This window comes from Pongo pygmaeus, chromosome 10 (assembly GCF_028885625.2).
Source record: "Pongo pygmaeus isolate AG05252 chromosome 10, NHGRI_mPonPyg2-v2.0_pri, whole genome shotgun sequence".
NCBI lineage: Eukaryota > Metazoa > Chordata > Mammalia > Primates > Hominidae > Pongo > Pongo pygmaeus.
Window position 1 is genome coordinate 91,707,790 of NC_072383.2, and position 288,358 is coordinate 91,996,147.

At 41.6% G+C, this 288,358-nt stretch overlaps 3 protein-coding genes, 1 long non-coding RNA gene, 1 other non-coding gene and 1 pseudogene across 11 annotated transcripts; 4 read left to right on the plus strand and 2 right to left on the minus strand.

Annotated features, from left to right (window-relative positions):
- Positions 1–61,574: 61,574 nt before the first annotated feature.
- Positions 61,575–61,675, plus strand: LOC129011101 (small nucleolar RNA U13). The gene has a single exon (XR_008493225.1). It is a non-coding gene; the product is annotated as a small nucleolar RNA U13 (small nucleolar RNA).
- Positions 61,676–99,688: 38,013 nt separating this feature from the next.
- NUDT4 (nudix hydrolase 4) lies at positions 99,689–123,356 on the plus strand. 2 transcript variants are annotated; one of them, XM_054445239.2, is made up of 5 exons: positions 99,689–100,258; positions 115,934–116,044; positions 116,800–116,844; positions 120,111–120,195; positions 120,523–123,356. In XM_054445239.2, the coding sequence occupies exons 1-5, from the start codon at positions 100,160–100,162 to the stop codon at positions 120,723–120,725; spliced, it is 543 nt and encodes a 180-aa protein (XP_054301214.1). In that variant the 5' UTR covers positions 99,689–100,159; the 3' UTR covers positions 120,726–123,356. The 2 variants fall into 2 exon arrangements, with proteins under 2 accessions (XP_054301214.1, XP_054301213.1); XM_054445238.2 differs by having other exon boundaries at positions 99,694–100,258; positions 120,108–120,195.
- Positions 123,357–129,702: 6,346 nt separating this feature from the next.
- Positions 129,703–163,776, minus strand: UBE2N (ubiquitin conjugating enzyme E2 N). Its single transcript, XM_054445240.2, has 4 exons — positions 163,277–163,776; positions 132,396–132,642; positions 132,077–132,217; positions 129,703–131,417 (listed from the first exon to the last, which is right to left on the minus strand). The coding sequence occupies exons 1-4, from the start codon at positions 163,304–163,306 to the stop codon at positions 131,377–131,379; spliced, it is 459 nt and encodes a 152-aa protein (XP_054301215.1). The 5' UTR covers positions 163,307–163,776; the 3' UTR covers positions 129,703–131,376.
- A 24,791-nt stretch (positions 163,777–188,567) lies between these two features.
- Positions 188,568–223,995, plus strand: MRPL42 (mitochondrial ribosomal protein L42). Of its 6 annotated transcripts, none has more exons than XM_054445231.2 (6): positions 188,568–188,674; positions 190,311–190,474; positions 198,281–198,344; positions 200,706–200,790; positions 208,798–208,961; positions 211,353–219,115. In XM_054445231.2, the coding sequence occupies exons 2-6, from the start codon at positions 190,405–190,407 to the stop codon at positions 211,558–211,560; spliced, it is 591 nt and encodes a 196-aa protein (XP_054301206.1). In that variant the 5' UTR covers positions 188,568–188,674; positions 190,311–190,404; the 3' UTR covers positions 211,561–219,115. The 6 variants fall into 6 exon arrangements, with proteins under 6 accessions (XP_054301206.1, XP_054301209.1, XP_054301212.1 ...); XM_054445234.2 differs by lacking the exon at positions 211,353–219,115 and adding an exon at positions 222,511–223,995 and having other exon boundaries at positions 188,592–188,674; positions 190,308–190,474; XM_054445237.2 differs by lacking the exon at positions 211,353–219,115 and adding an exon at positions 222,511–223,995 and having other exon boundaries at positions 188,592–188,674; positions 190,308–190,474; positions 200,709–200,790.
- Positions 223,996–282,947: 58,952 nt separating this feature from the next.
- LOC134737610 (uncharacterized) lies at positions 282,948–286,716 on the minus strand. The gene is made up of 3 exons (XR_010122662.1): positions 286,617–286,716; positions 286,297–286,523; positions 282,948–283,053 (listed from the first exon to the last, which is right to left on the minus strand). It is a non-coding gene; the product is annotated as an uncharacterized LOC134737610 (long non-coding RNA).
- Positions 283,642–283,740, plus strand: LOC129011123 (small nucleolar RNA U3; annotated as a pseudogene).
- Positions 286,717–288,358: the final 1,642 nt, after the last annotated feature.

A 288,358-nucleotide genomic window follows, 5' to 3' on the forward strand; every position in this document is an offset into this window, starting at 1 on the left:
TTACAGGCGTGCACCAACAAGCCCAGTTAATTTTTGTATTTTTACTAGAGACTGGGTTTCACCATGTTGGCCAGGCTATTCTCAAAATCCTGACCTCAAGTGATCTGCCTGCCTCAGCCTCCCAAAGTACTGGGATTACAGGCTTGAGCCACTGTGCCCAGCCTTGTCCTAAGTGTTTTATGTACATTAACTCATTTAATTCTATGAGGTAGTGAAGTGTTAGGAGGATAAGTTCTGGAGCTACACTGTTTGAGTTCAAAAACTTTCCATTTGCTAACTATATCATCCTGGGCAAATTCCTCTTCTGTATAATGATCCTTCAATGGTATCTACCTCCTAGGTTACTTATAAGAATTAATGAGCTAATACTAACCATAAGCACTTAGAATACTGTTTGGCACAATGTAGGTGCTTAATTGTTTGCCATTCTTATTTTCATTTTACATTAGGAAACTGAAGCATAGAAAGTCTGTTTACTAGAGATGCAGTAATTAATATCTAATGAACCTGTAATATCTGGTACTTTGTAAATATTTTACACGTGATAGTTATTTTTTATTCTATAATAAACAAAGAGGTTGAAAGGTTCTTGTATTGGTTCAAACCCCAAGAGCACGCCAACAGATCACACGAGGCGGTGTGGAGCAACATGCTCTTTTAATGAGCGCCTGGGTGCAGGCAGGCTGAGGCCTAAAATGGCATCAGCACCAAGTGAGGATGGGGCAGGGGCTTTATAGTCCTCTGTAAACAGGAAGTGTCCCAGTCTGACATGGCTGCTACATAGTACCCAGACGGCCTCTTTCTCAATCTTCAGGGGTATGTGTCTTCCTGCCAGAGTAGGTGTCTTCTGGCCAGGGTAGGTGTCTTCCAGGCAGCTCTCTTCCTGCTTCTGCTATCTTGCTGATGCACGCTGCTGATGCAAGTGGCCTGGAGCCTTGGGACTGGGCCTGAGAAGGAAGGAGTTATCCCTTCAAGCTTTCAGACCCTGGGAGAATCTTCCAGAGGTCACTGTGAAAACAACTCTCCCTTTGTAATTCAAAATTGCGCTTTGCCTATGTAAACCAAAAATAAAATTATAAGCCTCCCAACTGACTGAATGGATCCCTCCTCTTGGCCAAGGGGATTCCAAAATAAGCCTGAAAAACTACTTCAGGCCATGATGGGAAGGAGGGGTTGAATTTGCCTCATTATACTCTCCTCCCTTTGGAATTCAGGTACAACTGACCAACAATAGCATTAAAATAGAGATTCCAAGACTGACAAAACAGATTCTTTGTAGCAATAAGATACCAAATTCCAACCCGACTCTAGTATAACATCACATGACAGATAGCAGGCCCTGAAACAAATTGAGGCATTTTACCCCAAAATATATTTCTTTGACATATTTTGAAATGGCCTTGCAAAGCTATCTCCTGTGGGGAAAAAATCTACATTCTGTAGAGAATCCTCTTCCCTTTTCAGGTCTTTTCCTGATCTGGGAGAAATTAAAAATCCAGCACCTAAAAAATATATTAAAAATGATTTAAAAAAATAAATTAAAAATAATTTTTAAAAAATAGTCTGACACCTTTTAGGGTCTGATAAGAGATATTTACTATCTATCCTCTCTGAAGCCTGCTACCTGGAGACTTCATCTACATAATAAGAACAACTTTGGTCTCCACAATCCCTTATCTTAACCCAGACATTCCTTTGGATTGATTCCAGCTCTTTAGATAATAACTTAATTCTTTTTTTTTTTTTTTTTTTGAGACAAAGTCTCACTCTGTCACCCAGGCTGTAGTGCAGTGGTGCGATCTCGGCTCACTGCAAGCTCTGCTTCCCGGGTTCATGCCATTCTCCTGCCTCAGCCTCCCGAGTAGCTGGGACTACAGGCACCTGCCACCACGCCTGGCTAATTTTTTGTATTTTTAGTAGAGACGGGGTTTCACTGTGTTAGCCAGGATGGTCTCAATCTCCTGACCTTGTGATCTGCCTGCCTCGGCCTCCCAAAGTGCTGGGATTACAGGTGTGAGCCACCACGCCCGGCAATGACTTAATTCTTTCAACCAATTGCCAGTCAGAAAATCTTTGAATCCACCTATGACCTAGAACCACCCCACTCTGTTTCAAGTTGTCCCACCTTTCTGTACACTTTACATGTATTGATTGATGTCTGCCTGTAATTCCTGTTCCCCTAAAGTGTATAAAATCAAGCTGTAACCCAACCACCATGAGCACATGTTCTCGGGATCTCTTGAGACTGTGTCTCCAGCCTTGGTCATTTATATTTGACTCAGAATAAAACAAAACCTCTTTACATATTTTACAGAGTTTGACACTTTTTGTCAATACCTAAACTGATCATAAAGAGTTCCAACTGTAGATTTCTAATACAAAACTTTTTTTCTTTTTTTCTTTCTGAGATAGAGTTTTGCTCTTATTGCCCAGGCTGGAGTGCAATGGTGTGATCTCAGCTCACTGCAACCTCCGCCTCCCAGGTTCAAGCGATTCTCCTGCCTCAGCCTCCTGAGTAGCTGGGATTACAGGCTTGCACCACCAAGCCCAGCTAATTTTTGTATTTTTAGTAGAGATGGGGTTTCACCATGTTGGCCAGGCTGGTCTTGAGGCCAGGCTGGTCTTGAAATCCTTACTTCATGAGGAGCGCCTCTGCCCGGCCGCCCCGTCTGGGATGTGTACCCAACAGCTCCGAAGAGACAGCGACCATCGAGAACGGGCCATGATGATGATGGCGGTTTTGTCGAAAAGAAAAAGGGGAAATGTGGGGAAAAGAAAGAGAGATCAGATTGTTACTGTGTCTGTGTAGAAAGAAGTAGACATAGGAGACTCCATTTTGTTCTGTACTATGGAAAAATTCTTCTGCCTTGGGACGATGTTAATCTATAACATTACCCTCAATCCCGTGCTCTCTGAAACATGTGCTGTGTCAACTCAGGGTTAAATGGATTAAGGGCGGTGCAAGATGTGCTTTGTTAAACAGATGCTTGAAGGCAGCATGCTCTTTAAGAGTCATCACCACTCCCTAATCTCAAGTACCCAGGGACACAAACACTGTGGAAGGCCGCAGGGTCCTCTGCCTAGGAAAACCAGAGACCTTTGTTCACGTATTTATCTGCTGACCTTCTCTCCACTATTATCCTATGACCCTGCCACATCCCCCTCTCCGAGAAACACCCAAGAATGATCAATAAATACTTAAAAAAAAAAAAAAGAAATCCTTACTTCAGGTGATCCGCCCGCCTTGGCCTCCCAAAGTGCTGGGGTTACAGGCATGAGCCACCGCGTCCAGCCATACAAAACATTTAAATAGCTGTCCATTACTATCATGCCCTTCTTGCATTCCTGGTAATAAATCCAGAGCACATTAAAATTCTACAGACTGAATGGAGACATTCTGCAATAACTCTTACATTAAATCATCTTTCCAATAGCAGTCAGTTTACTGATCTGTAAAATGGGAAAGCAACACTAGTCCCCACAGCAGGGCACTTTAGGGTGAATTCTCTGGTGTCTACATTGTGGCCCACACACTGGACAGCCTTGGAAGCTTGAGTAGAGAACACAGCCATCTCTCAGGGACAAACTCCCCTTAACCAGGCTCATCATCAAGGCCCATGTATAAAACTAAAATGTCAAATTCTTTTTCTTTTTATTTTTTATAGAAATGGGATCTCACTTTGTTGCCCTAGCTGATCTCAAACTCCTGGCTTCAAGCAATTCTCCTGCTTTGGCCTCCTAAACAGAATGTTGAATTATTAATTTATAAGGAGATATAGCCCGCCAAGCAGGCCTGAGAATAGATTAGTTGATGGCTATATTTGCTCCCTGGAGGCCAGAGTATAATTAGGTTGCTTGATGAATGCAGAACCAGAAAGCAGGCAGAGTCAGCCACCTCCAGAGGACCTGGAATTGAAGAGTTTGTACTGGGGCCTGATGAGGCGGGGCCTTTGCTCTGTAGCCAACCCCCCTTAGGCACAGTTTAGTTTGCCCTCCTCTCGGGTGAATTAATTTCCTTTCTGAAGGGCACATTCTTTCTTTGTCTCTGTGAATAACTTCAAGCCTATTAGTCAAGTCTTGGGACCTAGAAGCCATTCCATCCTTTAAGGTAATTTGCCTATATAATCTGATTCCTTTTATGTTTGTTTTGCAATTTAGCTCTCTCTGAAGGCAATCTCATTTCTGAAGTTCAAAGCCCATAGGGAAGTACATCCCTGTTTTTTCCATACACCAACAGTAAGATAATTACCTAGTCTAGCACAAAACAAATGCTCCAGAAATGTAATCTCCTTTCGTAACGCCCTTCTTCCAAAAGGTCAACAACAGTTTTACCTACCGGTGGAACTTTGGAAGTGCTCATGGGGGGACACTGGCAGATCTAAGGATGAGTTCATTCATTCATTCATTCATCTTCTACTTTCTGGCTATTATGTGCTGTGAGTCAACAGGATGTGAAAAAGACATGGACCATGCCAGCCTGAATCTCTAAGGTCTTTGAAACAAATATTAACAAATTAAGCTACATTGTAATCTTACCAGAGAAGGCAAAATTATAACCTGAGAAAAGTACTCTGAAGAAGAAAAGAAATACAATTCTTTTAGAAAACAAATGATCAGGCCAGGCACAGTGGTTCACACCTGCAATCCCAGCACTTTGGGAGGCCGAGGCTGGTAGATCACGAGGTTAGGAGTTCGACACCAGCCTGGCCAACATGGTGAAACCCCGTCTTTACTAAAAATATAAAAATTAGCCAGGTGTGGTGGTGCACGCCTGTAATCCCAGCTACTCGGTAGGCTGAGGCAGGAGAATCACTTGAACCCGGGAGGTGGAGGTTGCAGTGAGCCGAGATCACACCAGTGCACTCCAGCCTGGGTGATAGAGCAAGACTCTGTCTCGGGGAAAAAAAGAAAACAAACGATCAGACCCAACTCAGGGGTTGAAAAGGCTTTCCTGAAGAAATGAGATGTTTGTTGAGGTTAAGAGGAGAGAAGTAGATGTTAGCTCGTGGGGGCAGAGAGTGGGTGAGCGGGCTTAGGAAGTGGAGAGCCTTTCATCTGAAGGAAACTGCACTTGCAAAAATCTTAAGGCTTGCAACAGTGAGCAGCAAATGCATAAGAAGAACCTAAGAGAGGCCAGCCAAGCAGGAGAGCAAAGAACTATTGAGCAAAGCAGTGATAATACAGGTGGCATAGGCCAGGCATGGTGGCTCATGCCTGTAATCCCAGCCCTTTGGGAGGCCGAGGCAGGCAGAACACTTGAGGTCAGGAGTTAAAAGACCAGCCTGGCCAATATGGTGAAACCTCATCTCTACTAAAACCACAAAAATTAGCCAGGTGTGGTGGTGGAGTGTGCCTATAATCCCAGCTACTAGGGAGGCTGAGGCAGGAGAATTGCTTGAAGCTGGGAGGCGGAGGTTGCGGTGAGCCAAGATCGTGCCACTGCACTCCAGCCTGGGCAACAGAGTAAAAAAAAAAAAAAAAAAAGACAGGTGCCATAGGTAGGAAGGGGCTGACCCATGCAGGGTCTGGCTGGCCAAAACATAGATTTTGATCTTTATACCAGGAAGAAGAGTTTTAGGGCAAGTTGAAGATCCTTGAGCAGATGTGTACTTCTAAAGATCACTCTTCCTGCATAGTGGAGAATAAGTTGAAAGGGGCTAAAGAGGAGGCTTGGAGACCAACTTAAGAGGATCTGCGGTTGTCCAGGTAGGGGATGCTGGTTCCCTTAGTGGAGATGAGGAGAAATGGACAGGGCTGAGGTACTGAGAAAATAAATGCCTATTAATAAGCAAAGGTTAAGAAAACTTGTCCATATCATGGTGTCAACCTAAAGGAAAAAACTGAGGCAAAATTTGTATAAGTATAGAGTTTATTTGGGCCAGATTTGAGGACTGCAACCCAGAAGCATAGATTCAAGTTGCCCCAAATGTACACTCCAAATAGACTCAATGCAATAATGGGACAGAAATTTAGGGGAATGGCCAATGAGAATGGCCAGGAAAGAGCACTAAGGAAACTTGAGAGGTGAAATCTTGTGTTGGTGGTTACATGAATACAAATTTTTTTTTTTTTTTTTGAGATGGAGTCTTGCTCTGTCACCCAGGCTGGAGTGCAGTGGTGCAATCTACAACCTCTGCCTCCTGGGTTCAAGCAATTCTCTCGCCTCAGCCTCCCAAGTAGCTGGGATTACAGGCACCTGCCATCATGCCTGGCTAATTTTTGTATTTTTGTAGAGATGGGGTTTCATCATGTTGGCCAGGCTGGTCTCGAACTCCCGACCTCAGATGATCTGCCCACCTCAGCCTCCCAAAGGGCTGGGATTACAGGCATGAGCCACCACACCAGGCCATAAACATTTTTTTAATTCATCCAAATATATGTTTCAATGACTAAGTTTCATTGTATGTAAAGTACACCTCAATAAGGTTAATATTTTAAAAAATCAGTTTAGCTTAATTATTAAGAGCAAGGACATGGATTTTGGAAGTATACAGATATGGCTTTGAATCCTAGCTTTACCATTAGTAATTGTGCACTCTAAGAAAGTCAATTAGCCAATGTAAGCTTTAAGTCTTATCACTGGTAAAATGGGGAGGGAGGATGGCTGTTTTGAAGACCAAATCGCCTAGCTTAGCAGATTGCCAAATACAAAGGCAAGAGGGCTTTTCATTCAGATTTTATTCCTTGCCACAGTGGAAGCATTAGGTGAAAAATTTATGTTTCTTGAGTGCTTCCTTGTTTTCTTTTTTTTTTTTTTTTGAGACAGGGTCTCATTCTGTCACCCAGGCTGGAGTGCAGGGGCATGATCACAGCTCACAGCAGCCTGAACCTCCTGAGCTCAAGCAATCTTCCCACCTCAGCCTCCCAAGTAGCTAGGACTACAGGTGCATACTCCCACATCTGGCTAATTTTTTAAAGTTTTTTTATTAAAAATAACTATGTTGCCCAGGCTGGTCTCAAACTCCTGGGCTCAAGTGATCCTCCCAAAGTTCTGGGAGAACAGGCATGAGCCAGCAGACCCGGCCCACTTCTTGAGGGCTTCCTATTATTAGGCCTATGGTAGGCCCTTTACAGATGTTGTCTCATTTGATCCTAATGGAAACTCTAAGAGATGGTCATTGTTCCTATAGCTTAGAAACTTCCCAGGAACCAGTAAGTTGGTCAAGGTCATTCACAGACAGAACATGGAGCCAAAGGTCCTTGCCACAGTGAGAGAATGCTGCCTTCGCCCTACCCTCAGTGACTGGGGAGGAAACATGAGGGTCCTCACAGGGGATTTTCCAAAAGAGAGTTTAACCCCAAGTGGTCTGAAAGATGATTCTAAATGGCACACCGTTGGTCATTTATTATTTTGCTTTTATTGTATTCAGTTAACTTCTGTTTCATAGTAGTCTTCCATTTATGATAATTAATTTAGTCTCCTTTTAAAATAAGCTTAAGTTTTTAAAGTGAGTCAAATTAAAGAAAATTATGAAAGAAATGATGGTATGCGCATTACTTGTATATTTTTCAAAGTTGTGAAGAGGATTTGGAAATGACTGAAGCTTGAGAAAGGATGGGCCAGCCCAAGCAGAGATGTGTTAAGGCCCTGAGATGCCAGAAAGATGGTCCAAGGAGCAGGGGAGGATTCTGGCTGGCTTATGACCCTACAACACCTGAGAAGAGGGTAGAGGGTCAGAAAGGGGGTGATCCCTTTCCTCACCATCATAGGGGTTACAGCTGACACCGATAACAAAAGGCAGGTCAACAAGAGAAAAGCCTAACACATTTATTTGATCACAGCTTTATGTGACACAAGAGCCTTCAGAATAAAGACCCAGAGATACAAGGAAAACTGTCCATTTTTATGGATTAGGTTCAATGAAGAATGGAGAGCCACGTAGAACTGGCTGGACAGAAAAGGAATAATCTAAAGGAAATAGACTGAGTGGGGAAACCTATTAAGCCCTGTGGACTCAAATTCTTCTTGGCCTCTCTGCAGCATTTCTTTCTTCCCGGTATGGGGTTAGACCCTTTCTGCAATGGGAGTCTTATGACCTATTACCAAACAAGGTAGGTTGGAGAATTTCTTTATGGCCCCTCTTATACAGAAAAGCCTGGGAAGGTTAGAGTAATATTTTTAGCTTTTCTGGCTGGCTTTGGGGAAGAGCAGTTCTGGTTTCTATGACCCCCCTTGCAGAAGGATTCTAGTTTCTACAGCTAGCCTCAAGGGAGAATAAAGGGTGAGAGACAGGAAGGCAGCGGAAAGTCAGAGAGAAACTTTGCTTCTGTGGCTGCTTCTGATACCTTCACTTTGGGGTATTGTTTTCAGAGCCCCACTGAGGGCTTATGCTCACATTACTATTGCCTCCTATTTGAGTAGCTTCAAGACATCTAGGGACAATACCTGAACCCCAGAGAAGGAATAAAGATGGGGAAGGAAGACATGGGAGGAGGAGAGTAGGAGGAAGATGGAAGGAAGCTGGAGCAAATGATCCAGATAGAGTAGCTGTCAGCTCCAGACTGGGATTCCAGTACCATCATCTGTCCACCCCAGCTAGGGCAGCTGTCTGGGGAAAGCCAAAACAGTGCAAAGCTTTCAAGAGTCCTATTTTCCCCTATGAACTAGGGAGAACCTGGCTGTAAAAGTGATCATTTTCAAAAACAAAGAATTGAAATAATGAATCCTCTTGCAGTTTCAGCTTTGCCCAGTCACTGTCACAGGTGGCCTTTGAAGATGAGGCAAGAGATAATAGGGTAATTATTCCTAGAAAAAGACAGTGATGGTCTGCAAATTTAAATCCAGAGCTTCTTACACCAGGTGTTGTGTTTCCCAAGCAAGAGCTTTGCAGAGCAGCTGAATGGCACACAAGATACATTCTTCTCAGAAGCCACAACTGCTTGGGTTTTTCCTAATCTTTAGGGGATTTTTTTAAATGCTTATAGAATTTATTCTATGCCTTGTTTCCACTCCTGTTTTTCTGATACCAGTAGGGTGTACCATTGGATTTGGTCAAATTAACTTTTAAATAAAGCCCCTAAATTCTACTCCTGATACCCTTACCAGGATCATCCCCCAAAACACACACTGTCTATGCCCAGGCTCTCAAGAGAGATGTTCTGGAAGCTTATTCATCTACAAAGGGAGCAAGAGCAAGAGAAATTAAGAAGCTTCTTTAAAACTGCAAATCAGTTTGCACAAAGAAAGAGCAGGAAAATAAGAATGGGTGGCCAGGCTTCAGTGTTAGACGAAGTCTAGACCCAGGAGAAAGAACATCAAACCTACACACTATGGGTGGAACTCTGTGGGGGTTGAAGAAAAGGATTATAAGCCAGGGGCTGGCTAATGCAGGAGGATCACTTGAGCGCAAGCATTCAAAACCAGCCTGGTCAACACAGTGAGACCTGTCTTGAAATAAACAAACAGCCAGCACAGAAAGACAAACTTCACATGTTCTCACTTATTGGTGGGAGCTGAAAATTAAAATAATTGAACTTGTGGAGACAGAGAGTAGAATGATGGTTACCAGAGGCTGGGAAGGGTAGGTGGGGGTAAGGCGGTAGCAAGGATGGTTACAAAAAAATACAAAGAATGAAAAAGATCTAGCATTTGCTAGCACAACAGGAGGACTATAGTCAAATATAATTTAATTGTACATTTTTAAATAACTAAAAGAGCATAATTGGATTGTTTGTAACACAAAGGATAAATACTTGAGGTGACAGATACCCCTGATGTGATTATTACACATTGCACACTTGTATCAAAATATTTCATGTAACCCGTAAGTATATATACCTACTATGTACCCACAAAAATTAAAAATTAAAAAAATTAATAAAAAGAAACAAAAAAAGGGGTGGGGCTTGTGGGTTCACAAGAGTTTATTTGGGAGAAGGCCTGGTTCAGAATGAACACTGAATGTTTGCAGATTGACTCAATAAATGCATGAGTGGCTGGCTAAGCTAGTGGGCCCATGGCAAGCCCAGGAGACAGAAGACAGGGAGCGGACCACCAGAAGCTTATTCTTATGCTTCTCTAGTCTCAGTCAAATTTGGGTCAAAAAAATAGAGGACACATCTAGGCACCTTAGGGCCCCTTTGTCCAGACCTGTGCATTGGAACAATATGAGAATCAGCACCTCCCCACCTACATTTCATAATAAAGATCGCAGGAGTTTTCTCAATTAATTGTTCACAGTCAGTTACAGTTGGAACTGCTTGTTCTCCTCTTTCTCCCCTTCTTACAACTGCACTTGACTAGTCTGATTTATTTTTTTTTCTTTAAAAAGATCATATAAGCTCCTAGGCCTTTCTAAGCTTAAAAAAGCTGAAACTCACTAAGGGGAAGAGAACTGTGAACATGCTGCATGATAACTTCCATATGAACTAGTAAAACTTCCCTAAACGAGTGGTTGTTATCATAGATAGCATCATTGTTTCAGGGAGCATTTACTGAAAGGCTACTACATACCTACAGACCTCATGTCGATGCAGGACAGGTGCTTGATCCTAAACGGTGGTGACAGTTCACATAGACGGAGAGCACTGGGTGAAGAGTCAGGAAATATGAATTCCAGTCCTGGCTCAGACACTAAGTGGCTTTAGGAAAAAGGCATTCCAAGCAGAGAATAACTTGTGAGCCATCATAGACTGACAAGAAAAAGCGTGTGAGATCAAGAAACTATAAGTAGCATGGTGTTCAGTAGAATCGCTGGGCAGGAGTGGCTAATACTTATTGAGGGCTCAGTAAATAGTTGTTGAATGAACAAATGAGGGGGAGGAAGACACAGATCACAGAGGATCTTATATTCATTCTATGCTAAGAAACATGAATGTCTCGGCCAGGCGTGGTGGTTCATACCTGTAATCCCAGCACTTTGGGAGGCCAAGGCAGGTGGATCACCTGAGGTCAGGAGTTTGAGAGCAGCCTGGACAGCATGGTGAAACCCATCTCTACTAAAAATACAAAAATTAGCCGGGCGTGGTGGCGGGTACCTGTAATCCCAGCTACTCAGGAGGCTGAGGCTAAAGAGTCACTTGAACCCGGGAGGCAGAGGTTGTAGTGAGCGGAAATCGCACCATTGCACTCCAGCCTGGGCAACAAGAGCGGAACTCTGTCTCAAAAAAAAAAAAAAAAAAGAAAAGAAAAGAAAAGAAACATGAATGTCACCTAGAGGCAATGGAGAACCACTGAGGACAGAGGACTTTATTCAGACTTAGGTTGTAGCTAGGGGCTATGCTACATAAGGAGTTAATTTAGGAGAACAAGGAATTACACAGAAAGAGCCATTAAGGCCGGTCGTGGTGGCTCAAGCCTGTAATCCTAGCACTTTGGGAGGTGGAGGCAGGAGGATCACTTGAGGCCAGGAGTTCCAGACCAGCTTGGCCAACATAGCGAAATCCCGTCTCTACTAAAAATACAACAAAAAATTAGCCGGGCGTGGTGGCACACGCCTGTAGTCCCAGCTATTTGGGAGGCTGAGGCAGGAGGATCGCTTGAACCCAGGAAGCGGAGGTTGCAGTGAGCTGAGATAGTGCCACTGCACTCCAGCCTGAGCGACAGAGTGAGACTCCATCTCAAAAAAAAAAAAAAAAAGAAAAGAAAAGAAAAGAAAGAAAGACCGATGAAGAAGCAATGATCAAAGAGAGGGAGAAGAACAAATGGCTTGGAGAAACCAGACCTGAAAGAGACAGCTCTTGCTGGGTGATTAGATGAGGGAGGTAAGTGGAAGAAAAACTGAATCATGGGCTTTCAGGGTAATAAAGTTCTTGATAGTAACACTAGTTTATATAGAAAGTGCATAAAGTGCAAGTAACTGATAACTTCAGTTTGGAATGTTAAGTGGAATATCCATGTGGAAATAAACCACAGCTAACATTTACTGAGCCTTTCCTGTACGCCAAAAGCTGTTTTAAGTCCCCTACAGATGTGAACTTGTGTAATCCTGCGACAGCCCCATGAGATAGGTACTATTATTAGAGTCCCTTTTTTAGACAAGGAAAACAAGGTACAGAGAGTTTAAGTAACTTCTCAAGGTCACACAGCTGGCAAGTGGCAGAGTCAGATTCAAACTCGGACAATCGACTCCAAATACCACTTTCTTAACCTCTATGTAAATGGGTATTTGCCATATAGTGAGGGCACAAAGCCATCACTTTACCTCTTCTTGGAGAAGTAAAAAACAAAAAATAATCAAATCAAAATGATGATTTACATTTTTTAAGCACACGAAATGCAAGAATTCCAACCATCAGATTGTGAATGCCATTATTTTTGGTGCTATAAAACATATGAATAGTTAAATCTAAATCTACATTTTAATATACATCTAGTCTCCAAAGCAAACAAGATGTAATGTGATTTTTAATATGCACTTGTCAAGTCCTGCTTTATTCATTTATTTATTTATTGAGATAGAGTCTTGCTCTGTCACCCAGGCTGGAGTGCAGTGGCAGAATCTTGGCTCACTGCAACCTCTGCCTCCTGGGCTCAAACAATCCTCCCACCTCAGCCTCCCATATAGCTGGGACCACAGATGCATGCCACCACATCAACTATTTTTTTGTATTTTTAGTAGAGACGGGGTCTCACCATGTTGCCCAGGCTGAACTCAAACTCCTGAGCTCAAGTAATCCGCCAGCCTTGGCCTCCCAAAGTGCTGGGATTACAGGCATGAGCCACTGCGCCCGGCCCTAAATCATGCTTTTTTATATAATCTATTTAGAGTAAATTAAGTAGCATATGTCATTCGTTTAAGGAAAAGTTAAAGCTGGTATTTATATGCATTATAAGTATTATTACAGAACATATTAAGACATACTTCAATATAATCTTTAAAAACAATTCTCGTAAGTTGATTTTTTTTTTTTTTGAGACAAAGTTTCACTCTGTCACCCAGTGAAGCGGCATGATCATAGCTCACTATAGCCTCAACCTCCTGGGCTTAAGCAATCCTCCTGCCTCAGGCACCTGAGTAGCTGGGACTATAGGTGCGCATCATCATGTCAGGCTAATTTTTTAAAATTTTTTTTTTTTTGAGATGGAGTCTTGCTCTGTTGCCCCAGGCTGGAGTACAGTGGCAAGATCTCAGCTCACTGCAACCTCTGCCTCCCAGGTTCAAGTGATTCTCCTGCCTCAGCCTCTTGAGTAGCTTTGACTACAGGCTCCCAACACCATACTTGGCTAATTTTTTTGTATTTTTAGTAGAGATGGGGTTTCACTATGTTGGCCAGGCTAGTCTCAAACTCCTGACCTCAGTTGATCTGCCCACCTCAGCCTCCCAAAGTGTTGGGATTACAGGTGTGAGCCACTGCGCCAGGCCCTAATTTTTTTTTTTTTTTTTTTTTTTTCCTGTAGAGATGAGGTCTCGCTATGTTGCCCAGGCTGGTCTTGAACTCCTGACCTCAAGCAATCTCCCACCTCGGCCTCCCAAAGTGCTAGGGTTATAGGCATGAGCCACTGCACCTGGTGTAAGTTGATTTTTTAAAACCTAAAATAACTTCTTTATTTTCTAACTACTTTGCAGAAATAACATAATGACTTTAGTTTCTTAGAGGGAGTTATAACATTATTTATTACCGTAAAATAGATTTGAATTTTAAAAGATCAGGAACTACTGCTTGGCACTGAGGTATAATTTCTGCCATTTTGAGACATATTCCATAACCCAGTGATCCCCATGAACAACTACGACAAGAATAAATATGAGGTCCTTTCCATTCCAGGGTTTGTGGTAGAGGGTTTAGCTTTGACTTGGACCCCTTACTGAGTGACTAACCATTACACAGACAGAGCTTGTGACCTCATGGACATGCTCAGCTGGTGAGCTGTTCTGCCAGGAGCTCAGTGCTATTTTCATTTGGCTTTAATCTTTCCTAGATCAAGACATAGCCTTCTTTGAAAAGCCAGATTTAGTAAGATATACACATGAGGTATTCTCAGAAATGAAAGAAAACACTTTTAGCTTCCTTCCCTGGTTACTAAAACTCTAGAACTTACTGTAACCTTAATAGCAGCCAAAAAGAAGGTCTTTTCTCTTGACCCTTGGCTGACCCTTCTTCCCCTTCCACGAATTTTCTCCCTCTTTCTGGCTATGGCATAAGTTTTGTTCCCCTTGAGATTCAGCCCTTAACAGAAATAATTCAGGCAGGGTAACAGAATGTTCTAGAGCACTCAGCCATGACTACTGAGCACTCAAAATATAGCTACAGTGACAGAGAAAGGAGATTGTAATTAATTTAAACTTTAATTTGAAAACGTAGACCAGATTTAGTTATTGAAGAACTTCTACATAATTTAGTTATTGGAGAACTTCTGCATATGTTTGGAATAACTTTGATATGTAAATCTACTTTTTCAACTGTAAATTTTGTGAAATCTAAATTTTATAAAATCTATTTTATGAAATTTTATGAAATCTAAATGAGTATTTCCAATGAAAATTTAGTCTGCAAACTGAGATGTGCTATGTGTTACATCCACACCAGATTTCAAAGACTTAGCACAAAAAAAGTAACTGTCTCATTAATAATTTTTATATTGATTACATGTTGAAATGATAATATTTTGGCTATATTGGGTTAAAGGAAATATATTATTAAAATTAATCTGACATGGTTCTTTTTACTTTTTAATGTGGCTATTAGAACATTTTTAAAAATATATGCGGCTCACATTATTTCTATCAGATGGTGATGGTCTGCAGCATGGGTGATAGTGTCACAGAGACTAAGCTCCCCCGACTTGCTGGCTGTGTGACTTTAAGCCATCTTCTTAACCTTATTTTATTTTATTTTATTTTTTTATTTTATTTTATTTTATTTTATTTATTTTATTTTATTTTATTTTATTTTTGAGACAGACTCTCACTCTGTCGCCCTGGCTAGAGTGCAGTGGCACAATCTTGGCTCACTGCAACCTCTGCCTCCCGGGTTCAAGCGATTCTCGTGCCTCAGCCACCTGAATATTTGGGATTACAAGCATCTGCCACCACGCCTGGCTAATTTTTGTATTTTTAATAGAGACAGGGTTTCACCATGTTGCCCAGGCTGGTCTCGAACTCCTGGCCTCAGGTGATCCACCCACCGAGGCCTCCCAAAGTGCTGGAATTACAGGTGTCAGCCACCGTGCCTGGTCTACTTACCCTCTTTAAACTTCTGTTTACTCATCTGTAAACTGAAGAAAATACTGGCCGGGCGCAGTGGCTCACGCCTGTAATCCCAACACTTTGGGAGACCAAGACAGGCGGATCGCCTGAGGTTGGGAGTTCGAGACCAGCCTGACCAACATGGAGAAACCCCGTCTCTATTAAAAATACAAAATTAGCTGGTCCAGGTGGCATATGCCTGTAATCCTAGCTACTCGGGAGGCTGAGGCAGGAGAATTGCTTGAACCTGGGAGGTGGAGGTTGTGGTGAGCCAAGATCACACCATTGCACTCCAGCCTTGGTAACAAGAGCGAGACTCCATCTCAAAAAAAAAAAAGAAAGAAAAGAAAATATTACAATCTTCTGAATAGGCATACAGTGAATTTTACATGAGACAGTGAGCATAAACTCACCACTGTGCCTGACTTACAGTAAAATATTCTGCAAATATTCACTTTTATTATCATTGTTATTATTCTCTAGCAATCACCCAGATGTTTAGCAAAAGAATGCCTCAAAATAAATATTAGTTCCCTATGGGTTGCCTCTTGTATCTCATGACTAGATAAATTGTAACCTCATTTTCCAAAATGAAAAAAAGGGACTTGAGGTCAGATACAGGTTTTTCTCATATTTGTCAGTTTTTTAATATTTAAAAGATCACTTTTTTTAGTTGATGAAATGCTTTTGGGGGGGTTAAAATAATGAAATTACTTAAAACCCAGACTTCCCTGAAAAATCTAGGGCATGAGGTTTACTCCTAAGAAACAGTGATTCTCAATATCTCAAATAATCCAAACTCAGCAATCCTTCATTTAGATTCAATTTTGGCCAGGTGTGGAGGCTCATGCCTGTGATTCCAGCATTTGGGGAGGCTGAGACAGAAGGATTGTTTGAACCCAGGAGTTCGAGACCAGCCTGGGCAACATAGTAAGACCCCATCTCTACTAAAAATAAAACATTAGCTGGGCGTGGTGATGTATGCCTGTGGTCCCAGCTATTCAGGGGGCTGAGGTGGGAAAATAGCTTCAGCCTGGGGGTCATGCCACTGCACTCAAGCCTGAGTGACAGAGAGAGACCCTGTCTCAATAATAATAATTAGATTCAATTTTGAAGACTAAAGTTTCATTAATGTCCACACTTTTTGCAGCGGAGGGGCAGAATTAGAGAGACTTCTAAATAAATGGGCTGAATATACATTAGGGACATCTGCTTTGAGAAAAATGGAGAAGTACATTTCCCTATTCCTTCTGCAAAGTACAACTAAAAATCATGGACCTTATATATAAAGGTGGAAAGAAGAATGCAGACTACTAGGAATCTCAGGACCCAAAGAATGACATAGCAGTGAATTCCCTGGGTTTCTTTATTGCCTCCTATATCCCAAACTGTGCTGGAGCTGGAGAAGGTGGATGCACAGAATGCCAATGGATACAGACAAAGAAAGTCCAAAACAAGTCTGATGTCTCTAGCCAAAGGACCAGGAAAAGAGAAGTTTAGCCAAACAGCAAGATAGAAAACTTTTCGATAATAACCACTCTACTCCAGCTAAACATCATAGAAAAAACTTTGACTCCACCTCTACCCATGCCAGCAAAGGTAAAGGAGGGAGTCTGGACTTCCACTTCTGTTAATGGGGCACCCTTCCCCTTCTCCACTGGGATGGTGTCAGAGTAGCTCTAGTGGAGATAATAAGACTTTTTCCAGTGCTCAAAAGTAACAAGGCCACTCCAATGCTTGTGGTATCAGTGGAGGCAACATGGGGAGCCAGAATTCCCACCTACACCTGGCACTAATGAGGAGCCCTTTCTGTCCTGAGGATGTTAATGGATGCTGAGTGGGGTACCTGTATTTCTACCACACCTGGCATTAATAAAGAGGTGGTTCACTCACCCCCAGCCAGAGTGGTATTAGAAGAAGCCAGCTAAAACAGAAGGCTTAAATAAGATCCAGAGTCCCATAACACAATACCCAAATGTCCAGGTTTTGATTAAAAAAATCATTCATCATAGTAAGAACAAGAAAAATCTTAACTTATTTAAAAATATAACCAATAGGTGCCAACAGTGACATGACAGAGATACTAGAATTATCTAACAAATATTTGTAAACAGCTATTATAAATATGCTTCAATTAGCCATAATAAACATATTTAAACAAATGAAAAAAATAGAAAGTCTCAGCAAAGAAATAGAAGATTTAAAGAAGCACCAAATGGAAATTTGGAACTGAAAACTACAATGATAGAAATTAAAAACTCAGTGGATGAGCTCAACAGCAGAATGGAGGAGACAATAGAAATAAACAGTGAACTTGAAGATAGATAACTAGAAATTACCCAGTCTGAACAACAGAAAGAAAATAGATACCCCACCCCCCAAAAAATTAACAGAGCAATAGGGATCTATAGATTATTTTAAACAGTCTAACATTAATATCACTGGAGTCCCAGAAGAAAAGAAGAAAGAAGATGGAGCTGAAAAAGTATTTGAAGAAATAATGGCTAAATATCTCAAGTTTGGCAAAAGATGTAAACCTAGAGATTTAAGAAGCTCAATGTACCTCAACAAGAAAAACCAAATGAAATCCATGCCAAGACACATCATAGTCAAACTTGGGAAAACTAAAGACAAAGAAAAAATTATTAAATTAAGTCTCATCCATGGTTCATGACCGAAAAGAAAAAAAAAGTATTGAAAGCAGTGAAAGAGAAATAACACCTTACTCATAGGAGAAAACAATTCTAATGACGACAGATTTCTCATCAGAAATCATGGAAGCCAGAAGGAAGTGGCACAGTGTTTTTCAAGTGCTGGTAGGAAAGAACTATCAATCCAGAATTCTATATCCAGAGAAAATATCTTCAGGAATGAAGGGAAAACTTAGACATTCTCACATGTAAGAAAACTAAGAGAATTTGTCACCATCAGACATAAGCTAAAAGATAAGCTAGGCCAGGCGCAGTGGCTCATGCTTTTAATCCCAGTACTTTGGGAGGCCAAGGCGGGCGGATCATGAGGTCAGGAGTTCGAGACCAGCCTGGCCAACATAGTGAAACCCCATTTCTACTAAAAATACAAAAAAATTAGCCAGGTGTGGTGGCACACGCCTGTAGTCCCAGCTACTCGGGAGGCTGAGATGGGAGAACTGCTTGAACCTGGGAGGCAGAGGTTGCAGTGAGCTGAGACCATGCCATTGCACTCCAGCCTGGGTGACAGAGTGAGACTCCGTCACAAAAAAAAGAAAGGGAAAAAAAAAGGCGCTAAAGGAAGTTTCCTAAATAGAAAAACAACAACAAAAAAAAAATGATAAAAGCAGTAATCTTGGAACATCAGGAAGAAACAGTAAAATTATGAGTAAATATAATGTATTTTTCTTCTCCACTTAAGTTTTCCAGATTTTTTTAAATAGCTAAAGCAAACATAACAGTGATGTGGTTCTAAATGCATATAGATGGGATATTTAAGATTTATGGACTGGGCATGCTGTAATACCAGCACTTTGGGATACCGGGGGGGTGGATGGATCGCTTGAGCCCGGGAATTCAAGACCAGCCTGGGCAACATGGCAAAACCCCATCTTTACTAAAAATACAAAAATTAGCCAGGCACCATGAGTCATGCCTGTAATCCCAGCTACTCAGGGGCTGAGGCAGGAGGATCACCTGAGCCTTGGGAGGTCGAGGCTGCAGTAAGCCATGATTGCACCACTGCACTCCAGCCTGGGTGACAGAGTGAGACCCTGTCTCAAAAAAAAAAAAAGAATTATAAATATGGAGAGTAAAAAGACATAAAGAGAAGTAAGGTTTCTATGCTTCACTTAAACTGCTGAAATGTCAATTCCAGTAGACGGTGATAAGTTATGTATATATAACCACTAAAAATACTATGCAAAGATACACTTAAACGCATGAAGTTGTTTTTGTTTTTTGTTTTTGTTTTTTCTGAGACAGAGTCACACTGTGGCCCAGGCTGGAGTGCAGTGGCGCGATCTCGGCTCACTACAAGCTCCGCCTCCCTGGTTCACACCATTCTCCTGCCTCAGCCTCCGGAGTAGCTGGGACTACAGGCACCTGCCGCCACGCCCGGCTAATTTTTTTTTTTTGTATTTTTAGTAGAGACAGGGTTTTACCGTGTTAGCCAGGATGGTCTCGATCTCCTGACCTCGTGATCCGCCGGCCTTGGCCTCCCAAAGTGCTGGGTTTACAGGCGTGAGCCACCGCGCCCGGCCTAAATGCACTAAGTTTTAATAACCCATAGGAAGCTAGAAAAAAACAGAAACATAAAACCGAGAGAAAACAAAAGATACAAAATACAAAAAATAAAATGTCAGGCACAAGTCCTATCACATCAATAATTATATCCAATGTAAACGACCTAACACACCAATGAAAAGACAGAGATTTGCAGAGTAGATGAAAAAACATGACCCAACTATACATGTGTCTACAAGAAATTCCAATTATAATTAGATAGGTAGATTCAAAGTAAACAAGTAGAGAAAATATATCTCATCTAAACATTAATCAAAAGAAAGCAGGAGTTGCTCTATTAATATCAAATAAAGTAGACTACTAAGTAAAGAAAGTTACCAGAGATGGGGCAAAACATTCCATAATGATAAAAGGGTTAGTCCATCCAGAAGACATAGCTTCCTAAATGTGTGTGCAACAAACAACAGAGCTGCAAAATGTGAAACACAAACTGATAGAACTGAAAGAATAAATAGACAAATCCACACTAATAGTCATAAACTTCAACGCCTTCTCTCAACAATTGATAGAACAAGCAGACAGAAAATTGGCAGGGATGTAGAAGAACTCAGGAATACTTTTTTTGTTTTTTTCCTTGAGACAGGGTCTCGCTCTGTCACCCAGGCTGGAGTGCAGTGGCATGATCACAGCTCTCTGCAGCCTCAACCTCTCAGGTTCAAGTGCTCCTCCCACCACAACCTCCCTTGTAGCTGGAACTACAGGCACCTGCCACCACACCTGGCTAATTTATGTTATCTTATTTTTTATAGAGATAGGGGCCTCACTATGTTGTCCAGGCTGGTCTCAAACTGCTGGGCTCAAGAGATCCTCCTGCCTTGGCTTCCCCCAGTGCTGGGATTAAAGGTGTGAGCCACCACTCCCAGCCTAGTAATACTATGAACTAATAGGACCTAATCTACATTTATAGACTATTCCACCCAACAATAGCAGAAAACACATTATTTTCAAGCGCCCATGAAACACATCCCAAAATAGACTATATCTTGGGCCATAAAACCAACATCAACAAATTTAGAAGACTAAAGGCTGGGCGCAGTTGCTCATGCCTGTAATCCCAGCACTTTGGGAGGCCAAGGGGAGTGCAGATCACTTGAGCTCAGGAGTTCAAGACCAGCCTGGCCAACATGGTGAAACCCTGTCTTCACTAAATATTAAAAATTAACCAGGCGTGGTGGCAGGTCCCTGTAATCCCAGCTACTCAGGAGGCTGAGACAGAAGAATCACTTGAACCCGGGAGGCAGAGGTTGCAGTGAACCGAGATCGAGCCACTGCACTCCAGCCTGGGTGACAAAGAGAGACTCTGTCTCAAAAAAAAAAAAAAAGAAGTATAAATAAAACAGCCATATTTAAGAAAAATATTGTTGTAGGTTGGGTTTCCTGGGAAACAGACTCAGAGATGGAGGCTTACACACAGGAGGTTTATTGCGAAGTGATCTTGGGATTAACACCTGTGGAGATACCAAAGCTGCTGATTCAGGAAGAGGGGGATGTTGGGCTGCAACGCAGTCACAGCACGGGCTTCTGCCCATCTCCTGGGGACCCCTCGAGCTAGGATGGCCTTACAGAAATATCCCAAAATAAAGCAAGGGGGCTGGACATTTAGACCTCACGTCATGATGTGAAGGGAAATGACCTTGGACAGCAGGCTTTTCATCACTAGGGTTGTCGGGGAGCGCAGGTGGAGACAGGTGTGAGCTGTCAGCCAATCAGACTGCCAGTTTCAGTCATGAAGTGGGAGATCTGGGCAGCACACCCAGTGCTTATTCTAAGTTTGAATCACCTACTCATTCACTCTCACCAGGGAAACCTTTATGTAGACACAATAGACAGTAAAGGCTACCTCCTGAAGAAAAAGCAGGCTGTTAGAAAAAAATAATCATAGCTACAGAACTTTTCTTACCAGAGGTAAGATGACTTGTCACCACCAAGGTAAGGCAGCATCTTATGCTCAGCACAAGACTGATCCCAGCTTCCCCGTCCCACGTAAAGGCAGCCCAGCAGTGAACCTCATGCCAGTGACCCACTCTTCTCTCTGCCCCTTGCCAGCACTGACGATATCTTACCAAACGCCAGTGACTGACACATGAAATGCACTCCATCCCAGAGAGCCTCCTACATGTTAATTTTTTCATGAATGAACAGGGAGAAAACTTTTATGTGGAAATCGTTATGACAGAAAAATGGTCTATGGCTGGGTGTATACATTCAGCAGAGCTCAAAGGTCAAACCTTCAGTCTGATCATACAGTTTTCATGCTTTCTGCCTGCTGGAGATTTTCCCAGAAGAATTTTCCAATAGAAGAAAGAAAGAAAAAAAAATCATTAGAACCAGAAAGAACATCCACCTGTCATACTCAATGGTAAAAAACCATGTGACTCTGCCAGGCATGGTGGCTCATGCCTGTAATCCCAGCACTTTGGGAGGCCGAGGTGGGTGGATCGCCTGAGGTCAGGAGTTCAAGACCAGCCTGGCCAACGTAGTAAAACCCTGCCTCTACTAAAAATGCAAAAATTGGCCGGATATGGAGGCGGGTGTCTGTAATCCCAGCTACTCAGGAGGCTGAGGCAGGAGAATTGCTTGAACCTGGGAGACGGAGGTTTCAGTGAGTCGAGATCGTGCCATTGCACTCACTCCAGCCTGGGTGACAAGACCGAAACTCAATCTCAAAAAAAAAAAAAAAGTGACTATTTAAAACAAGGAAACTCATTCTTTTGCCCACTTATGGTATGATCATTTAAAATAACATTTTTAAAAACGTATAGTATAAACTTGGGGGAGGGTGTGGGGAGAAAGAAGGAAGGCTTTCTTCTCAGCACTTTCCGAAAGCAGACAGATGAAATATAGACCTAGCACTAGAATAATGACTTCGGATGAAGTCCTGTGAAAGCAAGTTCTGTCTGACTGTCTCTCTGTCTGTCCGATGTGACATCAGTGGTCAAACCCTGGAAATGATGGCTAGAGGGCAAAATCTATTTTAGGTGTTCTCTCAATCCCCTTCGCCTCACCAACCCACTTGTCCCAGGTTTATCAAATCCATGCTAGAACCTGGCCATACTGCTAAGTCTAAATCTCCAGGAAAAATAACATTTAAAAAAGAAAAGACTGGGCCAGGCCCGGTGGCTCACGCCTGTAATCCCAACACTCTGGGAGGCCAAGGCAGACAGATCACCTAAGGTCAGGAGTTTGAGACCAGCCTGGCCAACATGGTGAAACCCTGTCTCTACTAAAAATACGAAATTAGCCAGGCGTGGTGGCGGGCACCTATAATCCCAGCTACTCAGGAGGCTGAAGCAGGAGAATCACTTGAACTCAGGAGACGGAGGTTGCAGTGAGCTGAGATCGCACCTTTGCACTCTAGCCTGGGCAAAAATAGTGAAACTCCGTCTCAAAGGTAAATAAAAGACTTAAATACAGATGAAACTCAAAGGTAGGGGCAGTAAACCTACTTAGCGAATAATCAGCGTTCTGCATTTCCTTTTCCCTTTGGTATGAGTGCAATAATCTTGTCCCCAGTCTATGGGCTCTTCTGGTACTTCCAATCAATTCCTTCCAGGGACCCCACCTAATCCCTTGTACATGGTCCCAGTTGTCTGCCTTCCTGAGGTAAACACATTCCTAAAACATTCTGTGTGAAGGAGACGTTCATAGTACAAATAATACTTTTCCACTGACTTTAATTCTGATTCCCTAGTATTTTTATCATGGCTTCTAATCTATCTTTTGGCTACAAGAAATGAGTCATTTGTAAAGTGAAGAATTTATTTTAAAGTGAGCAATCATACCACCCATTTTCTGTTTTCATCCAGAGAGGCATCTAAAAATGACTTTCCCTTTGTTGTCCCAAAGTTCTCAAACCTACACTCACCTCTTTGCCCGAAACTTCCAGTCTCAACTATGTTAAGGTCTCTCTCTGCCTTGCTTAGAGCCCCACCGTCGCTGTGATAGTTTTCTAGAGATGCCCAATGAAGTATTGCAGAGTTGTTAAAGAACAGGAATTTATTTTTCCACAGGTCTGGAAGCTAGAAGTCCCAGATCAAGGTGTCAGCAGGGTTGGTGTCTTCTAGGGCCTCTCTCCTCAGCTTGTAGATGGTTTTCTCTCTGTACCTGTCTATATCCACATTTCTTCTTGTAAGGTCACTGGTCATATTGGATTAGGGCCTACCCATAATTTTATTTTAACCACTTCTTTAAAGACCCTATTTCTAAATACAGTCACATTCTGGGGCCCCCTGCCTTAAGGGACAACATCCATCACATTGACCGGTATGCTAAAAGGAAGCATTACATTTCTTTGTGCCAATTGCCATAAGAAGCAAGGCTGAAAGCAAGAGAAGCATGTCTTCATTTTCTCAACTCACTACTCCACCGTCTAGGTCCTTGATTTAAATGATTTCACGACACAAGTAGGAACAGACCCTTTGGGCAACTCAGCAGCTAAGCCAACATCACCTTAAGCAAAATGTTAGACATGAAAACGTCACATTACATGGAAAACAGGGTTAAGGGACCACAGCTACAATAAGGAGAAGACTGTGGTTTTTTTTCTGTCTTATATTGTTTGTGTAACTAGGAGGATTCCTGTACATAATTTATTTGTATGCATATGTATCCATATATTATATATAACATTTATTGAGATCCAGCCATGTGCCAGGCACTGCTCTAAAAGCATTATGTGTACTAGCTCTCTTAATCTACATGATAGCTCCATGCAGTAGACACTTTTATGATCCCCAAATTATGAACAAGGTGCTGCAGCACAGAAGTTAAGCCGCTGCCCAAGGACGCACAGCTGGTAAGTGTTGCAGGTGGGATTTGACCCTGGAAGTCTGGCTTTGGTATCTTATGCATCACAGTTAGCAGCCTATTGCTTATTTTGATCAAGTCTTTTCTATTTCTAATATGCAATTAACATATAAACACTGTTAGTTCCATTGAAAAACCTACTGCAGAGATTTTAGAAGGGGCTGCAAACCCCTTTGAGCAGGCTCCCATCAGGCTACCTTTTCTGGGTGGTCAGCAGCTGCTTTGCTCCTCTGTGAACTTTTTCCTTAATAGCAAAGTGGCCTCAAGAAGACCTCTGGCCTCAAGAAGCTCCCCACTCTTGTACTGGCAATTGGCAATACGGTGTACAAATGTACACTGCTTCAACTGGTCCTAGACAACCTGGGAACAGATGCATCCTCACAAGGAAATATTAGAGTTGGGGACCAGGTGAAATCATAGTCATACCTTCAGGAACTTCCATATATACTTGCTTTATTCAGCACATACTCAGTACTAAGAACTTAAGTTATTTACACATATTAGCTCACTTTAGCCTAGAAGAAGCCTACAAGAAGATATTAATGTTCATCATTAAGAACAATGTATACAAAAATGTAAACTGCAAAATGTGTTAAAAATCTTAAGCTTTAATAAGCTGGAGTTAAAAGAGAAATTGAATTCAACCACACTATCCTTACTCAAGTTCAAAACCATATATATTTTCAAAAATTATTTTGTGTAGAGATGTGGCCTCACTATGTTGTCCAGGCTAGTTTGGAACTCCTGGGCTCAAGCAATTTTCCCATCCCAGCCTCCCAAAGTGCTGGGATTACAGGCACAAGCCACCTTAGCCAGTCCAAAAATATTTTTCTTAAATCATACTCTCACAAAAATGTTTTGTCTCACTCCACTTCCAAAGTGACTCATGGAAGCCATGAAAACCAGAACCAATAATAGTAATGGGATTAAAAATAAATAGAATTTATTAAATATCTACTGTGTCCCAAAGTAGCATGTGTTTCTTTTCTTCTTCTTCTTCTTTTTTTTTTTTTTTTTTGTAGAAATGGAGTCTCACTATCTTTGCCCAGGCTCGTCTGGAACTCTTAGTCTCAAGCAAGCCTCCCGCCTCAGCCTCCCAGTGCACTGGGATTACAGGCATGTGCCGCCCAACGGTGTTTCCTGGACTCAAACTGCTTTGATGTCTCAGGTCTGCATCTACAAACTACTGGATGTTGAGAAAGTCCTGTAACTTTCCCATGCCTCAGTTTCCTCATCTGTAAGTGGGATGACAAAGATACCTATCTTGTAGGGTTGTTGTGAGGATGAACTGAGTTAGCATATGTAAAACGCTCAGAAAAACACCTAGCATGTTGTAAGAAGACAGAAGTACCTGCGGCTATCATCAAAATCTCACAACCTTGGTAATACACATTTTTACATCTGAGGAAAATATCTGAGGCTTAGAACTAAACTTGCCCCAGGTAAGTCATTAGAATGTGGCTGGGGCGGGGGACAGTGGTGAAGGTTCCAACCCAGGTGTGGCAGATTCCAGAGCCTGCGGTCTGAACCAGCCCCTGGTGACCTTTACCCCGAGAGCAGAAGAAAGGCAAACAGGCGGAAGCCCACAGCCGAGGCCATCGCGCTGCGCATGATCCGTGGCAACCGTCCTTCCCTGACCTTTGCCCACTGGAAAAGCCAATCCCAAGGCAGCCTGAGGTAAAGGGGCGGGGCCTTGTGGTTCGCATAGCAACAGACATGGGTCAAACTCACCTGGGGGTTAGGGCGGGGTTGTTTGTCACTAAGGAATCACTGCTGAATGACACTACAGTGGAGAACCAGAGCCCCGGGCTTTACTAAACAAACAGCCCTGGTCACTGCTGGATTCAAAGTGTACCGCCGGGGCCGGGCGCGGTGGCTCACGCCTGTAATCCCAGCACTTTGGGAGGTTGAGGCAGGCGGATCACAAGGTCAGGAGATAGAGACCATCCTGGCCAACATGGTGAAACCGAAACCCCGGCTCTACTAAAAATACAAATATTAGCTGGGCGTGATGGCGGGCGCCTGTAATTCCAGCTACTCAGGAGGCTGAGGCAGGAGAATCACTTGAACCCTGGAAGCGGAGGTTACAGTGAGCCGGCGACAGAGCAAGACTCTGTCTAAAAAAATAAAAAATAAATGCGCACCGCCGGGCCCGCCTGCCTCAGCACGCAATGCTGGTCGGAGCCCTCAGGCAAACAAACTACCTCCGGCGTCCGGGAACTTACCCTCCAGGCAGAAGGAAAGAATGCGGGGACAGAGACCTGTCCTGGGAGAAGCTCCTTAGGAGATGAAGGAGCACCGAAAGATGCCTGACGTTTTTACGACTCCTCTTTGACGTTTGTGTCCCATCTCTTCTCAGAAGAATTAGCCATGTTTTGTGAATTCCAGGTGCCATCTTCAAAAATACCCTTGGATTCTAGCCAGTCACCAAAATGGCAGAGACAGCCACCTGAGACCAATTAGAATATCCACACCAGTGGAAGAGAGCTCCAGTGGTAAATTTCCTAGATGTACAACTATTGATTTCATGATGTGTTGTTCCATAAGGTGACTTTAAAACAGGACAAAAGTCATGATTCGTATCTTTGTTTCATCTTGTCGTTAATATTATATCTGGTAATTTTCTTGAAAACATAAGCACTTATTTACAAATTTGTATGCTTTCATAAGTACTTCATTGTAACTTTAATAGTAAATAAACTTTGGGTTTATTAGGGTGTAGGAGAGAAAACCCTACAAACAGAAATAAAACAATTGTGATGAATCATTCATTAATCCCTGGGAGAAGCAGAGTGGGCATACTGTGGGCTTAGGCCCACTAAGAAGGACCTGGATTCACATCCTAACTTTGTCCATTGTATGTGGCCTTGGGCAGGTCTCATAAGCCATACTCCTTTGCAAAATGAAGATAACAATATCTACTTCTGAGAGCTGTTTTCAGAGGATGAAAGTGCATGACAAGTGCCTTATCTTACACATGGCCCAGTCTTGGCTCAAAAATGTTACTTTTCTTTCTTGAATATCCCCACTTCCTCTTGAACAGCCTCCCCCAAGGCAGTTAGTTGCTCGTCTTTCTCCCTAATCCCCAGATAATTTGTTCTGAGCAGAACAATTTTTATCCCGGTAGCTTAGAACAGTGGCCAGCCCACAACAAGTACTTGGTAAGTGTCTGTTTATCTGGACTTGGTTGTGCTGTAATTTATGTGCTGACTGAGAGCTCCCAGGGATAGGAACCACGTCAGCTAGCATCTAGCATAGTACCTAGTACATAGTGCCTACTACATAGGCTACGCTCAGTAACATAGTTGTGTTACTACGCATTGCACTTCTCATTTTTGCAAGGTACACAAACATATCTGTCTTCAGCAGCCAGGCAGGTGAATTAAGATAAGAGCGATAAAGTCTGTGACAAACTGGAGGCATTCCCATTCAACTAAACAAAAAACACTTTTCTGGCCAAACACAACAGTCTGTCCACAGGATTTACCCCTCTACCATAAAACTGCCACCATAAACAAAGCTTTGTAATTAACAAGTTCTTTTTTTTTTTAATTTTTTTTTTTTTTGGCAGGGTGTCAATCTGTCTCCCAGGCTGGAAGGCAGGAGTGAAGTGGTATGTGGTTCACAGTAGCTTCAACCTCCTGGGCTCAAGTGATACTCTCATCTCAGCCTCCCAAGTAGCTGGGACCACAATCACATGCCACCATGCTGGGCTAGGTTTTTTATTTTTTGTAGAGATGAGGTATTGCCATGTTACCCAGGCTGGTCTTGAACTCCTGGCCTCAAGCGATCCTCCCACTCCAGCCTCCCAAAGTATTGGAATTATAGGTGTGAGCCACCATGCCCAGCCCACAATTACTTTCTTATATGTTATCTCATTTGATACTTGAGCAATTTTCTGAAGAAAGCATTTTTGAGTTCATTTTACAGGCATCTGATAGAGAAACTGAGGCTCAAATACAGAGATTTGTCCAAATCAAACTAAGTTAATAGCCAGCCAGGGATTTGCATTCATGTCTTCTAACATTGACCCAGGACTCCCGCTTCTCTTTACACCATATACTGTTCTTTATGTGCCGCTGTTTTTCTCTTTATAGTTTTTCTAGGACAAAAACCAAGCTCCATGAGAAGGTTAAACCTGTGTCAGGTTTACAGTCGAATGACCGCCATGGGTCATAATCCATCTAGAGCTCTGAGACAGGTGCCTTTAGAAACAATGCCTTCTTTGCAACCAGAGGAGCGTGTTTTCCTCGAGTCATCAGCATAGAGAGTCTTGGCAGCAAGGTATGATGAGCATGATGAGTGGGCTGATAGGAAGAACTCTGCACCCAAATGGCAATGAGGAAGCAGGCTCCTTATATCAACGTGAAGAATCTTTAAAGGAACTTGAGTTTGTAAAGAGAGCAAGAAAAACAAGATAGAGTCTTAGCAACTAGAGGAAACAAGCATCTCATTTCTGTAGGCCAGTGTTGTCCAACAGAAACAAAATGTGAGCTACATATAACTTTAAATTTTCTAAATAGTAATATTAAAAAAGTAAAAAGAAACAAAATAAATTAATTTGAATAATACATTATATTAATCTAATATATAATATATTTTTTAACACGTGACCAATATAAAAATTATTAATGAGCTATTTTATTTATTTATTTATTTTCTGAGACAGAGTCTCACTGTGTCGCCCAGGCTGTAGTACAGTGGCTCGATCTCAGCTCACTGCAACCTTGCCTCCTGGGTTCAAGTGATTCTCCTGCCTCAGCCACCTGAGTAGCTGGGATTAATTAGCATGTGCCACCATGTCCAGCTAATTTTTGTATGTTTAGTAGAGACAGGGTTTCACCATGTTGGCCAGGCTGGTTTTGAACTCCTGACCTCAAATGATCTGCCTTCCTCGGCCTACCAAAGTGTTGGGATTACAGGCGTGAGCCACTGCGCCTGTAATTCTTTTTTTAATTTATATTTCTTTTTTTTTTTTTTTGGACAAAGTCTTTGACATCCAGTGTGCATTTTACATTTACACTCAGTGGCACTGGCCATATTTCAAGTATTCAGTAGCAGCTGGGCACAGTGGCTCACACCTATAATCCCAGCACTTTGGGAGACTGAGGTGGGCGGATCACCTGAGGTCAGGAGTTCAAGAGCAGCCTGGCCAACATGGTGAAACCCTGTCTCTACTATTTAAAAAAAAAAAAAAAAATTAGCCTGCCATGGTGGCGGGCACCTGTAATCCCAGCTACTCGGGAGGCTGAGGCAGGAGAATCGCTTGTACCCGGGGCAGAGATTGCATTGGGCCAAGACCGCACCACTGCACTCCAGCCTGGGCGACAGAGCGAGCCTCTGTCAAAAAAAAAAAAAAGGAAGTACTCAGTAGCCACATGTGGCTAGTGGCTGCCATCTTGGACAGCACAGATCTAGGCCAAAGAAATTCCTAAAAGTCTATATTTCTGGCATAGTAAAAATGAGTGACATGGCTGTCTTCAAGGCCACTGAGAGGTCTCATTTTCAATCCTGCTAGTCCAGTTTGAAGACTGATCTTTTAGGGTCAACTTCAAACTTTGCTGCCATTTAGAGGGCAGCCGTGTCAATTTCCAGCCAGTTGCTCTGCAAAGCCAATCAGAGCCCATTATGTTTGGCTCCCTGTTTTTGCCTTGCAAGAGTGCAGTCCTCAGCATGTCCCCTTTCAAATACCTATTATTCTGGTGCTGTCTTTAGTAGTGCCATGACTGGCAGTGATTAGGGTGATATTTTTTATGTGCCTGAGTTCACAGAGCAAATTACATAGCATGAGTGGCATGGTGATTAACTGGCTGTGTGTAAAGACTAGAATCACTACATTTGCATGTCTCTGAATAATGGGATTCTTATCTCCATTATGTGGCAATGAGGTCGAAATTGATAGCACTATTAACTGTTTACACAGTAAGCACAATTTTCTATTCTCTCTCTCTCTCACTGGTTTCAAAGCAGCCAAAAGCTTTGAGCCCCCTAGCAACCCTCCCAAATAAGTTTTCCATGGTAAGAGATTTCCACAACCCCCTCAATAAATTTTCTGGCTGCCTTCCAGAGCCCACAGATAATCCAATCCACCCTCTTGGTTTCACGGGGAAGAAGCTGCGGTGTAGAGAGGTGAGATTTGTCCAAGGTCACACAGAAAGAAAGAGGGCTGCAAAACAGAGGACTCCAACAATACCCATTCCTTCTCTGATTTGTGTCCTCTGGCGCCTGGCTGCAGCTTTGGAATAATGAAGTCCCACCTTCCAGCCTACATACATATTGTGCATTCTGGTCACACACCCATTTTGCTGCTGAAGAGATGATGAAACTGGCTGAAATTATAATTTGATTCTCCAAACACAAAGACCTTTTCAGTTGACCCTAGAGATGAGCCCTAACTATACTTTGAATCAACAAACATCAATTTTCGCAGCAATGAAATAAATATATGGAGAGATAGTTATAGTTACAGTGGGTTATAAAACAGGGCAAGGGAAAGCTGTGACTATTTATTTGGCTCTGCTCCTAGCAATGAAGTAGTTATCCATCAGCCATGTGGCAGTGACATTTTTGATATGAAGTGCAAGTTTGAATTAATAACTAAAGAGACCGTTTTTAAAAATAGATCATCAGTGTAGCAACCCAAAAATGTATCCGATAAAGTGCTTCACTAGCAATATTGCAAAACATGAGGAGGAAAAAAACTCTCTCCAATTAAATTCTAACTCACCAGTGCTTTAGTGATGGAACAACCACAACAGCATGAAGGTTAACTGCCTTGGCATAAAAGAGGAGACGGAGTAACAGGATTTGTCAATTAGATCGTGGCATCAGCTTAACATTTGTGGGAGTTAAATGTATGCATGAACAGTTGTAATGCTGAGTTCCATTAAAAAATATGATGGTGAAATGGCCTGGAGTGAAGCACTATTATTTATTATGAACTAAAACGGACTATTTGTTTGTGATATATCTTAAAAGTACTGAGTGCCTTGAAATCACTAGAAGGGTTCATTACCTCTGTATCCCATCAATAACCAAAGATCTTGTCCTAGGAGTCAAAACTGAAGGAGATTCCAGGTAGCATAAAGCACAAGAAAACTGGTTCCTATTTAGCAGTGGGTAAAGAAGTTGTGAAATCCTTCAGGACTCCACTTAAACTTTGCTGGGTTGAAAGAGGCCCTCCCTGGAACCCATAGTCTAAATTATACTTCTTTGGTATAAGTCACCAAATTTCTTTTTTTTTTGAGATGGTGTTTCACTCTTGTTGCCCAGGCTGGAGTGCAATGGTGCAATCTTGGAAGGCTCACTGCAACCTCTGCCTCCCGGGTTCAAGTGATTCTCCTGCCCCAGCCTCCCAAGTAGATGAGATTACAGGGAAGTGCCACCATGCCTGGCTAATTTTGTATTTTTAGTAGAGACAGAGTTTCGCCATGTTGGCCAGGCTGGTCTCCAACTCCAGACCTCAAGTGATCTGCCTGCCTCGGCCTCCCAAAGGGCTGGGATTACAGGTCTGAGCCACCATGCCCAGCTAAGTCACAATATTTCCACATGCACTGTTTCATTTATTATATTTGTTACACGAAGGTACTTACTACCCGTCTTCTCCACAAAGTCTGTGAACTCTAGCAAGGCAGGTGCTTGTGCACCTAACAGCATATTCATCCATTCAAAATGTACCTACAGAGCACCTACTAAGAGTTAGGCAACACAATTCTGCCCTCATATAGTTCACATCCAGATAGGGACATAGACCATAAACAATTAAACAAGCGAGTTGATTTGCTTTTTTTTTTTTTTTAGGCAATGTCTCACTCTATTGGCCAGGCTGAAGTACAGTGGCATGAACATAGTTCAGTGCAACCTCAAATGCCTGGGCCCAAGCGATTCTGCTGCCTCAGCTTTGCAAATACTTGAGACTACAGACTCACCATCACACCCAGCTAATTCTTTTTTTTTTTTTTTAGATGGAGTCTCACTCTGTCACCAGGCTGGAGTTCAATGGCACGATCTTGGCTCACTGCAACCTCCACCTCCCGGGTCAAGCGATTCTCCTGCCTCAGCCTCCCGAGTAGCTGGGACTACAGGCACGCACCACCACACCCAGCTAATTTTTGTATTTTTAGCAGAGACGGGGTTTCACCATGTTGGCCAGGATAGTCTTGATCTATTGACCTGGTGATCTGCCCGCTTCGGCCTCCCAAAGTACTGGAATTACAGGTGTGAGCCACCGTGCCCAGCCACACCCAGCTAATTTTTATATTTTTTTTGTAGAGACAGGGTCTCACTATGTTGCCCAGGCTGGTCTCAAACTTCTGGCTTCAAACAATCTTCCTGCCTTGGCCCCCCAAAGTATTAGATTACATTTGTGGGCCACCACACCTGGCTTGATTTTAGATAATAATACGGGAGACTGATCAGAGAAGGTTTCCCTGAAGAAATGAGATTAAAGAAAACTGATATTGAAAGTTCTGGGCTGGACATAGCGGCTCACGCCTGTAAGCCCAGCATTTTGGGAGACCGAGGTGAGCAGATCGCTTGAGCTCAGGAGTTCAAGACCAGCCCAGGCAATATGGCGAAACCCTGTCTCTACTAAAAATACAAAAATTAGCCAGGCATGGTGTTGCATGTCTGTAGTCCCAGCTACTTGGGAGGCTGAGGTGAGAGGATGGCTTGAGCCTGGTAGGCGGAGGTTGCATTGAGCTGAGATCACACCACTGCACTCCAGCCTTGACAACAGAACGAGACCCCGTCTCAAAAAATAAAAATAAAAATAAAAAGTTCTGGATAGATATGAGCTGAGAGGAGTGAAAAATAAAAATAAAAGAAAAACAATTTTTTAAAAAGAAGAAAGTTCTGGGTAAGGGGCATTCCAGGCAACCAGAAGAGCAGGCAGAAGGACCCCAAGTTGGAAACAAGTGGCTATGGCTGGAACCTAGTGGGTGAGGAGAAGATGAAGTCAAGGAGGCAGACTGGGGCTGGATTATGTGCTTGGCACAGAGTAAACACTCAGTAAACATACGTTTCATGAACAAGTGGGCACATATCAGCTATAATTGCAGGCGGAATGTAATTCTTGCTACCCTGGGGAAGACTGCAGGTGACCAAAATACGAAAGTAAAGCGTAGATGTTGAGTGTTGTCTCCACAAAAATAACTACACGATGTATATTGCATTTGTTAATTAGCTAGATTTAACCATTCCATAGTGTATATACACTTCAAAACATCATGCTGTACACAAAAAATACTTACAATTTTATCTGTCAATTTAAAGAAATAGTGGTTGTTCTAGGGTTTACAATGTTCATATTTTATTTATCATAGTCTCCCTTCAAAGAATATTACACTTCTCCACATATAGTTTAAGAACCTTATGATAGTATAGTTACAATTCCCCCACCCTTTGGTCTTTTAACCCTCACAATACACTTATTGTATATTTGTTTACACTGTTAAATATCATTGATTGGTTTTTTAAAAATCGTCTGTTAAAAAAAAGAAAAAAATAGGCTGCGAACAGTGTTTCTCATGTCTGTAATCCCTGTAATCCCAGAGTTTTGAGAGGCTGGGGCAAAAGGATCACTTGAGCCCAGGAGTTCAAGGCTGCAGTGAGCTATGATCACGCCGTTGCACTCCAGCCTGGGCAACAGAGCTAGGCCCTGTCTCTAAAAAAAAAAAAAAAAAAAAAAAAGAGAGAGAGAGAGACAGAGAGAGAAAGGTAGAGGCTAGAAACTTGAAATTTCAAGAGAACCACAACAGGTAAATAAGATAAGTCCTGGGGACTCAGAGAAAATGAAAATCAGATATTTGAGGCAGCCTATAATAAACCCCAAATTGCTGCAGAGGAAGTCAGGGCAAGGGAGCTAAATGCAGGCTAACATCATATGGGCAGGTTCTTGAAGGCAGGATATGAACTGGGCCTTGAATCATACACAGGAATTTATTGGGCAGAACAAATAAGGAAGGTAGGGCACTCCAGGAAAATCGGTCTTATCACATTATCCCAATGGAACTACCACATTTATTTCTAGGATGTTATGTAAATCCATACTATGCTCGTTACACAGAGGGACAATTGATTATATGCATGGAGTATAGAAGTTGGATCAAATTTATTGGCTGGGCACGGTGGCTCATGCCTGTAAGCTCAGCACTTTGGGAGACTGAGGCAGGTGGATTACCAGGTCAGGAGATCGAGACCATCCTGGCCAACATGGTGAAACCCCATCTCTACTGAAAATACAAAAATTAGCTGGGCATGGTGGTGGGTGCCTGTAGTCCCAGCTACTCAGGAGGCTGAGGCAGGAGAATCGCTTGACCCTGTAGGCAGAGGTTGCAGTGAGCCGAGATCATGCCACTGCTCTCCAGCCTGGTGACAGAGCAAGACTGGGTCAAAAAAAAAAAAAGAAGTTGGATCAAATTTGTTTTAAGTTTTAGGCTTAAATTGTCTCCCTTGAAATTCATAGACTCCTCATCTAGTGGAGAATTGCCTATCTTCAGCTCATGCATAGTGAAATTGATGAGTTATGAATCTATAAGGGATGTTCTAATTCTCTCATTTGCTGGAAACTCACTAGCCTGCTATTCTTGTTGTAATGGTTTAGTTCTTTTTAGCACTTTGTTAATCAAACTGTGTTGGAGATTGTGCCAGGGTGATCCAACCTCCTATTATAAGGTCTCTGAGACATGAGTCACAGCACCACCACCCAACCAAGAGGCCTCACCAGAAACTAGAGTGGCATCCTTGACACCACCCTTTGTCTCATGACCCCCAGTCAATCTAACCAGTGAAGTGCTATCAATTCTACCTCTCAAGTAACTCTCAAATCTGTCGTTTTTGCTCCTTGCTTACCACACTGCCTTATTCAGCCCCTTAACATTTCTTACTAAATCCCACCCTTTAATTTCCACCTCACCTCCAGCTATTTTTAAACATTCCTTTCCAATCCCCATAACCTCCCTGTGACTGCTTGAACACTCACCATAATATACATACACACCCTTCACGATTTGCCTACTTTTTCATCCTTGTCTTACTCCATGCCTCCCAAACAGCCTGAGTTCAAGAAAACTGAGCCATTTATGGTACCCCCAAAGCCACATGCTGCTGGTAGTCTCCACTCCTTTGTGCTTGCAATTTCCTCTGCCTAGAATTTCTTTGCCCAGCCCTGTGTGGTCTCTTGTTATTCGTCCTTTAAGACTCAGCTTGGGCCAGACATGGTGGCTCACGCCTGTAATCCCAGCATTTTGGGAGGCCAAGGCAGTTGGATCACCTGAGGTCGGGAGTTTGAGACCAGCCTGGCCAATATTGTGAAACCTCAACTCTACTAAAAATACAAAATTAGCCAGGCGTGGTGGTGCATGCCTGCAGTCACAGCTACCCTAGAGGCTGATGCAGGAGAATCACTTGAACCTGAGAGGTGGAGGTTGCATTGAGCCAAGATCATGCCACTGCTCTCCAGCCTGGACAACAGAGCAAGATTCCATCTGATTTCTATGAGCAAGATTAGGGGTTTTTCTTAATTTTTTTTTTTTTTTAATTTTCCGAGACAGTCTTGCTCTACTGCCCAGGCTGGAGTGCAGTGGCATGATCTTAGCTCACTGCAACCTCCGCCTCCTGGGTTCATGCTGTTCTCCTGCCTCAGCCTCCTGAGTAGCTGGGATTACAGGTGCCCGCCACCACGCCCGGCTAATTTTTGTATTTTTAGTAAAGACGGGGTTTCACCCTGTTGGCCAAGCTGGTCTCAAACTCCTGACCTCGTGATCCACCCACCTCAGCCTCCCAAAGTGCTGGGATTACAGGCGTGAGCCACTGTGCCTGGCCAAGATTAGGGGTTTTTCTTCTGTAGGTTCTGCAGCATCCTATTTTAGCATTCCTACATTGCTGTAATTAATACTAGGCATATCCGTCCCACCTGACATGGGTAGGAACTATGTACCAGCCATATTTTTATCCCTTTTTTTTCCTCTCTCTCTTTTTTAAGAGGCAAGACCACGCTCTGTCACCCAGGCTGGAGTACAGTGGCATAATCATAACTCACTGCAGCCTTGAACTCCCATGCTCAAGGGATCTTCCTGCCTTAGCCATCTAAGTAGCTAGAACTACAGGTGCGTACCACTACACTTGGCTAATTTTTTAATTTTTGTGTAGAGACAAAGTCTCACTATGTTCCTCAGACTGGTCTCAAACTCCTGGTCTCAAGCAGTCCTCCTGCCTTGGCCTCAAAGAACTCTGGGATTACAGGTGTGGGTCACCCTGCCCAGCCTATTCCAGTTCATAGTACACCATCAGTAAATACTTGTCAAAGTAATGACCAAGTAAATGCATTTTTATATTTTTAGGACACTATTATACATGCCTAGTCCTTACCACCACTACTAGACCAGGGAATTATTGTTAGCATCCGAGGAAAGAAATAAAGTTAGAGTACAGGCTGGGTGCAGTGACCCACACCTGTAATTCCAGCAATTTGGGAAGCTGAGGCAGGAGGATCACTTGAGGCTAGGAATTCGAGACCAGCCTGGGCAACATAGGGAGACCCCTCTCTACAAAAAAATTTAAAAATTAGCTGGATGTCATGGCGTGTGCCTCTGGTCCCAGCTATTCGGAAAGCTGAGGTAGGAGGATCACTTGATGCTGGGGGTTTGAGGCTGCAGTGAGCCCTGATCATGCCACTACACTACAGTCTGGATGACAGAGCAAGACTCCATCTCAAAAAAAAAAAAAAAAATTAGAGTACAAAGAAGCCATCAACCCCACTTCCCGCTAAGAGACTACAAACGCCGAGGTTCATTTGGAACATTTGCCCCTTGGTTTATGGGGCACAAAAGATGGCCTGGCTCCCTTAAGCCTTCTTTGGCAGTGAATGAATGGTCCTGCTCATGACTATCCCAGCTCCTACAGCCACTGACCAAGAGGCAGTTCCTGACAGCCATCTGGACTTACACATCACTCCGTGACTCACCTATTCATAAGTATCTCGGGAACTTTCCTCCAAGTGTGTGTGGTATAGTAACACTCAAGAGAACATAATTCCAAGCATGTGTCATAAACTAATTAGAACAAATTCCTCCCTTTAATTAATTACTTTATTTATTTATTTATTTATTTATTTTTGAGACAGAGTCTCACTCTGTCACCCAGGCTGGAGTGCAGTGGCACAATCTCGGCTCACTGCAACCTCCGACTCCCAGGTTCAAGTGATTCTCCTGCCTCAGCCTCCCGAGTAGTTGGGATTACAGGGGCCCACCACCACACCTGGCTAATTTTTGTATTTTTAGTAGAGATGGGATTTTACCATGTTTGTCAGGCTGGCTGACTTCGTGATCCACCTGCCTCAGCCTCCCAAAGTGCTGGGATTACAGGCATGAGCCACCGCACCCGGACAATGGGACACTTTTTTTTTTTTTTTTTTTTTGAGACGGAGTTTCGCTCTCGTTGCCCAGGCTAGAGTACAATGGCACGATCTCGGCTCACTGCAACCTCTACCTCCCAGGTTCAAGCCATTCTCCTACCTCAGCCTCCCTAGTAGTAGCTGGGATTACAGGCATGTGCCACCATGCCCAGCTAATTTTGTATTTTTAGTAGAGGCGGGGTTTCTCCATGTTGGTCAGGCTGGTCTCAAACTCCTGACCTCAGGTGATCTGCCTGCCTTGGCCACCCAAAGTGCTGAGATTACAGGCATGAGCCACCACGCCTGGCCAATGGGACACTTTTAAGAGAGTCTCAAAAGAATCTCTAAGATTTTGGCCAGACTCAGTGGCTCACACCTGTAATCCCTGCACTTTGGAAGGCCAAGGCGGGTGGATGACCTGAGGTCAGGAGTTCAAGACTAGCCTAGCCTACATGATGAAACCCTGTCTCTACTAAAAATACAAAAAATTAACTGGGCACGGTGGCATACACCTGTAATCCCAGCTACTTGGGAGGCTGAGGCAGGAGAATCGCCTCAACTCGGGAGGCGGAGGTTGCAGTGAGCCGAGATCGTGCCACTGCACTCCAACCTGGGCAACAAGAGCAAAACTCCATCTCAAAAAAAAAAAAAAAAAGGAATCTATAGGATTTCATCAAAAATTGATGTCCCTGTGACATCTTCTCTCCCAACAAACTAAGGAGGCCCCTAGACTTCTCCAGCTAAACTAAGAGGCTCTAAGGACCAAGCATGAATGACCTCTGAAGTTTTCCTTTCTCACTTTCCTAGCTCTCAGCCCAAATACTAGTTATCAAATGATACCTGGGTAACTTTCGGAGATATTGTTTGTTTGTTTGTTTGTTTGTTTGTTTTTGAGATGGAGTCTCGCTCTGTCGCCCAGGCTGGAGTGCAGTGGCGCGATCTCGGCTCACTGCCAGCTCCGCCTCCCGGGTTCACGCCATTCTCCTGCCTCAGCCTCCGGAGTAGCTGGGACTACAGTTGCCTGCCACCACACCCAGCTAATTTTTTGTATTTTAGTAGAGACGGGGTTTCACTGTGTTAGCCAGGATGGTCTCAATCTCCTGACCTTGTGATCCACCTGCCTCTGCCTCCCAAAGTGCTGGGATTACAGGCCTGAGCCACCGCCCCCGGCATTTTTTTTTTTTTTTTTTTTTTTTTTTTACTTTCAGAGATATTTAAAGCTTCTAAAGCAAGACTCTTGACACTGCTCTAAGATGAACTTAATCATGATGCACTATTAAAAACAATGTCTGGGTGTGGTCCAGCTTTGGGTTTATAAACATGCTATCTATTTTTCTTCATATTTTTATAAGTCATTCTGCATCATTGCTAAACCATGCAAACAAGCTTTTCATGATTCCTAATGAGCAGCCTCTTAATCACAGCACAAGACATCCTTCATGATAACAAATATGGAAGGAACTTGTTTCCATCTTGAATACAGACCTTTCTTCTGTCCTAGGGATAGAAAGTGGAAAATCAGAGAAACACGCCTTGTGTAATGTCCCATTTATTCTTCTTTCTGAAAGAGAGAAGGTAGGAACTACATTAGATGCATTCTGAGGTTTCCAATTCGGCAATACCAAACAAATGTTACAGGCTAAATTCTGTCACCCAAAATCCATATGTTGAAGTCCTAACCCCCCAGTACTTCATTTAGAGTGTGACATTATTTGGAGATACAGCCTTTAAACAGTTAATCAAGTTAAAATGACATCCTTCAGGGTGGGTCATAATCCAACCTTACTGCTGTCCTTATAAGAAGAGATCAGGACCCAGACTGGACACAAAGGGAAGACCATGTGAGGACACAGCGAGATGGTGGCAAGCCAAGGAGAGGGGCCTCAGCGGAAACCAGGCCTACAGACAGCTTGACCTTCCATTCCAGCCTCCACAACCATCAGAAAATAAATTTCTGTTGTTCAAGCTGACGAGCCTCTGGTATATTGTTATAGCAGCCTGTGGTATATTGTTATGGCAGCCTGGCAAACTAATACAACAAATGATTTTTAAATGTTAGAGCAATTTTACAATCCTAGTGCATGATGCATTTTGTTTGTTTGGGTTTTTGTTTTTTGTTTTTTGTTGAAATAGGGTCTCGTTCTGTTGCCCAGGCTGGAGTGCAGTGGCATGATTTCAGCTCACTGCAACCTCTGCCTCCCCAGCTCAGGCGATCCTCTTGCCTCAAGCCTCTTGAGTAGCTGGGACTACAGATGTGTGCCACCATGCTCAGCTACTTTTTAAATTTTTTGTAGCGATGAGGTCTCACTATATTGCCCAGGCCAATCTCAAACTCCTAAACTCAAGCGATTCTCCTGCCTCTGCCTCCCAAAGTGCTGGGATTACAGAAGTGAGCCCAGCCGTGATGTGTTTTATCTGCCATTTTCGCTAACAATGAAAATGGCAGATATTTGACTCAATATCTATAATACAAATATTTTAAGTAAAATAACACCATTACTAATTAATTTGGGTTAAGAAATAATTTTTGGTGTGAATGCCATTAAGCCAATTTAAATTTTTAGTCCATTTTCTATGGAGAACAATGAAATCATTTTCAGCTTTTTCCATTTTAGGTTTTATTCAGCCACAGTAACTGTCACTGAATCAATTTTTATGAACATACATTTCATGACAAAGATATGATTCATCAATGAATGTTTTGCCCAACTATAATTTGATCAATTGTGGCCTTTTATAATCTTTCTGCTGCAGTTAGTATTTATATTATATGGAAAAATTTATCAAATTTTTCAGGTCAAACTTTACAGGCAAAATTTTATTCTTTGGTCATTTTTTAAAAATAATAGTTGTATTGAGACTTGATTCCCTAACCATAAAGTTTATCCTTTTAAAGTGTACAGCTAACTGGTTTTAAGTATATACAAAGGTTTATGCACCCATCACCACTATCAAATTCCAGAATATTTTCTTTTTTCTTTTCTTTTTTTTTTTTTTTTGAGACAGAGTCTCGCTCTGTTGCCCAGGTTGGAATGCAATGGTGTGATCTCGGCTCACTGCAACCTTCACCTGCTGGGTTCAAGCAATCCTTCTGCCTCAGCCTCCAGAGTAGCTGGGATTACAGGCACACATCAGCACTCCTGGCTAATTGTTGTATTTTTAGTAGGGATGGGGTTTCACCATATTCGCCAGGCTGGTCTTGAACTCCTGATCTCAAGTGATCCACCCGCCTTGGACTCCCAAAGTGAGCCACCGCACCTGGCCAAATTCCAGAACATTTTCATCATTCTTAAAACATATTTCCCATTTCTCCTTCCACATCTCCCAGCCTCTGGCAACTGCCAATCGACTCTCTATGGACTCACCTATTCTGGGCATTGCACATTCAGTCATGTGTTACTTAACAACAGGGATACCTTCAGAGAAATATGTCACTGGGTGGTTTTTGTTGTTGTGTGAACCTCATAGGTGCATTTATACAAACCTAGAAGGAATAGTCTACTGCATACCTAGGCTATTGTAACACAATGGTAAGTATTTGTGTATCTAAACATATCTAAACATAGAAAAAATATAGTGAAAATGGCTGGACATGGTGGCTCACGCCTGTAATCCCAGCACCTTGGGAGGCCAAGGCAGGTGGATCACTTGAGGCCAGGAGTTCAAGACCAGCCTGGCCAACATGGCGAAACCCCGTCTCTACTAAAAATACAAAAATTAGCTGGGCGTGGTGGCACACACCTGTAATCCCAGCTACTCGGGGGGCTGAGGCAGGAAAATTGCTTGAACCTGGGGGTCGGAGGTTGCAGTGAGCCGAGATTGCATCACTGCACTCCAGCCTCGGTGACAGAGCAAGATTCTGTCACAAAAAAAAAAAAAAAAAAAAAAAGAATTTTTTAAATATTTATAGATGGTTGAAAAACTCAAAAGAGGCATAATATTTTTGTAATTCATGAAAATTATGTAAAATTCAAATTCACTAACTATAAATAAGGTTATATTGGAACATCACCACACTCAGCCACACCTACTCATCTAGGTACCATCTATTACTGCTTTCTCACTGCAATGACAGAGTTAAGTAGTTGTGACAGAAATCATTTGAGCCACAGAGCCTAAAATATTTACTAGCTGGTTCTTTACAGAAAAAGGTCTCTCATACGGCTGAACCAATTCATCTTTATCTTTCAGTTCATATGGTATGATGGGCACTAACTGTCCAAATAGTTGGCAGAAAGAGCAAATGGCAGCTACCCAAAGTGTGGGTCTCAGGCTGTTGCCAGTTAAACTGTTAGGATCATAATGAGATAAATACAAAAATTGAGAGTAAGCCTGAGAAAGTTATAGAAAATCGACAAAGTAATTTTATGTCTATTTGAACATAATACTTGAAACATGAGGTTTAGGCCAGGCATGGTGGCTCACGCTTGTAATCCCAGCATTTTGGGAGGCTGAAATGGGAGGATCTCTTGAGCTCAGGATTTCGAGACCAGCCTGGATAACATAGTCTCTACCAAAAATACAAAAAATGAATGAGGTATGATGGCATGTACCTGTAGTTCCAGCTACTCAGGAGGCTGAAGTGAGAGAATGGCTTGAGCCTGGGAGGCAGAGGTTGCAATGAGCTGAGATCACGCCATTGCACTCCAGCCTGGGTGACAGAGCAATACCCGGTAGAAAAAGAAAGACAGACAGAAAGAAAGAAAAAAGAAAGGAAGGAAGGGAGGGAGGGAGGGAGAGAGAGAGAGAGAGAGAAAGAGAAAGAAAGAAAGAAAGAAGGAAGGAAGGAAGGAAAGAAAGAAAGAAAAAGAAAGAAAGAAAAGAAAGAAAGAGAAAAAGAAAGAAAGGGAAAAGTGAAGTTTCTATTTTGTATGTCTTTGGGATTTTTTAAATTTCATCTTTCTAGCCATTGACTTTTAGACTAATTGAATTTTTAAGACTGACCCTTTAATACAGTTTGAGACACACTGAAATAGAAGATCAGTATCTTTAGAATCAAAGCAGTGGATCTACTGGGACATGAGCATCCTGAGGGCAGGTGCTTCATCTGCCTTGTGCACCTGTTTCCCCAGCACCTACGACAGTGCCTGGTACACTATAATAGGTGCTCAATAAACACTGAATGAATGTACAGATCCAAAACAACTCACTTCTTAACTCTAGTATCATTGTCAAGGATTACCATTTTCTAGGTTTGTTTTGGTATCTAATTTATTTTCAGATGCAATAGATAGCATAGAAGCTAGCAGCAGGCCTGTGTTCATATCCCAGCTTATTTAATTTATTTATTTATTTATTTTCAAGACGGAGTTTCGCTCTTGCTGCCCAGGCTGGAGTGCAAGGGCGCAGTCTCGGCTCACTGCAACCTCTGCCTCCCAGGTTCAAGCAATTCTCCTTCCTCAGCTTCCCAAGTAGCTGGGATTACAGGCCCCTGCCACCACACCTGGCTAATTTTTGTATTTTTAGTAGAGACAGGGTTTTACCATGTTGGCCAAGCTCATCTCGAACTCCTGACCTCAGGTGAGCCGCCTGCCTGGGCCTCCCAAAGTGCTGGGATTACAGGCATGAACCACCGTGCCCGGCCTGAGTCCTAGCCTTTTAAAACAGTCCCTCCAGGTTAAGATCACCAGATATTTTGGCAAATTGTAAGATATCTATTTGTATGTGATTTTTCTTGAATTCATAAAGTAGTTCTCATATTTTTTTTTTTTTTTTTAAACAGAGCCTAGCACTGTTGCCCAGGCTGGAGTACAGTGGTGCCATCACAGCTCACTGCAACCTCGACCTCCTATGCTCAAGTGATTCTACCACCTCAGCCTCCCAAGTAGCTGGGACTACAGTGTGAGCCACCACACCTGACTAACTTTTGTATTTTTTGTAGAGATGGGGTTTCACCTTGTTGCCCAGACTGGTCTTCAACTATTGGGCTCAAGAGATCCACCTGCCTTGGCCTCCCAAATTGCTGGGATTATAGGCATCAGCCACCATACTCAGCCCATAAATTTGATCAATACAGTCCAAAGACCCAACTTCAGGTATATAAAGTACAGCTCATGAGTTGATGCAAGTAAAGTGCAGAAGTTTCCATTCTGACATCCTGCACACAATCCCACCCCAATCCCAAACAACCTTTACAAAAAACAAAATTTTTTCAGAGTGAATCTCCCTAAGTCTGTGGTAGCCCTTTCTTAGGAAGGTCCCCAGGCATTGTGAGGGTGGCAGAAATATGGAGTGGCTGTCCGAGGAATGACCCTCTTTATTTTTACATACTAGCACAATATTCAGGGCTACTGGAAGACATAGCTGAACCAGAAAATGTCTGTGTCTCCACGAACCTTGCTGCCTTGTTGCCTGGCTGTGTTCTTCCTTGAGCCTGGAATAAATCTTTTTTTTTTTTTTTGAGATGGGAGTCTCGCTCTGTCGCCCAGGCTGGAGTGCAATGGCACAATTTTGGCTCACTGCAACCTCCGCCTCCCAGGTTCAAGCAATTCTCCTGCCTCAGCCTCCCAGATAGCTGGGACCACAGGTGCACACCACCATGTCTGGCTAATTTTTGTATTTTTAGTAGAGATGGGGTTTCGCCATGTTGGCCAGGCTAGTCTCCAACTCCTGGCCTCAAGGGATCCGCCCACCTCAGCCTCCCAAAGTGCTGGGATTACTGGCTTGAGCCACTGCAAGCCTGGAATAAACCTTCCCCCAGTCTCTGTCTACTGAGAACTAGACATCCTTCAAGAACATCTATGTCTTCACTTCACTTATTTATTTATAGTGTCACAGTCATTAAAGTTCCAGGAAGTCACAGAATCATAGCTATGAATGCTAGAAGGAACCATAGAGAGTCGAATCCAGGAGTTGCAAACTCAAAGGCCTATAGTAGCTGTACAGGTTATTTGATAGAAAGAAGACTGGCAGGTGGAGGCTAGGGAGAAGAGCAAAGAATAGAGCCATTTAGAGAGGGCAGATACTCAGCTCAAGTGGGCTGTTGCCAACTGGTACATGTGGCCCAATATGCCAGATTTGTTTTAATATATTTTTTAAGTCGACTATTCAGGTTTTCATGAGTTACCACTCTTTATTTTAATTGTGGTAAAATATACATATTTTAATTGTGGTAAAACATACATAACATAAAAACTTACAATCTAACGATTTTTATGTGTCCAGCTGAGAAGTGTTAAATACAATCACATTGCCATGCAACAATAATTCCCCCTCTTCCCCCCCATCCCTGGCATCCACCATTCCATTTTCTGTTTCTGATTTTAACTGATTTAAAAAGAAATCAGGTCAGGCACAGTGGCTCATGCCTGTAATCCTAGCACTTTGGGAGGCCGAGGTGGGAGGACCACTTGAGCCAAGGGGTTTGAGACCAGCTTGGGCAACACAGCAGACCCCATCTCTACAAAAAAAAATTAATAATAAATTAAAATTGGGTGTAGTGTCATGTGCCTATAGTCCTAACTGCTTTGGAAGCTAAGGCAGGAGGATGACTTGAGGCCAGGATATCAAAGCTGCTGCAGTGAGCCATAATCTTATCACAGCACTCCAGAAGAAAGAAAGTGGAATCATACAGAATGTGTCTTTTTATGACTGGCTTATTTCACTCTGTGTAATGTCCTCAAGACTCATTCATGTTGTAGCATGTGTCTGAATTTCCTTTTTTTTTTTTGAGACAGGGTCTCTCACTCTGTCACCCAGGCTGGAGTGCACTAGCACAATCTCAACTCACTGCAGCCTCGACTTCCGGGATTTTGACAATCCTCCCACCTCAGCCTCCCAAGTAGCTGGGACCGTAGGTATGCTCCATCACTCCTGGCTAATTTTCACATTTTTGGTAGAGACGGTGTTTTACCATGTTGCCTAGGTTGGTCTCCAACTCCTGACTTCAAGTGATCCACCTGCCTCAGCCTCCCAAAGTGCTGAAGTTACAGGCATGAGCCACCATGCCCAGCCTCCATCTTTTTAAGGCTGAATAATATTTTATTGTATATATAGTCCACACTTTTTTCCATTCATCCATCAATAGACACTTGGTTGCTTCTACCTTTGGCTGTGTGAATGATGCTGCTACCAGTATGAGTATACAAATAATGTATCTTTTTTTTTATTTTGAGACAGAGTTTCACTCTTGTTACCCAGGATGGAGTGCAATGGAACGATCTCAGCTCACAGCAACTTCCGCCTCCCGGGTTCAAGCGATTCTCCTGCCTCAGTCTCCCAAGTAGCTGGGATTATAGGCATGTGCCACCACGCCCAGCTAATTTTGTATTTTTAGTAGAGATGGGGTTTCTCCATGTTGGTCAGGCTGGTCTCGATCTCCCAACCTCAGGTGATCCACCCACCTCGGCCTCCCAAAGTGCTGGGATTGCAGAAGTGAGCCACCGTGCCTGGTGAAGTATACAAATAATATATCTTTTGAGTTCCTGCTTTCAATTCTTTTGGGCGTATATCCAGAAGTGGAATTGTTGGATCCTGTGGTGATTCTATTTTTACTTTTTTTTTTTAGGAACCACCATACTGTTTTCCATAGCAGCTGCACCATTTCACATTAATACTAACAGTACACAGCATTCCAATTTTTCCACATCCTCACCAGCATTTGTTGTTTTTTGTTCTTTTGATAATACCCATCCTAGTGGGTATGAGGCAGTAGTATCTCATTGTGGTTTTGATTTGTATTTCTCTAATGATTAGTGATGTCAAGCATATTTTGATGTGCTTGTTGGCCATTTTTAAAATTAGATTGTTTTACTATTGTTGAGTCCATTTTTAAATGATGAACACTAGTTTAAATTTTATAAAAACCAAAACAAACAAACAAAAAATGGCCAGGTGCAGTGGCTCACATCTGTAATCCTAGCACTTCAGGAGGCTGAAGTGGGCAGATCGTTTGAGTTCAGGAGTTTGAGACCAGCCTGAGCGACATGGGAAAACCTCATCTCTACAAAAAAATACAAAAATTAGGCAATTTAGTGGCACGCGCCTGTAGTCCCAGCTACTCAGCAGGCTGAGGTGGGAGAATCACTTGAGCCCAGGAGGCAGAGGTTGCAGTGAGCAGAGATCATGCCACTGCACTCCAGCCTGGGTTACAGAGCAAGACCCTGTCTCAAACAACAACAAAAAACAAACAAAAAAACCACCGTAACACTATATGGATAAAATACATGCTTTCGGGCAGTATATGGCCCGGAGACCTCCATTTGGTGACCTCATCTAGGCCCAACAAACTCATCTTCCAAACAAGGAAACCAAAGCCTAGATCATAAAGCCAACGGTTGCACATGGCTATCTGATATCTGAGCCAGCATTAGATCTGAGGTCCTCTAGTGCACAAGGCATTGAGACATTTCTTAGAACACTCACCAGAGCCAAAGTGTCTGATTTGTAAGGAGTTGCAATTTGCTAAAAATTCATAACTGGGCTTAATGACTTGTGGGTGAAAGTGCAAAAGTCAGGCAAGGCGCAGTGGCTTGTGCCTATAGTCCCAGCACTTTGGGAAGTTGAGTGGGTGGATCACTTGAGCTCAGGAGTTTGAGACCAGCCTAGGCAACATGATGAAACCCCATCTCTACCAAAAATACAAAAAATTAGCTGGACATGATGGCACGTGTCACAGCTACTCAGGATACTGAGGCAAGAGGATCGCTTGAGCCCAGGAGGTCGAGCCTTCAGTGAGCCATGCTGGCGCCACTGCCCTCCAGCCTGGGCGACAGAGACCCTGTCTCAAGAAAAAAAAAAGAAAGAAAGAAAGAAGGAAAGAAAATGCAAAATGCAGCAGCACAAGAGAGAGTCAGGAACTTTCTGAAAGGAACTCTCTCTGGCAGCTGCTTCAATCTTCTTTCTCTAGAGGTAGTAAGAGGGGGCTGGAGATCTATTCATTATCTTTTAACAATGGACAAAGAGAAGCCTGTCTGCTGCATTAGTCATTGCTTGGAGGTCCCCGACTTCTGCTTCCACTACTGCTCTCTACCCCCAAAGTGACTTCTCTTTGATGCTATTTATAAAATGGAATGTGACTCTCCAGCTAAGCAGGGCCGGGGGCTTGGGGCGGGGGGGACATGAGTGGGATATTAAAGCCGTATTTCTGCTTGGGTCTGGTATGTGGCTTCTCAAGAGTACATGTGGCAATGAGAAACTGGAATGATTGTTATTTGGGGTATAGCTCTCTCGGGAGGAAAACTGAGCAACTTTCTTGAGAAGGAATAGTGAACATGTGAAGGTGTCCAATTTAGAAAAGGGGATGGGTTTCCTCTTTCTGGGAAAGACTCACCCCTGACTTGTGGATTACTAAGGAATGGAGTATTTCTGCCTCTAACTTGCTGTGCATCCTAAAGTGAGTTCCTGTACTTCCTTCTACCTCAATTTCTCTCTTCATAATATTGAGGAAAAGTTACATAAATGCAGGGTTTCCTGCCTTGCTGACTGTGGCACTTAATCACACTAAATAGACATAAGTCGCATATCCATGCCATCCTGCCTTGACTGGTGTCTTCTGCTCAACTGGCCCCTTGACCAACTTCAGCTGCCTTTGGTAGTTCAAGAATTGAGAGTTTGAGGAGACTTAAGAGCAACTGTAATAAACTGAGGGACCTCATTCAAACTCGTTTGTTGCTAAAGACCGTCTTAAAATTTCTGTTCACCTGGAGCAAACCATCAGCCAGCAACTCCCAAATCTGATCATATTTGATGTCGCTGTGAGAAGTGCCACTCCCCACTTCCATCATGACTGGAGGCTAGGAATGTGCAGGGGAATGTCTAAAGGGGTAGTTGATATTTGAAAATGCATTTGGGGGATCTGGGCCGGGTGCGGTAGCTCACGCCTGTAATCCCAGCACTTTGGGAGGCCGAGGTGGGTGGATCACGAGGTCAGGAGTTCGAGACCAGCCTGGCCAACATGGTGAAACCCCATCTCTACTAAAAATACAAAAATTAGCTGGGCGTAGAGGCACGCGCCTGTAATCCCAGATACTTGGGAGGCTGAGGCAGGAGAATCGCTTGAACCCAGGAGGCGGAGGTTGCAGTGAGCCGAGATTGCGCCATTGCACTCCAGCCTGGTGATGGGGCGAGACTGTATCTCAAAAAAGAAAATGCATTTGGGGGATCCTCAGAAAAAGCTACTAATTACACCGAATGGCTGGCAACCAGCTGTGTTATCCACATTCTAGGGTTGAGTATCATGACACAACCATAGTTTAAGACCATCTGGGCTGGGTACAGTGCCTCACGCCTGTTCTCCCAGCACTTTGGGAGGCCAAGGCAGAAGGATCACTTGAGTCTAGGAGTTGGAGACCAGCCTGGGCAATGTAGGGAGATTCCAGCTCTACAAAAAATAAAAACAAATTAGCTGGGCATAGTGGCGTACGCCTGTAGTCGAGAGGCCGAGATGAGTTTGAAGACCAGCCTGGGCAATATAGTGAGATCAAGATGGGATCATAGGCTGTACCTGTCATCGCACCACAGCACTCCAGCCTGGGCAACAGAGCAAGACCCTGTTTCAAGAAAAAAACAAGACCATTTGAGTGATGCCTTTTATACCAGGGCTGGAACTTGTGATGCTCAGTTGTCTACTTCTTTAACCTCCAAATTCCATAGTATAAACTCAGGAGAGTAGGTTTAACAAATGTTTGACATAGGTAGTAAATGGCCCAGTGTGGAGCACCACTTATTGAAGAAGTGTGCCCAGGTTTGTGAGTGCATTAATATACATTGCCTGATAACATTATATGCTATCTGGATTTAGCCAGAAATGAGGCGTTATTATAATCTCCTATAATCCCCTTTTCAGGGCAAAGGCCATGTCTTACTCATTTTTGTATTCCCAGCACATATAATAGTACAAGGCCTGGCCCAGAGTAGAGCCTCTCAACCCCTGATTAACTCCTAATCATCCTGCAGTTCATTCACTCAAGTTTGAATGCTGATTGAGTACACATGTGCGCAAGGCAGTGTCCTGGGAACTGGGGGACAGCAGCACAGGACAGCGAGGTCCCTCCCTCAGGGCACTTGCAGCCTAGAGGAGCTTCACCTCCTGCAGGAAGCTTCCCTTTCCCCCCATCCCTCCTGGATGCTCCCCGAAGACCCTGCACCTATCCCAAAACCACACTTACTATACGGCACTATAATTACCTGTATGGATTTCATTAGTACAGGGCTGTGAATTATTAATCCTTGGAACCTCAGAGTCTAGAACGAAGCACAATTCTCTGTAGATGCTACTCAAATGCTCATTAATCACTGAATCCACACTTCCCTTCTGGCTTCCAAGACAGGAAAAGGAGGCTCAGAGCGGAATATGCAATGCTGCTCTCTTGGCTTATTCCTCATGCTAACCAGCTGCTTCGTAACTGCCCGCTTACTAACCTGGTTGCCCCACTAGAGTGTAAGTTCCCCAAGACCGAGGGCCATACCTTATTTACTGTTGTATCCCAACATGCAGCACAAGCAGGTGCTCCATAAATGTTTGTTACATCATTGAATAAACAAGGGAATTATGAATAAAATGAAAGAGGCTTAGATATAAAAACGATGCCCAGTCATACTTATAATGATAGAGCCCTAAAGAGTAAAATAAGACTATTCTGTTTTTGTTTTTGTTTTTGTTTTTGAGACAGGGTCTTGCTCTGCAGCCAGGCTGGAGTGCAGTGGTACAATCATGGCTCATTTTAGCCTCGATCTCCTGGGCTCAGGTGATCCTCTCACCTCAGCCTCCTGAGTAGCTGGGACTACAGACGTGCACTACCACGCCCAGCAAATTAATTTTTCTGGTAGAGACGGGATCTCACTGTGTAGCCCAGGCTGGTCTTGAACTGCTGGGCTTAATCCTCCTGCCTCTGACTCCCCAAATGCTGGGATTACAGACATGAGCCACCAAACCCAGTCTATTCTGATATTTCTAACCTGTTATTGGAGACCCATTAGGTTTGCTCCTTACTTAGAACAAAACCTAATCACCCAGGCACGGTGGCTCACACCTGTAATCCCAGCACTTTGGGAGGCCGAGGCGGGCAGATCACCTGAGGTCGGGAGTTCGAGACCAGCCTGACCAACATGGAGAAACCCCATCTCTACTAAAAATGCAAAATTAGCCTGGCATGGTGGTGCATACCTGTAATCCCACCTACTCCGGAGGCTGAGGCAGGAGAATCGCTTGAACCCGGGAGGCAGAAGTTGCAGTGAGCTGAGATGGTGCCATTGCACGCCAGCCTGGGCAACAGGAGCAAAACTCCATCTCAGAACAAACAGACACACAAAACAGCCTAACCCAAGATAGATAGAAATCTGTCAACAGTTGAACTATTATGGTTTCTATTATCGGATCATGCAATGAAAACACTTTAACCCTTCTTCACTTAACCAACTCACTCAATTAATATAGGTCTCTGTTTCCTCTCTAAAACACACTGACCTGTCACCAGACACCCACTGAAGGGATGCAGCGGGAAGGGTCTTGATTTGCATGTCTGAGTGCTTCTGTTCCTATCTGCTGAACTGTATGCTTTCCAGTTCCAGTGGAGATTGTGCCCACTCCCATTGATGTCCATTGTTATTATCATTTTATAATTTAATTAAATATTACATAAGTGATGAAATAGGAATGCAAAACAAGAGTTGTTATTTTTGTAAAAATTAAGTTGAATGTTTTGGGGAAAGTTGATAGAATAAATCATTAAAAATATTGTCATACAGGTGCAAGCTAATCAACTCTAAAAGTTTAGGCCAGAAAAGCCTGCTAAGATTCTGCCCTCAAAACCAGAAAATGTAAGTCGGGCACGGTGGCTCACACCTGTAATCTCAGCACTTTGGGAGGTCAAGGTGGGCAGATCACTTGGGGTCAGGAATTCAAGACCGGCCTGGCCAACATGGCAAAACCCCGTCTCTACTAAAAATACAAAAATTAGCTGGGCGTGGTGGTGGACACCTTTAATCCTAGCTACTCGGGAGGCTGAAGTGGGAGAGTCACATGAACCTGAGAGGCAGAAGTTGCAGTGAGCTCCAGCCTAGGTGATAAAGCGAGACTCAGTCTCAAAAAAAAATAAACAAATAAAATAAATTTTAAAAAATTGAGAAATGTGGATAATATTTTATGAAAATAGTTTGTGCAAAAAAAGACAGAGTCGAACCTGAATCAGCAGCTCCATCTTGAAAGGCAAAGCCTTGAGGCCTAAACCAAAAATAGACAAATGAATCTATAGTATATGCTGCTGTGAACTGTATAAAAATATTTAAGGCTTATAGGTATCATATCATATCTTTTTTTTTTTTTTTTTTGTCTCACTCTGTCACCCAGGCTGGAGTGCAGTGGCACAATATCAGCTCTCTGCAACCTCCACATCCTGGGCCCAAGTGATCCTCCCACCACAGCCTCCCCTGTAGCTGGGACTACAGGCATGCGCCACCATGCCCAGCTAATTGTGTGTGTGTGTGTGTGTGTGTGTGTGTGTGTGTGTGTGTGTGTGTGTGTGTGTAGACATGGGGGTTTCACCATGTTGTCCAGGCTGGTCTCAAACTTCTGGACTGAAGCAGTCCTCCAGCCTGGCCTCCCAAAGTGCTGGAATTACAGGCATGAGCCACTGTGCCCAGCCTGTCATATCATTCTTTATGATTATAAACATGTCCAGAGTTTTTTTCAGTTTACTAATTCACTGGTTCCTGGTCTATGGATCTGGCAGATTTTCTGCTGTACATTGGATTATTCAGAGGCTCCATCTGAAAATGGTATCTCTCCAGGAAGGTCCCTGTAATTCCATCCTCCTGGCCCCCTACTAATTAGAGTGATATAGGATGGCCATAGCTACATTTCCATCTTGCCATTTTCTCTAATGTCACGTCCTGAATAAAGTAGGAGAGTCTAACCAACTGTAAGCCATTTAGATATCCATCATCATATCTTCCTAAAAGGAAATTTTACTTTAAAATTATAGTAAAAACAAGAAACTCTTTTCTGAAACAGAAGCCCTCTCTGGAGAGCTTATTTTCAGAATGGTAAAATGGGGAACTAACTTAAGTATCTTCTGAGAGCAGATGCTTTCATATCTAATTTTCTGTAATCTTTGCAAACATTCTGTGAGTTCAAAATCACTGGCCCCATTTTATAGATGAGGAAACTGAGCCCCAGAGAGGTTAAGCAAGGTCACACAGCCAGTACCAGAGAGGTGGCATGTGACTTATTGGTGAGCCAATATACTTCCCAAGTCACCCAATTACATCTGATGATTTGCCCCAAATGTGATATCCCAGTGTTTTTCAGAAGTAAAGTAGTATGGTGGCTATGTATTATGTTTCTAAAGTTCCAGCTACTTCAAAGGGATTGCCCTTATTTCATTATTGGCATGTGTCCAAACTGAGCAGCTCCCCTGCCCTCCTTCGACACTGGCTGAGGATGGATGCAGAGGCCCTATAGAAAGCCCTTGTGCTATGCTATGCTATGCTATGCTATGCTATGCTCCAGTTATTCTAGAAATTCTCCAGGCTATCCCCCACCCCTCTACTTTCAACTCTCTCTCTGTCTCTGTATCTGTCTCTGTCCCTCTTTGTCCTTTCTCTCTCTGTTATGGGTTAGTTTCTCCCCAAAAGATATTGAAATTCTGTGACTATGACCTTATTTGGAAATAAGTCCTTGCAAGTGATCATGTTAAAATGTTAAAATGGGTCCTGGCCAGGTGTGGTGGCTCACGCCTATAATCCCAGCACTTTGGGAGGTCGAGGTTGACGGATCACTTGAAGTCAGGAGTTTGAGACCAGCCTGGCCAACATGATGAAACAACATCTCTACTAAAAATACAAAAATTAGCCAGGCGCAGTGGCACATGCCTGTAATCCTAGCTACTTGGGAGGCTGAGGTAAGAGGACAGCTTGAGCCTGGGAAGCAGAGGTTGCAGTGAGCCAAGATTGCGCCATTTGCACTCCTGGGTTACAGAGTGAGACCCTGTCTCAAAGAGATAGACAAGAGGGAAGATGATGTTAGGACACAGGGAGGGAGGATGCCACCTACAAGCCAAAGATACCAGAAGCCAGGATGGAAGCAGGGAAGAGATTCTCCCTCACAGCCCTTAGAAGGAACCAACCTCTGCAGACACCTCAATTTTGTATTCTTTTTTTTTTTGAGATGGGGTCTCGCTCTATCACCCAGGCAGAAGTGCACTGGTGCGATCTTGGCTCACTGCAACCTCCACCTCCTGGGTTCAAGCGATTCTCCTACCTCGGCCTCCCGAGTAGCTGGGATTACAGGCATGCACCACCAAGCCCTGCTAATTTTTTGTATTTTTAATAGAGACGGAGTTTCACCGTGTTGGCCAGGCTAGTTTTGAACTCCTGAACTCAAGTGATCCGCCCGCCTCGGCATCCCAAAGTGTTAGGATTACAGGCGTGAGCCACCGCACCCAGCCAGGGAAGAGCACTTTAATGAATCTAACTTCCTTGGGAATCCCCAAATTTAATTGTGCCCTTATCAGCGATGTTCATTTTGTTAATGTAAAAGAAATATATACACCCTGCAGAAAATATAGAAATTAGAGGAACTATAAAGAGTAAAAGGCCGGGTGAGGTGGCTCACACCTGTAATCCCAGCAATTTGGGAGGCGAAGGCAGGCAGATCATCTAAGGTCAGGAGTTCAAGACCAGCCTGGTCAACATGGCAAAACCCTGTCTCCACTAAAAATACAAAAATTAGCTAGGTGTGGTGGCACACGCCTATAAGCGCAGTTACTCGGAAAGCCGAAGTAGGAGAACCGCTTGAACCCAGGGGTCGTAGGTTGTAGTGAGCTGGGATCACACCACTGCACTCCAGCCTGGGCTACAGAGTGAGACTTCATCTCAAAAAGAAATAAAATAAAATAAAATGAGAGTAAAATTTAATAACAGTAAATCAATCATGTAGCGAGAACTATTGTGAATATTCTGGAGTATTTCCTTCTTGTCTTTTTTTGTATGAGCACACACACACACACACACATACACACACATAAATTCATATACTCAGCAACCTCTGCAGTGTCTGAAACATCTGTGTGCTCAATAAAGTTCAAAGAATAAATGAATGAAGAAAATTTTATTTTTACACATAGTCAAACTTACGTACAGTAGGATATTCATTTTTTAAAATCTTACTCAACACATTATGTGTATTTTTCTATGTGTTATATAGATTTTTAAAGCATTTTTTATGAAAGCATAAGTGCTATAGAATAATGCTGACCTAAACGAACATCCAGTACATAACCCTACATTTGTATCTCTGAAGATTCCCTTAGGCTAAATTCTTTTTTTTTTTTTTTTTTGGCGAAATGGAGATTTACTCTTGTTGCCCAGGCTGGAGTGCAATGGCACGATCTTGGCTCACAGCAACCTCCGCCTCCCAGGTTCAAGTGATTCTCCTGTCTCAGCCTCCTGAGTAGCTGGAATTACAGGCATATGCTACCATGCCCGGCTAATTTTGTATTTTTAGTAGAGATGGGATTTCACCATGTTACCCAGGCTGATCTCGAACTCCTGACCTCAGGTGATCCGCCCGCCTCTGCCTCCCAAAGTGCTGGGATTACAGGCATGAGCCACTGCACCCACCAACCCTTAGGCTAAATTCTTAGCCATGAAATTAATACGTGAAAAAGAATAAACTATTTAAGGTCCTTAGTGTCATTCAATGTTCACAAATGTCCCAAATTGAAGTGATATTTCACATTAAAACCCAAGCAAGCCTTTGCAAGCTCCCTGGCAGCCCATAGGCACAGATTCTCCATCTGTGGGGTGATCCTCTTATATAGACTGTAGCTCCATTATCCCTTCAGACCAGGGATAACCCTCCTTCTCCAGCATCTTTAGATCATCCCTGGAATGACCTGAGCTGGATTAAGCTCCAGCTCAGCTGCCCTGGTCCTCCACAAAGGCTCAAAGGAGAGATCTAACTTTTGGTGTTACATTCCATTTATTTATTTATTTATTTATTTATTTATTTATTTATTTATTTTTAAATCAATTAATTTTTCTTTTTGAGACGAAGTCTTGCTCTGTTGCCCAGGCTGGAGTACAACAGCATGATCTCAGCTCACTGCAACCTCCACCTCCCGGGTTCAACCGATTGTCCTGCCTCAGCCTCCCAAGTAGCTAGGACTACAGGCGCTCACCACCACGCCCAACTAATTTTTGTATTTTTAGTAGAAATGAGGTTTCATCATGTTGGCCATGCTGGTCTTGAACTCCTGACCTCAGGTGACCCACCTGCCTCAGCCTCCCAAAGTGTTAGGATTATAGGCATAAGCCACTGTGCCCGGCCTTGCATTCCATTTAATTCTCACTTCAGCATGTCTTTAATATCTTTCTACTTTCTCTAGCCATATCTATTCCAAAGAAATTCTGTGTCACGAGCTATTTCTTTTTTTATTAGGTTTTTTTTTTCATATTGTGTGCAGTGTGAGATGGAATTTAAGTGGGTGGCTTTGTCCTTCCTTGAAACATAACTTGTACCAAAAATAACATCATTTGAATTGTGTGTCTTTGGTAACAACATGACATATGCCACCACAAGTACATTCATCCAATATGTGCATGTTACAGGGCTATGCACTGCAAAGTCTTGTTTGCTTGTTTGTTTGTTTTTTGAGATGGAGTCTCGCTCTGTCGCCCAGGCTGGAGTGCAGTGGCGCAATCTTGGCTCACTGCAACCTCCTCCTCCTGGGTTCGTGCCATTCTCCTGCCTCAGCCTCCTTAGTAGCTGGGACTACAGGTGTCCGCCACCACGCCCGGCTAATTTTTGTATTTTTAGTAGAGACAGGGTTTCACCATATTGACCAGGCTGGTCTCAAACTCCTGACCTTGTGATCTGCCCGCCTCGGCCTCCCAAAGTGCTGGGATTACAGGCGTGAGCCCCCGTGCCCAGCTTGTTTGTTTTTTAATAACTAAAACTCTGCCTTTCGGAATTCAGATTCACCATATAACATCTTCACCCTAATGTTACTCCCCTGGAAGCCTTTCCTGACCATCCTTTTCCCGTTTGCAACACCCTTTCCTCCTATGCTTAATTCTTTTCATAGAAGTTATCACCACCTCATCTATTATATATTTTACTCATTTGTCTTGCTAACTATTTGTCTCACCCACTAGACGCATAACCATGACAGAGCTGTTCATTCATTCATTCACTGTGTATGTAGTGAACACCTACAGGTGCCAGGAATGTGCTAAGCATGAGAGTATGGCTGCTTTCCAGCAGCTTACAATTAGAAATACCAAACAGCTAAACAAAGATCAGAGTGTAATCTTTTTTTTTTTTTTTTGACATAGGGTCTTGTTCTGTTGCCCAGGCTGGAATGCAGTGGCACAATCTCGGCTCACTGCAGCTTCAACCTTTCAAGCTCAAGTGATCCTCCCACCTCAGCCTCCCAAATAGATGGGACCACAGGGATGCGTCACTACACCTGGCTAATTGTTTATTTTTAGTAGAGATGAAGTCTCACTATGTTGCCCAGGCTGGTCTTGAACTCCTGGGCTCAAGGGATCAACCCACCTTGGCCTCCCAAAGTGCTGGGATTACAGGTGTGAGCCACTGCGCCTGGCCTCAGAGTGTAATCTTTCAACACTAAAATAAGTGGGGCAGGACAAGTTAGGTTTCCAGAGGAAGAGAAGAGCTCAGACTGTATCAAATGAGGGTCAAGCTATAGGAAGTAGGTGAGAGTTAAAGGCAGGTCGGAATTTGAGGTAGAAACATTTGGCTCATCCCATAAGCAGGGCAGATTTGTGAGCAGGAGAATGGCATGATAAAAAATGATTTATTTAGATTAAGCCACAGTGGCTGACACCTGTAATCCCAACACTTTGGAAGGCCGAGGCAAGCAGATCAATGGAGGTCAGGAGTTTGAGACCAGCCTGGCCAACATGGTGAAAACCCATCTCTACTAAAAATACAAAAATTAGCTGGGCGTGGTGGCACGTTCCTGCAATCCCAGCTACTTAGGAGGCTGAGGCAGGAGAATCGCTTGAACCCGGGACGCAGAGGTTGCAGTGAGCTGAGATCGCGCCACTGCACTCCAGCCTGGGCAACAGAGCAAAACTCTGTCTCAAAAAAAAAAAAACGAAAAAAAAGAGAATGGATGAAATCTAGTCCGAGAGTCAATTTGGCCCTGAGATGGGGAAACACTAAAGGAAGGTGATAAATAAGAATGGACAAAGAGGATGGAGGCTGGCACTCTGTCAAAACACATTCACCTCAAAGCAGGCAATTCTCAAAATAAGATGTTTAAGATCATCAGCCATTAAAGAGGGCCTCGTTAGTGGGTTACAGGAGACTGAGTTTTGCTGCCTGAATTGGGAGAGAAGGAGTGAGAGATACAAAAAAGCAGAGGGTAAAGTCAGCTTGGTTATTCTATGCGAAGTTAAACCCATTTAAAGAGCCCAGATGAAGAGGAAAAAAAAAATGAGAGGAGGGGAAAAAATGAGAATCGCTATTTTAGACAAATCCCATATGGGTTATACTCTTAATTTACTTAAGCCAGATGGCTAGGCTGGGGACCAACTAATTTATTACCATCCTGCCATTCAGAGCCAGAGCCTTCCTTAGGTTCCTAAGCAACTCTGAGGGGGAAATGTCAGATTGCATGAAATTTCCTGATTAGGTCACATGACCCAAGCACAGCCCACTGAAAATGATTCGAATCCTCCAAATTGCATATTCCAGATCACAGCTGTCAGCTCTGCCCTCTCCTGCTTGTGGCAGATGCACGGGCCTTCCTCTCTTTGCAGGCAGTATGGTGGCAGTTCTAGGAATAAGAAACACCAAAATAAAGGCTGGGGGAGGACTGACAAAAAAAACTTTAGAATTTGGCATTTCAGATTCTCCCTTTGTACCATGTACATCCCAAAATTTTCTATAAAAGAAGGAAAGTAGCAAAGTGTTTTTAAAAGGAGCATTTAAACTACTGTGGTAATTAAGCAGCAATCTCTGAGTCAGCAAATCCCAACCAGCAAACTGAGTAACATTTGAGATAACATGAGAGGATTAAAAAAGTAGGGACACTAGACAGGTGCAGCGGCTGAGGCTGGTAATCTCACCACTTTGAGAGGCTGAGGAAGGAGGATCGCTTGAGCCCAGGAGTTTGAGACCAGCCTGGGCAATATGGCAAAACCCTATCTCTACAAAAAAATACAAAAAGTTAGCTAGGCGTTGTGGTGTGCACCTGTAGTCCTAGCTACTCAGGAGGCTGAGGTAGAAGGATCATTTGTGCCCAGGAGGTTGAGGCTGCAGTGAGCCAAGATCACACCACTGCACTCCAGCCTGGCCAACATGGTGATACCCCATCTCTACTAAAACTACAAAAATTAGCTGGGTGTGGTGGCGGGCGCCTGTAATCCCAGCTACTCGGGAGGCTGAGGCAGGAAAATCGGTTGAACCCAGGAGGCAGAGGTTGCAGTGAGCCAAGATGGCGCCATTGCTCTCCAGCCTGGGCAGCAAGAGCAAAACATCTTCTCAACAACAAATTAAAAAAAAAAATTGGGAAAAAATAAGCAGCTAGGCTGGTTTATGATCTGAAGAGGAAAGCATAATGAGATAACAAAAGCAACAAGGAACATGTTTTAAGATGGAGTCATTATGTACCAAGCCATGTAGAAATTATTGTTTCCCACATTTTATATTATGGATGAGAAAACTGAGGATTTCTAAAGGACTTAAGTTAGGTCTCACCGCTAGTAAGTACCACTGTTAGGGATCAATTCTATTCATTCGTCAGAGAGTAAGAAAATGATTGGCCAGAAAAAGTGAAGGGCAGGCCGGGCATGGTGGCTCACACCTGTAATCCCAGCACTTTGGGAGGCCGAGGTGGGTAGATCACCTGAGGTCAGGAGTTCAAGACCAGCCTGGTCAACATGATGAAACCCCGTCTCTACTAAAAATACAAAAATTAGCCAGACATGGTGGCGGGCATCTGTAATCCCAGCTACTCAGGAGGCTGAGGCAGAAGAATTGTTTGGACCCGGGAGGCGGAGGTTGCAGTGAGTCAAGATCACACCACTGGACTCCAGCCTGGGCAAGTCTATCTCAAAAAAAAAAAAAAAAAAAAAAAAAAAGTGAAGGGCAGCAGGCTGCAAATGCCAAAATGAGAGCATAACTAGTGGTTCCTGGGGCCTGTCTATGAGCAGAGGTAGCTAGAAAGCTAACAGAACAGTGACTGCCAAATGCAGAATGGAGCATGTTCCAAATTCAACAGGGATTGAATCCTGGAACAGAAAAAGGATATTAGTGAAATCTGAATAAAATCTGAGGTTTAGTTAATAGTAATGTACCAATGTTGGCTTCTTGGTGGTGACAAATGTACCATTGTCATGTGAGATGTGGGTAAGGGACACAGGGGAACTCTCTGTACTCTCCTGCAACTTTTCTGTAAATCTAAAATTATTCTAAAATTAAAAGTTTTAAATAAATTTAAATGAAATTAAAAGTTTATTTTTAAATTATTTAAGAGAAGAGAGTATTGGTGGCATGTTTATAAATATTCTTCAGAAGAGTAACATTTTAAATGGCAATGGCGAGGGTAACGCTGCATTTTTGTAGCCAGTCATATTTCTTGGCAGACAAGATGACTAATGACAATCACAAGGACTAACATTATTGAATGCCTATAATATTTCAGCTTCCACCCTAAGGATGTTACATGCATGCCCACGTCATCTTCAAGATTATTTTCCCAATTTATAGATGAGAAAAGTTTTTAGAATAGTGCCTGGAATCTGGCAGGTGCTCAAAAATTAGATCTTTTTTGTTTTTTTAACAGAGGCTAAGAAATGTACCCAGCTTTTGAACAAGAGTCACAATTCAAGTCCAAACCCTAAAAGGTTTTTTTTTTTTTCCTTGTGATGGAGTCTCGCTCTGTCACCCAGGCTGGAGTGCAATGACATGATCTCAGCTCCCTGCAACCTCTGCCTCCTGGGTTCAAGCAATTCTCCAGCCTTAGCCTCCTGAGTAGCTGGAACTACAGGTGCCCGCCACCACGCCCAGCTAACTTTTATATTTATATTTTTTAGTAGAGATGGGGTTTCACCATGTTGGCCAGGCTGGTCTCAATCTCCTGACCTCAAGTGATCCGCCCACCTGGTCCTCCCAAAGTCCTGGGATTACAAGTGTGAGCCACCGTGCCCAGTCCCTTCAAGGCTTTTAAATCTCAGCCTTGCCACTTATTAACTCTATGAACTTGGGCAAATTTCAAAGCCAAAACAAAGCTAACTGATATCATAGAATGGATTTTAAAAGTATGTTGAAAGTTGCATAATATCAACCTAAATTTACAAACAGACAAATTATTTATGAAATGTTTCAAAATTGTCAAATTGAATAACTGGAAAATAATCAGGCTGTATAGTTCTGCATTGAAATCAATAAAAATAGGGCTCAAAATAACAGTTCTGAAGAATCCTTGGGCACATCTCTGCATATAAGAACCAAACAAGAGACAACTAAGGAAATTGTTAACTCCTGGTAACTACCAGAGCCTCGAGGAAAAACGTGTTTTCAGCTCTCCTCTGGGGACAAATGACCATAGCTCACTGGGCCAGACAGGGTCCATAATGAGATTTTCTCAAGAGGGGAAGGTGGTAAGGGCAAATTATAAAGATACACCTGGCTGGGTGCAGTGGCTCATACCTGTAATCCCAACACTTTGGGAGGCCAAGGGAGGCAGATCACTTGAGGTCAGGAGTTCAAAACCAGCCTGGCCAACATGGAGAAACCCCATCTCTACTAAACAATATATAAATATAAAAATTAGCCAGGCATGGTGGCATACGCCTGTGATCCCAGCTACTCAGGAGGCTGAGGCGGGAGAATCGCTTGAACCCGGGAGGCAGAGGTTGCAGTGAGCCGAGATCATGCCACTGCACTCCAGCCTGGGCAACAGAACATGACTTTGCCTCAAAAAATAAAATAAAATAAAGATGGGCCTTCCGATGACTGACAGTCATCTCTACTAAAAAAAAAAAAAAAAAAAAAAAAAAATCCTTTCGTAGTTCATAAGCATGATGATTGTGTTCACACGCATGTGTGAAACGTACCACCACAAATCTTGTTACAACGTTGGTACATTACCTGACTGGCATGAAAAAAAAAAGGAATGAGAGAGAAATCCCTGAGTCACACCTCTGTTCACACATCTGTTCATTTTAAACTAGATCTTGGCCTCAACTGTTACAGCAAAAGGGAGGTCGCAGCAGAAAAACTAAAGTTTTTTTGGCTTCCAGGTAGGCAGGAATCCAGATTCAAGCAATATAAAGACTATTGAGGGAGGGTTTCAAGAACTAACTTTAGAGGGCTACCACATCATTAACCATACCCATCCCTGTCAACCTTGGTACAAAGATGGGGGTGCTGAAATCCAGTTCACACCTTGCTGATACAAAGCTGCTTAGAGCCTGAGAAGGCTGAAGCCCTCTTCCAAAACATCTGCCCAGACCTCCAGCCATTCTAATTAACACAAAAGCAAGAAACATGCCTCACCCTTCCCCATCCCCATACCCCCCTAAAATATGACACCCTTGCACATCTTGATCCAAAATAGATTGCATAAACAATAACAAAACCCTAAGCCTGGAGTCACATATTTATTTTTTTTAACAAATACTTGTTCAGCCCCTGCCAAGACCAGCTTGGTCGGGGAGACCCTAACCCAGCAGCGCTAGAGGAATTAAAGACACACACACAGAAATATAGAGGTGTAAAGTGGGAAATCAGGGATCTCACAGCCTTCAGAGCTGACAACCCCAAACAGAGATTTACCCACAAATTTAGTAACAGCAAACCAGTCATTAGCATTGTTTCTATAGATATTCGATTAATTAAAAGTATCCCTTATGGGAAACGGATTAACTATAAGTATCCCTTATGGGAAACGAAGGGATGGGCCTAATTAAAGGAATAGGTTGGGCTAGTTAACTGCAGTAGGAGCATGTCCTTAAGGCACAGATCGCTTGTGCTATTGTCTGTGGCTTAAGAATGCCTTTAAGCAGTTTTCCACCCTGGGCGGGCCAGGTGTTCCTTGTCCTCATTCCAGTAAACCCACAACTTTCCAGCGCGGGCGTTATGGCCATCAGGAACATGTCATAGTGCTGCAGAGGTTTTGTTTATGGCCAGTTTTGGGGCCAGTTTATGGCCAGATTTTGGGGGGCTTGTCCCCAACAAGCCCCTACTCTGTGCCCTGGCCCATTTTCTTCTCCCTGGATCCCTGGGACTGCCTTTAATCTCCCTATTCCACCCTTGCTTGCCCTTCAGGTCTCCAGTTCATAATCTATTTACTGTTCCTTCTCCAGGGCCCCACCTTCTGGTGTGCAGATCTGCCATCCCTTTTCTCCAACATGGATTATTGTTCTACACTCCTCTCTGCCCCAGGCTTTACCTCTTTCCTCCTGGCTTAATTTCATCACCCTTAATCTCTTCACTGTTCAGCCCTTCTTGCAGCTCTTTCCCAGTCTCCTGCCACTAATATCTGATCTCAACCAACTCACACAACAGCCCCTGAATACAGTAAACGGGGCTGAAAGAATGTAATTCATTTGCCTGTGCTAATCCCACGAGTGAGTGGTCCTATTCAACAAATTCTGTAAATTAGTAATGGTAACAATAATAGCTGGCACTTGAAATTGAGCTGATGGACAGGTTGCAGTTATTAGTAATGATTAAGTCTAAGGATTGACTTTGGGTGTGAGTGGCATGAGGCATGGAAGGGTGCAAGGCCATTTGAAGAGGGGAAACCTGAGAACACTAAGACTAGATACTGTATTGAAGAAAAATCATCTCTAACGATAAAACAATCATCAAGGATGACAGGAACCACGTGGGTGAGAGGAAGCTTGAAGGAATGAGGGCGTGTGTGGGAAGGAGAAGGTGTTAGAGGACCGCAACACGGTGGGGTAGAGTTTGATGATGTGACAGTCAGAGGTGGTAGTGGGAGCTACGGAGTGGGAGGGAAAATGGCCTGGACACAGGAATGAGAACACTCACCCCATTTGCAGGCCTGTGGTCTGAGGAGTGTGGGAGAGAAAACGGCCATCAACAGCAAGGGGAGCAATGTGCTCAAGAGAACCAGGTCTAGCAAGCAGGCAAAGAGAGCATTCAGAGAAGTGAGGAAGTGAGGTTTTTGAAAGAATATAGCTGAGGTCCCTGTGGAAGAGGTGCAGAAGTTGGGGAGTGGGCCGGTGCAGTGGCTGACGCCCGTAATGCCAGCACTTTGGGAAGCCGAGGAAGGGGGATCAAATGAGGTCAGGAGTTCAAGACCAGCCTGGCCAACATAGTGAAACCACGTCTCTACTAAAAATGCAAAAATTAGACGGGCGTGGTGGTGCGCACCTGTAGTCCCAGCTACTCCGGAGACTGAAGCAGGAGAATCATTTGAACGTGGGAGGTGGAGGTTGCAGTGAGCCGAGATCACACCACTGCACTCTAGCCTGGGTGACAGAGCAAGACTTTGTCTCAAAAAAATAAAAATTAAAAAAGTTTTTTTTAAAAAGAAGAAGTTGGAGAAGGGTAAGACATGGGATCAGAAAAGGGGATATCCAAGGCCATGTGGATATCAGAGTCTAAAGGATGAGTGATGACCTGGGAAACTGGGCTGACATAAACAGGGAGGAACAGGAAGGACATGATGGGATTAGTCCCAGGATCCCAGAGCAGATTGCAGTGGCACAGCTGTGAGTTCGGGGGGCAGGATAGTAAGGGTTTTCAGGAACATGAGGAGTTCTTGCCCACTGCAAATTAATAATCTGTTGGGGGAGCCCCATATACATGACAGAACCACACATCCCAGATGCCTTTGGAAATTGCAGATATGGAAACCTACAGGAGAGGGACCCAAATCCAACAGGGAGGGTCATAAAACACTTCGAGGGAGAGAGAGAGAATAACAGAATTCCATAAAATGATTGCAACCACTAGAAAAAAAATTTTTTTTTTTTTGAGATAGAGTCTCACTCTGTTGCCCAGGCTGGAGTGCAGTGGCATGATCTTGGCTCACTGCAACCTCCACCTCCCGGGTTCAAGCGATTCTCCTGCCTCAGCCTCCCAAGTAGCTGGGACTGTAGGCATGTGCCAGCAAGCCTGGCTAATTTTTTTTGTATTTTTAATAGAGATAGGGTTTCACCATATTGGCCAGGCTGCTCTCAGACTCCTGACCTCGTGATCCGCCGGCCTCGGCCTCCCAAAGTGCTGAGATTACAGGTGTGAGCCACCGCGCCCAGCTGGAAAATAATTGAGATGCTTCTCCTATGGCAATGAGTCTTTGTATAAATGAACCATAAGTTGAAAAAAGTTGTATAATATTTTATATTCACATTGTTTGAATAGTCTTTAGTCTTGTCAGAGTGAAATGTATTGCATTTGGCTAGAGAACTTTGCAAGATTTACACAGCACGAGGTGAGTATATTACCTTTAATGTAAGTTGTAAAATTCTAAATAGATGTAGGTTAGAGATTTTCTAAGATTCTAATTCTTTCCCTATCCCTTTAGTACCTGAAATCTCTGAAATTAACTCCAGTATTTGGGGTGATGGCTAGAGATAGAAAATTAAATTGATGGAACCTTTCCTGACTCCCTTATCTAAATTAGCTAAACTACCTTTATGTCAACATGTGCTGATTGCCTGAAATGTATCTCAGATAATCCTCATAACAACAAGCAAGGTAATAATTTCTATTTTATAAACAAGAAATCTAATGTTCAGAGAGCCAAGATAAGTTGCTCCCACAGCTAGTGAACAGCTGAAGCGGGACTCATGATTGTCTGTTAACTGCCCTTTCCTGTAGACCATAATGCAATCACATTTTCAGCGTTGTTAAAATGCAAAAAAAAAAAAAAAGGCCGGGGCGCGGTGGCTCACGCCTGTAATCCCAGCACTTTGGGAGGCCGAGGCGGGCGGATCACAAGGTCAGGAGATCGAGACCATACTGGCTAACACGGTGAAACCCCGTCTCTACTAAAAATACAAAAAAATTAGCCGGGCGTGGTGGTAGGCACCTGTAGTCCCAGCTACTCGGGAGGCTGAGGCAGGAGAGGGCGTGAACCCAGGAGGCAGAGCTTGCTGTGAGCGAAGATGGCGCCACTGCACTCCAGCCTGGGCGACAAAGCCAGACTCCATCTCCAAAAAAAAAAGCTATTGTGTTGTCCATGCTAGATGGTAATTCACTTACCTCTGCTAGTAGTTTCAAGGGAGAATACTAATTGATTAGACCTTAAAGCCTTTTATATGGTCATTGATAACATAAAACAAATTAAAATAGAATGTGGGAGAATCCCCCTAGGGAATTCTAAAGATTACAAGCTAGTTTTCCAAGACGAAATTGGCTTGTGTTTAGTAGAAGCAATAGATTGGAGACAGACCGATAGATTTGGACAGCCAGAAAGTCCAAATGGGACCACTCATTATATCATAACCAGACAGGTAGTGTTGAAAGCAGGCTCAATCTACAGAGCATCCTCATTTCATTTTATTTTATTTTGAGACAGAGTCTTGCTCTGTCACCCAGACAGGAATGCAGTGGTGCAATCATGGCTCACTGCAGCCTCAACCTCCTGGGCTCAAGCAATCCTCCCACCACAGCCTCCCAAGTAGCTGGCCCTCATTTTTACAAACAAATAAAAAGGCATCTGTCAACCCACATAGATGGACTACTATTCAAATGTAGAGCATTTACTCATCTTAAAACAAATCTGTGGCTGGTTGTAGCGGCTCACACCTGTAATCCCAGCACATAGGGAGGCTGTGGCAGGAAGATCGCCCAGGAGTTCAAGACCGACCTGAGCAACAAAGTGAGACACCAACTCTATAGAACATTAAAAAATCAGCCAGGCATGGTAGTGCACTCCTGCAGTCCCAGCTACTCAGGAGGCTGAGGTGGGAGGATTGCTTTGGCCCATAAAGTCGAGGCTGCAGTGAGCGGTGATTATACCACTGCACTCCCAGGGCAACACTTTCTCAAAAAGTGAGACTCTTTCTCAAAAAAAAAAAAAAAAAAAAGAAAAGAAAAAAAAGGAAAAGAAAAGAAAAAGAAATGGATTTAGATTCAGGATCAGAATCCTGGGTTTACCATTATTAGCTGTGCAACCTTGGGTTACTTAACCTTGGGTTCCTCATTACCTTACCTATAAATTGGGTATAATATTGGCACTCACCTCACAGGGGTGCTGTAAGAATTAAATGGATTAATGTTTGTAAAGTTGTTAGCATAGGCCTGGCTCATAGTAAACCTTTCATAAACGTTCACTATTATAATTATCCCTGGTTCTTAGACTTTTTTTTTCTTTGTTTCTTTTTTTTTTGAGACAGGCTCTTGCTATGTTGCCCAGGCTGGTCTTAAATGCCTGGGCTCAAGCAATACTCCTGCCTCTCGGCCTCCCAATGTACTGGGATTACAGGTTTGAGCCACCTCACCTAGCTGGTTCTTAGACTTTCAAACTTCCAAAATCAGTGTTTAAAAGAAGAATTAGGAAATCAATGTGGGTTTGTCTTCTTTGCTTTTTTGTTTTTTTTAACTTTTCCCAAATCAAAACAGTTTTTAAAAGCCAGTACTTTCTATAATAACCAATATTTCATAGAAAAAAATATTTTAATAACACAAAATTTAAGCAGAAGATAATGTCAAAATAAATGACTTCCATTATTACATTTAGCTTTGAGAGAAACTTAAAATTTTTTTTTTTAGAGATGGGGTCTCATTCTGTCATCCAGGGTGGAGTACAGTGGTACAATCCTAGCTCACTGCAGCCTCGAACTCCAGGGCTCAAGCAATCCTCTAGCGTCAGCCCCCCACGTAGCAGGGACTAGAGGCCGTGCCACTACACGTGGTAATGAGAGACATTTTTTATGTTATGCATATTTTTCTCAGTTCTCCTTGGAATAGTAAGCATATTTTTTGTTCACTGTATTTGAAGACGACTTAGTCATATTTTCCAACACCCTTACATGTATAGTTTTTACTAATTAGTAGTTAAATGTTTTTAATTTTTAAAAAACTAATCATGGACTATAGACAGTAGTGTTTGTAAACTGCGAATGAAAGAACAGGATCATAAGGTCAGTTACTGGCTTTGCACATTGCAAATAACAGACAAAAAGAGAAATATTTTTCTGTAAGACACTGGAAAAAAATAAAAGTGGAGTTAAAACCTATTCTTTGGACAAGAAACTTGGCATTCCTACTTTTACTGTGATAGAGGAGTCCCTAAAAGCAGTTGAAGTGAAAATGAAATTCCCAAGCACCCACGTGCCAACTCATTTGTGGAAGAGCAAAGAATCTAATTAACTCGAAGCAAGACCTGAAAAGGGACAGAATGCTCAGGAAAACTACATGAACTGCCCAAACTATTGATTGAGCAATTTGCAATCATTTCTAGTTTAAAAACAAATAGTTTGGGTAAATGAATGAATATTCCTATTGCATTATTTATTTAATATTGCTATTGCATTACTTCTTGCAAAGTTTTCCAAGGAATTTCATAGTTCTCAGGCATATATATATATACATATATGTATATATACATAGATGCGTATATATACATCTATGTATATATGCGTATATATACGCATCTATGTATATATGCGTATATATACGCATCTATGTATATATGCGTATATATACGCATCTATGTATATATGCGTATATATACATATATGTGGATATATACACATATATGTATACATATATGTGGATATACATATGTATACATATATGTGGATATACATATGTATACATATATGCATATGTGTGTATATATACACATCTATACATATATGTATAGATTGTATATACACATCTATACATATATGTATAGATTGTATATACACATCTATACATATATGTATAGATTGTATATACACATATATACATATATGTATAGATTGTATATATACATATATGTATAGATATGTATATATATACGTATATATGTATATATATACGTATATATATACATATATATATATTTTTTTTAAAGACAGAGTTTCACTCCTTTTGCCCACAATGGAGTATAATGGCACGATCTTGGCTAACTGCTGCCTCCCACTTTCAGGTTCAAGAGATTCTTCTGCCTCAGCCTCCCGAGTAGCTGGGATTACAGGCGCCAGCCACCACGCCCAGCTAATGTTTGTATTTTTAGTAGAGACAGGGTTTCACCGTGTTGGTCAGGCTGGTCTTGAACTCCTGACCTCAGGTGATCCACCTGCCTTGGCCTCCCAAAGTGCTGGGATTACAGGCATGAGCCACGGCGCCCAGCCATCAGGCATATATTTAACAAGTATATAATAATAATAAAATTAAACTACCACTTAATGAGAGCTTACTATGTGCCTTGCCCTGTGCCGTTATCTCATTTCATCATCACAGCCATTCTTAGTGATAAGGGAATATTGTTATAATGTCCATTTCAAAGATAAGGAAACTGAGACTTATACAAGTTAAATAATCTGCTCAAAGTTTACACAGGTGGAACCAGAACACAAACCCAGACTGGCTAACTCCAGAAGTCTTACTCTTTTGTTTGTTTGTTTGTCTGTTCATTTTGAGACAGGGTCTGGCTCTGTCACCCAGGCTGGAGTGCAGTGGCGTGATCTTGGCTCACTGCAACCTTTGTCTCCTGACTCAAGGGGTTCTCATCTCCCAAGTAGCTGAAACTACAGGTGGACACCACCACACCCGGCTAATTTTTTGTATTTTTTGTAGAACTGGAGCTTCACCATGTTGGCCAGGCTGGTCTCGAACTCCTGACCTCAAGTGATCCACATGCCTCAGCTTCCCAAAGTGCTGGAACTACAGGTGTGAGCCACCACACCTGGCCCGCTAATTTACTCTTGACCAGTGTGCCACACTACCATCCTAGGCCCTATTTTATCATTTGTATTTTTTCTTTATATATATATATTTTAAAAATTATAAATAGAGATGGGGGCCTCACCATGTTGGCCAGGCTGGTCTGGAACTCCTGACCTCAGGTGATCCGCCCGCCTCAGCCTCCCAAAGTGGTGCTGGGATTACAGGCATAAGCCACCATACACAGCTGATATTTTACCTTTTTTTTTTTTTTTTTGAGACAGAGTTCCGCTCTTGTTGCCCAGGCTGAAATGCAATGGCATGATCTCGGCTCACTGCACCCTCTGCCTCACAAGTTCAAGTGATTCTCCTGTCTCAGCCTCCTGAGTAGCTGGGATTACAGGCATATGCCACCACGACCAGCTAACTTTGTATTTTTAGTAGAGAGAGGGTTTCTCCATGTCAGTCAGGCCGGTCTCGAACTCCTGACCTCAGGTGATCCATCCACCTCGGCCTCCCAAAGTGCTGGGATTACAGGCGTGAGCTACCGTGCCTGGCCGATATTTTACTATTTTTAAAAGTTAAGGAGAGGTCAGGTGTAGTGGCTCACACCTGTTATCCTGGTACTTTGGGAGGCTGAGGCAGGAGGATCGCTTGTGGCCAGCAGTTTGAGACCAGCCTGGGCAAGATAGAGAGACCCTGTCTCTACAAAAAAAAAAAAAAAAAAAAAGTTAAGGAGAAAATAAAATGCTTCAGCCGGGTGCAGTGGCTCACTCCTGTAATCCCAGCACCTTGGGAGGCTGAGGCTGGTGGATCACCTAAGGTCAGGAGTTTGAGACCAGCCTGGCCAACATGGTGAAACCCCGTCTCTACTAAAAATACAAAATTAGCCAGGTGTGGTGGGCGTGCCTGTAATCCCAGCTACTCAGGAGGCTGAGACAGAAGAATCACTTGAACCCAGGAGGCGGAGGTTGCAGTGAGCTGAGATCGCGCCATTGCACTCCTGCCTGGGCAAAAAGAGCAAAACTCCATCTCAAAAAAAAAAAAAAAGACACCAGCCTGGACAACATAGCAAGACCCTGTCTCAAAAAATAAAAAAAATAGGTTGGGCAAAGTGGCTCACTCCTGTAATCCTAGCACTTTGGGAGGCTGAGGTGGACGGATCACTTAAGGTCAGGAGTTCGAGACCAGCCTGGCCAACATGGTGAAACCCTATCTCTACTAAAAATACAAAACTTAGCTGGGCATGATGGTGGGCACCTGTAATCCCAGCTACTCAGGTGGCTGAGGCAGGAGAATCGCTTGAACCCAGGAGGCAGAAGTTGCATCGCACCACTGCACTCCAGCCTGGGCAACAGAGCAAGACCCTGTCTCAAAAATAAAATAAAATAATCATTTAAAAAAATTGTTTTTAAAAGAAAATATAACGCTTCTACTGAACAAGAAAAGAAAACATGCTATGAGCCATCTTTAACAAGCATCTTGGAAGACACCCGAATTACAAGAAATCTTCTGGCCAGGCAAGGTGCTTCACACCTGTAATTCCAGCATTTTGGGAGACCGAGGCGGGTGGATCACCTGAGGTCAGCAGTTCGAGACCAGCCTGGCCAACATGGTGAAACCCCGTCTCTACTAAAATTAGAAAAAATTACCCAGGTGTGGTGGCGAGTGCCTATAATCCCAGCTACTTGGGAGGCTGAAGCAGGAGAATCCCTTGAACCCAGGAGGCAGAGGTTGCAGTGAGCAGAGATCGCGCCATTGCACTCCAGCCTGGGCAACAAGAATGACACTCAAGAAAAAAAAAAAAAGAAGAAAGAAATCTTCCATTCTAGGCCAGGCTCCCAATTCACTCCATAGCCCTCAGCAGGTCCCAGCAGCCTTGGCTTGCTCATCTCTTTTTTTGAAATCGGTGATGTCTAGTTCTGGACAACCACGGAATTTATAGGGATAAATTATTCCACTGATTTCTTCTTTTCTTAAAGAGTTGGCTTCTAGTCAACAACTTATTTATTTATTTATTTAAATTACAACCTGTTTTTTTTTTTTTTTACTTCATAGCCAATAGTCAACAATTTAGATGGGATGCGGGTAGTGTGGAAAAGAAATAAGACCCTACTTTTTACTGGTTTTGTTTTGTTTTGTTTTGTTTTGTTTTGTTTTGTTTCTTCAGTTGAGATGAGTCTTGCTCTGCCACCTAGGCTGGAATACAGTGGTGTGATCATCTCTCTGTAATCCTGAACATCTCAAATTCCTGGGCTCAAGTGATTCTCTCGCCTCAGCCTCCCAAAGTGCTGGGAATTACAAGTGTGAGCCACCATGCCCAGCCTTTTTTTTTTTTTTGGTGGGGGAGGGGGTTCCTAGCCACTAGACCATCAGGGAGGAATAGTAAGAATTATTATTTTAGAAGACTAGCAGTCACTTTTCTTTCTTTTACTAGTTATACATCTAGCAAGGCCATATTACTTACAAGCACACATAAAGTTATATACCAGGATCTTGGAATATTCATTTTACCAAAAAAAGTCAGTAAAGTCAGTTGTGCTGCTACAGTTTTCATATTTTCTACAGATTCCAATGAGCCAACACAAGTTCTACTAATAAAATCCACACAAAATAAAATGCAGTCAGTGGAAACACTATATGTACATTGTAGGCATTTATACTAAGACTGTTGAATACAATATTCCAGAGTAAAATGATCTCAATAACAGCTATGAGGCTTCTTTTTTTTTTTTAAGAGATGGAGTTTCCCTACGTTTCCTAAGCTGGACTTGAACTCCTGGACTCAAGTGATCTGCCTGACATGGCCTCCCAAAATGCTGGGATTACAGGCATGAGCCATTGTGCTGGGCCTATGAGGCTATTTTTAAAGTCTGAATCTTAATGTCTAGGTTGGATGATATTAAATCCCCATTTACTCATTCATTAGCTCTTCTGAGAGAGATTTTTCTCTCTTAGAACTAGTTTTCTTTTTTCTTTTTTTGAGACAGAGTCTCGCTCTGTCGCCCAGGCTGGAGTGCAGTGGCGCGATCTTGGCTCACTGCAACCTCCACCTCCTGGGTTCAAGCAATTCTCTGCCTCAGCCTCATGAGTAGCTGAGATTACTGGCACCCACCACCATGCCTGGCTAATTTTTTTGTATTTTTAGTAGAGATGAGGTTTCACCATCTTGGCCAGGCTGGTTGCGAACTCCTGACCTCAGGTGATCCACCTGCCTCAGCCTCCCAAAGTGCTGAGATTACAGGCGTGAGCCACTGTGCCTAGCAGGACCAGTTTTCTTATAAGAATACCTAATTTTGGAACTATAAGATGTATACCCCTTGAATGGGAAATTAGATTTGTATTTTACAATCATCACACATAGTACTCTTGAAATAAAAGCTAAATATATTGTTCTTTCATTATAGACCAAAATTATAAGCTCATACACATTTGCCCTATTGAATAAAATAATGGTGATTCCTAATTGCATCCAAATCAAACTAAATTTTGTGCATAGTACATTCATATTAAAATGGAATGAAATGGGATCTGTAAAATATGTAGTCATATACTAAGATATATTCCGTTGACACTGACATTCTTGTAGACTTATCACAGTCCAGCATTAAGCAAGGTGCCTGGCACAGAGTAGATGTCCAATAGTTGTTGAATGAATGAATGAACGAACAAATGTACACACTTCTCTGTAATTTACACCTTTTTAAGTCCATTTTCCCCAAGAAATACTGTTTCCTTTTCCTCTAATCCACCTTGCTCATGTAACTACACTAGACACTTTTTCCCAATGGCTGACATGAGTTTGAATCTTCACAGAATCACTTTCTGATCATTAAAAGCTAATATAATGAGACTCAGAGATCTATGATCAGAAAACGTCTTTTAAGTATTTCTTTTTCTCTTGGTTGGTTTTAGGTAGTAGCCCCCAAATTGCAAAAATTAAAATGACCAACCCAGTTAAAATGGTTTTTATCCAAAACACAGGCAATAATGAACGCTGGCAAAGATACAGAAAAAAAAGGGAATCCGTAGACCAGGTGCAGTGGCTCACGCCTGTAATCCCAGCACTTTGGGAGGCCAAGACGGGTGGATCACGAAGTCAGCAGTTTGAGACCAGCCTGGCCAATACGGTGAAACCCCGTCTCTACGAAAAATACAGAAATTAGCCAGGCGTGGTGGCACGTGCCTGTAGTCCCAGCTACGTGGGAGGCTGAGGTAGAAGAATTGCTTGAACCCGGGAGGCAGAAGTTGCAGTGAACTGAGATCACACCACTGCACTTCAGCCTGGGCTACAGAGAGAGACTCCATCTCAAAAAAAAAAAAAAAAAAAAGAAGAAAGAAGAAAGAAAGAAATGATAAATGCTTGAGGTGATGGATACCCCATTTACTCTGATGTGATTATTGGATTTTGTATGTCTGTATCAAAATGTCTCATGTACCCTTGGGCAGGTGTGGTGGCTCACGCCTGTAATCCTGGCACTTTGGGAGGCCGAGGTGGGCAGATCACTTGAGGTCGGGAGTTTGAGACCAGCCTGGCCAATATGGTGAAACCCCGTTTCTACTAAGAATACAAAAATGAGGTGAGTGTGAGGTGCAGGTGGTGGCACGCACCTGTAATTCCAGCTACTCAGGAGGCTGAGGCAGGGGAATCACTTGCATCCGGGAGGTGGAGGCTGCAGTGAGCTGAGATTGTGCCACTGCACTCTAGCCTGGGCAACAGAGTGAGACTCTGTCTGAAAAACAAAACAAAACACACAAAATCTCATGTACCCCATAAACACATATATCTACTACATACCCATAAAAATTAAAAATTTTTGAATAATAATAAAAATAAATAAGTTGACAGTCAAAAAAATAAAAATAAAACAACCAATTAAGCTTAAAAGCAAATAGTTCTGTTCCCCATATCTATGGGTTTATGGTTAAACTCCATGCCAAGTATTTTCCTTGTCTTTCCCCTAGATCCTTTGAATGTTACTTTAGCTAAGTCTTTTTTTTTTTTTTTTTTTTTTTTTTGAGATGGAGTCTCACTCTGGTCGCCCAGGCAGGTGTACAGTGGCATGATCTCAGCTCATTGCAAACTCCACCTCCCAGATTTCAAGTGATCCTTGTGCCTCAGCCTACTGAGTAGCTGGGATTACAGGCACATGCCACCAGACCCAGCTAACTTTTGTATTTTTAGTAGAGACAGGGTTTCACCATGTTGACCAGGCTGGTCTCAAACTCTTGACCTCAACCAATCCGCTCGCCTCAGCCTCCCAAAGTGCTGGGATTATAGGTGTGAGCCACTGTGCCTGGCCTAGCTAAATCTTTATAGTACCCATTTACTCCCACACTCCGCCTCTATGCACCATTCATAAATTGATGCAGCATCAAAGGTTTGCTGCTTCAAAACGAGGACACACTGACTTTTCCCTAAATTCATTTCACACAAATAAAAAACAACCAAACACTGACCAAATGACACAAGAAAATGCAGTACGACTGAAAACTGCACCACATATGTTGCTTGTATAAGTTTGTGTGGCAGACTGCAATATATCTGTGTTTTTATGGTTTTGAAAAAACAGCTCTAGGAAATGTGAAATATAATTATGTCTCCTAATTTCAATAAGGCTTGCTTTGGCAACTGGCTAGAAATAAACCCAAAATGTGATTGAAAGCCAATTTTTGCCATTTTAAAGGATGTAACATTCAATCAAATCAGAGGTTGGTTTCAAAAGAGATGTCATTCTCCTCCTTTGAATCTCATTTAAAAAAATACTAAAATATACCCACTGGAGAACACTTAACGAGAACTAGGCTCTTAATTAATTCAAGACTTTGTAGAAGATACAATGGTGCACCTGAAAATAGTTTTTATTCTTTCCTTTGTGTGAAATTCAATTACATAGAAAGCAAACAAATGGAGCAAACAGTGAAAATGACACATGGGGTTTTTTTTTTCAATTACTATAAACTGTACTCTCTAAAACAAAAAGACCATTTATGCAGCAATTGCATCTAACGATGTGCATTGTTCTCTCGTCAGGCTATTTCTGATTTTAAAAATGCTTTTGCTTAGAGCCTCATACCACTAAACCCAGTTATTAACTCCTTTAGAACAAGAAATTACCTCTCCCCATAAATGCAAACTAAATAATAATCTTGCTTTTGTCTTGATCTTTCTGTCAAAAAACTTAAAAACTTAGACAATATTAAGAAAGACTCAATAAGGTGTTTATGTCTTTCTAGAAATATTTCAGTGAGCCTACTGTGACCATTCTAAAGCAGGAAAAATGGAAACTTGGCATCTTTTTGCTTTTACTTAACTACTACCAATATATTATTTTGGAATAAGAAAAAAATCTACTATATTACACAGGTGTAAACCTAAAAATACCAAATCATACATCTACCAGATTGTCTTTGTTTTTCTTGCTGCTATAAGAGAACACCACAGATTGGGTAATTTATTGGCTTATTTTATGTATTTATTGATTTATTTTGAGACAGGGTCTTGCACTGTTGCTGAGGCTGGAATGCAGAGGTGCTATCATGGCTCACTGCAACCTCAACCTCCCAAGCCCAGGTAATCCTCTCACAGACTGGATGGAACTGCAGGCGCAAGCCACCACACCTGGCTAATTTTTTCTCATTTTTGTAGAGACAGAGTCTCACTATATATTGCCTAGGCTAGTCTCAAACTCCTGGGCGAGACCTCTCAAGAGGTCAAGGCTACAGTGAGTTGTGATCACGTCACTGCACTCCAGCCTGGGTGACAGAGTGAGACACTGTCTCAAAATAAATAAATAAATAAATAAATAAATAAAACACTAAAATTCTTCTTTTCATTTCTTAAAATAGCAATCTCATATTTAAAATACAACTCATAAACAACTAAAATTTGGCTCCAAGGCTGGGTGCAGTGGCTTATATCTGTAATCTCTGCACTTTGGGAGGCCAAGGTGGAAGGATCATTTGAGGCCAGGAGTTCAAGACCAGCCTGGGCAACATAGCAAGACTCCATTTCTACAAGTAAAAATATTTCATATTAGCTGGGCACAGTGGCATGCACCTGTAGTTTCAGGTACTCAGGGGGCTGAGGGGAGAGGATCGCTTGAACCCAGGAGATTAAGGACGAAGTGAGCCATGATCATGCCACTGAACTCCAGCCTGGGTGACAGAGCAAGACCCTGTCTGAAAATAAGCAAATAAGAGATAAAATTTAGCTCCAAAAGACAAAAAACAGATACTGTAACACATTTCCGTGAATAACACATGTCTAGGAGAATAATACCAAGAGAGGTTGTCTGAATTTAAAATATATATATACATATATAACTAGTATATATATTATATATAGTGTGTATATATAGTATATACATATATTACTAGTATATAGTATATATTATATAGTATAATAAATTCAGAGGTTGTCTGAATTTAAAATATATATATAACTAGTATATATATTATATACAGTGTGTATATATAGTATATACATATATTACTAGTATATAGTATATATTATATAGTAATACGTATACTGTATATTACTAGTATATATGTGTTTGTATATAAACAAACACATATATACAGGTAATATATGTATATACTATAAATATACTACATATATGCATACACACACATACATGTACTAGTAATATATGTCTTACTAGCAGATACTAGCAAAAATCTGGGATGATTTCTACATTAAATGATTGGAAAGATGTTACAACCTTGCCCTGTGCCTTCTGACCCACCCCCTACCCCAACCCTGGAGCACAGATTCAAGTTGCACTTTGAATACACTCCCCCAGTGTTTTTATTATTATTATTTTTGTGTCTTTTATTTTATTCTATTTTATTTTTGAGACAAGGTCTGGCTCTATTGCCCAGGCTGGAGAGCAGTGGTGCCCCGTCTCAACTCACTGCAACCTCAACCCCCTAGGCTCAAGCCATCCTCCCACCTCAGCCTCCTGAGTAGCTAGGACTACCGACATGCACCACTAAGCCCTTCTGATTTTTGTATTTTTTGTACAGATGGGGTTTCATCATGTCACGTAGGCTGGTCTCGAATTTGTGAGCTCAAGCGACCCGCCTTCCTGGGCCTCCCAAAGTGCGGGAATTACAGGCGTGAGCCACCTGGACTGTGCCCGGCCTCCCCTTCTTTCATTTAAATGTATATTTGATGTTTCATTTTAAAGTAATGGCTCCTAGGCCGGGCGCGGTGGCTCACGCCTGTAATCCCAGCACTTTGGGAGGCCAAGGTGGGCAGATCACCTGAGGTCAGGAGTTCGAGACCAGCCTAGCCAACATGGAGAAACCCTGTCTCTATTAAATATACAAAATTAGCGGGACATGGTGGTGAATGCCTGTAATCCCAGCTCCTTGGGAGGCTGAGGCTGGAGAACCGCTTGAACTAGGGAGGCGGAGGTTTCAGTGAACCGAGATCGCCCATTGCACTCCAGCCTGGGTAACAAGAGCGAAACTCCGTCTCAAGAAAAAAAAAAAAAAGTAATGGCTCCTCTGTAAGGCATCCAGGAATTCTATTGAGCCTTTCTTTCATGTTTACTCCAGGTGAAGTTGGAAGTTGCTACTCTCAGAGTACGAGTTGCAAAGTTAGAATCACAAATAATGTGTATCATTATTGAGGCAGATTTTTAGTGCGTATCTGAACTCATCCTCCTGCCTTGGCCTCATAAAATGCTGGGATTACAGGTGTGAGCCACCGCGTCTTGCAGAACATCACTATTAAGGTTGAGAATTGTCTTGTTCATGCATTCATGTATCCACTGAGTACACTTTTACTAAGTTTCTCACCTAGGGCCAGCAAGGAAGACAGACCCATACATAACCAACCATAACGCACAGGTGCTATTGCTCTTAAGGAAGAGTGAAGGGAGGGCTGCAGATGACAATCAGCAAGGTCCCATACAAGAGGGGATGTTCCAGGTTGAGGCACATATGGTCAGACAGGGATTCTTGGAAGGAATGCAGAGGACTGTCAGGGCCACATACAAGTGGTTCATACAGGTCTCTCTAGGAATAAGTAGTAAGGAGCAATTGCATCCCCTCTGGAGACTTGCAAAGTGGTGATCTCCATTGTCATTGTGGAAGGGACTCAGAAAGAGTGTGGTCTAAGAAGTGGGTGCATTCAGGCCACAAGGGGCTCCAGACTGGCTGGATCATCACTGTGTAAGTAGTTTTAAGGACCACCTACTCGGGCTGGCCATAGTGGCTCACACCTGTAATCCCAGCATTTTATGAGGCCAAGGCAGGAAGTTCACTTGAGGCTAGGAGTTTAAGACCAGCCTGGGCAACATGGAAAGACCCATCTCTACAAATAAAAATAAAAATAGCTGGGCATGCTGGTGCACATCTGAAATCTAACTATTTGCGAGGCTGAGGCAGGAGGATTGTTTGAGCACAGGCGTTTGAGGCTGCAATGATTTATGATGGTGCCATTGTATTCCAGCCTGGGCAATAGAGCAACACCTGTTTCTTAAAAACACAACGAAACAAAAAACCTCACCAACTTGAGAGGGCAGTTTAGTTAGAAGGAAGAATCTGCAGGGAGAAGACAAAGTTCTCTGTTAATATATCCTTCCAGGTGGGATGAGAAAATCAGATTCGTTGTATATCTGATAATCTAAATAACCAGTGTAAAAGTTTCAAATATAAATTAGAATAGATTAATGAATAATAAAGTGATGGCTGCTTCTGTTTGATTCTATATATTCTTTTTTTTTTTTTTTTTTTTTGAGATGGAGTCTTGCTCTGTTGCCCAGGCTGGAGTGCAGTGGTGCAATCTTGGCTCCCTGCAACCTCCGCCTCCCAGGTTCAAGCAATTCTCCTGCCTCAGCCTCCTGAGTAGCTGGGATTACATGCGCGCACCACCATGCCTGGCTAATTTTTGTATTTTTAGTAAAGACAGGGTTTCACCATATTGGCCAGGCTGGTCTCAAACTCCTGACCTCAGGTGATCTACCTACCTCAGCCTCCCAAAGTGCTGGGATTACAGGTGTGAGCCACCGTGCCTGGCCTGATTCTATATATTCCTGATTGTGTTGTTGATAACAACAATAATAGCAGCTACTACATAGTGGGTATTTCCTATGTTTCAGGCAATTATTTCAGTGCTTTACATTAATTTTTTACAATAACCCTACAAAATAGACAGTGTTTGCAAATCTCCACTTTACAAATGAGCAAACAGAAACAGAAAGGTTAAATAACTAGCTAAAGGCCACACAGTAAGTAGTGAAGCTGGGTTTCAGACCCAGAACTGTCTATAACTCCGGAACCTGAATTCTACCCTATGGCCTACATGCTTATGGAATCTCTAAATGGCTCTATGGACATTCGAAAGAAGAACTCATCAAAGTGCTCTCTCCTTTTTACTAACATCTATTATAATAAACATATTACTAACATTTACTAGAACAATGATAAATTTTTAAATCTTAAGAGTTTTAGGTCTCAAAGGGACCTTTGAGGTATTTAATCAATGCCCACAATTCTACAAATAAGGGACTGAGCTATCTCAAGTTCAACTGAGCTACAACTAAAACACCAATGATTCTCTTAAAAATGTTACACAATGGCCGGGCACGGTGGCTCATGCCTGTAATTCCAGCACTTTGGGAGGCCGAGGCAGGTGGATCATGAGGTCAGGAGATTGAGACCATCCTGGCTAACACGGTGAAACCCCATCACTACTAAAAATACAAAAAAATTAGCCGGGCGTGGTGGTGGGCGCCTGTGGTCCCAGCTACTCGGGAAGCTGAGGCAGGAGAATGGCGTGAACCCAGGAGGCAGAGCTTGCAGTGAGCTGAGATTGCGCCACTGCACTCCAGCCTGGGTGACAGAGATTCCATCTTAAAAAAAAAAAAAAAGTTACACAATATAGACCTCATTGTATGTATACATGTTGTTGTTGATGATAACTACAGTCTGAAATTAAATGATCATGTACTGGGAAGATGGTATCAGCCTAGCCAAGGATTTCACACAAAAGACTGGCATGCTTTCAAACCTTACTTAGTAAATTTGTTGCTGGACTACAAGGCCAAAAGCAAGTGGCTGCCTGGACACTGGCTATTCAGCTCTCCTTTAATCTTTCTTAAAATATCAAAGGTATGTTTATTTTAAAGATGTCCTCAGTGGATGCATTTTTATTTAAAAACCTGGTCATCCAAAACTGAATTTACTTTTCCCCTACAGCAAAAGCAAAACCTTTCTAGAAGTAATTGAAAATAAAAGCATTGCCTAAAAAACAAACACTATTCAAAAATCAAGATTATATTGGCTAAAAATAACAGAGACAGAAAGTTCAGCTTGTGGTTTTTTACGTTGTTTATTTTTTATCCTCCTATCCTTAATAGGATCAGTTTTTTCCATGAACAGTTTATTGATCATTTGGTAAGTTTGTTTTTTTTTAAGTAAAAGACCATTTATTTCCACTGTAAAATGAGAAAATAAAATTTTCCTCAGAAGAAAAAATGTTCAACTTCACTAATAACCTGAGTGATACAGATTAAAATGAGATACCATGTTATAAACAATGAAATTGACTGAGATCAAAGACTCCCCCCACCCCACCCCAATTCGCAATGTTGGTCATGGTGTGAGAAAACAAGCTTATATGGTGTTTTGATAATATTAGGAAATAAACTAAGGCAGTCTTTCTAGAGGTCATTTGGCAAAATCCCTTAAAAAGTGCATTTTTGGCCAGGTGCAGTGGCTCACACCTGTAATCCCAGCACTTTGGGAGGCTGAGGCGGATAGATCACCTGAGGTCAGGAGTTCGAGACCAGCCTGGCCAACAAGGTGAAACCCTGTCTCTACTGAAAATACAAAAATTAGCCTTAGCCAGGTGTGGTGGCACGTGCCTGTAATCTCAGCTACTCCGGAGGCTGAGGCAGGAGAATTGCTTGAACCCAGGAAATGGAGGTTGCAATGAGCCGAGATCACTGCACTCCAGCCTGGGTGACGGAGTGAAATTCCATCTCAAAGAAAAAAAAAAGTGCATTTTCTGGACATAGCAATTTCACTTCTATGAATGTAAACTACAAAAACAATTAAGCTTTATGTGCAAAGGCTTACCTATAATGATATTAATAACAGGGTTGTTTGTAATAAGATGGAAGGAAGGAAGGTTAGAGGTGGAGGGAGAGAATAAAGGAAATCAGAATTTCCATCAATAGGAACTGGTTAAATAAACAAATGTGGTACAGTGCATGCATCAAAAGCAGTATTATTTTTCCATTGAAAGTGATGCTGTGGATAAATATTATTGAAATGGGAATTGTTCACATAGGTTACTAGATTTAAAAAACAGATTACAAAACTCTGTGTAACTGTATGTTTCTATTTATATGAAGGTCAAGATCAGGCAAAGCCAATCTGCAGTGGTAGAAATCCAAACAATGGTGGAGGGAAAGTGGGTAGAGCAGAGTCTGATTTGGAAAGAAGTAAGGGAACTTTCTGGAGTGATGGAAATGCTCTGAGATCATATTCTTGCCATATGGCTTGTGGGGGGTGGGAAGTACAGAGTAGGTGGACATTTGTCAGAATTCATCAAAATGGTCAGTTAGCATCTATACATTTCATTTCATGTGAGTGATACCTCAATTTTAATAAGAAACAAAATACTCAAATGTACAACATGATCTTAAGTTTATAATAAAAACAACAGTTTCTATTTGTACAGACAGAAAAGGATTTGGAGACTGTCTTAGTCCATTCTGTGCTACTATAACAGAATATCACAGACTGGGTAATTTACAATAAACAGAAATGTATTGGCTCACAGTTCTGCCAGTATCTGGCAAAGACCTTCTTGCTGCATCATAACACAGCAAAAGGCATCACATGGCAGAAAAGTGATGGAGAGAGAAGGGGTGTGGGGAGAGAGAGGAAGAATGAGCAAGACAGCAAGAGGAGGCCAAACTCATCCTTTTATAAGGGACCCACTCATGCAATAATGTAATAATGGCTTTAATCTGTTTGTGATGGATCCACCCCCCGTGACTAAACTCCTCCATTAGGCCCAATCACCATCAAGTTTCTAACCCGTGGACTTTGGGGAACACATTCAAACTATAGCAGAAAGGATTTAGAGGTAGTGGGATTGTGGGCATTTTTAAACTCTTTTTTTTCCTCATTTGTCTCAACAAATGTTGTAATAATTTAATCATAACAATTAAACACAAAATGCAAATGTATCCAAATGTGTTTCAGTGAGCCTCTCTTGCTCTTAATCTGAATATTTCCCAACACCGCATTAAAGGGTACTGTGCAGATTACCCAGTGCATCACGGACTTGCTTGTAATTCCTTGGAAGGATACCAATGGCGTCCCACCCCTTGTGGAGGTCTTTCACCATATGCACTTCCGGCCATTTGTTTTACTCTTTCAAACAGCTCAAAATGCCAAAGTTAAATCAAGAATTTTATCATTCAGAGGCATGCTTGAAGTAGATTTTATTTCTGGTGCCCAAACCCCTCTCAGGTCCAGAGTAAAAAGCTTCAAATTCCTGAAGGTAACGCAAATACTTTACGGGCTGAGAAGTAGCTGTTTCTTTGCATGTGTCCTGCCAAGCTTCTAAGAATGGTTTTGCCATTAGTTCCAAACCCACAAGCAGCCTGGTCTGAGCTCCACCACCTCCAGCAGGCTTATTACAGATAAGTCAGCTGGTCCTCATGTGACAGAGAAGCCTTCTGTGCCAGGTGTGCTCACAGCCAAGACTGGGTGTCTGCCACCTCATGCTGATGGCAGCTCACGTTCACATGCAGCCCACAGATCTCAGCACAGGCTGCTGGGTGGTTAACAATGCAGGCACAATTACCTCCTAACAATAATAGTGCAAACAACTATGGGCAGTTGGTTGAAGGATGGGAGAGAGGAGGAATAGTAACAAGCAGATGAAACATCATTACACTTCTCTAAACTCCTGCAGGATGCAGCCCAGCATGGTGGCTCACATCTGGTAATACCAGCACTTTCGGAGGCCAAGGTGGGCAGATCACTTGAGGTCAGGAGTTTGAGACCAGCCTGGGCAACATGGCAAAACCCCATCTCTAATAAAAATACAAAAATTAGCCAGTTATGGGGGCATGGGCCTGTAATCCCAGCTACTCGGGAGGCTGAGGCGGAAGAATAGTTTGAACCCGGGAGGCAGAGGTTGCAGTGAGCCAAGATCGTGCCACTGCACTCCAGCCTAGGTGACAAAGCAAGACTCCATCTCAAAATAATAATAATAATAATAATAATAATAATATAATAAACTCCTGCAGGATGGATACAAATTGAGAACTGAAGTAGGTGGGAATAAGTGAGAACTGAAATCTAGCTTTTCCTTGGGATATAGCCAAAGAAACCAATGGACAAACAGTGCCAAAAGAAACTCACCTCCAACAACCTGGCCTGGATCTGGTGCAGAGAGGAAGACAAATGTCCATGGATCTGTATCTCTACCCTACTGAATAGCTAGACAAAAACTTCCCACAGGGCCATCAGAATTACCTGGTCTAACATCCCTGAACTGAACTCAACATCCCTTCCTTGCCTCCAACCTGCTATGTGTTTTGCAAAGACATATAATAACCAGTGTATAACACAGGTTGCTGGGTGTATAATAACCAGTGACTCCTTTACAAGAGCAAGAACTTAGAAGCCCTTTAGACCTCCTCCTTCTTCATCTTCCACATATGATTAGTACCAGTTCCTAGTTAGGATACTATCATCCTAATATCTTTCTGACTAGCCCTTCCTTCTTGTTGTGCTGCCAACTGTCACAAAATCTAATTTCCACCTCACTGCCTGACTGATCTGTCTACACTGCAAATCTGATCATGCCTCTGGCCTATGCTAGTCTTTCCACGGTTCTCCATTATCTACCCAGCATATTCTTGAGAAGATCTCAAATGCCTTCACTACCAGGCACTCAAATGTGTGAAGCCATGGGGTTTAATATGGCCAAGAAGGAAGTTGTATGGACCTGGAGAAGATCTGTCCTACCTAAAGTTATTCAAATCAAAAATTATTTTAAAACAGCTGCACTGGCCTGGGAAAACTTTCTGAGGTCACTTTGATACTCTTGGTCTACAACAGAGTGAAATTCCTTAGCCTGTGATGTAGCTGAAGCCTGCTTCTCTAGCCTTGTCTTCACCTATTTTCAGTTAAGCAGCCTGCATTTTCCTGAAGGTTCTCTTTCACACAGTGATGCCTTTGAACATGATCTTTTCTGCTTGGGTCCGTCTCCTTTCCCCACCTTGCCTAGAAACTTATGTCAAGACCTCATCTGCCAGCCTTTGTGGAGCCCCGGGAAGAGTTATACCCTGGACATGCATCTGTTATTGTTGTTCTTTCCAAGCTTGCAAATATTTATTTTCCTTCTCTGCAAGTAGTACTTAGGGGACCTGTCTTATAATGGCACAAATTGTATGTTACAAAATAAATGGCAAAGGCTAGAGACAGTTTTCCTCCCCAACATTTTAAATAAGATTGAGAAATTATTGTTTACATCACAAAATGTCATTTAAAAAAAAAATTCGGAGTGTCCTTTAGGAGCTAATAGAGATTTTACGAGGACTTCCAAATATGCCCTGTGTCCCTAGCTAGCCTTCACCAATAAACCTGTATTGAATAGGATAGTACAACAATCCTAGTCCAGAAAAACTGCTTCAGGCCTTGATCAGGTTCCCAAAATATTAGAGGTGATATTAATCATTATCATAATATTTTAGTTGTTCCAAAAAAAAAAAAAAGAAAAAAGAAATGGTTACATGCTCCAGTGCCTTTTTAAAAATCACTTAAAGAAATAAAAGAGAACTCAACTCCACTTCCACAACTGGGTCACAAGCTCCATTGGCTAAGGTAGTTGAGTTCCCAGCCACATGAAATAGTTCTATTTCTCAGAACTTGTCCAAAAGACCTCACCTGCCTGCAGAGATAGAAGTAAGGAAAAGAGAATCTTTCCTACGCCTTTAAGTTTGACCTGCCTCATTTTTTTTCCCTCCCTTTCTGTCCATTGATTTAGGCCATCAAGGAACTGTAGAAGTAAAATAGGAAGTGGGAAAGGGAAGAGATAGTGAAGGATGAAGGCGTGGGCCAATCGTGGGGGGCTTTCAAGGGATCTATGTCTATAATGGCTGAGGTTAAATGAAGTTAACCACAAAGCTAGAGTCACCTCACCACTTCCTGCTTTGTAGACTAACAGGCTGAGCTCTGGTTTAACTTAAACTTGAGTGGTCTGGAGTGAACTCATTGGTTCTACACCAGTTCCTCACAGAATATTATATATTTTTTATCATTATTATTGAGATTTTACGTGTTTTTATTCTTTCCTTTTTTTTTTTTTTTTTTGAGACAGGGTCTTGCTCAGTTGCCCGGACTAGAGTGTAGTGGCATGATCATGGCACACTGTAGCCCTGACCTCCCAGGGTCAAGCAGTCCTCCAGCCTCAGCCTCCCAAGCAGTTGGGACTATAGGTGCACACCACAACACCCAGCTAATTTTTTTTTTTTTTTTTTTTTGGAGAGATGGGGTTTTGCCATGTTACCCAGGCTGGTTTCAAACTCCTGAGTTCAAATAATCTGCCTGCCTTGGCCTCCCAAACTGCTGGGATTACTGGCGCGAGCCACCACGCCTGACTGTTTTTATTCTTATTAACCAATCTGAAAGCAATTTACTTAATGTCTGGCTGAACACACACACACACAGATGATATTCTAATACAAATGAACATGCATATGACATAATTTTGAGAAATACAGGAAAGCATAAGGAAAAAACTATAGTTAACCCAAAAATAAAAATTATTAACTATTTTGTCAATTCTGCTATTAAGATCTTTACATAGTTGGGACTGTATTGTATTCACAACTTTTTTTTTTTTTTTTGAGACAGAATCTCACTCACTCTGTCACTCAGGCTGGAATGCAGTGGCACAATCAGGCTCACTGCCTCCCGGGTTCAAGGGATCCTCCCACCTCAGCCTCCAGAGTAGCTGCGACTACAGGCATATGCCACCATGCCCAGATAATTTTTGTATGTTTTTTTAGAGATGGGTTTTGGGTTTGGCCATGTTGCTCCAGGTGATACAACCTTTAATACTTAGAAATATAACTTTGTAACAAGCTCTTGCCTTGCCTTTAGAAACTATGTAAGCATTGTTATTTATAGCTACATAGAACTCCTTGAAGTGTATATACTGTAATTTATATGACCATTTTTCTTTTTTTTTTTTTTTTTTTGAGACAGAGTCTTGCTCTGTCTTGTCACCCAGGCTGGAGTGCAGTGGCATGGTCTTGGCTCACTGCAAGCTCCGCCTCCCGGGTTCATGCCATTCTCCTGCCTCAGTCTCCCTAGTAGCTGGGACCACAGGCACCCGCCACCACGCCCGGCTAATTTTTTGTATTTTTAGTAGGGACGGGGTTTCACCATGTTAGCCAGGATGGTCTCGATCTCCTGACCTTGTGATCCGCCTGCCTCGGCCTCCCAAAGTGCTGGGATTACAGGCGTCAGCCACCGTGCCCGGCCTACTTATATGACCATTTTTATATTACTAGGCATTTAGTTTTTAACTAAACATATTTTGGGATAATAATATGGATTTCGACCTTTTAAAAGCTCTCACTACCAGCAATGAGAAAATAAGACCTCTTTAAAAAAGGTATAGGCAGCAGTAGTTTAAAAGTATTTTAGTCATTGGTTTCCTTTAGCCAAGAAAAACAGGTACAATATCACTGAATTATGGACAAAAGCAGGAAATACCCTGAAATTTTCCCAAGAATAATATATTTCTTAAGCATATGCTGATGTGAAGGTTGGACTTGTTCTAGGAAGGCTTTAGGAAAGAAAAGAGTCTTGAATAGGAGAATAAATATACAAGAGGTGGTATAAAGACATGAAGTTGGGGGTAAGAGAAAAAACATGGCAAATGTCGTGAGGTGAAGAACTCAGACTCTTAATGTGGTACCTGACAGAGTTCCTCTGCCATCACTGACTTTGATGGTGACTGGACTCTGGTAAGCTTACCACAAATCCTTAAATTCTAGGCAGAACACTTTCTTAAACAAAGAATTTAAACAACCATTTGCTAATGGTAATCTCCTGCCTACTCTAAGTGTCTTTTCACCAAATCGTTCCTCTTTTTCTATGCTATTTAGACTTTGCCAGCAATAGAGTGGGCAGCCAGATGTTATTTCACAGAATTCACACAGCTGGAATCGCTGCTGTGAGAATTCTTTTAAAGGGATGTAGAACTTATAGTCTTCCTAAAGCCCCACGTCCCTGAACTTCTGTAGCAATCTGGGGAAGACAGAATGTTGCATTATTATATTACATTTGATTTTCATTTAAATCAATTCTTTTCTTAGAAAGTTATCTAAAAATTTTGATTCATTCTACATGTTTTGCCCAATATGTTTCCAATTATTTATCACAGTTTGTCTTCACAACACCCTGAGAGATGGGTAGGCCAGATGTTGCTACTTCCATTTTCTTCAAAGAGAAGAAAACCGATGAAGAGACTGAAGGCATTGCCACCAGAACCCAGGTGTCTCATCTTTTTGGCCCAGGGTGTGTTCCTCTGACACATTAAACTGTCACAGTGGCTTTGACAGATGGCATTGGCAGAGAGTCCATAGAGACACGGGTTGTGTCTCTGCTATTGGATATCTCCGGGAAGTTTTATACTTCAGTTTTTCAAACCTGCCATAAACCCTGAGTATTTCTTTAAGCACATATCAAAGTAGTCTGTCTATCTTAAAGTATCTCCAAGTTTTTTCCAGATTTGGATTTTTTAATTTTTAAATTTATTTCATTTTATTTTATCTGAGACAGAGTATCACTCTGTCACCCAGGCTGGAGTGCAGTGGCACGATCTCAGCTCACTGTGACCTCTGCCTCCTGGGTTCAAGAAATTCTTGTGCCTCAGCCTCCCGAGTAGCTGGGATTACAGGTACATGCCACCACCAGGCCCAGGTGACTTTTAAAAATTTCTTATCTAATTAACCTACATAGGCCAAGCGAGGTGGTTCACGCCTGTAATGCCAGCACTTTGGGAGGCCAAGGTAGGTGGATTGCCTGAGCTCAGGAGTTTGAGACCAGCCTGAGCAACACGGCAAAATCCCGTCTCTACAAAAAAAACACAAAAATTAGCTGGGCTTTTGGAGGTTAGGAGTGGAGGGTGCTGAGGCAGGAGGATTGCTTGAGCCTGGGAGGCTGAGGCTGCAGTGAGCAGAGATTAAGCCACTGCACTCCAGCCTGGGTGACAGGGCAAGACCATGTCTCTTAAAAGAAAAAAAAAAAAACCTACATAGAAGTAGGAATAAAAGATGACTTTAGCATTCATTTTCCAAGTATATATAAGAGGAATTAAGATGAATATTTACATAAAGTAACATATTTGAAAATCTGTTGAGATTTAAATGACAAACAAAATTAGGAAAAGCCAGTATCTCTTTTTTATTTTTTATTTATTTTTATTTTTTGAGATGGAGTTTCACTCTGTCACCCAGGCTGGAGTGCAATGGCGCCATCTCTGCTCACTGCAAACTCCACCTCCTGGGTTCAAGCAATTAATTCTTCTGCCTCAGCCTTCCAAGTAGCTGGGACTACAGGCGGGTGCCACCACACCCACATAATTTTTGTATTTTTTTTTAGTAGATAATGGGGTTTCACCATGTTGGCCAGGCTGGTCCTCAAAATCCTGACCTCAGTTGATCCACCCGCCTCAGCCTCCCAAAGTGCTGGGATTAGAGGCATCACCCACCGGCACTTGGCCTTTTTTTTTTTTTTTTTTGAGACAGAATCTTGCTGTTGCCCAGTGGCATGATGTTGGCTCACTGCAGCCTCCACCTCCTGGGTTCAAGAAATTCTTCTGCCTCAGTGCCCCAAATAGCTGGGACTACAGGCATGCACCACCACGCCCAACTAATTTTTTGTATTTTTAGTAGAGACGGTGTTTCACTGTGTTAGCCAGGATGGTCTCAATCTCCTGACCTCATGATCCACCTGCCTCGGCCTCCCAAAGTGCTGGGATTACAGGCGTGAGCCACCGCACCCAACCAGAACAATGCTTCTTTAAAAATGACTAAAAATACAAAGGGCTGGATATGGTGGCTCATACCTGTAATCCCAGCACTTTGGGAGGCCAAGACAGGAGGACTGCTTGAGCCCAGGAGTTTGATACCAGCCTGGGCAACATGACAAAACCCTGTTTCTACAAACAAAAAATACAAAAATTAGCCAGGCATGATGGTGTGGGTCTGTAATCCCAGTTACTTGGGAGGCTGAGGTGGGAGGATGGATAGAGCCCACGAGGTTGAGACTGCAGTGAGCTGTGATCACACTACTGTACTCCAGCCTGGGCAACAGAGTGAGATCCTATCTCAAAAAATATAAATAAATGAATAAATAAATAAATAAGAATTAAAAAAATTATATAGATTTTTTTTCAAGCTGAGCCTTATATAAAATGCATTTGTGTATGTAGGTCTCCCTTTGTAAATAATATGACTTTTCTATAAACCTATAATATAAAAGACTCTTGGAGAACATACGACAGAAAAAGGACATGTCCACTCTATATCATACTTGAAAGTATTATTGATTTTCTTTTTAAGATAGAAAGGAAAAGTCATATTAAAAGCTACTTTTGGCTGGGCACTGTGGCTCACACCTGTAATCCCAACACTTTGGGAGGCCGAGGCGGGCGGATCATGAGGTCAAGAGATTGAGACCATCCTGGCCAATATGGTGAAACGTCGTCTCTACTAAAAACACAAAAATTAGCTGGGTATGGTGGCGCACACCTGCTACTCGGGAAGCTGAGGCGGGAGAATCGCTTGAACCCAGGAGGCAGAGGTTGCAGTGAGCCAAGATTGCGCCATTGCACTCCAGCCTAGTGACAGAGCGAGACCCGGTCTCAAAAAAAAAAAAAAGCTACTTTCACTTGGGATGTCTGTGTGCACACATGTGTTATTGTCGAAGAGCAGTTTCCAAGAACCCTTAACTAGCCTATGAACGTGGTTGCAAGTTGACACTTGACAATACTCAGTTCAAGACTATACCTGATACTGCTGTACTCCCTTATATTATTTCCTGTTTCCCCAAAAGATAGCAAGTGTCTTGAGGTTAATAACTATCTTTTATTTCTGTTATGTCCTTCATAGTGTTTCCCATCATATTTGTGTTGAAATGAACATTCATCTGATGTTCCAGGAGACTCACTCCCACTAATTTATCCAATCTTTGAAACAAATTGCTCTTATTCTCTGAATTGTAAAATTGAATCTTAATATTACTATTTTTTGGAATATCTTGACTCTACAATAATCTACATTTGTATGATATGGTTGCAAGCATTACTATCATGTGAAAAAGAATAGTTTTTTTGTGCTTATTCCCTAAAAATTTTGAAGCTTTGGATATAATTTTATCAACGTAGTGAGTAAGTCTGTGTGTGTGCGCTCTCTCTCTGGCTCATTCCCACCTTCTCTTGCCTTCCCTCACCCTCCCTCCCTTTCCTTACCTCTCTCCCTCTCCTCTCCCTCTCTCCTACCTCTCTTCCTTTCTCCCTCTCTCCTTCTCTCCCTGTCTTTCCCTCTCCCTCTCCTTCCTCTCTCCCTCTCTCCTTCTGTCCCCTTCTCCTTCTCCTTCTGCCATAAAATGAAAAATAAAAAAAGTAGTGAATAAGAGTAAGTAAATGATAGAAAAGCAAAAGCCCATCACCCCCTGAATCTCTTGTAGGTTGTTTTTAAGGTAGGAGGAAACCTCTTAGGTTTCTAGGTTTCTCTTAATTTCTCCCATTAGAATTCAACTGACCAGCATTAACATTAAAACAGAGATCTTGAGACTGACAAAACAGACTCTTCTAGTAGAAGATACCAAATCTTAACCTGACTGTATATACTGACTGTAGCATAGCATCACATGACAAATAGCAAGGCCTTAAATAAATCCAAGTATTTTACCCCAAAATACATTTCTTTGACATATTTTGGAATGGCCCTGCAAAGCTGTCTCTTGTGGGGAAAATCTACATTCTGTAGAAAATCTCCTTTCCTTTCCAAATCTTTTAGTCATCCAGGAGAGACTATCTGTCCCCTTCAAATGTACAAAATCAAGCTGCAACCAACCACCTTGGGCACCTGTTCTCAGGACCTCTCGAGGCTGTCTTAAGCCTTAGTCACTCATATTTGGCTCAGAATAAACCTCTTCAAATATGTTACAGTGTTTGAATCTTTTCATTGACAATTTCAAGAGGTTCATGATCTTTCAGAGGCCCCTTATTTATTTATTTATTTATTTTATTTTTACTGAAAAGGCGTCTTGCCATGTTGCCCAGGCTGGTCTCAAACTTCTGGGTTCAAGTGATCCTCCCCCATCAGCTTCCCAAAGTGCTGGCATTACAGGTGTGAGCCACTGTGCCCAGACTAAAACTATTTTTTTAACATCATTTATTAATTAATTTATTTTCGAGACAGGGTCACACTCTGTCACCCAGGCTGGAGTGCAGTGGCACAATTACAGCTCACTGCAGTCTCGACTTCCCAGGCTCAAGAGATCCTCCTGCCTCAGCCTCCCAACTAGGCACATGATACCATGTCAAGCTAATTTTTTGTATTTTTTGTAGAGATGGGGTTTCATCATGTTGTCCCATCTGGTCTTGAATTCCTGAGCTCAAACAATACAATCCACATGCCTAGCCTCCCAAGTGCTGGAGTTACAGGGGTGAGCCACTGTGCCCGGCCCTCAGAGAACCCTTTTGAGGGATTTCTGCTGGTAGTAACCTATAGCATTTTTTATTTTTATTTTATTTTATTTTTTGAGACCAAGTCTTGCTCTGTCACCCAGGCTGGGGTGCAGTGGTGTGATCTTGGATCTCGGCTTACTGCAACCTCCACTTCTCGAGTTCAAGCAATTCTCATTCCTCAGCCTCCTGAGCAGCTGAGATTATAGTTGTCTGCCACCACACCTGACTAGTTTTTGTATTTTTAGTAGAGAAGGTGTTTCACCATGTTGGTCAGACTGGTCTCGAATTCCTGACCTCAAGTGATCCGCCCACCTCAGCTTCCCAAAGTGCTGGAATTACAGGCATGAGCCACTGTGCCTGGTGATAGTATTTTTTAAAACTACAAAAAACAATGCACATACGTTTCAGAAAATCCTCAAACTGTGTTTTTCTTCTGCTCTCACACAACAATCATAAATACAGAAGACTTCTGTGACCAAATATTGGGGCTTCTCGTCACTACCAATTCTGCAGTAGATACCAGCTGGGTGTCCTCGGATTCAATTCCGGGATTATCTACCTAGAGATAGTGTGAGATCCCACAGTTGAGGGCTCAGCCCCCAAGGCTGGACCCCGTCCCCCACCAGTCGCAAGGTCAGGCCTCTGGAACTTCTGACTGATCAGCTTCAAGTTAGGGTTTCCATGACCCTCTCTTTGGGTTCGATTAATTTGCTGGGGGCAGATCACAGAACTCAAGGAAACACTTATGTTTACTGGTTTATTATGAAGGATATTAGAAAGGATACAGACGAAGAGATGCCGGGAGCAGTGCCTAGGGAAGGAGCACAGAGCTTCTTCCCTAGTGGTGCCCTCTCTGGGTACACCACCCTCTAAGAACCTCCCTGTGTTCAGCTATCTGGAAGCTCTCTGAACCCAGTGTGTTTATGGAATCTTCATTCCTTCCCCCAGGGTATGGGGCGGAACCCTCTCTGGAATGAGGGTCTTAGGAATCACAATCAGAAAGGCGGAGAAAGATTACAGTCCCACCTTGGAGCAGGTGAAAGGAGGGAGAAGGTCAAAGAGTTTCTGTTTCCTGAGGTTGGCCAGGCCCAACATAGTAACAAAATGACTGTAACATAATCTAGGATTTTTTTTTTATACCTGCCAGTGAAGATGTTCCTTTCAGTTTTTGGGGGTTTTTGTTGTTGTTTGTTTGTTTTTTTGAGACGGAGTCTCCCTCTGTCACCCAGGCTGGAGTGCAGTGGCACAATCTCGGCTCACTGCAACCTCTACCTCCTGGGTTCAAGCAATTCTCCTGCCTCAGCCTCCCAAGTAGCTGGGATTACAGGCGCCCGCCACCACGCCCAGCTAATTTTTGTATTTTCAGTAGAGATGGGTTTCACCGTGTTGGCCAGGTTGATCTGGAACTCCTGACCTCAGGTGATCCACCCGCCTCTGCCTCCCAGAGTGCTGGGATTGCAGGCGTGAGCCACTGCGCCTGGCTGTCCTTTCAGCTTTTAGATAGAAGGGAGAAAGAGGTCAACTCAGATATCCAGAACCAAACTAATGAAGTTATATTGTTCTTTTCTATTTCTGATCAAATAAGTTTCTAAACAGCCATTCCAGGCTCTAATATAACAAGTGTACACAACTTGTATTCTAGCAGTGTGGGGATTCATGTCCATGTCTACAAAACATTCTTCCTCTCCCCAATTTTCCTAATGGCTTACAACTTAATATTTTAAACACTTATAGAAAATTTCAAAAAATGCCAAAAAAAAAAAAAAAAGAATGCAACCATATCTCAACTATGACAATAATCAACTAATGGCCAATCCAGCTTCCTTCACACTCCTACTCATTTTCTTTGCCCCCAACAACCTAGATTTTTCTCCATCGTAGTACTGCAACTGCAAATATTTTTGTACATATGCTTAAAAGATAAGGACTCCTTTTTTGAACATCATCACACTGCCCCAAAAGCAACAATAGATGCTTAATATCATCACATATTCAGTGTTCACATTCCCTAATTGTCCTTATAAATGTCCTCTTAAAAATTTTTGCTTGCCTAGTGGGAAAAATTAGTCATATTAAAAAATTGTTTGAAAGTTTGTTGTTTGGGGCTAGGTGTGGTGGCTCATACCTGTAATCCCAGCACTTTGGGAGGCTGAGGCAGGAGAATCGCTTGAACCCGGGAGACAGAGGTTGCGGTGAGCCGAGATCATGCCATTGCACTCCAGCCTGGGTAACAGAGTGAGACTGTCTCAAAAAAAAAAGGTGTGTTTGAATCTGCATCAAAACAAGGTCCTGGTTGGGCATAGTGGCTCACACCTGTAATCCCAGAACTTTGGGAGGCTGAGGCAGGAGGACCACTAGAGCCCAGGAGTTTGAGACCAGCCTGGGCAACATGGCGAAACCCCATCTCTACCAAAAATACAAAAATTAGCCAGGCATGCTGGTGCATGTCTGTAGTCCCAGCTACCTGGAGGCTGAGGTGGGAGGATCGCTTGAACCTGGGAGGCAGAGGTTGCAGTGAGGCATGATCAAGACTATTGCTCCATCCAGCCTGGGCAACAGAGTAAGACCCTGTCTCAAAAACAAACACACAAGGGTAGGGTGTGGTGGCTCACACCTGTAATCCCAACACTTTGGGAGGCCAAGGTGGGTGGACCATCTGAGGTCAGGAGTTCGAGACCAGCCTGGCCAACATGGTGAAACCCCCATCTCTACTAAAAAAAAAAAAAAAAAAAAAAATACAAAAAAAAAAAAAATTAGCCAGGCATGGCGGTGGGCACCTGTAATCCCAGCTACTCAGGAGGCTGAAGCAGGAGAATAGCTTGAACCCAGGAGCCGGAGGTTGCAGAGAGCTGAGATCGCGCCATTGCACTCCAGCCTGGGCAACAAGAGTGAAACTCCGTCTCAAACAAACAAACAAACCAACCTCCAAAAAACCAGTGTCCATTTATTGTGATAATTAGCATGTCTCTTATGGGCAACACTGTCCTTTTTTAGCCTTTGCCCTCAAATAAAAAAATTGTTATGTAGCAAAAACAACCATTTCCAGATGATGCAAGAGTTCAAAATGCTGGCCTGAAGAAGTCTATGAAAATGTCAAGTCATGCCTTTGCGAGGAGATAACTACTTGGCATATACCTTTCCCTGAATGATAAAGAAGAAAAAATGTACTTCCAGTATACATATTCATTAGCCACAGACAGCTGCATATAAACATGATGCTTACAAAACAAATGCTCTGCAGTAAATGGGAATTGAGAAAATAGGTAATAAGTTGCAAATCTGAAAATCATTTCTTTATTTCAATGTAAGAGAAGTTTATAAACAGTCAAACCAAAAGGTCTGCTTTTAAAGTTTTGCAAATGCTGGTCAGATTGATTAGTCCTTTTTTGAATTTTTAATCCTAAAGCCTTTTAATTTAAGGCTTTTAAATTTTAAGTTTGCTTACTCCATTCTTTTGTAAAAGAAAAAAATCACTTTAGATTAAATGAAATTGTAATTAAGACTTCTACTTCCATTTCTCACCTAACAAGCTTATCTTCTAGATCCCCCCCTTAAAAAACAAAGTTCCTTTTTCATTTAAAAATTAAGGAAACTCCTGGGTTAGTATCTAACACATACAAACTAATAATTACCATGTAATAGAAGCAACAGAACAAGCTCACAGTAATATTACAATGCAGGAGGTAAAAACTTGGGCAACATAGAAAGAAGGCTCCGTTTCTTAGTCTGTAAATGGGGACAATAAATAGTAGCTGCCTCATAAGGCTGATGCTGGGATCAGTCAAATGAGATCATGCAAATCACCCAGCACTGGCTAACACTCAATAAAGAATAGCCGTTATGATCATGAGGAAGACATAGGAAGAGACTTTTGTCATTGTTACAGTTTTATCTTGAAAAGGAACGTACTGTATGGTAACATTCTGAGTCAGTTACAAGAGAAAGCAACAAGTGACCTGCATTGCTGAGGATCCTGCCTCCTCCAAGCTACCCTGCTACATTGTTAAAACACCCTGGGGGAGAAAAGTATCCTATTCAGCCAATGTTAAACTGTTTCCTTTTCTGAAAGTTAGAAATAGATGAAAATAGCATAAGAAATAACTCTGTATATAGTAAGTTCTAGGTAAGACAATATTGTGGTAAGTGAACTAAACAAAGATTAATCTGAAATTGGACTCTGATCCCCAAGTGAACCAGCCGGTGTAGCCCAGTCTTTACTGGACCTGAGGAGGAAAAACAAGCCTGTGTCTATCTCAAGCATGATCTGGCTAGATATGATCTAAACTTTGAAAAGTGCCTAAGCGCATTTCAGATGCATATTACGTGTTAAATACTAAGCAGGGAGCTCTGAGCTGGGGCAGTGCACCCTGACACTGAGGAACTGACATAGGAAAATGAACACCTAGCATTGTAATTTGGCCTTTTGCTATTCTTTTATTTATTTTTATTTATTTATTTATTTATTTATTTATTTATTTTGAGACGGAGTCTCTCTCTGTGGCCCAGGTTAGAGTGCAGTGGTGCAATCTCGGCTCACTGCAACCTCCGGCTCCTGGTTCGAGCAATTCTCCTGCTTCAGCCTCCTGAGTACCTGGGATTACAGGCATACGCCCCCACGCCCAGCTAATTTTTGTATTTTTAGTAGAGATGGGGTTTCACCATGTTGGCCAGGCTGGTCTCGAACTCCTGACCTGAGGTGATCCACCTGCCCCGGCCTCCCAAATTGCTGAGATTACAGGCGTGAGCCACCACGCCCAGCCTATTCTCTCATTTTAGTCAGACAAGTTTCCTTTTCTGTTAGATCTCTCCCCAATAATTGCAAAAACAAACCAAATAAATAAGTATGGGAGAGAGGTGGTTATTTATATTATGAAAGCATTCTTCAGTTTAATTCATTGCAGAATCTAAGATCCTTCCCTCCACAGTGTTAAAATCCATAGCCCTCTCAATTACTCTTCCACGCTTTGAGAGAAAGGAAGAGAGGGAGGAGAGATCTCCAATGGAAATTTCCTTGTTAATAACATCTTATGTTTCTCTAAATGTTTTATAGTTTCAAAGCACTTTCAGACCCACTCTGGTATGTTAGTTAAGCCTTGTGGAAGATACCATAAATCATATTATACTCAATTAAGAGGTGAGAAAAGACAAGGCTCAGAGGTGAAGCAAATATAAATAGTAGTAATTAGTTATATATATATATATAAAACATATATGTATATATAGATAGAGAGAGAGAGAGAGTACAATTGGTACATGTGAGACCTGAAGCCAAGATTTTTAAACCAAGTCCAGTGGCCAAGAAACTGAAGCAAGTGGCTCACACTCACTGCCTTGGTGCTGCTGTTTTTCCTCCCTTCCGTGATTTGGTTCTAAGCATCTTCCCTTTTTTTCTCAGTTAATTCTGATTCATGCCTTCCCTCATGTAATTAATAAATGGGAAAGACTTGAGTGAACAAATATTCAGCCAACTAGTATTTATTGAGCAACAACTAGAAGCCAGATCTTTGAAGGGTTTTAAACAAAGGAAATGGGAATCTCTTGTCATTTAAAAAGACCATAGTAAAACAAATAAAAATAAAAAACAAAAAAGACCATAGTGAGGATGGTGCAGTAGCTCATACCTGTAATCCCAGCATGTTGGGAGGCTGAGGTGGGCAGATCGCCTGAGCTCAGGAGTTCGAGACCAGCCTGAGCAACATGGTGAAACTCCATCTCTACTAAAAAATCCACAAATTAACCAGGCATGGTGGTGTGCAACTGTGGTGGTTATAGCTACTCAGGAGGCTGAGGCAGGAGAATCCCTTGAGCCTGGGAGATGGAGGCTGCAGTGAGCTGAGACAGTGCCATTGCACTCCAGCCTGTGCAACCAAGCCAGGATTAATAACTTTATTGATGTGAACCAATTATCCAAAAATAATAATCACATATTAGCCATAGTGGACTCCCCAGCTAGATGTTTTCTGCCTGTGTTTGTAAATCCTGGACATAGTTAAATTTCAAGTGCCTTCAATAAGAAATCAATGGCTTGGAAAACATCTCTGCGCAGTCTTGATAAGATTTCTAATTGTGGTGAAGCCTCATTCCTTAAATTATTTATTCAACACTAACCCATTCTACAAACTTACATCTGCTGGGCTCTGGGAGTAACAAGATAAGTTAGATGCAGCAGTCCCAAATCTAAAGGAGGTTGGAGACTAGAAAGACCAGTGCCTGCTCTGAGCTCTCCAGTGGTCCCCAGCCTCTCAGTCAGGCCTCACAGGCCCCTTTGCCAGAGGCGGAACCAGCTTCCCTCCGCTCTGCAGCCACACTGGCCTTTTCTTTCATTCCTGAGAACTCTCTTCACTCCCTCCCACTTTGGGCTCTGCAGAAATCCCAGTTCCCTTTGCCTTGAAAGCTCTTGGTCAATTTAGCTCCTCCTCCTTCAGCCCTCAGCTCCTGCCTTGCTGCCCCAATAACCTTTTTCTGACTGCAGATCTGGTCAAATCTTCGTTTGAAACCCTCTACTATCTTAGACCCCATTACATTTGTAGTTTTACGTGTACACGTGTGATCATTTAATATTTGACGGTTTGCTCTCAGGTGCCTACGCTCCTGGAGAGGCAGGGGCTGACTGGTTTTGTTAGATGCCAGTGCCTGGCACACAATAGGCCCTCAAGGGGTGAAAAACCAACCAACCAAGTCAGGACCCAAGCAACCTGGGCCTCTGTGGAAGGGCAGGATGGCCTGAGTTTGGGTTTCTCTTGAGCTACCTTAAGATTAGGCCTCCTGGCTCCTATCTTAGCCCTTCTAACACTCTGAAGTGTAGAGGTTGTTTGTTCCAAGTCCCCAAGGTACTGTAAGCTCCCAGATAGCAGAAATCCCATTATATTTTAGTGCTGTGGCCCCAGCATCCAGCTGTGCTGTTACTTAGCATGAGATCCACATGAAAACCATTTCGCAACTATTAGCCATTGCCAGTATTAATACTTTCCGGAAGATGGCACAAAGTGGGGGATGTTATAGACAGCTTCAAAGAAATGTTTAAGCTAGAGCTGACTCTTTAAAAAATACAAGCCATCGCCAACCAAAGATTAAAAATTTAAATACAAAAAAAAAGGAAATTTGCCTACCCCTCATTTGTGAAAACAGAGAAAAAAAAAACACTTAACGTCTTAACCTTTTTGGCCTTCACTCTCGCCTCTCCCCGCGCTACACGGGCGAATTCTGGACGAATCTACACAGTCACCGCGGAGTCTGCAATCGCCGCAACGTCCCCTGGCATTTCTTGGCCAGGCTGCAACTTTGGTGACGGTGTATGTAGTTACATCCCCTGTAGTGCAGCTGGTATTTAGGGTCCTCATTGGCAAAGTTGAGGGTATAAGCAGGGAGGGAGGGGACGTTGGCTTCTTTCCATTCACTGGGATGTTTCCGGGGCACGGTCATCGCACGCTGGGCTCCAGCGCCAGTCCCAAGGCCTCGCCGAACTCCAGCCCGGGAGTGCGCGCGGCCCCGCCCACCGGGCGGCCGAGGTCCCGCCCCTACCTCCCCCGCCCCACCTACCCACCCACCCCATTGCAACGGTCTCTGCACGCAGGCGCAGTGGCGCGCGGGGAGGCGGGGCGCATGTGGGCCTCACTTAAACAGAGCAGAGGGGGTGGCGTGCGGTCCCCGCGGTGCTGCTGCTGAGTGGGAGCGGGTCTTCGCAACTGTCTCCGCGTGGCGCGCGCCTCTAGCCGCCCTTCCCCTGGCGGCTACGGCCGGAGGGAGCGGAGGCGAGCGTGAGTCGGGCTCCATGGAGAGCGGCGGACAACTGGGCAGAGGCGGAGCTTTCATCTCGGCACCCGGGTTCCAGTGACCCGCGCTAGCGTCCCGTCCCGCCCGCGTCGGAGCGGCCGCCGGCACCGGGACTGACCGGCCTCGCCGCACCTCCCGCACCGACTAGCGCTCCCGGGTGCCCCTGCGCCCGACTCGCCCTCTCCCCCACTCCCCGGCGGGGTGGCGGCGGCCGGGCCCCCACGGCGGCTACCGGAGCAGCAGCAGCAGCAGGAGCCCGCCTCTATGATGAAGTTCAAGCCCAACCAGACGCGGACCTACGACCGCGAGGGCTTCAAGAAGCGGGCGGCGTGCCTGTGCTTCCGGAGCGAGCAGGAGGACGAGGTAGGGCGCCCGGCGCCGCACGCTGCCCTCTGGGGCGCCGGGGTCTGGGGTCCGGGTGCTTCCCCTCGCTCCCCGCCGCTGCGCAGGCTGCGGGGCTGGGAGGGATTAGCCCCCTTCCTCCCTCCCTCCTTTCCTCCCTCACTTCTTCCTTCCTTTCTCTGGGCTGATAGATGAGACAAAGGGGGCTCGCCCAGCCCCAGTTTCTGCATCTGGGCACTCAAGAAGGCGCCTGGTCCCCGGGAAGGTCCCGGGCCGTGTAAGTCTCGCCTAGCGGGAGTCACCATTTTAACGTGCGAATTGAGTTGAAAGCCGGATAAACCTCGAGTGCTCAGCGAGAGGAGGGTGGAAATGGCGTGAGTGTTGCAGCAGAGCCCTTGTGCCTCTTTTACATGTTTTCCTTCCATGTTACAGCCGTTTGCGGTCTCTGATTCGATCTAAGCATGTTTGTGGAGTAACAGACAGTCCTCGTGCTTGGAAGTGAGGACCCCACAGTCTAGTCTTGGCAATTCTTGTGGGTCCATGAACCCGCAAGCTGTTGGCATAATTATGCCTCATTTTTAAAACGGCCTTCCCTTCTTAAAGTTTTCTGACTGCAGAAAAATGGTTAGTGAAAAATGTGGAATAATGCCAAAAGGGAGACGATGGACTAGAGATGCGCAAAGCTGCCATTTTCAGACAGTAATCTCCAGCTCTCAGCTTATGTGTAAAGGGTTCTTTGCTGTCTGGCTTGACATCTGGAAAGGAGTAGCCTTTCTCGTTCTAAGAGCAGTCGTTCTTGGATAATTTACCCATCTGAATTGGGCAGAAAATGAGACCCTTGGGGTTTCCCTGGAGAGCGATTTTTACTTAATTCAGTCATATTTATTTAAAATGGCTAACTGTTGAAGTTTGCTTAGGGCAATAGTAGCCTTTTGGTATTGCCACGCTTAAGATAAATTACACAGGTGAAAAAAATTAACATTCTGAGTTCTGCTTTCATAACCAACCGTGTATAAAATACTAGGCTAAGGCTGGAGATGGGAATTTAATGGCTTCCTTACTGCTAGTCCCTGTAGTTGTGATGAGTATGACACAGAATACACTCAGTGGCTTAGTTCTTGTTATGTTAACGAAAAGTTCTCGAAATTTGCCCTTCAAACCCTGCCTTTATTTTTTTGAAAAGAAACCAAGCCGTTTAAATGGGTTGCTCTGTGCTCACTCTTAACCTTTACGTATTAGACTTGAATCCCAAACGAGTGTGCAGAGAAATACGGCCCCAGCCTTTGAGATGGGTCTGCTTAGGAGAGCTAGAAACTGCAAAGGGAAAGATTATTAACTTTTAAAAATGAACAAGTCAACAGACATTAAGTGTGTTCTGTAAAAAAGATAAAGCCTTAGCGGAAAGGGGCCATGTTGAGGCAAAGTAGTAAACTTTAAATATAAAAGGAATGATAGCCAAAAGGGATCAAGATAGATCAAGGATCTTGTCTGGTTTCCTCAATATTGTGTAATGATATTCTTAATTGAGTGCTTACAATGTGCCAGGCGCTGCCAGAAGAAAACTTGTTATACATTTAATCCTTTTAACACTGGGAGGTAGTGAAGTTACTCCCATTTTATAGTTGAGGAGACAGTTGTAGAGCATAAGTAGTTTCCCAAATGACACAATTAGGAAGTGGTAGAGTCAGGATTCAGGGTCCAGTCCTTACTCCTGATGGTGGGCTCTGTTGAATGAGTGAGATTTTTGTGAGGCTAAGTTTGGAAGCCTTTCTGAAAGTGGTGACTGAAGTGTTGCCATAATGTGAACTTGGAATTCAGGCTTTGTAAAAATACTAGACTCTAGGGGAAATATGAGTGATGGAAATTGAAATGATGATCTATATTGTGCTTATGGTAAAGCAAAGACTGATAGGAGCTTTAGGAATTACTTTAGCAATAAAAATAAATGATTGTTTTTATGCTTGGATATTATTTCTACTGAAATAAATACTAAATTCATAGCCTCTAGTTGAGTCAAGAGACCAGTGTCGTTAGGTAAGGTGAAGTAGGGAGCAAGTTTTGGAGAATGTATTAGAGAAATCCATTGTGTAAAACTTTGTAAATCTGATAACCTGTAGGTTGAGAATCAAAGAGAGTGAGTCATCTTGTTAGAGGATATGATCTGAGGGAAGACTCTAGAATTCTCCTTAAGTGTAATGCACAGCCAATTTTAACATCTGGTTTAGCTCTTCAGAATTTTCATTTCTGTGATTGTGTGTAGTTGAGGCTCTATCTATTACATGATGATTACAGAATAAACTCTGTTAGCTTTCCTGGAGATCCTATTGTTTCTCTATGAATTTGCCTTCACTCTGTTGAAATTGCATTGCCAGACTTCCCAGGACAGTCTAGAAAACCAGCTTGAACTCACCTCTCTAGTTAATAGGTGAGAAATGTTTCCCTCTACTGGATGAAAAACACCTAGATCCTTGTTAGAAGATTTAAATATATGTTTTGTCTGAGGATGAAATGTTTATATACAGTACAAATGGAAGTAAAAGAGTAATTGCAATTTGACCCCAAAAAAGCTATGTGGCGCTCCCATCTGGCTGTTCCTGTACTGAAGTTCTCAGTAAGTTTCTACTTTAGAACAGATTGTTCTAGGAAAGAAGGTTGTTCTAAGAGCAGAGTTATTCTTTTAAGGTGGCTTTATATATTAAATATTTTCCATTTTATCTTTTTCTGTTCTATAGGGTAAATAAGTATTACTATTTGTTTAGGAAGAAATTAGGTAGCAGAAGTAACCTATCCCAAGGTCACAGAAGCTGGCAGATCCTTTTGAGCTCTGGTCCTTTGTTTCTAAATATTTTGTTTATTTGACCTACCTCCCCAGCTAGTTATTTCTGTGGGGAAGCACCCTCAGTTTTGGCAGCTGGGCTTCTAGACAGGCCCACAACTAATTGCTCTGTAGAGTAGCTGGGTACTGTGCTTGTACAGTGAAAGATGACAATGCTTTTACAAATAGGTAATCAGAAATGGATTCTGTTGAATGTATTTGCATATATGATAGTTTAAAAGGGGATGAAGAGATGAGGTCTTAGCTCCTAAGAAACACTCTGTAGGGGAAGGTTGGACAAGGGATCAATGGAAAGGGAAATAAAGTAAAAGGGAAAAGTGCGGTCGGGTATTCTGGGGTTCAGATCCAATGTGAGTCATTTGGAGTTGGATGTGGGTGACTGGGAGAGGAGGGACCAGGCGTCCCAAATAGAGCAAGACTTGGGGCTGTGATAGATTTGGCTGCAGCTTAGGGATAGCATAGAATCAGTAATAGTTGAAAAATAAGCAACACTTCAAATGTAAGGTTGAGAAGTTGCTAACACAAGAACAAAGTTTTGTTTTGAACTTAGTTTTGAACAAAGAACATTTAGATACTAGATGTGTTCAAGCTTGAGAGTGATCTGGCAGCAAAATAGGTTTAGACTGCTAAGGGGAGAAGTAGAATGACTTGATCCTGGGTGAAATCCAGACATAGTTGCAAGAGAGGCATTAACAAAACAGTCTTAAGGACTAACCACTACAGGCCAGGCGAGTGGCTCACGCCTGTCATCCCAGCACTTTGGGAGGCGGAGGTGGGCGGATCACCTGAAGTCAAGTGTTTGAAACCAGCCTGGCCAACATGGCGAAACCCTGTCTCTACTAAAAATACGAAATACAAAAAGTAGCCGGTCGTGGTGGCATGTGCCTGTAATCCCAGCTACTCAGGAGGCTGAGGCATGAGAATCCCTTGAACCTGGGAAGCAGAGGCTGCAGTGAACCGAGATCATGCCATTGCACTCCAGCCTGGGCAACAGAGCAAGACCTTGTCTGCAAAAAAAACAAAAAACAAACCAAAAAAACCCACTACTCTTCCATAGGACTTGATGCCCTAATTAGCTTTTAAGCTCTATGAGCCAGGGGCTGTCTTCTACAGATGGTCTGCTATAATGCTGAATATATATTCCTGAAAAATCTTGAGTTGTACAAAATCATTCAGTGAAGCTTTGGTGGGAAGGATCGAGTCTGAAAACCTAAAACCAGAGCTCCGATGAACAACAATACTAATTCAAAATATTACTAGAGTTAAATCTCAACTAGCATTTTTATACTTAGAATCAACAGTCAGTCCACCCTTTTCACGCATACTCTGGGGCTCATAGTTCTTCAGAGTTAAGTCCTTGAAGGTATTTGTTTCAAAGGGAGACCACTTTCATCAAAAATAAGTACTATCCAAAGGTAGCCTTTTTTTTTTTTTTTTTTTTGAGACAAGAGTCTCGCTCTGTCCTCCAGGCTGGAGTGCAGTGGCGCGATGTCAGCTCACTGCAAGCTCCGCCTTCCAGGTTCACGCCATTCTCAAGTAGCTGGGACTATAGGCGCCCGCCACCATGCCCGGCTAATTTTTTGTATTTTTAGTAGAGACGGGGTTTCACTGTGTTAGCCAGGATGGTCTTGATCTCCTGACCTCGTGATCTACCCACCTCGGCCTCCCAAAGTGCCACCGTGCCTGGCTCGGAAGCCTTTTTTAAACACAGGGAAGTGTCACCAACTTCTTCATCTGTGCCTCCAGCTCTCCCAGAAGGTTTCCTATCATTAAACCAGGCATTAATGTAGAATTTGCATTGGATTTTTTTTTTTTTCTTAGAGTCTTGGTATAGCTCAAGCCTTTCTCTAATTGAAAAAAAGCTTACCCTGTCACTTTAAAACATTGACCTGCTAGGTAAAAAATCCATGGTCAACCTGACTTACGACATTATTGATAATACTTATCTACCAGTCCCATATAACTTAGAGCTAAACATAGTTTAGAAGAAAGAACTGTTATTTCTGGTCTACTCTGCCTCTGTGGTCCAAAAAGAAGTACTAATTTTCTTAATAATAGTAGGTAGCTGTTTAGCATGTATCAAACCATTTTCATAACATATGTTCTTTTAAAATGTCTATGTGCATAGTGGGTGTTCCTAATAACACTGCTGGCCTAATTTTGGCTAAATTTTGGTTAAGTGTAGTAGAAGTAGGTTAACATGTAATTTTAACCATTCATGATACCCTGATTCATGATAATTTGGAAAGAAAGAACAGCAACCTCGAAACAGTTTCTAAGTAGGCCAGGTGCAGTGGCTCACACCTGTAATCCCAGCCCTTTGGGAGGCCAAGGTGGGTGGATCACCTGAGGTCAGGGGTTCAAGACCAGCCTGGGCAACATGGCAAAACCTCGTCTCTACTAAAAATACAATAATTAGCCAGGCGTGGTGGTGTGTGCCTCTGTAGTCATGGCTACTCCGGAGGCTGAGGTAGGAGAATCCCTTGAACCCAGGAGGCGGAGGTTGCAGTGAGCTGAGATTGCGCCACTGCACTCCAGCCTGGGCGACAGAGCGAGACTGCATCTCAAAAACAGCAACAACAACAAACAGTTTCTGAATAGCTACAATTTTCATAATAAACCTCTTCATTCTTAGGGATCACTTGAGGTTCTCTGGATGCCTCCTCCGCTCCCCTTCCCAGGAACAGAAATGGTATCTATAGTGGTTGGAGTTCCTAGAGCCAAGCCATGACAATTGCAGCTTTAAGGGTAAAAGCTGAAACACGAATGGGAATTCGAGGCCCAGGGACCTACAGCCTCTGAAGGCATAAATGCATTACATAGCCCTTGAACAGCACCCTTTTATACATCACCAGCGAGGCGGACCCGTCAGGTGATAAAGGGTATAGATTCTATACAATAGAACAGGGGTGCCCAAACTTTTTTTTTTTTTTTTTTTTCTTGCTCTGTCACCAGGCTGGAGTGCAGTGGTGCAATCTCAGCTCACTGCAAACTCTGCCTCCTGGATTCAAGCGATTCTCCTGCCTCAGCCTCCCGAGTAGCTGAGACTACAGGCGTGTGCTACCACGCCCAGCTAATTTTTTGTATTTTTAGTAGAGACGGGGTTTCACTATTTGGTCAGGATGGTCTGGATCTCCTGACCTTGTGATCTGCCCACCTCAGCCTCCCAAAGTGCTGGGATTACAGGCGTGAGCCACTGTGCCTGGCCTGGGGTGCCCGATCTTTTAGCTTCAGTGGGCCTCATTGGAAGAATTGTCTTGGGCCACACATAAAATACACTAACATTAATGATAGCTGGTAAGCTAAAAAAGTAATAATTGCAAAAATATTTTATAATATTTAAGAAAGTTTACAAATTTGTGTTTGGCTGCATTCAAAACCATCTTGGGCTGCATGCAGTCCACGGGCCACAGGTTGAGCAGGCTTGCAGTAGATCATTCTGATTCACAGACTTTTATCCAATAAGATTTAGGGTTGGTTTCCTGTTGACTACTGTCAATACACTATTCTTTTTTTTTTTTTTTTTAAGAGTCTCACTCTGTCACCCAGGCTGGAGTGCGGTGGCGCGACCTCAGCTCACTGCAACCTCCGCCTCCCAGGTTCAAGCCATTCTCCTGCCTCAGCCTTCCAAGTAGCTGGGATTACAAGCGCATGCCATCACGCCCGGCTAATTTTTGTATTTTTAGTTGAATTTTGTATTTGAATTTTAGTTAAATTTTGTATTTTTAGTCACCATGTTGGCCAAGCTGGTCTCTTACTCCTGACCTCAAATGGTCCACCTACCTCGGCCTCCCAAAGTGCTGGGATTACAGGCGTGAGCCACCATGGCCGGCCAATACACTATTCTTAAAGTGATAAATGCTTCTCTCCAAATGCTTAAAACCTTAGGTATCTAGGAAAAGACAAAATAACTCTTCAACAGTGCCAGGTGAGCGGTGTTTTATTCTGGTAATTGTCTAATACATGGAAAGAGGGAGTAAGATTTAGTAGTGTAGTAGGAAGAATGCTTATGTGAAGATAGGTTGAATAGAGTAGGAATAGATGTCTTCACTTTTCACCACACTAATAGCGTTGGCTTTGAGGTCTGAGTGTGCTCCAGGTCTGGCTCTGCAACCTGGTAGAATGAGTAGCCTCCTTTTCGTAAATCTTTCATATGGTCACAGCTCTGATTTATCTGGAAGGTTGAATGCATCTTCCTTCATCTCTGTCATCGCTAATGTAACAGACCAGCATCTTGATGATACAGAAAATCTAATCTACTCAGAGAAGGGAATTTCAAACCTATGAATGACCATGTGTGGTTCTGTCAGCTGTTGGTGTGTCTTTGTAGAATGAGCTTTTATAACCCATCTTTAGAGCATTAATTAGCATGCTAACTATACTAGTAGATTTGAGGGTGTTCTAGAAATGTACAGATGGCTGTTGTGTGTGTTTAGAGGGAGTATTGAAGAATAATGCATTGTGGTAGGTTCTAGAGATTGAGATTCTTCCACTTTTGTAGGAGGGGCTTAGGAGCAGCCGCCCATTATTCGAAATCAATATTATTGCAAGAAAAGCAACCGTTATGGTTATGTTGCTGTGATTCAGCAAATGGCGCCCCCAAAACAAGCCAAAAAAAACCTTTACAATAAATTGTGCTGAAATTTGATTTTAGATTTCTGCATGTATAGATTTTATATGTATAGTAAATCTTTTAAAATATATATATGTGTGTGTGTGTGTATATATATATATATATATATATACACACACACACACATAATTTTTTTTTTTCTTTTTGAGACAGAATCTCACTTCTGTTACCCAGGCTGGAGTGCAGTGGCACAATCATGGCTCACTGCAGCCTCGATTTCCCAGGCTCAGATGATTCTCCCACCTCAGCCCCCCAAGTAGCTTGGACTACAGGTACATGCCACCATGCCTGGCTAATTTATTGATTTTTTTGTAGAGACAGGGTCTTCCTGTGTTGCCTAGGCTGGTCTTGAGCTCCTGGACTCAGTCCGCCTGCCTTGGCTTCCCAAAGCACCGGGATTACAGGTGTGAGCCATTGTGACTGGCCTATAGAAGATATTAATAGTTCAGGCTGGGCACAGTGGCTCAACACCTGTAATCTCAGCACTTTGGGAGGCCGAGGTGGGTGGATCATTTGAGGTCAGGAGTTCAAAACCAGCCTGGCCAACATGGTGAAACCCAGTCTCCACTAAAAATACAAAAAAAATGAGCCGAGCATGGTAGTGTTTACCTGTAATCCCAGCTACTCAGGAGGCTTACGCACGAGAATTGCTTGAACCCAGGAGGCAAAGGTTGCAGTGAGCCGAGATTGCGCCATTGCACTCCAACCTGGGTGACAGAGTGAGACCGTGTTTCAAAAAAAAGAAAAAGAAGCTATTAATAGTTGAGTTTTCCCACAGAGTTTTAGTAGAAAAGATATAGTGAAGCTGAAAAATGTGAGTATATAACTAGTAAAAACATGGACTGCTCAGAACTAGTATCTCCAAAATTTAGGTAAGAAACAAAATTTCCATTATTGACTACTAGATATTTTCATCATTCTCAAAAAAAAATTTTTGTGGAACACTTAAAATTTGTATTAGCAGATACATCAAATCTTTTGTCTAGGATGGAAAACTCTTAACTGGAAGAACATAGCTAAATCTTTGATAATGAAAGTATACCTTCTTATTAATTTTGGCCTCTGGAAAACAATACTGAATGGACTCTGATTATTTTTTTATTATTATTTTTGAGACAGTCTCACTGTGTTGCACAGGCTGGAATGCAGTTGCGCTATCTCAGCTCACTGCAAACTGCCTCCTGGATTCAAGCGATTCTCCTGCCTCAGCCTCTGGAGTAGCTGGGATTACAGGTGTGCACCACCATGCCCAGCTGCTTTTTATATTTTTAGTAGAGACAAGGTTTCACCATGTTGGCCAGGCTGGTCTTGAACTCCTGACCTCAAGTGATCCTCCTGCCTCGGCCTCCCAAAGTGCTGGGATTACAGGTATGAGCCACTGCACCTGGCTAGACTGTTTTATTTGCATGCTCTTTACAAAACGTGTTTTTTCAAGCTGAATTGCTTTAGTAGTTCTATAAAAATGTAGTCCAGAAAAATCTACATTGATGATTTTCATCTTCAACAGATTCCAAGTGACTTCAACCGAAAAGCTGTAATTCTTGAGTTCTTGATCGTTCTGGAGTGACAATACTCCACTACGGTGCGACTCCTCACCACCATCCGCAGTTTCTCTTTTATAATCTCAGGCTTTTTAACTTGGTGAAATGTTTTTCTGGAAAGAGAAATGGTCATATAGCACTGAACAATAGAGCAGGTGTGGGGGTTCTTAGGAAACCCTGAGTTATGTTTTCATCTTGATCTCAACCCCTTGCCTAAAAAGTTGTTAGTGTCCTCTGTTGTCTGCCTAATTAAAATATAAACATGCTCCAATGTGACACCAACTTTTTTTCATCTGTACTGGTCTAGATGTAGTGCTGGGGACCGCTTCCAAGTGCGTGACAGACCCCAGGGAATCACAGGATGGCCTAGCTATCGCACTATTTGGCCTTAAGTTAAAAAACTTTTCACTGTTATTGGGGTGGGGGGCAGGTAGGGGACTGTTTTAATTGTCCCTCTGTACTAATGCTATTCATATTTTTCCACCCTGGCGGACATACGCCATCATCCAGTCTATTCTCTTATCTGGAGTGTATCCCGCAGTTCTTGCTCACTCTTGTCACTGCCTTCTCCCCACCACCACCCCCCAGATGTGGCCTTGCCCTCATTTGAACACCCAAATGAACTATTCAAGATGAGTAGGCAAGTACTTAATGAAACAGACTTTCAAATCTGTCACCATGACATCTGTGTGAGACCTCTTTTCATAAGCTAGTTGTTTAGATGGCCAATCATTTCTATATCACAGATATTAAGTACCCATTTAAAGCGATCATTTTATGGAAAGATAATTTGAAGTTATTGGTTTGACCAAATTTATTCTTCCTGGGATGTCAAGGGACTCTTGGATGATAAGTTACTGGATTAGGCTAAATCATTTGTCCACAATTTATAGTGATATAGATTTATATAGATGTATGTGTTCTTGCAGTTTTTAGACACAAAATATTGAGCATTCTATGTGACTTTACTCCAACCCCACCTCCAAGAATATAAGCTCTTTGAGGGAAAGATGTATATTTTCAGTATCTTTTCATCACATACAATTTTTGTTGAGTATCACAATTAGTAGATAAGGAATAAAATCAGCAGCTTCTTTCTCCGCAGTGCTTCTCTTTAAGGTGGAGAACTTGTGCCGAATTGTCACTTTTTGACAGGAGTCAGTCTGTTCTCTGTCCTTCTAGAGGTTGAAGATTGTAAAGACAAAAGTGAATGGATTTAGTTTGGATACCATGTGCATGATGCTTCTTTCCTGCTAGCCCATTTTCATGATTCTGATTTTCTTTTGAAAAGCGTTTTAAAGTGGTAAGGTTTTGCATGAAAATTAAAAGTGGATAAATAACTAATAGTTACATATTTTACCTGTTCTGAAAAGGATATACCATTAATTGGCTGTAGATGTCCAATATGTGACCCTTGAGATGAGCACTTGAAATATGACTGGACTAAGGAATTGAATTTTAAATTTTATTTAATCTTAAATTACCATATGATGCTAGTGGTGACTGTGTTAGCTTTAGAGCCTCAAAAGCATGAAAGGTTCAAAAGTAGCAGAGTTTAGGACAGACTGGAATTAATTGGCAGATCAAGGGCCCAGAGGAGCCCAATTCTATTTGCAGGTTTGTCAATTTAGATGAGTAGACAAGTGCTTAATGAAACATACTGGATTTCAAAACTACCATCACCAAAAGTTGGATATTAGCAAATCTGCCTTAAGCTAGTAGTTTAGATGTGAATCATTTCTGGACCATAGATAATTACTCATTTAAACTTATCAGCTTTTTTTTGGAAGATACATTTGGCTGGGTGTGGTGGCTCATGCCTGTAATCCCAGCAGTTTGGGAGGCTGAGACGGGCAGATCACCTGAGGTCTGGAGTTCAGGACCAGCCTGACCAGCATGGAGAAACCCCGTCTCTACTAAAAATACAAAATTAGCTGGGTGTGGTGGCGCATGTCTGTAATCCCAGCTACTTGGGAGGCTGAGGCAGGAGAATCACTTGAACCGGGGAGCCAAGATTCTTATATCATAATTTATTGGATTGTGCTAAATCACTTATCAAATTTATATACTACTTTCATGAGGCTTTCTAAAAAGTAATTTATGAAAGAGAGATGTTGCGATACAAGGGTTCCATGTTACTGACTTTTGGAAGAAAAATTTAGTCATGCTGATGTCTTGTAGATGCAGGATTGGTTTTAAATCTGAAGCATAGGCCGGGCGCGGTGGCTGACACCTGTAACCCCAGCACTTTGGGAGGCCGAGGCAGGTGGATCACAAGGTCAGGAGTTCAAGACCAGCCTGGCCAAAATGGTGAAACCCCATCTCTACTAAAAGTACCAAAATGAGCTGGGCATGGTGGCGGGAGCCTGTAATCCCAGCTACTCGGGAGGCTGAGGGAGGGAATTGCTTGAACCAAGGAGGCGGAAGTTGCAGTGAGCCGAGATCATGCCACTATGCTCAAATCTGAATGACAGAGCGAGACTCTGTCTCAAAAAAAAAAAAACCTGAAGCATAAAATATTTCTTCAGAAAAGCAGACACATCTTATACTAATGGGTTTTCAACATTATTAATCTCCTGTAATTTAGCTCTGTCTTGGAGAACTGGAAACATCATAGTGAATGACCTAGATACATGAGACTTTGCATTTCATTTATTCAGGACTGCAACATTTTGAATATGGATGATTTTGAACTCCCTATTTACTATTTACTAAGTGATGATGTACTTTTCAGGCAGCTAGCCACCTGCGTTATGTCCCATTATTGACGTAATCCAGGAAGTTGCTTAGAGAGCATAGAATTGTGTAACAAGAATTTCATCTAGGCAGTAGAAACCAGTTTATTCCTAACCCATACCTAGTGACCAGAAAAAGAGGCCTGTAACTCTGCAGTCCGGACCAGTAGTTGCTGTTTACTTTTCCAGTGATGCGAGACAAACTCTTAACATTTTTATTTAACTTAAAAACTAACATTCACTTGCCAGTCTTGATAGAGGGCCAGTGCCTTTGGTTGCCATAGATCCTCTGTAAGCCTCCAATTTTGAATAAAATTCTAATTTTCGATAAAGTCTCATCTGGGTATAATTTGATAATGTAATAACCACCCCCTTTTTTTTTTTTTTTTTTGAGACAGTCTCATTCCATCATCCAGGCTGGAGTGCAGTGGCATGATCACAGCTCACTGTAGCCTCGACCTCCTGGGCTCAGGTGATCCTTTCCACCACAGCCTCCTGAGTAGCTGGTATTATGGGCACATGTCACCATGCATGGCTGATTTCTGTATTTTTTGTAGAGGGAGTTTTGCCGTGTTGCCCAGGCTGTTCTCAAACCTGCCCGCCTTGGCCTCCCAAAGTGCTGGGATGGGATTACAGGCGTGAGCCACCATGCGCGGCCTGGAATACTGCTTTTCTAAGAGGGGGTTCTATGCCTAAATAGATATTCTCTTTAAACTCAGCATTTTGGGGGCTTGAGAGAAAGGTGGGAGTTGCTGAATTATCAGCTTGAAACTTTCCAGTTTGGAAAAGTTGAGTTCCTGGTAACTTAGTCAAATGAGAGAGGACTCCTGTGCTGGCTGTGAACTCTCAAAGGCCAGCAGCTCCTGGCAGCAGGGAGGGAGCAGAGCAGATAGAAGTGCTGGCATGCATTTAAAAAAGAAAAAATCAGTCATGGCTCTTGCCTGTAATCCCAGTTGGGAGGCCAAGGTGAGAAGATCACTTGAGCCTATGGTTTTGAGACCTGTCTAGGCAACATGGCAAGACCCCACCTCTACAAAATAATACAAAAATCAGACTGGGCATGGTGGCTTACTTCTGTAATCCCAGCACTTTGGGAGGCCAAGGCAGGCAGATCACTTGAAGTCAGGAGTTTGAGATCAGTCTGGCCAACATGGCGAAACCCCGTCTCTACTCAAAATACAAAAATTAGCTGGTCATGGTGGCAGGTGCCTGTAATCCCAGCTACTTTGGAGGCTGAGGTGGGAGAATCACTTGAACCCGGGAGGCAGAGGTTGCTGTGAGCCAAGACCATGCCACTGCCCTCCAGCCTGGATGATAGGGCGAGACTGTTTCAAAAAAAAAGTACAAAAATTAGCCAGGCCTGGTGGTGGGTGCCTGTACTCCCAACTGCTCGGGAAGCTGGAGTGAGAGGATCACTTGAGCCCAGGAAGTGAAGGCTGCAGTCAGCAGAGATTGTGTCACTGCACTCCAACGTGGATGTCCAAGTGAGACCCTGTCTTAGTTATCATCATCATCTCTATCCACACTGGGAATTAAACTTCGTGATGAACCCTATGTGTTTGCGAGGGAGAACTGTTTAAATTTACTTGAAGGTAGTATACTAAGATAATTTTGTGGACACTTTTGTTCAAATTGACTTATTTATTTTTATTTTTTATTTTTTTGAGTCAGAGTCTCACTCTGTTGCCCAGGCTAAAGTGCAGTGGTGCAGTCTCGGCTCACTGCAACCTTCGCTTCCTGAATTCAAGCAATTCTTGTGCCTCAGCCTCCTGAGTAGCTGGGACTACAGGAATGTGCTACCACACCCAGCTAATTTTTGTATTTTTAGTAGAAATGGGGTTTCACCATGTTGGCCAGGCTGGTCTTGAACCCCTGACCTCAGATGTCCACCCACTTCAGCCTCCCAAAGTGCTGGGATTACAGGCGTGAGCCACCACGCTCACCTCGAGTTGATTTTAACTTTAGTGAAGTTCAACCTAAGCTAGCCCACAAATATTCCTTTTTTTTTTTTTTTTTTTTTTTTTTTCCTTTTTTTGAGACAGAATCTAGCTCTGTTGCCCAGGCTGGAGTGTAGTGGCATGATCTCGGCTCACTGCAACCTCTGCCTCCCAGGTTCAAGTGATTCTTCTGCCACAGCCTCCCAAGTAGCTGGGATTACAGGTGGCTTCCACCACGCCCGGCTAATTTTTTGTATTTTTAGTAGAGATGGGGTTTCATCATGTTGGCCAGGCTGGTCTTGAACTCTTGACCTCAGGTGATCTGCCCACCTCAGCCTCCCAAAGTGCTAGGATTACAGGCATGAGCCACTGCGCCTGGCCAGATATTCATTTAAAAGATGGGTATGTAATACCTGTTAAATAAAATCTAGGATACTTGTCTGAGGTAATAGGGTATTTTTTATAACAATTTGTACATTTCAGTCTTTTTTTTTTTTTTTTTTTTTGAGATGGAGTCTTGCTCTGTTGCCCAGGCTGGAGTGCAGTGGTGCAATCTCTGCTCACTGCAACCTCCGCCTCCTGGGTTCAAGTGATTCTCATGCCTCAGTCTCCCGATTAGCTGGGATTACAGGTATGCACCACCACGCCTGGCTAATTTTTGTATTTTTAGTAGAGACGGGGTTTCACCATGTTTTGTCCAGGCTGGTCTGGAACTCCTGACCTCAGGTGATCACCCACCTCGGTCTCCTAAAGTGCTGGGATTATAGATGTGAGCCACCACGCCCAGCCGCATTTCAATCTTAATGCTATTCTTGGTAAGGGGTCCATAGACTTTTCCAAATTAAGGGCCAGATAAACATTTTAAGCTTTGAGGGCCACACAGTCTCTGTCACAACTGCTTTGACTCTGCTGTTGCATCACTAAAACAACCATAGACAATATGTAAAAATGAGTAAGTGTGACTCAATTCTAATAATTCCATCTGTGGACACTGAAATTTGAATTTCACATAATTTTAAAATGTAAAAATACTTCTGGCTTACAGACTGTACAGGTGGTGAGCTGCAGATTGCCAGTCCTGTTCTAGATCATAAATGATAGCTGCCTGTTAGCAGAATGAAGTGACTTTTGCCCATGTATGCAGGTTTAAAATATGAAGGATGCTTCTTGCCACCTAATCATAACAGTAACAAGCACTCTGTATCAAGAATCGGCTTTATGTGCATTTCCCGATTTCTTTCTCACACATCTGTTATCTTCTTAGTATTCTTATTTTTTAGGTGAGGAAACAAGGTAACCTACCTATGGTCATTTCCTTAAATTTGGAATATTCCATAACTAAATAAACTTATGTGACCATAGACCTCAGTGCATACAACTCTGGCTAATAAGCCAAGTTTCTGTTTTTTGTTTTTTGTTTTTTTGAGATGGAGTCTCTGTCACTCAGGCTGGAGTATGGTGGCACGATCTGGGTTCACTGCAACCTCCACCTCCTGGGTTCAAGCGATCCTCCTGCTTCAGCCTCCCAAGTAGCTGGGACTATAGGTGCCCACCACCATGCCTGGCTAATTTTTTTAGTAGAGACGGGGTTTGGGGTTTCACCGTGTTAGCCAGGATGATCTCCTGACCTCTTGATCCACCCGCCTCGGCCTCCCAGAGTGCTGGGATTACAGGCGTGAGCCACCGCGCCTGGCCAAGTTTCTGTTTTTATCCTTTGTTAGTATCCAATAATTCGAGAGTTTTACCAGTTGAATCTGGTAGTTTAAATTATTTTATTAGATACAGGTGATTTGGTAATGTGACCATGTTAATGTTAATTCTGATTTCAGAAAGACGGTGTTTAACAAAGGCTGTCAATTGCATTTTTGTGGTATAATGTGTACCCCTAATTTTAATTAAATTTTAAAATGGATTAATCTAGAATAGAGTTACAACCTTGCAGAGGTTTGAGAATGTTGTTTATATATGAAGTGTTTCTCAGGCTGGAAGTATACAGTTACGGTTCACCTTACAGGTGCTGTTGGTGAGTAGCAGCCGGTACCCAGACCAGTGGATTGTCCCAGGAGGAGGAATGGAACCCGAGGAGGAACCGGGCGGTGCTGCCGTGAGGGAAGTTTATGAGGAGGTGAGATGTTCTTTCACACAAATTCTGTTTCAGAGTTTTAAAAACAAGGCCTTTGCTACATAACACTAAGACAGACGGGTTCAGGAGTGCTTTTTGCCTGATGCAACTTTATTTTTAATTTTAATTTCTTTTTTTTCGAGATGGAGTCTCACTCTGTTGCCAGGCTGGAGTACAGTGGAGCGATCTTGGCTCACTGCCACCTCTGCCTCCCAGGTTCAAGTGATTCTCCAGCTTCAGCATCCCGAGTAGCTGGGATTACAGGCGTGTGCCACCGCGTCTGGCTAATTTTTGTATTTTTAATAGAGACAGGGTTTCACCATGTTGGCCAGACTGGTCTCGAGCTCCTGACCTCAGGTGATCTGCCAGCCTCGGCCTCCCAAAGTTGCTGGGATTACAGGCGTGAGCCACTATGCCTGGCCTTAATTTTTGTATTTTTAGTAGGGACAGGGTTTCACCATGTTGGCCAGGCTGGTCTCGAACTCCTGACCTCAAGTGATCCTTCTGCCTTGGCCTCCCAAAGTGTTGGGATTACAGGCATGAGCCACAGCGCCCAGCCAGAAATACTAATTTTTGATCAGTCCTTGCTACTTATGAAGTAAATGACAATAAAAACTTCACAGAAGCAGGAAGATAGTGAGTTGGTATGGGGAGGGGTATTGTATTTAGATTTAAGTAAATAGCCAGAGTGTAACTTGTATTTATATACATTTTGTTATAAAAAGGTAAACATTTTATATTTCATCTTTTTTTAATAGGCTGGAGTCAAAGGAAAACTAGGCAGACTTCTGGGCATATTTGAGGTGAGTTAAAAAGTAATCTTCACTTTGCTGATAATAGAATTAATGATTTCTTCCTAACCAACCAAATAATGTGGCAGCAGCCTGAACCAGACATTTCTCTCAGACTAGCAGTAGGCAGTCAGTCCAGGATTAGGTAGCGAGGGAAGTAAAAGCCACTTTTTCATATGCCATCACTTTTATTTATGTATTTATTTTTAATTAATTAATTTTTAAGACAAGAGTCTCGCTCTGTCGCCAGGCTGGAGTGCAGTGGTGCAATCTTGGCTCACTACAACCTCTGCCTCCCAGATTCAAGCAATTCTCCTGCTTCATCCTCCTGAGTAGCTGGGACTACAGGCACACGCCACGACGCCCAGCTAAGTTTTGTATTTTGAATAGAGACGGGGTTTCACCATGTTGGCCAGGATGGTCTCCATCTCTTGACCTAGTGATCCCCCCGCCTCGGCCTCCCAAAGTGCTGGGATTACAGGCATGAGCCACCGCGCCCGGCTGCCATCACTTTTATACAGCATTATTATGGTAGTGATTACTTCTGTTTGACAATACAGTGGAGCTGATACTGAAATGTTTATCTTAATCCACTGTAGACTGTTTAGGGTATAGATCTTTTAGGAGGTACAATATTTTTAGTATGACCTAAGAGCTTAGGTCTCGTGTATTTTATCTGGAAATGTCCCCATTGCCCTTAGCAAATAATATTATATGATAAAACCTAGTGACTTAAAGGATTGTATGAAGATATAAATCTCTGGTACGTAGAACAGATGCTAAAAGAATAGAATTCTCTTTCATATATTCTCTTATTACTGAAGGCAGAATAGAATTTTCAGGGAGGGAATTTGAATGTGATAGGCACTCTTTGGAAGCCAGGGAGAAAGGAGGTCCAGATGTATTTTCATCCAAGATTCAGACCTAGATACACAGTATACCAGCAACATGGTCACTTTCCTTTTTTCAGGGTACTCTTTATAGGTTAGTTCAGTCTTTATAGTAGAACCATATAAATTTTATTTTTAAACCTTAGGAATTCAGAAAAAATCCCGATTTTGTAGCACTTGGTAGAATTGATGATGACTTTTACCGGAATACAGTAATTAAGTAAAGTTGGCCGGGCGTGGTGGCTCATGCCTGTAATCCCGGAACTTTGGGTCGGCCAAGGCAGGCGGATCACGAGGTCAGGAATTCTAGACCAGCTTGGCCAATATGGTGAAACCCTGTCTCTACTAAAAATACAAAAATTAGCCGGGCCTGGTGACGCATGCCTGTAATCCCAGCTACTTGGGAGGCTGAGGCAGAATGGCTTGAACCCGGGAGGTAGAGGTTGCAGAGCGACACTGCATCTCAAAAAAAAAAAGAGAAAAGTCATTCAAGTAGAATTCAGTCTTTTCCAGAATTCAGCAGTTGCTTCACCCAGTTAAATAGCACCATCTCCTGGTTAAACTGAAAAACGTACTGAGGTTTTTACAAATAACACATTTGTCAATATGCTGACAAGGTTTTTGAAGAAAATGTCTCACATTATAAATAAAGCTTAAATAATATGGGAAGGTAACAGTATTAAGTGCTTTACAAATACTGTTTAACAGGACATATCAATCAAAAAATACCTTTCCCCTTAGAAAATATAAGAGAAAATTGGATTGCCCTGCCCATTCATCCCAGTGATTTTTATGAATTTGTGAATATAGCATGATAAATGTATCGATTTGTCAGACATAGAAATAAAACAACTGATTCTTAAAAATAATGATGTGTTAAGTGACAGTTGCCTCTAATTTATTGTTGTTTTTATTCCTTCTCAGATATAAAAAGGTAATCCTTCCCAGCTGTAAAAACCCACTGTTTTGAGTAGATTATTCAGGTTGTTTGTGACCAAAATCAGGACAGTTATCTAAAGTTGTGGACTATGGCAAAGAAGGCTAACTTTAATCAGGATGAAGGAAGGCCAACTTCTTTAATTTTTAACCCAGAAACAAGCTCAGTTGCCTGTTTTATTTAATTTATGTGTTTTTTTGAGATGGGGTATCATTCTGTCATCCAGACTTTAGTGCAGTGGCATGATCTGGGCTCATTGCCACGTCCGCCTCCTGGGCTCAAGCGATCCTTCACTTCAGCCTCCCAAGTAGCAGGATTACAGGCACACGCCACCACGCCTGGCTAATATTTTTGTATTTTTAGTAGAGACAGGGTTTCGCCATGTTGGACAGGCTGGGCTCGAACTCCTGACCTCAAGTGATCTGCCCGCCTTGGCCTGCCAAAGTACTGGGATTACAGACGTGAGCTTCTGCGCCAGGCCATGGGCTATTCTTTATGTGCACCTTGATAGGCCTGCAGGAGGAGTGCTTAAAGGAACTGGTGCTGTTTGCTCTTACAAAGGTCCTAAAGGAAGTAGTTTTCCATGGCATTGAAAGGTTGTCAGGATTAGCCCCAGGGAAGAGGGGATAGGATAAAAACTATGGGAATGCAGGTCTGTTATTTTAATAAGATTCCATTCAACTCTTAAGATTTTCTTTATGAAAATAACATCAAGATAGGCCGGGTAAGGTGGCTCACACCTGTAATCCCAGCACTTTGGGAGGCCAAGGTGGGTGGATCATGAGGTCAGGGTTTGAGACCATCCTGAACAACATGGTGAAACCCCATCTGTACTAAAAATACAAAAATTAGCCAGGCGTGGTGGCGCGCACCTGTAATTCCAGCTACTCAGGAGGCTGAGGCAGGAGAATCACTTGAACCTAGGAGGCAGGAGAATCACTTGAACCTGGGAGGCAGAGACTGTGGTGAGCTGAGATTGCGCCACTGCACTCCTGGGTGACAAAGCAAGACTCCCTGTCTCAAAAAAAAAAAAAAGAAAAGAAAATAACATCAGATATATAGAAATAAGTGTTAAAAGTTTAGTACTGGAGGCTGGGTCCTCATACCTGTAAGCTCCGTTTTTGGGAAGGCCAAAGCAGGAGGTTCCCTTGAGGGCAGGAGTGGACCAGCCTGGGCAACATCTCTAGACTTCTACAAAAAAAGTAGTATTGAGAGCCAATTTCACCACTAGTAATGATGAAGCTCTAGTTCTAGTCTTCTGTTTAACTTTTAAATGTTTTGTCTTATATAAAATCACTTTTGTGTTGGACTGTACAACTGAATATACTTGCCTGTGCGGGGAAATATGCTATGCTAATCAGCAGTATGCCAGACTAATTTTTTTCCCTTGGAAAATGTGTCCATGGCTAGCTCCTGTAGATTAAAATGCATTTCTTTTTATATTCAAGCAGAACCAAGACCGAAAGCACAGAACATATGTTTATGTTCTAACAGTCACTGAAATATTAGAAGATTGGGAAGATTCTGTTAATATTGGTAAGTTTCCTTTTGTTATCTGAATACTCTGCTCTAACAGAAGATTGGGAAGATTCTGTTAATATAGGTAAGTTCCCTTTTGTTATCTGAATACTCTTAAATGTATGCTTATATTCCTGTGTCCAGTTTCCATCTTAGATTTTTTTTTTTGGGTCACTTTTCATTTAGAGCAGGGAAGATAATTCAAATGTAGAGATGCATATTCATCTTAATTCTTCCCCAACATATTGTTGTCTAAGTCATTTATCAGGGAGTAAGTGGACATTACTTATATGGCTTGCTTTTTAAAATGGACTGTCTTGTAACCAATGTCATTCTTTTCTCTAGGAAGGAAGAGAGAGTGGTTCAAAGTAGAAGATGCTATCAAAGTTCTCCAGTGTCATAAACCTGTACATGCAGAGTATCTGGAAAAGCTAAAGCTGGGTTGTTCCCCAGCCAATGGAAATTCTACAGTCCCTTCCCTTCCAGATAATAATGCCTTGTTTGTAACCGCTGCACAGACCTCTGGGTTGCCATCTAGTGTAAGATAGAGAGAACTGGGTAGGCCTCTCCCACCACGTGCAGTCTCATGGGGAGAGGCTTCTTTCGTTTCCTGTCAAACATCTGAATGACGCTTGCAAACTGTCTGAATTTGCCATGCAAGGTTTTCAAACAATTTGCATGTTTTTCAGATGCTTTCAAATCTTTTTTTAAAAAAAAATAGTGTAAAATATTTTAATAAGCCAAAGCCATGTGGAATTTTTGTTTAGATGCCTTAACTGTGCCACACCCCGCAACCCCCCATATTATTTTGGTTGTCTATTTCTCACAGCATATTTTCAGTTTTTTGTCCATTTGACATCAGTCTGTGGTTTGTCATCAGATTACTTGTGGGTATACCTCCCCCAAAATTGTTTTCTCATTCACAGCATTAGCATATTCAGCAAATCCATCTGTGGTGGGAATTAAAAATATGATTGGTATTAAAGAAATCCGTTCACCCCAAAACTTGTTTTACAGGATTACAATTTTAATTCAAAATTTCCAGATTTGGGCTATTTCTGTATGATCCAATAACTTATTTTGTCACAGGGCTTAATTTGCCATTTTTGGGGATTTGTCAACTCATTTGTCTGAATTTTCACAACTGGTATTATGTCACTAGCTACCTGATACGGCTATTTCCCTTATAACTCAATAGTACCTTAACACAAAGTATAACTCTGTAGAGTTGGTGAATGTTTTAGGGAAATATTAGCAAAATGCATGTAGTAAAGACATCTTATGAAAACTGTATTCATGGAATTTGATTTAGCATGCTCAGTTGCCAGTTCCCATTATCGATACTCTTTCTATGCAGAATACCGTAGAACCGTTATTTCCCTCAATGTAGATGGCTCTTAAAATGTATTCAGTTATTTAATCTAGTGGCCCCCCACAGGAGTGGAGTCTTGAAATCTAATTCTAAATGCCAGTCAGTGATGATTGCATCACACTTGAGTGAAACAGCCTTCCTGTTCAGCTGTTAGAGACTGAAGATTGTTAGGGCACCTTAGAATGTCTCATCTTTTCTAGGTTGTCAACAGGTACTGTTTGTCACATAACTAACTTTCGAGGCACTGGAACATACCTGAACTAAGAATTAAATCTTTTTACTTTATACTCACTTAAAATCAAGAATCCCATCTAAAACACATGGGTACCTTATCTGAAACTCTTGCACTTCCCCAACCAGGGCAGAAATGAGGTGGGAGAAGTTTGACTAAAATGAGGGATGGGGGAAAGTAAAATATTTTTTTGTTTTTTTGAGACTCGCTTTGTCACCCAGGCTGGAGTGCAGTGGCACAATCTTGACTCACTGCAACCTCCGCCTCCCGGGTTCAAGCGATTCTCCTGCCTCAGCCTCCTGAGTAGTTGGGATTACAGGCGGCTGCCTCCATGCCTGGCTAATTTTGTATTTTTAGTAGAGACAGGGTTTCTTCATGTTGGTCAGGCTGGTCTCAAACTCCTAACCTCGTGATCCGCCCGCCTCGACCTCCCAAAGTGCTGGGATTACAGGCATGAGCCACCATGCCCAGCCAAAGATCATTTTTTTATATAGACTTCAGCCCTTTGTAAATATTGTAACTGGGGAGTATAGAGTAGAAAAAAGTATAGTTAAAACATTTGTTCTACAAATTAACCTTTAAAAATATAATTACTGCTAAAAATAGAGTGCTGTTACACTTAAGGAAAATTAGTGCCATTTTGAAAATGAGATCTTGTGCCATAAATACAGCTGAACTAAATATAAATGTTCACAAATTAATGCTGTCAAAGGAATGAGTAAAGCAGAAAAACTTTTAACCAGCAACATTTCATTCTAAAGTATGTAGTGTGATCAAACATGATCATCCAGAATTTTTATATTTTTTCTTTGTACAGAGGTTACATATTCTGGGTGTTCTTTTATAAAGGAAACATTTTAAATCCCACAAATTGATACTTTCTGTCTTCAATGGACTAAGATTTTTTTGGTCAGTAATCTCTGAAATTTCCTTATATACTTAACATAGCAGAGAAACTGGATTGTTTTTGTATATAAGACTGCTTCCCCCTGAAATGCTGTCATAAGTACTGGGGGGTGGGGGAGTGCCTATCTTGTACATGATATTCTTAGAGGTAATAAGGTAATAATGCATGAATTTATTTTATAAACTCTTGGACTATGTATTTGACATGTAAAATATGTACAGTATTAATGTCAACCATCTCTTTAAAGTTAGCCTATAAATATTGTTGTATAATTTTCTTTGGTCAGAAACATTTGGACTGAATAGTGACACTCAGTAAGGATTTTCAATGCCATTTAGCAAACTGTCTTTAGTCTATGCAACTAGCAAAAATCTGCATAATGCAACAATACAGTTTTCACACTTCAAATTTTACATGAGGGGTTCTTCACGATTCTCCTGGAACCCAGTCTAGCAAAATTAGAGGAAAGGCCCTAGGGAGATTTATTTCTGTTAAATAGTTAGCTCTACTGAGTATAACAAATAGTGTCTACTATCTCAACCCTCCAAAATTTGCAGAGTGTTGGGACTGTCATTTGTGATTTTTTTTTTTTTTTGATGGGGTAGTTGAATAAAATTGGGCAGCTAAATTTTTCAGTTCCATGTGCCTCCCAAATAAAAAACAGAAAATAAGTAGTTTTTGTGAATTGACTTGCAGACAAAGTAGAAACTGTCCTGCATGATGTTGTTATTTTGTAAACAGATGACATTTTCCAACCGGGCACATGGCATCCAATTTTCTGTCAATCACACTGTTGTATAAAGCGGCAGAACTGAAGGGGAAAAATGATTGTTGTATACACTGAATTGCTTTGCATGGTCTCATTTGAGATACTTGATGTAAGAATCTTGACTTTTTTATATTTGGAAATATCAAATAAAAATGGAAAAAATGATCATGGCTTTAAAAAAACACACACACACACATGAACTCATATTTGCAAACCAGGTTTCTGAAACTTTGGGTAAGGTGTATGCTTTTAACTTTGAAATGTATAAACACCCAGCGGAAACGTATACCTTTCAGTGCATACTGCATTATGTGCTCACCATGGGTTGTTTAAACTCTGTTCAAATATTCCCCCTCCAAGTGAAAACCTGTTGGGAATTCCACAGTAACACCTTTACTGTTCTCCCGTTGATGATCATGTACATTATTACCTCTTCCTAGTGGTACATTTGTATGATCCTTACTAGTGGAATTACTGGGTTAAAAGGAAATGCTTACCACTAAGATGTCAGTATTCTCCTCATGGATATTTTCCATCTTAATGTTGCCAGTCTAATAGTATAGTATGTGGTTGCTTTACTGCTGTTCTCCCCACCCCCATGGAGTTGTGTCATTATTTTAATGAATGTGAGCTCTTGACTTACTCTAGAATTCTAATACAGATACTTTCTGCACTAGTATCACTTTTATTATTGCAGTTCCATTTAAATGGAAGCATAACTGGCTAAGGCACCACCCCCACCGCCATTACATTTCCTAAAACATACTGCTGCCGAAGACCAACTGTAGAATCCTTATGTAAAAGTCCTGTTCGAGTGTCATTTCATTTTTTAATTAGGGTTTTATTAGTTGGAGGGGATGAGAAACTTGGCCTTTTCCAATGTTGTCTTCACATTGGAGTATAAGAATTCTCTATAGGACTCTTTAATTTTTTTTTTTTTTTTTGGTAGAGATGGGGTCTTGCTGTGTTGCCCAGGCTGGTCTCAAACTCCTAGGCTTAAGCAATCCTCCAGCCTCAGCCTTCTCAAAGTGCTAGGATGATTGGCATGAGCCACCTTGTCTGGCCTGCAGGTCTTTTTAAGCATTTGCTGTTCAGTAACAAGCATCTTCTTTATGCCTAGTATTTGTGATAAGAGCACAAAACAATTTTCTAGTCTCAAAGAGCTTATATTCTAGTGCGGTAGAGGTAAGTGATTTATCTTGGTGTAGTTTTGGCTTTTTTGTTTTTTTGAGACAGAGTCTTGCACTGTCGCCCAGGCTGGAGTGCAGTGGTGCAATCTCAGCTCACTGCAACCTCCGCCTCTCAAGTTCAAGCAATTCTCCTGCCTCATCCTCCTGAGTAGCTGGGATTACAGGTGCCTGCCACCACGCCCGGCTAATTTTTTTGTATTTTTAGTAGAGACACGGGGTTTCACCATATTGGCCAGGCTGGTCTCAAACTCCTGACCTCGTGATCCGCCTGCCTCGGCCTCCCAAAGTGCTGAGATTATGGGCGTGAACCACCGCACCCGGCCTATCTTGGTGTTTTTATATCCTTCAGTATTTTTCAAGGTTTTACAGCTTTTTATCTATAGGCTTATACCATCTTCAAAAGCAATACAATTTTATTTATAGATATGATTTCCCCCACCAAATGCACATTTTATGGAGCTCTAGGACAAAAGTCAGGATGAAAAGTAATCTATCGCTGGTGCTACTTTAATAACTTCCTGACTGGTGCCACTGGCTAAATTCTAGCAGTACGATGAGAGGGCCATTAAGGCCTATCTTAGCAAGACATTATAGCAAAGACCTAAACACTCAAAGGTTCAACTTCTTCTAGCCAGGGAACTATTCTCTAATTCTTCCACCTTGATATGATTTCAGCAAATTCTGATACCCGGTATTACTCTTAACGCATTTTTGCATTTTTGTAACATTTGACAAACATCTCCCAAAATGTAGACTGCCACTCTCCTGATGCTAATCAGTATCAGACAATGAAAGTAAATTTTCCTGCTTTTCTCAACTTTTCCTCAAATTCATTCCTTAAGTTACTGAAATACTTTAATTTGGCCATCATTATTTATCAACCTTAAGAAACATGCCTATTGACGAAGTAAATATACTGGGAATTCAGCTTATCTACAGGAATGTGGACAAAGACTTACATACCAAGACAAGGCACTAGAGTGGAAAGCCATTAAAATGCTCAGCAGCAAAGGATTTGTAATGGTTAACTTGTAATATATCCATATAGTGGAATATTACAGTCATTAGAAATGACATTCGGGTAAGGATCAGAGTGTGGAAACTCATACAGCCTGTCGGAGAGCTACTGAGTAGTATTTATCACAGCTGCATACATACCCTTTCACCCAACAGTTCCACTTCTGGGAGTCTAGTCAACAAATGGACAAGTTGCACAACTAAGCTATGGTCAAATATGTGTGTTGTAGGATTTATGAAATTGGTACCAATTTAATATTCAAATGTGATTAAGTCATGGCAATCTATTTACTGGATACTTTGTGGCTACCAGAGCTATGTGCCGCCACAGGGAGTCCTTTCAATAGTGATTGAAAAAGGCAGAACACTAGACAGAACTACCTGTTTTATGCACGTATTTGCATACACTGAAAAAGCTTAGTCACTTAAAATGAGGTTGTACAGATTGTAGATTTTGTTTTTAAAGGCCTGTATGGTTTAAAAAATGTTTTGGGAAATAGACATGAGCAGGGCAGAGAACTACAACCTACAGGCCAAACCCCACCCCACTGCCTGTTTGTACGGCCAACAAGTTTAAAATTTTTTTAATGTTTTAGGTTGTTTTTTTTTTTTTTTTTTTTTAAATACTATGCCCATTTGTTTACAAATCGTCTATGAGTGCTTTCTCACTACAATGGCAGAACTCAGTAGTTGAGACACACCTATGGCCCACAAAGGCCAAAATATTTACTGTTTTAGGAGAAAACAACATGAATTGTAATAACTTGTACCTACTTGGTTGCTCAGTCCTGATGTGTCCTGCTAAAACCTAAGGGAAACAGCACCAAGTTCAATCTAGTGCAATCAACCTATCACCTCTAAGCTGCTTTTCCCAGATCTGATATCTACTCCTGACCTTAAGCCAGGAAACTTTGTAAACTTACTGGGTTATAATAAAACTTAAGAACTATCGATATTTACTAATCTAGATCATGGAACTATTTCAAAAGCAGTCATATGGTAAGATGGATCAGGAGTCTTTAAAAATAAAACTGAAAAAAATCATGTGATCAATTCAGTAGTAGAGACACAGCTTGGTATCAAGTCTATGTTCATACACTTACCAGTGCCACCCAGCAGGGCCATACAAGACACATGAAATGAGATCAGCTCAAGGGTGACAAGATGAAACTGGGAGAGGGCCAGGGAGATCCGAACTGTTAATATTGGATTCCACAAAACAGGAAAAATTTTAGTCCAGCTCCCAGCATGGCAGCTAATGGCAAGTTACTCAGTACCATAAAGCCAACTCTTGGAATATACCTAATTTCCATGATAAAATGGAAAATAGTGCAGGGGTGAGTGCATAGTTAAGAAAACAACGTATTACCAGTCCAGGTGGTAGATTACAGATTTTTATTATTTACACTTCTTTCAAATTATTACATTCAGCATGTTTCGCTTTTTATGTTATTTAAAATATAAACCCTCATATAATTCCCTAAGATGGGTGGCATGCCAAGTAGCTAAATGAAATATCATCCCAGCCCAAAAGTACTTATTTGAATGAAATATTACATTTTTCTTAAATCAATAAATTAGGTACCCTATTATCATGGTATTTTCTTTTTTGGCCAGTTTTTCTAGATAAGGTTGTGTTGCTACTGCAACTAACAAAAAAGATGTGGCGGGACTGGGCACGGTGGCTCACGCCTGTAATCCCAGCACTGGGAGGCCGAGGCAGGCAGATCACGAGGTCAGGAGATGGAAACCATCCTGGCCCAACATGGTGAAACCCCGTCTCTACTAAAAATACAAAAAATTAGCCGGGCGTGGTGGCAGGTGTCTGTAGTCCCAGCTACTCAGGAGGCTGAGGCAGGAGAATCGCTTGAATGCGGGAGGCGGAGCCTGCAGTGAGCCGAGATCATGCCACAGCACTCCAGCCTAAACTACAGAGCTAGACTGCCTCAAAAAACAAAAAGTGGCTAGAGCAGCCAAAAAAAAAAAAAGTTCCTGAACAATTCAATAGAAAAATAAGGCCTATTCCTATCATTTCCACGATCCAATTTAGTTCCACTTAGGTCACTGTGTTTATAATGTGTTTTTGGACAGATTTCCTTCCCCATTCTCCATAAAACAACCATAGCACCTGTGACTTTTATCTGTTGGTTTGTATTTAATCTTATTTTTAAGTGCTTCTTTGAAATTGTTTTACAAGTACATTCTTGGTCTAGAGTAAGGTTCTATATAGTTGGCCCTCCATATCCATGGGTTCCACTTCGTGGATTCAAACAACCAGACAGAAAATATTCCAAATAACATTGTGTCTGTAGTCAACATGTATATTTTTGTCATTATTCCTTAAACAATAGTGTAACTATTTACATAGCACTTACATTATAATAGGTATTATAAGTAATCTAAATATTAACATATGCGGGAGGATTTGTATATTGTATGCAAATACAACCTCATTTTATTCCAGAGACTTGAGCATCTGCAAATTTGGATATCCAAAGGAAGTCCTAGAACCAGTTCCCGACAAATACCGAGATGACTTTACTTTAGACCTAAGATCTTGCTAGACAGCCTTTGAGAGGACGAAGGATAACTAGAGCAGAAGCAAATCGCAGCGAAGTAGACTACAACAAATCAAAAAAGTCAAAAAACATAAAGCTCCTATCAACACCTCAAGATTTTAGAAAAGCCTCTTAATGGGCAATTTTCTTTTAAATAGAGACTGGGTCCCACTATGTTAGCCAGGCTGGTCACAAACTCCTGGGCTCAAGTGATCCTCCTGCCTTGGCCTCCTAAAGTGCTGGGATTACAGGCGTGAGCCACTGTGCCCGGCCTGGGCAGTCGATTTTCAGGAAGCCACTTAATGTTCAGATTCTTTTCTTCTCTCCCAGGACTTTGCAGATGCTGCTGTTCCCTCTGCCTGGAGATGTTCATTTGGCCTGAATCCAAAAGTCTGTCCAAGTTACTTCTCTTTTCCATGACAGAGTTACAACTATTTGTCTGTCCCCCTTCCCCATTAGAGTATATGGTCCCCAAAGGAAAGCTCCATGCCGTTCACTCATGACCTAATCATCCCCAACAACTAGTGGGCAAACATGAAACACTTTTGTTGAATAATTTGTTTCCTTTAGCCCAGGGATTATAAAGTCAAAGGCTTACAAGGGGGAAGGACTAGCAGGTGTGCTCGGAGGGGACTCTAGCCAACTGGAGAGTAACTGGTGAGAAGACAATGACATGCTCTTAGGGTGTTTGCTACTCAGATCCTCTCAGTAAGTCCCATGCACAAAGGTGGGTCAGGTCTACTGTAGCCAGATCTTCAGATCATTCAAAAGTTACCAGAATTCTAGATTTTCATGCAAATCTCCCAATTTTTAAAAATGTTGGCATCAAATTCAGAATGTTTTAACCAGCTACACTGTGTGGGCCAGGGAAAACAGGCCCAAAGGCCAGGTGAAGGTGCAGTTTTCAACTGCTGCCTTGGCCTCTCCCAGAGCCCCTTACGTCCTAAGAAGGCTCAGTCAACACACTGGCACTCATTTCATCCCACTGGTTGAGAAAGCAAGTCTTATCAAAGTAATGGGGGATTCTTACCAAAATTGCAAAGGAAAAAAATATGATACCATGAAATCAGAAATTCACTGCATTTGAAATGAAAATGACTTATTTCTGTACTTCTGTAACTCACAAATTTAGCAGACATCATTTAGACATATTTTTGTAGTGCAACAGATTTAAATCTGGTTTGTAAATCACTATGTGATACTAGCTATAACCATGAGCAATATTATGGGCAGTAAATGTTGATCTCTATTTCGTTTCTTGAAGTTTTGTGTGGTTCACTTTTAAAGTGAGATTCAATTTCCTTAGCTATAGTCAAATGTACCCTTTAAACAGCCCAAGAATTGTTAAAATGACAGCTGCTATTAGTTTTCAAATTTTACAATGTTAGGGTTGTTAACTATTTTATTCTGAATTAAGCTAACATTTGTTACCATGCAATGCATTTATTTGGAAGGATACCAGTTACCAGTCATCAAAAGCTTTTGTATGTTGAAAATGTAATTTTAATAGTTAATTCTTCATCTTACATAGGAGCACAATAAAATACACCACAATCTGAAGAAACTCCAGAATTACCAGAATAAGAGTGAAGAAAATTCAAATGGGCTACAATATCCATTACCTTAAACTGCAAGAGACAAGGTTGCAACCCGAAGGTTAACATTTATGTATTTATGACTGGCTACATTTATGACTTAAAAATAACAAGAATCAGGAATTAGATATGGAGAGAGGTGCGAAAGAACAGTTTTGTGAGGGGAGGAATTCTGTCAATAAAGAAGAAAAATTACTGAATTCCAAATTAAAGAATAAAACGAGCTCCCACAGCAAATACTGGAGGGATGAAAGCAAGAATCATTAATTGAGGATTTGATACTCTCAAAGGGATAAACCTTTCTGATGACACGCAAGCTGGATACTTGAGATCTGCTCATCAGGTTTATAAGGAAGACTCACAAATGCCTCAGCAAATCCCAAATGATTATCAGATCAGTGTTTCTTAACACACAGGAAAGGTTACAGATGAAATTTTCAGACAAGAACCAAGAAAAATGTCATAACCCAAATTTTAGGCAAAAATGTGGCACAACTGTGAAAGTCCTACATGTCAGTCACAACTGCTATCTTTGCTGTGACTTTCCTGTACAGTAATTTTTAAACATTGTGGCAAGACACCAATGATCGTCTAATCAGACAGCACGAACACATTTATTTCAAATTCCTAGAAGGTTAAAAAAAAGGTCAGATACTGATGCTTTATGCATGCTCAGGGCCAGTTTATAAATACTCCATTCAGCACTATCTTAACACAAATCTGCATCAGTGAAAAGAAACTGGCAAAATCCACCTCTTGCCATTCAATCTGTCAGATGGTGAAGACCAAGAAAGAATGTTCCATCAGTTTTAATTTTAAAATACGATTGTCAAATTGGGAAAATGAAATAAACACAGTAAAATAAACTGTACAAAGGCAAAGTAGAATAACAAAAAATATTTTACTAAAACATAAGATTTACAGAAGTTTCCAGACAAGCCATACAAAATGGTCACAAGCTTTTTTTGAAGGGGGGAATCTACACTTGACAGCAATGTTATTAGTGAGGGCTGTGATGTTTGTTTAATGTTCCCATTTTGGTTCAAACAATCAAGCTTGTCCATCTACAGCGTCTAAATGAAGTTAGACTTGGCTAGAGCATATTCTAAAGACCTGGTTAGCTGCTTTTAACCAATGCAATTAGATCACCAAAAAAGGGGGAAAGGAGCCCATAAAATTAAACTACCTCCCCCCTCAAAAATAAAATAAAATAAAATAAAAACACCCACACCCCTGCAGCTAACCTGACAACTACCTTCATTCACAGTGCTTTATACTTAAACCAGGATGGGGGAAATGAATAAAAGCAGGGAGGGGCCACTGCTTTCAAACGTTTCACAACAATCCAGATGATACTTCTAGCCTCTGCTCATGCTTTATGACAGTGAATCAGGACAAGACATAGATTTGCTAATGTGCATTTAATCACCAAAGGACTGAAGATGTCTGGGCTTTTTTATTCTGTAATGTTTCTAAGACTGTGTCCATTAAATGCAAACAAAGAGGAGGAAGTCTTGGCAGAACAGGAGAAGTGATGCACACTTGATGATCGGATCAATTTAAATATTATTCATGGCATATAGCCTAGTCCATGCTCTAGCTGTAGACAGAAACAAACATACGATTATTATTTTCCTTAGTTCAATATGTTACTTTCCAAACTATAAATGGCAAACAACCACTATTAATTATGGAAATGTCATGCTGTAATCTCTTAAATTCATGCCTTTTTCTATAAATTGGATCAGGGCTGAAAGATTTTGTAAATGTCCAATTACCAAAACACTACAATAAAATTAAGAAGTTCTAGAAAATTCAAGAGGATGAATCAAGTTGTCCATTTCTAGATACACAATTCTCCCCACTAATTTTCTTAAAATTTGTAGCAAAGCTTCTTGACTCCAAATTCTGTAGCCATAAACAGCTGAATACTTTAATCAAATGGGTTACAAAAACAGTTCAAGTTTTCCAGTATTCTTTATATATAACTAGATAAATGGTACGCACTCAGTATTTGTTAAACCAGGTGTAGTTACAAGAGACTCCAAGACCTTCCAATTACAGGTTATCTTTAAATTTGGGGGGGGGGGGTCCCATAGCAGGCCATTTTGTTAAGAGGTATTTACATACTATAAGCAGGATCTCACTTATTATACTTTTTTCTATTTCTTTTCCTTGCCAAGAGCTTTAGAAAAGTTTAAGTGGTAATACAAATTTGTAAAAGTGGAAGTGATGTGAAGGAGAATGAATATTAGATACCTGTTTCTATGGCTTGGGCTTCGTTGGTCTTCCACTGCTCCGCTACATCATTTGCTAATGGATCATCTGGATTGGGAGCACTTAACAAGGCCTGGATCGATAGCAGAACTGTGCGGATCTGCAGTGCTGGGGACCACTTATCTATGAAGGCAACAGGCCCAGTATGATAAAGCATGAAAAAAACAGGCCCAGAACTGCTTCACTTCCCTCCCACAGACCTCTCTGATCTTTGTATAATGTTTACATTCTAAACATGGAATGCTTAAGAGAAAAAGGAGAAAGCTTAATAATAGCATATGCTGATAAAGATAACACTTACCTTTCAAAATATCTAAACATATTCTTCCCAACTTGTCTACATTAGGATGATAAATTTTGGTCATGAAACGTACTTTAGGGGCTGCCATTGGGTATTCTTCTGGAAGGAATAGTTCAAGTTTAAAAGTCCCTCCCTCAAAGGGGGAATCCTGAGGGCCAGCAATGACCACATGAAAATAACGGGCGTTGCTCTCATCTGGTTCTGCTTTGATGCCAGGAACTGGTTCTGCCAGCAAACGCTGGGTTTCCTATGACAGAAAAACAAACACATTTGTGAAACAAATGTCATTTTGCTAGACACCAAAAGTAAAATTAGAAAGTTCATCTCTTAGAACTACGCATAATAGAACATCTCCAATCTCCCAACAGGATTTATTTAGCTTATAAAATGCAAAATTCAAGAAAATACCATTTAAATAATTACAACCAGCTGAATGAAACTGCAAGCGAATACCAATGATGTTATCATACATTTTGGCTACAAATGTCTACAAATATGTTAATAAAATTAGGTTAATAAAACTGATTTTTTACTCAAGTAAAATAAAGTAACACTAGGATTACATAAGTAAGGCAACTTGCTCTAAACTCAACCAAAACAAGGCTATTTAAAAAGTAAAATTAGCTGCTTTGGTGGTTTTTTTTTGGTTTGTTTGTTTTTGAGACAGGGTCTCACTCTGTCACTCAGGCTGGAGTGCAGTGGCAAGATCTTGGCTCACTGCAGCCTCGACCTCCCTGGGCCCAGGTGATCCTCCCAACTCGGCCTCCTGAGTAGCTGGGATTACAGGTGTGCGCCACCACACCTAGCTAATTTTTGTATTTTTAGTAGAGACGGTATCACCCTGTTGGCCAGGCTGGTCTTGAATTCCTGGCCTCATGTGATCTGCTCGCCTTGGCTTCCCAAAGTGCTGGGATTACAGGTATGGGCCAACACACTCGGCCAAAAATTAGTTTTTAAACCCACTGAAAACCTCCCCTCTGAAAAACGTAATGGACTAAAGAAAGGAGATAAGAAGAGGCCCAGGTACCTGAACAGGACTAAAGAAATATATTTAACAATGCTGATTACTCTAAAATTGACAATTAACTTCAGAGGAACCCTTAATACTCCCAACAATCGTATCATTAGTTCTCTTTTTCATCATTCTCCCTCTCCCCTAAATAACTATTATTATTCTTTCTCTTCTCTCTTCAAACCTCCTGCATCTCCATCCCCATCCTCACTTGTGGCTGATGTCCTGCTTCCTATTTCATGACAAGTTAGATACTTCCATCAGTTCCCACTGTAGCATTTGGACATTTCCCTGCATCTGCGCCCATACGCTCTGGCTTTTCTCCTATATAGATGAAATGTAACATACTCTTGGCTAGGGCCAATCGGTCTTGAGCACTAGATCTTACTGATCTGTTTGAAATGTTTGTTCCTTGGTGCCATAAAAAAATAGCACTTGAACATAAATTTAATTTATTTAGTAAGGCCATTTTTACTTCCTGCAGAAAGGGTACACTCGCCAGGAGTTTTGCCACAAGAGTACACTGAACAAAGGAGACAGGGTCATTTATAACCTGACGCGTCCACCCTATTGCTGTGTCCGGTTTCCACTGGCTGGAACGGGACCTCACATTCTGTATTTGTCCTGATTGGCTAGCAACTTAGAAGTTTTTAAAAGAGGTAAAGGTAGAGGGGAACAAAGGAAAGAGGAAGTAACTTGTGGAATGCTGAGAAAGGTAAAAACACTTTTAAATAAGGAAGAGGAACAGGCTATGACCTAATGCTTGCTTGGACCAGTATAAGCACGCCAGGGCAAATATTTAGGCTAAATTGTGGGAGCTAAGAACATATGACTTCTTTATTATGGCTAGCAGATATTTAAGAATGTTTGCACAGGTCTTCAAATAAATTTTGCTTCTAAGAGAAGTTACTATTTATTCCTAATTAGATGGGGAGGAAAGTCTTTGAAGAGGAACCTCTACTTTGCTTGTCTCCAATTTCTCTCCTCCTCTTCTGTCTTGAACATACCCTCCAATCAAGCTGAAGTTATCGCTAACTTGTTTGTTAAGGTCACCAATGATTTCCACAAGGTTAAATCAAATGTCCAGTGCTTAATCTTTATCCTACCTAAATGCAACATCTTATCCAGCTGGTCTCCTTCCTCTTTGCAAAGCTTTATCTAACTTCCTATAAACATTCTCATGGCTCTCTTCCTCCTTGTCTGGCAGCAGCTTCCTTTAGTTTCCTTGTTGGTTTCTTCCTATCTCCCAACATCGCAACACTGAAGTGCACTGGGGCTCTATTCTAGGGCTTCCTCTCCGTTTATACATTTCCACAGTGATCTCATGTAATGCAATCAATTTAAATACTAAATACACTCTGTAAGTTGAAGCCTCCCCTAATTCATATCTAGCCCAGACCTCTCTCCTCATCGTGCCTCTTGCCTCTATTACTACCTGCTTGATATATGCTCTTGAATGTCTAATAAGCATCCCAAATTTAACATGACCTCTCTATCCCCAACCTTTGCTCCTCCCATAAAGTCTTCCCCACGTCAGTTACTGGCAAACCCATCTTTCCAAATGATCCACCTTTTCCTTCATATGCCACACACATCTAGCCTGATTGGCAAATTGGGTTTTTTTAATACTTCAAATTCCACTCATGATTGGACTGTTTCTCACCCTTCTACTGCTACACCTTTGATCCAAGCAACCATCAGCTCTGACCTGGCATACTACAACAGCCTCCTAACCTGTTCTTCCTGCTTCTGACCTCACTACCTCCCTCGCAGGTCTATTATCCACAGACCCTTTAAAAGTCATAGTCCTGAGCCAGGTGCGGTGGCTCACGCCTGTAATCCCAGCACTTTGGGAGGCCAAGGCGGATGGATCGCCTCAGGTCAGGAGTTCAAGACCAGCCTCATCAACACGGAGAAATCCCATCTCCACTAAAAATACAAAATCAGCCGGGCATGGTGGCACGTGCCTGTAATCCCAGCTACTCGGGAGGCTGAGGCAGGAGAATCATTTGAAGCCGGGAGGCGGAGGTTGCAGTGAGCTGAGATCGTGCCATTGCACTCCAGCCTGGGTGACAGGGCGAGACTCCATCTCAAAAAAAGTATGGGCATGGTAGCTCACACCTGTAATCCCAGCACTTTGGGAGGCCGAGGCAGGTGGATCGGCTCAGGTCAGGAGTTCGAGACCAGCCTGATCAACATGGAGAAATCCCACCTCTACTAAAAATATAAAATTAGCCAGGCATGGTGGCACATGCCTGTAATCCCAGCTACTTGGGAGGCTGAGGCAGGAGAGTCGCTTGAACCCGGGAGGTGGAGGTTGCGGTGAGCCCAGATCACGCCATTGCACTCCAGCCTAGACAACAAGTGTGAAACTCCGTCTCAAAAAAAAAAAAAAAAAAAGTCATAGTCCTTGTAATGGGCCCCCAAAAGAGGCTCTATATGATGCCCTCACTCCACCTACCTCTCTGACTTATCTTCAGCTATTCCCTCTCCATCCCCTAACCTTCTCTGTTCCAGACAAAAATTAGCTTCCTTGTAGTTCTTCAACGTGCCAGGCATCCTCTCACCTCAAGGGCTTTGCACTTCCTCTTCTTCCCCAAGATATCCATATGGCTTGCTCCCTCAGCTCCTAAGATCTTCATGTTTTCTCAGTGAAGCCATCATAACTGAAATTGCAAACCCCATTCAACCCTACCCTGCACACTCCCTATCCCCACTCCCCGGCTTTATCTCCACAGCACTACTAACAAATCTCATTTCTACTTATTTTGTTCAGAATTTAAGCTCCATGAGAGGATGGATTTGAGTCTATTTTATGGACTGCTATATCCTCAGCATTTGGAACACTGCCTGGCACAATAGATATTCAATTAATATTTACTGAATTCTGAATCTATTTGATGTTATGAAGAGAGGAAAATAAACGATCAGAATTTCATCGTTAACATCATGAAGGCAGGGTTATTTTCAAGGCAGGATGTGCACATTATGGAAGGAAAACAAAAGGAGCCACTCAGGTATGGGGAAAAATAGTCCAACTTCTACTTATATTTATTTTTAACCAGAAAAAGTTCATATTTAAATAAGCTTTTAGGTATGAAAAACAATAAATGAGAACATTTTATTTACACTGCCTTCACCTAAAAAAAAAACACATCATAAACTGTTTCATTCCACAAGCTATAAGGCATTTTTAAAAACAACAACAACAAATAACTTCTCTCTCAGCACAGTAATATACTGAAATAGTCATAAGATGTAAATACAAATCAAATGCTTCCCCAAAATGTGTTAATTAAACCCATGGCCATTTTAGGTAATGTCTCTGGTATTTTAAGACTAGTTTTTTGTTTTGATCATGGCAATGTAAGAGCAAGTGAGAAACTGACATGTTCTTTAGGTTCAAACTAAAACATTTTTAGAGCATTAAAAAGCTCAAGAGGCAATAATGAAGCCTCTGACCTTGGGAAGTCCTTTAACATGTGACCAGAACAAAAGAGGCTCGTCTTCATTTTTTAGGAAAAAAGTTAAGATATTAGGGATGAATAGCAGGAGTAGAAGAATGAGAAAATAACTGGATGGCAAAATTCCTTGAATTCTCGGCTCTCCTCACCTCCATCCTTTAATTTTACCCCAGGTCTTCATGTTTTGAGAAAGCCATAAACTGGGTGACTGGAAAAAAAAAGAAAGCCAGGGCCCAAGAGTCCCAATCCACCACTCACCAGTTACACAAAGTAGTAGCAGCTCTGTATCTACTATAAAAAGCTACAGAAACGCCTCCAAAAGCATATCCCAAAATAGCTTCAAAATCACTCAGTACACAGTGGCAGAGATAGATATGGCATTTACTTTCTCATCTTCAGTTCACCCTCAAAATCAGATATTCTTTGTAAAGAATGTATATATTAAGCACATCATGTGACCTGATCAAGCCTAGATTTAATCGGAACACATTCTAAAATAAGCTTTCGTGTGTAGAAAACATTTTGAAATAGTCCTTATAATATATGCTGCTCTCAAGTTCTAATGGACTGACACAAAAACATGCATAATTATTTCACTAAACTGTGTTGGTTTCCCTAACAAACCCACAGCATAAACTGTGGGAGGGGAAAAAAGGAATAAAATCCAAACTAAATGAAACAAGTCTGAAATGGCAGCATCTGAAAAAGTCTCAACCACAGAGACTGACGTCAACTTTTTTCCTAAAAAGGCAAAAACTGGCTAGGAAATAAAATCTTTCCGGCCACTATTCAACACATGACTAACTAAAATACCTTCTGGTTTTACACTATTCTTTGGTGGAAAGACAGAGTACAGTATGATTTCTTTAAGTGAAGAAGTAAAGGGCTAAAATTCCTACTGTTTCACTTATCTATCTTTTTTTTTTGAGACAAGTCTCGCTCTGTTGCCCAGGCTGCAGTGCAGTGGCACGATCTCGGATCACTGCAACCTCTGCCTCCTGGGTCCAAGCGAGCACCTGGCGTATTTTTAGCAGAGACGGGGTTTCACCATGTTAGCCAGGCAAGTCTCGAACTCCTGACTTAAAGTGATCTGCCCGCCTCAGCCTCCCAAAGTGCTGGGATTGTAAGCATGAGGCACCACGCCCAGCCTTATCTATCTTTTGGCACAAGTAATTTACATTGCAGGTGGGACGCCATGGTTCACGTCTGTAATCCCCGCACTTTGGGAGGCTGACGCAGGCAGGGAAATCACTTGAGGCTAGGAGTTCCAGACCAAGCCGGGCAAGCATAGTGAGACCCCATCACTATCAAAAAAAAAAAGAAAGTTGACAAATGAATCACATAGGAAGGCCATAGTTGTTTACAGAAAAACAGAATAACCCTTAAATGCACTTTGTGATTCTATTATGTTTAAAAGCAGTCAAAGGATAGAATCCCAAATAGAAGTGAGTTTAGGGCCATGCATAATAGAAAGCACTGTAGACTATGTTCAGGAAATTAGTTACTAAAATAGACAAGGAAGTTGGTAAAGGAATAGGGTATGGATTTAAATGTCAACAAAATTAAGTCTAAAGGAAGGTATCTCATCTTAAAGAATGCATACAATAGTTAATGCTACAAATATTTTTAAAAGGAATCAAATATCACATCAAATTGATCTAATTATCAATAGATCTACTGGGACTTGAAAAGCAAACCCTAGACTCACACTACAGTAAACTATACTGTAGTTAGTAAATTATAACAACTGACATTCTGTCAACCAATCTCTATTAACCAGGACTCTTATTTTTAAGTTGAAAAATAATTTGTGCTCAGTACGAAGCAATGCCAGGTCTTAGATGTTCTTCTGCAAGGCAATGATTAAATTACGTACAGTAAAATTTTGGGGTAATAAACAGTATTCTTAGAAAGAGTGCTAATTTGTGTGTGAGAAAAGTTGGTCCAGTTAGTAACTATCTATATCCCAGTGCATCCTGTCTACAGTGATTAGGTATTTTAGAATATTCTCTGAAACACAAAATTGCAACGTATGACCAGTAATATCAACTGTAGATCTTTTAGCTCATCTCAAACAAGAGCTGTCTGATAACTCAATAACTGCCAATTTCATTACTGAAAAATAAGTGTTAAAAAACTGAGTGATGCTTCAATGATACCTACTCTGTAAACTCCAACCTGTCACTACATCTTTAAGCGATTCTAAAATATTAACAAACAGGGTTCTGGGCAAAGTTGTGTGTTATAGAAAAAAAATTTAAATAAAGAAAAAACAAATTATGAAAAATTTGTAAGATAAAACAAACGGGCTCCTTTTTTGGGATCACTAACAAAGCAAGTCAATTCTTCATTATGTACACAACTGTAAATTACTTATGAGAATCTGCAAGTTCACCCTCTATATATGTAAGTGGGCATTTTTATTTATCACTTTTTTTGTAGAGATGGGTTTCTCTATGTTGCCCAGGCTAGTCTCCTGCCTCAAGCAATCTTCCTGCCCTGGCCTCCCAAAGCAATGGGATGACAAACGTGAGCCACCACACTTGGCTCCATAAGTGAGCATTTAAAAAATGATACCACCAGCCTGGGCAACATAGCAAGACCCCATCTCTCCAAACCAAAAAACTAAAAAAATTAGTTGGGCATGCTGGCATATGACTATAGTCCTAGCGTACTTGGGAGGTTGAGGTGGGAGTACTGCCTGAGCCCAGGAGTTCAAGCTTACAGTTAGCTGTGATCACACCACTGCACCCCAGCCTGGGCGACAGTGAGCGCTTGTCTCTTAAAAACAAAACAAAACAAAACAAAAAGTTAATTATCATCAATGGACATTTCCAAGTGCGTACCCCTTGCTTCATTTTATCTGTAAGCCCTGTGAATTTTACTACATGATTTTTGTATAACATAACATTCTTAGGAACATGTAATGTCTCATTATAGTAAAACTGACTGCCTATTTTCTAGCTGGGATTAGAAATAGAACCAAAGTTTTGCTCAAGCTCCCCACTACACTACTTCCTTACACATCATAAGGCCACCTAGAGATACACTAAGATAAAAATGGCTGATGAGTACTTTTCTCCACAGCACTGCTGTCCAACAGAAATATAATACAAGCCACATAAGTATTTTAAAATTTTCTAGTAGCCACATAAAAAAGTAAAAAGAAACAAGTAAAATTAATTTTAATATATTTTATCTAAAAATGTATTCAAAATATTATTTCAACATGAAATCAGTATGAAATGAATGATGTATTTTATCTTTTATCATAGCCTTCAATGCCCACTGTGCAAATTACACTTGTAGCACATGTTGATTTAAACTAGTCATATTTCAACTACTCAACAGCCACATGGAATGATTAGTGGCTCCCAAATTAGTCTGGAGAGTGAAACACAATCATGTTATAATGTTACTGCCTGGTCATTATGAATAATTTATTTCATATAATAGGTAAAATTTTGTACAGAAACTTTAAAGCATCACTATTTTCCCCTCAAAAAATTCTATACAAAAAGTAATGTCAGGCTGGGCGTGGTGGCTCATGCCTATAATCCCAGCATTTTGGGAGGCCGAGGCAGGCAGATCACCTGAGGTCAGGAGTTCGAGACCAACATGGAGAAACCCTGTCTCTACTAAAAATATAAAATTAGCCGGGCGTCGTGCTGCATGCCTGTAATCCCAGCTACTCAGGAGGCTGAGGCAAGAGAATCACTTGAACCTGGGAGGTGGAGGTTGCGGTGAGCCGAGATCGTGCCACTGCACTTCAGCCTGGGCAACAAGAGTAAAACTCCATCTCAAAAAAAAAAAAAGTAATGTCAGAACATTTGACATCACTAATAACAGGAATGCATGTAACAAGAGTTGCTGTTTGCTACAGTCACAAGATTGTGTTTGAAAAAAACAATTTATGGCAATTTCAAAACACATTAAATGAACAAAAATTAATTCAAACAAGCTAACTGCATGATGAAGTAAAGAGTTCACTGAGGAACTATTTTAATTTTTACAGTACACACTACCCCCTAGTGGACATAAGACGTCATCTACTTATTTCACCACCTTTCCTTCGCAAATGAAAAAACTGATGCTCTTAAAAGTTATTGTACCCAAGTTTGCTAAGCTTTTTAAACTTACATTATATGATCACTCCTTGCTTTGGTAAAACCAAACCAAAGTTAGCACCCACCTAAACACATCCTTGAAAAAGACCTATAGATTCCAACAGTAAATAAAATGAAAATAGTTTAAGAAAACTAATAAAAGCAAACCAAGCAAAGCTAAGACAATTTTGTATTCCCTTTCTGCTTTCACCTCTTGTGCCTATCTTGCTCCTAACCACTTAGACTCCCCCAGATAAGCTAACTGGGTCCATGAGAATTTCCTGAAAATGCCTATCCTAAAGTCAAATGGAGAATAATGATTCTCAAGACACACCCCTCCCTTGTTCTTTCTTTTCCCTTCTACTCCCACATACTTAAATCTCACAATTTCTTAGGTGGCAGATTCAGAGAAGGAAAAATGGAAGAAGCTATTTCTAAGATTCTGGGTACCAAAGACTAAATCTCAGAGTACTTTAGACCAGAATATTCCTTTTTTTTTGGGAAAAGCTTTATTTATGGGTTGATAGGTAACAAATAGGTAAGTACTCTCTATTCCACTTGAAGTAATAACGAACAGATGGGGCCAGATGACTTGGGCTAGAAATCGCTACATCCTAATTTTTTCCCTCAAACCTAGACCAGATCAATATTTCTGTGAAGCTCAGTGAAAAGGAATGGAGACTTGGGAGCTGGAGGGACTTCTGAAAGGCAAAGTATATATAATCTGAGATACATCAGAATGTATCTCAGGTCTGAATTAATCTAAAAGTTTCTCCCTTGTACTTCCAGTTTCCTGTTCATTACTACCTCTCCACTTACTGTAACTACGCACAATAATTGCTGGTTTACTTCTCACACCCTAAACTATTTGAAGAGAGGAACCCCAGCTAGTAAATGGTGGTAAATTCTAAATAAATGCTTGCTCAGTGAATGAACGTCTGCAATGCTTAGGTACCACCCAGAGCTGATGAGGAATACTGTATCTGCTGTGTTCATTGGTAAATTCCATCTCAGGAACAGCATTTAAGATTATTCCAATCACTGACAATGACAATGGACAAAAATCAGAATAATCCTACTAACAAATCGTCCCACCAAGAAGAAAAACTGTTAAGCTGAATTCCTTTATTTCTTGTCTGTCTTGCCTCCCCAATTCTTCTGCCCACTAAACACATCAGGTTGTATTATAGTCTGTGTATATTTTCCTCCCCACCAGTCTGTAAGCCCCATAAAAGCAGGGACCACATGCAATTATCAAGCACTGCTCCCAGATATACAAAGAATCAATAAAAGAAAATCTCGGGTAACAGTTAAAAACAAACTATGCCAAATACTGACTTAAGTGCTACATATGTATTAGCTCATTTAATCCTCATACTCATTTTACAACTGAGAAACAAAGAGTAATCAACCAAAGCTAGCGAATGACAGAGCGAAAATTCAAATCCAAGCTGTTGGGCTCTATTCAGTCTGGTTTCAGGGTGTGTTTCTTAATCTTTTTCTTTTTTTTGGGGGGGGTGGGTGGGTGGGGACAGAGTCTTGCTCTGTCACCCAGGCTGGAGTGCAGTGATGCAATCTCGGCTCACTGCAAGCTCCACCTCCTGGGTTCACACCATTCTCCTGCCTCAGCCTCCTGAGTAGCTGGGACTACAGGCACCCACCACCTCGCCCGGCTAATTTTTTGTATTTTTAGTAGAGACGGTGTTTCGCCGTGTTAGCCAGGATGGTCTTGATCTCCTGACCTCGTGATCTGCTGAGCCCAGCTCATGTTTCCTAATCTTGATGGTATACAATAAAGACAATGAACTACATAAGCAGTAAATGTCAAATGTTTGGCAGAAACAGTAAACAGCACAGGAGTTAAAAGGGCTATTTTCAACCCTTCATAATCTTGAAGTGGTGCTTCATGAAAAAGGTAAATTTAAGCCATAATGTCATAAATTTTTTTTTCTTTTTGAACTGGCAACCAGAAAAGTATAGTCTTATTAAGATAAAAATAGGAAAAAAACTGCTTTATTTGATTGAAAAATTGGTATATACTATTGACTTGGAATTATCAGATGGTAAACCATTTTGCCTATCTTTAATACTGCATGAAATCAACATGCTCTAAAATGTTTTGTGACTTTGAAATATAAATTTACTTACAAATGTTTATTCATTGCTTATTTTGTTCATGGCATTGTGGTATTAAATAACTGGAAGGAAGAGTAAAACTTCTTGGCATCCAGCAGTTTATTTCATTGTGAGTAGACAAGGTCTTAAAAGAAGGTACAGGAGGTGTGAGTTAGGATACTATTAATATATGAAGAGCAGAACCAGATTACAGGGCTATTATGTTCTTGTTTATTTCTAAAGACATTTTTAAAGTTTTCCGGAAAGATTAAAAACCTCGTCTCCAACTTTTTTCCCTTTGTTTTTTCAAAGATTTCCAAATATTGGCATCACAGCTAAAGATTGTGTCAACTATTCCTTCATAAAACACTCATGAATTTCTTGGTGGTAAAAATGTCCTTTGAATATTCAGCACTATAATTAGTAGACTCATGGCAGTCAAGCGTCTCCATTTTCTATGGTTCCTGATTTGATGAATGACATAACACTTCATTGCCTGAACTTTTCTTAGCACCAGCTCAAAAAATAAAAATAAGACTTTAGTGATTTAAATAATGTAGCTGTCTATCTTAATGAACTCTGTATCTCAGGAATGATTTGACAGAGATGTCTCAGAATGCTGAATGAAAAGAAAGGACCTAGCTTAGTAACACAGTTCATTGGGACTGCTGTGTGCCATGGTCCTCAAGGCACTATTAACAAACCCATTGCATATTTTAGGTTCTGGGAGTGGGTATATAACTTAGTAGGTGAGGTAGGAAATGTTCTTCTGTATTCATCTTGAATTAAAATTAGGGAAATTTTTTAAAAGCCTGTTTTATGTGATGAACACTAAAATCATAAGATTTATTAGCAAAAACCAGTGAACTTGGTTTTTTTCTTTGATCCAGCTTTTATGTAAAAAATGATGTAGATTGTGGGTTTTTTCTTTCATAAAATTTTACTTGTTTTTTTCAAGTTGGTAATTCATTTCAGGCCCTTATGTATAATTTTAGTCATTTGTCTATGTTAACTATTAAACAATGTTAAAAATTCCCCCACTCATTCATATGTTCCTTTAGCTCCCACTCTTTAGTATAATGTTGGAGCTGGGAGATTAAGAAAATTGTAAAAATTTTAAGAAACTTGTAGAAAAAGAAAAACTTACCCGTGGTCACACAAAAGGACTGCCTGGAAGCATTTGGGCAAAATGAGGTTGGTAGTATGCATGCAGCACTCCTTGCGCATCACAAGCAAAGAAATAACCCATTCTGGAAAGAACTGCAGTAGTTACCACTAAGATAGCGGCAGAGTTCTAGTGGTAGCATTCTGCGCTTGACATCAACAATCACACCGCACACACTGTAGAATGTGTTGCACACAGTGTGAGCAGTGAAATCATCGTGATGTGATTCTGAAGTTTGTTCCTGGCTCCCTCTTTTCTTTGGTCCTCCTGAAGAATGCGTGAGGTAACTAATAACTCTTAATATCATTTCTGCTTAAACTAGCCAAAGCTGGCTTCTGTTGGTTGCTAAAATAAAGTCTAAACTCAACAGGAAAGGAAGTGAAGAAAAGGTTAAGAGTTAGCAGACGGAGGCAGGAGGGGGTTGGGGGCTGGTAAATAAGAAGCTAAATATCTCTTTGGGATTAAATGAAGTCAAAAGAGGAGAGCATACAAGTCAACTAATCTCTTTATCAAAGAACTTCTACTTAAAACCTTTTAAAGGAGGAGCTAATTTCACACTAGGCAGTTAAATTCAACTAAGCAGCCTGGTGTACCTAGCGTGGGGCGGGGGAAGAGGCTCAAGAGTTAGCACATCTGAATTTAATTCCAATTTTAATTGTATCAATGTGATATGTGACCATAGACAAATCATTTACCTCTCCAGCCTTCTAAAATGTCCCTTGAACATTTAAAAGGTTCTCTATAGCACCAAAATTGTCTGAACACTTTATTATTATTAGAATGAGTTAAATCTTATTGCTATATGCTTCTTTCTACTCTGGAAGGTCCCCTTTTGTAATAATATTCTTTAGGCCTATAATTACTGTTTTAGTCTTCCCTGCTGAAGGAGAAGGATATTATGAACTGTAACCCTGGTATTTATGCCAAAGTTCAATATCTAAATAAAGAGAAAATTTGTTGCTAAGGGCACCTGCTTTTTTCCCAAGTTTTTTTCACTTGCTCATTAAAGAAATACATAAAATTAATCTAAATAAAATTAGCCATTCTCCTAATAACCAAAATCCAATTAACATTCTAGAATGTTTTTTTTTTCGTTCTGATAAAGACAAAAGCCCTTAAGAACAGTTTAATATGTTTACATTTTTTCACTCCTGTGTCACTGCAGCCACTTTCCTCAAGGTTGGTTGATTTACAGACAAATCAATATTCTTTAAAAACTATATGGCATAAACAGGTACTTTTCCTGGCCTACAAGCTAGTGACTACACTAGTATAACTACCATGTATTTACTTACTCGACCCTTTTTCTTCAGGTTACTTCTGGTTTCAAATGCAGCAATCACAACAAAATTTAATGCCTGAGGACTCCATAATAGGTAAGGCAAGACAAGAACAGATGGAAGCAGAGCAGTTGAACTTTTCAACGAAGCAAACAAAAAACAAGTTACATTTCGCTCAGATTTGCATTCTCAATCCAATTGTGCCAGTAACACAATTTTGTATAAAATCCAAACCATCAGGAAAGAAAAATTAAAAGTTTTTCACACTCTGCATACTAACTCTGAGATAAATTAGGAAACATGAAAGCATGCAGATATTGGAGGGTTGTCTCCCACCCAGTAAGCATCCTCTCTCAGGGCTAACCATACCGCACAGCTTCAGGAGAGGACCATTCATATGACAGTCTGCATAAATGGCGCCTCTTGAAGTTATACAGTGAAATACTTTGGATTAAAAAATAAAACTTCAATTTAGCAGTTGCAAAGATCAACTTTATTATTACCTAACCCATGGAAAATGGATTATACATATGATAATTTTAATGAAATCAAAATGTTATTTACCCAAAACATCCCATTTTGCTATCCACTGTCGGTAAATGAACATTCACTGTGCTTTTCACAAAATCTATGCCTCACTTCAGAGTTATATTTAATGTCATCTATTTTGTGAAACAAATACATAAATGAACAAACCATTTTCCCACACACTAGGAAGACATTCAATCTTTTTATGTTTATGGTGAAGCAGCATCTTTGCAAAGTCAGAAAACAGTAATAACCAACACTATATAAGGCTCAGTATTATGTTAGAGTCTGTTCTTTACACTCTAATCCTTCCAATTACCATACAGCTAGATTAGTATATTAAGCAGATAAAGAAGCAGAGAGGTCAAATGAGGTTGCCCAAGCTAATATTTGGCAGAGCTAGAAATCAAACTCAAGAGTCTGGCCTCAGATTCTTTGTTCCTGCTATACATAAACATACATTTCATATTCCCTAAGTCAGTGTTTTGCTCTAGAGAATTAGTAAGTAAGGCTCTCTGAGCCATAAAATAAAACATTATTTTAGTCATGAAAAGCAGCATTTCTACCATCTTTAAAGTCAATTGTCAATTAAGAGGTCAGCAATAGACTACAATAGGAATGAACCTTCTGTAAGCCATCCCTTACACACTTTGCTACCTTACTGTCTCTCCAACTAAACTAGTTCCTAGAGATCAAGGCCTGTGTCTAACATTTGCAGACCCAATGCTGGACACCAGTGTGTCTCGCATTTCTTACCGGTTAATGAACAGATCAACTGCAGAACTACCTGAGGCCAACCCCACAGAGTAAGGAAAATGACTGACTGGGTAAAAAGGAAATTCAAGAACTTCCAAAAATAGTAGGCCTAGCCAAGCGGTGACTGCAAAGAGCAGGAGTATGCAGAAAAAAAGACTTGCAAGACTCCAAACCGAATCTTTACAAATTATTTAGCATGTCTGTCCAAAAGCCTTAGCTTTGACACTATTCCTACAGGTCATACACTTAAATGGACCAATTATGAAGCACCAGAGATACCAACCTTATCACTTCTTTTGCTCCTCTAGGCAGCTTCAACAATCTAATAAGCATTTTCCTCAATTTAAAAAAGTGATCATTGCCTCAATAATCACGAGTTGACATATTAAAGATGATTCTTTCCCCTACCTCAAGGTTTTGGGAAGAATCTGAAATGAAACAGCTTGGTTAGAGACTTTAATATTTCACAGATTATCAATGAGGTCTGAAATTTGAACAGTCTTAAGAGATCCAGCTGGAGTAAATAACTCAGCAGATTTTTTACTCTTCTGTGATTTCAGATGATCTCGTCCTGCACTACTAAGCCAGAGGAGGAAATGATCCAGACAACTCAGATTTTAATGTAACTGAAATAAGCACAAACTTACACACTAGGGCTGATGTATTACAATAGAGTACCCATGGACAATAATACCGGGTCAAATTCATCCACTTCATGTGGACAGCTTGAGTCTCCGAAAGAATGTGACAATACAATCAAAGAATATAAATGCTGGAATCAGTTCTTGCTAGCAACACAAGCCAGCAATGTATTATGTGAAACTGCATCCAAAAAAAAAAGCTAAAAAGTCATAAAAATAGTCCTGAAAATAATTTGAATAGTATAAGTAAACAGTTTTCTTGAGTAAGGAAATCGGGTGGCTGGAACACAAGTAGGAGACACCCTGCAAGTCAAACAAGCTTAATCAAAACAAGAGCAAAAAACCCTATAAAACCCCTAATCCGACAAGTCTGAAGTCAAGCCACATACTGCCACATCTCAAGGGCTTCTTACCCATCCCTATCTATCATGGGCTGGGCCAGGCCAGGCAGTTTTCTAAAAAATCTCTGCCTTAGGAAACTAGAAAGTCAGATATAAAATCAATCAATGTCTCTCACTTTCCTTCTACACTTTTGTGATTCTGGAGGTAGGACTCTGCTAGGGGCTCCTAGTTTAAGTCTGCAGATAAGGGGGTGTTAAGGGAAAACTGCGAGAGAGGACAGTGCTGTCTCCCCTCTCATGGGTGCATCAGCAGATTTTTTTTTTTTTTTTAAGCTCATCGGCTTTTTTTTAAGCTCATTAGTGTTAGTGTATTTTATGTGTGGCCTAAGACAATTCTTTTTTTTTTTTTTCTTTTGTCACCCAGACTGGAGTGCAGTGGCACGATCTCGGCTCACTGCAGCCTCTGCTTCCCAGGTTGAAGCAATTCTCCCACCTCAGCCCCCCAAGTAGCTGGGATTACAGGGGTGTGCCACCACACCCAGCTAATTTTTGTATTTTTAATAGAGACAGGGTTTCACCATGTTGACCAGGCTGGTCTTGAGCTCCTGACCTCAAAGGATCAGCCCACCTCGGCCTCCCAAAGGGCTGGGATTACAGGCGTGGGCCACCGTGCCCGGCCACGAGACAATTCTTATTCCATTGTGGCCCAGGGAAGCCAAAAGGTTGGAAATCCCTGTTCTAAAGCAATGCAGGCTTCAAATGAGACTAGTTTTATGAGAGCCAATACAGATTACCTATCTCCTAAAAATTCTACCTTGCTTCCCTTCAGCACTGTCACTTTTTAAAAGATTTCATTTAGAAAACACTTCAGCTAAAATGTTTACAAAGGAATGAAGTACTAATACATGCTACAATATACATGAACCTTGAAAACATGCTAAATGAAAGAAGCCAGAAAGAAAAGGCCATATATTGTATAATTCCATTTATATGAAGTGTGTAAAATAGGAAAATCCATAGAATTGGAAAGCAGATAAATGGTTGCCAGGGGTTGAAGGTAGAGTGACTGCTAATGGGCACAGGGTTTTTCTTTTTGGGGTGACAAAAATCTTCTGGAATTAGCAAGTGATGATGTTGTACTACTTTGTGAATATATGAAAAAACCACTGAACTGTACACTTTGGGTGAATTTTATGGTATGAGAATTACACCTCAAAAAAATAAATGAAGCATTTGAGTTTTCCTTCAATATTCAGTGAGATTTTGGAATCTTACCGATGAATTAGAGATTGGAATAGTAAAAGTAAGTGAAGAGAAAATAAATATCTATTACTTGACTATTTAGTATATAACATATTCACAGCATGTTAACAGAGTTTTCAGTTTTTTGAGACAGGATCTTGCTCTGTCGCCCAGGCTAGAGTATAGTGGCACAATCTTGGCTCACTGCCGCCTCAACCTCCCAGGCTCAAGTGATCCTCCCATTTCACCCTCCCAACTAGTAGCTGGGACTACAGACGTGTGCCACCACACCTGGCTATTTTTTGTATTTTTTTGTAGACATGGGGCTTCCTCATGTTGCCCAAGCTGTTCTCGAATTCTTGGGCTCAAGCAACCTACCTGCTTCAGCCTCCCAAAGTGCTGGGATCACAGACATAAGCCACTGCACCCAGCCAACAGAATTTTTAGTAATGAATATATATTCATGAACTACACTTCTGAAGAAAAGAAACTTCAAATTAAAAGATTACTTTTGAAACTAAGTATCTGTGATCCAAGCATAGACATGCTGACTCAAGTTACACAGTCTTAGTTCAAATATCTCCTGGGTCTGGTATGTCTAACCTAGAATGACATTCTACTCCCCCTTTTCTACTTATGCTTCAAAATTCAGCTCAAATATCATCCTCTAAAAACCTTTCCCTAAACCAATCTTGAGGGTTTTCCAGGCCAGTCTGTTACTTCTTTGGTGTTCCCATTGATGCCTTTGTATTCTACATACAAAGCAGCACTAGCTGTATGATTTTACTTTTGTCTCCCATTCTACTCATCTTTGCATTGAAGCCAAGCACACAGATGACCAGTGTTTCTGCAAAGTGTACACTAAAATCATAAGCAGCTCTTAAAACAACAAAAATATGTTGGGCTGGCAATGTTAAATTTACAAACATCCCCAGATAATTCTGATGTATAACCATGAACTAAGTACTCAGACTAGAAACAAGTGTTCAGAGAAAATAGCCCATAGATTCTTGTCTTGGCATCCTTGCCAATACATCAGCACCCCTGCCAATTAAACTAGGAGAAAAAATAGGCAAGGTCTGGCCAAGTACTTCTCTAATCACAGTCAGTGCTGGCCCCTGAATAGAGCTTGCAGCACTTTTAGTTTAACCCTTACCTGAACCACAACAATAAAGACAGGGTCCTGGATGGTGTGCTTTATTTGAAAAAGCATAGGCCGGGTGCGGTGGCTCATGCCTGTAATCCCAGCACTTTTGGAGGCTGAGGCGGGCAGATCACGAGGTCAGGAGTTCAAGACCAGCCCAACCAACATGGTGAAACCCCGTCTCTACTAAAAATACCAAAATTAGCTGAGTGTGGTGGTGCACGCCTGTAGTCCCAGCTAGTCCCAGCTACTCAGGAGGCTGAGGAAGTAGAGCTGCTTGAACCCAGGAGGCGGAGGTTGCAGTGAGTCGAGATCACGCCATTGCACTCCAGCCTGTGCGACAGAGGGAGACTCTGTCTCAAAAAAAAAAAAGAAAGAAAGAAAACACAAAACTCAACTTGATATATAAATGAATGCAAGATAACTAATATATTTTTAGGCTTACTGAGAAAAAAAATTCTTGTTTAAAACTAGTCTGATTCAGTGGTACTTTAAATACAGTCATGCACCGTATGAGTTTCAGTCAATGATGAACTGCACAAGACAGTGGTCCCACAAAATTATAATGGAACTGAAAAATTCCTATTGCCTAGTATTTACTACACTATACTTTTAATGATTATTTTAGAGTGTATTCCTTCTGCTTATTAAAAAAAAAAAAGTTGACTGTAAAACAGGTTCAGGCAGGTCCTTCAAGAGGTATTCCAGAAGGCATTGTTGTCATAGGAGATGACAGCTCCATGTGTGTTACTGCCCCTGAAGACCTTCGAGTAGGACAAGAGGAGCTGGAAGACAGTGATACTGATGATCCTGAATAGGCCTAATATGTGTGTGTATGTCTTAGTTTTTCACAAAAAAGTTTTTTTAAAAAGATTGTAACAGAGAAAAAAGCTTATAGGATATAAAGAAAATATATTTTTGCACAGCTGTATGATGTGTTTTAAGCTAAATGTTAATACAAAAAAATCGAAAGTTTAAAAATATAAGTTTATAAAATAAAAAAGTTACAGTAAGCTAAGGCTTATTATTGAAGAAACATTTTAAAAAATAATTTTTTGGTGTAGCCTAAGTGTACAATGCTTATAAAGTCTATCGTAGTGTACAGTAATGTCCTAGCCCTTCAAATCCACTCACCACTCACTCACCCAGGGCAACTTCCAGTCCTGCAAGCTTCCTTCATGGTAAGTGCCCTATACAGGTATACCATTTTTTATCTTTTATACCAGATTTTTACTGTACCTTTCCTATTTTGATATACACATACTTACCACTGCATTACAACTGCCTACAGTATTAAGTACAGTAACATACTAAACTTGATCCTAGGTCTGTAGCCTAGGATCAACAGACTATACAACATAGCCTAGGTATGTAGCATGCTACACTATACAGGTTTGTATAAATACACTCTATGATGTTCACACAATGATGAAATTGCCTATGGTGCATTTCTCAGAAAGTAACTCCATCGTTAAGTGATTCAAGACTGTATATTTTGCTAGTAAGAAAGAGTAGCAAAGAGTCCCTTCTCACCAGACCACAAAATTCCTCAAATCCAGGACTGGCTGGGTGGGGAGGGGGAGGAAAAGAATATGCTATCCAGACCAGAGGCATTCCATCTTAAGGTGAACTATGTTACTAAACAGGGTCTCATGTTTGTAGGAAAGCCTCTAATTAAATTACAATAAACAGACTTCTGATTAAAAAAAAAACAAGAAAGCGGCAGGCTCAGTGGCTCACGCCTGTAATCCCAACACTGTGGAAGGCTGAGACAGGAGGATCACTTGAGCCCAGGAGTTCAAAACCAGCCTGAGCAACATAGGGAGACCCGTCTCTATGTAATATATATTACATATGTATATATATTTTATATATATACATATATATGTATTTTTATATATTTTTATGTATTTATATATATAATATATATACACATATAATATATATTGTACATAATATATATTTTACATATATATAAAAAAATATTTTTTAAATTAGTTGGGGATGGTAGTGCATGCCTGTGATCCCAGCTACTCGGGAGGCTGAGGCTGCAGTGAGCCATGATCATGCCTGGGCAACACAGTGAGACCCTATCTTAAAAACAAACAAACAAACAAAAAAACACAGCCAGGCGCAGTGGCTCATGCCTGTAATCCCAGCACTTTCGGAGGCCAAGGCGGGTGAATCACGAGGTCAGGCGTTCGAGACCAGCCTGGCCAACATGGTGAAACCTCGTCTCTACTAAAAATACAAAAATTAGCCGGGTGTGGTGGCAGGCACCTGTAATCCCAGCTACTCCGAAGGCTGAGGCAGAAGAATCGCTTGAACCTGGGAGCCAAGATCATGCCATTGCACTCCAGCCTGGGCAACAAGAGCAAAATTCTGTCTCAAAAAAAACCAACCAAACAAACAAACAAAACACAACCCAAAACAAGTAAGCTAAGCACTCAGATCCTGTTCTTAAACATGTTTCCACTTCATGTGTCCAAATGATACAGTATAAAAATACATGCACTGCCAGTTATTATCTAGGAATAGATATGTTCTGGCGTATTCTATCTTCAGTACCCACAGTCTACAGAATCAGACCACCTGGGTTCAAATCATAGCTCTACAAACTAATAAATCCCTCTGTGCAGGTTCCCATAGCTATAAAATAGGAATGATACTAATATCCACACATCATAAAACTGCAATTAGAATTAAGTAAATTAATGCACATAACATGCTTAGAACAGTGCCTGGTACACGATGCCAATGAAAGATGTCTATTTTTACATAATAAAAACTATATGACCAACCTCACTTCAGGAACAGTTGCCACACTGCATGCTGGTGAATAGTTCACAGACTAAATATGAATTTCATAATTAGAAACACTTTGTTTGCCTAACAATTCTTGATGCCAACTCTTTGAACACAGTCATTAAACAGTAATAATTATTTTTGATGAGACCCTGATTCTATTATCCATCACATACTATATTTCTAGATGATGCCATGCTTTCTGTCTCTCCTTCCAGCTTTCATATCTGCTGCCCCATGTGCCCAAAACTCACTCACACTCCCTCCCTCTCTTGGCCCAGCAAACTCTTACTCTTCAAGTTTAAAAACACTTCCTCGGCTGGGCGCGGTGGCTCCTACCTATAATCTCAGCACTTTGGGAGGCCGAGGCGGGCAGATCACGAGGTCAGGAGTTCGAGACCAGCCTGACCAACATGGTGAAACCCTGTCTCTACTAAAAATACCAAAATTAGCCGGGTGTGGTGGCATGCACCTGTAATCCCAGCTACTCAGGAGGCTGAGACAGGAGAATTGCTTGAACCCGGGAGGCGGAGGTTGCAGTAAGCCAAGATCGCGTCACTGCATTCCAGCCTGGGCCACAGAAATTTCTTGTTTCATGACTGTGTTTTCCATTACACAGGGATGCCTTTCTTGTTCACCTGGCTTACTGGTAAATGCATATTATGCATTCAATGAATGTCCAATTAATTGAACTGAAAAAAAACTTATGAATGGATAATAATATAATAAAAATCTTATGAATGGATAATAAAAGAGACACACAAATCACAAGGTTACAGAAAACTGAAATTTGGCCTTGGGATCGGCCTATGTTACTAAAACCACTTTGTCTCTGCCTCATAGTAAGATGGTAATCTAGTTGTCTTTAAGAGTCACAAAAAAAAAAAAAAAAAAAAACAGCTACTTACTAACATTTTCCTGAGTATAAGCTATAAAGTAATCTTAAGAAAGTTATAGAGCAACAAAAAAATCACCAATGGTTTCACGATATAAATTTGTTAGTTCTTTCCAGTGTTTCCTTAACTACAATGCCTTCAATCCCTAGAACTGTAAAGACTTTCAAAATATAAATCCATTTGCCCAAAATTAACCAAACTGATGGAGACATAATGTGAAGGTACCAAAAACTAAAAAAAAATTTGAAAATCTAAAGACAACATAGCCAATTGTTTTAATGCAAAATATGTCAACCTTAGATTCTGAAACCGGTATCTAAAATTACTTTAAATTACAGTAGAATCCTAATTATTCAGAAGCATCTCAGTTACTGGCCAATTCAAAACCAAAAATGTCTGTGCCTAAGTCCTCAAGAAATTTTAGAATAGCTTCCTCCAGGATTTTTTTTTTTTTTTTTTTTGAGACGGAGTCTCCCTCTGTTGCCCAGGCTGTAGTGCAGTGGGGCGATCTCTGCTCACTGCAAGCTCCGCTGCTCCTGGGTTCACGCAATTCTCCTGCCTCAGCCTCCCGACTAGCTGGGACTACAGGCGTCCACCACCACACCCAGCTAATTTTTTTGTATTTTTAGTAGAGATGGGGTTTCACCGTGTTAGCCAGGATGGTCTCGATCTCCTGACCTTGTGATCCTCCTGCCTCAGCCTCCCAAAGTGCTGGGATTACAGGCATGAGCCACCACGCCTGGCCAGGATTTTTAAAAAATATAAAATGCCCCCAATGGTGTCATGTAGCCCTTGAAAGAATGAATAATAATGAAGTATTTCTGTTGATTCTGAGGACTCTTAACCAATTATCCAGTTCTTCCAACCACACAGTCATGTTTCTGCCACAAAAGACCCTAGGGCCATCAATCACTTCACTTGGGAAGAAATTTTAAAAGCTAAGATTTTAACTGAAGTTAAAAGACTCCCTATTATTTCATCCCCTAATTGGTATATCCACGTTGATTCCTTCATATATTACATTTGCAAAGAAAATTTCAACTCTATAATGAAACAACAGTCCAACTCATTTTTCGCATACACACATAAGAATTCTTTTTCTTGATATAATATTATTACATATACTACGCCTCTCAGATTTATTTTGTTTTTAGAAAGCAGCACTGTATAAGATACGAATTTGGCACCTAAATCAGAACTATGATTACTATAATTGTAATGTCAAAAGCCCCTGCTGGATGCTGCTGTCCTCATTTCCTTGTTTCTAGTATTTATTTCCATAGCACATATGCATCCATAATTCATTATAACAGAAAATATAATGTGTGTTCAGAATCCATACAACTTGAATCTGTAGCATATTTTCTTCTTAAATCCATTTACACAGGTAAACTATCCTATAAGGTATAGGGAAAAAAGAAGAAGAACCGAATTGTACATCAGGAATCTGGTCATCCAACTTCTTTGGCCTACAAATTCCTCACCAGAGAAAGAAAAGGATGAACAGATGTTCTCTAATGTGTAAAACTCTGGTGGCTCACTCCCGTAGTCCCAGCACTTTGGGAGGCCGAGGTGGGTGGATCACAAGGTCAGGAGATAGAAACCATCCTGGCCAATATGGTGAAACCCGTCTCTACTAAAAATAAAAAAAAATTAGCTGGGTGTGGTGGCGTGTGCCTGTAATTCCAGCTACTCGGGAGGCTGAGGCAGGAGAATCGCTTGAACCTGGGAGGTAGAGATTGCAGTGAGCCGAGTTCGTGCCACTGCACTCCAGCCTGGCGACAGAGTGAGACTCTGTCTCAAAAAAAAAAACCTCTGGTTTTAAGAGTGGTCATTAACACGTGTGGAAAAATTCCAAACTTCAGCAAAGCAAATGCATAACATTTCCAGTCACAGTCATTTAGCACAGTGAATACTAAAGTGCTTGATAATTTGACAAAACTTAATTTCAATTGTGCAGGAGTTGATCAATCTGGACTAAAGGAACTGCTTGACACAGAGGAGCTTAAGAAAGAATACTGAACTGACTGCGATTTTTAACTTACTTTCAGTTATGCTCTCATTTCATAATCAAAACATTAGATAGTATATTAAAACAGTATCTTTAGAGCCTGAAAGTTTAATCACTACCAAAAGCAGTCCAAGGATTCTTAACATGGAGCACATGAAGACCTAGGGAATCCACAACTTGGCAAGAATCTGAATCCCCAGAAGTCATACGCTAAAAAATATAGCTTTTTTTTCTAGGAAGAGGTCAGAAAATTCTTACGTGAGACAACTGAAAGAACTAAAGAACCACTGTTCCTGGTCAAATTTTTTACAAGTTTTTTTTTTAATTCCAAAGGTGATTTTAATTACAACTTATAACAAATCCGTCTTCATCATAATGAGTTTTTTTTTTAATTTTTTTTTTTTTTTTTTTTTTTAAGAGACAGGGTCTTGCCTCTATTACCCAGGCTGGGGTGCAGTGGTGCCACTAATAGCTCACTGCAGCCTCGGCCTCCTGGATTCAAGGGATCCTCTTGCCTCAGTGTTCTGTTAGGATTACTGCATGAACCACCATACCTGGCTAAGTTCCCCTGCCCTCACCTGGAGGTAGATATATTTCTGAAACATCATGGTAACTTTTCCATGCCTTTTTTTAGTTGGAAAAAAACATTATCAGACAAGTATTTTCAGAGCTTAAAACAACAGGTAGGCCAGGCACGGTGGCTCACACCTGTAGTCCCAGCACTTTGGGAGGCCGAGGTGGGCAGATCACCAAAGTTCAGGAGTTCGAGACCAGCCTGACCAACATGGTGAAACCCTCCTCTACTAAAAATACAAAAATTAGCTGGGCGTGGTGGCACACACCCGTAATCCCAGCTACTAGGGACGCTGAGGCAGGAGAATCGCTTGAACCCAGGGGGCAGAAGTTGCAGTGAGCCGAGATCACGCCATTGCACTCCAGCCTGGGCAACAAAAGCAAAACTTCATCTCAAAAAAAGAAAAAAAAAAAAAAGTCCAAGGCAGAGTAAAGCTACTCCAGAGGCTGAGGCAGGAGAACTGCTTGAACCTGGGAGGCAGAGGTTGCAGTAAGCCAAGATTGTGCCACTGCACCCCAGCCTGGGCAACAGAGCAAGACTCCCATCTCAAATAAATAAATAAATAAATAAAGTGAGTTTTCTAAATCACTTTTCTTACAAAAAAAAATACCGTATGCACTAGAATACCTATCAAATGAGTGGCTTTTAAACAGTAATAGGAAAAAATAATGTGTGCACTTCAAAAAATCCTATTAAAAAAGTAAACTCAAGTCTCAATGTAAAATCAGACTGTATCTGCTTTTTAAGAATTTGAGGCTAAATCACACCAAACAGAAGAGTAAATTTTTCCACTGCACTTCAGCCTGGGTGACAGAGACCCTGTCTCAAAAAATTAATTAAATGTATTTTTTTAAGTAAATTTTTCAGCACCATAGACAAGGGACCAGTGGGGAAGGGAGACATAAAGTAAATTCTGCGAAAGACTGGTAAAATTCTAATTCCAGCAGGTTGGCTCACTAGGTTTTAATCAAATAAGTCAACCCCTAGGGTAAGTTAACTACTTTTTCCCAAGACCGTATTTTATCATTTTCATTATTATCATTATTACTATTTTGAGACAGGGTTTCACTCTGTCGCCCAGGCTGGAGTGCAGTGGCGCGATCTAGGCTCACTGCAGCCTCAACTTCCTGGGCCAAACCAATCCTCCCATCTGTCTCCTGAGTAGCTGGGACTACAGATGTGTGCCACAACACCTGGCTAATTTTCATTTTATTTTTTTGTAGAGACAAGGTCTCATTATGTTGTACAGCCCAGTCTCGAAACCCTGGGCTCAAGGGTTCCTCCCGCCTCCGCCTCCCAAAGTACTGAGATTATAGGTATGAGACACAGTGCCCAGCCCTCATGATTAATTCTGAAAAGACCATTAAAGGAATGTCAGTCACTATATCAATGTAACATGTAAAGCTGAAACAGATTTGGTTTTGACCAAGGCCATAACTATAGATCTCACTTATTGGTTCCCGAAAGTGATTCTTCTTTATGACAGGATTATGCAGAACCTCTCATTTGAGGGACATTTTAGGTACCTCTTAGCCTTTATGACTTTAAGTTTTAACTGTTCACTTTTTTTTTGGTGGAGACGGAGATCTCACTATGTTCCTCAGGCTGGTCTCAACTCCTGGCTTCAAGCAATCCTTGGGCCTCAGTCTCCCAAAGAGCTGTTATTACAGGTGTGAACCACCGTGCCCAGCTTCAGTCACTTTTACTGGCTAAAAGAGCTTTGGTCCAGAAGATAAGGCAGAAAAACAAAACTAAAGATTCTAGCTTAAAACAGAACTACCAAGACTCAATATCACTCACACTTGTGCAAAATGCCATACATACAAAACTTCATTACAGCATTTTTTATATAGCACAATAGGGAAATATTCTGAAAGTTATGAATAAGCAATTAGTTACAATAAAGTCTAGGCAGGCATGGTGGTTCATGCCTGTAACCCTAGCACTTTGGGAGGCCGAGGTGGAAGAATCACTTGAGCCTAGGAGCTCGAGAACAGCCTAGGCAACATGGCAAGACCCCATCTCTATTGAAAAAGTATTAAATTTCCAATATTTAAAAAAATAAAATAAAGTCTAACCATAAGGTTCCATTAAACAGCCCTTTGAAAAAAAAAAAGAGCCAAAGCGGGACACTATGATGCATGCCTGTAATCCCAGATACTGGAGGCTGAAGGTAGAGATCACCTGATATTAGGAATTTGAGGCTGTATGTATATAATGTACTATGATCACGCCTGTGAAAAGCCACTGCACTCCAGCCTGGGCAACAAAGCAGCAGTCTGTCTCTTAAAAAAAAAAAAAAAAAGTCAACTTGAAGATACTAGGTGGTCAGAGGTGAAAAGAAGGGAATCAAGGTATCTGCATGAGAAGAAGAAGATGCCTAACTTATAGCAGAAAGTTGCTCTGGTCTTCTTGTAAGGATACACAATAAAAATAGTGGTTGAAGTCAGGTGCAGTGGCTCACACCTGTAATCCTAGCACTTTGTGAGGCTGAGGCAGGTGGATCACTTGAGAAGAGGAGTTTGAGACCAGCATGGCCAACATGGTGAAACCCCATCTCTACTAAAAATTAGCCAGGCATGGTGGCACGTGCCTGTAGTCTCAGCTACTTAAGAGACTGAGGCAGGAGAATCACTTGAACCTGGGAGGTGGAGTTTGCAGTGAGCCAAGATTGTACCACTGCACTCCAGCCTGGGCAACAGGGGGAGACTCCGTCTCAAAAAACAAACAGACAAACAAAAACAGTGGTTGTCTAAGCAGGGGAACTGGAATGCTGAAGGACAGATGAGGGATTCTCTATGTATCCTTCAGAGCCTTTCAAATGTGCTCTATGTGTGCATTTCCTAGTTAATAACAAAAGATACATAAGCAGAGTAGGCACATAAAAAAGAAATAATGTAAAAGATTGATGTGGTTTTTAAATGAGCTTATGGGTGGAAAATGAGATTAGCTTTAACTTTTAGCTCAGACATTGGTTGAGACAGAATATACCAAGCAGTAACAATGTCAAATTATTGCTCATTGAGATTAAGCCTCATCAATTCAGTTAGTCTATTAATATTTCAGTATCTACTATGTGCGAAGGATTGGTCTAGGCACGAATGAGCAATGCCCGGGATATCCAAGAGTCCCTAACTTCATGAAGGTTTAATGCGGAATAGAGAGAAATAAACAGTAAATAACGTAACTTCGAACAGTAATAAGCACTTATACAGAAGAAAGAGAGATAGGAGGGTAAAATTGTGGGGGAGGAAAAAGGGAAACTCGTTTATACGGGACAGGTTAGGTAGAGGGTATAACATATGAGCTAAGAACGGAACAACTGGACAAAGCAAGCAATGCAACAAATAGGAGGAAAGTCCTGTGACTGGAATAAGCTCAACCACTTATTGTTCAGGGTACAGCAAAGCAACAGTGTGGCTACAGTGGAGTGACCCAAAGAGAGAAGTGCAGATGCGCTCAGAAGTAGGCATCCCAGATGAATGCAGGGCCTTATAGCTAAGGGGGGGGAAAAGGCAAGATTCTAATGTAAGTGTGATGGAGAACCTCTACAGAGTTTTTAGTAGGGGAGTAACATGGTCTATATTTTAAGAAGATAACACTAGCTGCTGCTCCAAAGTAGGCTAATACAGGAGGCCAGGCAGTAAATGATGGAAGTGAACAGAAGTTTGAAAGACACAGAGGGGAAAGTGTCTGATTTAGTACATATACTGAAGGCAGAACCTACAGAATTTGCTACTGGATTAGATATAGGAATCTAAATGAGATAGCAACTGGGTGAATAGTAGTCCAGAAAATCATCTTGTATTTATAGTTAGTCATTTTACAGTAACAAGAGACAGGAGAATGTTACACTAATCAAGATCCAAATTCTGCCTCTTACCAGCTTTACCTTAGGAAAGTCATTTAAGTCACTTTCTAGACAGCAAAATATATTGTCTAGTTCACAAAAATGTCTGTAAGAATCAAATGGTTACGAAATCTACAAATGTAAACAGTGATCATTGTAAGTTAGAAAGCATCATATTAACAGGCATGCAAATCAAACCACCTTATTTTAACATTTTCATTAGATGAGAATGATAACACTGATGTTATATCAACACTAAATTTCATCCTTTGAAAGTCAAAGGTCAGGCGGGGCACAGTGGCTCACGCCTGTGATCCCAGCACTGTGGGAGGCTGAAGTGGGTGGATTGTGTGAGGTCAAGAGTTTGAGACCAGCCTGGGCAACATGGCGAAACCCCGTCCCTACAAAAATTAGCTGGGTGTGGTGGCATGCACCTTGCAGTCCCAGCTATTCAGGAGGCTTAAGTGGGAGGATCATCTAAGACCAGGAGATCAAGGCTGTGGTAAGCCATGATCCTGCCACTGCACTGCAGCCTGGGAGCGGAGTGAGACGAGTCTCAAGAAAAGAAAAGAAAAACAGAAAGAAAAGAAGAAAGTCAAAGATGACCCAGAAGTAAAACAAATTAACAGTCCAATCAACAAAGTCATGTCCCTATTGCCTCAGGACAATACCGTTACCCCCATCCACCACACAGAACTTTGTATAGTGATTGACAGAAAAAAGGCAACTTTTAAAAATAAATTCTGATTTTTTTTTAAAGCATTGTCACTGATTATGGAACAACCTACATAACACAAGCATGGACACTTTTAAAAATCTAGTATTTTAGTCTTCTGTTTAAAGATTGGAGAAAACCATCCTTTTAAGCTATAAATGACATTAATAAGATAAAACCCAAATCAAGGTACCATTCATTAGATAGATGTTCTCAACAAGATACCGTAAAATTAAGATTATATATCACAGTATGAGTTACTACTATCTTAGTTTGAACAGCAAAATGTAAATGCCCAGTGTAAATTAAATTACTGTGTGCCAAATGAACTGAATCATGAGGACTTCAACTTACTGCCTTAAACCATTTCTGTAAATTTATAAACAAGGTTCCACAGAATTTATTTTTTCATCCAAGGCTTTCATACTACCGGGCATATCTTCATAATCAAAAATAGAAAAATGCGTGTTAAATGTTTAGTTCACTATGTAATTTCAGAGAATTATCATGAATGTCAACTTGCAATATGTACTTAGTCAATAACCTAAGTAACAACAAAAACAAGGATATTTGATGTATGGCTCTATCACTCCCTATGCATTTTTCAACTGGGGCCTCAATAAACATAATCTTTGGGGACCATGTGACTGCATTATAACTAAAACCACGTTGTAAGGACCTGCCAATACATATGACAATTAAAACTCCTTGGACAGAATCCTAGATAAAACCACACACAACAAATTTCGGACTATGAAGATTCACATTATTAGACTCCAGTGCTCCCTGACAATCTGTTCTATTTCTCTCATTTCTAAGAATTTCTACCATACAAAAACGTCTTATTTCTCTACATCAGCACCCTTAGGTCAGTGACATCTCCCTCATCTCAGATATATTTAAATGCAATTGGATGAAGCAGTATACAGTACATCATCCTCGAAGCCTAACAAGTCTTCCACTTAGTATGCATCTCCCCATAGATTTCACAAGAATGAACAAGATTAACATACACGTTCACCAGGTTATATCAAGCAAAATGATGTTGCAATTGAGTCACTTTAACTGGCGCATTTAGCCACACAAATGTTCAACTAATTTCCTTCATAAAAACTGACACAAAAATTTAAGGTTTAGTTGTTGTGATGACAAGGAATATCTCACGTCTGAAGACTTGTCGATATTTCCTTAAGACTTTACAAAATCAAAGAATCGAAAATGTCATGATTCCATATGTACTTGTCAAAACACAGTATTCATAAACAGCCAATTAATCATTAAAACGCACTAAACTGAGGGGCAAAAGATTTCACGAGATCCCCCATAGAGGCCAAGGTAGGAAGATCTCTGAAGCCAGGAGTTTTGGAATCCGCCCGGGCACTATAGCGAGGCCTCATATCTACGAAAAAGAGAGGAGAGGAGAGAGAGAAGAGAAGAGAGAGAGAGAATCCCCCATAACTGCTGCCCTCCCCGAGCCTTGTGTTAAAACTATTTCCTCGGAACAGCTCTGAAAGAGTTTGCCAACCAGAGTAAAATCACTTCGCAGAGATAAACGAGCGGAAACGTATTTAGAAGAGAGAGATCGCGGAAGCAAGGGCAGCAGGGCGCAGGGCCCCCACGTCCCGGGACCCAGGCAGCCGCGGCAATCAGGGGCGAGCATGTGCTGACCGCGGCAGGACGCGCGGGCCTCCCAGAGCCACTTCCCGGGGCGCAGGGCCCCGCCCGGCCTGACCCTCCCGGTTCATTCATTCTGCACCCGCGGCTGCCGCACCTCCGCGGCCCCGTCCGGGCGGAGAAGGAGGGGCTCGGCTGCCGAGGGACCTTGTCGGGCCACAATCCCCACCAGGAGTCCGAGCCCCGCCGCGACTCCCGCGCGCCCGCGGCCTCCGGCGGGGGGTGGTCTCAGAAGCTATGGAGGCCCGCGCCCAAGCCCAGAGACCCGCAGCCTTGCCGCCCCACCCTCCGCCGGGGCGCGGGACAGCACTCCCTAGCCCGCCGGGCGGCCGCCTGCAAGCCCCGGTTCCCCGCTGTCCGGCTGCCCCGCCGCGGCCGGAAGTCTCCCCGGCGCCCCCTCCCCAGCACCCGACTTCCCTCGCCGCCGCGGCCAACCCCTCTCCGCGCCGCCTCGGGCCTCCCAGAGCGCGCCGCGGGCCGAAGGAGGCGAGAGGCCGCGCTGCCTGCCCAACTGAGCCGACGAGAGCAGAGGGAAGAGCTGGAGGCCGGCCTCGGCGGTTACCTTGATGATCCTGCGGGGCAGCCCGGCCATCTTGTCAGAACCCGAGTTCGGCCTCTGGTCTAGTCTCCGGCTCCTCTCGCCTCACGCACGAGTGGAAGTCCCGGGCTCCACTTCCGGGGGACGTTGCCGCGCCCGTCGCCGCAGCCGCCGCCGTGGCCCCTCGGGAAATGTAGTCTCTGCTCGGGCGCGGGCTCGGGCACGGGCGGGCTTCCCTCCGACCTGGCCCCCTCCCCCGTGCGGCCCTCCCCAACCGCGGCCGGGGATGGCGGAAGTGACGCTCTGCGGCGGGGCAGGGACTTGGGAGAGGCCGCGCGGGGAGGCGCGGGGCTCTGGCGCTCGTGGCCGAGCCTGCCCGCGACGGTGGTACGACACGGCCCGCGCGCGCTCGCGCGCGCGGCTCTCTTAACCGTGGCCACGCCCGCGCCGGTGGACGACGTAACAGAGGCCTGGCCTCCGACGTAGCCCATTCATTCATTCACGCGTTCGTTCTTTCAGCTCAGCCTGCATTGCGCGCGTTCCCTGCTGGCTCTGCAGTGAACGACTGAGGTGGGGCTCATCGTCTTGCTCCTTCCTCAAAGGGAGGGCAAGACCGAAACTCGGTGGCAAAGCTCTGACTGGGGGTCTCTCCAGTTACTCACACGCTGTTGGGGGAGTTTTGATGTTTAAATTGTATAAATCGGAACTCTGACACGCCCCGTAGGCCCAGAGTAGGCTGAAGGAAAAGGGTTTGGAGCGAGTTGGAGGCGGGAAGAATCGTTCTGAACGCCTAGACCTAACGGTTGAGACTCAGAATTGTTAACAGGACGAATGACCAAGGAAAGGTTTGAAGAACCCAGAGTAATCCGTAAACCAGAGATTACCTATAGAGTGCGAGGTCCTATGAGAGAATTAGAGTGGGGGGGTGCCCGAAAATTGAATTGTTGGGGAAGCATTTTATCCTGATGATGGTTTGCTGTGTGATGGACTGTTTGCAAGCACTTTACTTCATCTTCACAGCAATCATAAGGAGGAGGTGTTGTTTCCATTTTACAAATGAGGCTTAGAGAGTTAACCTTTTCCAAGGAGCTGTTTTGTCCCCAGGCAGATCCGCCAAGACCTGGCCCTTAACTACTTAACCACAGTGTTTCCTAGCACACTAACAGACAGTAGATGGTGAATAAATGAAGACAGGACTGACCATGCCTTCCAGGAACTTAGATTCCAATGGAGAAGAGAGACCAGTAAACAATTAGTTACAATCAAATGTGTTAAGGGCTGTAATAGAGGTTCCTCCAAGGTGCTATTTTAGCAGAGAGGCATTAACTGCTTGAGAACTCAAGGAAGCCTTCTTAAATAAGTGGAGTCCTAAATGATGAGTAAGAACCTACCTGACCTTGTAGGGAAGAGCATGCCAAGCATAGGAAATGGCCTGTGAAATGGCATTGAGCTATGAGAGAGAAAAAATAGTGCACTAAAGAAACTGGAACTCTGAATGCAAGAAACCTGCTAAGAACAATAAGAGATATTTTGTGCTGGCACGATGCTAAATGATTACATAAATTTAATACATCGTTCAATTATAAAACAGATGAGGTAGGCTCTATTATTAACAGAACGTTTTAGATGAGAAGCCAAGGTTCAGAGGTAATAATGAGAATTTCAAATAACCAGAAGTCTGCAATAGGTGGTTCTGTGACTAGAAGAATCTGCAAAAGTAAATGAAACTGGACAAAGATACTTTTCAGAATATTTTATAGAGGACCCAGGATAATTCATGCTGGTAGGCAGAAAGGCAGAGTGCTATTGTGTTGGGAGTGTGTAGGTCTGCATTCTGGGCAGGGCTTGGCAGGAAGGCACACTCTGCTTGTGCTGCATCAGCCTGTGCAACCAGAAGATTGGCTTCCATGATGGTTCACAAGGCGGGCAAGTTGGTGCTGGCTGTTAGTTTCACTCCAAGTGGGCCTCTCCCTGGGGCATCTTGAGCTTCCGCATTGCATGGTGGCTGGGCTCCAAGAGTAAGTGTTCTAGCAAGCTGAAATGGACACTAAATCGCCTTTTTTGACCCAGCCATGGAAATCACATGGCCTCGTGGAAGTCACATGGCATCACAATAACCATAATCCATCAGCCAACCAGCCACAAAACCCACCTTGTCTCAAGGGCAGGCAACATGGACACCACCTCTTGAAAGGGGAGCTGCAAGACTCTAGGAACTAGCAGCATATATGTGATGGAAAGTATGGTTGTGGCCAATTTTGGGAAAGAAACTGCCACATGTACAATATTTGTCAGAGTATGCTTACCAGCCACCCGCCTTGGAATCACCTAGGGCACTGTTTTGTTGTTGTTGTTGTTGTTAAAAAAAGCATTCCTGCAGCTGGAACCCTTCCCCCAGGGATTCTAATTCTCTAGGTCAGTGCTGAGACCTGGGAATCTGCATTTAAACATCAGGGGTAATTTTGATGGATACTAACACTTGAAGACAAAAAATTCTGAACAAATGAGAAAAAAACAATAAGCAAAACAAAAAGAGGTGCCGGGTGCTTTTTTTTTTTCTATTTTTTTGAGACAGAGTCTCTCACTCTGTCACCCAGGCTGGAGTGCAGTGACATGATCTCGGCTCACTGCAACCTCTCCCTCCAAGATTCAAGCAGTTCTGCCTCAGCCTCCAGGGTAGCTGAGATTACAGGTGTGTGCCACCGCCCCCTGCTAATTTTTGTATTTTTAGTAGAGATGGAGTTTCACCATGTTGGCTAAGCTGATCTTGAATTCCTGGCCTCAAGTGATCCGCCTGCCTCGGCCTTCCAAAATTCTGGGATTACAGGTGTGAGCCACTCCACCTGGCCTCCTTTTGTCTATTTTCTATCAGAACAGACAATAAGTATCATTCAGGTTAAGCGTGAGAGCTCTGGAGCCCCCAGTCTGGGTTTGAAAACACACTTTGCTTAATTTCTCTGTCCTTTGTTTTCTTCACCTATTAAATATACTTACCTTCATGTGGTTGTTGGGAAGTTTAAATGATGTCATTTGTACAAGGTACTTAGAACAGTACACAGCACTTAGCAATCACTTATTTTTTGTAATTTGATAGAACCATGTATAGTTTTCTTTAGGAAACCAGATTTTTAAAACTTGATAGTATAACTTTGTTTGGTAGAGATTGGTTTGATGGCATAATATTCTCTGAGAGTATTAACACTTTAACATATACATTTTTCCTGTCTCTCCAAATTGTTTTTTCTGTTTTTTTCCCTCTTGAGGACAGCTCACACTAAACTCATCTGGAAACGAAAATCTGAACTTCTGATTCATATAAATCCTGTGGAACAGGATATACTCTAGAAGAACAGGTTGTCACAGGGCTGAGATACAGTTCTCAAATTAGAAGGCTAGTTAAGAATCCTGTTTACTATATCTAATACAGAGATAGACAACAAAACAGTCGTTACCCGGAGCAGGTTGTGGGGTGGAGTGATGGAGAATCAGAGATGTAGATTAGAGGGTACAAAGTAGCAGATATTTAGGACAAGTCTAGAGAGCTAATGTACATGAGAACAAGCCTAGAGAGCTAATGTATATGAGAGCTATAGGTAATAAGTTTACACTATGTATGAGATTTATGCTAAATAAGTAGATTTTAGCTACTGTTGTCACAAAAACATAGGTAACTATGTGAGATGATGGATATATCAATTTGCTTCACAATAGTAACCTACTTACTATTGATACACAACATATTCCATAACATCATGTTGTATACCTTCAATATAAACAATAAAATAATTTTGTTTGGCCACACACAGTAGCTCACCCCTATAATTCCAGCACTTTGGGAGGCTGAGGCAGGTGGATCACTCGAGGTCAGGAGTTCGAGACCAGCCTGACCAACACAGTGAAACCCCGTCTCTACTAAAAATACAAAATTAGCTGGGTGTGGTGGCTCATGCCTATAATCTCAGCTACTTGGGCGACTGAGACAGGAGAATCGCTTGAACCCGGGAGGCAGAGTTTGCAGTTAGCTGAGATGGCACCATTGCACTCCAGCCTGGACAACAAGAACTAAACTAGGTCTCAAAAAATAAATAAAATTAAAAAAAATGTTTTGAGGCAGAGTCTCACTTGTTACCCAGTCTGGAGTGCAGTGGTACAAACATGGCTTACTGCAGCCTCAGCCTCAACCTCCTGGGCTCAAGTGGGCCTCAGCCTCCTGAGAAGCTGGGACTACAGATGCACACCACCATGCCCAGCTAATTTTTAAATTTTTTAGAAACAAGAGTTTCACCATGTTGCCTAGGATGGTCTCGAACTCCTGGGCTTAAGCGACCCCTCCCACCTCAGCCTCCTGAAGTGCTGCTGGATTACAAGCGTAAGCCACCATTCCTGGCCAAAACTTATTTTTAAAAATCCTACTTACTATACCCATAAAATATGGATAAAATAGGATATCTAAAAAACTAACTGATCATGTACCTCATAAATATATATACCTACTATGTACCCACAAAACATTTTTTTAAAAAACTAACTGGATTCCTTCAGAGGTGGGATATTGAGCAGCCAGAGAACAAATGTAAAAGGGAGGCTTTTTACTGTGTACTCTTATACTTTTTGAATTATGAACCACGTGAATGTTTTAGCTATTCAAAATGTGAAATATGTGTTCAGTTCACTAATTTCAATAGACTGCTCAAGAGGTATTCAAAGCTCTAACAATGCTGATCAGGACTTATATAATACACTCAAAACTCAGCAAAAAGATGCTGGTCCAGGTCCATGGTACTGAATAAATAATGACAGTGGCCAGATAGCTTCACTAAGCTGAGCAGTGCTAGCCATAACTCTTTTTTTTTTTTTTTTTTAAGAGACAGTGTCTTGCTCTGTTGCCCCAGACTGGAGTGCAGTGGCGCAATCAAATCATAATTCAATGTAGTCTCCAACTCCTCCCCACTCAGCCTCCACCATGCCTGGGTAATTTTTAATTTTTTTGTAGAGACTGGGTCTGGCTATGTTGTGCAGGCTGGTCTAAAGCTCCTGGCCTCGAGAAATACTCCTGCCTCTGCCTCCCAAAATGCTGGACTTACAGGTGTGAGCCACCATGTCTGACCCAGAACTCTTTTTTCTTTCTTTTTTTTTCTTTTTTGAGACAGAGTCTCTCGCTTTGTTGCCCAGGCTGGAGTGCGGTGGTGCGATCACAGCTCACTGCAACCTCCGCCTCTTGGGTTCAAGCAATTCTCCTGCCTCAGCCTTCTGAGTAGCTGGGACTACAGGCACACATCACCACACTCGGCTAATTTTTGTATTTTTTAGTATAGACGGGATTTCGCCATGTTGGTCAGGCTGGTCTCAAACTCATGACCTCAGGTGATCCACCCACCTCAGCCTCCCAAAATGCTGAGATTACAGACATGAGCCACCACGCCCAGACCAGAACTCTTAGCTAATTAGTCTTTTTTTGGTTCTTTGTCAGGCTGCACTCTTCTCCTGGTTTTTTTCCAGTCTCTGCTCCTTCTGGGACTCAAAGTGCGAGTGCCATTGCATTATCTTACAGGGCACAAGCAAACAAGAATGACTGCTATGTTGGAGGCATTAGAGGAGTCCCATTGTATGAGAAACTCTTACTCCCCCAAACAGTATTTTACTGCCCCTTGCTGCTTCCTCATTACCCACCCCCAAATATTCCAGGTTTTCTACTTTGGTCTCGTAATGGCAGAGACCTAAGTACCATTTACCCTATAGGCAATAACTTAGGACATATGTGCCTGATCTTCTCAGAGTCAGGGATCTTCTCTGTCTTGGTTACCACTGTACCCTGGGCCCAAGTACAGGGACTGCTACATATATGCTCTCAAAAAATACTTGTCAAGGGAATAAATCAATCGGTACAGGCTGAATATAAACACCTGTTTGAGAATGGTTGCCATAGATTCATGATCCGTAAGTGAACACTTACAGAAAGCACAGGATGTTTATGTCAATCCCTAAACCTTTCAACTTGACTTTCTGGAGAGCAACAGAGTTTTTCTACAAACTAATGCTTTGCAGAAAAAGAATAGAGTAGTTCAGTTTGGAAAATGGTATATCAGTCACCTTTAATAGAGGTCCTATTTCAATTCATATACAATTGTCATCAGGCAGAAGTATTTGTTTGCAAGTTCCCTTATTGTTTCTTGCAGCATAGGGAAACTGTTTCGTGGGTGATCAAGACAGAAGAATCTGTGAGAGGAAGGTTCATGAACACTGACTCAAACAGGGAGTGGGTGGGGTGGGGGTGTGGGAAGAAAAGACTGCTCACTGATTTTAAAAAAGGAAGAAAAATTGCCTGGTGGCTTATATTCATGCCTTCATCATAAGACATTGAGCACTTACAAACTCTTAACCAGCACCAGACCAGCCTGTAAGAAGGACCTGAGTGGGATCTTCCAGGGTCATAGGCAGTCCCTAAGGAGTGCTGTCTCACGTGGAAGACCCTGGGAAACATGAGACCCAGGAGAATCAGAGTAATACAGCTTTGCTTTGTTTAGTGTTTTATGCTTTACAAAGTGTTTGTGAATGTTATCTCACCTAGCAACAGCTTTAAGTACCTTTAAGTGCATGCACCACTAGAGTGATTTTGTAGGATCCATCACTGATTCTGCAATGTTCCTATAAAAGTAAATGGAGCTGGGCAGGGTGGCTCATGCCTGTAATCCCAGCACTTTGGAGGCTGAGGTGGGTGGATCACTTGAGGTCAGGAGTTCAAGACCAGCCTGGTCAACATGGTGAAACCCCATCTCTACTAAAAATAAAAAAAATTAGCTGGGCGTAGTAGTATGTGCCTGTAATCCCAGCTACTTGGGAGGCTGAGGCAGGAGAATCGCTTGAACCCAGGAGGTGGAGGTTGCAGTGAGCCAAGATCGCGCCACTGCACTCCAGCCTAGGTGACAGAGCAAGACTCTGTCTCAAATAAATAAATAAATAAATAAATAAAAGTGGATGGAGGAGGGTGTTCCACACGTATATTCGTCTCCTTTGTCTGGGCCAGTTCCCAGTGGAAACAGGATTCCAGAGGTTGGTGACTCAAGACATTTGGCCAGAAGCCTGGCTGGAACAGGAACTCTGCAAAGCAGGGCTCACTTCTCCGCCAGTGTGCCACCCTTTCAGGTTCCCAGGAGAACTGTTTGCTTTCCACGTCCCTGGGCTTCAGTCACTTCGTAACTCTGCCAGTGATTGCATACTCAGCCCCTACCCAGCCTAAACTGTTCTCCCACTTCCTCCCACCTGGTGTGCCCCACCCAAGTTTCTTTTTAATTCACTCCCATCACCTTTCTCCCTCCTTCACCATCACCTGTCGGTCTCAAGTCTGATTGATTTCTCCCACGTTTCTCTATTATGTCACTTGCTATCTGCAAAAAAAAAAAAAAAAAAAAAAAAAAAATTCATCTGCTTCTAGTATGATTAGAAATGTTTTTGAAATTGTTATTTTTCTTCTGAGTGCATTGATTTGGGATCCGATATACCCTGGAACAGATGTTTTCAAACTTTAGACTGCTTGCTCACTTCAGAGACTAGTTGAACATACCAGTGAAGGGGCCCTGCCCAAGGTCTTCTGAGTTCAAGTCATAGTCCCCATGTCTCTGTGTTTTTAACAAGCTCCCTAGGGGCCACTGAAGGGTCTAAAGCTTGAGAGTCAATGTCATATTATGTGACCTTTTCAAGAAAAGCAAAACAGTTGCAACAGGAACCTTGACTTACAATTTACTTACTCCTGCTTTTCTAAACTCTCCTGACCCAATACCTATATCTTTCCTCCTGCCTGTTCAAATTCTTTTGGTCCAAGTGTGAGATATTTCAGATTGTTGAAGTTTAAGTTGGCCCCAGGTGTTCAGTATTCCAGATTGTTGGGTTTTGGGTGTTCAGTATTGTTCACCTCTTTCCACTCCTGAATTTTTTTTTTGTTTTTTGAGACAGAGTCTCGCTCTGTCGCCCAGGCTGGAGTGCATTGGTGTGATCTCAGCTCACTGCACCCTCCGCCTCTCCAGTTTAAGCAATTCTCCTGCCTCAGCCTCCCGAGTAGCTGGGACTACAGGCGTGCACCACCACGCCCAGCTAATTTTTGTATTTTCAGTAGAGACGGGCTTTCACCATGTTGGCCAAGATGGTCTTGATCTCCTGACCTCGTGATCTGCCCACCTTGGCCTCCCAAAGTGCTGGGATTACAGGCGTGAGCCACGATACCTGGCTTTCCACTCCTGAAATTATAACCAGTTGAAAAACACAACAGACGGAAATTAAAATATTGCTTTCATTATTAATAAATCTGATTGGAGAATATAGCTCTAAATCAGCAGTCAGTTGGGCTTACTAATGTTCCCCCACTAGCCCCATAATTGCAATTATAGCTACATAGTCACTTAGCACAGCTAGACAACTGCAAGCTCCTTAACCCAAGACAGCAAATGGGAATGCATGAGGCCAGAGGCAGGGACAAAAAAAAAAAAAAAAAAAATAGGAGAGAGAAAAAATGGGAGGAGGGAAAGATAAAAGGCTGAGCAGACCGAGTTCATTAGTTTGAAATTCACCAATCAGAAAACTTATTCCTCTTGTAATCACAAAATCACAAAACCACTTGACTTTTTCTTATGCTTCTGCTTACTTGTTGTTGTTTTTGTTAATAAAGATGCTGTTGTAACATCCCTATTAACAACAACAACAAAAAGTAAGCAGAAGCATAAGAAAGATGTTATGTGTTCAAGACCAGGCTAGGCAACATGTTGTTAATAGAGAACATGTTGCCTCACCTGGTCTTGAACTCCTGGCCTTAAGTGATCCTCCCGCCTCTGCCACCCAAAGTGCTGGAATTATAGGCATGAGCCACCACGCCAGGCCCCGACTGCTTACTTTCTATGACAACTCCCTGAAAGCAACCCCATATCACAACCTGGGCAATCTCGTCATTGCTTTGAATGTCCTATAATGGATCATACTAGCACTCCTTCTAACACCATAATTTTCACATCTGGTTGCCTTTTCACAAGAGGTTCTCCACCCCATCTACCTGATGGTTTCTTGCCCTCCTCCATGAATGTTATATGTAAAATGTTTATTTAAAAACAGAATGCTTGTTCCTTGGTACCACAGGGAAAAATTAGCATTCAGACAAAAAGTTCTCTCAACAAGGCAATTTTACTTTCTGCAGAAAGGGTGCTCCTTGCAGATGGAACAATGGTGAGAGCACATCTGAACAAAGGAGGGAAGCAATTTTTATTCCTTACGCAGCTTGTCCTTGCTACTGTGTCCTGTCTCCATTGGCTGGAGCCAGACCTCACAGTCTAAACTGCACCCGATTGGCTAACAGCTTAAAAACTTTTAAAAATAGGTAAAAGCAATGGAGAACAGAGGAAAAGAGGAAGTTGCTTACCAAAGGACTTAGAAAAGTAATAATATTCCTAAATAAGGAAGGGGCATAGGCTGTGAGCTGGAACATGCCTGTGAGCACGTCCAGCACAAATATCTTGGTTAAAGTACAAGGACATAGAATATACTATGTGCCTGTGAGTATGTCTAACAGCTACATAGGATAAGGCTTAACAAAGAGTTATTAGCACAAAGCAAGGAGGCTTCAAGGAAGTTAGTCTTTAAAAGAAATTATTATTTCTAACACTTATGATTTATTCTTTAACAAGAAGGGAAATTTGAAGAGGAAACTTTTTACTTTCTGCAATGAAGTTTTCTCCATGTTCTCCAAAACACCTTGTTCATCATGTTCTAACAACGGTCACTTGTAGTAATCTGTTTACCTGTCTCCCTCACCACATTGTGCACCCCTTTAAGGCAGGGAGCACCATATTCTTCTTTGTTATGTGTTCAGCAGTAACATAATGGCTGCACACATTCCCTCCTTCCTGCCTTCACTCATTCTCTGCCTATGATGTACTATACTAGACCATCTGTAAGAACTTTTTTTTTTTTGAGACAGAGTCTCACTCTGCTGCCCAGGCTGGAGCGCAGTGGTGTCATCATGGTTCACTGCAACCCCGACTTCCTGGGTTCAAGCTATCCTCCCATCTCAGCCTCCTGAATAGCTGAAACCATAGGCACATACCCCCATGACTGGCTAATTTTTGTATTTTTTTTTTTGAGCCACCAGCCACCACACCTGGTTTAGGAACTAAATTTTTTTTTAACTTTTTTTTTTAAGATAGAGATGGGGTCTTGCTATGTTGCCCAGGCTGGTCTCGAACTCCTAAGCTCAAGCGATCCTCTGGCCTTGGCCTCCCAAAGTGCTGGGTTCACAGGCATGAGCCACCACGCCTGGTCTAGGAGGTAATTTTTTTTTTTTTTTAATGAACAAGGTAGGATCTCTGATCTTGAATTTACATTTTTTTTTTTTTTTTTGAGACGGAGTTTTGCTCTTGTTGCCCAGGCTGGAGTGCGATAGTGCGATCTCGGCTCACTGCAACCTCCGCCTCCCAGGCTCAGGCAATTCTCCTGCCTTAGACTCCCAAGTAGCTGGGATTATAGGCATGCGCCACCACACCTGGCTAATTTTGTATTTTTAGTAGAGACGGGGTTGCACCATGTTGGTCAGGCAGGTCTCAAACTCCAGACCTCAGGTGATCCACCCACCTCAGCCTCCCAAAGTGCTGGGATTACAGGCGTAAGCCACCGCACCTGGCTTGAACTTACATTCTAATAGGGGAAACAGACATTAAAAACTAATACAATTTGATGTGACAAGTTGTTAAACTGAGATATAGAAGAGATGCAATTAGGAGTATATAGAAGACACAGAGAAGGCTTCTTCATCCATCCAATATTTATCCCAGGCTCGGTGGCTCACACCTGTAACCCCAGCACTTTGGGAGGCCCAAGCAGGTGGATCACCTAAGGTCAGGAGTTCAAGACCCGCCTGACCAACATAGTGAAACCCCGTTTCTACTAAAAATATAAAAATCAATCAGGCGTGGTGGCAGGCGCCTTTAATCCCAGCTACTCAGGAGGCTGAGACAGGAGAATTGCTTGACTCCAGGAGGGGGAGGTTGCAGTAAGCCAAGATCACGCCATTGCACTCTGGCTTAGGCGACAGCAAGACTCTGTCTCAAAAAAACAAAACAAACAAAAAAACAAACCAAAACATTTATTTGGTTAGTGCCCACTAAGTGCCAGACACTATACTAGACTCTGCAAGTAAAATTATGAGCAAAATCAGACGAAGAACTACTCTTATGGGCCCAGGCACGGTGGCTCACGCCTGTAATCCCAGCACTTTGGGAGGCCGAGATGGGTGAATTACTTTAAGTCAGGAGTTCAAGACCAGCCTGGCCAACACAGTGAAACCCCATCTCTACTTAAAATACAAAAACGAGCTGGCCACGTCCCTGTAATCCCAGCTACTCAGGAGGCTGAGGCACGAGAATCGCTTGAACCCGGGAGGCAGAGGTTGCAAGAAAAAAAACTACCCTTATGGGCTTATGGGGGATGGAAACATAATGTTAGTAGAATTGTCACCAAGTAAGTGCAAAATATTACGTTAATCAGGGTTCTTGGTTACAGGCATGGAAACTGACTCAGGCTGACTGAAACAGAAAAGGAATTCACTGGGAGGACATGGGGTGGTTCACATGATCACAGGAAAGGCTGCAGACCAGGCTCAAAAAACAGACCTGGCATTCCTCCTCCCAAGTTTTCTTTTTTCCTTTTTTTGGAGACAGGGTCTTGCTCTGTCACCCAGGCTGGAATGCAGTTGTAAGATCATAGCTCACTGAACCCTGAAACTCCTGGGCTTAAGCAATCCTGCAAACTCAGCTTCAGCCTCCTGAGTAGCTGGGACTACAGATGCACCACCACAGCCGGCTAATTTTTTTTTTTCTTTTTTGTACAGATGGCACCTCGCTATGTTAACCCAGGCTGGTATCTAACTCCTGGCTTCAAACAATCTCCCGCTTGGACCTCCAAAGTGTTAGTATTACAGGCGTGAACCACCATCCCAGCCACCTCCCCAGTTTTCCATTGGACTCTTCTCCTCTGCCCTCTTCTAGGTATAACTTTCCTAAATCCAGAATCTTTGGGATTTGTATTTCCATTTCCAACTGGGGTAGGCTGTTAGATATGGGAGTCTGAGGTCTAATTGTGCTTTATGCTGATTTTCAAATATTCCATCACTTTTCAGCCCCCTCATCCCTCCTGCCTTCCTAAATACTTGATGCCACCAATTCCTGAGCCTTGGTGCAACTTGCATGCTTGACTTTGCTTTACCAAGTCAGGTATTCCAGTTTCTGTCAGCTTCCATTTTTGTTCTCACTGTTGTTTGGATGTGATTTTTGAGAGATGAGGGCAAAAACATCTTTAAGTTGATGTATTTTGTTCTCTTTGAGGCACAAGATTATTCACAAAATTTTCTTTTTGAGATGGGGGTCTCACTCTGTCACCCAGGCTGGAGTGCAGTGGCACAGTCTCGGCTCACTGCAACCTCCGCCTCCCAGGTTCCCAGTTTGAAACGATTCTCCTGCCTCAGCCTCCTGAGTAGCTGGGATTACAGGCACCTGCCACCATGCCAGGTTGATTTTTGTATTTTTTAGTAGAGATGGGGTTTCACCATGTTGGCCAGGCTGTTCTGGAACTCCCAACCTCAAATGATCCACCTGCCTTGGCCTCCCAAAGTGCTGGGATTACAGGCACAAGCCACTGTGCCTGCCCTAATTTTGATATTTTTAGTAGAATGGGGTTTCACCATGTTGGCCAGGCTGGTCTTGAACTTTTGACCTCAGGTGATCTGCCTGCCTTGGCCTCCCAAAGTGCTGGGATTACAGGCGTGAGCCACCATGTCTGGTTATTCACAGATTTTTGAAAAATTGACATTAAATTGATTGAAGTAACAGTAAAGTATAGTTTTTCCTCAAGATTTCAAGTTTGATTTATAGTTCTTATTATTCTTTTTTTTTTTTTTACTTTAAGTTCTGGTATACATATGTAGAACGTGCAGGTTTGTTACATAGGAATACATGTGCCATGGTGGTTTGCGGCACCTATCAACCGGTCATCTGGGTTTTAAACCCCACATGCATTAGGTATTTTTCCTAATGCTCTCCCTCCCCTTGCCCTCCACCCCTGACAGGCCCCCGTGTGTGATGTTCCCCTCTCTGTGTCCATGTGTTCTCACTGTCCAGCTCCCACTTACAAGTGAGAACATGAGGTGTTTGGTTTTCTGTTCCTGTGTTAGTTTGCTGAGAATGATGGCTTCCTGCTTCATCTATGTACCTGCAAAGGATATGAACTCATTCTTTTTTATGGCTGCAATAGTTCTTATTATTCTATTTATAGACTAGCAGCTAAAATAATACTTGAGCAAGTTAAATACATTTAAATATTAATTTCCTTTTCTTTTTTTTTAAGACAGGGTCTCACCATGTTGCCTAGGCTGGTTGTGAACTCCTGGGCTCAAGTGATCCTCCTGTGTCAGCCTCCCAATGTGCTGGGATTATAGGCATGAGTCACCATGCCTGGCCATTTAAACATTAAAATTGCATTAATAAATCTAGCATATACGATTTTCTTTTCCAGCCCTCCAATTTTCTGACTGATAAATATTCTCAAGCACTGAAATAATTCTCATAAATTAAAAAAATCTAAATATGGCAACTCAGCTATGAAATACTCTAATAGTGCTTCCAAACCTAATACAATTTTTTACACCCTCCAACATAGACTTACAAGTCTAAATTGGCTACCTAAAGATACATTTTTAAAACTTATTTAAAATTTAATTTAGTTTTAGATTCAAGGAGTACATGTGTATGTCTGCTACATGACTGTATTTCACACTGGTGGGGATGGATTGGGGTTCTAGTGTATCCCCTATCCAAACAGTGAACATTGTACCTGAGAGGTAAAATTTTTCAACCCTAGTCCCCCTGCAAACTTCCTCCCTTTGGATGTCTATTATTTCTATCTTTATGTCCATGTATGCCATTGTCAAGCTACCACTTATAAGTGAGAACATGTGGTATTTGATTTCCTGTTTCTGAATTAGATCACTTAGAATAACAGCCTCCAGCCCTATCCACGTTGCTGCAAAGGACATGATTTCATTCTTTTTTATGGCTGCATAGTGTTCCATGAGATATCTATCTATCTATCTCTCTCTCTCTCTCTCTCTCTCTCTCTCACATTTTCTTTATGCAGCCAACTGTTGATGGGCACTTAGGTTGGTTTCATGACTTTGCTATTGTGACTAGTGCTGTGATAAACATATGAGTGCAATTGTCCTTTTTAATATAATGATTTCTAAGGAAATCATTTTTTAAAAAAATTGGGATCACAAATTACAGAAGATACAAAGGACCTGGGAACATGTTAAAGTTTGCCCCAAGGATGCACTCAGCAAAGTCCAGACTGTGAGAATCTTTTCAGGGCAAACAACCCGGTTTATTAGACAAATAAATGCAAGAAAAAAAAAAAGAGAGAGAGAGAGGAATCGAGGAGGAACGTGTAAATTAAAGAAACTTAAAAGTGATCTCAAACAGTTAAAATGCATGGATCTAATTTGGATTCTGATTCAAACAAGCAAAGCAAATTTAAAATATGACATTTATGAACCATCTGGAAAGCTGTATATTCACTGGATATTTGAGAATGTTAAATAATCCTTGTCAATTTTTAAAAATTGTATAATGACATACGGTTATGTTAGAAGAAAGGAGTTCTTACCTATTAGTGTTTCTTACCGAGATAGTTATAGATGAAATTATAGGCTATGTGTGATTTGCTTCAAAATAATATAGGAGAAGGTACAAGGTGGGAGTATAGATGAAATAAAATTGGCCATGACTTATCATTGTTGAAGCTGAATGAGAGGTACCTAGTGGTTTATTATACTATTCTTTCTAATTTTGTATATGTTTGAAATTTTCTGTAATAAGAAGCCTTTAAAAATTAGAATCATAGGTCAGGCACAGTGGCTCATACCTGTACTCTCAGCATTTGGGGAGTATTCTCCCCCGTCTTAAAAAAAATCTTAACTTTTTTTTAATCTTAAAATCTTAAAATCTTAAATCTAAAATCTTAAAATCTTAAAAAAATCCCCTGTCTTAAAAAAAAAAGCATTTGGGAGCATGGCTTGAGCCCAGGAGTTTGAGACAAGACTAAGCAACATGGTGAGACCCCCCATCTCTATATTAAAAAAAAATAGCTGGGCGTGGTGGCACACCTGTAGTTCCAGCTACTTGGGAGGCTGAGGTGGGGGCATCACTTGAGTCCGGGATGTCAAGGCTGCAGTGAGCCACTATAGTACTACTGCCCTCCAGCCTGGGTGACAGAGTGAGACCCCATGTAAAAAAAAAATTAGAATTACAAAGATAAACTAATAGGCCACAAAGTGAATATAATACATTCTAAGGACTTACACATAGAATACTTACATATAGTAATATGTGATGTGTACATATGTACATACCATATATTATATATGATGTGTACACATATATACACACACAGACAAATATACACATATATATGTATATATATCTGTAATGAAATAAACCAGATCCACCTACAGTGCTGTTTTCCAGTACACACACACACACACACACACACGCAGTACATCACAGATTGGCATCTGCAGTGGCGGGGGCAGTCTTGTGTCTTATGAGACTGGGCCCTTAACCCATGGGAGACAGGAAAGATGGAGAGGTCAGGGTAATTATTACTCTGGGTTACTCCTTCAAGGTCACCTCAGGCTAGCTATGCCCTTCAGTTGAAGGTTACTTCCCCTCTCAAGGTAGCTGCTGCAGGACTCTCTTTTTCTGGGTTCTGATAACTGCTCCCTCTCTTTGTACCTTCAGGCCTGGAGGAGCATGAAGGAACAGCCAGTTTTACCAAGCCCAAATTCTTCTTCTTCTACTACTACTGCTGCTACTACTACTACTATTACTACTACTACCTGTGATCCTGTGATTCCCCTACATACCACTCACACTTCCGTGAAGACACCTTCTGTAAACAAACCCTCGTGAAACCATCCCGATGTGAGTGAGTCATCTGTTTTCTTCTGGGACCCTAACAGATATGCCAACCTTTTTGTTTTTATTTTTGTTTAGACAGAGTCTCTCTCTATTGCCCAGGCTGGAGTGCGGTGGCATGATCTCCGCTCATTGCAACCTCCACCTCCTGGATTCAAGCGATTCTCCTGCTTCAGCCTCCCAAGTAGCTGGGACTACAGGTGCGTGCCACCAAGCCTGGCTAATTTTTGTATTTTTAGTAGAGATGGGATTTTGCCATGTTGGCCAGGCTGTTCTCGAACTCGTGAGCTCAGGTGATCCACTTACCTCAGCCTCTCAAAGTGCTGAAATTACAGGCATGAGCCACTGCGCCTGGCCATTATTGTTCATTTTAGACCAGATTTGTTTTTTCATTTTTAGTTATTTATTAGATCATTCCTTGTAGTCAAAAGGGAAGGCTTTTATTTTAGTGCCTAAGAAGTCATCTCCTTGATACAGATTTTCACAAAAATTATTAGACAAGATTTTGTTAAGCATCTGTAAGATTTGATTATGGTTAGCACTGATTGAGTGCTTACTACCTGCTAGGTACTTTGCTAAGCTTTTTGCTCACTTTCTGTTATTTTTTCCACTCAACAATTCTGTAAAGTAGATTACAGGTGTGAGCCACCACACCCAGCCAGAAAACATATTACCTTACTTTTACAAAGGATAAACTGAGACTCAAAAATATTAAGTAATTAAATTACCCCAAATAACATAGTTAAGAAGCAAGGGGAGATTCAAATTTAGGCAGCTAGATTCTCAGACTCCATTTCTTAACCTCTGCACTCTACTGCCTACCTAACATTATGCTGAACCTCCAGGAGCTATAAAGAAAATAATTAAGATGGTTCTGGCTGGGAACAGTGGCTCATGACCGTAATCCAAGCACTTTGCAAGGCTGAGGTAGGTGGATCACTTGAGGCCAGGAGTTCGAGACCAGCCTGGGCAACACGACAAAACTCAGTCTTTACAAAAAATACAAAAAATTAGCCCAGAGTAGTGGTTTGTGCCTGTAGTTCTAGCCACTAGGGAGGCTGAGGTGGGAGGATTGCTTCAGCCTGGGAAGCAGAGGTTGCAGTGAGCTGAGATCGTACCAATGCATTCCACCCTGGGTGACAGCACAGGACCCTGTCTCAAAAATGAAAATAAACAAATAAATAAAATAAATTTCTATTTAAAAAAAGAAATAAGATGATCCTACACATGGGGAGCCCTTTAAGATCTTAAGGATAGAGATGATATTAAGTGTAAAACTCATCTTGAATGGTCCTAAGAAAACTTTTGAAGGAAAAGTAGTTTATAACTTGTGATCTGTATTGTACTCAGTAGAATAGAGGACCTTATATTTTTATCAATACTAATCCTTTGTAGATATTTTTCTTGAATTATTTCTGATTTGAATTATTTGATTCTGTCATTTCAGACAGGATTAGTTTCCACTGTTAGTAAAAGACAAAGTATTAGGTTGTTGCGCAGCAGCCTAACACTTTGTCTTTTACTAACAGAGCAGCAGTTTGTCTTCACAGATTATATGGCAAATTAAATTCACTTCCTCAGGAAAGCCTTTCCTGTCCTGAGTACACTAGTCAGATGTTCCTGGTATGTGCTCCATGACTTCCCTTTCCTCTGAGACACTTAACATAATTGTCATAAAATAATTAATCCCATCATTATATATTTAATATCTGTCACGATCTGACTATATAATCTGTGAAGACTGCTGCTCTGGTGTCTGGCAAAAATTGGTGCAATTACTTTTGCACTAACTTTTGCCATTACTGTAAGTGACAAAAACTGCAATTACTATAACAGCGGATTAAACAAGATAAAAGTTTACTTCTCTCTTTTGTAAAAATCTGTAGTAGGAAGTCTCAGGAACCTTGTCTACAAAGCCATCAAAAATCCAGACTCTTTCCAGCTGACTGCTCCATCATTCCAAGGTCAAGGCCATCCTGGGATTCTACAATAATGATCATTAAATCCACATTCCAAGAGGAAGGATGAAGTAGGGAGCAAAAGGTGCATACCAGTTGGCTTTAAGGAAGTCACATGACCACAACTAGGATTGCAAAGGAAGCTGAAAAATGTAATTTTTTTGTTTTTTTGTTTTTTTGAGACAGGCTCTCAGTCTGTCATCTGGGCTGGAGTGCAGTGGCACAATCTTGGCTCACTGCAACCTCTGCCTCGCAGGTTCAGGTGGTTCTCGTGCCACAGCCTCCTGAGTAGCTGGGATTACAGGCACATGCCACCATGCCAGGCTAATTTTTTGTAAAAAAAAAAAAAAAAAAGTGTGAATTTTATAATTGTGAGTAACCATATACCCCTGAATTAGGGGTTCTGTTAATACAGAGGAAGAGCAGAAACATCTGTTAGGGGATAGCTTGCAGTTTCTGCTATAGATTTCTCAGTTTCTGGTGGGGACATTTATTCCTATGATTTAAGGTATAACATTTATCTTAACAAGGCAAAGCAAACACTTCTTAAAAAGAACACTTAGTGCTTACTAGAAAAACAGGGTCTTGATTTTTGGTTAAGTTTGAAATAATGTGGTCTCCTAGAAAGCTTTATTTGTTAATTATTTTTTTAGGCCAGTCAACTGAAGCAGCGGGAGTGGAGATGGAACAAAGAAATCTGTAACTGGTTATGATCAATGAGTTGTAAACACCGCTGCACTTGAACCAGCCAGTTTTTGGCTGTCAGGAATAACATTAAAATAAATCTGCCTTTGCCATTAGCCTCATTGCTTTTGCTAGCACCCTATATTCTAGTCACACAGGCCTCATTTATTTATTTATTTAGAGACAGGGTCTTGCTATGCTTCTCAGGCTGGTCTTGAACTCTTGGCTTCAAGCAATCCTCCTGCCTCACTATGCCCCCACCCCAGCACCAGTTGCTGGGATTATAGGCTGAACTACTACACCGTCTCTTTTGTTTCTTAAAAGAATCATACTACTTCCTATTTTAGCGCCTTCACACCGGCTGTTCCCTCTGGCCCTCTTCCTCTACCTAACTTCTATTCTTCCTTCACATTTCTGCTTAAATTCACTTCCTCAGGAAAGCCTTTCCTGTCCTGAGTACACTAGTCAGATGTTCCTGGTATGTGCTCCATTGACATCCGTTTCCTCTGAGACACTCAACAAAACTGTCATACAATAATTAATCCCATAGTATATATTTAGTATCTGTCACCCTCTGACGATATAATCTGTGAAGACAAACTGCTGCTCTGGTGTCTGGTACATATAATAGGTCCTCAATAAATATTTATTAGATAAGTAAATGAATTAGAATAAATTAAAAATCTAGGAGTTGCAGGAAAACACCTAATAATGAATTAACTTTAAAATGAAAAATATCATCTTGAGAGGCTGAGGAAGGAGAATCGCTTGAGCCCAGGAGTTTGAGTCCAGGCTGAGCAAAACAACAAGATCCCATCTCAGAAAAAAAGATGAAAGCTATATTATAAGGATTTCTCTCTCTTTCTTTTTTTTTTTTTTTGAGACAGGGTCTTGCTATGTCACCCAAACTGGAGTGCAGTGGCACAACCATGACTCACCGCAGCCTCAACCTTCTGGGCTCAAGTGATCCTCCCACGTCAGCCTCCTGAGTAGGTGGGACTAGAGGCATATGCCATCATACCTGGCGAATTTTTTTATTTTTTGTAGAAACAAGGGCCTCACTATGTCACCCAGGCTGGTCTCAAACTCCTGGGCTCAAGTAATTCTCCTGCCTTGGCCTCCCAAAGTGCTGGGATTACAGGTGTGAGCCACCATGCCCAGACTTCATTTTTTTTTTTTTTTTGAGATGGAGTCTCATCCTGTCGCCCAGGCTGGAGTGCAATGGCACAGTCTCAGCTCACTGCAACCTCCGCCTCCCAGCTTCAAATGATTCTCCTGCCTCAGCCTCCCGAGTAGCTGGGATTACATGCACCCGCCACCACGCCCAGCTAATTTTGTATTTTTAGTAGAGATGGGGTTTCACCATGTTGGCCAGGCTGGTCTTGAACTCCTGACCTCATGATCTGCCTGCCTTGGCCTCCCAAAGTGCTGGGATTACAGGCGTGAGCCACTGCACCTGGCCCCAGACTTCATTTTTAAAAAACAAAATTTAAAATTTTTTGTACAGATGGGGTCTCACTATGTGGCCCAGGCTGGTCTTAAACTCCTGGGCTCAAGAGATCCTCCTCCCTTGGCCTCTGATAGTGCTGGGATTACAGGCAGAAGCCACCATACCCAATGTAAAGATCTTTAATAATCGAAATAATCCTTTAAGTCCTGATGATCTCTAGGAGGCTTGTGGTTCTACACTGACAATATTTAGGGTGTTCATAGGAAAAAATATGTGCATACGTGTATATGTATATTTATTTATATATGCATATTAACAGTAATAGGAGAAAACCTAAAAATAATGTATTTGTGTGAAAGAAAGGGAGATAGAAGGAGAATCAGGCTATCTAGTTCCTATCTCAGCTCCACCATTTACTTGCCATAGAACTTTAGAATAGTACACATAATGTGCTCAATAAATGTTAGCTATTATCATAATATAGATATAAGAAGAGAGCCGGGTGCTGTGGCTCAAGGCTGTAATCCCAATTACCCAGGAGGATAAGGCAGAAGGATTGCCTGAGGCCGGGCGTTTGAGACCAACCTGGGCACTATAGCAAGACCCTGTCTCAAAGAAAAAAAAGTAAAGAAATGTAAAGTGAAAAGTTATATATCAAAATGTTAGCAGTGATTATCTCTTGGGTTTTGTTTTTAAAATCTGCATTCATTTTTTTTTAAATCTGTTTTGTTGTTGAGATGGGATCTTGCTGTGTTGCTCAGGCTGGTTTTGAACTCATTGGCTCAGTCAGTCCTCCTCGCTCAGTCTCTTGAGTAGCTGGGATTACAGGTGCACTCCACAGCACCTAGTCTAATCTATATTTTGTATTTTGAAATAAGCATGGCTCAGTCTAGCACAGTGGTTAAGTTCACGAGCACTGGTAATAGTAGTTCCTGGGTTCAAAGCACAATAACTTGTGTGACTTTGAACAAGTTGTTAACCTCTCTGTGCCTCTGTTACTTCTGTTTGTAAAATGACAGTAACAATAATTGTTTAAGTGTTTAGAAAGATCATTCCTTTTTTTTTTTTTTTTGAGACAGAGTTTCACTCTGTCACCCAGGCTGGAGTGCAGTGGTGTGATCTCGGTTCACTGCAACCTCCGCCTCCCGGGTACAAATGATTCTCCTGCCTCAGCCTACTGAGTAGCTGGAATTACAGGCGTGTGCCACCACGCCCAGCTAATTTTCGTATTTTTTAGTAGAGACGGGGTTTCACCATGTTGGTCAGGCTGGTCTGGAACTCCTGATCTCATGATCCGCCTGCCTTAGGCCTCCCAAAGTGTTGGGATTACAGGCGTGAGCCACCGTGCCCTACCAGAAAGATCATTCCTAATAGTTTGGTCTTAAGATTGCTCTGGAGTCTTTGCTCTCTGATTGATACAAAGAATGACTTTTTTTTTCTGGGAAGTTACAGAAGAAAAGGCAATCCTCTTTTAAATGGAAGCCATTTGATGCCAATTTCAAAGTTCTAGAATTTTGTCTGTTTGTCATTCTACTAGCATGAATTTAAAGCATTTGTAGCTGAGCACAGTGGCTCATGCCTATAATCCCAGCACTTTGGGAGGTTGAAGTGTGCGGATCACTTGAGGTGGGCGAATCACTTGAGGTCAGGAGCTCGAGACCAGTCTGGCCAACATGGTGAAACTCTGTCTCTACTAAAAATACAAAAATTAGCTGCGCATTGTGGCGGGCACCTGTAATCCCAGCTACTCAGGAGGCTGAGGCAGGAGAATCCCTTGTACCCAAGAGGTGAAGGTTGCAGTGAGCCGAGGTCACGTCACTGTACTTCAGCCTGGGTGACAGAGCAAGACTCCGTCTTAAAAAAAAAATAAATAAAATAAAATAAAGCACTTTTATGTAGGCCAATATAAGTTATTTGCTGGTATTTCAGTTTGTATTTTTGGAAATTATACTTTTTAAGTTGCTAGCACTGACCTCTTAAGTTAGGAGCACTTTGTGACATGGCCTCTCTTAACTACTCTTACATCATCGTATTTGTTTTCCTTCTACCTTTCTCACTGCCACTCCTGGGAGGCCCTTGCTTAAGGTTATCCTCCTCCACCTGATTTCTAAGCCTTGGAATTCCCTGGGGCAAGCTTCCAGGCCCTTTATCTTTTTTTTCGATACCTAGTCCAACCTCTACTCTCCAAACACACCTCTTCAAGTACCTGCCTTTTGTTTTTTGTTTTTTTGAAGATGGGGGTCTCACTGTTACTCAGGCTGGAGTGCAGTGGCATGACCATAGCTCACTGCAGCCTCAACCTCCAGGGCTCAAATGATCCTCCTACCTCAGCCTCCTTAGTAGCTGGGATCACAGGTGCACACCATCAACCTGACTAGTTTTGTTTATTTTTTGTAGAGACAAGGCCTCACTCACTATATTGCCCAGGCTGCTGCCTTGTTCTGTATCTACACTGGAGTGTCTCAGAGCCATCTCAAACTCAACAACTCCCAAACGGAAGTATGCATTTCCACCGTCATCAGACTCCCCAAACCTGTTCCTCTTTCAGTCTTCCTTGTCTTATGAAGGGCGCCACTGTCAACTAGTCATCAAAGCATCACCTGAAGTATCTTCCTCCCTCTCAATCAATCCATCAGCAAGTTAAGTCATCACTTCCAATTTCAAAATACATCTGGACTCTTCCTGTCTTTCCATCTCCACTGCCACCACCCTCCATCACATGATTTCTTGACTGCAGTACTGCAGTAGCTTCCTTGCTAGACTTGCCTGCGGTCTTGCCACTCTCCAAACCACTCCTCCCAGGGCAGCCAGAGTAACCTTTTAAAAATAGAAATCAAATTATGTCACTTCTTTTGTGTAAAAATCTCAAGAGACAGGGCTCACTCTGTCACCCAGGCTGGAGTGCACGGCACGATCATAGCTCACTGCCGCCTTGACCTCCTGGGCTCAAGCAATCCTCCCACTTCAGCCTCCCACTCCCAGGGTAGCTAGGACTACAGGCACACAGCACCACCTACTCTATTTAATCTCTACATATGTCCTGTGTCCTAACTCCATGTTAACCCCTCCAAGGCTTATGAAGCCCAACATGACCTGACTCCGACTCTCCTCATCTCCTGCCGCTCTCCTCTGCACCGTCCACCCTACTCCAGTATATGGTAAGCTATTTCCACCACATTAAAGCTTTTGTGTAAGTTGTTCCCTCACTCAGCCTAAACCTGTCTCTCCCCTCTCCTCCCCCAAAAATGTTGGTTTCTTTTCTGGTCTCAGCTTTGTGAGACCTTCCCTGGTCCCACTAAGTGAGTCGCCCTGTTGGGGAATGGTCCCACTTAGTGAGTCGCCCTGTTGGGGGCTGGTCCCACTCTGCTCACAGCCATCAAGACTTGACATCTGGAATTATCTGTGATCCATTCTTCTTACACTTTACGCAGGGAATGTTCAACCAGTCCAGTTGACTGCTCATTCAAATCTGTTTCTCCTCTCTGTCCCTTCCTATTGCATAGTCCAGAAAGACATCATGGGTGGCTTTGGAGGATGGACACGACTGGAAATGACACAGATGGGCCCTCTGTGGGGTTCTATAAGAGCAAAGATTAGCCTCCTGATATTCTGTGGGAAATGAGGAGACACACTACACAGCCCATATTTAGTTTTCTTTTCTATGTGATCTGTGTTCACTTACTTTCAATACTAGTCACTTCAGGAATATGGTTCTTAACTTGTTGAGGGGTTTATCAATTCCCTGGAATACATAATAAAAGCTATAGATTCTTTCTTAGAAAAATATACAAAAGCAAAATTTTGCAAATCATGGGAGAAGGGAATTCCCAGGCGACCGCTTCTGCTTTACCAGCCAATCATCTACTGTCTCGGATACTTGCAGCGTTATCTAGTCTTTTCATTCATTCAGCAAACACTTACTGGAGACCTATAATGAGACCAAGCACAGTCTGAGATGCTGGGTTTGCACACAGTAAAGAACAAGATAGACATATGTCTCTGCCTTCACGGAGCTTACATTATCCAGCATAAGAGACATTAAACGAGGCTGGGTGTGGGGGCTCACGCCTGTAATCCTAGCTCTTTGAGAGGCTGAGGTGGGCAGATCATCTGAGGTAAGGAGTTCGAGATCAGCCTGGCAAACATGGCGAAACCTCATCTCTACTAAAAATACAAAAATTAGCTGGGCGTGGTGGTGGGCACCTGTAATCCCAGCTAATTAGGAGGCTGAGGCAGGAGAATCGCTTGAAGCTGGGAGGCGGAGGTTGCAGTGAGCCGAGATCATGCCACTGCACTCTAGCCTGGACGACAGAGCGAGACTCCGTCTCAAAAAAAAAAAAAAAAAAAAGAGACATTAAACGAGCAAACAAATAATCAATATAAAGTCAGGTAATGGTAAATGCTCTGAAGGAAAATAAAGGGGGGCATGGAATAAAGGTGGGTGAGGCTATTTTAATGGTGTGGTCCTTTCTAAGATGATATTTGAGAAAGACCTGTAAAGTCATGAGAAGAGGTGATAGAAGCACATTGTTGGCAATGGGAACAGAGAGTGCAAAGGCCCAGGAGTCTTTCCTTCCTACTAAGATGGAAAGCGAGGTCCAAGATTCTGCATATTTACTTCCTCCCATAATAGGTAGCCAGCACAGTTCTGAGGGCATAGCGCCAGGTTTTCCGAGTGCAGGGCCTCTTCAGGTTCTGATTTCAAACGTCCAAATCCTAGCCGCCACATTTCAGGGCTTCTCTGGAATGTCTCTTCTCCTGGGAAACTTTAACTCATCTACTAAAGAGCAATCTATGATTTCTCTGAATATTAACATAATTTTTTTAAAAAGTACTTGTAGGTTTGCATGGTGGCTCATGCCTGTAATTCCAGCACTTTGGGAGGCTGAGGCGGGAGGATTGCTTGAGTCAAGCCTGGGCAACATAGCGAGACCCCATCTCTACAAAAATATAAAAAATTAGCTGGGTGTGGTGGTGTGCGCCTGTAGTACCAGCTACTCAGGAGGCTGAGGTGGGAGGCTCTCTTGGGCCCAGGAGGTAGAGGCTGCAAAAAAAAGAAAAAAAAAAAAAAAAGCTTGTTACTTTCTAAGGGTATGTGTTTGGGGCAGTGATTTTGTTTTTGTGGGTACCTTAGTAACATTGCGGCCACGCTTCCGCAACTAAAGGTAAGAGTCCGTAGCAACGTTCCCCGCTTTCTCTCTGCACCCGGGCCGCTTTCCCGCGGAGACTACTTTTCCCAGAATGCCCCGCGGGCCGGGAGGACGCGCGCAGCGCTGTTTCGTGGGACCAGGATTGAAACAAGATGGCGGGCTCGTGGTGAGAAGCCGTCAAGGTAACCGCTTCCCTCTACTCCTCCTGTCGAGGACTCCCTTGAAACTGGGCAGTCTCACAGTGTTTGTCGGCAGTTGTCGAGGTCTCCCGCCTGTCGTTCCCGGCAGGGCGAGGTTGCCTGCATCCCCAGCCTTTGTCCTTCCTGCAGAAGGGCCGGCATGTGGCTGCGCGCTTCTTATAGCGCCCCCTTTGTTCCCTGGCGGACGCCCGTGGGGAGGTGATGCAGCTTGTGGCTCTAGGGACTCCTTTAGGTCGAAGAGTTCCGGTGCTCCTGGTAGCCTGCTCCTCAAACCTCTGACCCTCAGAGGCTCTGTAGCTTTTGTTTTGGGGTTGAATTCCGGGCTACGGGACTTGACCTCCGAAATGATCTTCCTGGGGTGAATAATCTGACTCCCAGCAGGGTGTGCTTGCCTCTGGGCTTCGGACAGAGGGGACCTAATTTCCCCCAAGATGTTTTATTCGTGGTCAGAGGTCATGGGTTTACGTCCCACGCATGTATTAAGCAGCGACATACTGAGCAAGTAATCGATTGACCTCCCTGAGCCTTTGTTCTTCATCTGAAATGGAGATGCCTGCTTCACAGACTTGTGAAAGTCAGAGCACATATTGTATATGAAAGTGGGTTGTAAACTAAAAAGCACACCTATGAGCTCAGGGTTAACGGTGTTAATGTACTGGCAGTGCAAGGTATCAGTGTGAGTGGTTTAGACTAGCAAATAAGAGGGCCTGTGTCCTAATTCTCTTTTATCACTATTGGGGGAAGGGCACGGATACTCATTGAAGACTATTAAAAACAAGGTTTAACAATGGTTATTTGTCATTTATTCACAACAGGCCATGAAGATTGTGGTTTTCCCCATTTTGTCATTGGAGAAACAGGATCCTTTAGTTAATGACTTGTTTAGAGTTTCCCAGTTTGGCAGTGACTGACTCTAAAGTCCTTGGAAACAAGACGTTTAAATTTTGTACTTTAGTTTCTTCGTGAATCAGAATAAAGATACCTCACATGATTAATACGAGAGCAAAATGAAATGGTGGTGAAAGTACATTGGAAAGTTAAAAACCTTATACACATATAAGATAGTGAAATTTTATCTGGGACTTGAGGGCATTTGTGAGTTCCTCCAATTGAGTAATAGCCTAAGGATAGGCCTTGTTTGATATTCTTTATTATTATTATTATTATTATTATTAATGGCTCAGGGCAGACAAATATTTAATCAGAAACAGGATAGTACTGTAAGTGACGTAGTATCTTGTGTATGGAACCTTGGAGGTTGTACACAGACACACTAGCATTATGAGAATGAGTACTCTGTGTACCATTTGTGAGTGACTGTTTCAAGAGTAGTTACACATTTACTGAGTATTCATTAAGTGGAAGGAGCTGCACTGGGTCCTGCAGAGAAGTTTGCATTTAAGATAAATAGTAATGGACATAGTTCCAGTGGTTCTCATCTTATATTCTGTCCATGTTGCTCTTCGTCCTGTTGTTAAATCATGTGGAATTGCCAAGTTGTTTAAAAGCATTGCTTCAGTTGACTTCTAGGCAGTGATTCTTACCTTGTTCTTGTGGTGTTTAATATAACTTAAATTTACCATAGGTAGCACTGATTTTTCTTTTATCTCTTCAGCAGGAGTAGAAATTGGTATGCTTAGAAGCAGATTTTAAAAGCAGTTTATCTTCAAAACATCTTTTTTCATACCACTTGATAAGCATCTTGAAACACCATGGCTGTAGCTGCAGTAAAATGGGTGATGTCAAAGAGAACTATCTTGAAACATTTATTTCCAGTCCAAAGTAAGTGAAATTTTTTTTTAATGTTTAAAAAGTTTTAAACTTTTAAGAATATAGAAAATTTAAAGCATTTAGTTATTGTATATGCCTGTAATTTGCAGGAGTGTTTGCAATAATGGAAAGTGGGAGAAAACCTAAATGTCAGTCAAAAGGGGAATGGATAGGTCAGATGTGGTGTCTCATGCCTGTAATCCCAGCACTTTGGGAGGCTGAGGTGGGAGGATTGCTTGAGGCCAGGGGTTTGAGACCAGCCTGGGCAACATAGCAAGACCCCCATCTCTAAAAAAACTTGTGAGTCAGGGAGGGGAATGGATAAATTATGGTACATCTTAACTGTGACTGTCATGTAGCTGTTACTGACATGGAAAGATCTCCAAATAGAAACAAAAAAGCATGTCAGAACCACATCTATATATATCTATCATATGATCTTATTTGTATGTTTAAAAGATGATCCATCATATGCATATGTGCATATGCATAAATGCAGAGGTAAAAGGTCTGGACCAAACAGTGGTTATCTGTGTAGCCCACTCTTGGGATTTGACTGAGGGTAGGAGTAAGGGACTGGTCAAGGGTAACTTTCTGTTGTTCGATTACATGTATTACTTTTTTAGTATTTCTCTTTTTTTTTTTTTTTTTGACGGAGTCTGGCTCTGTCGCCCAGGCTGGAGTGCGGTGGTGTGATTACTTTTTTAGTATTTCTTAAAATGTGCGAATAAAGGGTAAATTCACAGTCCCATCTTCCAAAGATAATCATTGTTAATATTTTGGTGGATTGTCATTGTGTTTTTTCTATGTACCTAGCCATTTTAAAAAAATGAAATGTAATTTCTGCCTTTCTTTTCTAAAGAACTGTATATAGTTAGTATTTTCTCGAAAGCCTGTTAATACATGTTTGACAGTCAAAGCATGGACCCAAATAAGTAAATAGAGTATTAAAGTCTTTTTTCTCAGCCAACTGTGCTTTCTTTTTCCTTTTCCTGTCTGTAAACAGAGTTTATAGCTCTTATAAACAGCTCTTATAGGAAGCTTTCCATTTCTAAAGTAGACATGTATAGAAGGCTACAGTAGGTTTGCCTTTTTATATTTAACTATGTCAGCCAACTTTTTATTTTTATTTTTTATTTTGGATTCGGGGGTACACGTGCAGGTTTGTTACGTGGATATTTACATATACTGAGGTTTGGGCTTCAACTGAACCCGTCACCCAAATAGTGAACATAGTACCCAATAGGTAGTTTTTCAACTCTTCCCTCCATCCCTCCATTCTGTTTTGAGTCCCCAGTGTTTATTGTTCCCATCTTTGTGTCCATATGTACCCAATGTTTAATTTGAAGAATAGAGTAAAAGTAAAGTAATAAATAGGCAATTTGTTATGCTTGAGACGAGGAAAATATTTTACTCAGTAAACACCTTTGTTGAATAGAATGCTCAAAAGTCTGCCAGATCCTACTCTATTTTATTTTATTTTATTTTTTGAGACTGGACCTTGCTCCATTGTTCAGGCTGGAGTGCAGAGGCATGATCTTGGCATACTGCAACTTCTGCCTCCCAGGTTCAAGTGATTCTCCTGCCTCAGCCTCCTGAGTAGCTGGGATTATAGGCACCTACCACCATGCCTGGTTAATATTTGTATTTTTAGTAGAGGTAAAGTTTCACCATGTTGGCCAGGCTGGTCTCAAACTCCCAACCTTAAATGATCCTCCTGCCTTGGCCTCCCGAAGTGCTGAGATTACAGGTGTGAGCCATTGCGCCTGGCCTAATTTTTGTATTTTTAGTAGGGGAGGGATTTCACCATGTTGGCCAAAACTGGTCTCAAACTCCTGACCTCAAGTGATCTGCCCACCTCAGCCTCCCAGAGTGCTGGGATTATAGGCGTGAGCCACCGCACCCGGCCACCAAATCCTGCTCTTATAGGAAGCTTTCCATCCCTGCTTCCTTGCTTGCCCCACTCTCCCATTTTTTAGGGCCCTAAACATAGAAACATTTATTACAATATATTCAAAGTAAAATCAACTTAGAATTCAGTAAATAGAACAGGAGATTGCTTAAGAGACTTTGGATATAAACTAAAATAAGTTACAACAAAACTACAATCAGCTTTTGATTATCTAGGAGCATTTTTGTTGTTGAGAATTGGGAGAAAGACCCTTACTTCTTAGACTCCTCTTTGCCTTGCAGGAACCCAGCTCCTAGGCTAATGAGAAGTCACATCCAATCAGTTTTTACATAGACTATGTTTTGAAACAATTAGTCCTCACACAGGCCCATCAGAAAACCAATTAATATGTCCCTGGATAATTGAAAATTGTTTATATATCTTTTTCCCTACTGGATTTCCCACTAAGTTTGTACTGTATCTAATTCATTTTGGTGTCCCTGGGGCCTCTCATTCATGATAGGAGATATATCAGTGTTTGTTCAAGTAATCTGAATGGATTAGAGTTACTCTCAAAATATCTAGTTAACTAAGAATTAGGTTACCCTAGAAAATCATTCCATTATCAGTCATCCTAATACTCAGTGACCTAACTTCTTATATCCTAAAAGTCCCTTATACTGCAAAGTTCCTATTACTACTATTATTGAAAGTAAAGGGCTGGGCAGGGTGGCTCACACCTGTAATACCAGCACTTTGGGAGGCTGAGGCAGGCTCTGAAGTTTGAGACCAGGCTGGGCAACATGACGAAACCTCATTTCTACAAAAGTTACAAAAAATTAGCTGGGCGAGGTGGTACACGCCTGTGGTCCCAGGAGGGAGCCAGCTTACTCAGGAGGCTGAGGTAGGAAGATTGCTTGAGCCCAGGAGTTCAAGGCTGTGATTGTGCCATTGCACTCCAGCCTGGGAGACAGAGTGAGACCCTGTCTCAAAAATAAAAAATTAAAATTAAAGTTTCATTACTGTTATTATTGATGTTTAATAAAAAAGGGAAGGACAGTAAGATTGGAGGCAAAGCGAAATCATGATTAAGGAAGAAAGTTCAGTGAGCAAAAATAAAAAGCCTTCCTTATATTCTAGAAGGAATATTTAAAAATTTCCCAAATGGCCAGGCAGCCTGGGAATGTAGAACACTTTACAGTTTTCAAAGCATGTTAAGCCATTTGGTCCTTATAACAGCTTTGATTTTGGTAACCCATGTAGCCTTATCCTCTTTATGAAGGTAAAGAAACTTGAGTTCTGTGGCCCTCATAAGTTCACCTAGGGTCACATATTTGGTAAACAAAAACTGTGACCAAAATCTAGATCTCCCCACCTTACTTTGTCCTGTATACTTTCTATTGTACTTCCTTTTCTGTAGCAAGGTAAAATACTGAGCATTTGAAGATGGGACAACTTTTAGCTTTCATAGCTCTTTCAAAATGCAATTAAATATATATATGTAACAAGAATAACTCATAAATTACAGAAATTATTGTTAATTGAAATTCTTTTGGCACATTGAGCTTGATTGCTGTTAACTTTGGCATTGGTCCTAATTATATATTTAGAGCTTCTGCTACTTCTATATCCAGAATTACTTCCATTGGTAAAATGTCAGGTAATGAATGTTTCTTTATTTTTTTTTTTGAAGTGAAGTCTCACTCTGTTGCCCAGGCTGGAGTGCAGTGGTGCAGTCTTGGCCCACTGCAGCTTCGACCTCCCTGGGCTCAGGTGATCCTGCTATCTCAGTCTCCCAAGTAAGCAAGACTACAGATGTGTACTACCATGTCTGGTTATTTATTTATTTATTTATTTATTTATTTATTTATTTATTTTTGAGATGGAGTTTCGCTCTTGTTTCCCAGGCTGGAGTGCAATGGCATGATCTTGGCCCACTGCAACCTCCGCCTCCCAGATTCAAGTGATTTTCCTGCCTCAGCCTCCCAAGTAGCTGGGATTATAGGCATGTACCACCATGCCCGGCTAATTTTGTATTTTTAGTAGAGACGGGGTTTCACCATGTTGGTCAGGCTGGTCTCGATCTCCTGACCTCAGGTGATCTACCTACCTCAGCCTCCCAAAGTGCTGGGATTACAGACGTGAGCCACTACGCTTGGCCTATGTTTTGTATTTCTTTGTAGAGATGGAGTTTTGCCATGTTGCCCAGGCTGGTCTTGAACTCCTGGGTTCAAGTGATCCACCTGCCTCAGCCTCCCAAAGTTCTGGTATTACAGGCGTGAGCCATGATGCCCAGTCCTTATGAATTTTTCAAGTATCAATTATGCAGAAACATTTGAGAGGCAGTTCGGCAATCACTTTTTAATGTGTAGGCACTATAGGGGACACAGTAATGAACAAGGTACAGTTCCTGGCCTTAAGGAACTTATTTAGACTTGTAGGTGAAACAGACATCTAGCAACACTAAGAATGCCCAGAATATGAGGCAGAATGTGATAAGTGTGTCATGAGGGCACAAACAAATGTGTGCGTAAACACAGAGTAGAAATTTTACTGAGTTTCTTGTTAACTAAAATATTGTTGTCTTGAGTTTTCTTGTCTACAAATGTCTGTGTAAACACAGAGTAGAAATTTTACTGAGTTTCTTGTTAACTAAAATATTGTTGTCTTGAGTTTTCTTGTCTGCGTATTTCAGAACACTTAATTCTGCCACCTAGTCACGTTTCTTTCAGTGAAAATGTGTATCATCTAGTTGGTTTGTATTCAGAGATACAAAATTGTATTTTTTTAATTTATATTTTTTATTAATTTTTTTTTAATAGAGATGGGGTCTCACTATATGACCCAGCTATGTTGCCCAGGCTGGTCTTGAACTGCTGGATCAAGCGATCCTGCTGCCTTGGCCTCGCAAAGCGCTGAGATTATAGGAGTGAGCCACCACACCCCACCAGTTTTAATTTTTTTGGAAACGATTTTGCTCTGTTGCCCAGGCTAGAATTCAGTGGCACAATCATAGTTCATTGCAGCCTCACCCTCCTAGGTTCAAGTGATCCTTCAGCTTCAGCCACCTGAGTAGCTGGGATTATAGGTGCATGCCACCAAGCCCAGCTAATTTTTAAAAATATTTTTTAAAGATAATATCTCACTGTGTTGCGCAGGCTGGTCTCAAAATTCCTGGCCTTGAGCAGTGTTGGCCTCCCAAAGTGTTGAGATTACAGGCGTGAGCTACCATGCCTAGCTTTATAAACTTCTTTTAATATTAACCCAATCCATGCATAATTAGGAAGGTCCCAGTGATGTCAAACAAGAAAATAAAATATGGGCAGGCACAGGGGCTCACACCAGTAATCCCAGCACTTTGGGAGGCCAAGGCGGGCTGATCACCCAAGGTCAGGAGTTCAAGACCAGCCTGGCCAATATGGTGAAACCCTGTCTCTACCAAAAATACAAAAATTAGCCGGACATGGTGGGCGCCTGTAATCTCAGCTACTCGAGGGGCTGAGGTAGGAGAATTGCTTGAACCTGGGAGGCGGAGGTTGCAATGAGCTGAGATCGTGCCACTGCACTCCAGCCTGGGCGACAGAGCGAGGCTCTGTCTCAAAAAATAAAATAAAATAAAAAAATAATAAAATAGTATAAATGATTTGTCTTACTGAATGCTCCTGTTTATGAGCACAGATAATTGAGAATTAATCTTTTCAGAGATGAAATTAAGTTTTGAATTCTTTGTATTTTATCTTGTATCAATGGAATTTTGGGGCTCACATTTTGCCAAATAGTCTTTTTTATGATAATCATGGATTTAATGGCAGCTTAACCTCTCTAGGGCAAAAAAAATAATGAATTTAGTTAAGAGACTTTTTAATGCCTTGGGGTAAGGATTTAGAGCATATGTATATGCAGTTATTGGGGAGAGGAGATGTGTACAAAGGTGGAAAACAGATACATGTAAATAATGCAGAACAAAAAATAACTACAAAGAAGGTATATCAATGTCATATGAAGCACTGATTATGGGACATGTAAAATAGACAACTCTTTCTTCTATGAGGAACCTTGGGGGCAGGGAGAGTAAAAAGGATTTCATGGAAGAAGAGTGTTTGACCTTTTTTTTTTTGAGATGAAGTCTCACTCTGTCACCCAGGCTGGAGTGCAATGGCACGATCTTGGCTCACTGCAACTTCTGCCTCCCGGGTTCAAGTGATTCTCCTGTCTTAGCCTCCTGAGTAGCTGGGATTACAGGTGTGTACCACCACACCTGGCTAATTTTTTGTATTTTTAGTAGAGAGGGGGTTTCACCATGTTGGCTAGGCTGGTCTTGAACTCCTGACCTCAAGTGATCCACCTGCCCTGGCCTCCCAAAGTGCTGGGATTACAGGCATGAGCCACTGCGCCCGGCAAGTATTTTAAGGATGAGGAGTATTTGAACAAAATGGGGATGGAATTCCATACTGAGGACATGGTAAAGGCTCGGAGATAGGAAAGGCAGGGTAGGTTACAGTTCTATATCACAGGAACAAGAGGCTCTGTTGAGACTTTGATTCTTGGCATTAACCAAGGTGCATTCAAAACTTGCTTTAACTATATTGAGCTACTTTTAAATTTTTTTCTTTATATTAAAAGAATACCCTTTTTTGAACATGGAAGAACCTTTCACAAGCTTTTAAAAAAGCAATTATGGCTGGGCATGGTGGCTCACACCTGTAATCCCAGCACTTTGGGAGGCCGAGGCAGGTGGATCACGAGGTCAGGAGATAGAGACCATCCTGGATAACATGGCGAACCCCGTCTCTACTAAAAATACAAAAAATTAGCCAGGCGTGGTGGTGGGCGCCTGTAGTCCCACCTACTTGGGAGGCTGAGGCAGGAGAATGGCGTGAACCTGGGAGGCGGAGCTTGCAGTGAGTGGAGATCGCACCACTGCACTCCGGCCTGGGTGACAGAGCGAGACTCCGTCTCAAAAACAAAACAAAACAACAAAAACAAAAAAAGAAAAACAGTTTTGGCTCTTGAATTTGCAGGTATTCTAAAAAAGGAAAATATGCTTTAAAATGTAAGCATTTTGATTAAGAAAAGTTAATTTTAAACAAATCATTTCATATTTCATCACTTCACCACCACCCCACCCCTTATAAACTATGCACCTTGGAAAACCCAAATACTTTATTTTTATTTATGTTTTTGAGACAAAGTTTTACTCTTGTCGCACAGGCTGGAGTGCATATAGCATGATCTCAGCTCACTGCAAACTCCGCCTCCCGGGTTCGAGCAATTCTCCTGCCTCAGTCTCCCGAGTAGCTGACCACACCTGGCTAATTTTGTATTTTTAGTAGAGACAAAGTTTCACCATGTTAGTCAGGCTGGTCTCGAACTCCTTGACCTCAGGTGATCTGCCCACCTTGGCCTCCCAAAGTGTTGGGATTACAGGCGTGAGCCACTGTGCCCGGCCCCAAATAAGTTCTTTCTTGGAAAGGCTGGAGTACCCAAACACTTTTATTTTTTTTCTTACCTGGAGTCCTTGCGCCTGCTACTCCCTCTGCTAGAAACATTGTTTTCATCTCTTATCAGTCCTTACTTATTTTCTCATTCTTTAGAGCACCTTGGACATCATCTCCACTGAGAAGGCTTTCTTGAACCTGCACAATTTGTTTGGTAGCCTTTCTGTGTGACCCATCTTTGCCATTGTTTACCAATCCTAACAGTGCTTATCCTCTATGTTGTAATTGTTTGTCTGTCTCTCTCACAAGCAGACTATATACCCTTTTGAGGGTAGGGACTGAGTCTTGTTGTTGAATCCCTAGCCCCTAGCACAGGCCTGTTTCATACTAAACAGTAATGTTGGTTGAATGAGTAAAACTAGCTTTAAATTTATGGAGAAAATATGCTCAAATTAACCAAATCTGTTTCACTGTTTGGGGTTTTTGCAGATGGAGCTTTATATTGTGTTTGTCATAAATCTACGTATTCTCCTCTACCAGATGACTATAATTGGTATGTATTAAAATTCAGTCGAAAAAATAATAGTCTTAGCTATAGCTGAAATGATTTAATTTTATTTCTTGTTTTGATGTCTGTTGCTTTCTTTTCTCATTATTCTTTCCTTAATTTTGTTTTTAAAAATTATTTTAATGATTTTATTTACCCAGTATCTGGGCTTATGAACATTTTAAATAAAAATCATTGTCATTGTGTTTCATTGAATATTTAATTTGTTATAAGACAGACATGCTGTTTAGAACTGCTATCTTTTCTTCCTGAAGCATGCTTTAGCTTTTTGGAAAAGTTAATTAGTTTTTATAGGGTTCATATCTATTAGCTTAAGCCATTATTTATCTTTTCTTTTGTTTGATATTGAATAATCCTAAATTACACATACTTAATTTAACCACCATTTATTTGGTACTTATTCAATTTAGTCACTATGATAAGAACTAGGAATAACATATGACATTGTCTTTTTTCTCTGCAGCAGAGTCTGATATGCAGAAACTGCAACCTATTTTCTTAATCTATGTTGTTTTTATTACAAATTATAATAAAAATGTTTTTTCTTCTCTCTTGACACTAGTTTTATTTTTATTTTGTTTTCCTGATGGGGTCTTGTTTTCTCGCTCAGGCTGGAGAGCAGTGGTGTGATCTTGGCTCACTGCAACCTGAGATGGGGTCTTGTTCTGTCACCCAGGCTGGAGAGCAGTGGTGTGATCTTGGCTCACTGCAACCTCCACCTCCTGTGTTCAGGCGATTTTCCAACCTCAGCCTCCTGAGTAGCTGAGACTATAGGCGCGTGCCACCATGCCTGGCTAATTTTTGTATTTTTAGTAGAGATGGGGTTTCACCATGTTAGCCAGGCTGGTCTCAAACTCCTGACCTCAGGTAATCTGCCCACCTGGGCCTCTCAAAATGCTGGAATTACAGGCATGAGGCACTGCACCTGACCTTTTATTTTTGTGAGACAGGGTCTCACTTTGTCACCCAGGCTGGAATGCAGTGGCACAATCTCAGCTCACTGCATCCTCAACTTCCGAGGTTCAAGTAATCCTCTTGCCTCAGCCCCCCAAGTAGCTGGGACTATAGGTGTGTGCCACCACACCCAGCTAATTCTGTATTTTTTGTAGAAACGGGGTTTCACCATGTTGCTCAGGCTGGTCTTAAACTCCTGAGCTCAAGCAATCTGCCTCCCTCGGCCTCCCAGCGTACAAAGATTACAGGTGTGAGCCATCATGGTTGGCCTTTTATTTTTGAGACAGGGTCTCACCTTGTCACCCAGACTGCAGTGTGGTGGCGTTATGTCAGCTCATTGCAGCCTCAACCTCCCGGGTTCAAGCTGTCCTCCTGCCTCAGTCCCCCCAAGTAACTGGAACTACAGGTGTGTGCCACCACACCTGGCTAATTTTTTTTATTTTTTGTAGAGACAGGATTTTGCCATGTTACCCAGGCTGGTCTCAAACTCCTGAGCTCAAGTGATCCTCCCGCCTTGGCCTCCCAAAGTGTAAGGATTACAGATGTGAGCTACCACGCCTAGCCTTGACACTAGTTTTAATTGTACATCTAATGAGTACTATGATAGCGATGAAATTGGAATAGGTAACAGTTTTTGAACCTGGAAAGACTGAGTCATATAAGTGTTTTGCATTCTATAAAACTGTCTTCTCATGAAGAAATCGTTTGACAGATTAAATGTTCATTGTAGCCATGTTATGGTGTTCAATCTTGAAACCACGGTGAAACAATCTAATGCCTCTTCTCTGTTAGCTACAAATGTATTTAGTTGTGGTATTTAAGCTGACATATTCTGTGGGATGGTCTTCATTTGTCTCCTGTGTTATGGGTACCAGGTTTGCCAATCCAGTGATGTAGTATCTTCTCTTCAGCAATTTGTGATTAATTTTAGCTTTTTTTTTTTTTTTTTTTTTTTTTTGAGGTGGAGTCTCATTCTTTTGCCCAGGCTGGAGTGCAGTGGCGTGATCTTGACTTACTTCAGCCTCCGCCTCCTGGGTTCAAGTGATTCTCCTGCCTCAGCCTCCTGAGTAGCTGGGACTACAGGCGTGTACCACCACACCTGGCTAATATTTGTATTTTAAGTAGAGACGGGGTTTTGCCAGGGTGGTCTTGAACTCCTGACCTCAAGCAATCCGCCCACCTCGGCCTTACAAAGTGCTGGGATTACAGGCATGAGCCACCACACTGGGCCCAGAATGATTATTAGGCCGGGTACTAATTTTAGCTTTAAGCTGGAGTGCCCACTGCACTCCAGCCTGGGTGACACAGTGAGATTCCATCTCAAAAAAAAAAAAAGGTAATCATTTTGCCTTGAATACAGTATAACTTTATTTCTAAACCGTTCTTTTTTAGCAGCGTAGAGCTTGCTGTGACTTCTGATGGCAGGACAATAGTATGCTACCACCCTTCTGTGGACATTCCGTATGAACACACGAAAGTATGTATGAGAAAATTTCTCGCAGTTTTTCATTTGCTGTTAGAAATGTTTGCACTTCTTTGTAGTATCCAAAAAGAAAGGAGTCATCTGATTTTCCTTGTTTTAGATTTTCTTTTGGCTTTTTAATTTTACTTTTTGGTTTTTCTCTTATTTATTTTTCATCTGCTGTCTTTACAGTCTTTTTTCAGAATACAAAATGAACCATTTAAACACAATTATGGCATCAGTTTTCTGGTCTAAAAAATTTGGTAGATTTCTGGTTAAGGATCAAATACATCTAGTATAAAATTATAAAATGCATTGTCCCATACTACCCCGTATTATAATCTAGACAATTATGAAAAAGTTGTATTTTAGAGTGCTGTTACAAATAAAAGTTGTATTTTAGAGTGCTGGGATTACAGCTACTTTTTTACTATTGGTTCTGACAGTTTTTTTTTTAACATTTGGTGAATTTCTTTATTTTTATTTTTTAATGGGCCAACATAGGTATATATTTTGAATGGCCCAGTTAGATTTTTTTCCCTATTTTTTGAAAAGCCAAGTACTAGATAGAAGAGGATTTTGTATTGTTTTTAATATAATTTATTTTTAGTTTGACCCAAGTCTTTTTATTGTTTTGTATTTGAAATGCTTTTTCCTATTTCTTTAAGCCTCCTTCTACTAGGTAATGTTTGATTTGCTTTTTTTTTTGAGACAGGGTCTCACTCTGTCGCCCAGGCAGGAGTGCAGTGGCGTGATCTGGCTCACTGCAACCTCCACCTCCTGGGTTCAAGCTATTCTCCTGTCTCAGCCTCCCGAGTACCTGGGACTACAGGCACCTGCCACCACGCCCGGCTAATTTTTGTATTTTTAGTAGAGACGGCGTTTCACCATGTTGCCCAGGCTGATCTCGAATTTCTAAGCTCAGGTGATCCGCCTGCCTCAGCCTCCTAAAGTGCTGGGATTACAGGCATGAGCCACCGTGCCCGGCCTTGATTTGCTTTTTGAGGAGAAAATTAGATGGTTTAAGTCATCCAAGATATTAGTGGTACTTATTTTAAAAAAATCATCGTTAGGGTCAGGGTGCTGGTTGATTTGACAAATAATTTCTTTTCTTTTTTTTTTTTTTGAGACCTAGTCTCACTCTGTTGCCCAGGCTGGAGTGCAATGGCACGATCTCGGCTCACAGCAGCCTCTGCCTCCTGGGTTCAAGCGATTCTCCTGTCTCAGCCTCCCGAGTAGCTGGGACTACAGGCGTGCACTACCACACCCAGCTAATTTTTGTATTTTTAGTAGAGACAGGGTTTCACCATGTTGGGCAGGATGGTCTCGATCTCTTGACCTCATGATCTGCCTGCCTCAGCCTCCCAAAACGCTGGGATTACAGGTATGAGCCACCACGCCCAGGCCGACAAATAATTTCTGTATTCCTTTTTAAACTCACCATTTTGTCTCCCTGCTTTGTTAGGAAACAAAAGCCAAGTATCATAGGTACTAATCCAGTGCCTCTTTGATATCACTTATTTGGGCAACGTTTAGAAAAATAGGCCTACATCACTGAGTTTTGGCCTATAAACTCTCCAGGTCACACTATGTTGTGCCTTTGTCCATTGTTATTTTGTTAAATATCTTCGGTTTATTTGCCCTGTTTTAGCAATTATACTAAGAATGCCAGGTCATTTCATAGCATCCAGACTCGTATCCCCAAATGGCTCTTTATATCTCTGAATCTGACCCTCCTCAAATGTCAAAACTTTCCCACTGTGCTTGTAGAACTTACCACCCTTGGCAAAATCTCTTACAACCTTAACCTATTCCAGAATGTTGCCTTCACCTTCTGACTCTAATAGAAACCTGCCTGTACCCTGGAGACATTACTTCCCCAGCAGTTCTTTTAAGTAGTTGCTGTTTTCTCTCCCATACTCTTTTACCACTGGGTCTAAAGATGGGGAAGGTATCCCTGTAGCTTCTCACTGTCAAATCTAGATCATTTCTCTTCCTTCATAACAATTTCTAGCTTTGTAGCTTGTATCATTAAACTGCATCATTTACTATCTTTTTTTATTGCTGTTATCTACCAACTGCCAGGTTATTTCTCCTCCTCCACCACTCTGCACTTCCTTGAATATTCTAAGCTTGCTGTCACACTTTCTCCAATACTGTTTTACCCTCATTCTTTGTTACTTCAATATCCATGTAGGTGATCTAATACCGTGGTGCCTCACTTCTTGATCTCTCTCTACATCAGCTACCCACTTCCATGGGAGGATTCCCTATGATTCCCTAGAGATATTCTAATTACCAATCATTGCTACTCCTCTTTCCCAATCTAAATTTTAAGAAATCCAGTAGTTAACTACCAGTCCCTCTTGGTCTCCCAGCTCCAAGAATTATTCGTTCCCTCTTTGTAACCTACGTCGATTGATCCAACCACTTTTTCACAGTCCCTCATGTATCTCACACATTCTGACTCCCTACTTACCCAGCACAGACTCATATCATGGTTTATCATTATCATCATTCCTCTGTACACATGACCACCTCCCCTGCATCCTCTTTCTTTGTTGTGTTTCCTTTGTTTTGACAGTTATCTTCTCTGCCACATCATCAATATTCATCTCTCTAGTTTAGGTAAGTAATCACTCCTACAAATTTTCAAGTAATCACTCCACTGCCACCATACTGACCACAACCCCAGCTGTTCTTCAGCTGTATTAGGCGAGCTCCCCACTCAGAGCTTTTGTATTTCCTGCTTCCTTTGCCTGGAATGCTTTTACTTCATAGTTTACTCCATTTCCTTAAGGTCTTTTTCCTTATTTGTTATCTTGTGTGGCCTTCCTTGGCTACTGCATTTAAAGTTGTACCTCTGCTCCTGCACTCCTTGTTGTCCTTTGATTTACTTTTCTCGATAGCATTTATCATTTCTAGCATACTGGATGTTTTCTGGCTATCTCCCATCACTAAAATGTAAGCTTGGTGAGGACAGGGCCTTGTGTGTTTTTTTCACCTGCTTGGTCTTCAGCACCTGGAATAATGCTTTGAACTTGGTAGGTGCACAATAAATATTTTTCTGTTAAGTGAATGAAGTTGTTCCTTCCTCTTCATGCTTAAGGGTTTTTTGTTTTAGGGCTAAGAGACAGTCACATGAGAAAGCATGGAAAGTTTTTGTTTGTCAAGCAATAAATTGTAGATTGGGATGCAAAATAAGAAACACTCTTGAGAACATGTTACTATTAGTATAATAATAGTAACATGGGCTCAAGCAATCCTCCCACTTTAGCCTCCTGAGTAGCTCGGACTATAGGCACACACCACCATGCCCAGCTAATTTTTTAAATTTTTTGTAGAGACAGGGTCTCACTGTGTTGTCCAAACTGATCTTGAATTCCTGGACTCAAGCAGTCCTCTCACCTTGGCTTCTCAAAGTGCCGGGCTTACAAGCATGAGCCACTGTACCTTGCCCAATCTGGTTTTTTTTGAGACAGAGTCTCGCTCTGTCAACCAGGCTAGAATGCAGTGGTGTGATCTTGTGTCATTGCAACCTCCATGCCTCCCCAGGTTCAAGTGATTCTTACGCCTCAGCCACCCAAATAGCTGGGATTACAGGCACTCGTGACCACGCCCGGCTAATTTTTGTATTTTCAGTGGAGAGGGGGTTTCGCCATGTTGGCCAGGCTGGTCTCTAACTCCTGGCCTCAAGTGATCTGCCTGCCTTGGCCTCCCAAAGTGCTGGGATTACAGGCATGAGCCACCACACCTGGCCCCATTCTGGTTTTTGTGACAAGGCTCTGGCTTGGCTCCCTTTCTACTTTTCACTGATATCTTTGTTACTTTGCATTTCTGTAGTACAGTCATGCATTGCTTACTGATGGGGATATGTTCTGAAAAATGCATTGTTAGGCAATTTCATTGTTATGTGAACATCATAGAGTGTCACTTACGCAAACCTAGATCGTGTAGCCTACTACACACCCAGACTTTATGGTATAGCCTATTGCTCCCAGGCTGCAAACGTATACAGCATATTACTGTAGTGACTATAGGCAATTGTAACACCATGGTAAATATTTATATATCTAAACGTATTTAAACATAGAAAAGGCACAGTAAAAATGTGATATAAAAGATAAATTGTAATATACCTGTATAGGGTACTCAACCAAAAATGGAGCTTACAGGACTGGAAGTTGCCCTGGGTGAGTCAGTGAGTGTAAAGGCCTAGTACATTATTGTACACTGCTGTATACTTTATAAACAAACACTATATGCTTAGGCTACACTAAATTTTTAAAAAAATTTTTCTTTCTTTAATAATAAATTAACCTTAGGTTACTGTCACTTTTAAACTTAATAAACTTAAAAAAATTTTAATAATTTTTACTCTTTTGTAATAACACTTAGCTTAAAATATCGTGTACAGCTATACAAAAATATTTTCTTTATATCCTTATTCTATAAGCTTTTTTGTATTAAAATTTTTGTTTGCACTTTTTTAACTTTTTTTGTGAAAACTAAGACACAAACACAGTCTAGGCCCACACAGGGTCAGGATGATCAATATTACTGTCTTCTACCTCCACATTTTGTCCCACTGGAAGATCTTCAGGGACAGTAACATGCCTGGAGCTGTCATCTCCTATGATAACAATGCCTTCTTCTGGAATACCTCCTGAAGGGCTTGCCTGAGGCTGTTTTACAATTGACTTTTTTTAACAAGTAGAAGGAGTACACTCTAAAATAATGATAAAAAGTATAGTATAGTAAATGCATAAACCAGTTGCCTAGTCATTTATTATTATTTTTATTATTTAATTATTTTGGTTGAGACAGGGTCTCACTGCATGTTACTCTGGCTAGTTTTGAACTCCTGAGCTCAAGCCTCACAAAGTGCTAGGATTACAGATGTGAGCCACTGTACCCTGCCGTTATTTATTATTATTGTCAAGTATTATGTGCTATACATAATTGTATGTGCTATGCTTTTATACAGCTGGCAGTGCAGTCGGTTTGTTTACATTGGCACCACCACAAACGTGTAAGCAATGCATTGCACTATGGCGTTCTGCACCATCACTAGGTGACAGGAATTTTTTTAGCTTCTTGATAATCTTATGGGACCACTGTAGTATACACTGTCCTTCATCACTGTACATTGTTGACTAAAACATTGTTACTTCAGACAGAATCTTGCCCTGTCACCCAGGGTGGAATGCGGTGGCATGATCTCGGTTCACTGAAACCTCTGCCTCCTGGGTTCAAACAGTTCTTCTGCCTCAGCTTCCCAAGTAGCTGGGGTTACAGGCATGCACCACCACACCTGGCTAATTTTTGTATTTTCAGTAGAGACAGAGTTTCAACATGTTGGCCAGGCTGGTCTTGAACTCTTGACCTCATGTGATCCGCCCACCGTGGCCTCCCAAAGTGCTGGGATTACAGGTGTGAGTCACTGCTCCCAGCCTCAAAACATTCTTATGCAGCCCATGACTTTACTTAATTATGCCACCTCCATTGCTTTTTAAAAAACACACACATATATATAAAAATAGAGATGGGGGGTCTTACCATGGTGCCCAGGCTGGTCTCGACCTCCTAGGTTCAAGCATTCCTTTGCCACTTTGACCTTCCTAAGTGCCGGGATTACAGGTGTGAGCCACTGCACGTGGCCCACATTGCCTTTTTTTTTTTTTTAATTGACACAGGGTCTGTCTGTGTCACCAAGACTGGAATGCAGTGGCGCAATCTTGGCTCACTGCAGCCTCTGCTTCCCAGGCTTAAGTGGTCCTCCCATTTCAGCCTCCTGAGTAGCTGGGACTGCAGACGTGAGCTACCATGCCTGGCTAATTTTTTGTATTTTTTGTAGAGACATAGTCTCCAACTCCTGAGCACAAAGTGATCTGCCTGCCTCAGCCTCCCAAAGTGCTAGGATTAACACATGTGAGCCACCGCACCTGGCCACATTGCCTCTTAAAGACGTCTTGTTTCATGTGCATAAACTAGATATAAATATATGCTATAATATTTAATACAGTGGTAGAATGTAGTTGTCACTAATAGTGTATGAATGTAAAGAAAATATCTGTGTTTGAATTGTTTCTTACTAGCTGTAAATTCAGATTTTCATTGTATTATAATACGTATATATTGTTATTTTAAAGCAAGGCAGTGTTACAATCTTGTTACATATATATTATTATTATTGAATATGTTACTTTCATTATGATAGCTTTATATAGTATTGAATGTTACAATCTTTGTTACATACCTTAATATCACTTAATATTTAAAATATAGGTAACTTGACCCTCCAAGATAGTGATTCCTTTTGTTTTCCGTTTTGTTTTGTTTTGAGACAGGGTCTCACTCTTGCTCAGGCAGGAGGGTACTGTGCAGTCATGGCTCACTGCAGCCTTGAACTCCTGGGCTCAGAGGATCATCCTGCCTCAGACCCCAAGTAGCTGGGACTGCAGCCATGCACCACCACACCTGGCTAATTTATTTTTTGTTTTTAAATTTTTTGTAGAGATGAGGTCTCACTATCTTGCCCAGGCTGGTCTCAAACTCCTGGGCTCAAGTGGTTCTCCTACCTTGACCTCCGAAAGTGCTGGGATTACAGATGTGAGCCACATGGCTGGCTAAGACAGTGATTCTTAAAGTCTTTAGTGAGTCACTATTACTGGTGGAATATGTTGTATATCATTCATGTGTGTTGAGGAGATGAGATTTTTAGTAATCATTAACTTTGGGGGAAAGCTGTTTAAATTACAATAAAGCACTGTTTGGTGGCATTTTAGTCACCTGAAATGAAAATGTTGAAAATTTTTCTGCTTCCGTTGGATGTAAGAAATGTCATTTTCTTTCTTTTTTTTTTTTTTTTTTTTTTTGAGACAGTCTTGCTCTTTCGCCCAGGCTGGAGTGCAATGGTGCAATTTTGGCTCACTGCAACCTCTGCCTCCTGGGCTACAGCGATTCTCCTTCCTCAGCCTCCGGAGTAGCTGGGATTACAGGCATGCGCTACCGCACCAAGCTAATTTTTAAGTAGAGATGGGGTTTCACCATGTTGGCCAGGGTGGTCTTGAACTCCTGACCTCAGGTGATCCACCTGCCTTGGCCTCCCAAAGTGCTGGGATTACAGGCGTGAGCCACTGCACCTGGCCAAAAAATGTCATTTTCAATGAAAAGTTTTTAATTGTTTCTCATCTTAATGATATAAAAGGTAAATGGTAAACTTTTAAGTTAAAAAATAATAATAGGCATAATTTATACCTTTGAGAAACAGAAACTAAAGTAGTAAGTACTTTATTACTGCGGAAAATAAGAACATTAAATGAGGGCTTTCTTTTTTTCTTTTTTTCTTTTTTTTTAATTTGTAGTAGAGGCATGGTCTCGCTGTGTTGCCCAGGCTGGTCTTGAACTCTTGAACTGAAGTGATCCTCCCACCTTGGCCTCCCAAAGTGCTGAAATTACAGGCATGAGCCACCACACCTGGCCTTTCTATTTTTCTTTCTCTTTTTTTGTGACAGGGTTTCACTCTGTCACCCAGGCTGGAGCGCAGTAGTGTGATCACAGGTAGCCTCAACCTCCTGGTCTCAAATGATCCTCCCACTTCAGCCTCTTGAGTAGCTGGGACTACAGGTGCATGCCATCACGCCTAGATAGTTTTTAAATTTTTTTTGTCTGACCATGTTGTCCAAGCTGGTCCCATGCTTTGGAACTCCTGGGCTCAAGCGATTCTCCTGCCTTGGTTTCCCAAAGTGCTGGGATTACAGGCATGAGCCACTCACTGCACCTGGCCTAAATAAGAACTTTATTATTAGAAAAGAAACGTAAAATTTACTGTGAGAAGAAAAATATTTCTGACTAATGAATAATGCAACTAAGTGAAACTTTGTTTTGATAACTTATTTGCCCACCCTAAAGTACTATAGTGAATTACTGAGTATGGTAATTGTTTTATTGTAATCTCAAACAAAAATGCTGGCTAACATTCCCAGATCTTCATGATGTTTGTTACTGATTATTTTGTAGCCTATCCCTCGGCCAGATCCTGTGCATAATAATGAAGAAACACATGATCAAGTGCTGAAAACCAGATTGGAAGAAAAAGTTGAACACCTTGAGGAAGGACCTATGATAGAACAACTTAGCAAAATGTTCTTTACTACTAAGCACCGTTGGTATCCTCATGGACGGTAAATTTTCTTTTCTTTTCTTCAATCCCTGCTACATACAGTAAAGGAACACATAGATTTTCTTGCAATAACAAACTTCTGACGTGGTGTTTTGCATGAGGAAATTAACCCCAAGTAGAATCACCTACTATTTTGTACTTTTTTTTTCTTTTCTGAGACAGGATCTCGCTCTGTCACCCAGGCTGGAGTGCAGTGCCACAATCTCAGCTCACTGCAGCCTCAACCTCCAGTGCTCAAGTGATCTTCCTACTTTAGCCCTCCGAGTAGCTAGTACTACAGGCATGTGCCACCACACCTGGCTAATTTTGTTCTTTTTTTTTTGAGACAGATTCTTGATCTGTCACCCAGGCTGGAGTGCAGTGGCGCGATCTTGTTTCTCTGCAACTTCCACCTCCCAGGTTCAAGCGATTCTCTTGCCTCAGCCTCCTGAGTAGCTGGGACCACAGGCACGTGCCACCATGCCCGGCTAATTTTTTGTATTTTCATTAGAGGCGGGGTTTTACCATGTTAGCCAGGATGGTCTTGAATTCCTGACCTTGTGATCCACCCACCTTGGCCTCCCAAAGTGCTGGGATTACAGGCGTGAGCCACCAAGCCTGGCTCTTTTTTTTTCTTTTGTAGAGGCAAGGTCTCACTCACTGTGTTGCGCAGGCTGATTTTAAACTCCTGGACTCAAGTGATCCTCCTCCCTCAGCTGGGATTATAAGAATGAGCCACTGCCACTGTACTTTTAAATTTACATATAGTTTAGCTAAAATGAAATAGTACTTCTTTCCTTCTTTATTTTAATGGGGGAATTTAACCAGAGCTTTCAGTGAATTTTGTAAGAGTTCTTGAAAATTTTTACATTCTATGATGTATTCATTTAATATGTTGTTTTTGTTCATTTTCCTGTTAATTGATTGTGTCTTCAGCCCTTTATCAATTTCTTTAACAGATTTTGAGTTATTGCAAAAACTTTGGGGTACAGCAAATGATTGGGCAGCATATGTTGTTCTCAGTTCCCTTGGAAACTGTAATTGCCCTGATGTTTGCAAATACTCACATTTTCCATCGATTCTTACCTGCCATTTGACTCTGGCATTAATTAGTTTTCCTTTTTTTGATTTTTTTCTTTTGTATCTATCTTCTTCCATACCAAACTATAAGATGTTTTTGTTGTTTATATTTGAACAAACTTTTTTTTCTTTTTTGTGAGAAGGAGGTCTCACTATGTTACCCAGGCTGATCTTGAACTCCTGGGCTCAAGCAATCCTCCTTCCTCAGCCTCCTAAGTAGCTGGGATTACAGGCACACCCTGCCACGCCCAGCTAGTTTGAACAAAACTTTGTTCTTACTTGTTTAACTCGGTAACTAGCACTGGCTGGCATATTTATGGCAGGATACATTTATAGAATTAATGAATATACATTTATCAAGTGGCTCTAAGTGCTGGTTAATGCAAAACATAATCCCCACTTACAAATTGTTTATAGTCAAGGAGGGAAGATAGTAGAGTAAATAAACGGTTAAATCAAGTGTGATTGAGCCTTGAAGGAGGGTTAGGAGTTAATCCATGGAGAATGAGGGGTAAACTTCACAGGCAGAGGAAACAGCATTTCGGATAAAGTGTGTGGGGGAAATTACTAATAGGTCGGATTATGGCACCCAGAATATTAATTTATTATAACAAAACATAGCCCATTGTTTCCTGTCTTAAGAAGCCCCTTTCTTAATAATCTCTATAATAAAAGTGATTTTTTTTGTATCATTTTCCCAAGGAAAAATATTGATTTTTTTGGGGGGGCGGGCAACATAGTCTTTCAATTCCTGCTTCTCTTTTGTATCTCCTTCCTTGATTTTTCCTTCTTATTTATTTAATTTAATTTTATTTATTTATTTATTTATTTATTTATTGAGACATAGTCTTGCTCTGTCGCCTAGGCTGGAGTGCGGTGGTGTGATCTCAGCTCACTGCAACTTCCCCCTCCCAGGTTCAAGTGATTCTCCTGCCTCAGCCTCCCAAGTAGCTGGGACTACAGGCACGTGTGCCACCATACCTGGCTAATCTTTTGTATTTTTAGTAGAGACAAGGTTTCACCATGTTGGCCAGGCTGGTCTCGAACTCCTGACCTCAGGTGATCTGCCCACCTTGGCCTCCCAAAGTGCTGGGATTACAGGCGTGAGCCACTGCTCCCGGCCTTCCTTCTTATTTAATACCCACTTTGTTTATGCATGCTATCTGGATTTTTCCCTATATTTTTAATTGTAAGGTTAGGATGTGCAAACAAATTAGGAAACCATCTCATAGCCCTGTATCTTAAATCATTAAATCTCATTATATTCTGAGATTTCTTTTTATGATTCTTAACATCTCTCATGTTTATTTTTGATTTGTATCACATTATCCAGGTATTTGAGTTCAAACCTTGTTTCAACTTCTTCTGTAATGGCTTTCAGTACCTGTTTCTTTCCTGCATGTTCCATATTGCTACAATCTGTTTTAAGCATTCATAACCAAATCACTCTAAAGGTATGTAACTTGACGGAGACAAGACTGAAGACAGGGAGACTAGGAGTCTTAAAACTGAGCATGTTATCTTTAGACATTTGTGTCTAGTACCCTATGTTTAATCTTATTTACTTAATCTTACTGCTAATCAGCTTTTGACTGCTAGTTAATTTAATCTCCTGATATTTTTTCCTATCAAAATTACTAGGCAATTTTTATTGTAAATTGACTTTAATTAGATTATCCCAATATATATCCTAATAAAGAGCTTGGCAGAAAAACCCCAGAGACTAGTTTATGTGTATAAAGAGAAATTTTATCTGTAGGACTTGTCCTTGTAGATGTATCATCTTGCTGAATTTTAAATATGCCTATGTGTAATCACTTATCATTCAACACATATTTATTTGATATCTACATATGTATTTTGGATTAATGTGAATCATTTTCAAGTGTTGGTTTCTGGATGTCAGTGGCCATTTCTTTCTTTTTGTCTATCTATCTGTCCGTCCGTCCATTCATGCATTGATTCATTCATTCATTCTCAGCTTGTTTTCCCTAGTCAGACCACTTCTTTTTAAACCTCATTTAATATATAGAAGGATGATTTACTAAATATTTCACAGTTCTTAAGTTACAGCAGTCAAAAGAATGGGACTCATTATGAATTTAATAACTGGGCATATATAACTTCTTCTTAAATAAGTTTTTATTAAAAGGTATAAAACACATTTTATTTATTTATTTTTTTTTTATTTTTCTGAGACAGAGTCTTGCTCTGTCGCCCAGGCTGGAGTGCAGTGGTGCCATCTTGGCTCACTGCAACCTCCGCCTCCTGGGTTCAAGCGATTCTAGTGCCTCAGCCTCCCAAGTAGCTGGGACTACAGGTGCACACCACCATGCCTGGTTGTTTTTTGTATTTTTAGTAGAGACGAGGTTTCACCATGTTGGCCAGGCTGGTCTCAAACTCCAGACCTCAAATGATCCCACTGCCTTGGGCTCCCAAAGTGCTGGGATTACAGGTGTGAGCCACCATGCCTGGCCAAAACACACATTTTTAAAAAGTATTTTTAAACTATGCAGAAGTATTTAAAATATAAAATAGAAGTGTTCTCTATTTCTATGTTCTCCATAGGGAATTGGGTATACTATGAGGTAGGGCTATTCATAGAGGTAGAGGTTAACCCACCTAGATGTTGAACATCTTTTCATGTGCTTATTGGCCATTCATATGTTTGGGTTTTGGTTTTTGTTTGTTTTCAGTTAAGTATCTGTAGAAATATTTTGCCTATTTTTTAAAAAGCAAAGTGGTTGTTTTATTAAGGTATAAAACTTACAGACCAAAGTGCTATATGAGCTATATGCTTTGTAAATTTTTTTATCTAAGCTTGCCTTTCACTATGTATATATGTATGTATGTATTTTAATAGATGCTGTCTTAGATGTGGTTTCCTAGGAGACCCTAAGATAAGGATTTTTTTGTTTGTTTTATTTCAGTTTTTAGCTTCAGGGGGTACACAAGGGTATATTGTGTGATGCTGAGGTTTGGAGTATGATTGAACCCATCACCCAGGCAGTGAGATAGTGCCCAGTAGGTAGTTCATCAGCTTTCTGTCACCTCTTTCCCTCCTGTCTGTTGTCCCCAGTGTTTTTTGTTTCCATCTTTGTGTCCGTGTGTACCCAGTGTTTGGCTCCCACTTATACGTGAGAACATGTGGTATTTGGTTTTCTGTTTCTGTGTTAATTTGCTTAGGATAATGGCTTCCAGCTGCATCTGTGCTGCTGCAAAGGACATGATTTTGTTCTTTTTTTATGTCTGTATAGTATTCCATGGTGTATGTGTACCACATTTTCTTTATCCAGTTCACCATTGACAGGCACCTGGATTGATTCCATGTCTTTGCTGTTGTGAGTAGTGCTACAGTGTACATACAATTACATGTGTCTTTTTGGTGGAACAGTTTCTATTCCTTTGGGTATTTACCTAGTAACGGGATTGGTGGGTCGAATGGCAGTTCTGTTTTTAGTTCTTTGAGAACTCTCCAAATTGCTTTCCACAGTGGCTGAACTAATTTACATTCCCACCAATAGTATGTAAGCATTTGCTTTTCTTTGCAGCCTTGCCAACATTTATTATTTTTTTCTGTTTTTAATGATAGCCATTCTAACTAGTATCAGCTGGTATCACACTGTGATTTTTTAAATTTGCATTTCTCTGATGATTAGTGATGTTGAGCATTTTTTCATATGTTTGTTGGCTGCTTGTATGTCTTCTTTTGAGAAGTGTCTGTTCATGTTCCCTTGCCCACTTTTTAATGGAATTACTTGTTTTTGCTTGTTGATTTAAGTTCCTTACAGATTCTGGTTCTAGAAGGGGTTTGAGAAGTCATTAAACTCTTGAAATTATTTGTAAAAATTTTGAATATGTGTTTTTCTGGGCAGTGGATTCAAAACTTTTATCAGACTCTCAATGAAGTATGAGACCTTCAGAATGCTAAGAACTATCCATTAAAAGTGTCATTTCAGCATACACTGTTCAACTATATTTACTACTCAAGACTGAAAATGTTTGAGACTCTGGTATCCCTAAACTGAACAAAGTCAGGTTCTAAAATATGCTCAATAAATGTCAAATAGCATTTACAGATATCTTATCATGCATGAATTTTAATGTACAGTACAATCACTAGCCAAAAGCAAGCACCTTCATTTTAGGATGACCTTATTCTATCATCCAGATTGGGAACCTTGCAGACACTATTAATAATTCATACAAGAGTTAAATTGAGATTGCTCCTGGCAAACCAAGTTATATTGTTACACTTCTTAGATTACACAATGACTCAGTGACATCTGGAACGCTGGTCTACAGCTCTTAACCCAGAAAACTTTACTTCCTGGTTCATACTAAGCTAGGTAATCAAATCTGTTTCCTACTGATGGAAGTAGCTAATTTTTGTTGTCTCCGTGGGAAAATATTAAAGTAGTTTCTTAAATAAAGTAGTACTATTCTTCATGCATTTGTAAGATTGCCCTATATTTCAGAAATTTAGAATTATTTTCTCCTTCCTGCCTGCCTGCCTGCCAGCCTCCCTCCCTCCCCCCACCCCCTCTCTTTTACTCTCCTCCTTTCTTACTTAGAGTCATGGTCTTGCTCTAACACCCAGGATGGAGTGTAATGACACAATCATAGCTCGTTGCACCCTCAAGCTCCTGGGCTCAAGTGATCCTCCCACCTCAGTCTTCTGAGTAGGTAGGACTACAGGCATACAGCACCATGCCCAGCTAATTTTTAAAAATTGTGGGGGCTGGGCACAGTGGCTCATCCCTGTAATTCCAGCACTCTGGTAGGCCAAGGTGGGCAGATCAGTTGAGCCTAGGAGTTCGAGACCAGCCTGGGCAACATGATGAAACCACATCTCTACAAAAAATTTAAAAAGTAGCCAGGCATGGTGGTATGCATCTGTAGTCCCAGCTACTCAGGAGGCTGAGGCAGGAGAATCTCTTGAACCTGGGAGGTGGAGGTTGTAGTGAGCCGAGATCAGGCCACTGCATTCCAGTCTGGGTGACAGGGCAAGACCCTGTCTCAAAAACAAACAAAAAAAAAGGTATTACGGGAATCAGAATCATTTATCCATTTTAAAATGTGTGAGCACCTACTATGTGTAGATCCTAAGGATTCTGTAGTACACAAAACAAGATAAAAATCCCGACTTTCATGGATCTTACGTTCCAGTACAGGAGATAGGAAAATAAGATGAATAAGCTGGTCAGGGAAGGCTTCATTGAGTAAAAACCTGAAGGAAGTAAGAGAGCTAGCTTTACTGATACTGTGAGAAAGAGTGTTCTGTGTGACAAACAGCAAGTATAAAGGCCCTGAGGTGGAAGGAAGGACATGTTCAAAAGCAAAAAAGAGGCCATGTAGCCAGAATACATGAACAAGGAAAAGACAGTAGGGCATGAGAGCAGAGAGGTAATGCAGGACCAAATCACGTAGGTAGTTGTAGGCCTAGAGTGTTTCTGAGTGAGATAGGAAGTTGTTTGAGGATTTTCAACAGAAAAATTACAAGAACCAAGGAAGTGTTAACAGTAGGTTACTCTGGCTGCTATGCTACAAACAGACTGCAGCAAAGCAAAGGAAGCAGCTGGGAGACCAGTTAGGAAGTTATTTCAACAAAACAGGCAAGAATGGTGATTTGGACTAGGAAAGCGGCAGAGGGAATGGTGATAAGTGGTCAAATCTAGATACATTTTGGAGATAGAGCTAACAAGATTCGCTAATAGACCAGATGTTGGGTATGAGACAGAGAGAGGAATCAAGAGTGGTACCAAGGTTTTTGGCCCAAGCACCTAGAAGAATAGAACTGGCATTAACTGAGAGAGCAGGCTTCAGGAGAAGCTGGTTTGTGGAGGACCATCAGAAGCGCAGTTAGACACATACCGAGTTAAGGATACCTACTACACATGTCAAGTAGGCAGTTGGATATGTAAGTCTAGAGGTCAAGGGACAGGTCTTGACCACAGATGGATTTGGAAGTCATCATCACACAGATGGTATTTAATGCCATGGGACTGGATGAGATTCCTGTCCTAGACAATGGAACAGAAAAGTGGAGAGGTCCAAGGACTGATTCTTGGGGCACTCCAAAGTCTAGAGACAAGGGAGATGAAAAGGAAGCACCAAGATAAATCAAGATAGTATATTAACTTTGGATATGTAGAAAGAATTTCAACCATTACTAAGGTCGAATTAACGAGAAAAGTAACAGACACACCATCAGGAACTCTATAGAGATATAGTGATACAGGGGTCCCCAGAGAAACTCCGACCAGCTTGTGCACTGGGAAAATGGGGTGGAGCTTTGCGAAGTTCGCGCTGTTTGCAGGGAAAAGGAGCCTGGCCTCTTGTGATCTGGTGTGGTAACCTGGGGATTCAATCTGTGAGATGTGGGCCTGTTAATAGGAACCTCTCTTGCTTTGCTGAGTTTTTTCCTTTTCACCCAATAAACCCTGTCCTTCCTCACCCTTCAAATTGTCTGTGAACCTAATTTTTTGTGGTTGTGTGTCTTTAGCTGACCTAAGAAAAAAATCCTACAACAATAATACTGCTCAAATGATGTGTTCTAGGAAGATTATATTAGAAGGAATACTTTATGACTTGATTTTTTTTCATGCCAACTAAGGAAGACTAAAGACTCAGCCTCCTAAGTAGCTGGGACTACAGAAGCATACTACCATACCTGGCTGATTTTTTTGTTATTGTTTGTATTTTTTGGAGAGATGGGGTTTGCCATGTTGCCCATGCTGATCTCCAACTGCTGGGCTCAAGCAGTCTGTCCACCTCGGCCTCCCAAAGTGCTGGGATTACAAGCTTGTAATCCTGGCCCACAGATTTAATAGTAAACACTTCAGATTTTCAGACATGAGATAATCTAATCAATGATACTTATTAGCCACTGGCCTATTCAGCATTGATTCTTTAGAGTCATACAACTTAAACTCCCAGTTCACCCACCTTGGGTGAGGCCAATAATTAGACTCAGGTAGCTTCAAGACTGAATGAAGTGGGGCAACACTTCTGGATCATTAAGGATCTGCTGACCTTGATTAAGAATCTGATAATGAGGAACATCTTAACCCGCCTGTGACCTACCTGGATAAAATGGATAAACCTATGTAACCTGGTAGCTGAACTCTGGAAATAAAACTTCCAAGAATCACTGGGAAATTTACCAGTGCATCCTCAAAACTTCCATAAAGTACCATTTCAAAGAGGAACTGAACACCTTAAAGAAACTGTGAAGACAATTAGGTGAGATAGTATTCCATCAGACAATAATTTAATACTCATACATTGTATTAAGGATACTGTGTTAGAATTATTGTGGAAAATTACAAAACAGATGTTTGGGTTTTGTTTTTGTTTTTGTTTTTGTTTTTGTTTGACACGGAGTCTTGCTTTGTCACCCAGGCTGGAGCGCAGTTGCACAATCTCAGCTAACTGCAGCCACCACCTCCTGAGTTCAAGCAATTCTCCTGCCTCAGCCTCCCGAGTAGCTGGGATTACAGGCGTCCACCACCACACCCGGCTAATTTTCGTATTTGTAGTAAAGACAGGGTTTCGCCGTGTTGGCCAGGCTGGTCTCGAACTCCTGACCTCAAGCGATCCACCCACCTCGGGCTCCCAAAGTGCTAAGATGACAAGCATGAGCCACCACGTCCAGACAACATCCTTAACAAAGAGGAAATACTCCAGAGAAGAAGATTTAACCAAAAAAAGTCACCTAAAAATGTAAATATAACATTAACAGATGCCTAATAAACTATAATTATATGCAGTTGTGCTAAGAGGGACAGTAGATATTCAAAGTGAATATAAAAAAGTAAAATGTCATGAAGAAAGTAAGATAAGAGCAAATAGAAGAGGAAGAGTAAAAGTGCTGAAAACAGGGATAAAGCATTTTAAATAGCTTGATGTTGAAATGAGATGGGGCACTGAGGTCAGATTAGGTTAAAAAAAAAAAAAAGGCAAGCCCCAACTATATGCTGCCTATAAGAAATCCACTTTAAAAATAAAGGCAGCCAGATTAAAAGTAATACAGAAATGACAAAGGTGACATTACAACCAATCCCAGAGAAATACAACAGATTCTCAGAGACTATTTTTTTTTTTTTTTGGGTTGGGGGCGGGTGGGGATGGAGTTCTGCTCTTGTCCCCCAGGCTGGAGTGCAATGGCACAATCTAGGCTCACTGTAACCTCCGTCTCCCAGTGATTCCTCAGAGACTATTATTAGGAACACTTCCAAGCACACAAACTAGAAAATCTAGAGGCAATGGACAAATTCCTGAAAACGTACAACCTCCCATGATTGAATCAGGAAGAAACTGAAACCCTGAACAGATGAATAATGAATTCTGAAACTGAATCAGTAATAAAAAACCAACAACCAAAAAAAGCTCTGGACCAGACAGATCCACAGCTGAATTCTACCAGATGTGCAAAGAGCCAGTACCAATCCTACTGAAACTATTCCCCCAACAACAACAACAAAAAATCGAGGAGGAAGGACTCCTCCCCAACTCGTTCTACAAAAACGGCATCGTCCTGATACCCAAATCTGACAGAGACATAACAAAAAAACAAAACTATGGGCCAGTATCCCTGATAAACATGGATGCTAAAATCCTCAACAAAATACGAGCAAACCAAATCTAGCAGCACATCAAAAAATTAATTCACCATGATCAAGCAGGCTTTCTGCCTGAGATGCAAGGCTGATTCAACATATGCAAATAAATAAATGTGATTCATCATATAAACAGAATTAAAAGCAAAAAATGTATGATCATTTCAGTAAACACAGAAAAAAAACTTTCAATAAAATCCAACATCCCTTCATGATGAAAATCCTCAACAAACTAGGCATTGAGGGAACATACTCCGAAATAATAAGAGCCATTTATGACAAACCCACAGCCAACATACTGAACAAGCAAAAGCTGAGATCTTTTCCTTTAAGAACAGAAACAAGACAAGGATGCCCATTCTCACTACTCCTTTTCAGCATAGTACTGGGGAAGTCCTAGCCAGAGCAATCAGGCAAGAAAAAAAAAAAGGCGTCCACTCAGGAAAAGAAAAAGTCAAATAATCTCTCTTCACTGGTTCTTGTAATTTTTCTGTTGAAAATCCGCAAACAGCTTCCTATCTCACTCAGAAACACTCTAGGCCTACAACTACCTACGTGATTTGGTCCTGCATTACCTCTCTGCTCTCATGCCCTACTGTCTTTTCCTTGTTCATGTATTCTGGCTACATGGCCTCTTTTTTGCTTTTGAACATGTCCTTCCTTCCACCTCAGGGCCTTTATACTTGCTGTTTGTCGCACAGAACACTCTTTCTCACAGTATCAGTAAAGCTAGCTCTCTTACTTCCTTCAGGTTTTTACTCAATGAAGCCTTCCCTGACCAGCTTATTCATCTTATTTTCCTATCTCCTGTACTGGAACGTAAGATCCATGAAAGTCGGGATTTTTATCTTGTTTTGTGTACTACAGAATCCTTAGGATCTACACATAGTAGGTGCTCACACATTTTAAAATGGATAAATGATTCTGATTCCCGTAATACCTTTTTTTTTGTTTGTTTTTGAGACAGGGTCTTGCCCTGTCACCCAGACTGGAATGCAGTGGCCTGATCTCGGCTCACTACAACCTCCACCTCCCAGGTTCAAGAGATTCTCCTGCCTCAGCCTCCTGAGTAGCTGGGACTACAGATGCATACCACCATGCCTGGCTACTTTTTAAATTTTTTGTAGAGATGTGGTTTCATCATGTTGCCCAGGCTGGTCTCGAACTCCTAGGCTCAACTGATCTGCCCACCTTGGCCTACCAGAGTGCTGGAATTACAGGGATGAGCCACTGTGCCCAGCCCCCACAATTTTTAAAAATTAGCTGGGCATGGTGCTGTATGCCTGTAGTCCTACCTACTCAGAAGACTGAGGTGGGAGGATCACTTGAGCCCAGGAGCTTGAGGGTGCAACGAGCTATGATTGTGTCATTACACTCCATCCTGGGTGTTAGAGCAAGACCATGACTCAAAGAAAGGAGGAGAGTAAAAGAGAGGAGGTGGGGGGAGGGAGGCAGGCAGGCAGGCAGGAAGGAGAAAATAATTCTAAATTTCTGAAATATAGGGCAATCTTACAAATGCATGGAGAATAGTACCACTTTATTTAAGAAACTACTTTAATATTTTTCCATGGAGACAACAAAAGTTAGCTACTTCATCAATAGGAAAGAGATTTGATTACCTAGCTTAGTATGAACCGGGAGGTAAAGTTTTCTGGGTTAAGAGCTGTAGACCAGCGTTCCAGATGTCACTGAGTCATTGTGTAATCTAAGAAGTGTAACAATATAACTTGGTTTGCCAGGAGCAATCTCAATTTAACTCTTGTATTAATTATTAATAGTGTCTGCAAGGTTCCCAATCTGGATGATAGAATAAGGTCATCCTAAAATTAAGGGGCTTGCTTTTAGCAAGTGATTGTAGTGTACATTAAAATTCATGCATGATAAGATATCTGTAAATGCTATTTGACATTTATTGTCAAATAAATTTGAGCTCAAAAACATTTGAGCATATTTTAGAACTTTGTTCAGTTTAGGGCTATCAGTCTCAAACATTTTCAGTCTTGAGTAGTAAATATAGTTGAACAGTGTATGCTGAATGACACTTTTAATGGATAGTTCTTAGCATTCTGAAGGTCTCATACGTCATTGAGAATCTGATAAAAGTTTTGAATCCACTGCCCAGAAAAACACATATTCAAAATTTTTACAAATAATTTCAAGAAGTTAGTGACTTCCCAAACTCCTTCTAGAACCGCTATTCTGATGACCATTCTCCGTGCTTTGAGAGAATGCCTTTCAGAGACACTATTGTACTAGTACAACCTTGATTATCTGGTATGTCAATGGAACCTTTTAGAAAAAAACAGAATTTTCTCTATGCCAACATAAGTCCATGTAGAAATGTTTATGCAGATGGTATTTTACTGTGTGTATTTTTTGACAACTTACTGTTCCATGTTAGTATAGATAGCTGTACTTCATTCTTTTCAACTTAATTCCTGTATTTTGCAAATTTTCAAAAATCAGTGTATCGGGAAGTTGCCTATATGAAACCTGAAGCAAAAAAATGCTTTTGATATCTTAATCACAACAACTAAAGATCATAGAGTACATGTCTTACCGTTTATAGTATAAAACTGAATTTCCACATTAGCAAAAAATTGAAAACAAAAATTAACTTTTGACCAACTTGCCAAAATCTGACCAGAAGGAAATTTTTGAAGATAACTCATCACAAAAACACATGTACTCTATGCAGAAATGTTTCTTAAATCAGTAAAGAAAATAAGGAAATGCAGAGGAGAAAAAAGAAGAATGCTCCATGGTGAAATCACTCAAAAACTATCACTGCTAACAATGCATTTCATTTCTCTATATCTATACATAAGTTTTGTTAGTTTGCTTATTTTTACATGGTTATAATCATACTATATATGTAAGTTTTCTCCTGTGTTCTTCCTTAATATTTTAACTACTTTTTCTATATTCCTTTGGAACAGAGTGCTAGAAGAGGAATTACTAGGTCAAAAATTATGAATATTTCTTGATATATCTTATCATACTGCTTTTCAAAAGTATTTTGAAGTAAAAGTTTATACTTTTAACCAGTCGGGTCTCATACTCCTAATTTCACCACACCTGTGCTTGGATTGGGCATTATGATTTTTAACATGTTTGTGATCTCAAAAACAAAGGGTTCCTCACTGTTCTGATTTGCAATCCCTCCATTTTGCATGACATTACACATTTTTCCACAGACATATTACTAGTTGTATCTTATTTTATATTAAAACATGATTTTGCATTTATAAAGACCTCTATTTAGAGGAAAATAGCCCCTTGTAAATAAAACTTTAACAGAACACATTCATGTTCACGATGTGATGTTTCTTTGTGTTTTGGAAGCCTAAATCTCACCAGATGTGATATTTCTTCACTACTGAGACAAAAAACCATTAGTTTTTAATTCAAAATCAGTCATCTAGGTTACCATGTTGAAACTATCCTCAAGATATGAAAGAAAACTATTTCAAATACTTAATTTAATTAATAGTCAACAACTTAGCCACGTGTGGTGGTGTGCCTGTAGTCCCAGCTACTAGGCAGGGTAAGGTAGGAGAAGCCCTTGTGCCGGGAGTTTGAGGCTGTAGTACACTATTATTGAGCTTATGAATAACCTCTGCACTTCAGCCTGGGCAATAAAGCAAGACCCAGTCTCTAGAAAAAAAAAAAAAAATGATTACTTAAAGAAAAGAAAACAAATTTTCACAATGGGAGAATGTGGCTTATTATTAAGAAATGCCTGATACGTAGTTTCATTGATTTTTTAAAAAAATAGTTCCAATAGCAAAATAATCATAGAAGTTAGATTTTTATCAGAAATAATTTTTATTACAATCATCTTATTCCAAGTATTTTCTTCTTTTCAAGGTATCACAGATGTCGTAAGAACCTGAATCCTCCAAAAGACAGATGATGCTGAGGTTCCTGGGGGAATCAAAGAGAAATGTGCCTCATTTGCCATTTGGGAAAATGCAGTCTGGTGTATTCAGTAATATATAGTAAAGTAATAATGATAAAATATCTTTTCGTATATTAGAATGTGTACTTTTATATAAAGTAATTCTGGATTTGACATTCTCATTTAGAGAAACCTATTTTCTTTTTTCTTTTTCGATTTTAGTCTTTCATTTATGTACGGTCTCCAATTTAGGACTTTTCCGTAGTGCCAAAGCCATACATATTCAGTAGAACATCAATAAATTACATCAGAAATTCAACACTTTATTATAAAACGGGCTTCTTGTTAGATAATTTTGCTGAACAGTAGGCTACTGTAAGTGTTCTGAGCATATTTAAGACAGGCTAGCATTTTCAATTTACAATATTTTCAACTAATAGTAAGTTTATTGGGATGTAACCCTACCATAAGTTGAGAAACATCTCTTTTTGTGTGTCTACTGTGATTTAAGTATTTTTAATAATCAGCCAAGCATTGTTAGTAGTATAAATATGATTAATAAAAACGTGCATGGCTTTCCTGAAGGAGATTTTTTAATTGCCTTTGAGAATAAACTCATAAGGTCTACCAAGAAAATAAATGTTATGATGTTTCAGTTGGCTTCTAGGAAATAATTAAATTAGTGATATTTTAATCAGGTTTTACTATCTGCTAGGCCCCTTCCATCCATTCTTATTAAATTCTCAAAATAATCCTTTGAAAAAGGAGTATAATTACATTTTACAGTGACTCGAACCCTACCCAAACAAGTGGAAGAGCCAGGAGCCAAACTATCAGGCTCCAAAGCTTTTTTTCAGTGCATCACACTGACAAAGGGGTGGCTTTCTTTCACCTAAGAATGTGCTTTCCTGGAAATTTTTCTAGATAGAATATTATGTAATTTGTTTTGAAGGTTTTTTTTCCTGGCTGTCTTAAAGATTATGCTAGCTTTAGAACACATGCAAACAGCTGCAGCTCTGTGATTAAAATGTTAAGGTCACTAGACTAGTGTTAGGAGAATGTTAATAGATAATTCTGCTGCCTCTATTAGTTTATATATGATCCTTAATAGCATTGCTTCCCCTTCAGTTTCTATTTAGGAGGTGAGGAATATTTTAATAAGGTAGAAAGTTGCTTTATTTAAATTGGTATTGTAGAATGTTTGTGATACAGTATTTGTAAAATTGATGTGAAAAATAATTTCTCATTCAAAGTCTATTGTTTGATCTAGTTATTTTAATAAAGGAACTCTAGAAGTTTCAAGTGGCCAGTGAAGTGTGAGGAATAGAGAGTAAAGGAATTAATTAATAATGGTGACCCTCTGTTAAGTGGTTTACTTTTTCCATTAATATAAATTTCATTTGGAAAGATTAAAAAAACAAGTTTGATTGAACTTGATAAATCAGAAATATTTACCAGCTTTGTCGATGGTGTATTCTTGAAAAATGTTTGGTTTTCTTTCAGGTTGACTTATATCCAAAATTCTACAAATTCTTAGCTATGTTATAAATGTAGAAGTGAAAAATCAAAATATAATGACGAAGATTTTCTTCTCTTCCAAGTACAAAGCTCTGCTAAATAGGGATTTACCCAAGACGCCCACATCCACATACTTATGTGTCAATGATTTGGAGAATTAACTTTGACTTTATTCTACTGGAAGTATAGATTAACACTGTGCTTTCTGGGATTTTGCTTTTCATGGGTTGCTGATTTTTAATTTTGCTAAATAAGCACATATTCCATCACCAGCATCACCTGTCCTCTGTTCCTCCCCCGTCCCCCAGGGATAAGAACCTGTTATCCACCGTCAGTAACATTTTATGAAAGATCTACTTATTTGTCTGTTTTGCAGACATTTTAAAATTCGTAAAGTGGGATGCTTCTTTAATTTAAATACATTTAGCTTCATGAAAAACTCACTACACAGTTGTTGTTCAAGCATTATTGGGAAACCACCAGAGGGCACTCTCACCCAGGGCTTAATTTGAACATCTCGCCCAAAAGTGACTTTTAAAAGCACTTAATTAGCAGAGAATTTGGATGTTCATTAGTTGAGAATGACTAGTAGAATAAATGGTAATAGCGAAATTAAGTGCTGGAATATTCTGAGTAGACCAATAGCAAAAACTGATTTTTTTTTTTTTTTTTTTTTTTTAAAGAGAAGGTCTTGCTGTGTCGCCCAGGATGGAGTGCAGTGGCACAATCACATTGCACTGCAACCTCAATATCCTGGGCTCAAGCAATCCTCCCACACCGCAGCCTCCCGAATTGCTGGGACTACACGTGTATGCTACCACGCCTGGCTAATTGTTTTAATTTTTTTTATAGAGACGGGGTTTCCCCATGTTGCCCAGGCTGGTCTTGAACTCCTGGGCTCAACGCAATCCACTCACCTTGGCTTCCAAAAGTGTGGGATTACAGGTGTGAGCCACTGTGCCCAGCCTTATTTTTTTTTTTAAGATAATATTGTTAACATTTTGTATTTCTCTGCATAAATATATTTCAAAAGTAAAAATAGAGCTCATAATGTATGCTGTTTTGTAATGCTTTTTTCACTTAATAGGAATTTTTTTCCGTATCATTAAGTACTCTGATTTAATGGGTGGATATTATTCTATAATCTGGCTTGTCATAATTTAATTAACTCCCTGCTGTTAGACAAAATCATTGTTTCTGTTTGTTCCATCTTGTAAATAATGCTGTTATTAACATCCTGGTGGATTATTACGATTTTCTTTTTTTATTATTATTTTTTAAATTTATTTCTTCTTTTTTTTTTCTTATAATCTTATCAGAAGCTGGCAAGATCATTACTATTTTCTTAGATTTGTTTCTGTAAGTGCAATCGTTGAATCCCCATGTCCGGCATCCATGTTTATGTACATTTTTAAAGTCAGTGGTTTAAACTGTATACTTTTTGGGTTTTGGAGATGGAAGTTTGCTCTGCCCAAGCTGGAATGCAATGGCACGATCTTGGCTCACTGCAACCTCCGCCTCCCGGGTTCCAGCGATTCTCCTGCCTCAGCCTCCTAAGTAGTTGGGATTACAGGTGTGCACCACCATACTCGGGTAGTTTTGCATTTTTAGTAGAGACAGGGTTTCACCATGTTGGTCAGGCTGGTCTCGAACTCCTGACCTCAAGTGATCCACCCACCTTGGCCTCCCAAAGTGCTGGGTGGGATTTATAGGTGTGAGCCTCCATGCCTGGCCTAAATTGCATACTCCTAACATCAGTATATGGAAATATTTTCTCTTTACTTCTATTAAAATTTTAAAAAATCTTTGTCAATTTAGTAGGCAAAGAATGGAAAATGTTTTAATTTCATCAGCCACTTTGAATTTAGTATATGTCTCATTTCAAAGCATATAAAGTATGCAAGTTTCAGGTCCTAGCTTAAACCTATAAGAGGCCTTATTATGGGCTTATTTCCTTTGCAGCGCTTTACAGTAATGTGTTTCTTCTACCTCTCCTGCACAACATTGTTTATATGCCCCCTAAAATGTAACTTCTTTAGATTCCATTGTTACATGCAACACTGTATATCTCTCCATAGCCCTTAATCAGAGTTTGTAATTAGGCATCTTTTTGTGTGATTATTTGGTAAATGTCCATCTCCCCTACTAGACTATAAGCTCCATGACTTCTAGGGACCCTGTCTGACTAGGTGTATCACTGTTCCTACTGCTTAACATTGCCTAGCACATTCATTGCTTCACAGGCATCTGAATATGGTTTTATAAAATACATTGCTGTAGTGCACAGGATTTTAAGCTAAGGATTTCATGAATGGGATTTGGGGTGGGGGCATCTATGAAATTCCTGAAACTGTGTAGAATTTTGAGAATATGTGTTTTCCTGGGGATAGAGTATGTAGTTTCTCAGCAACTCATTAAAGTCTGTCACATCATGCCCTAATTCTACTTGCCTGTAGCTAAACACCTAATAACATTAGAACTGAAATGATAGTGATATGCAAGATAGCACGTGTGGTTTCCACATATTCTAAGAGGCATCTTCAATTAGATTCCAAAAATTTTTAAGAAAAAAAAAGATATTATGTGCCATCATTTTGGATGGTTCTGGGCACTTCAGGTAAACACTTACTCAAAGAATACTTTTTCAGTTTCAACGTGTATTTTTAAAATTTCTAGAAGATAAGTTGAATATCAGCCCACAAATACTGGTAGTAAGCAAACTATTTTATTTGCTAAAGGCATAAATAAATGTCTCCATTGCTTTTAGGCAAAGGGAATGCTTCTTCAGATTTTTTCCCCCAGAAATTCAAAATAACTTGCTCATAGTCTTCCCAAAATAATTTTCAAACATTCTAACACCAAAGAAAGATCTTCCCAATTGAGCTCAGCCATCAGCCTCCTACTATTTTTTAATGTGCTGTTTAACCTTCTGAATGTGAGAATATTTTGAATGCACTGGGAAGGAATACTCAGGAACAATATGTAATGTGCTTTCTAGTTTTGCACAAAGGCATTCATTTTGATTTAGTAACCTCATACTTATATAGCATATCCTCCTGCAGAAATGCTTCAGTCATGACTGCTTGAATTCTTGTCGTATTGCTTGTAAATGAGCTCCTGTTTTTAGATGGAGAAATGGAGGCAGAGTCTCACAATTATATGTGAGAATAACAAGTAGAAACCTTATGATTACTTCTAAGTCTTTTTTTTTTTTTTTTTTTTTTGAGATGGAGTTTCACTTTTGTCACCCAGGCTGGAGTGCAGTACAGTGGCCAGTGGCATGATCTCAGCCCACTGCAACCTCCGCCTCATAGGCTCAAGCGATTCTCCTGCCTCAGCCTCCCGAGTAGCTGGGATTATGAGCGTGCACCAGCATGCCTGGCTGATTTTTTGTATTTTCAGTAGAGATGAGGTTTCACCACGTTGGCCAGGCTGGTCTTGAACTCTTGACCTCAGGTGATCTGCCCACCTTGGCCTCCCAAAATACTGGGATTACAAGGGTGAGCCACTGTGCCCAGCCTCTTCTGAGTCTTCAATTCAGCAAGAATGTCTCTTTTTTTTTTTTTTTTTGAGACAGAGTCTTGCTCTTGTTGCCTTGGCTGGAGTGCAATGGCACAGTCTCAGCTCACTGCAACCTCCACCTCCCGGGTTCAAGCGATTCTCCTGCCTCAGCCTCCCAAGTAGCTGGGACTACAGGCATGCAACACCATGTCCGGCTAATTTTTTGTATTTAGTGTAGATGGGGTTTCACCATGTTGGTCAGGCTGGTCTCAAACTCCTGACCTCAGGTGATCCACCCGCTTTGGCCTCCTGAAGTGCTGGGATTATAGGCATGAGCCACCACGCCTGGCCAAGAATGTCTCTTCTTTATAGTGTTGTCTCTAAGCGTGTAATCTTTTCGGCAAATTTTATTAAGCACCTATAGAGTTCAAGCCACTGTGGGTTCAAAGATAGCCCTCATTCCTGATTGACAAAGTATCTTGCCCAGACCATCCCTTCTTTCCCCTCTAGTCAAAATTAATCTCTTCTTCACTCATAATGCAAAGTACATTGGATTACTATTATGCCACTTACTTGAATAATTGTCTTGATGAGTAATATATTTAGTCAGTAACATGGTAAGTGTGGCAATTTGGATTGATCCCATTGGACTTTTCAATTGCTGCATCCAGGTGTGATTACCATAAGAGCGTAGAAGATAGAATCGTAAAGCTGAAAGACATCTTAAAGATGATTTTTGGGGACTGATATGGAAACAGATCCAAAGAGACTAATTGACTTGCCCAAGATCACAGATTGTGGCAGAACCAACCAATGTCTTTTTTAAACATTAAGGACATCTTATATTTATATTTATGCATATACACATACTGATGAAATGTGCCTTTAGCAATAGATGTTTCCAATGATGTACTAATGAAGATTTAACAACTGGTTCTAACTTGTAATGTTTGCCAGTTTCCATGACTGGATCTTGCAAGTTGTTGTGCACTGACTCCATCATTCCACTGGATGCGCCCCTGAAATCATATATTTAATACTAAAACCATTAGATTGTTTCTTTACTTGTTCTAGTTATGCATTCAGAGACACTTTACCTTATTTTCTGATTACATTTGCAGGGAGAAATAACTCCTTACTTGTCAGTCTCAGCCTTCACTTTTAGCTTCTTTTTCTTTTCCTTTTTCCAACCCACTATACCTTAGAAACTTTCAGTTTCTTTTAAGGATTTAATAACTTGCTAATAAGTGTTTAAAATGACTTAATGGGTTCTATCTTTTAAGGGAACTTTGGATGAATCCTTGAATATCAGTTATTTGTTGCAAATTAACAAATCACCCCAAAGCTCATTGGCTTAAAACAACAATCTTTCATTAGTTTGTGTTTTTCCAGGTAATTCTTATAGTCTGGATCCAGCTCAGCTTATCTTGGCTGGACTTGCTCATGCAGCTGAGGTCACTAGTTGGGTTGTTGGGGCTGGCTGGTCCTAGATGGTGTCACTCATATGTCTGGTATTGAGTGACTGTCACCTGGGGCATTAGGGGGACTGTGTCTCTCTCATCATCCAGCAAGCTAGGCCTGGATTATTCACATGGCTTTAGGGTTTCAAGAGTACAAGATTGGGGCTGGGCATGATGACTCACACCTGTAATTCCAGCACTTTGGGAGGCCAAGGTTGGGGGATTGCTTGAGCCCAGGAGTTCAAGACCAGCTTGGGCAACATAGTGAGAGCCCATCTGTAAAAAAAAAATTTTTTTGAGATGGAGTTTCGCCCTTGTTGCCCAGGCTGGAGTGCAATGGCGCGATCTCAGCTCACCAGAACCTTCGCCTCCTGGGTTCAAACGATTCTCCTGCCTCAGTCTCCCGAGTAGCTGAGATTACAGGCATGAGCCACCACGCCCAGCTAATTTTGTATTTTTAGTAGAGACGGGGTTTCTCCGTGTTGGTCAGGCTGGTCTCGAATTCCCCACCTCAGGTGATCTGCCTGCCTCAGCCTCATTTTATTGCCCAGGCTGGAGTGCGGTGGTGCAATCGTAGCTCACTGTAACCTTGAACTTCTGGGCTCAAGCAATCCTCCCACCTCAGCCTGCAGCTGGAGCTTCAGGTGTCTGCCGTCACGCCTGGCGAATTTATTTTTTGTAGAGACGAAGTCTCCCTGTGTTAACCCAGGTTGGTATCAAACTCCTGGCCTCAAGTGATCCTCCCATCTTGGCCCCCACAAGTGTTGAGATTACAGGTGTGAGCCACCTCGCTTGACCTAAAAACTTTTAAATATTAGTATGCATTGTGTTTGTTCAAAGTATATCTAATGGTCTAATAAACAGAATCACCACTTCAATTATAATCTTCAGTTATAATTGAAGAATGACAAAAAGTTGAGTTATAGAAATTGCTATGTTAATCTTAAATTCACATTTTCAGTGAAAAGGTTTCTTAATTTTTTTCTTTCCCTTTTATGTGTTCCAATTCTATTTATTGAAATTTAATTTTATATCCATTAACATAATTAAAAATTGGGGCTTTTAAAAAAATGTTTTTTTTTTCATTCTACTAGTTTCATTTTATAATTTATAAAAGTACTAGACCACAATGGATTAGAGAACTATCGTTTCATCACAGATAGTTCAATGACTCCTGTTTTTTTTTAGGCCGAGTCTTGCTCTGTCACCCCAGCTGGAGTGCAGTGGCGTGATCTTGGCTCATTGCAACCTCACCCTCCCAGGTTCAAGCGATTCTTCTGCCTCAGCCTCCCGAGTAGGTGGGACTACAGGTGCCCACCACCACACTCGGCTAATTTTTGTATTTTTAGTAGAGATGGGGTTTCACCATGTTGGTCAGGCTGGTCTTGAACTCCTGACCTCATGATCTGCCTGCCCCGGCCTCCCAAAGTGCTAGATTACAGGCGTGAGCCACCATGCCCAGCCAACTCCTGTTTTATAGTGTACATTCTGGAATATTATTTAGCTTTCTCTTGAATTCTTTTAGTAACTAGGAGTTCACTACGTTTCCATGGACCTAACTCCATTATTGGACAGTTTTCTCTTTTTTTTTTTTTTTTTTTTTTGAGATGGCGTCTCCTCTGTTGATCTCGGTTCATTGAAATCTTCGCCTCCTGAGCTCAAGCGATTCTTGTGCCTCAGCCTCCTGAGTAGCTGGGATTACCGGCACCCACCTCCACACCTGGCTAATTTTTTTTGGTAGAGACAGGGTTTCACCATGTTGACCAGGCTGGTCTTGGACTCCCGACCTCAGGTGATCCGGCTGCCTTGGCCTCCCAAAGTGCTGAGATTACAGGCATGAGCCACTGCACCTGGCCATTATTGGACAGTTTTAATGGAAAGTGTTTCCTTATATTGAGTGGAAATCAGTCTGCTTATGGTTTATAATCCTCAGACTTGATTCTGCCCCTGAATCTATATGAAATAAATTTACTCCTATTTGAAAATATTTGTCATATTCCTTCTTATTTTTCTTTAAGCTTTATTTTTTCTTATTATCCATATGACATGTTTCCAGAACCCTCCTTATTCTGGTTGTCCTCCTTTAGACACATGCTTTTAATGATATATTTCTTAAAATGTATTACCCAGAACAACATTTTTTTTTTTTTTTTTTTTACTGTGGACAGTATACTTTTACGAATGGTGCCAATAATGCATTACATTTTTTAGCAGTCATGTCATCCTGTTGATTTGCATTGAGTCATCATTTCTTAAGAGAGAATCAGGATATCAAAATAGTCTCCAAACTCAGCTGATTCCTTCTGCAAATACATTCTCCACCCTTCTTGATTCCTTTTCGGGAGAAAAGAAAAAAGTTTATTTTCGTTGCTAACCTCACTGATTTTTAATTTTACCATTTAAATGTTAGTAACACAGCTGGTAATGTAACCAAAGAAGATTTTTGGCAGGGGATGATGCATTCAGAGCCTTCACTCTGGCTATAGGGAGACCATAGAGGATGGGCTGGAACGGAAGCACGATGGCATGCTGGGCACACCGTTAAGTGACTGATGGAGTCATTCAGCTGACAAATAATGGCCTGGATTAAGGAAAGAGAAGAGGGGACCAAGAGATGCCAGAGATACATAGGAAGTAAAAATTAATAGGCCTTGGCAACTATTTTTTTTTTTTGAGACAGAGTCTTGCTGTGTTGCCCAGGCTGGAGTGCAGTGGTGTGATCTCGGCTCACTGCAACCTCTGCCTCCTGGATTCAAGCAATTCTTGTGCCTCAGCCTCCTGAGTAGCTGGGACTACAGGTGTGCATCACCACTCCCAGGCAATTTTTGTATTTTTAGTAGAGATGGAGTTTCGCCATTTTGGCCAGGCTGGTCTTGAGCTCCTGACCTCAAGTGATTCGCCCGCCTCAGCCTCCCAAAGGGCTGGCATTACAGACGTGAGCCACTGCACCTGGGTTGGCAACTAATTTATATGGAATGACAGAGAGTGATTAATGAAAAAGGGGGGAGAAAAGCTGCTCTTGACATCTGCAAGCTGACTTGGCATTCACAGCTAGGCTATGTTATTTTCCTGTCGGGCATAAGTCTCACAGAATACCAACATTAAACAAGACGACTCTGAGACCTTAATAAAGTGAGAAAAAACAAGTCCACTTCGTAATTTTGTCTAAGCATAGGCAAAGAGAGGGTCACGGTGCCATCCAGAAAATACCAAAAATCACCCTCTCTCAGCTAAAATGAGCAACTGCTACTTTACCAGTGACAGCTTTGTCCCAGCTCTAGTCTGCCTTCCCTATAGAGAAGATGTATTGAGATAATCATGAAATTCTCCTTCTTTCTGATAGTATCCAATCTGGAGCAAACCCCTGTTTCCTTAGACCCTCTCCCAATCCCAAATTCTATACTAGGTTCTTCTAAACACTCTCTTACTGAGACACCCCATGGTTCCCTATGTTGTGTGTTCTTCTTTGCTGCAATGAGTAATAAACTCAACTTGTTTAACTAGAGGTGTGTTCCTAGTGGTCTCTGGTTAAAGAGCATTGACATTAAGAATAATTTCAGAGTTTCTTGCTTGGACAGTCAGGTGTGAGTAGTGCCAGTAATAGAAATAAAGAATACTGGAGAAGAAGAAAATGTCTTCAGTTTTTAACAAGTTACCTTTGAGATATTAGTAGGTTACTCCAAGTGGAGATATCCAAGAAGTAATTGGATGGATTTATGGCTCTGGAGCTCGAGAGATGTCTGTGCTGAATCTATCTGTCAATCATCCATCTACCTACCTACCTACCTGTAGCTACACATAATATACTCAGAAATATATATATTTGAGAGCTTTTTTTTTTTTTTTTAAAGGCAGGATCTCACTCTGTTGCTCAGGCTGGAGTGCAGGGGCTCAATCTGGCCTCACTGCAGCCTTGACCTCCTGGGCCCAAGCAATCCTCCCGCCTCAGCCTCCCGAGTAGCTGGGACTACAGGTACATACCACCACACCTAGCTAATTTTTGTGTTTTTAGTAGAGATGGAGTTTCACCATGTTGCCCAGGCTGGTCTCGAACCCCTGGGCTCAAGCGATCTGCCTGCCTCAACCTCCCAAAGTGTTGGGATTACAGGTGTGAGCCGCTGTGCCTGGCCCATTGTGTATATAATAGCTGAAGCTGTAGGATTGGCAAAGAGCACCCAGAGAAGGAAAACAATGGAAAAGAAAAGGGCTGAGGACAGAGCAGCAAGGAATATCCCATATACTTACGGGATGAGCAGAAAATGAGATACAGAAAATGAGAAAAGACTCTTAGAAGGAGCCATCATTGAGGAAAGATAATCAGAAGTAGAAGACCAGATGTTAGAGGAGAGAGTTTCAAGGAGGATGAGATTAGTAGTTTAATAGGCTGCTAAAAAGTCAAGTAAGATAAAGTGCCCTTCAAGCTATTTGATATATATCCCCATCATTTTTCGAGCACCTCTATTTTTTGGCACAATAAGATGTTCAGGCTCCTCTTACACTTTCCTGTCCTAGCCCTGGAATCAGCCATTTCTCTAAGGAGTCCTGTATCCTTTTAGTGGAAAGTGGTATCTAGAAACCAAGATCTGGTGTAGTATTCCTTTCAAGAAGCTTGTCTGTGAGGGGTTATGGCTGTATGATCACACGTGGGACTGGAAGTACAGAGGGGATACCTGGCTCAGGTAAAGATGAACAAAACATTGCTGGGCATGGTGGCTCATGCCTGTACTCCCAGCACTTTGGGAGGCCAAGGTGGGAGGATTGCTTCAGCCCAGGTGTTTGAGACCAGCCTGGGAAACAGAGAGACCTTGTCTCTACAAAAAATAAAAAAGTAGCAAGGCATTGTGGCAGCACCTGTAGTCCCAGCTACTCAGGAGGCTGAGGTGGGAGGATCCCTTCAGCCTGGGAGGTTGAGGTTGCTGTGACCCATGAGTGTGCCACTGCACTCAGGCGGGGCAACAGAGTGAAACCCTGTCTCAAAAAAAACAAAAAACAAAAAACAAAAAAAAACAGTGAAGCAGAGAGAGTATGATCAGAACTGAAGCTTAAGGCCAGGCGTGGTGGCTCACGCCTGTACTCTCAACACTTTGGGAGGCCAGATTGGATCACCTGAGGTCATGAGTTCGAGACCAGCCTGGCCGACATGGTGAAACCCCTTCTCTACTAAAAATATGAAACTTAGCCTGGCTTGGTGATGCATGCCTCTAATCCCAGCTACTCGGGAGGCTGAGGCACGAGAATCGCTTGAGCCTGGGAGGCGAAGGTTGCAATGAGCCAAGATTGTGCCACGCACTCCAGGCTGGGCAACAGAGTGAGATTCTGTCTCAAAAACAACAACAACAAATTGAAGCTTAAGGTCAGAAGCAGGTTTGAAGATGATTTGACCTTGAGTTCCAGATAGTGAATAGAGCTCCTAAGGTTGGGATTCATTTTTTAAGAAATGTGGGTGAAGCTCTGCTTCTCAATAGACATGAAGTGATCTCAGCAGAGGAAAGAGGCCATCTGCCCAGGCTGGGCACCAAGCAAAACCTGAAACCACCTTTGAAATGTTTGGGAAAGCTATCTGTGCCAAGAATTTTATCCTGGTGTAAAAGCTTTGTATAAACAAAGCAATTATAACTTTGTTTACTAAAGTGAGAATTATTATTATTGTTATTATTTTTCTTTTGAGACAGAGTCTCGCTCTGTCACTCAGGCTGGAGGGCAGTGGCACAATCTCAGCTCACTGCAGGCCCCGCCCCCAGGTTCACGCCATTCTCCTGCCTCAGCCTCCCGAGTAGCTGGGACTACAGGTGCCCGCCACCTCACCCGGCTAATTTTTTGTAGTTTTAGTAGAGACGGGGTTTCACCATGTTAGCCAGGATGGTCTCGATCTCCTGACCTCGTGATCCGCCCGCCTCAGCCTCCCAAAGTGCTGGGATTGCAGGCGTGAGCCACCACACCTGGCCGAGAATTATTTTTATTGACTTTAATATTTTTCATTATTAAGGAAATAATGAATGTTTTAGTTCCATTATTTGAATTAAAATCTTCCAAAGAATGTTGAAGCTGTACTTCAACCTTGATTCCAACTTGATCCCAATCTTTTTTGTTCTGGAAAATGCCCATTTTCCTACCGCAAATGCATCTCAAGGGGATTCCCTCCTCCTGGCCATAGTAGATTGGATTTGAGGTGAGCAACTATATTAAGTAGGGCTGACCCATTTATGGTGTTTTGTTTCTTGGTAAGCACATGACTCACACCAGGCCAGTGAGGGTCCTTTCTCAGGATTTGAAAAACCAGAGCTGGCCCAAGAGGCTTATTCATTTTCTAGGACCAACAGAGATGGGGGACATTAGGTTTGTTTGTGGCGTACTTCCTAGGAAGAAGCCAGTGCAAGAGAAACAAAGATGAAGAGAGAAGATTCCAGGCAGCGTTTGAATCTCTGATTCCTGGTCTGTGAGGCCCGGGTGTGCTCTTGCCATCTCAGAATCATGTGAACCTCTCTTCCAACACAGATTCCTTTTGGCCTCTGCTAGTTTGACTTTGGGTTTCAACCACATTTCACCAAAAAAGAGACCTTGCTCATAAAGTGACTTCAAATAAGCTTGGTTTTCATTTACATTGTCAAAAGCTAACTTCCTTTTGATAAGTATCTCAAATATCCCACCTAAAATGCCAAGAAATCAAGTGACCACAAATCGCTGATGTGTTTTTCGTAATAAAAGCAGCAATTGTTCAAAATAATTTTTTTCTATCTATACCTAATATTAGAACATTTATGCAAGCAACCCCCCAAGGTTCTCTTTCTTGTGAATCACCTTAGTCTAAATTATATTTCCACTTCTCTCCTTCCTGTCACATGATTGTATTGAATGTATATTATCACTTCATTCAAATACTTTCTTCTCCAAAGCAACAAGAAGTAAATCATTTGTAAGAAAAAGTACATATACATTCTTATTTTCTTCCCTTAAGTTACATATAATTTCCCAGATACCTACTCAAACTTATGGTATCTCTAACCACGACTTATTTTAATAGGTTGGACTGTCCCTATTTGCTCTTTTAGATTTCCAGGTCCTTAAGGTTAAGCAGAAACCCTAATCCTTGTGTTTATCCAGGCAAGTGCTAATTTCAAAGACAGCTATCTACTCTGGTTAGCGGTTTTGTTCTTTGAAAATAATCCTGGGTTTGCTTATAATAGCAGGGTTAATCATTGCACCGATAGTTTTTGGTTTGTTTTTGTTTTTGTTTTGTCTATACCTTCATAGAGAATCAGTCTCCTATTTCCTTCTGGGATTCACCCTTTCCCCATTTTCAGTCTGAGATCTCAGTGGTACTCTGACCCCCTGCATTAGGAATAGAGTCATGGCCCAGGGCCAAGACAACCTGCACATGTGTTCCTGAAGTGGGCACATGACCTAAACCAGTACAATTAGAGGACATTTCAAGACTTTTATGAATGCCACCAACAGATAAGTTTTTTCTCTCTGCTGGACATGACTTTGAGGGACTATGAGGCTGGCATTTCTGCAGCCATCTTATGATCATGAAAAGATTATCTGAGAATGAAGTCAGCCCAAAAGTCTTCTGAGAGATGGAGAAAGGAAAACCGGGTCCTAATTATTTGCTAATTACCTAAGCCAAAAAAGTGACTTTTTTGCTAAAACTCATTCAAATGGATCTTTGTTACTTACAACCAAAAGATTCTTAATTGATATTATACTTATCATGTGAAATTCAATTGAGTAAGTAGAAAAAGTGGATAAATACATGTGTATCTGATTTTTTTAAAAAAGAATAAGATCTGAGAAACGAGTGAAAACTCAGAATCTATTGGCCATATCAGCTTATACGTGTATGTTTGCCACAATTATCTGGAAGGAGAAACAAGGCTCTGAGCATTTTCTTCTAAGACATTCAGTCAGTGTCTTGGGACATCTAGAGTTGGAGAGATTTAACCCAGTCCCTTACAATCTCTATGGCAACAATCTACTACAATAAAACAGTTGTTCTGAATAGTGACCTTGAGATGCACTAACGCCAGTCGTCAGAAAAAGATGCATAGTCTTACAGAATTTTAGGTCACCTACTGCTTAGTAATGCCATTTTCAACAGTATAGATTGAAATACATATGTAGGGCTGAAACTTTAAATAACTAAAAGATTAAATATACAAAAACAATGGTTTTTCCAATGCCTTCTCTTCTTGATGAAAATCCCTTCTTGACAAAAACTACACAAGAGAGTTTTTACCATGGCTGGACCTTCTTAGGTCTTGGAGAACATAGAAAACTAATAAACACTACCTGTTTTCCCCATCCTATAACTCCTATGCTAGGACTGGAAGATAAACAAATCTTTTTATTTTTTGAAGCAATCTTTAAGAAATGTGATACATTTTCTTTCAAATTACCCAGAAGGAAGCATATGGAGTAGAAAATGGAAGAAATTTACAATTAGCAGATTCATCTGAATTCTATCCCTGTCCATAACTTGTGAGAACTACTAGATGTAGTTCTAAGCTAGATGTAGGGTAAGCCCCACTGAGGTATGGCCCAGATTTGTCTTAATTCATTGGCATACAACCAATGCCAAGCACAGTGTCTGGCACATATACTAGGTGCTCAATAAATTTTCTTTAAATAAACTCATATATGGATTTTGCATGAGTTTCTTATCCTTTCTTAGTGAGGTTAACTGCTGCAACAACCACCAAAACCGCAGTGCCTTGATACAGTAAATGTTTACTTCTCACCTTTGTTACAGTCTTAACTCTGGCCAGTGAATGGGGAGAAATGTGTATGCTCCACAGTACCATTCAGGGATACAGCCTCCTTCCAAGTGGTAGTGGTGGCTTCCCCATTCCTTGGGGCCGTGGGCTCCTCTACTGGATTGAGGGCACCCGGCCAGCTGGCAAGGAAGAAAGAATGTGGAAAACAGAGGATCATGCGCTAGGTTTCAATGGCCAGCCCTGGAGGGGACTCAAATCACTTCCACTCACATCCCATTGGTCAGAACAAAGTTTTATGCAAGCTCACCGCTGCAACTGCATGACAACTGGGAACTATGCTCTAGCGGTGTGCCCTGGAAGAAGAGAAACTCAAACACTGCTGAATGTTAACTTGCTTGGCTTCACTCTCTGAGCCCCAACTTCTTTTGAAAGGGGAATTAGTAATTGCTATTTGCCAGCACTTTATGAAGATTAAATGAGGCAATAAATGTGGAAGCACTTGATAAAGTGCCAATTAAATCTTAGCTATAAATATTCCTGGGTAATTTGGTTGGTTACGTTACCTCTGCACATCATCTGTGAAATGTGTAGGCTGAAATGTACCGTAGGAGTCCTTTCCAGCTCTAAAATGCTTAGATTCTGTGTTTCTTTTAAACTTTCAGCAAGTGCCTTTGAAACTTTGTCGACCCTTTAGGATCCTACCTGTGATTCTACAAGCTAACCCTCCTGCCCTCAAATCCTCTTTCATTGCTGTAATTTTGCCCATGATCTTTTTGAGACATAACCTGACTCTGTTTTATCTCATTTTAATTCTGTTATTTCCAACTATAGATTAAAGATAATCTTTGCCTTCCTATTACATTAGCCAGTTTCAGTCTGTTAGATTTCTTTTTTTTTTTTTTTTTTTTTTGAGACAGAGTCTCACTCTGTAGACCAGGCTGGAGAGCAGTGGTATGATCCTGGTTCACTGCAACCTCTGCCTCTTGGGTTCAGGCGATTCTCGTACCTCAGCCTCCGAATAGCTAGGATTATAGGGGTGCACTACCACGCCTGGCTAATTTTTTTTATATTTTTAGTAGAGATAGGGTTTCACCATGTTGGCTAGGTTGGTCTCGAACTCCTGACCTCAAGTGATCTGCCTGCCTCGGCCTCCCAAAGTGCTGGGATTATAAGGGTGAGCCACTGTGCCCAGCCTGGTCTGCTAGATTTCTTAATTTCAGAAGGAAATTGTAGCTGTGAGGAAAAGAACCCAAGGAGATATTTGACAGATTTGGAATATTAAAAACAAATATGATTAATCCTGCCTTGAAAGAGTCTATATAATAGAAGTTTGGGTCAATCTGTCTTTTTTTCCTGTGGCTTCCTTTGTTGTCTTACCCCAGCTTCCCCGCCTTTTTTCTCCAGCTAAATTCCCCTGTCCATTGACAGCTGTTTTGAATGGTTCCTAGGGGAGTCAGCTAGGTGAAGTCTGAAATATTCTATATTAAATTCAGGCAAGGGGCTGACATTCGTTAATGCTCAAGGGTATACTGGCTCGTAGGTCATTCACATAAAGGAGAGAAACTGGTCTATCCACTTCCATTCTAGCCCCTTCTAATCTTTCTCTAGACCAAAACCAGGGTGCTCTTTTTGCAGTGCAAATCTGGTGTCATTTCTGTGCTTTCAACACTTTAGCATGTGTATTTAACTTTTTAAAAACTTTTTGATATAGACAAATAATAAAATGCACAGATCTTCAGTACAGTTTGATGAGTTTTGATATACCTGTGAAACCACCACCCTAAACAAGATAATACACTATACCATCATCTCAGAAAGTTCCCTTGCTCCCCATTTCCTGCCATTTCACCCTCTTCTTACCTGCTACCCAAAGAGGCAACCAGTTTCTGATTTTTGTCACCATAGATTTGTTTTGTCTATTTTTGGATTTCATACAGTCATACAACATAGACTTTTTTGTGTCAGGTTAATTTTACTGCACATAATCTTTCTGAGATTTTCCTGTGGTGGCGTGTGATCAGTAGTCTGTTTAATTTATTTATTTATATGGAGTTTTGCTCTTGTTGCCTAGGCTGGAATGCAGTGGCGTGAGCTCACCACAAACTCCGCCTCCTGGGTTCAAGTGATTCTCCTGGCTCAGCCTCCCGAGTAGCTGGGATTAGAGGCATGTGCCACCAAGCCTGGCTAATTTTGTATTTTTAGTGGAGATGGGGTTTCTCCATGTTGGTCAGGCTGGTCTCGAACTCCTAACCTCAGGTGATCCACCTGCCTTAGTCTCCCAAAATGCTGGGATTACAGGGGTGAGCTATTGTACCTGGCTAAGTCTATTCCTTTTAAATGCTGAGTGTGAATGCTGTATATGAATATATAGCTTTTTTTTTTTTTTTTTTTTTTTTTTTTTTTTTTTAAAGACAGAGTCTTGCTGTGTCACCCAGGCTGGAGTGTAGTGGCACGGTCTGGGCTCACTGCAACCTCCCCGTCCTGGGATCAAGTGAATTATCCTGCCCCCAGCCTCCCTAGTAGCTGGGACAACAGGCACGTGTCACCATGCCTGGCTAATTTTTGTATTTTTAGTAGAGACGGGGTTTCACCATATTGACAGGCTGGTCTCAAACTCCTGACCTCAGGTGATGCGCCTGCCTCAGTCTCCCAAGGTGCTGGGATTTCAGGTGTGAGCCACTGTGCCCAGCCTATGGCAATTTATTTATCCACTCTCCTATTGATTGACATTTGGGTTGGTTCTAGCTTGGAGCTATTTTAAGCCTGCTATGAATATTTGTCTTCAAGTCCTTCGTGGATATAAGTTTTCGTTTCTCTCAGGTAAATACTCACCAAATCATAGGGCCTTTGATAGTCTAAAGACCCATTGTTTTTAGGATGAAGACCCAAACCTAAGGCCCTGCACGGTCCTGACCACTTTTCTGGAGGCGTCCTGCACACTTGCCCCTTCCCTTAACTCTGAATTTCAGCCTCTATGTGTATGTTCTTCCCTCTGGCCGGAACATGCTTCCTTCCCTCTCTTCCTGTTAACCCTGACTCATCCTTCAGATCTAAATGCTGGCAACATTAAGGTAAAGCCCCTTATCACAGGCATTCCCAGCTCTGTGTTCTTGATGCCCTAGCGCTTACCAAGACTGGCTCTATATTGACATGTATGAGTATTTGTTTAATGTTTGCTTCTCATGCGACAGCAAGTGTCACTAGGGCAGATGTTGTGTTTGTTTTATTCTCGCAGGGCCTAGCCTAGCTTCTGGCACATACTAATCACTCAACAAACCATTGTGGGATGCATGAATGATGACTGCTCTATACCCCATGGCAAATTTTTTTCTCTACTTTGGTGAAGTCCCATTTGGTCACCCAGGAAAGAAACCGTCTGTGCCCTCATCATGGATTTCTTCATGACCAGGACACAGCAAGAGGGGAAAAGACCAGGCAATCAGTTACGTTCAGGCTACCTGGCTTCCAGGAAAGAGAAAAGCTTAAACTTCAATCTTGATCATTCTTGTCCTAAACCATTATGTAAACCAAATTCCTGCTAAACAGGCTTCCAATCCAAATAAGACAACAAGGCAATGCAGTTAGCAAATATTTCACCTTGAAAGAGGCCAAGAGATTTGCTCCTGGTGTTTTTTCCCCTTGGTTTGTCTTCTGGAACAACCGGGTACTGGGGGCATTCTCAAGATGGCACTGCATTTCTTGGAAAGTGGGACTGTTTCTTGGTAGAAAGTTGTTCCAGAGGCCGGGTGCAATGGCTCATGCCTGTAATCCCAGCACTTTGGGAGGCCGAGGCAGGCGGATCACCTGAGGTCAGGAGTTCGAGACCAGCCTGGCCAACATGGTGAAACCCCATCTCTACTAAAAATACAAAAAAAATTAGCCAGGAGTGGTGGCGGGTGCCTGTAATCCCAGCTACTCTGGAGGTTGAGGCAGGAGAATCACTTGAACTCAAGAGGCAGAGGTTGCAGTGAGTCGAGAATGTGCCATTGTATCCAGCCTGGGCGATAAGAGTAAAACTCCGTCTCAAAAAAAAAAAATAAATAAAAGAAAGGAAAAAAAAAAAAAGAAAATTAGGGGCCATAATGTTCTTCCATCAATAAAATTTGTTTCCCACGTGGAAATGCACAACCATGGGGCATTTTTACTCTCTGAGTGGCCACAGTGGAGGGGCTGAGTCGAAAGGCACATTTAACATCGTGTTGTTATTGTGAGCAAGGCTATTGAGGGATGTGTTTTGCTATGTATCCCCCTAAAAATCCCAATACATGCAGTAATGAAGATGATTAATATAATCTTACCTACCTTCACATGACTCTGTCTTTTTCATGGATAATGTCCTCCCCAGATGGGCATTTTGTCTGTCTCGAATGATAATAATGAGTAGACAAGTGTGTGGATACTGTCTCTTCTTTAGATGTTTTGCCTTTGCAAAAAGAGTGCAAATCAAAGTGATCCTACAGATGAGCTGTAAGTGTTAAAGAAAACAACATTAGTTTGTATCACCACTAGACTACTTTTACTGCCACCAGAAAATGAAAGTGTTTTAGGAAACAGCAAATCCCTATAAAAGGAATAGAATGATGTCCGCCAGTCTTGAAATAGGGATGGGTGATTCTTGAAGAGGATTTGAGGAAGTCAAAGGTGATAATAAACTTTAGAAAGTTTTGGGGGGTACAGGTGATGGATTGCTTTTTATTTTAAAATATTTATTATTATTCTTTTGTATTTGATCTTAGCCAAAAGGCCGAGAAGCGATTATTATTGTTTTTTGAGACAGGGACTCGCTCTGTCACTCAGGCTGGTGTGCAGTGGTGCTCACTGCAACCTCAACCTCCTGGGCTCAAAGGATCCTCCTGCTTCAGCCTCCTGAGTGCGTGCCACTGTGCCTGGCTAATTTTTTAATTTTTTTGTAAAGATGGTGTCCCACTGTGTTGTCCAGGTTGGCCTCAAACTCCTGGGTTTAAGCTATCCTCCTGACTCAACCTCCTAAAGTGCTGGCATTACAGGCGTGAGCCACTCCACCTGGCCTGGATTGCTTTTATAATTAAAACAGAAAATGATTTAAAAATCTAGCAGAGAAATGAAGGTTAACATAAAACAACAACAACAACATAGATGATGTTAACACTCCTGGAAAAGCATTGAATGGAAGAAGGAAAGATGAAAACAACTCCTTCTCCTCCCCCAAAATAAACAACAAAAAACTTGATCTTGAATATGGGCCCATGGAAGAAACTCTCTTTCAGGACAATTTAGATGGAAATAGAGTCCATATGCAGTAATGGGTGTGCTTTCATCTAAAATGAGCTTCTGTTAATAATAGTTCTAGAGCACTTTGTGTGTGCTAAAATTTTTTTCTGAGATTTTGGTTTGAGGATCTTTCCTAATTTAAGAGAATTTTATTCATTCACTGTTTTGTTAGGTGAAGACTTGGAAATATTTCTGTCTCATTAAACAACCTCGATTCAAAGACAGACCACCTGCCTGATTTCCTACTCTCATCCTCTAAAATAAAGACAGGCAACTGTGGGCATTCCTGAAAAGTGTTTGCCTTGTTCTTTCGAGCTCATTTTTAAAGAATGACTCATGGCCAATCTGCACTTCAGCCTTTGATGCTTAAGTGTGTGTGTGTGTGTATGTGTGTGTGTGTGTGTGTAGAGGAATGGTGGAGAGAGGTATGAAAAGAAAATGAACAAAGAAGTGTGGGTTGGAAGCCATACTCTGAGCTAAGGGCTGCACTTAATTGGAAATTAGGGGCCAACCTACAACTACAATGCTGTAAAACTAAGATCAGGACAAAGCCATCAAAGTCCAAGGTTACTCCAGGGGATAGAGACATGAGTCTGAAGCAAATGACACTGTGCCTCAGTGTGTGGGCAGACCTAGCTTTGAGGAGACTGGGGAAATGTTATAATTTTGGAAACCCTCTTGAATAAAGAATACAATTTTAGGATACAAATGCAGATGCTCCTCAACTTAGATGGAATTGCATCCTGATATACCTACCATAAATTGAAAATATCCTAAGTCAGAAATGTAGCCAGGTATGGTGGCTTATGCCTGTAATCCCTGCATTTTGAGAGGCCAAGGTGGGAGGATTGCTTGAGCCCAGGAGTTCTAGATCAGCCAGGGCAACATAATGAGACCCTGTCTCTACAAAACAATTTAAAAATTAGCCAAGCGTGGTGGCACATGCCTGTAGTCCTAGCTACTTGGGAGACAGAGATGGGAGGATCGCTTGAGCCTGGGAAGCAGAGACTGCAGGGAGCCATGATGGCACCACTGCACTCCAGCCTGGACAACAGAGTGAGACCCTATCTATAAAAAAAAAAAAAAAAAAAAAAAAAAAGAGGGAAGAAAAAGGAAATGCACCTAACCTACTGAATATCATAGCTCAGCCCAGCCTACCTTAACTGTGCTCAGGACACTTACATGAGTCTACAGTTGGACAAAATCATTGAACACAAGCGTGTTTTATAATAAAGTGTAGAACATCTCATGTAGTGTACTGAATACAGTACATTGTAGAGTGCAGTATCAGTTTTTACCCTCCTGATCTCGTGGCTGGCTGGGAGCTGCAGTTGATACTACTGCTCAGCTTCTTGAGAGTATCTATTGCATATTGCTAGCCCAGGAAAAGATCCCAACTCAAAATGCCAGGTATGATTTCTACTGAGTGTGTATCACTTTTACACCATTTGTAAAGTCAAAAAATCATAAGTTGGGGACCATCTGTACAATAACAAGACAACATGGCAGTGATTACTAAACACATAAATATATCCACCATACCCGACTTCGTGTATCCCTAATCCAGATTTCATAGTGTCCAGGGGCACTCCAGAGTTCTCTGACACAAGGGATATTGTGACGGAAGAAAAGTCAGAGAGAAAGGACTTATTTGTTAAAATGCATGGCCAGGTGCGGTGGCTCATGTCTGTAATCCCAGTACTTTGGGAGGCAGAGGTAGGTGGATCACCTGGGGTCAGGAGTTAAAATAAAGGCCGGGCGCAGTGGCTAATGCCTGTAATACTAGTACTTTGGGAAGCTGAGGTGGGCAGATCGCCTGAGCTCAGGAGTTCAAGAGCAGCCTGGGTAACATGGTGAAACCCCATCTCAACTAAAATACACACACACACACACACACACACAACAGCTGGGCGTGGCAGTGGGCGCCTGTAGTCCCAACTACTCAGGAGGCTGAGGCAGGAGAATCACTTGAACTGGGAGGTGGAGGTTGCAGTGAGCTGAGATCACACCACTGCACTCCAGCCTGGGTGACAGAGCAAGACTCTGTTTCAAAAAAAAAAAAAAAAGAGAAAAAAACGAATTTTATTTTTATTTCTCAAAAGGTATGCACACTTTCCATTTTGATACTGTCAAAATGCCCTCAGAAAAGTTGATGTCTGTGGGCCCACAATAGTATACAAGTGTTCTCTTATCCCTCAACAAAACTGAGTGAGATTCTTTTTTAATCCCTGTAAACCTGCTGGGTAAAAAATAGCTTATTGTCAGTCCTACTTGCTATTTTTATTATTAGCTTGGTGGCTAATTTTATGTGTCAGTTTGGCTAGGCTCTGGCACCCAGTTGTTGGTCAAACACCAGTTTAGATGTTGCTGTGATGAAATCTTTTTAGATGAGACTAATATTTAGGCTGGGTATGGTGGATCATGCCTGTAATCCCAGCACTTTGGGAGGCCTAGGGGAGAGGATCACTTGAGCCCAGAAGTTGAAGACCAGCCTGGGCAACATGACAAAACCTTGTCTCTACAAAAAAAGGAAAGAAAAGAAAATTAGCCAGGCATGGTGATGTGTACCTGTAATCCCAGCTACTTGGGAGGCTGAGGTGGGAGGATCAATTGTGCCTTGGAGGTTGAGTCTGCAGTGAGCCATAACTGTGCTACTGCATTCCGGTCTGGGCAACACAGTGAGACCCTGTCTCAAACAAAACAAAACAATATTTAAGTCAGTAGACTTTGAGTAAAGCAGATTACCTCCATAATACGGGTAGGTTTTGTGCTCCTTATGAGAATCTAATACCTGATGATCTGAGGTGGAACGGTTTCATCCTGAAACCATCCCCCACAACCCCTGGTCTATAGAAAAATTGTCTTTCATGAAACTGGCCCCTGGTGCCCAAAAGGCTGGGGACCCCTCTCCTAGAAGAACTCATGTTGGGATTAAGAGTGTATCCGCCATCATCCATGTGTCCTCCACCTGAGGGATGCCCTTTTGCTCCTCCACTACCTTTTCTTCCACATGTCAGACATCTTGGAGGGCCTCTGTTTCTTGAAGGAGGTGGTGGTCTCCACCTAACACCACTTTCAAAAGATGGTTCGTTGGCTTGCTCTACTTGAATTGCTTTTCCATCCAAAGACTTTCCATTCATATCGTTCACAGCATTCTTAGCATCTGCAGGGCTCTCAAAAGTAATCAGTGCAAAGTCTCTGGACTTGATTTCCCCATCCTTCATCAAAAGAACTTCCGCTATGTGGCCATATTTCCCAAATACTGCTTGAAGAGCCTTTTCGTTAGGTTCTGTATTAAGGCCACATATGAACAGCTTGCCAGGTGGATCTGCTTCCACAATTTTGCTCCTTTTCCAGATTTTCTGAGATCTCACCTTTATGCTTCCCTGGGTGATCACTAGCTAAGCTAATCTAAATGTCTCTTTATATATAATTACACATACACACATACACATACACACACACACACACACACACCCACAGACACACCCCTATCCTATGGGTTCTGTTTCTCTGGAGAACCTTGTCTAATATAATTAGTGAGGTTACCTAGGTCAAATGTTTATTGGTATCTGTATTTCATTTCTTCTTATCCCCTTCCCCCTTCCCTTTCCTCCTTTCCTCTTCCTCCTCCTTTCCCTCTCTTTCTTTCTGTTCTTTGCCCAGATCTTTTTTTAGATCCTCTGTGTGAACAGGGGTCCCCCAAAGTGAGGGGCTCTGGCCTATGTTCCCTAATTTGCTGGGAGTGAAAAGCCTTTTTGACCAGGAACTTGTACTACCAGTGAGATTGTGCAAATAAATACATTAAATAAATAAAGCTAAGTAATGGAGAAGGCTGCTTAGTTATGGGAACTTACTTTCAAAACCAGTTCCTCCTTCATTTATCAGTTGACAGCTGAATGCAGAATTTCCTGTTGTTTCTTTTTTTTTTTCCTTTCCTTCATAGCAAGTGATGTCATCACAGCTACCTAGAAGAACGATTTCCCACAGTGACGGAGGTTCTGTGATGTCATTGGGATTACAAAAGCCAGGAAAGAAATTTGCTATCGGTATTTGTTGTCAGAAATTACAAAGCAAATTAATCTCAAGCTTTCTGAGAAAGAAACCCTTCAGTGAAAGTAAACATTTAAGAAATTATTATTATACAAGGAAATTCTGTCCTTTATCTGCCAGAGAGAGAATGCCTGCAACCTCAAGGTACTAAATAAACAGGCCTGGTATAAGAGAGTGTTCTATTTTGGGGATATTTAGTGGGCTAAGTATGTGTGCCAGCGGTCCCCAACCTTTTTGGCACCAGGGACCTATATCATGGAAGATCATTTTTCCACAGACTGGGGTTGGGGATGGTTTGGGGACGAAATTGTTTCACCTCAGATCATCACACATTAGATTCTCATAAGGAGCGGGCAACCCAGATCCCTCACATGTTCAGTTCACAATAGGGTTCGTGCTCCCGTGAGAATGTAGTGGCACCACTGATCTGATAGGAAGCCACGCTTAGGTGGTAATGATCGCTCACCGGCCGCTCAATTCCTGCTGTGTGGTCTGGTTTCTAGCAGGCCATGGACGGGTACTAGTCCACAGCCGGGGGGTTGGGGACCCCTGATCTGTGCCAAAACGCTAACTATCTTCAGATTGGCTAGGCTGGTAACTGGACTGTTTTTCAAACAACCAGACCTGTCCTGATGAAGCTTTGAAGTGTCTCGCTTTCTCTATCCTAGGTCAGATCTCCTGAACAGGGTCTCCCTTCCCTTTAATGGAAGTAGAGGTGCTAGTTTTCTGTGACTGCTGTAACAAATTACCACAAACCGGTGGCCCAAAACCCCAGAAATTTATTCTCTCATAGTTCTGAGGCCAAAAGTCCAAACTCAAGGCATCGGCAGGACTGGCTTCCTCTGCAGGGTGCAGGGAGAGTCTGTTCCACGCCTGGCTCCTGTCTTCTGGAGGCTGCCGCCATCCTTGGCGTTTCTTAGCTCATAGGCGCATCCCTCTGATCTCTACCTCCATCTGCACAGCCCCTTCTCCATGTGTCTTCTCCCTTCTCTTCACGTCTCTTCTTTTTTTTTTTTTTCTTTTTTGAGTCAGGGTCTTGCTCTGTTGCCCAGGCTGGAGTGCAGTGGCACTGTCATGGCCTACTGTAGCCTTGACTTCCCAGGCTCAGACGATCCTCCTGCCTCAGCCCCCCAAGTAGCTAGGACCACAGGTATGTGCCACAATGCCTGGCTGAATTTTCAATTTTTAATAGAGATTGGGGGTCTCACTATGTTACCCAGGCTCGTTTTGAACTCCTGGGCTAAAGCAATCCTCCTGCCTTGGCCTCCCAAAGTGCTGGGGTTACAGGCGTGAGCTACTGTGCCTGGTCATGTCTCTTTTATGGTGATACTTACCGTTGGATTTAGGGCCCACTCTAACCAGGACGTTAGGTCATATTCTCAGGTGTAAGGGGTTAGGGCATGGACATATCTTTGTATGTCTTTTTATGCCACAATTTAACCCACTACAGTGGATGAGGGTTTATGACCACCTGGCCCCATCTTCTCCCAGAGGTGATGGTGACTCTTGAGAGCTGACTCTTTCAGGTGGTGGCATGTGGAATCTTCACAGGTTCATTCATTCATTACTGTAATGGGCTGAATTGTGTTCTCCCGCTGCTCTCAAATTCATATCTTGAAGTCCTAACTCAACACCCAGTACCTCAGAATGTGACTGTATTTAGAGGGGGGTCTGTATTAGTCCATTTTTATGCTGCTGATAAAGACATACCTAAGACTGGGTAATTTATAAAGAAAAAGAGGTTTAATGGACTCACAGTTCCATGTGGCTGGGGAAGGCCTCACAATCACGGAGGAAGGCGAAAGGCACATCTTACATCACAGCAGACAAGACAGAATGAGAACCAAGCGAAAGGGATTCCCCCTTATAAAACCACCAGATCTCGTGAGACTTATTCAATACCATGAGAACAGTATGGGGGAAACTCCCCCCATGATTCAATTATCTCCCTTGGGGCCCGTCTCACAACAGGTGGGAATTATGTGAGCCACAATTCAAGATGAGATTTGGGTGGGGACACAGCCGAACCATATCAGGGTCTTTAAATTGGTATTAAGGTTAAATAAGGTCATTGGGGTGGGCCCTGATGCAACATGACTGGTGTCCTTATAAGAAGGGGAGAAGAGGACACGGGAGAAGGCAGCCATCTGCAAACCAAGGAGAGAGAACTCAGAAGAAATCAATGCTGCCAACAACTTGATCTCAGACTTCTAGCCTCCAGGACTATGACAAAGTATATTTCTGTTTTTGAAGCCACTCAGTCTGTGGTACTTTGTTACAGCAGCCTTTGGGAACTAGTGCAGTTACTAAGAACCCACTCTCTGCCACATCTTCCACAAGGCAGAGGCACATCTGCCTGGGGACTGGCTGTGAGTCTGGAGATAGTTACCATTTTAGTCCAGATAGCCCACCAAGTACCCCCAGAGCAGGACTATTTGTCTCTTACTAACATCTCAGTGATATGGTTCATTATTCTAAAGATTTGGGTGTAAACAAGAGTTTATTATGTCTTCAAATATAAAAAGCTACAGTAAACAGCTGATTTTTGAAAGTATAATGAGGAAGATGCCATAGAAACTGTGAAAGGGGTCAGTGAAACCAGAGGAGTCCACCTGGGCTCAGACGATGTGATGTTTAAGCTGGGATCAAAAATGAATAAATCACGGGTGAATGAGGAGGAATGTTCCAGTGAGGGAAAAGTAAAAGTCCAAAGAAAGCCTGAGCAACGTGGTGAAACCCTATCTCTAGGAAAAATAAAAAAAATCAGCTGGGTGTGGTGGCACGCCTGTTGTTCCAGCCACTCAGGAGGCTGAAGTGGGAGGACTGTTTAAGACCGGGAGGTGGGGAGTGTTGACTGCACCACTGCACTCCATCCTGGGTGACAGAGTGAGACCCTGTCTCAAAAAAAAAAGTCTAAAGCAGAAAAATATTCAAAAAACTAGAGAAAGCTAGGGAGATAGGCTAGGCCATATTGTGAAAGGACAATGAGAAGATCCCAAAGGGTTTTGGGCAGGGATGTTCTTATTGGAAAGATTACTCTGACTGCAGTGTGGAGCCAGAGTTAGATAGGAGAAGACTAGAACGAGGAGACTCAGTTAGGAGACGTCCCAGGGGTCTGTGAAGGGGGGATGGTGGATGGGGTGAGAGATTGACTGCAGATGGAGATAAATGGAATGATTAGATTATTTAGGAAGTTGAAGAAAACACATTTCCTCATTAGTTCAGTGTAGAAGGGTTGAGGAGGAGGAAGGAGTTAAGTATGATTTGGATAATTTGATGGGTAATGAGTCATTTACTTTGGGGAATATTGGGGAAGCTTATGGAGAAAGGGATTATATTTATCAGGACTTCCATGGTTGTGACAGAAACTGAATTCAGATAATTTAAGGATATAGGACTGATGTGAAGGAACAGAGCTACTCTACCCTCTTCATTTCTCTCTTTTTAAAATTTTCACTTCTCTTGGTGTGTTGGTCTCATTCTTCCCTATTGCAGACTTGCTTCCTCCAGGCAATGGAGAGAAGGTGGTATTGTTGCAACTTGACATTTACGTCTTCCTAGCTCAGGGACTCCAGAGAGAGAGCTTTTTTCTCCCAGCATCTTAGTTTGAATTTCACTGTGCAAGGTTTAGCCCCACCCAATTTTAACATTTCTGAAATTGGAAGCGTCTTTTAATAGATGTCATCTTCCTTTTTTGTTGTTCCAATTGGCAGTATTATTTCTTAGTGATGGATAAAATAATAGTGTTTCTTACTGTAATGGAGTCTTAGATGTAATGAAATCCATATAAAATTTTAGAGAACGGCTCTGACTGGTTTGGTGTGTGTCATTGACTGTCCCTGGGCCAATCATGGTGACCCAAGAGATAGGGGAGTATGATGACCAGTACTGGGATACAGGTCCATCCCTGTGGCCAGTGCCATAGGGTGCTATGTTTGAAAATCCCATCTGAACTACACTTAGTAGGGAGTGGCAGTTGCTGCAAATAACAGCAATACTGCTGGGAACACATGAAGCTGGTCAGGCCCAAACACATGATGAAGAGTGCTTGAGAAAACAGTGAGTTCAATGTAGAGTGGTGGCTAAACTGGCTGGTGAGATACGGTATTAGTCTGTTCTCACACTGTCATAAAGAATGACCTGAGACTGGGTTATTTATTTATTTAGAGACAGAGTCTCACTCTATCACCCAGGCTGGAGTGCAGTGGCACAATCTCGGCTCACTGCAGCCTCCACCTCTCAGGTTCAAACAATTCTTGTGCCTCAACCTCCAGAGTAGCTGGGACTACAGGCGTGCGCCACCATGCCAGGCTAATTTTTGTATTTTTAGTAGAGACAGGGTCTCACCATGTTGGCCAGGCTGGTCTTGAACTGCTGACCTCAGGTAATCCACCCGCCTCAGCCTCCCAAAGTGCTGACATTACAGGCATGAGCCACTGCGCCCAGCCGAGACTGGGTACTTTATAAAGAAAAAGAGGTTTAATTGACTCATGGTTCCACAGAATGTACAGGAAGCATGGCTGGGGAGGCCTCAGGAAGCTTACAATCATGGTGGAAGGTGAAGGAGAAGCAGGCATGTCTTACATGGCCAGAGAAGGAGGAGGAGATAGAGAAAGGGGGGGTGCTACACACTTTTTTTTGTTTGTTTGCTTTTTTTTTTTTTTTTTGAGACAGAGTCTCAGTCTATCGCCAGGCTGGAGTGCAGTGGCGCCATCTTGGCTCACTGGAAGCTCCGACACCCTGGTTCAAGCAATTCTCCTGCTTCAGCCTCCCAAGTAGCTGGGATTACAGGTACACACCCAGCTAATTTTTGTATTTTTAGTAGAGACAGCGTTTCATCATGTTGGCCTGGCTGGTCTCGAACTACTGATCTCAGGTGATCCACCTGCCTTGGCCTCCCAAAATGCTGGCATTACAGGCATGAGTCACTGCGCCCGGCTGCTACACACTTTTATAAACAACCAGACCTTGTGAGAACTTACTCATGGGAACAGCAAGGGGGGAATCTGCCCTCATGATTCAATCACCTCCCGTTAGGCCCCCCTTCCAATGTTGAGTATTAACATTCGATATGAGATTTGGGCGGGGACACAGACCCAAATCATATCAGATACCCAAATGATGATGTCCCCTGCCCATTAAATTTGGCAGCAAATTTGTCACCTTCAATTTCACTGAGAACATTTTCAATAGAGTACAGGGCAGGAGGCCAACTAAAGGGAGTTGAGGAATGAATAAGAATTGAGGAAAATGAGACACGGTGGTCAGAAGCCAAAGAGAATTAAGGTTTGTTTGGGGACATTCTCTGCATTGAGGACAGAATTGCTCATGCAGCCCTTCAGGACCCAAGGCAATGCCCTAGAACAGTAGTTCTCAAAGACCATCAGCAGCTACCACCTGGGATTTACTAGAAAAGCAAATTTTGGGGACCCACCCAAGACCTACTGAGTCAGAAACTCCAAGGTGGGGTCCTGTGATCTGTATTTTAACAAGCACTCCAGGTGATTTGGATGCAGGCTAAAGTTTGAGAACTAGGGCCTTAGGAGCCTATAGCAACAGGCTTTTATGGAGCTGAACTATGATATTATCTGTCTCAGGGAGGCAAATGTGTGTTGTTAACATGTTTACTTCAGCTGGGCTTGCTGGAAGCAAAGAATCTGGTTTGAGTTGGGGCTAAGGGGGGTAAGGGCACAGATTTCTATAAAGCAATCAAATGAGAAAAAGGACTGTTGCCTTTCCAGGGCAGGATCCCTGCTGTCTGAATATGAAATCCACCTGTTTGGGTTTTTCAAGCAGATGAGCAATTTGACATCTTTCCACTCCTCTGAGCAACACAGTGTTAAGTGGATCTCTTGAAGGATGAGCCTGGTGCTTGGCTGAAACTGTCACAAAGTGGCGTTTCTCACAGTATTTGCAGAGGCCCTGGGAAATGTTAACCAGAGACTCAGTTTGCTCTTTGATTTCAGTCTTTATGATTGAAAACCTTTCTTAAATGCACCTGTCTTTTTGCCACCTTAGAGGCTAGAATAAAAACCAAAAGAGCAAAGTTTGTGAAAGATTTTTTTATCTTTACAAATCAGAATGGGTTTAAGATGTAGCTCTCTAATGTCACTCTTACTCACTTGCATTCTGATTTGCTTTCTTGAGAGAAAGAGATTGGGATGCTTGGAGTTCCTGCTGGCTGCTGGGATTTGCATGTGATCCCCGACATAGACTATCTGTGACACACGCTGGTATGTGTGTCTGTAGCTGATGTCCTATTAATAGCTGATACATGAATGTCATTTGTTGGTTGGGCAGATACAGGAAGTGGGGCACGATGTAAATTCTGTGAAGACAGGGCTGGTTGATTCAATGTTTTATCCCCGATACCTAGAACAGCACTCAATAAACATGTTGAATGAATGAAAAAAATGATAATTATAATTGAATCCTGGATCACTCAGAAACCTACAGATTCAGGGTCACCAGTCTGAGCATTAATTCTCACCATCTGGGATCCTAAATATAGCATGTGTAGGCAGCACTGGCTGCATAATTTGTTGGGGCCAGTGCAGAATAAAAATGCAGAGCTTCCTGTTCAAAAATTAATAACTGTGAGACAGCATGAGAAGAGTGTTCAGCCAAGCATGCAGCTCTTCTGAGTGTGGAGCCCTGTGCTCCTGCACAAGTCACACCCACGAAGCCAGCCCAGCAGGTAAGGAATGGGACAAAATTTTACCAATTCTGGTAATTTTACCAACTCTGGTAATTTAAAAAATGGCTTTACATTTTTTTCCAGAAATCCTTGAAATGACTTTTTTATTTTATTTTATTTTAAGATGGAATCTCACTCTGTCGCCCAAGCTGGAATGCAGTGACGTGATCTCAGCTCACTGCAACCTCTGCCTCCCGGGTTCAAGTGATTCTCCTGCCTCAGCCTCCCGAGTAGCTGGGATTACAGGTGCCCACCATGATGCCCAGCTATTATTATTATTATTATTATTTTTATTTTTAGTAGAGACGAGGTTTCACTAAACCTCATTGGCCAGGCTGGTCTCAAACTCCTGACCTCAGGTGATCCACCTGCCTCGGCCTCCCAAAGTGCTAGGATTACAGGCATGAGCCACCACGCCCGGCCAAGACCTTTTTATGTAGTTATTTTCTCCTTTTCCATGAAAGAGACGGCAACATTAAAAATGAAGGTTGTCTGTGATAGGACTGGATTATCCCAATTCTTTTCTTCCTCCTTGGAATGTATCCTTTCTTTGCCATGTTGCTCTACAGTGCCTCCTACTGGAGAGATTGGAGTCTGTTTCCCCACTTCCTCATGTCGGGCTGGATCGTGAGGCTTGCTTTAGCCAATGGAATGTTAGTGGGCATGATCAGAGGCTTTAAATGTGCTCATGAGGTTTGGCTTTGCTTCTCAGGCTCTGTCCTTTACCATGAGAACTGTCCTGGGTAAGCTGTTGGCTCAAGCAAATGACAGAAGTATGGGGTAGACTTGATCCCAATCAGCTGCCCCAGCTAACCTGCAGACCAACATAGAAAGATGGAAAAGAAATGCTTTTGGTAAGCCAACAAGGTTTTGGAGTCTTTTGTTACACAGCATTTACATAACAGAAACCTAAGAAGGTATCCTTCAGGAGGATCCTAGTAAATGAATATCAACTGTGTTTTTTTGTTAAATTTTGAGGATGCTGAAAAAGAACAACAAAAGAGACTAGAAAAAGAATCAAAATTAATGCTGAATATTGGTATACAATCCTGCTCAAAAGGTGGTTTAACCTGATGCTCAAATCAAGTCAATAAGTCCTGAACAAACTCAGTGCTATGCACTTTGCAAACTTTAATTCAAGCAATCCTCCCAGTAACACTATGAGTGAAGTTGCTAATATCATTGTCGTTTTCAGTTGTGGGAACAAAAAATCAGAGAGATGTGAGTAACTCAGCTAAGGCCACACAGCTTGGAAGTAGTGAAGCCAGGATCCTAACCCAGGTGGGATGGATCCAGAGCTGCACACTTAATCACCACGCCTTGCTGCATTGCCATCTAGAAAGCAAGGGCCAGTGGCTCATGCCTGTAATCCCAGCACTTTGGGAGGCCAAGGTGGGCAGATCACTTGAGGCCAGGAATTTGAGACCAGCCTGGGCAACATGGTGAAACCCCGTCTCTACAAAAAATACAAAAATTAGCCAAGCCTGGTGGCTTGCACCTGCGGTCCCGGCTATTTGGGAGGCTGAGGCTGGAGAATCACTTGAGCCCGGGAAGAAGAGGTTGCAATGAGCCGAGATCGCGCCGCTGCACTCCAGCCTGAGCAGGAGTGAGACCCTGTCTCAAAAATAAAAAATAAAGGAAGGTCCTGGGGAAATTCAAGGTACTTTTATCTCTGTCCTGAACTTGACTTCAGACCACTTCTCCTTCTGCCTCCTCCTTGATGATCAACTCAAATACCTGTTTCTTTGCTCTTGCCTTCACCCACACCTTGAGTTTGATGCCCAAGTGGATGATGCTCCCAGCTCCCAGCAGCCCAAACAAACTCCACTCTCCTTACCTAGCATGATGTGTCTGAGGAAACTGAGCCAATAACCCACTTGCTCGCATAGCCCAGGGCTCTTTCTCCCAGGATGTAGCTACCATTCCCAACCTTAGAACTGGGCCCACAAGAAGACCTTGAGATACAAAAGCCTTCAAGGTATGTGGGAAGGGTTTACAAAAGGGGAATCAGGTTTGTGGCTAAATGTCAATAAGAATGTATGCCCCTGCCTTTCTACACTTCACTGAATGCCCCTCAGCCAGGCTTCTTGGTGACTGTGTGGTGCCTGAGGCCATTCCTATAGCATGAATATATTAAAACATGGTATAATCCAGACATTTGTCATTCTCCCTCCAGGTCACTTCGTATGAGCATGTCTCTTTGACAATGCTGTAGTATGCCCTCAAGGAGGCTTTATTTAGAGCTGCATATAGATTTCGAAGAGAATGTATTTAAGACAAGCAGAAAAAGAATCTTTCATCCTTATTAGAGATTATGTAAACTCCTAGCCAGATTCTAATTTTCTTGCTGATCCCAAACTTGCCAACAAAGCTTTTTTTTGGACATCATTAAATAGATCTTATTCTAGTTGTCTTTGTTTCTTTTTTAGAGATTGCAAGTACTCCACAGGATCTCCTTAAAGAAGCAGCAGGAGGAAGAGGCCTCATTTTTAAGAAAGCTTGTCTTATGCTTGCGCAAAGGTGGACACATCAGCTACTGGTGCCTGGGCCGGCAGTGGAGAGGAAGGATATTCACAAGACTTAACAGCTGGTCCAGAAAGGGTTCTGATCAATCAGGGAGAGGCCCTGTTCCTGACCCATCTGCCAAGCAGATGGGCTGTGATCAGACCGGTCATCAGAAGGGGAGCATCTCTTTCCCAAGAATCCCAGTCCAGGTTCCAAGCCTGTGCTGGGAGCCACCGTTGTTGGGTTGAACTGATCCAGAATATACGGTCTGAGAGTAGAAAGGGAAGGTTCCCTGCAGTAGGCAGAATAATGTTCCCAAACCCACCCCAAAGAGACCTATGTGCGAATCCCCAGAATCTATGAATATGTTACATAGCAAAGGGGAATTAAGGTTGCCAATCCGTTGACTGTAACATAGGGATATTACCCTGGGTTTTCCAGGTAGGCACAATGTAATCCCAAGGATCTTTAAGAGGAGAAGTAAGTGGAAGAGGAACCACCAAAGAGAAGGCAGCATAAGAGGGATCTGGCCTGGTGTTGCTGGCTTTGAGGTTGGAGGAAGGGACTACCAGCCAAGGAAAAAAGAAGCTGAAAAAGGCAATGAGACAGATTCTCCCTAGGGCCTCCAGAAAGAACACAGCCCAGTTAACACTTTGATTTTAGCCCAGAGAGATCTATTTTGGACTTTTGATCTCCAGAACTATAAGATAACAAATTTGTGTTGTTTTAAGCCACTAAGTTTTTTTTTTTTTTTAAATTATACTTTAAGTTTTAGGGTACATGTGCACAATGTGCAGGTTAGTTACATATGTATACATGTGCCATGTTGGTGTGCTGCACCCAGTAACTCGTCATTTAGCATTAGGTACATCTCCTAATGCTATCCCTCCCCCGTCCCCCCACCCCACAACAGTCCCCAGAGTGTGATGTTCCCCTTCCTGTGTCCATGTGTTCTCATTGTTCAATTCCCACCTATGAGTGAGAACATGTGGTGTTTGGTTTTTTGTCCTTGCGATGGTTTGCTGAGAATGATGGTTTCCAGTTTCATCCATGTTCCTACAAAGGACATGAACTCTTCATTTTTTATGGCTGCATAGTATTCCATGTTGTGTATGTGCCACATTTTCTTAATCCAGTCTATCATTGTTGGACATTTGGGTTGGTTCCAAGTCTTTGCTATTGTGAATAGTGCCGCAATAAACATACGTGTGCATGTGTCTTTATAGCAGCATGATTTATAATCCTTTGGGTATATACCCAGTAATGGGATGACTGGGTCAAATGGTATTTCTAGTTCTAGATCCCTGAGGAATCGCCACACTGACTTCTACAATGGTTGAACTAGTTTACAGTCCCACCAACAGTGTAAAAGTGTTCCTATTTCTCCACATCCTCTCCAGCACCTGTTGTTTCCTGACTTTTTAATGATCGCCATTCTAACTGGTGTGAGATGGTATCTCATTGTGGTTTTGATTTGCATTTCTCTGATGGCCAGTGATGATGATCATTTTTTCATGTGTTTTTTGGCTGCATAAATGTCTTCTTTTGAGAAGTGTCTGGTCATATCCTTTGCCCACTTTTTGATGGGATTGTTTGTTTTTTTCTTGTAAATTTGTTTGAGTTCATTGTAGATTCTGGGTATTAGCCCTTTGTCAGATGAGTAGGTTGCAAAAATTTTCTCCCATTTTGTAGGTTGCCTGTTCACTCTGATGGTAGTTTCTTTTGCTGTGCAGAAGCTCTTTAGTTTAATTAGATCCCATTTGTCAATTTTTGCTTTTGTTGTCATTGTTAAGCCACTAAGTTTATGGTCACTTTTTGTGGCAACAATAGAAAAGAAATACATTCCCCAACAGGAAATTATGGTGCTCTTACCAAAAGGAGGAGGAAGATGCTAGGCAGGCCAACAAAAAGATCAGAACAGATGTGTACTGCAGATGAGATCTCTGGGAGCGCTTGTTCTATAGCTCCCTGGATGGGTATTTTCCCAGGGGAGACAGAATATACTTTCAAAGTATCAATAGTGGAATGGACCTGTTCCACAAAGCAAAAGCTAAGCTCATAGCACCTGTCAGCAAGACCAGAAGAGCTGGAGTTAGGAGTGTGGCCTCTGAAGGTGTTCCACACAGATTAGAAACCTGGTCCCCTCATTCACCAGTTGGGTAACTCTGGGAAAGTTACTTAGACTCTCTGTGCTTCAGTAAAATGAGGATGATAAATATCTGACAGCATTTTCATGAGGATCGATGACATCTATACACATAAAGAATTAAGAATCACTTCTGGCATATGGTTAAGGCTCAATAAATGTTAATGGTTGCTATTATGACTAATACTATAACCTAGCTCTGGAGCCAGACTACCTGGGTTCAAAGCCCAGCTCTGCCACTTAGAACTTCTATGCTTGGGCAAGTTACTTAGCATCTCTGAGCCCCAGGTTTTTTCATGTGTAAAATGGGGATACTAAAGTACTTACCTCATAGAGTTGTGATGAGGATTAATACATTAATTTATGTAAAGTACTAGAACAATGCCTGAGATACACAATACATGTTATCTAGCATCATCATCGTTAGTACCAGTATGAGGTCACCATCACTCTGGAGGACTAATAACTAAAGCACCACCACCGTGATGATGCAGTGGCATCTTATGTGATCATTAAGACCTTTTAGGTTGGGAAGAATCATGGTTCCCAAACTGTAGGGACCTCTGGGAGCAACATTATCTATCTTCCTATCAGAAACTCAAACCATGGAAGCACTCTGGTGAGATGGCTATATAATATATGAAAAGAAAAGAAAGTGGAAAAATTCGTCATCAGAAACACACTGTAAGACTCCTGAAAGGGATGTAGAGAGAACCGACTTGTGTCTCCTATTTCTCTGCTCTGCAGTTCTACAAGGTTGCATTTGCCTGATGCTTTTGATTTAGTGTTTTTACACTATGTAACATAGTGAGAACATTAGGTTAAGGAAGCTTGCCATTTCCCTTTTCAGAGCAGTCCTTTCAACAATACCAAGAATTCGCACTTTGGTAGATAATGACAAGAAATACGACAGCCCAGCCGTTAGTAAACAAGCAAATCATCTAATGGCAAAGGCTGATTTAATCAAAACATTCTGGTTCTCCCTCATCTGAACCCACACAAGGAATGAACCAATCCAATTGGAAAAAAATATTTGTTTTATCTTTGCCACATTTATTTACTCTTAAGGACTGTTTAACTTGATGGGGCAGAGAAGTTGGAAAGAACAAAAATACTCAAGGCAGTGAACAGCCTCCCAGGTCTCTGGCAGCAGGCAGGAATGCCAGTGGCCTGGAGGTATTTCCACAGGGGCCTGTTTGTGAGCAGTTTCTGAAGTTCTTTGCCCTCATCTTGAGGGGTGGAGAAATGACCTGCTTATGTGGCAGGTTTGCAGGGCAGGGGGTGCAGAATAAGAACTAGAGAAAATAAGCCAGGAATTTAACCCCTGCTCTGTAAATGATTCCAACATATGAAATACTTATTCCAAAAACTCTACTGAGCATTCTATATGTGCAAGACATTGAGACAGGTGTTACAGGAAGGCATAGATAAAGTAGACATAGATTCGAGCTCAAGAAACTCTTTGTCAAATAGGGCACGAGAAAGAAACACAGATACCCACGGGATGTAGAAAGCTCCAGGTGTGTTTTATTTTATTTTTTATTTTTTTGAGACAGAGTCTTCTTTCATTGCCCAGGCTGGGGTACAGTGGTGTGATCTTGGCTCACTTCAACCTCCACCTCCTGGGTTCAAGTGATTCTCCTGTCTCAGGCTCCCGAGTAACTGGGATTACAGGCATGTGCCACCACACCCAGCTAATGTTTGCAATTTTAGTAGAGATGGGGTTTTGCCATGGCCAGGCTGGTCTCAAACTCCTGACCTCAAGTGATTCACTTGCCTCAGCATCCCAAAATATTGGGATTACAGGCATGAGCCACTGTGCCCAGCCTCTAGGTGTGTTCAATTGGAAGCCCTAGAAACAGGGCTGGAGATGGGGCTTGTGTACAGGTGCTTACTGTTGTAAATTGTTTTTATTTTTTTAGAGACAGGATCTCATTCTGTTGCCCAAGATGGGTGCAGTGGCATGATCTTAGCTCACTGCAGCCTCGACCTCCTGGGCTCAAGCCATCTTCCTGCCACAGCCTCCTGAGTAGCTGAGACTAGAGACGTACACCACCACACCTGGTTAATTTTTTTATTTTTTGTAGAGACGGGGCCTCATTAAGTTGCCCAGGCTGGTCTTGAACTCCTGGGCTCAAGCCATCCTCCTACCTTGGCCTCCCAAAGTGCTAGGATTATAGGCATAAGCCAATGTGTCTGGCTTTATAGGTGCTTTCTTGAAGAAGAGCTCTTGGGTGGAACATTTAAGGATGCAAGTTAAGCAGAATAGGGCAGGGGACAAGCTGGGCAAAGAGGTGACTGCAGCCCCAGCCTGAAGCCATTCTTAGATCTGGAGGGTGATTGGTACCTGTGGTAAAATACAAAATATATATTTAATCTTGTTCCCTGGTTCCCAGCATAGAGCTCCTAACACCCTTGGAAATTACTCTTTTGCTAATGAGATGACTCTTGTTGGGGAGAGGGGGCCTAGGTAGCTTTAGGATAGGGCCTGGACACAGGAAAAACCAACCATGTACTGAGAAGGTTAGAACTTCCAGCCTTGCTCTCCCACCTCTGAGAGCAGGAGAAGGGCTAGAGATTGAGTTCAATCACCAATGGCCAAGGATTTAATCAATCGTGTACTTACTGAAACTGCCATAAAAAATCCCTACACAATGGGGCTTGGAGAGCTTCTGAGTTGGTGAACACATCCAGGAAAGTGGCTCATCCCAACTCCCCAGGGACAGAGCCTCCTGCATTCAGACCCTTCCTCAGTACCCCTCCATCTGGCTGCTCGTGTGTGTCCATCATAACAAAGTGTAATAGTAGGTATGGCATTTTCCTGAGTTCTGTGATGATTCTAGTGAATTATCAAAGCTGGGTGGGAAAAGTCACAGAACCCCTGAATTTATAGTCCACTGGGCAGAAGTGTGGGTCACCTGGGGACCCCATTTGTGGCTGGTGTCTGAAGTCTTGTGGAGCTGAGCCCTTTAACTTGTGGGATCTGGGCTTGGTAAAGGGAATCTGGGCATGACACAGCGGCATTTACTACAAGGTAATGTTACTGAAACACCAGGGGTCCAGTCTAGGTTCTGCTGCTTGTTATACAGAATGCCAATCACTGAGACAGTAACTATTGCTAGGGAAAAAAGCTTTAACGGGGTGTTGCAGCCAAGGAGAACAGGAGATAAAGTCTCAAATGTGTTTGTCTGACCGACTAAAATTGGAGGTTTTGTACAGCAGGAAAGGTGGGAAAATAGGAATTAAGGAGGAGTATGGAAGCAATCATGATGGATGAGGGGTCTGGCATCTCTGTCTGGATACAGTGATCTGATGAGTTTTAGGTTTTTGTTTTTGCCTGACTGTCTGTTTTTTGAGGAAGGAATTCAGATGAGATAAATGTAAGTTTTAAAATTTAAAAACAGGAAGGGTTAATTTTTATGTTTCTTTTAAAAACTGCAATATCATTTCTATTGGACAATTGGGCTGGTCTTAATCCCTTTTTTCTATTCATCAATTTTTCAATCATGGGGAATATGGTTATCTGCCTTTTTGGCTACTTAATGCTAAGGGGTGCATTGTGGGATAATGATGGGAAATGCAAACATCACCCCTGAATCTGAAGCACTCAGGAGTACCTGATTGGCATCCCGCTTGTTGGAGCACCACGATTAAAAAAAAAATACCCAAGAATTAAAGTGGATCCCTTAAGGAAGCCAAGAGAACAATCCTAAGCCTATTAAAAAGTATTTCTGATTCATGGCTGGGTGTGGTGGCTCACACCTGCAATCCTAGCACTCTGGGAGGCCGAGGCAGATGTGGCTCACTTGAGGTCAGGAGTTCAAGACCAGCCTGAGCAACGTGGTGAAACCCTGTATCTACTAAAAATACAAAAATTAGCTGGGCGTGGTGGTGCACACCTGCAGTCCTAGCTACTCGGGAGGCTGAAGCATGAGAATTGCTTGAACCTGAGAGGTGGAGGTTTCAGTGAGCCGAGATTGCACCACTGCACTCCAGCCTGGGTGACAGAGTGAGACTCTGTCTCAAAAAAAAAAAAAAAAAATTACTAAAAAGTATTTCTGATTCATTACATCCTGCATGCAAGAAGGGTTTTGGGGAGAATAATACCAACCTGAAAACACATGTTCCCTTTATGACTTCTTATTTAGGGTCTTTGGCTGGGCATTGAATATTAACTTAAGGCCATCTTAGGGTTCACAAGAGCATGCCTGTTTTTTTCTGGAGGGATCCCAGAGGGACAGGTTTTATCTGAGCGTGGTGAATCCATGGCTTAACACTGGCTAACTTGGCAGATGAGTGGGTAGTCAGCAGCATCTCAAAAGGGCTGACCCATTGTGGTTGCAGCTGGTTTGCAGCCTGCTGGGATTTCCAGGTCTTCAGCATGACTTGGTTTCTCAGCTTCAAAGAGAAAAGAGGCACATCTGTAGGACACTGGAGCCTGTTGGAAGTAAGCTCAGAAAGACTAGTTAATGTATTTTTAAAACACAAGGTTAATATTCTTGTCATTATAAAGCCAGTTCCCAATGGCTTGCACATGAAGCATATTGGTTGCTTCCTCTGGGGTGTTCCACTTAACATTGATAAGTAGAGTTGGACAGTCCCCTTCTCAGGGTAAATAGATCTTACAGTGACTTTTATCCAGTTCACCAGGCTGGCCGTTCTCTCAGGAATAGCCTCCTGTGTGTCTGAATTATATATGCCCATCTGTGATTGTTCAGTAGTGAGCTGTGGGTCTTGTATTAACCAAAACATGCTCTTTCATTTTGCAGCATTTAAAACCAAAGACATTCCTCTCAAATTGGCTATTTTTACAATTCATTTTAGAAGAGGTTTTTTTGGGAAGCTGATGATACCAATTGGTATACCAACACAAGATGGAACAATCCCTTTGCATCATATCCTCTGGTTTTAATAGTTATTTGGTGTTGCATTTCCCCCGACTTTGACTACCTTCTTGGAAACCACAGGTGTGAGAGGTACTTTCTGGTGTACTGGCATAGTTTTTGCTTTTGTGGGTAGCCTTGAGGCTAGTGATCTGAGCTTAGACAGACCCACATCTGAGCTTGGTCCAGCCTTAAGGCCCAACTCAGTGTTCTTAAATTTTTAATTTTAGCTATTATAGATAGTGATAACCAAGGGATTGAATATTTCACTTTTTCCTTATTCGTTCACATTAAAATAGATGTATATTTAGTGAACCAACTTCCCTGGGAGTTGAATTCATTTTTATTTTACTTTTATTTATTATTATTATTTTGAGACAGCGTCTCGCTCTGTCACTAAAGCTGAAGTGCAGTGGCATGACCAGAGCTCACCGCAGCCTTGACCTCCTGGGCTCAAATGATCCTCCTGCTTCCACTTACTGAGTAGCTGGGACTACAGGCACATGCCACCATGCCAGGCTAGTTTTTTTTAAACTTTTTGTAAAGACAGGGTCTTGCTATGTTTCCCAGGCTGGTCTCAAACTCCTGGCCTCAAGAAATCCTTCTTGTCTCAGCTTCCCAAGATGCTGGGATTACAAATGTGAGCCACCATATGTGGGTGAATTCATTTTAATTTTTTTCTGGTAATTTTTACCTTTAATAATTGAATGCAGCACAGATGCACCTCCATACCACAGAGGTCCGCTATTAGTTTAGTCTGTGCAATTAACTCTTGTTTTGCTTTATACTGGGTTAGAATTCCTTATGTACACATCAGCCTTTTAATTGCAGTCCTGAAAGTTTTTTTTCTAGTTCAACGGCACAATGTCTAAAGTTACCAGAAACCTACATTCAAGAGTGTTTTTATGAATTTTCCTAAAGAAGTAAGCTTTGGATTGTAACTGATTCTAAGCTACTTTTTGAGAAGAATCAAAGTAAAATAATAACTATAGATGACACAAATTTTAGGACAGCCATAAAGACACAATTTGGTTATTTTGTGGCATATAATAACTTAACGTAATAATCATAATAATTACAGAAAACATATACTGACATATTAGAATTTTAGAAATTTTGTGATTTGGGAATACATATTAACAATATATTTATATAACTACAACTCAGAATGGTTGGACATGTACCCTAGAACTTAAAGTATAATAAAAAAAAACCAAAATAAATAAATAAATAAATATAACTCAAGAAAGTTACACATAATTTTATATTTGACATATAAAATATGCTTTCTGTATAATTCTAAAATACCAAATAAGCATAATATGTCTCTCTTGGACTTTTGGAGACCCTACTATCTTAAAAGTTAGTTTGAGGTCAAAAAGACTGAATTTTCAATTTGACATTTTTGCTTTTGGGAAGTTTGTCAAATATCAAAGGTTTAAAACACTTGATATCACAAAATAGAATCACAGGTCATTCATTTAGCCAAAACAATAATTTAAAGATTTAAAAAAACAAAAGCCTTTGTTCTTTGGTAATGGGGGTACCCAGTTTCCCAAACAGTAAGACCAAATAAAGGTACAATGAGACCAACTAAATCTGTCTCTCTCTCTCCTCTTTTCCCTGCAGTTTATTCAAAAGGTAAAATTTTTAAAAATTATTTTTTATTGTACATGAAAATTTTGTTCGAAAGAGAAAAATAAATTTTACTTTTGTATAGTATATTATTAATTTTGAAGCTAATTTTAATAAAATCTTATAAATAAATGTATCTAATTTTAAGCAGTTTGACCATAAGTTAAGATTTTTATAACCTTTCATAGGTTTTTACAATTTGTTATTAAAGAGTGGATCAATATTCTAAGAAGAGCCTGTTATTCTGACACAGGGGCCCAGATGCTGGCCTTGCAGCAGTGTGCTTTTGATATTAACGTTTAATTTACAGAAAAGCTCTGAACTATTGTTATCTTTCAAAATTGGCCCTTACAGTCTCACATGGCCACCTCTTCAGCAGTAGTCCCCAGGGCTAGAGGGATTGAATAGTTTTAATTTCTGGTCCTGTGTCTCATAAAAGCAGTTTATTTTGATTGTTGCCTTTTCCTGGGTCTGAAGATGAGGCTTTGACTGGTGCCAATGTTCAAGATTTAGCAGGAGTCAGTGAGTGTCTGTCTTTCTTTTCCTCCCTCCCTCCCTCCCTCCCTTCTTTCCTTCCTTCCTTCCTTCCTTCCTTCCTTCCTTCTTTCTTAGATAGGGTCTTGCTCTGTTGCTCAGGCTGGAATATAGTGGCATGATTACAGCTCACTGCAGCTTCAACCTCCTGGGCTCAAGTGATCCTCCGACCTTAGCTTCTCAAGTAGCTGGAACTACAAGCACTCACCACCACACCGGCTCATTTTTTAATTTTTTGTAGAGATGGGATCTTTCTATGTTGCCCAGGCTTGTCTCAAACTCCTGGACTTAAGCTATCCTCCCACCTTGGCCTCCCAAAGTATTGGGATTACAGGTGTGAGCCACTGAGCCAGGGCTAGAATTCTTATTCTTAATAACCTTAAATTTTAGTGAAAAACCTCGGAAGCAAGAAATCCTAAACTGTCTATCAGATGTTAGCACTTTATTAAAACCTTCCACAATTTTTTAAAAAAATGTTTATTTTTATTACAATGCTCCACATTTATAAGAGCCTTTCACAATTAAAAAAAAAGTTTCTCCATATCACAACCTTCTTAAAATTGGCCAAACATCTAACGAGTATCCTAAATTATTTTAATATTTTAAATTGCACAGAAGTTTATTTATAGTATTTATTCCATTAACGTTATTCATTTTTAGCAGTTTATCTAAACGACTTATGAGAACTGAGATATTAGACAAAGCTAGTCACTATTTCCTTGTTAATCATTTTTATAACCTGTGCATATTAGGTGTTCACCTAAGTAAGAAACTTAAATACACGGATATTTTCACCAATAACTCAGAAGATTCGGCTGTTTACATTAAACCGACAATATTAAATTGTTCTTATTTATCAAAAAATCATACAAACAAAGATTATCTTGTTTTTTGGCTGGGTTTACAGTATTACAACCTATTGTGCTAAACCCTGATACCTTAAAATATCTAGCAGAGACAAACATAAAACCCAGACAAAAATATATGCTAGCCGGCACCTGAGCTGAGATCGTGCCACTGCACTCCAGCCTGGGAAACTGAGCAAGACTTCGTCTCAGAAAAAAAGAAAAAAGAAAAAGAATATGCAGAGGCCTCATCCTAGGGTGCGGAAGTCAATTTCCCCTTCCCACTGGCTCAGTGCCCCAGTCCATGGCAGACAGGCCATCATGCCCACCAACGCTAATTGCAGCCTCACACCAGGACATGCTTAGCACCTGGATCAGGGATGGGAAGAAGCCCTGATAAGTAGCCCATGGATTGAGCTGGTGCTGCCACCCTAGAGTGGGGACAGCTGCTGCCTGGCCCTGGCCTGGGCACCATGCAGTGTGCATGCAACCCCGATCCTGTCTGTGTTTGTGCCCATGCCCCCAGAAGGGGCAGAGGGCAATGGCAAACACAAGCCTCCTCTCATCAACACAAGCTGGCTGCCACCTCGAGTGGAGGGTGGCAGTGGTCATTGGGCAGGGTGGGAGACCAAGTAGGGTGTGGAGGATGGGGTGCAGGTGCTGAGAACCCAGGGTGGAAAGGGGAGGCAGGATGTGAGCCAAGTCTCCAAACCCCCATGCTTGCTCCATTGTCCAACTGGACCTAGGAAACACAAATTAGAAGGTAAAATTAAACTTCAGGTTCGAGGCTCTGTGTGGCTACACTAGTTGCACACCCATGAATTCAACTCTGGCCAGATAATATTTACATTTCTAGCAGGTTCCCAGGTGACCCTGAGAAGCACTTGATCTTTCCTTTCTTTGCTTTTTCTTTTTCTTTCTTTCTTTCTTTTTTTTTTTTTTTTTCAAGACTGCCTAGGCTGGGACTATATGTCCCTTCTTTTTTTTTTCCTTTGAGATGGAGTTTTGCTCTTGTCGCCCAGGCTGGAGTGCAATGGTGCGACCTCGGCTTACTGCAACCTCTGCCTCCCAGGTTCAAGCAATTCTCCTGCCTCAGCCTCCCGAGTAGCTGGGATCATAGGTTCTCGCCACCATGCCAGGCTAATTTTTGTATTTTTAGTAGAGATGGGGTTTCACCAGGTTGACCAGGCTGGTCTCGAACTTCTGACCTCAGGCGATCCACCCACTTTGGCCTCCCAAAGTGCTGGGATTACAGGTGTGAGCCACCACACCCAGCCAGTCCTTTCTTTTGAAAAGGTACAAAGCATTGCTCCACAGTGTGACTCCTCTTTTCCTCGGTAAAATGGTGATGCTATTTCCCGCATTTCCTGCCTCATAGGCTTTGGTGAGAGGACAAAGGGAAGGATGCCTGAAAGCGCCTGGCACAGTGGTTAGAACAAAGCACGCACTCGGGAAATGTTAGCAGCAGCACTAATAGTAATAGTCATAATTATTCTTGCTGCCATCACTTCCACTTTTGTTCGGGCTGTTGTGTCTGATGACTTTCTATTGCTCCCTATTTACCCTCTGCTGTCTTCAGAAAAGGAACTAGAGAAGTATAGGGGCAGGGCAGGGCTAGGGAGGGACACCTCAGGTCAGAGCCAGTTATTGCCAAAAGCCAAATCATGAGGAGATATGTAAGGATGCTGACATTTGCCAGAACAAACTAAAAACTCAGATCCTCTGAAACTGGCCCTGGAGGAAGAAATCTGAGTGTGAGGAGAATATAGGCAGACCATTGCACCCCATTGTTCCCTGGAGATTGAGTGCCCAGCCTGTAAAAGACATATAAATATCTCTAAGGGCTAGAAAGCTCCAGGTGTTCTTCAGAGGAGGACAGATCAAGTCTTGGAGATAAAGATCCAACTCCCACGGCCACACCCTCCTGTCCTTTCAGGAGTGAGTGGGGAGGTACCACTTTCCCTTCAACGTTTAGACCAGGTTATGACGTTCAGAGCACAAGAACACTGCACAGCCAGCCACAGAGGCAGGCTTCTCCCCACAGGGCTTTACCACATTCGTGATTACATGGTCTTGCTTGCTCTCCAGGGCTCACCCATCCCATCTCACATGGCAGACATCCACTATTCTCAAACTCCAGGCCAGGGGACCAAGGCCAGAGAAAGAGAACAAGCCTGAATGCCTCTGCTGTGGGTCTTGACTGTGGAATCTTCCAGGGTGCTTAAAAAATACTGGTGCCTGGGTCCCTCCCCCAGGAATTCTGATTTAATTAATTTATGGTACATTCTATGTATCAGTGTTTTGAAAACTCAGCAGGGGTTACTACTGTGCACTTGAGGCTGGGAGCCACTGCTGTCCCATACACTCAGTTCTGGGATATTCTCTGAGGATCCTTCTATGAATGGCCGACAGGCAGGGTGAACAACCCCCTCACAGGCACCTCCATTAATCAGATGCATGAACTTGCCTTAGTAGCTATCCAGGAAGGTCTTCAGCAACTGCACTGCATGACCCCAAGAGACAGCCAGCCACTGCAGGCGAGGTGAGGATGGCCTGTGCACATGGAATCATTTTGGGAAGAAGTGGGAGGATTACCAGGTCAGCACAGGGTCGATTGTAGGGCTGTGTCTAGGGCATGTTCCCTGGAAATAAAATAGCTCCTCGGAGCTGTACTGAGAGCAGCTTTCGACCATGCTAAATTCCTATTAGTATTTTTTTTTAATGAACCAATTTGCTATTAATATGTATTCTTTGGTGAAACCGTCTCTTCAAATATTTTGACCATCTATAATTTTATTATTATTATTATTTTTGAGATGGAGTCTCGCTCCGTCACCCAGGCTGGAGTGCAGTGGCACGATCTCGGCTCACTGCAACCTCCACCTCCCAGGTTCAAGCGATTCTCCTGCCTCAGCCTCCTGAGTAGCTGGGATTACAGGCGCCTGCCACCATGCCCGGCTAATTTTGGCATTTTCGTTAGAGATGGTGTTTCACCATGTTGGCCAGGCTGGTCTCGAACTCCCGACCTCAGGTGATCTGCCCCCCCTCGGCCTCCCAGAGTGCTGAGATTACAGGTGTGAGCCACTGTGCCCGACTAGTTCAATTTTTAAAAAATATTTTTTATTGGCCTGGCACGGTGGCTCACGCCCGTAATCCCAGCACTTTGGGAGGCCAAGGCAGGCGGATCACCTGAGGTCAGGAGTTCGAGACCAGCCTGGCCAACATGGTAAAACCCAATCTCTACTAAAAATGCAAAAATTAGCCAAGCATAGTGGCGGGCACCTGCAATCCAAGCTACTTGGGAAGCTGAGGCAGGAGAATCACTTGAACCTGGGAGGTGGAGGTTGCAGTGAGCCGAGATTGCACCACTGCACTCCAGCCTGGGTGACAGAGCAAGACTCCCTGTCAAAAAAAAAAAAAAAAAAATTATTAATGAGCTGTAAAAGTTCTCTTTAAAATTAAAAAAAAACTTTTTTTTTTTTTTTTTGTAGAGTTGGAGTCTCACCATATTGCCCAGTCTGTCCTCGAACTCCTGGGCTCAAGCAATCCTCCCACCTTGGCCTCCCAAAGTGCTAGGATTACAGGTGTGAGCCACCATGTCCAGACCAAAAGTTCTTTATATGTTCTGGATACAAACTGTCAGATATAGAAGCCTTCTTCTGGCTCCAAGCAGTTGTGCTAGAGAGTGTTCACCAAAGCCTGGTATAGGTGCCCCGTGTTTATGAGCATTTGGCCCGGTCTGCCCTCTCTTCTCTGCCAGGCAGCACTGCCAGCTCAGGTACAACCTGCTCACATCAGATCAATTCCACAAACATTTACTGAACATCTATTCCCTGACAGGATCATGCTGGGAACCAGGAAGAATGAAATAAATAGCTCTTGTTTATTAATATTCTTTGTAGAATGTTGACCTAGAGCAAGTTACTTGCTTCTCGATATTTCATTTCCTGATCTGTAAAATGTGACTGTGAAAGGGCTCATCCTGAAGGGTTGTAGTAAAGTCTAAGTGAGTTCATACATCAAAGTACTCAGTAGGATGTCTAGCATATATTAAGTACGTAATAAATGTTAGCCAATGTTGTCATTATTTTAAAAATTCTCATTATTTGTTATGGCCTGAATGTTTGTGTCCCCCCCAAATTTTTATATATATATTTTATATATAAAATATATATATAAAATATATATAATATATATATAAAATATATATTTTATTTATTTAAAAAATATATATTTATATATATAAAAATATATATATTATATATATTATATATAAAATATATATATAAAAATATATATATAATATATATAAATATATATTTTATTTATTTAAAAAATATATATTTATATATATATAATATATATTTTATTTATTTAAAAAATATATATTTATATATATAAAATATATATATATAAATTTTTATATATATATATATTCTTTTTTTTTTGAGACACAGTTTCACTCTGTTCCCCAGGCTGGAGTTCAGTGGCACAATCTCAGCTCACTCCAACCTCTGCCTCCCAGGTTCACGCGATTCTCGCGCCTCAGCCTCCTGAGTAGCTGGGATTACAGGCGTGTGCCACAACGCCTGGTTAATTTTTTGTGTATTATTAGTAAAGATGGGGTTTCGATATGTTGGCCAGGCCGGTCTCGAACTCCTGACCTCAGTTGATCTGCCTGCCTCAGCCTCCTGAAGTGCTGGGATTACAGGTGTGAGCCACTGTGCCCGGCCTCCAATGCAATATTATTAAGAGGTGGAGCCTTTTGGAACTTATTAGGTCATGAGGCAGAGCCCTCATCTATGGGATTAGCGCTCTTATGAAAGAGGCCTGAGGTAGCTTGTTCATCCCCACTGTCATATGAGTATGCAGCCAGAAGGCACCATCTTTGAAGCAGAGTGCAGCCCTCACCAGCAACTGACTCTGCTGGCGCTTTGATCTTGGACTTCCCAGCCTCCAGAACTATGAGGAATACATTTCTGTTGTTTATAAGTTGCCCAGTCTAAGGTATTTTGTTATAGCAGCCTGAATGGACTAAGACATTATGATAACTGCTACCACTGTGAGACAGAACTTAGAGGGTAATGGGGAAAACAAGCAATTATAATAGAGTGGTAGGTACTAACATACCTGGAAGCAGAGGTGCCATGGGAATACTCTGGAAGGAACCCTATACAGGATTGGGGGTTATTGAAGGTTTCCTAAAGAAAACAATGGCTTAGCTGAGAACAAGAAATGATCAAGACATTTCCAGGTGTGGGAGGGACTGTGTATTAGTCCATTTCCATGCTGCTGTTAAAGACATACCCGAGACTGGGTAAGTTACAAAATAAAAGAGGCTTAATGGACTCACAGCTCCACGTGCCTGGGGAGGCCGCACAATCATGGCGGAAGGCGAAGGCAAGAGAGAGAATGAGAGTCAAGTGAAAGGGGTTTCCCCTCATAAAACCATCAGATCTCATGAGACTTATTTACTACCATGAGAACAGTATGGGGGAAACCACCCCCATGATTCAATTATCTCCCACCGGTCCCTCCCACAACACGTGGAAATTATGGGAGCTACAATTCAAGATGAGATTTGGCTGGGGACACAGACAAATCATATCAGACTGTGAGGAGGAAGAACATTCCAGGCAGAGGGACTAGCAATGTACAGTCTGCAGGTGAGAGAGGAATGGCTTGTTGGAGAAGTTGTGGGGTGCTGAGAGGAAAAAGGGACACAGCGGTGAGGTCATCCAGGCCTGATAAGCCATGATAAGGAGTTTGGACTTGATCTAAAGATGGAGAAGTCATAGATCCTGCCCTTTGAGTGGCTCCAAGTTAAACAGGAGAGGTGGACATAAAACAGATCGTTTATTAATTATGTCATAGTTTAATATAATGTGAGATGACAGAGGAGAGACCCCAAACCCTGACTATGGCAGAGAAGCGCTTCTGGAAAAAGCCAAGATGAAATGCCCAGATCAACATGGACAGGTGTCACAAGGGAACACTTCCTCTTCCCAAGCATGCCATCTCGCCTCTCTTCCCAGAGTCTTTTGGTGTAACATCATCCTCTGCCAAGTCAGAAACCTTAATGTGATCCCGCATGCTACTTTCTCCCTCATCCCTCCCTCACATTTGACCAATGGCCGAGTCCCACTGAGTTGTTGCCTCTAACTCTGTCACTCCCAATTTCCCGAGGTAAGGGCTTCAGCATCTGTTCAAGGGATACTTTCAGCAACTAGGTCTATCTATCTGGATTTGCCCTGATCAAATTCCCTTTCCACACTGTGACTGCCAGAGTATCTTCTAGCACTTCCAACACGTCAATCCAGTCATGTCTTTCTCTTGGGCAAAACTATTTCGTTCCACATCTTGCTGTGTCTGAATTTCTACGCATCCATAGATCTATCGAGAGCTAAGAGTGAATGTGTGTAAAATATCTTTACCTCCTTTGGGAAACTGTAAAAGACCTCTTTTTAATCCTATTTTTAGTATTAAAGATATGTCAATATCTTTTCCTATGTGTAATTTCACTAAACCTGAACTATTCTTTCTTGAAAAACCTGAATTAAGGTTGGAAGGTGTGTCTAGACCTTCTGGTAGTAGGGATTAAAAATATATATATAAATATGAATTCTTAACTTCCTTATTTGTTTTCCCAGGGTGAGCACCATATAAACGCTAAATTATTGGTTAGTGGGAAGGAAGGTTATTCTGTGATGGAGTCCTCCATATACACTGACCTCTTAGCCTGAATAATGTAAGATTTCAGCATTTTCCCCCTTCTTTGTTCTTCTCTAAGGTGGTTCTTTTCTACTTTTGCTTTTGCTTTTAAGAGTCAGGTTTATTAGAGACTAATTTTAATAAAATTTACCACTGTACAGTACATAATTCAGTAAGTATTGTTGATTGTCTACAGTCGTATATCTTTGTGAAGATATAGAATACTTCCATCAACTCCAGAAATCCTCTCATGCATCTTTGCAGTTGATCTCCTCATCCACCCCCATTTCCTGGCAATAGCTGATCTGTTTTCCAGAATGTAATATTAATGGAATCATATAAAATATAGTCTTTTGTTTCTGGTTGCTAATAGTATATTGGTTTTGAGAATAATTAATATTGTTGCATGAATCAGTAGTTTGTTTTTTTTCATTGCTGACTATTATTCCATGGTCTGAGTGTAGTGGAATTTGTTTATCCATTTCCCTGTCGATGGACATTTGGGCTGTTTTCAGTCTTTAGCTATTATGAATAAAATTGTAATTGTAATGTGAATACAGGTCTTTGTGTAGACATATGAATTCATTTCTCTTGCATAAATCCCTGAGAGTGGTATTGCTGGATTATATAGTAAATGTGTATTTAATTTTATAAAAACTGCCAAACTGTTTTAAAGTGGTTTTATCATTTTTCATTCCCACCATCAGTGTAAGAGAGTTTCAGTTACTCCACATGCTTGTCAATGTTTGATAATGTCACTCCTTGTAATTTTAGACATTCTAGTGGGTGTGCAATGGTACTTCGTCATATCTTAATTTACATTACCCAAAATCCAAATTAGCATCTTTTAATGAACAGATTTTCCATTTATATATATATTTGTTGGTGAAAGTGTCTGTTCAAATATTTTGATCATTTTTTAGTTCAATTTAAAAAATATTTTTATTTTTCAGCTGTCAAAGTTCTTTATATATTCTGGATACAAGTCATCAGATATAGAATTTTATAAAATTTTTCTGTCTGTGGCTTTAAATTTTTTTCTTAATATTATCTTTTTGCCCAGGCATGGTAATCCCAGCACTTTGGGAGGCTGAGGTGGGTGGATCATTTGAAGTCAGGAGTTTGAGACCAGCCTGGCCAACATGGTGACACCCCTTCTCTACTAAAAATACAAAAATTCGCTGGGTATGGTGGCACATGCCTGTAATCCCAGCTACTCTGGAGGCTGAGGCAAGAGAATTGCTTGAACTTGGGAGATGAAGGTTGCAGTGAGTGGATTTTGTGACATTGCATTCCAGCTTGGTCAACAGAGTAAGACCCTGTCTTAAAAAACAAAAAGAAAGAAAGAAAAGAAAAGAAAAAAAGTTTATCTTTTTATAGCAGCTTTATTGAGATACATTCATATGACATCTTTTGAAGAGTAGAACATTTTAATTTTGTTGAGGTCCAATGTATCAGATTTTTCTTACATGGTTTGAGATTTTTGTGTCCTTTCTGAGAACACTTTGCCTAACTCAAGATCATATAATTTTATCCTGTGTTTTCTCAGAAGTTTTATAATTTTGACTTACATGTAGGTCTGTAATCCGTTTCAAGTTAATTTTTGTATATGGTACGAAGTAATGATCAAAGTTCATTTGTTTTGATGTATGAATGTCCAATTGTTATAGCACCAATTGTTGAAGAGCTATCCTTTCTCCATTGAATTACCTTGGCACTTTTGTTGAAAATCAATTGACTCCATATTTGTGGTCTATTTCTGGACTCCCTTGTCTGTTCCTTTGGTCTATATGTCTAATTCTTACACTAGTATTGCTCTGTCTTGATTCCTGTAGCTTTAGAATAAATCTTAAAATCAAATAGCACGACTCTTACAACTTTGTTATTCTTTTTCAAAATCATCTTTAGGTCCTTTGCATTTTTATATAATTTGTTAATTTTTACCCCCAAAAAAGGCTGTTGAAGTTTTGTTTAGGTTATGTTGAATCTGCAGACTAATTTGGGGAGAACTGACATTTTAGCAATATTGACTTTTCCAAGCCATGAGCATAGTCTGTCTCTTTATTTGTTCTACCATAATTTTTCTCAGTATTTAAAAACATTATTTCAATGTAGAGGTCTTACATCACTAAGTATTTCAGGTTTGAAAAATTATTATAAATTGTGTTTTTAACATTTTAAATTTCTAATTGTTTCTCGCTAGTAAATAGAAAAACTATTTTTTATATTGACTTTGTATCTTGAAGCCTAACTAAATTTACATATTTTATTTTTCTAGCACTGGCTAGAACCTTAGGGTGGAAGCATTTGATTTTTTACCATTAAAAATGATGCTAACTGTAGGTTGTTTATAAATAAGATTTATCAGATTGAGGAATTTTCTTTCTATTCCTAGTTTGCTGAAATTTTTTTATGATGAATGTATGTTGAATTTTATAAACACTTTTTTTTGCATGTATTGAGATAATTATATAATTGTACTATTTTAGTCCATTGAGATCAAGAGTTTCACTGATTGACTTTTAATGTTGAACTAACCTTGCCTTCCTAGAATATGCCCAAGTATGTCCTTTTTAAATATTTCTGGATTCAGTTTGCTAATATTTTGTGACTATGTTCATGAGAGATATTGGTTGCTAGCATCATGATGACAGGATCAAATTCACACATAATATTAACCTTAAATGTAAATTGGCTAAATGTCCCAATTAAAAGACATAGAATGGCAAGCTGGATAAAGAGTTAAGACCCATCAGTATGCTGTATTCAAGGGACCCATCTCATGTGCAAAGACACACTTAGGCTCAAAATAAAGGAATGGAGGAAAATTTACCAAGCAAATGGAAAGCAGAAAAAAGCAGGGGTTGCAATCCTAGTTTCTGACAAAACAGATTTTAAACTAACAAAGATGAAAACAAACAAAGAAGGGCATTACATAATGGTAAAGTGCTCAATTCAATAAGAAGAGCTAACTATCCTAAATATATATGCACCCAATACAGGAGCAACCAGATTCATAAAACAAATTTTTAGAGATGTACAAAGAGACTTAGACTCCCACACAATAATGGTGGGAGACTTTAACACCCCACTGTCAATATTAGACAGATTATCAAGACAGAAAATTTAAAATGATATTCAGAACTTGAATTTAGCTCTGTAGCAAGTGGACCTGATAGATATCTACAGAACTCTCCACCCAAAAATAACAAATATATATTCTTCTCAGTGCCACATGGTGCTTACTCTAAAATCGATCACATAATTGGAAGTAAAACACTTCTCAGCAAATGCAAAAGAACTGAAATAATAACAAACAGTCTCTCAGACCACAGTGCAATCAAATTAGAACTCAAGATTAAGAAACCCATTCAAAACCACACAACTATGTGGAAATTGAACAACCTGCTCCTGAATGACTCCTGGATAAATAATGAAATTAAGGCAGAAATCAAGAAGTTCTTTGAAACCAGTGTGAACAAAGAGACAACATACACCCCAGAATCTCTGGGATGCAGCTAAAGCAGTGTTAAGAGGGAAATTCATAGCATTAAATGCCCACAGCACAAAGCTAGAAGGATCTGAAATTGACATCCTAACATCACAACTAAAAGAACTAGAGAACTAAGAGCAAACAAAGTCCAAAGCCAGCAGAAGACAAGAAATAACCAAGATTGGAGTAGAACTGAAGGAGACAGAGACACAAAAAAAAACCTTTCAAAAACTCAATAAAACCAGGAGCTGGGTTTTTGAGAAAATTAATAAAATAGGTAGACTGCCAGCTAGACTAATAAAGAAGAAAAGAAAGAGGAATCAAATAGACACAATAAAAAATGATAACGTGGATGTTACCATTGACCTCACAGAAATACAAACAACCATCAGAGAATACTATAAACACCTCTATGCAAATAAACTAGAAAATCTAGAAGAAATAGATAAATTCCTGGACACATACACCTTCCCAAGACTAACCAGGAAGAAGTTGAATCCCTGAATAGACTAACAAGTTCTGAAATTGAGGCATTAATAGTCTACCAACCAAAAAAAGCCCAGGACCAGATGGATTTAGAGCTGAATTCTACCAGACATACAAAGAAGAGCTGGTAGCATTTCTTCTGAAACTATTCCAAACAATTGAAAAGGAGGGACTACTCCCTAACTCATTTCATAAGGCCAGCATCATTCTGATACCAAAACCTGGCAGAGATGCAACAAATAAAGAGAAATTCAGGCCAACATCCCTGATGAACATTGATGCAAAAACCCTCAATAAAATAATGGCAAACCAAATCCAGCAGCACATCAAAAAACTTATCCACCACAATCAAGCTGGCTTCATCCCAGGATGCAAGGCTGGTTCAACATATGCAAATCAATAAACATAATTCATCACATAAACAGAACTAAAGGCAAAAACCACATGATTATCTCAATAGACACAGAAAAGGCTTTTGATAAAATTCAACATCCTTCATGTTAAAAACTCTCAATAAACTAGGTATTGATGGAACATACCTCAAAATAATAAGGGCCATTTATGACATATTCACAGCCAATATCATACTGAATGTATAAAAGCTGGAAGCATTCCCCTTGAAAACCTGCACAAGACAAAGATGCCCTCTCTTACCATTCCTATTCAACATAGTATTAGAAGTTCTGGCCAGGGCAATCAGGCAAGAGAAAGAAATAAAAGGTATTCAAACTGAAAGAGAGGAAGTCAAACTATCTCTTTTGGCAGATCACATGATCCTATATCTAGAAAACCCCATCATCTCAGCCCAAAAGCTTCTTAAGGTAATAAGCAACTTCAGCAGTCTCAGGATACAAAATCAATGTGCAAAAATTACTAGCATTCCTAGACACAAACAATAGACAAGCAGAGAGCCAAATCATGAATGAACTCTCGTTCACGACTGCTACAAAGAGAATAAAATACCTAGGAATACAGCTAACAAGCAAAGTGAAGGACCTCTTCAGGGAGAACTACAAACCACTGCTCAAGGAAAACAGAGAGGACACAAACAAATGCAAAAACACTCCATACTCATGGATAGGAAGAGTCAATATCATGAAAATGGCCATAATGTCCAAAGTAATTTATAGATTCAATGCTATTTCCATTAAACTACCATTGACATTCTTCAGAGAGTTAGAAAAAACTACTTTAGAATTCATATGGAACCAAAAAAAGAGCCCCTGTAGCCAAGACAATCCTAAGCAAAAAGAGCAAAGCTGGAAGCATAATGCTACCCAACTTCAAACTATATTACAAGGCTATGATAACCAAAACAGCATGGTACTGGTGCAAAAACAGACACATAGACCAATGGAATGGAATAGAGAACTCAGAAATAAGACTGCACATCTACAAGCACCTGATCTTCTCCAAACCTGACAAAAACAAGCAATGGGGAAAGGACTCCCTACTTAATAAATGATGCTGGGAGAACTGGCTAGCCATATGCAGAAAATGGAAACTGAACTCCTTCCTTACACCTTATACAAAATTAACTCAAGATGGATTAAAGACTTAAATGTAAAACCCAAAACTATAAGAACTCTAGAAGAAAATCTAGACAATATCATTCAGGACATAGGCATGGGCAAAGATTTTATGACAAAAATATCAAAAGCAATTGCAACAAAAGCAAAAATTGACAAACAGGATCTAATTAAAGAGTTTCTGCACAGCAAAAGAAACTATCATCAGAGTGAAGAGAAAACCTACAGAATGGGAGAAAATTTTTGCAATCTATCCATCTCACAAAGGCCTAATATCCAGAATCTACAAGGAACTTAAACAAATTTACAAGAAAAAAAACCAAACAACTCCATTAAAAAGCGAGGAAAGGACATGAACAGATGCTTCTCAAAGGAAGACATTTACGCAGCCGACAAACATATGGAAAAAAGCTCAACATCACTGGTCATTAGAGAAATGCAAATCAAAACCACAATGAGATACCATCTCATGCCAGTCAGAATGGTGATTATTAAAAAGTCAAGAAACAACACATGCTGGCAAGGCTGTGGAGAAATAGGAATGCTTTTACACTGTTGGTGGGAATGTAAATTAGTTCAACCATTGTGGAAGACAGTATGGCAATTCCTCAAAAACCTAGAACCAGAAATACCATTTGACCCAGCAATCCCGTTACTGGGTCCCAAAGGAATATAAATCGTTCTATTATAAAGATACATGCATGCATATGTTCACTGCAGCATTATTCACAATAGCAAAGACATGGAACTAACCCAAATGCCCATCAATGATAGACTGGATAAAGAAAATGTGGTATACATACACCATGGAATACTATGCAGCCATAAAACGAAAGAGATCATGACTTTTGCAGGGACATGGATGGAGCTGGAAGCCATTATCCTCAGCAAACTAACGCAGGAATAGAAAATCAAACACCCCATGTTCTCACTTATAAGTGGGAGGTGAACAATGAGAAAACATGAACACAGGGAGGGGAACAACACACACTGGGGCCTGTAGGGGTGATGGGGGTGGTGGGAGCGAGAGCATCAGGAAAAATAGCTTATGCATGTGGGGCTTAATACCTAGGTGATGGGTTGATAGGTGCAGCAAGCCACCATGGCACACATTTACCTATGTAACAAACCTGCATGTCCTGCACATGTACCCCAGAACTTAAAATTTAAAAAAAATTTAAAAATGAGAGATGCTGGCTTATACTTTTCTCTTCTGTCTTGCCTGTCTTTGGTATGACAGACTACATAATGTTGGCCTCCTAATACAAGTTGTTAAATGTTCTCACATCTCTGATTTATTTTTTTTTAAAGTTTATGTAGGATGGATATTATTTTTCCATGAAATGTTTGGTATAATTCATCAATGAAGGCTTCCGAACCTGGAGAGTTTATTTCGTTAATATAAATAGGGCTATAAAGTTATCCACTTTTTTATTGTTTGTTTATTTATTTATTCTGAAGTTACATCAGCAATCTACTTCTTCTTGAATAAGCTTTGGTAGTTTGTGTTTTATTTTGTGGTGGTCTTTGTGTGGGATGTTGGCATATAACTATCTTCTGACTTCCCAGTTGCAACAGTGATCATCTATGTATTTATTCATATCATCTTAAGCTATTGTTATTTTTGTCCATTCAATGGCTGGAATCAATAGATCACAATATAATTTGTTGTCAATGAAGATGTGGCAGGGGGAACTTTGTGGCTGTGGCAAAGTAGAAGGCATTGTAGACCTTGGGCTAAAAATATAAGAAAGATAAGGATTTGCCTGATGGCTTTGTCTGACAAATTTTCCTCTTTTAATTAGTATGGGTTTTAAAAATGGGAGAAAAATTTAGAAAAGAGTAACTGGCTCAGAGAAACTTGTAATAAAAAAACACTCCTTCCCTGCAAGCATTGGAAAAGCCAGAGAAAAGCCAGATAAATTGGCAGGACTTACCAGCATGATGCTTTCTCTCTCTCTTTTTATTTATTATTATTTTTTGGCATTGTATAAGAAACAAGACTTGACTTCAGTATGTATTTTAGAATTGTTGGCACATACTGAAATGTAACATTTTTTTCGATTGGGAGTTTTTGATAACAAAACAGATAAAAAAACCAATTTTCCTCAATTCTTTATCCCTGTTCTATGTTTAAATATTGTAAATCACATTTGAGAATATTATAGTTACATTTGTTGGAATAGTACTCAGTGATTTGAATCACCTATTTTAAAAGCAACTTACTTGCCAAGCTACTTTTTCACTTAAAATGTTACTTTCATTTATACTAAACCCTATACTGTTTTTCTAAGGACAATTTGTTTACAAGTACAGAATAACCTACTTAATGTACTTTGGTTTAATTTACTTACATGTGAGGTAAGTATTTTTTTCTACCATCATCAAAGGGTTGCTACAAGAATAAAATCAGGCATATGCTATAATATGTTGGTGAAGAGAGATTAAAACCATAAGTAAAGGCAAAGTGATAAAGGCAAACTGATATTATTATATCACATTCCTTTACGGTGGGACATGATCATTATGATTGTAAATTTAACGTGATAGGATAGCAGAAAAGGCCTATATGTGTGATCAGCTGGCCTTTCCATGTGGAATGTATATAGAAGTTGTCCTGTGGTTTGAGGAAGCAGCTACTATTTGCAGAGCCTCCCTCCTGTGGTTCTGCCACAAGCCTTGGCTAAAGGTAGCCTCACCCGTGATTGCCAGCCTGCAGGTTGGTTCACTGGGTGCTGCTGCTTCTCAGAATTCCATGACTAAGCCAGGAGTGGTGTTTGTTCTTTACTGATAGGTATTCTTCTGCCTGCTCTGCTTACCACATCATCACGCCAGGCCTTGACCTTTGTGAACCTCTCTGGAAAGTCAAACATACCTAGAGGCTGACCAGGCTTAGGTCTAATAACACCATTAACTGCTCTTTGCAAGGTCATGGAAAAGAGGTTGGAGGTGATTCAAATGAGAAGGAAACTTAATAGCTCATCCGGTCCAAATTTTTCATGACACGGATGGGAAAACAAAAATCCAGAGATGTTAGGGAGCTCCATCCAGGTCCCCTCTACTGTGCTGCCTTTCTGGACATCCCAAGGTGATTGCAGTGGTGCTTCTGGCTGTTTGCAAAACCATTCTGTGCACGCTGCCATGACTTCTCACCCTTTATTAGAATTATCTGTTGATGGTTTCTGTCTCACTAGAACTAGACCTCTTTAAGAGGAAGGCTGAGTCCCCCTAGTGGGTTCTACAAGGCCTGGAACACTGTAAATACTCATGCATGTTTGTTGACTGGATGAATCTCTCTCATGCTGTCTACTAGGTACTATTGTTTTGGGGCCAGGCTCATGGAGATTAAGCAGAAACTTCAAGAAAGCCAGACTCCTCTTGGTAGCAGACCAGAGTCTGAAGGGTAAGCCAAAGTGTAAGCTGGGAAGCACATCCAAGTAGAGGAAGATAAAAAAAGTGGATCCAGGGCAGAAAGAAGGTGGCAAAAGTGTTTCGGTTCCCTCACTTACAGACGCATTAGATTCATTTATTTATTCATTCATTCAGTAACTTTCTATTGGGCCAGAAGCTGTTGTAGGCACTGAGGATATAGGGGTGAATATAACAAAGTCCCTGCTTATATCACAGTGGGAAGAAAGACACTAAACAAATAAATGAGTAACCATTATATGGTCAGAGAGTAGTAAAGTGTTAGGATAAAAAAATCAAGCAGGAAGAAGAAATGGTCACTAGTAGGGCTTCTATTTTACATAAAGTGGGGAGAGAAAGCCACTCAGAGCAAAGACGTGAATGGAGTGAGGGAGCAGCGACATGGGACTACTGGGGAAAGAGCATTTCAAAGAGAACAATAGGTACAAAGGCCCTGAGGCAGGATCGTTGTGTTTGGGAAATAAGGAAGCCAGAAGGTTAGAGCACCATGGGGGAGGAGAAAAGAGATAAAGAAATTTATTCTGCACAAGTAAAATAGGGTCCTTCCTAGCACCAAAGTCTTATTGATTGATGATCCTCTGACTATACAAACCAATTACAATAAAGAGAGTCCCAGCCAGGTGCAGTGGCTCACGCTTGTAATCCTAACACTTTGGGAAGCCGAGGTGGGAGGATCACTTGAGCCGGGAGTTTGAGACCAACCTGAGAAATAAAAGGAGACCCTGTCTCTACAAAAGTATAAAAATTAGCCAGGTGTTGTGGTGTACACCTGTGGTCCCAGCAACTAGGGAGGCTGAAGTGGGAAAACTGCTTGAGCCCAGGAGTTTGAGGTTGCAATGAGCCGAGATTGTGCCACTGCACCCCAGCCTGGGTGACAGAGACAGTGTCTCAAAACAAAAACAAACAAAAAAGAGTCCCATACAATGCTGAAGGCAGACTTTTATTTCTCAGGAGTATCTTAATAAAGACCTTCCACTCCCTTAGAACAAGTGTTCTCACCTGAGGTCAACAGACCCATGCGGATTTAGAGTGAGGCGTCAGGTTGTCAATCAAGCCCCCAAATCTGTGCATCTAGAACATTTTTCTACAGAGAAAGTCTTAGATGTAGCCTGCCAATAAATGCCTGCAGAACCAGGTGGGAATATAGAAGAGTGAAATACATCAGGTATGAGAACCCAGTCTCTTAAACACAGAGGAATATTATTTTCTTCCACAGAGAAATATGCCTTCTCCCTTTTGTTCTGACATATTCAGTCTTCTGGGTCTGTCTTTTATTTTATCACTTCTGGCAGACACTTGGGTCCCGATAAATATCTCTCCACCATAAGAAAAACAGTAATGCAAGAGTGATGACAAAAGGCAAGCAATGCTCAGTGTTGGGGAGACCTTGGGGCTGGTGAGGATTGGGCAAATGGGAGGGCATATGCCTTCTAAGGCAGGCAATCACTCCTTTGCTTCAGTTGATCACTGCCTTGAGGAAATGGGACCCAGTATTGACAGACCTTATAGCTGGTTAAGAGAAAGCAGAAATCTGGTTCTCTTTGGAGATGAAATCTCAATTTAGTTCACATTTTCTTCAGAGAATCCTGGCATACCAACCAGAACACTCTGAGTGAGTCAAATATGGTCCCCATAGGCAGGTGGTTTGTGACCTCTGGTCTCTAGATTCTACCAGAATTTCTGATTGATTTGTGTCTTAAATAAGATTGATAAGACTACACTTTCAGGGATCATTTCTATAGTTCGTTACTAGAGAAGTTTCTCTGAACGTGTAGAGCACCGGTACCAAAACAGAGATATAGATCAATGGAACAGAACAGAGCCGTCAGAAATAATGCCACATATCTACAACCATCTGATCTTTGACAAACCTGAGAAAAACAAGAAATGGGGAAAGGATTCCCTATTTAATAAATGGTGCTGGGAAAACTGGCTAGCCATATGTAGAAAGCTGAAACTGGATCCCTTCCTTACACCTTATACAAAAATCAATTCAAGATGGATTAAAGACTTAAATGTTAGACCTAAAACCATAAAAACCCTAGAAGAAAACCTAGGCAATACCATTCAGGACATAGGCATGGGCAAGGACTTCATGTCTAAAACACCAAAAGCAATGGCAACAAAAGCCAAAATTGACAAATGGGATCTAATTAAACTAAAGAGCTTCTGCACAGCAAAGGAAACTACCATCAGAGTGAACAGGCAACCTACAAAATGGGAGAAAATTTTCGCAACCTACTCATCTGACAAAGGGCTAATATCCAGAATCTACAATGAACTCCAACAAATTTACAAGAAAAAAACAAACAACCCCATCAAAAAGTGGGCGAAGGACATGAACAGACACTTCTCAAAAGAAGACATTTATGCAGCCAAAAGACACATGAAAAAATGCTCACCATCACTGGCCATCAGAGAAATGCAAATCAAAACCACAATGAGATACCATCTCACACCAGTTAGAATGGCGATCATTAAAAAGTCAGGAAACAACAGGTGCTGGAGAGGATGTGGAGAAATAGGAACACTTTTACACTGTTGGTGGGACTGTAAACTAGTTCAACCCTTGTGGAAGTCAGTGTGGCGATTCCTCAGGGATCTAGAACTAGAAATTCCATTCGACCCAGCCATCCCATTACTGGGTATATACCCAAAGGACTATAAATCATGCTGCTATAAAGACACATGCACACGTATGTTTATTGCCGCATTATTCACAATAGCAAAGACTTGGAACCAACCCAAATGTCCAACAATGATAGACTGGATTAAGAAAATGTGGCACATCTACACCATGGAATACTATGCAGCCATAAGAAATGATGAGTTCATGTCCTTTGTAGGGACATGGATGAAATTGGAAATCATCATTCTCAGTAAACTATCGCAAGAACAAAAAACCAAACACCGCATATTCTCACTCATAGGTGGGAATTGAACAATGAGAACACATGGACACAGGAAGGGGAACATCACAATTCAGGGACTGTTGTGGGTTGGGGGGAGGGGGGAGGGATAACATTGGGAGATATACCTAATGCTAGATGACGAGTTGGTGGGTGCAGTGCACCAGCATGGCACATGTATACATATGTAACTTACCTGCACATTGGGCACATGTACCATAAAACCTAAAGTATAATAATAATAATAATAATAATAATTACAATAAAAGAAAAAAAAAGAAAAAAAAAAAAAAAAAAAAAAAGAAAATTGCTCTGTAAGCCAAATGAAGCAGATAAATTAGTTTTAAGCCTTATGAAAGTGGTTACTGTAGGCTTCAACTAAAATAAGCAAAACTCTCTGGCAAAGAGACAAAAAAATCAGTTATCCAGTTTCATGAAGTAGAAGAATGACAGACAAACCACATAAAAGCAATAGAATTCCACTTAATTTGCCTTCACTAGTACCTGATATTGCTCTACTCTCCAGCATTGTGCAGCAATTTGCCTGTAAGATTAAATAATTTTGAAAATAATATCCTGTATTCTAAGACTTAGGAGAGAAAAATGTATTATTTCATAGATAAGAATAATTTAAAGTAAGGTCTTAGAATACACGAAAACAATCTGTAAATCAAGATTTGCTCTTTGGAGAACACAGAACCCTATACAACTGGTGTGGATAAAGGATGGGTAGAATGACGAGAAGAGTTAGCAAGATGAAAGTTATATCAGAAAAGCGTAGCCACATAAAAAATAGTGCCAACCGAAAAATGAATATAATAGTCACATGTAACCATGAACATATTGATAGAACCAAAGGAGGCCATGTAAGCAGTGAGAAAATATAGTTCATGGATTCATATTGTAAAGGGAACTGCAAACAAGATAGTTTGAGATAAAGAAGAGGTTAGTCCTGTAAATCTCACTGTATTTTACTTATACTTTTAACACAATAAAATAAAATATAAACAAAAAAAAAAAAAAAAAAAAGATTGATGACCACTGTCCTAGAACATGTCTCACCTCCATTTTGTGGGCGGAAAGACAGAAGGCATGGACATTTGCCATGTTCTTGGGTCCCAGAAGTCTAGGAGAAAGCCATCTGCCTCACTGCTTCCTGCCCCATCCTGGGCCCAGAGCACTAATGCCAGTGGCATCTGCTCTGCTCCTCTCCCTCTTCCTTTGTCTACCAGTGAGTGTCCTCCATTATGGGGATGGATCAAGCAGTATATTGTAAAAGGGACTTAGTGCTGAGAAGCACCAGAGGAAAAGTAGGAGATGCTCATTAAAGTGGAAAGCAGCTCTCTTCTTCCCCTTCTCAATTCTGCCTTCTGCTCTCTCCCCTAAATGCTCCCCACCCAACCCCCAAACTCTTGAGAATGCCCAAATCCAACCAGGTCAGGAAAAAATAAACTCACTGGCTCCTGTATTGAGAAGCCCAAGTGTGGTGCGGCTTCCGGCATGTGGGATTCAAGCACTCAGGAATTTCTCCCTCTCACCCAACCTCAGCTCTGCTCTCTTCTCTGTTGCCTTTGTTCTTTGACAGGCTCCCTCCAACTGGTGGAAAAGTTGACCTGTATGGTCATTATCACTTACCATTTCAGAAGAGGAGAGCCTGCTTCTCTTGTAGCATTTCCATCAAATCCTGAAAATAAAAATAATCTGGTTGGTTCTACTGGACTTGTGATACTGGACAAACCTCTAGGTCCAAGAGCTCAAGTCATTCCCATTGGCTCACCTGGGTCACACACTCTTCATTGAGTGCATCCCAGGATCACAGGGAGTCTTAAGGGTGCTATGTGTGGTGGCGGTGGTAGTGATAGGGAGATGGCAAACTCTGAAAGGAAGAGATGGTGGATACTTAAAGCCTACCTTCTGCCCACAGGTGTGTCAGACACAATCTCCAAAGGCCATCCTATTGTTACTCTATCCCCCCAACAAACACTGAAAAACCCTCCTGGCAATTTGGCAGTAGCTCAGTGTGGAGCATTTGTCAATTCCAGTACTAGAATGTCTGCATTGCAAAACTAGAAATGTCCAGTTCTGGTTTGGCACACAGAAAAGATTTTCAAGCCTTGGCAACTCCTCAGTGCAGGCAGTGGAGGAAATGCTCCAGCTTTGTGAAAATCTTCTCCGTTCCCTCCTCATGGAGAATAACTGTTCATCACTGCAGCCATGAACCTGCCACACTGAATAGATATGGTCTGAAAATCTAGGGACAAATGGAATCACTTTGGAAACCTGTAAATTTTAAAGCCGAAAGGGCGCTCCAGGGAACCAACTACATGAAGTTCTCTGGAAGCCACAGGATGGGAGATTTGGTGGGGGTGGAGGTGACCATTGAATTTTACATAGGCAAATGTAAGACAATCTTATCCATAGAGGGAAAAAGCCAAACTCACCGAGAGTAAAAGGATGATAGTTGAAATAACAGCTAATTGTTATTAAGTATTCGCTAAGTTTCAAAGCACTTTTCATAGATTAGCTCAATTAATTCTCACAACAGCCCTGTAAGGTAGGGACCATGATCATCTCCAGAAGAGGCTAAATAAATTGCCAAAGATCACATATGTAGCAAGTGGTGGCCGAGTGAGGATTCATACCTGGACAGCTTAATTTTAAAGCCATGGTGCTAATGCATTCATTCATTCATCCATCCATTCATTCAACGATTATGTTGGATGCCTACTACATGCTAAGAACTATATTCAAGGTGCTGAACTACAGCTGTGAACAATGCAAGTACAAATACATGAAGCAGAGTTGGGGAGAAAGTAAGTTGGAGAAATAAGACATAAACTAGGTTAGATGGTGATCATGATTAAGGAAAAAACTAGAGCAGGGAGAAGAGAGAAATGTGCAGGGGGAGGGTCAATTCTGAGTGAGCCAACAGGCAAGGTTTCACTAAGAAGGTGGCATTAAATAAAGATTTGAGGAAGTGAGGGAGGAAACCTTGCAGCTATCTAAAAGAAGAGCATGAGAGGTAGAGGAGACAGCAAATACAAAGACCCTGAAGCAGGGGCAAGGCTAATGAGTTCTAGAATTAGCAAGGAGTCCGGTGTAACTTGAAAAGAGTGATCAAAGAACAGAGCAGGAGGAAATGAGGTCAGAGAGGTAAATAGGCTGGAGTGCAGTGGCACCCTCTTGACTCACTGCAACCTCCACCTCCCGGGTTCAAGCGATTGTCCTGCCTCAGTCTCCCTAGTAGCTGGGATTACAGGCATGCACCACCACACCCGGCTAATTTTTGTATTTTTAGTAGAGACGGGGTTTCACCATGTTGGCCAGGCTGGTCTCGAACTCCTGACCTCAAGTGATCCACCCGCCTCGGCCTCCCAAACTGCTGGGATTACAGGCGTGAGCCACCGCGCCCGGCCAGGATTCTTTTAATCAAGTGTGATGCAGCCATCGGTGTTGGAGCATTCTAGGAAGAGGGAACAGCATGCACCAAGGCAACAGGAAAGCACATAAAAAAGGAGT

Bases quoted from the DNA above. Each gene is read 5' to 3' on its own strand.
- NUDT4 (XM_054445238.2), top strand. From the start codon at position 100,160: ATGATGAAGTTCAAGCCCAACCAGACGCGGACCTACGACCGCGAGGGC. The intron at 116,845-120,107 runs GTGAGTTAAAAA...TTTATATTCAAG, and splicing joins GACTTCTGGGCATATTTGAG to CAGAACCAAGACCGAAAGCA. The intron at 120,196-120,522 runs GTAAGTTTCCTT...TCTTTTCTCTAG, and splicing joins GGAAGATTCTGTTAATATTG to GAAGGAAGAGAGAGTGGTTC.
- UBE2N (XM_054445240.2), bottom strand. From the start codon at position 163,306: ATGGCCGGGCTGCCCCGCAGGATCATCAAG. The intron at 132,218-132,395 runs GTAAGTGTTATC...TTGCCTTCATAG, and splicing joins ATGTTTAGATATTTTGAAAG to ATAAGTGGTCCCCAGCACTG. The intron at 131,418-132,076 runs GTATCTAATATT...TTCTGTCTACAG, and splicing joins AGCCCAAGCCATAGAAACAG to CTAGAGCATGGACTAGGCTA.
- MRPL42 (XM_054445231.2), top strand. From the start codon at position 190,405: ATGGCTGTAGCTGCAGTAAAATGGGTGATGTCAAAGAGAACTATCTTG. The intron at 198,345-200,705 runs GTATGTATTAAA...GTTCTTTTTTAG, and splicing joins CTACCAGATGACTATAATTG to CAGCGTAGAGCTTGCTGTGA. The intron at 208,962-211,352 runs GTAAATTTTCTT...CACATTATCCAG, and splicing joins CGTTGGTATCCTCATGGACG to GTATTTGAGTTCAAACCTTG.